The sequence below is a fragment of the Ptychodera flava genome (assembly GCF_041260155.1).
Source record: "Ptychodera flava strain L36383 chromosome 23 unlocalized genomic scaffold, AS_Pfla_20210202 Scaffold_24__1_contigs__length_23054250_pilon, whole genome shotgun sequence".
Lineage (NCBI taxonomy): Eukaryota > Metazoa > Hemichordata > Enteropneusta > Ptychoderidae > Ptychodera > Ptychodera flava.
This window is the reverse complement of record NW_027248278.1, coordinates 4,920,312-5,130,744: the sequence shown is the minus strand read 5'-3', so window position 1 is coordinate 5,130,744 and position 210,433 is coordinate 4,920,312. Positions and strand designations below refer to the sequence as shown.

The window sequence follows — 210,433 nt, the reverse complement described above, 5'->3', positions numbered from 1 at the left end:
CCATGAAACGCCCTGGGCTGGTCATTTGGGAGTGAGGAAAACTTATCATAAAATTCTCAGTCACTTTTATTGGCCTAATCTCAGGCAGGATGTAACACATTTCTGTAAAACTTGTCACACATGTCAGATGGTAGGAAAGCCGAATCAGACCATTCCAAAGGCCCCTTTACAGCCAATTCCTGCATTTCAAGAACCATTTAGTAGGATTCTAATAGACTGTGTTGGGCCCCTACCAAAAAACAAGATCAGGAAATGAGTACATGCTGACAATAATGTGTACATCAACTCGGTTCCCGAAGCCATACCACTGAGAAATATAAAGACAAAGACTATAGTGAGAGCTTTAGTCAGATTTTTCACTTTATTCGGCCTCCCTAAATGTGTCCAGTCCGATCAAGGCTCCAACTTTATGTCTGGTAAGTAGTAAAGAAAGAGTGGACAACTGGGATGAAGTAAGAATTTTACACCCATTTTATTCATTTATCTACATGAAGCGAAGGAAAAATTAACCATCCATGTAACTAAAGTATAACCCTGACCTATATACGAACTCACGCACGCGCAGCAGTGCATTGTCCTGAACTAAGCGGGAAATTCCCTGCTGAGCATGTTTATACACGTTCCGAAGGTGGGAAGGTGGGAAATTCCGTGTGAGTCATCACCATCAAACTAGCCTATATAAAGGAGCTTTTTTTACCCTGTGTGTCAGTCCGGCCGGTGTCGCGGAGTCTAGCTGATGTTGAACACGAAGTTCCTATCGGTGCGAACTTGTTCACCTGATAGATAAAATTTTAGTAATTTCCTCTGAACTTAAAATGTGACGAAAGACCATTACTTCAAACAAAATGAGTCGTTTCAGATGAATGGTACTGATATCTAAAGTGTTCACTCTTTTATCTCTACGTACAAATGTAGTTCCTAAGTCGTTCTCTATTCTATTCCCACCAACAAAACATTCAATACTCATTTCCCCTCCCCGATCTTTATCGATACTTATGATAATATCACAAGTTGTTCTGTTATCTGTTTTCATAGCATAATATCCAACCAAATCGTCAAATTCATCTCCAGTAGCTAACTTTACACATCTAATGAGAACTGTACCATGTTGAAGTATTTTCATATTATCAGTCATCTGTTGATTTACAGTCTGTAAAGTGAGAACAGCTGCCTCATCACCGACACTTTTAAGACCCAGTTTCTTTAAAGTTGTGTCCCAAAATAATCTAACTGGAACTCCGCTAGCTGTATACGAGCAATAATTCTCCCCCTCGTTTATCCACCTTCTTAGTGTATTATCTGCCTTCATTATTGTATTAAGAGGACTAATTTTAAGATGAATTGGTATACCAAGAAGTGCAATGTATGGATTTGTAGGAGTAAGCCAACTACGAAAATCTAACAATTTATATTTGTTTACATTGCTATCAAAATAAATCACATTCGGAGTTCCTGGTGGTTCAGCAACACCTCCTGCAATTTCACTATCCAATATATCTAAGATGTTACGCGGCACATTATAAGGCATGAATTTCTGACTATCCGCATCCCATGTCAGAGCAAAAGGAGTAGGATCATTCGAAGCCTTTGTGGCGTCAATTACAGTTTCATCAATGTCTTTAAGTTCGGAAAATTCTACAGCATGCTCGTGGGATTGCACCGCGGCATTGGCTAAAACGAAATATTTTCGCGGTCTTTATAACGAAGGACGTAATCCTTATTATGATTAGCAGCCATCTTAGTATTATTGTTAACTTTAACATCACTCAGATCTTCGAGCTCAAGATTTTGCATACGAATTGTACCTAGACCAAAGCCACTTGGATCAGACATACTTAGTGTATATACAGTGAAAATTAAAATAATACCTTGTAATATACAATACACAGTCATGGCTTCAGCTATAGGAATGACAGTTCTCGGTGCTGTATTAAATGCAACGGCATTCACAGGAGGAAATATTATCGGACAAAAGCTTTCTGGGAATGGTGACGCTCTTATTGAAGAGAAAGGTCCGACATGATAAAGCATTAGAAAAATTTGAACATGATCGCAACGTCTGGTCAGAAAAAAGATTACTACAGGCTGACTGGGAAAGAGAAAATCAAGCAAAGGATGCGCATGCTGCGGCAGAATTAAGAGATACAGATGCAGAAATCCTGGAAGAAGCAGAAGCGGTGCAAAGCCGTTCCGAAGGGGCAGTTCAATTCTCAGATTATTATCAACCCAGTCCTGAGCAAAAGAAATATGAGATGATCTATATTGCTGGAGGATTGGTCGTGGGATGGTTTATCTTCCGATAGGGTTACACCGGGCCCGCTTCGGGACTACAATAATTCAATACAAAAGCTAATTGGCCAGTTATTGAAATCGATCATGTTCCCATCCTGATCTGTTATCCAGATACGCATTGAATTCATGTAATCTCCCCCTTTTCTCAATGGCATAGAAATTGCTCCGTTTTTAAAATCGTAAGTAACCTTTTCACTTATTTCTCTCGTATCCCGGATGGGAAGTATTTGTAAACAGTTCGATACTTTCCCCTGTATGTATCCTCCGGAGGCACCCGAACCAAATGAAACATAATTTCCAGTAACATCGACTACATCTGAATGAACTATATATTTAGTGACTGTTAAGAAATCCACTTTCTTCGGACTAATAGTACTTTTTATAACTGGGTTGTCCTCAGGTTTATCTGAAAAACCAACGACGTTGGCAAAGCTACCTGTAGCATTGAAATAAACTTTAATATCTTTAGCCAAAGTTAGATAAACATGGTTTGTCGGCAGATGTTTTTCAAAATTAATTTTTTGCTTCAACCCGATTGCTTTGTTTAACGTATCGATATTGTAGTTACCTGGACGTATTGATTTAGTCTTCTTCGGTTGGTCACCTTCTTGATATTTTATTACATTATTCGTCGATGTTATGTTATGCCATGAATTATATAGTCCGCACTCTAGCAGTCTTATCTTCGTAAACTGTGTCGTGTCAATACAAGGGTAAAAATTAACAGTAACAGGTTCACCTGTTTGACTTTCAATCCAAATGATCATTGTTGTGTGTTGTATGTATATATTACTAAGTATAAGTGTTCGATGAATATTATTATTATTATTATTATTATTCCGAAGGTGCCCATTACGAAGTATAAGGTTCTGCAGGAATAATATTTTTCTGTTCAAGGAGATCTTTGGTTGCTACCGCGGCAGCAGTCGCACCGCCTAATTTTGCCAATCGAGTTAAATTTGGTCGACTTGGATCGCCAACCTCTATTTTCAGAAATTTGCTGGAGATCATAAGATATCCCATCGCAAGTCCTGCGATTACAATACCATCGTACATTGTGTTTACAACTGTTTTAATATCCATGATTGCTGACTAGTATATAAAATAAAAAATAAAAATAAAAAATATGGGTAGTTAATCCATCTCATACAATGTAGAGGAGCTGGGAACACCCCTCTCCCTCCCCCTCCCCCTCCCCGTCGGAACTGTTCCGGAGGGAGCTGCTACGTGCTCTGTTTTTTCGCTTTCTGGGGAGGATCTTTCCGAATGGGACAGGGGTATGTCGAGCACGCCCCAATATAGCCCTAATGCAGTCAATGAAACTCCCACAATTCCTAAAACAAGATAACATTTATTATACCAGCGTGAATTATTATCACACTGTTCTTTCATTGTAGGCGGTAGGTCTGCTACCGCATCATTCCCCTCCCCTCCATTGCTTTTAGTTTCTTCTCCTGTTTTTCCTGTTCCATTCCGCTAATTTCTTGCCCGCAGCAACTCTCCCTGGATGCTTCGTCGGTAACGTCACTTTCTCTATGTTGCGCTGTGTCGGAGTAGGTCGTTGTCGTTTGCGGTGTGGGCTCCGTCGTCGGCGGGGCTTCTGACGGAGCGTTTGCTGAGTCGGCGAAGTTGAATCCATTTATTTCAGGTACTATATTAAACCCGATTTTTTAAAATTTAAATGTTTACCCGTAATTAAACCGGTGGAAATTAGAGCAATCAGGGGCCCCCATGTGTACCCTATCCGTCCTGATAATCGTTTTATTTCACTGTTTAGAATAAAATCCTTTTTAAGATCAGTGGCATAGTTATCTCGATCATCGATTGGAACTACCTGACTTATTGCGACGGGCTCCTAGATCTATGAAACTTTGAGTGATGGTATCACTTATAAGAGAACTGTATTTCGCTTCGTACATTTGAAGGCTTTAACCACCGTTTCATCTTTCCATTTTTCTACGTCAGCAACTGAAATCTCCTTACCAAAAAATAACTTACTTTGACCACTTGCGATGACACAGAGTATTTTTCACGTTTTGTCTCTATTATGGATCGATTATTGTCCGAGCTGCGGTTCGGCCCTTCGGAATGCGCTGTCGTATTTGCCGCTGCCGATGACTTTATTAAATTCTCCATTGTTTGCAGTATGTTATCTATTCTTAGTAAAAAATAAAAAATTCGTTTAAACCTGAATCCGAAATATAATATTAACATGGTCTGGAATGTTAGTACGAATTCCGAAGTATGGAAAATTCTCCTCCATTTAAAATCTATATGTATATAGAAACACGAATAATGAGTACAGACCTATTCCCAGTTGCTTTTCAATTGAATAAGACGAGCGTACCGACAGTACAGCATGCTGATATTCCTTCCAAACCGGACGGGGAATAAAACCTATTCTCATGGACTTAGAAATATATGTAACGCCGACAGATAAATTTACTTTTCATCCACGGGATATATTTAAAGATAACGTAATCACTCATCGATCAGCGAAAGAAAGTAATGTCTGGCTGGGCGGTCCAAACATGAAATATTGGGACCAGCAACTGAATTTCGCTGTATGGTGCAGCACTACTGGTTGTGGTATATCATTCGCCCATCTCTTTGTTCGAAGGGGATTTCCGCCCCAAATACGATCATTCTGCCGTTTCCATGTATATTTTACAATACGTCGTATCCTTCACGAAATGGGCGTTGCACTTCCAGACGATACCCCCACCTTCAAAGCGGGCGACAATCCGTACAATCTCGTCCAATATGAACTTCTATGTACAGAATTTGGAAATATAAGTCCAACGAAGTCCGACTTTCGATATCGAAAAGGTCAAAATAAAGGTCTTGGTTATGGTTATGAATATTACACTAATCGTGGTCCCGTTCGACAGCCAAAAGCGATATACAACGGTCGTGACTTTTTCCTCTCCGCCGACGGAGGCGTTTTCTATACACATACCATTTTGGAAAGAAAAAACATGTACTGCCCGACAAAGACAGACCACACTATTATTTCTTCCGAAATGATGGATCGGAGGGACAATACAATAGTTTCATTCCTCTGAAGGGAGACTCGGGACTAACAAAGGCCGGTCTCGCCCGCCTCAATGAAAGCCTTGAAGCCTACGTATATTGCATACTTGGCGCACAAGCAAATATTCGTAGTACCATAGTGGGTGATACTGGCAGTGCAGAGCAAGTCCGAAAAGAATTCGGCGTTCTCCTCGAAGATGAAATTCGTAATACCGACAAAGTAATTAGTTATAGGCGATATCAAGACACAATAATGAATACTGGTGTCAAACTTGATATGGCAGTTTCGCCCAATTTACTTCTCTTACCGTCTGAGATGGTCATCCTTTCGGGCCCTTAATCTCGGGTTATAATAATGAATTGCAATACGCTACAGAATCTATGTCCTTCGGAGTGAACGGTGATATAAACACGGAAGTTCGAGAAAGTGCTGTACACGAGATGGAAGGGAGGGGGGGATCCTGTGAAGTGGCAAGACGAGCCCGGAGAGTCACCTCACAATGACACGACTCGGTGCCCTCCCCTCCCCTCCCCGGAACGGGCAGCATCTACGACCAGCGTAGACCCTATTCACGAATATGGTAAAATTGGTTTGTTATCTTTAGCAATATTCATTACTATTGTAGGTACTGGAATAAAGTCACTAACTATATAGTTCATTCAGATGCTGTCGATGTGACTGGGTTTCATCTAACTCGAACCAGTAACTTAAAAGAACTAGAAGAGATTCATTAATTTACAGTATATAGATCCAGAGGAAATGTCAATATACGTAACCCCACCATTCAACATGATTATAACTGGACCGACATATTCTGGCAAAACAGAATTTATGTTGGACCTCCTCACCGGTCCGTACTTAAGGAAATTCGAATATGTGATATTCATTTGCCCAACATTCATGAATAATAAAGCGTATAATAGAAGATTCATTTTCACCGATGATAATGTGTTTATATTTCCAGTCGGACTCGATGCAGTGGATGATACATTAACCTACGTGCATAAAGAATGGGCCGGCACGAACACTTTAATAATCCTCGACGACTGCGCCTCGTCCAAAGATATGAAGAAGCGCAGTAACGTTTTAGTCCAACTTGGTTTCAGCGCAAGGCACGACGGATTATCTGTCTGGGTTCTGACTCAACAATATACTAGTATTAGTAAACCATTTAGGGAAAACATACAGATGTTAGTACTATTTTACACACCGAACAAGATAGACAACAAAACTATTATAAAAGAATATGGAATGGAGGTGTCAGAACGGGAAGCCGTGGGCCTAATCAAGCAATTGAAAAGTAGGCCATTCAGTAAACTAGTATTTCGTTTACGGCATCCGTATAGTATGAGATTTATAGAGGGTCCGGTGGCCGCCGATTTTGGTACTATATAGATGCCCTCCGTACGACATAAAATTATTCGTATAATATAGCAATTATGGAAGCTGAAGCCGAAGGTACTCTTAGAGAATTATATTACAACCCAAAAACTGGTTTTGGAGGTGTACAAAAATTGTATGACGCAGCACGGGCCAGCGGACTACACGTTACTAAGAAAGAGGTGCAGGACTGGTTAAAAACTCAGCTAACTTATAATCTACATAAACCGGTACCTCGTTCTCATGCTACGGGCGGCCGACGCGTTTTTGTAACATCGATAGACTCACAGTGGCAAGCAGATCTCGTGGAATTCCCTCCCCCGTTCGCAAAAGAGAATCGTAACATTCGATACATGCTAACAGTAATCGATGTACTCAGCAAATATGCATGGGCCAGGCCGATACAGTCAAAAACGGCGGATGATACGTTGCAGGCGCTACAAGACGTGATTAAGAAATCTGGGAGAAGGCCCGACAAACTTCAGACAGATGAGGGGCGGGAATTTACTAATCAGAAAATGCAGGAATGGTTGGAGGAGTCAGGCATTCATTGGTTCCACACCTACAGTGACAAAAAAGCTAGCGTTGTTGAACGTTTTAATCGGACTCTTAAGACGATGATGTGGAAATACTTTACATACAGACAGACACGTTCCTGGCTTCCCATTCTACCCCACCTTCTCGAGAATTACAATAACACCGTACACGGAAGTATCAAAATGAAACCCAGGGACGTAACAGAGGAGAACGATTGGCAGGCATTTTATACACTATTCGGTCCTGAGTTGGCAGCCGGGGGAGTTAACCCTGAATTCAAGCCAGGAGAACGGGTCCGAATTACAAAATACAAGACCACTTTTAAGAAAGGATATTTACCAAATTGGACAGAGGAGATTTTCGTAGTTTCAAAAGTGGTGTACGCAGCGGACTAGGAACACCACCAGTTTACAAAATAAAAGATCTGAATGGAGAGGAAATACTCGGCACTTTCTACTCCGATGAACTTCAGAGTGCCCTTTCGGAACGCGACGAGCTGTACAGAGTAGAACGAATTTTGAAGACGAAAAAAATTAGAGGAAAGAAATATTATCTGATAAAATGGAAAGGTTATCCAGAAAGTTTCAATAGTTGGGAGCCGGAGGAAAATGTTATTAGAACTTCGTAAGTTCCTGTGCTGGTACTACGTAAGTACTTCGTAAGTTCCTGTCCATGGTACTTGTCAAGTACTAACGTAAGTATTTACGAAAGTTATTCAATAAGTACCATGGAAAAAGTCTTAATTTCTTGAAAGCCGAAAGTGTCAGTTTACCACCCCACTTCCACCCCCCACCTGGCCAAGTATTTATCATGTACTGTCGTAAGTAATGTTCACTTACTGCATCTTTTTCGGCCGTATGTGGATGAGGTGGTACCCCCTCGGTTCCTGAACATATTAAGTTTGCAAGATCTTCAAAACGACTTCTCATGTTGCCATAGTCCGTTCTTTCGAGTCCCCCTTGTTCAGCTTTATCGATAAGTTCTGGTTGAAGTATAATGTACACAACTGACATGAAGCCATAGACAAGTAACTTCAAAGTCCGGTGTTACAGAACCGTAGGGTTTCATAATGTCAAGTGCTCGTAGGTCAAACGAAGCATTATAAGCACACACAGATTCACAAGCGTTAAGAAGTTTGTGTAGGTTCTTTAGTGAGACTCGAGGTTGTTCTAGTTGTTCTTGACCAGGTGGGAAGTACGCTTTTTCAAGTTCCTCCTCCTCGAAACCGTCTATTAAAAATCCCTGGCTGCCGCCGCTCCATGCAATTCCAAAGTCAAAGCTCGTGGATATTCTACTGGTCCGACTGTCTCGGTATCAATTGTTGGATTAAGTATATTCTTGAGAACGAGGGGGTAAGAGCGTTCCGAATTACCAAACATGGAAGTCTGTAGTCGTGGCAAATTTCTAAGAAAGTCTGTTTGAACTTGTTGTGAATCTCTTCTAGTTCTTCTAAGGCGGCTATTTCGTACGACCTGGCTCGAGTCAACACATTCCTCCTGCAATAATCCCAAGGCATATCTTTGAATATGATAATGAAACTGGGTAAATGGTCAAATGCTCTAGAAACAATCTTTTTTTCTTCCGTTGCCACGCCCCGGATTCGAGAAAAAGTCAGATGTTGAATTATGGAAGAGTCACAAATAATGTATTGTTCTGAAGGGAGGGGGGAGGTTTCCTCCTCCCTCCTCCTCCCAGCCTGACATTGTAAACTAAGCGTATGTTCTATAAACTGGTTCTGAAAATCGGCAATCGAAACGTGGCGCCCATTATAAAAGTCGGCAATGTTGCTGGAAAAACTAGTGTCAAATTCTGGTACGTGATACGGATCCAAATTTATTGCATCGTAACTCTTACCACTTCCAGTTGGTCCATTTATGAATATGTATGACATTTTTGGGATACTATATCATAGAAATTTTTTTAAAATTTTTTTTTATTAAGATATATACGATAAGACAATGACAATCCTTTCTATTTCAGATGCAATAAAAATACTTGAAACCGGAGAAAACATCAAAATTGATGATGGAGGCAAATTAGTATTTGGTGAATATGTAGATCCTTTCATATACGTAGACAGTGAGCTAGAAGTAGTTTTCAACATCGGACCTAAATATGGTTCTAAAGATCCAGCTACATGTGATGGGGTGTGTGTCCGTTGGCAACCGAGTCTTCAAAAGTTTACTGATTTAATAATATTCCGTACCCTAGGTGAAAGTTTCGATGCATCTACTGCTAAAAGTTATGCTCTAAGCCTGGCCGCTCACTCCAAGAATCCTATCGGATTTTACAATCCATCTAAAGTGTATCAGAAGCGAGGGAGCGGGGCGCAGCCAGTTGCGTATTTTAAATTTCAGTTTAAAAGAGGGAGAGGGAGAAATCACGATTTCGCTACATGTATTGATATGGTTCAAGAAATTGACTGCGGTTTTAAAGCAGTGAGCCAATGCCAGTCCGAGAAAATCCTGCTATTGTACCTCGTAATATCCAGGAAAGGTAGTAAGATAGAATTCTTAGCATTTAAACCGCGCTTAAGTAAGCGTGCTCTTTCTTTCACTGTTGAGAGATTAATATTTTGTGCTGCGCCTAATAAACCAGAAATTCAAGATGTGGAAGAACTAGTCGACTTAGAAAGATTAGGTGAGATATATAAACAAATAAATGCTGACAAAAATATTATAGTGGATTTTGATGACCTATCATAGAATAATTATTTTTTCATTTTAAAAATTTTAGGATAGTATATATCATAAAGATGGCCAGTTTACATACAGCATTCAAGGGAGCAGTTTTACAAAAAAAATTCCTGAAGTCAAGCGAGTCAAGGATATCGGGGAGCTGGTGGATATTGAAGGTATGGTTAAAGGGGCCCGAAAGATGTACTCTGTTTATACTGAAATGGAAGTCAAATTATCGGATCCGAAAACTGGTAATACACAAAATCGTACATTGCTGTTAAATTAAAGATACATACACAAAGATGTAAGAGGATCGGGATCGGATGTGGGGCAACAATTAATAGATCGCTACGATCGTATGCTTGATACAATTGAAAATGTTGAGGGTTCTGGTCTCGTTCTCGAGGAGATACTTAATTTTGAAGTAATTCTAGTAGAAGTTTTACTCGGGGCTGGGGCTGGCGCAGTCCAACTTCCCGGATGGTTAAAAAATAAGCATTGTGTGAGCGATCTGGTGCTACCTTCGGGCAGCGAGAACTGTTTTCAATACGCCATCGTAGCAAGTTTAAAGTTGGCCGACCCCGAGTTTCGTGAAAAGAAATGTGGTCAGGTAAGGAGAAAATGGAATACGTACGCCCCATTTATGGCTGACTACTGTTGGGAAGGTATTCCCACGCCCACGCCCGCCGATCTGACTGTATTCAGGCGCTTCGAGCAGCAAAATCCAGGCATCAAACTTCAAGTATTTCAGATCTACGAAAATGATCCCGCTCCCCCGTCCGACATAACTGTGTTATATAGTGCCCCTGGCGGAGCCCCTGACGGAACCGTTCCGATAGGGGAAGGCGGAGCCCATTCCGAAGGTGAAGCCGATAGGAATCAAATAGCAAATATCTTACTGATAGTTGGTGAAGACGGCGGCCGTTCTCACTTCGTACCAATTACTGCGGAAAATCGCCTTCGTAATTCTCGTACTAATCGAAAGAATGAGCGCAGACGGAAGTGTATTTGCCTGGTTTGTAAAAGAGGTTTTAAGTCAACAGAAGAATTAGAAAAACATCAGGTATACTGTGGAACAGACACTGCCCAGCCAGATTTTCCTAAGGAAGTGTGTCAATTTGAAGGACATCGGAAGAAGGTTCCTTCTCCTACGTAGTCTATGCAGATACTGAGGCAATTATTGAGAAGGGGACCGGCCGACACATTCCAATTTGTCTTTCGTATGTTATGGTGGAACGAGGCCCGGGCCGACCCACTGTTTATGGTAAAAGAACATTCACAGGTCTCTCCTGTGTTACAGACTTTCTGAAGGATATGAAAGAACGGGCCGAGTATTATTCTAAATCGTATTATTGGAAAATAATACCGATGAGGGATCCTTCTAATTACCGGCGCGACGGATGTGATCCAGTCTGTATTGCATGTGGAGAGCCGCAGGATACCGAGTAGTGAAGGAGGAGGCGACCTTCTATTGCGAAGGATGCCGGCCGTCGAGAACCATTCCTATCTACTTTCACAACCTCAAGGGATACGATGGTTCTTTTATTTTGAAAGAATTACATGAAATCGACGCCGGAGGGGGACCAGAGCCTAAAATTATAGCTAAGACGAGCAATGGAGGAATTATGGGTCTCGCGAAAACATTTATTTTTCACGCCTCAATTGTTGTTGCCGGAGGGAAGAGGGAGATAAAGAAACGTTTCTTTTCTATAAAGTTTATGGACAGTGCTCAGTTGATGATGGGGTCATTGGCGAAGTTGGCAAAAACTGTGCCGGACCACGGATGGACGGCAGTACCACTTACGTACCCGGACATTCAAAGGGCGAAAGGTTTTCTTCCCGTACGAATATTTAGACTCGGTTGACAGATTAGAAGAGGGTGAGCTCCCGGAGAGGGAGGAATTTTATAGCGAATTGACGGAAGAGGGGATTTCGGAGTCTGATTACGAACATGCATTAAGAGTATGGGACGAAGTTGGATGTAAGACGATTCGTGATTATATGGAATTCTATTGTGAGACTGACGTTCTACTTCTTGCAAATATATTCGAAAATTTCCGCGACACATGTTTAGAAGCATATAAGTTAGATCCGGCCCATTACATGTCAGCGCCTGGCTTGACATGGGATGCTATGTTACTTTACAAGGGTAATAAATTTGGGCTCATTCAAGATGCTGAGCAGATGACTTTCGTACAACGGGGAATACGAGGAGGTATCAGCCAGTGTAATATTCATTATTTACAGACAAATCATCCGGCTTACGCTGGCCCCGCCGGCGGGAATTACGATCCAGAGAAGCCGGTGACCGAAATAAAATATCTCGATGCAAACAATCTCTACGGCTGGGCAATGAGTCAGGCAATGCCTACGGGCGGACTTCATTGGATGACGATGGAAGAGTGGGAGGAATGGGAGGCGGGGCCCGAGGCGGAGCGGCGGAGCGGGTTCCGGAGGGTGGGGACCTGGTTCCACCTTTCCACCAAGTTTTCTAGAAGTAGACTTAGAATATCCGGTCGAATTACATGAAGAACACAGCGATTTGCCATTAGCACCGCATCACTATGAATTTCCGAGGCAGGGCGGTCGACTGATTACAAGTGTGATGGATAGAGAGTCCTATGTCTTACACTACAAGTTGCTGGAATTCTATCTTCGGATGGGAATGAGATTGAAAAAGATTTATCGGGTGCTTGCTTTCGATGAAGCTCCATGTCTCGCGAAAATATATCGACTTTAACACTAAAATGAGGGCAAACGGGAAGACAGATTTTGAAAAGAATTTCTATAAGCTGATGAATAATGCAATGTTCGGTAAGACAATAGAAGATGTTCGAAAGTACAGAGACTTTAAATTTGTTTCGGACTGGAACGGCACGGATAGTGGACGTAAAAAGATTCAGAAGTATAATCCAAAGATGAAACATATAACTTTCATAACTTCCGAAGAGGATGGCGATTCCTGCGACAGTGCCCTACTGGAACTGAAAACGGATGAGCATAGATATGTAAAACCAGTTTTCATCGGCGCCGCAGTACTGGAACTTTCTAAGCTGCTTATGTATGAGACGCATTACAATTACTTTCGGGTCAAGTTCCCTGGAATACGATTAGCCTACATGGATACTGACAGTTTTGTTTACAGTGTACCGATCCGGATCCGGACGTAACTTTCAATGATATAGTCCGAGAAGATGTGGAAAAGAATGGTGAGAAGTCTATATATGATACTAGTGGGATGAGCTCCGCAATAGCCCCCGATTTCCGAAGATTAATAAAAAAGTGATAGGTAAATTTAAAGATGAGTTGAATGGTGAACCTATTCTTGATTTTGTCGGCATACGCTCGAAAGTGTATGCTTTTCGAACTCCAACTTCGGAGACGAAAAAAATAAAGGGGTGAAAGATGTTTGTGTTAGAAAACATTTAAACTTTGAAGATTATAAAGATCTATTTGAAACTGGGAAGAAGCCGGAGCCGGCACAGTTTGTACAGTTTTGTACGGAAAAAGGCTGGAGAAATCCGTAGTGAAAAGCGCAGTAAAATCATGATGGCGCCAAATGATATCAAACGTGTACAGTTATACAATCCAGACACGGGCGAATGGCTGGTGGCGGAGAAACATGGCCGATAGGACGGACGACGGGTCATGGTTAATATTGTAAAGACTTTAATCTACTATTTTCAATAGAGACCAGGGCATCACTGATAACATAAATGTGGGCAAATATATTGTCATCGTGAGTGACATCGCCAACCCTAGTTGAGGTGTTTTTCTTCAAAATTTCAAGTTGAATTCCGTCCTTTGTGTTCATTACTTTTAAACCATTTCCATGAAACTCAATATCTTTAAAACTACGCAGATCGATAAACAGACAGAATTTATTCTTCAAATAATCGGCCTCATCTATATCAATTTCACACCAATCTTTATCTTCAGCAAAATACCGTCGCACCTCTCGCCAAAATTGTCTTGGTATCATCTTCTGAGCGTACACTTTATTTGCAATGCCTTCGATTGATACAGACACAGATTCAATGGAAGGGTTAAAGAAAAATTCACTGTTCAGTTCTGCACTATAATAATATTTAGTGAAGAGTATTGCGATACCTCTAATGCTACGTCGTGGTACATTTATATTTCATTGATAACCGTGTCCGATTCTTTGAATGGGATTGTTCTAAAATAATGTATATGCTCGTAAAGGTAACTTTTTCCACCGTTGTAATAACCAGCAGTTGACCTCGCGAGATCGAGGTCAGAAATTGTCTCGTATTCCATTTGAATGTTTTTTAATTTATAATTGTTTGTAATAATATTATTTTTACTGGAAATTAATTGAAGGCGGGTGCCAACGTAATTTTCCATTCAATATGACTCCCTAACGCTTTTGGGTATGCAACTCCATGGCCTGTTATGAGGGGATGAGTGAGACGAATAGCATATTTTGTTTTATATGTGTCGAAAAGTAACTTATCGCCCACGACGGCGTCATCTGCATCGGTCGCACCACTTCTCAATTTTCTTAGATTTTCGTTCTGAATTCCGTACAGTGTCATATTTGCTCTCTCCTTTTTATGTTTGAAGAGATCGCGATAACATTCAATAAGGTAATATTTATTCAAATCGAAAAGTGTCTGACCCTCAAATGTGAGTTTCATACGCTCCACCAAATTTTTTGCAACATTTTGTACTACTTGGTTAATTCATCTCCCGTTACTTCGAGATCAAAACCAGGTCGAAAGTATCTGGAACTAGGACTACTCCGCTTTCTAACTTCGGACATCGTATGATAAGTGTCTGGCCTGGATCTGCCTCACTTGGATTATGAGCAATCACGTGATGAGTTCTTTCTGACTTTGTTCCATTCGGTATTCGGTTGGTGAAAGTCGGTGATAATGTTCTATCGTACCCCATTTTCGTGTAATGTATATAGTAGAAGAAAAAAAAGAAAATAAATCACATCTTACATTTCACTTCGCGTATATAATAACTTAGAAGAAAAAATCACATCTTTACATAAATATTTCCGTCTGACTGAAAGATAAATCGATTACCTGTGTCGCGAATCAATCGAAGGACCCAATATTCTTGGAGATGATGAGCCTCTTGGTCATCCTCAGTATCCTGGAATACAGCTATGAATTCTAGTCGCTTAAAGAAGTTAGTCTTTTGACATTCCTTCACGAAAGCTAATATGTTATGATATAGATTATCATCCTTTAGTCGGACACCTGGATTTGCTCGAAGGATATGTCGATTTACCCGCCGAAGTTTGCACCATTCCAATTCGACAGAGAAACCAAACAGGTCTTTATTTTAGAAAGAAACTTTGCAATATTCTTTTCACCAAACATGTTGATGCCGTAGGGGAGTGTCATATATTAATACATAATTTTATTTATAATTACTAATGTTAAACAGTTAAAAATATCCATAGCTGTTCTCCAACAAATCCGACAACCGATCCTGCTGTTTTTAATAGAAAACTGACGAGGGAGCCGATTAGACCGGGTATTGCAGCAGCACTTTTTGCGGCCAATGTTTTTAACCATTCACCAAATTGCTTTACAATTTCTTTCGCTTTTGTATATACTTTGGGCGGACCTGAACCTCCTGCGTTTGCTCCTCCTCCCCCTGCTCCCGCTCCTCCTCCTCCTCCTTTAGTCACAGCTAGGGCAATTGTTGATATTGTCATTCCAAGGGCAGTCAGTATTGCAGCGATTGTAATACCATTTCGTTTAAATAACTCTGTCAGCTTCAGCCTGAGTGACAATTCTGGATCGGAAATTACATCACGAAGAGACCTAGTCGTAGCTAGACTTTCACGTGCCTCACTGATCTTACCATTTTCGTATTCAATTCGATTGTCAATTTTAGCTTCTCTTGTTATGAGTTCAGCTAGTAGTTTTTCGGCTTTTCCTTTTCCTTGGGTGCTCGTTTCAGGATCCTTTAACTGTTTTTCAACTTCTCTTTTCTCTAGCCTTATTTTAACTTTTTCATTGTTAAGGTCGCTAATACGCATATTCGCAATCCTTAATTCATCATTAATAGCTCTATATTCTGGGTTTAGATTGTTCCATTGTTCGATTTTATTTTCAAAAGCTTGTATTTTATCTGCATTACCAGAAGCATCTTGTCGTAAGAATGTCAGTTTATCTTTGTATACACCCATGTCTTCTGGCGTCATCTTCTCAGCCGGTATTTTATCGTTTTCCACATCTACAGAATACAATGTACGACTCACATATTTAGGCTCACTATATTCATATACTTTATTTACAAATTCAGAACCTCCTGCCTTCTTTTTTAATGTGGATTTCTCTAAAAATCTACTTCCTTTATCTGTTGTAACTCTGATTTTTTTATAATACAGATCATTACCAATAATCTTAGCATTTATAATCAATTCGTTTCGTGCATACTGATTAGTAATATTATATTTGTCTAAGAGTTGTTCAGCCATATCTTGTGTAAGTTCTCTTCTCTGTCCAATCAAACGATCAACCTGTGGGCTAGCCAGGAAAGGATCAGCTTCTGCAAGGGCATTATCATCGTCTATGAAGTATGTTTCAGCAGTAGCATCATCATCATCATTTACATTTGCATCATTGAAATCCTGGAGTGGTATATCTTCTCCTCCTTCTGCCATATTGTATTTCTATATTACTACAATTATTTTTTATCATCCCTTACATATACAGTAAAAATGCACATCTCAGTTGTTGAAAGCGTTGAACAATTGGCCGACTATATCGAAAGAACTAGCGCTGCATATCGACGAAGTTATAAATTAATGGGTCGAATTGATATGGCTCTTAATATTACTAAGGGAATTCTTGTAAGTTCTGCTGTAATAGCAGCAATTCCTACAGTTCCAGTTCTTTTAGCTTTAACTCCTATACCAGGTGTTATTATTGATGTAATACAAGGGAAAACGGGTGTAGCAAAGAGACGAGAGAAGTATAAACATTATTACGTTCAATATAAACAGCTGCTTACACAAATACAAGAAAAAGGCGCAACCCTTCGGAACGAGGAGGCTCCGGGGTCAGAACTTATTCAGGACATATTTCATCAGGCGCTAGAAATACAAAAACAAGAAGGATTTAGTCCGCCGCTGGAGCGATATCTACGATATTATGGATTGAATGGATATGAAAGTTAGTTCGCACCGATAGGAACTTCGTGTTCAACATCAGCTAGACTCCGCGACCGGCCGGACTGACAACACAGGTAAAAAAAAAGCTCCTTTATATAGGCTAGTTTGATGGTGATGACTCACACGGAATTTCCCACCTTCCCACCTTCGGAACGTGTATAAACATGCTCAGCAGGGAATTTCCCCGCTTAGTTCAGGACAATGCACTGCTGCGCGTGCGTGAGTTCATATATAGGTCAGGGTTATACTTTAGTTACATGGATGGTTAATTTTTCCTTCGCTTCATGTAGATAAATGAATAAAATGGGGTGTAAAATTCTTACTTCATCCCAGTTGTCCACTCTTTCTTTACTACTCTGGTATTTTTCAACAAGTAATGGATCAGCTAGGCATTAAACAGTATACGTCATCCGCCTATCATCCAGAAAGTCAGGGTGCTCTTGAGCGATTTCATCAAACTTTGAAAAACATGATTAGGACCTACTGTTTTGACACAGAGAAGCAGTGGGATGAAGGAATTCATTTTCTGCTCTTTGCTGTTAGAGAGTCAATTCAAGAGTCTCTTGGTTTTAGCCCATTTGAGCTTGTATTTGGACATACAGTCCGTGGCCCACTTAAGCTCGTTAAAGAGAAATTCCTATCAGACGATGATGATTGTCTGAATATTTTGCAATATGTGTCAGATTTTCGTACAAAACTCTCTAAAGCATGTGAATTAGCCAGAGAAAATCTTGAGTCATCTCAGCAGTCAATGAAAACCAAATATGATAAAAGCACCTCAAAACGGAAGTTTGAACCAGGTCAAAAAGTTCTTGTTCTACTTCCAATTCCTGGCAAACCACTCCATGCTCGTTACTTTGGGCCATACCTAATTGATAAGAAATTGAGTGATTTAAATTACATCATAATAACACCTGACAGGCGAAAACAAAAACAGCTATGTCACATAAATATGCTTAAGCCATATTTGGATAGGGATAATCCTACTAAAACAAAGCCTGTCAGTGCAGTCAGTTCAAACCATTATGAAGATAGTGATACTGAAACTGACTTGAGTGAAAATACTCTAAACTCAAAGCTGGGCTCGGTCAAGCTTCAGAACTCAGAAATCCTGGAGAAGCTGGAGTCTACAAAGTTGGCACACCTCCAGCCAGAACAACAACAACAGGTGAAAGAACTGCTCCACGAATATAAACACCTGTTTCAAGATGTTCCAACGAGGACAAACGTCATCTATCACGACGTTGATGTTGGGGACAGTAAGCCTGTAAAACAACATCCATACAGACTGAATCCAACAAAAGCGAAATATCTCCAGGAAGAAGTCAAATACCTGCTGGACAATGACTTTATTGAACCCAGTAAAAGTAACTGGAGTTCGCCGTGCATACTTGTTCCCAAATCAGACCACAGTTATCGTATGTGCACGGACTTTAGGAAGGTCAACACTTTAACAAAGACAGACACTTTCCCAATCCCGAGGATTGATGACTGCATCGACCGAGTGGGAAAAGCCAAGTATGTGACAAAATTTGACCTACTGAAGGGATTTTGGCAAGTCCCTCTGACGGATCGTGCTCGTGAAATATCCGCCTTTGTTACACCAGACGGATTGTTCCAGTACAAGGTGATGCCATTCGGAATGAAGAACTCTCCGGCAACGTTCCAACGGATGATCAACGACGTCATATCCGGGCTAGACGGGTGTGCAGCTTACGTTGACGACGTCGTCCTGTATAGTGACACCTGGGAGGAACAACATCAAGCTCATGCGGAAGTTCTTTGAGAGACTGAGTAAAGCAATGTTGACTGTCAACCTCGCCAAATCTGAGTTTGGTTGGGCGAGGGTAACTTACCTCGGACATACTGTAGGACAGGGTGAGGTAAAACCTGTTGATGCCAAAATCAGTGCCATTTCAAGTTTTCCCACACCAAACTGCAAACGACAACTGATGCGCTTTTTCGGTATGGCTGGTTACTAGAGGAAATTCGGTCTTAATTTCTCCACCATTACTGAGCCTTTGACTAACTTACTTAAAAAGAAAGTAAAGTTTGTTTGGTCAGAGCAATGTCAACAGGCATTTGATACACTTAAAGCCATACTGCAAAGTGCTCCAGTGTTGTCTGCACCAGATTTCACTTTGCCATTCAAATTAGCTGTGGATGCTAGTGATACGGCTGCTGGTGCTGTTTTATTGCAAGAGGATAGTCATGGTATAGATCATCCTGTTTGCTATTTTCACGCAAATTTAACAAATCCCAGAGAAACTACTCTACAATTGAAAAAGAGTGTTTATCTTTGATATTAGCTTTACAGCATTTTGAAGTTTATGTTACTTCTTCAAATCAGCCAATAGTGGTTTATATTGATCACAACCCTCTTGTTTTTCTGCAGAAATTTAAAGGCAAAAATCAGAGATTGCTAAGATGGAGTTTAATGTTACAGGAGTTTAATCTTGACATTAGACATATCAAAGGCGGCAGAGACAATTTAATTGCAGACTGTCTCTCTCGTATTTAGAAATTATTGTTGTTCACTTTCAAGAAATTTTATTGTTGTTCACTTTCAAGAAATTTTACTTTAGAGTAAAACAAAATTTGAGTACTTAAATCCTTTTCAAGATTACATTTGTAAAAGAAAGATTTTTCTTTGAAAAATTTTCTTTTTTTGAAGAGGGGGTGTGTTATGTAGGTCATTTACCCCACACTCATCATGACCTGAGTTCAATTAGTCTAGAACATTCCAAGGTCACTGCCCTTGATGACCTCACAACCTTGAATCAATTAGTCATGTTTGGAATGTTCTGGAAAGTTGATTAGTTGTGTAAGGGAGATAATTTTAGAACAGTAATTAGCATGTCAATAAAAGTTCTAGATTTTTCTTATATGCCTTTATAAAAGGGACGTGCACAGCTTCCAGTCAGACTTTTGGGATCGTGTCTCTTGTGTGTTACTAAACTCCAGCAGTAGTTAGTCATTCTCAAGACTTTTCAAGACCTTCACTGCCAACGCTGGATTTATACTGTGGACTTTGTGCAGCTTCAAGCCTGCAAGGACTGTTCATTCATCCAACTGACTGTTACAACTCTGAGACTGGAGCTTTGCCGTCCCAGCTGAGATAAGTAGTCTGTACACTTTTAAAGCTTGTACTCTGTCCTAACTTAGCAATTAGTTTTGTTTTCGTAATAAATTTGTTTAAACGGAAACTGCTGAGTTCACCCTTTTGTTCGTTTTCTCTGCACGTAACAACGTAAAGAAGAGTCGGAGACATGTATTTTACGGCGTTTAGGTGCATGCATGGATGGTATCGATCATCATCCTAGCATCGTGTTTGTCTGTTATGCATTCGCTAATACTATGATATGATAAGACGACAAACGATGACGATGTATAACTATAAACAGCACGTCCAAAACTACACATAGACGGAGCTCTCGCTGTTGTTGCGAACTCTAAACTCTAAAACGATGCCCCATGTTGGAGAGGTCAGGGGTCAAGTTAGGGAACGAGCACAATTAACGGCAGGGGGGGGGGGCCGGAAGAGAAAATATGTGGTGCGTATATTTTTTACAGGCCCCCCCCCTAACACCAGCAAAAATTTTAGTGGCCCCCCCATCACCGGCAACAAAATTTTTGTGGCCCCCCCCTCCCCAAAAAGAAAGATTACATAGGTACAAAGTTGTACACATATATATAATCCTTATAACTTTTAATATATGCTTTAGTGAAAAACAACATTCTTGCATTCTTGAAATAAATAATAAACAAATAAATATATAAATAATAAACAAATAAAATAACTTTACTTCAACTGAGTATCTGTATGATGTTTTCAGATGTTGGGGAAAAATGTATAACATGACCGTTGTGATTTCAATGCACTTTCCACAATCCAGTGTCTGCCTTCTATGACTACCCAAGATATTCAATGTTACTCCACTGTAATGACAGTCTGCCATTGGAATAGTCCTTCATGGGCTAACTATAAAAGACCCATTAATGCCATTTTTTCCTCCTTTTTTCAGTATTTTTTTCCTGTGTGTCCACTACGTATTCTAGTTCTGAACTGCCTATTAGCCAGTCCACATTCCTGTGTGGAACAGGTTGAATGGTTATTTGAGGAAAACTAGGCAGTCCATAGCAGTCCAACCTGCCACATGCCATAGTATTGGAAATATGACATGTTTAAATTTTAACATTCATCACTGGCTATGAATGTGAAATCAGACTCAGCCATGTTAAGTAACCATTCATTAGCAGTCCTATTGAATTCATGATAGAAGGGAAGATTGTCAATGGATTGAATGGTAGCTTACACATGTGGCGGTAAAAATTTAGACATGCATTAATAAACTCCAAGGACTGACTTGTTGTCAATTCTCATGTTTTCACATCCCTATTGTCTATTTAATTTAAATAAATTAGGCGGCACTCATGTGTAGAGTTGATTTTACTTGGGTTAAGTTTTTCAGGTGAAATTACTCATGTTTGCACTATAGAAATGCCACATGGGTCACATTTACCAGTTAAATTGTTCATAGACTTAAATATTTAGTGGCTACAGAAGCAACGGTTTGCCATTTTAAAGTGACAGTATAAAGCTGTAATTTTTTGATTTTGTTAATTTTTTTGTTATGTATCAACTGCACTTACTTCATTGGTTCACAATTTAAGTTGAATTAGCTCGTTGATATTATCAATACAACCAACATACACTTTGTGTGCATGCATATTATAAAGTTCACTGTTATTGTGTTCAATTGAAGTTTAGTCCAGACCAAAATGTGTTTACCAACAATAACAATGCTGACTGTACATAATACAGGTTGTGAAGACTGGATATTTGAACGTGTTTTAGAAAATAGAATAACATTAGCAATACTGGCTAACATGACTTTGAAAAAGGAGAAAAACCTGTAGTCGATGTACGAAGAACACAATTTCTGCCAAAATTATGAAGTTACAGCCTATCCTTTAAATATAATTAGCATTGGTTTCATTCATCTCCATTCAAAAAAACGAGACCAGGGATTTTCAGTATAAACCAATGAATATGACAAGAGGGAAGTCATGCAGATGGCTGCAAACGTCTGTGAGCAGCCTCTAAATTAAATCAGCACAGATCAAATTTTAAACATCGTTTATTTTTATTTTCAAAATGTGCAATAATAAACACATGTTCACCGCTAAATATTCCATATGATCGGAACCTGCATTCTATTGAAAGGTACTCACATTTCCAGACGTAATATGGTTGGATCTGTCATTAAATTTTTCTCATACGGTCCACGTTTTCGCGTACGTCCGTCAGCAACTGGCTATGATGTGCAGTCATGTACATGTACGTCAGATCATCACACAACGACGAACACACTTGCGACGGTTCTGCATCTGCCATTGTAAAACTTTCGCGATTACAACTTACATATAACTTAATGGAAACGCAGTACAGGTACTGTTCATCCCCAAACCGTTCAAAAGTCGAGCCGGATGGACTAACGGTTCTGACGATGTATAATGTCGTGACTTTGGAAAGAGTTGTGTTGGAAGAGTGGACGGGACGCAACAGGGTATGAACGTAAGGGTCCCGTAAATGAGTATGCTTGGATTTAACGAGGCTGATCAGAATTGCAATAGGGTTCACTTAGTGTGTTGGACGTCCGTATTTTAACTGATCTATTCATATAAAGTCAATTTTTGCTTATTAGAAAAATCTAAAAGAACAGTTTACGCGTACTTGAAATGTCAAAATTTTGCGACGATCACGACCCTTGACCTTTCGAATTTGACCAATGCTTTGTGTTCCCACACGATCACATTGCATCTCTCAAATGAGATTGCGCAGATTTTTTTGAAGTAATGGCTGTTCAGACCAGCTGAATCTTACGAATTATGGCTGATTTCTCGGTCATTTCTTCACCCAGTGACGACACATTTTGAGTCAAAACAGCAAGTGAGTTAGGTCTAAGTGGTAATGTTTCAGTTGGCATGAAGGTAAAGTGTATTTCCCGCGACAGTGTTAGATGCAGTGACCGAGATAGCAAGTCGTCGTGGACGATAATTTTCCATTCATCCGGTAAGTATTTGAAATGCATATTTATAAAGGGCAATTACGAAATTAGTATGCCTTATAGAGAGGCTTTTCTCTGCACATTGATGTTTTCCTGGGAAGCTTGTGTTTTGTATATGGCCCGGCATTTTTAACCTGAGCTTTAGGGGTGAAAAGAAAGTACGTATCTGTATACCTGGACAGGGCGGAGGGAGGTGTACAGTGTGGCCATTGATTAACGCAAAACAAAGCTGGGCTTGAACAACGCCTATAAAGCTTAGTTTGCGTCCATGGTCTCACTCAGTGCAAAAACACTGCTATAAAAAAATAGGCGAAATGAAAATATTAAAAGAAAACCAAACTACGGTAGATCGTAGGATGAACATGGCTATGTAAACTTATGATTGTTTGTACCACCCGGTCTTACTTGCATTTTTACTTCTTTTGTACATGGTTACTTTTAAAATCCATTGTTAATATGATATTGCCAGGTAAGAAGCCTTGTATTGAAAGACAGAAAAAATATTTAGAAATGTGATACGTCTTAATTTTCAAGGGACAGCAGCTGTAATTTTTAATGAGTTCAATAACTTGTTTGCCTCATGTATTAACATACTTTCTTGTATTGATTCAAATTATGAATTGTGATGCCCTCACTTTGTAAAGATGTATATAAATTAATGGGAATAGTGGCTGTGGCAACTAGTCAAGTCAATACAACGTACACAAGCCCAATACATTTCTAGACATATATGTTACACTTTCAATGTATTAATTTTGCACTCGCAAAGATGTATGTAAAAAATTCCTCTATGTGTATGTAACAAATTACACACATTTTCTGAAACTTTATTGTAAAGTTGTTGTCTTAATAAATGTTGCTAAGTTCATTCTCTTCTTTCTGTTTCATTTCAGTGTGCATGTCAGCCAAGGCCCAAGAGAAATTTGGCAAGAATAATCATGACTTACGTAAAGAAGTCTTCAATGTCAAATTTCAAAACAAAATAGGACATGAAAGACGAGACTTGGCCAGAGTTAAATGAACTCTTTTAAAAACTAATCTTTGACTAAATCACTTTTCACTGTGTCTATGAAATTTGTTGAAGCCAAAAATTTATTAAATTGGTCATCAGACTTACGGATATGTTTTGTGCTTTTTATTTTGAACGTTTGGAAAGGTGAGTCTGCTTGTGTTTGCTGTGTTCAGGTGAGTCAGAGTTGCTTTTAACTCTGTTGGCCTGTCTTAGTTTTAGGCCAAATATGGTTAAATTACATCTCCAACCAATTGTATCATATAATTCACCGTAAGAGGCTGTGTAAAAGTACTTGATTTTACTGGAATTTGATTTCACTTATTTGATGTTTGCTTACACCTTGCAAACATGCAAATGTAACAATGTTTACCAAATTCATAACGGCAACATCAAAATGAGTAAAATCGGGTTTCAAATCAGTACTTTTCATGGTGCTCTTTTTCTGCCAGGATGACCCTGTCATTCATATATGCATTCAAAATAACCATTCGTTCACATACATGTGAGTGGATTCAGAATAACCATTCGTTCACATGTATGTGAATGGCTAGCTCATTTAAATATTTCGGCCTATACACATGTTACCCACGTGCTTCTGAAATGAATGTGGACTTCCTGACTGCCTATTCCCTATGCACATGCATTACGCCATGCCAACTAGCCATGTGAATGCTAATTTCACATGGTACTGACAGGCATTCCTGTTCTATAAGGGTTAATTTCCTATAGCATGATGAAATAACCAGTTTCAACCGAGCCTCTGTATCATTACCAACAATTATTGCTGTTGACAAATGAAGTCAATTTTCAATAATAATATTGCTCATTTTACACATAACAACTGCATTGTGAGGTTTAAGACTTGGTATTTCATCATGCTACAAGAAGTTTAACAAGGAACTCCAGCTTCAACAAGGAATAAAAATGCTGAAAAATATTCTCTGTCTGTCATGGTGTAAAAAATTTTGGTGGCCCACCCCTTACTTCCCTGGATTTTCATGGCCCACCCCAAGAACACTCATTTTTTTTCGTGGCCCCCCATTTTCTCTTCCGCCCCCCCCCCCCTGCCGTTAATTGTGCTCGGTCCCTTAGCATGGTACGCAGCATGCAGCAAAATACGGAACAGAAAGGCATTTGTCCACGCGTATCGACGTACGACAAATGTTACGCATTTTTGTCTCAAAAACGGCAAACAATCGTAAAGTATGTGCCACGACGGAAAGTTGTCGGGGAAAGTTCAACACAGCCACGACCTCAAGCTCGGAAAATACTGGAAAAAAACACAAAAAAACCTAAACTTAGAGCCACGACCTGACGACCGATCGCGGAAAAAAATGTTGTAAAATATCACATTATTTCAAGCCGCGACCTTGCGACCGGTCGTGGGGAAAAATACCTGCAAAAAGTGAAATCTAAGCCGCAACCTTGCGACCGGTCTCGGAAAAAATGTTGTAAAAAAATCACAGTATTTAAATCCGCGACCTGGCGACCGGTCGCGAACAAAAATATCTGCAAAAATTGAATCTAAAAAGCCGCGACCTGGCAACCGGTCGTAGAAAAATATGTTGTAGAAAATCTCAGTATTTAAATCTGCGACCTTGCGACCGGTCGCGGAGAAAAATATCTGCAAAAATTAAATCTAAAAAGCCGCGACCTGGCGACCGGTCGTAGAAAAATATGTTGTAGAAAATCTCAGTATTTAAATCCGCGACCTGGCGACCGGTCGCGGAGCAAAATATCTGCAAAAATTGAATCTAAAAAGCCGCGACCTGGCGACCGGTCGTAGAAAAATATGTAGTAGAAAATCTCAGTATTTAAATCTGCGACCTGGCGACCGGTCGCGGAGCAAAATATCTGCAAAAATTGAATCTAAAAAGCCGCGACCTTAAGTAACGAATGAAAAAAAAAATCACGAACTGGTGACTTATCGTTATGAAATATGTCATAGCACTTGCGATTCAAGGGTGCCGTGTCATGTATATTGATCCACTCGCAAGTTAGGCCTACTTTATCATAGCACCAACATTACAACTAGATCCACAGTGAATATTTGCTGTCATTTCTGAAATGCGTTTAATTCAATAAAATAATGGTTAACCGTGTAAGTTACGTGTCTTATTCATTTTTCTTTCATGCTTGTTCCTTACCCAATGGCACACAAGCTACTTGCTTTTATGTGGCGATGTAGTACGCCGCGGCGCCGAATTTCGTTATTACCGCACATCCGGGTACTTTGCGTGAAGTTGACCCTTGTTACATTTGTAACAATACTATATACGACCTACACGTACATAGCACGGTATGCCCCATTTGCAACTGAAGATTGCGACTTGAAAATGGTCGTACGACCGGTCGTGTAGCGGACCCATGTAAAACGTTGTCTCATTTTGAGCCAGGTACACAGGCGTGCTGTTTCTGGGTAGTTTTTATAAGTGTAGTTCTACGTTTCGACGTTCTCCTCCGTAGCCTAATCACCAAGGTAAGAAACAGAATTATCCGGCCTGCCAAGAAAACTGCACGTTCTAGTCGAAAAATAAACACGAATCCTACAGTCAGTTACCTCTTTCGACGCGGAAGGCTCTCTACTGTCCGAAAAACACTCTCATGTCACGATAAAATGACAACTTTAGAAGAAATCTGCCGTGTTTTGACAAACTAGGCATTTCTGGCGTCCAACGTTGTAATAACGCAACTCATTATCATAATTGTACGCCGTCCGCATCGCTGATTGGTCCGTGAGCAACGCCATCAACGGCATCAGACTGAGATGCAACACTTTCTATGTGCAGACACCGTCCATTATGTTAATGAGTTGCGTTATTACAACGGTGGCCATCAGAAACGCCGATGTTGTCAAAACGCGGCAGATTTCTTCGAAAGTTTTCATTTTATCGTGACATGAGTGTGTTTTTTGGACAGCCGAGATCCTTCCGCATCTAACTAGGTAACTCAATGAAGGATTTGTGTTTATTTTTCGACTAGAACGTGCAGTTTCCTTGGCAGGCCGGATAATTCTGTTTCTTACCTTGGTGATTAGGCTACGGAAGAGAACGTCGAAACGTAGAACTATACTTATAAAACTACCCAGAAAACAGCACGCCTGTGGCCAGGTATCCAAAGATGAAGCGCTTCTAGATCAATAAAAACTCAAATATCAGTCGACGAGCAAAGTTGCCTTCCTAATGATGCAGCGTTTGTTTTATAGTTTCATGCGACAAAAATAAGTCAGTCATAGGATGAAGTTCTTTCAACACAAACCGGGATCCAGGTATTAAGCTTAATAGTCAATATTCGACCGGCGAACGAACAGATTAACGAAAGCACTGCCCTAGCCCAAGATCCAATGTAAAGCGTGACGGTGATCACGTGACTATTCACATCCAAACATTGTGACGACACGACTTGTAATTTGTGAAGGCTGACGTGAATTCTTCATCCTACCAGTAGCTCCATGATCCTACACAAGTGGGCACACACTCCAACACTCGACAGAATCATAGACAGTTCATACAGTATCTGCAATAAAATCAAAGAGGACGATGTCTAGATCTCAGGCAGATGCGCCGCGTACACTGCCACGTTTTAACATTGTAGGTCCAGCGGAAGCGAAGAGTCTAAAAACAGACATGACGTACACTGGGGGAAACTCCACTATCCCAGCATACACTGCGTCTTGTCGTAAGGGTAATTACTCTATTGAGCGAGCTTAGAAGGACCATAAAAGTAAATTTTCATACATCCAATCATTTGTTTTTAAGTACTTTACCTGTGTCAATATTCTTAAACGAATGGTATACTTATAACAGGAACAAATTAACCAAAAATAACTGATTTTCATATATATCCAACCAACACATATGTAAGATATGCCGATGAAATCAGATCAATGGTGCAAACAGCTTAATGTCGTGTAACTTTCTTCGCAATCTTCACTACAATGACTATCCCCCCTCGATTTCGCATTTTTTTCTAGATGCATACCCTCTGTAACTTGTCCTTCTTGAGGCGTTCAATGTCTTTCCTGTCTGCTCCGAGGCGTACTAAAACGCTACTATTAAACTTCATGTCACTACTTTCCAAACACCCCGTTGTCAATGTTTGTAGTCACACTGTGTGCTGCCACAAATAGAGATTTACATGAACGCAGAAGCTGGCTCTGGTTGTTTGAGTAAAGGTAACAGTAAACAGATAGATTTCAAATCAGGTACAACACGGCTAGACAAACAAATCTTCTCACGGTAGTATACGCCTCAAAAGTGAAAGATTCATCTCTAAGTTGCGCAAACTTTCCTCAAAGGAACTTTCAACCATTCTTACATCAAATCAAGAATAAAAATCAGGATTGCTACCAGAGAAACAAGCTAAAATTTATCAATATTTGAAATTCTAAATGGCTTCCATCCCTGTGTTAACTCTACAGAGCAAAATAACATTTTCCATTTTGAAAAAACTAAGACGGTGAAAGTTTTTATTACTCCAAGAGTTTTAAAATGAAACCTCACATGTGGTAGATGAGAAAAGAATGGTTAAAATTTGACAGCCCGAATATCTTCCCCCGGGTGCGTATCTTACGCTGTCGATACATAAACAGTCCACTTTGTCCCGTGACTAATATGAAACGAAGTTGAAAAAAGACACAAAGGCTACAAAGGCCAAGTTTATTGAACTCAAGCTTTCGAAATGGTAACCATTCTTTGTTCCTTCGGTGCTTGTAGTCTAGCCAGCATTTAATTCTTATCACTGCACTTCCATTAAGCTTACCTATTGATATTATCTTATTAAGCTTACCTATTGATATTATCTTATTAAGCTTACCTATTGATATTAAGCTTACCTATTGATATTATCTTATTAAGCTTACCTATTGATATTGTCTTATTAAGCTTACCTATTGATATTATCTTATTAAGCTTACCTATTGATATTATCTTATTAAGCTTACCTATTGATATTATCTTATTAAGCTTACCTATTGATATTATCTTATTAAGCTTACCTATTGATATTATCTTATTAAGCTTACCTATTGATATTATCTTATTAAGCTTACCTATTGATATTATCTTATCCTTTTGCAGTTCTTTATTTTAGTATTGACATCATAATTTTGACTTGTGTCTACTGCATACAGTCATGTCATCTTTCTATTTAGGGAGACTTTTCAATAGATTGTGTGATTAGACAAACAATTCATACGACATCAAATAAGTTTAACGACTTGAATATTGTGTTTACCAGGTAATTGTTTGGCTTGATTTTTTATGCAAAAAGATAGATAATTCATAATGAACAGATATTATTCAAATTCAGCAGAAAAACATTTCCATCCATTTTAACGCTGATGTAAATTATAATTTTATTCAGAAAATATTCAAAGGTGTTCAGTAACGGTTTATTGAGCTGGCCTATCTAATCAAACACCTACCATAGAACTCTGATATTTGATCAGTTCATACCAGCACAATATGCACAGCATCATATGACATTAAGTGTATGTGTAACTAATGAGCAATAAACTTATACCACAACAGAACAACTTTCTGTAAACAAAAGACGAACAAATCAGGATTTCTAGGTGGTGTTAAAATTTGACGATATTTGTTCTGATGGCGACAAACGATTGGAGTTGGCAACCGAAACAAATATTATTTACGAAATTTCAACACTATCTAGAAACAAAATGGTACGCCCCAACCATGTAAATCAGAGTGTGGCGCTAACACTCCTTTCACTTCTGTCTGAGGGTTGCAGGATGCATGAAACTTAAGTTAAAGACATTATTACTTTGTGCTTGAAGTAATTTGTGTTTATATATATATATATATATATATATATACACAAACACACATATATATATATATATATATATATATATATATGTGTGTGTGTGTGTGTGTGTGTGTGTGTGTATATATGTATGTATATATATATTTATATATATATATATATATATATATATATATATATATATATATATATATATATATATATATATATATATAATATATATATATTATATATATATATATATATATATATATATATATATATATATATATATATATATATATATATATATATATATATATATATATATATATATATATATATATATATTCTCATAACTAGACAAGGCCATTTAGGAATTAGTTATACGTCTTCGACACTTTTTGTGAGAGGTTTTGTCATATCTCCGATTGTCTCAACATTTCCTCTTCTTTCAAGTCTCATGAAAATAGTGGATGTGTCTTTTTGGCAATCCTTGATACCCTAATGCGTAACTATTGACTCTGGCAGCATTGTATATCACTTGACGATATTTTAGAATTTTATTCTTTGAATTTAGTTTGAACGACTGAAAATGACTCTGAGCGGCAGTAACCTTACACGTGATGCATCATGAGAATGGTCTGTCCTTGTTAATAACCTCACCATTGAAGTAACGGTTTATCTTCAGTGATATCGATATTTTAATTAGCACTGACAGGACGTCTTGGGCGAGTCTGGACCTTCATGTTCTATAGTTGACAGATTGTTCATCCTATTTGACGTTGTATTTAGATGGGAGCGACCTGTCTCCCTTTAAATTTGGCGACTCACCTTTAGTCAATTATAGACGCATACTAAAATAATGACAACATGCAGATTCTCACTCAATAGAAGCTGTGCATTTTAGTGACTTAGACGTTTTTGAGACTGCTTGGAGACCTTTCAGAGACCACTGACAACCGTGACCCGACGACTATCGTTACACTGCCCTATAGTTAAAGAAGCTATACCGTGTAACTTGTCTGTTACATCAGTTAATAAAGTACGGTGACTTAGAGTATTTCTGTGTACCTGTTGCTGTCTCTTCCACTCCAACATTTTACCCTAGAGTGTGTGTATCAAGACAACCTTCAACTTCCCACTCGACTACGTGACAGTCTCATATTCAAGCATATTCTAGATGGTGTTGAAAAAAATGACATTGGTACTAACCTTCGATGACGTTATACTTGAGAATTACATCAATTTTAACCAAGTAAAGATTGATTAAGTAGGGATTACTTTTCCTAAAACCTATACGTACTCTTAATATCAATGTAGATTTTATTTCTGAAACGTTAATCTAACTATTAAAAATCTACATACCTAGTTCTACTCAAGTGTTATGCACTTTTTCCTTGTAGTACGCTGCATAATCAGATTATCAAAAATATAGAATTAAAAGTCAGAATGAATCCGATTGGATCTTCTTTATTTGCTTATTGGATTTTGTCGGTAGTACTTATGGGCACATTTGAGGTTGTATATGCGTGTCGCATTTCATGGAAATCCCTAGCAGGGTAAACCTACAGGACAATGTTTAATCTTGTGGTAACAAAAAGATTTATTTATTTATTTATTTATTTATTTATTTATTTATTTATTTATTTATTCTATATACAATTTTAGTGAGCAGCTTGTTTACTCATAAGAGAAATTTCTTTCGGGGCTGAAATGCAGAGTCTTAATATAGTCCTTGATATTAAGCTAAGACTGACAAAATTGTTCAGTTCTTCGAATGCAGCAATGATCCTCTGACGAACTTTGAAGAATGGCACATAACTTCTAATTTAAGTTTTGAAGTTTCCTGAAGAACTTATTTAAAATCAAATACTTGGTACTAGCAAGTTGAATGACAGATATACAGTTTATGTTTTCTCTTAAGGTAGTATGCGCCTCGAAAATGAAAGACTTAAACTTTTGCTCAAACTTTCCTCAAGCAAATTTTCAACCATTTTCATTCAAAATCAACAATAAAGATCATACAATTTCGGCACTAGAGAAACAAATTACCTAATATTTAGCGATATTTTCAATTCAAAATGGCCACCACTGCTGTTCTTACTCTATGAAGCAAGATATAATTCCCAACATTATTTGCTCCATAAGCTTCAAAATGACCCTCCCTAACAAGTGGTAGGTCAAAAGAGGACAAATTTGAAAGCCCGAGTATCCGTCTTCGAAACGCATTCTACCATACATTGATGTTCACATAGTTACAGGTGGCATCACTTCAATTTATACCATTTGCTCATTCTTATATGCCAGAATTCAAAAATTCCTGATACTCCTGATTTTCCATGTCACGTTTTGCTCTATGGTCCGATCTTGTGCACGAGTATATTTCACTGCCATGACCTAAACTCTTCTTCAACTACATCAGAGTCAGAGATATCTCTGTCACTGCCGGAATACAGTAACATTGAAACTGCAGTAGCAGGGCAGATGTATCATAACTTTGATAATTTTGACAATGATTTTGTTGGGTTATACTACTGCGTTAATTCTGGTTCTAATCCCTACAGCATTTTTAACTGCCCAGTATTCAGCTTGCCAACACAGCCTATGTATATGTGTACCGTGCATTCGTATCACTGGCAAATGACTTTCAGTCTGCATCATAATTCAATTATCAAAAATATTTACATATACAGGCTTTGTCGACAAACTGAATATTGTGTTTCAGCATGCTGTAGGGAGATAGCAAGGAACTGTATTTAATATTTTGAAATAGAAATATTGAAAAATTATCAACAAGAACGTTGCAGCTTCCGCCCCGTTACTAGGCCCAAATGTTTCCTCTATAGGAAATGTCATACATGTTTAGATTTTTTCGAGATATAAGTCATGAAATGAGACAAAATTGTTCTAGATTTTGTTTAAATTTCACTAACATTCAAACAACTTGATGATATTAGAGTGTTATTCAACTTGGAATCGGAAAGTTTTAAAAAAGTAAAAAAGTGAACCAAACACTTTTGGATCCTCCTATAGGTAGAGCAAAACTTTCAAGTCCCCCTTAACCAACCCCCAAAATTTCGAATCCCCCTGAATTGCTCCAGTCCCCCTTGCCGTATTTTGTGAACGCAGCCGTAAGAGAAAACTTACCAATTTTGTTTTTGTCCTACTAATATTTGTCTAAGATTTTATCGTTGCATTATATCATCAGTGTGTACAATTTGTTACCCAGGGCATTATGGGATGGCAAATGGGGATTCCCCTTTCCAAGTCTGACGAACTGTAAACAAACATTCAACTCGAGGAGTGGAAAGGTCAAACTAATGATCTGGTGGACGCAAAATGCAAGGGAAATCTTGCCTTCGCAAATGTGCTGTTTTCTAAATCATTATTTCCGATATTCAACATTCGTGAACTATTTGGTGCAGTAGCCAAAGGAGCGGCGAAAAGCTGATACGTTGATGGTCAGCGCACAGCGCAGTTCGGTGGTCAAGGAGACTTCAACAGAAGTTGGGACCTTCCGAGCCACTCGCTGTCTATTTTCAGCCTCGTTAGACAGCGTTGGGAACAGGATCAGAAGTGACAATTCTTCCGTACCAGATATTATTTTAAGAATAATTGCCCTAGTTACAGTTACAGTACGGTAGGTAGGCATGATTGGATAACAACGAAGAGTTGTCTCTTTCAAAATGGCGTCTTACGTTGACCTCTCTGCAGAGTTAACAACAACAAGGAACAGAACCAACTATGCACGGTTGTATCGACTAATCATGGAAGGCGGTACAAAGACTTTAAGGGAGTTGTTTGACACAATCATTCCGCCACCAACACTAGCTTCATACCTGTCACAACCTGAAATCAAACAGAAGTTACAAGATCTCCGTTCTATAAAGCGTAATAAAAGACCAGCTGTTATCAGAAATAATGAATGGAATATTTTATACCCTGCACCACTTCATTCAGTGTCGTCAGCGAACTTCGATATCACATTGTTAATGATTCTTTTCAAAAGTATTTGCCCTCTCAAACAGCCTCGAAGTGGTTGGGACAGCCAGCCAAGCAGTAAAGATCAAAGTATGGAGGCCGACATTGTACGAATAAAACTTAGCAGAAATGAACTAGCGCATGGCAGCAGCACAAATATATCGGATTGGCATTTTGAACAGAAATGGAAGGAAATCAGCGATGCTCTGGTACGCCGCGGCGCTAATAGAAGGGATATTGATAGACTTAAAACGGAAAGCATGGACAGTGAGGTTAACGCTGAAAGTATAGAGGTAATTAGCGATATATTAGACAAGATAACAGATCCAGTTTCACGTTGTGAGCGCCATGACAGAAATGTTGATAACTACTGTGAAACGTGTAAGATGCTGATCTGTGAGGAATGTGAGTCCGGTGATGATCACAAATATCACGGAGTAGTTCTTCTGAAGGTCGCAGCCCATTCCTTGTTTGGAGAACTTCAGTCTGGAGATGAAGAATTACACAGCAGAGGTGATAAAGTCGCCGTGAGCATAAAAGACGCCATGCACTGCTCCAAGAAGTTAGAAAAACAATTCACAGAGCGAAAGGAGAGTCTATTGAAATCAAAATCTGAAGAGAACGACCATGAAATTGATGAATTTTTGGACAAACTCACAAGTCAGTATGACGAGATACAGACGAATGTAAAATCAGAGCTGGAGATCTTGCAACAAACTGAAGAAGACATCAGACAGGCTATTCGACTAATAAAAGACGTGTTTATGAAAGAAAATGACGTGCAATTCTTATTCCATGGTAAGGGCGCCTTGTCAACTGTGAACACAGCACTTTCAAAGCCTTGCCATTTTGAATCAACTAAACATGACATTCTGTACCTACCTGACTTTACAGAAGGGGCTGAGCTTGTCTTTCCGGCGTTGCCGTCAAATTCCTCATTGGAATGTAAGAACGAGGACAAACGAAAACAGATTGGCGAGACAGTATGGTTCGCCGTCTACACAAGAAATTACGCCGGGAAAAGCGTAAGAAACTGAATTAAATGCTGTTTTGGAAGATCCTCGATCAAACAAGATCAATTTAAGAGTTGTCAAATCGTTCGAAGGGAGTGTTACTCACCACATAACATTTGTACCATGGAAGATAGGCAAGCACAAATTGTCGGTGACACTGAGCGACCATGAAATCACAAATTCCCCATATACATTTTTTGTTCGTCAAGCATCCACAATTTCAGACACCTTTAACGGTTTTTTTTACATTTCGGCCATTGGAGTTCTCATCAGCAGTGAGTATGTCATGTCACACAAGTATTTGCCCGTGTTCTTATTCAACCGTTTCTACTATTTTATAAATGCACCATGCCTTTGGTATTTGAAATCTTTATGCGAGTGGTCTTGCGATTCGATCACAAATCCATTCCATTGGACACTTGTGTGTTATAGGACATGGTTCGCGTATACACACATCAATAAAAATGTCGGCAGTATTAAACACGCTTTTTAATAAAAGTAAGAATGCGCCTCGGGGACAGATCTTCGGATCGTCAAACTTTTGCAATATTTTTTTTGTCTAAAACGTTTTGTAGCGCTTCATTTTCAAGCTCCTAGATTAAATAAAGTATATACCAGCTAATTTTCGTGAAAATAAAAAAAAGTTTGTCTGCACAGTGTAAACACAGTGATGGCGGCCATTTTGAATTTTAATTTGTTTCTTTACAACCAAAGTTTGCAAGTTGAAGGTGAGCCCTGCTTCTCCTCTCGATTTCGAAAGTGAGTGATTTAAAGTTCCTTAAGTAAAATTTGAGCAAAAGTGCAAGTCCTTCGTTTTAGAGGCGCTGACAGCTTTAGCGATGATTTTTGATGATTCACAGAGTTACAGTACTTTTTAATGACAATAACTAAACCAATTGATGAGGTAAAATTAGTCAATAAGTCATGATGATCGCTAAGATATGCGCTTTATCATGCATCATACTGGTATATTCATTATATGTGAAAAAGTATACCCGTAAACGGGTTTCTATGTTTTTCTGTAGTGATGAAATTGGAGTGAAGATACAATTGAAAAATGCAGGAAGGCTTCTATAATTTGTCACTGCTTATCTCTGTAAAGCGAATATGCCTTGCTAACAGAATCGGAAAACTTAACCATCGCCGTGGTATACGGAAATGAAATCATCGTGCTCATATCGTGGAGATAGCGTGTACGTGCAAATCTTACCGCGAGTTCAAAGAAACCGACACGTTAAATCCGTACAGAGCGAGTATTGAGAAGTACTTGTTGTTTACATCTCTGGTTGAGTTGTGCGCCATCTATTGTCTGGTGGGATAATCTGTGTTGACCGTGTACTCTGTTGCATGTACGGAGTGATTAACTGTACTTGTGTTTGAGTCCGCTTGAATCCACAAACTACCACTTATTTTTGAGTTTAAGTCAGTTTTACATTTCTTTACGTCATTGATCGTTCATATTATCCAGGGCGGGAGGGGACCACCATGTGTTCAAGGAAACGATAAACAGTTCATAAGAGCTGGTGAGGGCGCTTTGAGCATTGTCAATGACGCGCTGTCGAAGCCCTGAACACGATTGGAACTAATTTTGGAAATTGTGTTACAGAGTTCATTGACTTTGACGTCAATTCTGCATAAAGGTTAATTATCAGGTTCAGACAGGTTCAGACTTTGTTAATTATGTGTGATGATTATACCTTATGTGAGAAATCTAGCAAGTTCATACTGTTTTGGTGTTTTGTGCGAAATCTAGCAAGTATACATACTGTTCTGGTGTTAATGGTCTTGGCCATTGATACATGTAGGTACCTTGGTACCAAATACGTCAGGGAGAGACTTTGCATTTCATTTGTATGTAAATAAAGATTGTACGCATTGAATTGTATATACAAGGTGTCTTTACGAACACCAGCTCAGACGAAGGGACAACATCTTGAGAGAAGGAACTATCTGGCAATATGTAGCATCCATTTATAAGAAATAAACGGTGTTATCTTTGAAGACTTGGAGTCTCTACGCTGTATCTGTATCCCGATATCCTCTCGCATGGCGGTTCCCCGAGGAAGATAATTGTCGATGGCATGATTGGAACTAATTTGGGATAATTTGATTTTCATATTTTTAAAATTTCTCAAAAGTATTAGGTGCCGTACAGCTGAATGTTGCAATATCGCAAATTACTCATAAAAACAAGTGTGTAATATAAAAAGAAAAGTAGATGAGATTACATTTGTAGATTCAATCGTCATTACTTCACCATCCTATTATCCCAAATTAGTTCTAATCGTGTTCCTGTGACTTGCAACCAGAAAAATACGACGTGCTAGACTCTCTCGTCTTCACAGAATGGGTTGAATTATTTCCTCCAGCCATCATATTGGAAATTCTCCTCGTACATTTGTCGTTTCTTATGACTCATATTCCATTTCAACTCGTGCCCTTCTGTGTGTTTTGCCGAGGATTGTTTAGTCAGTGTTCTTGGCGGTGGACGTAGACACGGGCCTGTATTCTTCGTAAACAGGCTTTACTATAGAAATAACGGGCGACGCGCTGACCATTAACGTTTATTTATGGGCAAGGGCGAGAGGAAAGCCAAAAATTAACGGGCGAGGCTTGCCGAGCCTATTAATTTGGCTTTCCTCGAGCCCGCGCCCATAAAAACGTTAATGGTCAGCGCGGAGTCTGTTATTTCAATTCTATTATCAAGGAACCCCGAAAAACCGTCAAAATTTACGAAAATTTCCCGTGCTAACGACAACGGGGCCCTAGAACCTGTCAGTGAGTAGTGCGCGCTGCAAAAATTTTGCAAATCCGGAGATTTTTTTGAAAAAAGTGTCTAAACTTGGCCCACAAATGCTCCATTTTTATTGTGGTTGATTATGATCTTTGTACAAATCACAATTTTCGTTTTAGCCAAAAACTTACTATGTTTACGATATTATTCACATTCACGGGCATGAAACCAAACCATTACTGTGTATTTGTGGGCAGTCACGTGGTTCAGCTAGACCAATTAAAACGCAATGGACAGGGCATGGTAATATAATACTCAGTTTGTTACTCTTGTTTCATACATTTCTATTGGGAAGTCGTTCTTAGGGAGCGTTCAGTTATTATGGCCGGGGGTGGGCCGGCAAATTCTTCCTGCGCATCAGTCAAAATAAGTGAACCCTCCTACCCATTGCACCAAAAAATTGATGACCCCCCTTCAAGATGTAAAAAAAATCATGACCCCCCCCCCCCCATTTTGCTTGCGTAAAGCTGCACACACAAAGGGATTGGACAGAAATTACAGGTGGATCGCAATATTTTTGCGCAAACGTGTATGTACAAAATTTTGATATTTAGATTAAATCAGCTGATGATATGCACTGTACATGGTAGTCTATGAGAAAACTATGTAACACTTTTTCAATACAAAATTATATCTATGCATTTATAGATATTTGATAACTGACATAAAAGTACTTAATTGGAATAGGGTTGTTACAACTGGCATGTGGACAAAAAATTGACTTTAGAATTTCACCAAAATGTTCATCCACTATACATGGGAGTCTATGATAAAATTGTGAATAAAAAAACATTTTTCTGTATCATTATGAAATGTTCTTTTCAATTAACCAGGTCTATCCTAATTGTCGTAAATGATGAAGGATTCAGTGTTCATTGTCAAATGCAAATCTCCGTTCACTTACCGTTGCTCGTTTCTGCTGATGCTGAAGTTCGAAAAGAAGCGAGAACGGAAACAGATCTCCCGGAAAACTTTCACAGAGCCATTTGTCTTATCGAAAACTATAGACCCTTCACACGAAATGCGGTTGTACAAACCAAGCTTTGATGACGTATAAAACGAGCTAACCATGCACGACGACAGTAAATGTATAACCAAAGATGTTTGCCCCGCAAAAAAGAAGGGATGAATGAACACTTTTCAACATGTACAGTTGACATCAATGAGAATCGATCGGAACATCCAGCTATATCCCTTGTTGCTCTATTCGTCTATTCGTCTAAATTATTAGTACCCAAATTAAAGTCACAAAAACCCAACTTTCAGAGAGTTCATTCTTTTTTATTAAGAGAACACAGTTGGCCTTAAAATGTCAGAAATTGATTATCCGTCGTAGAATTAGTGACATGGTAAAGTGCAAACACTCTATACTTTCAGGGAGTCAACTTTAGACTGTAAATCAGAATTGTTTTGAAATTTTCAGGAAACAGAAGAAGGAGAATAAAATGTGCCAATCACCTACAAACAAATCTACAACGCATGCGTACAAAAATGTTCATTATGTCACAAACATACGATTTTGAAACTGTCAAACATTTGCATTTTCATTTTCAACTTTAAAGTAGGCAACTGCGTTTCCTGTTGGGTGGAGCATGGCATATTAACTTGACTTTCCTGTGATGGCGCTCTTTTCAGATTACCATTAGTACTGAGCGCTCTTCATGGCGCAGATCTTGATGCGTCCCCGTAACGATAAAATTCCCGATGATTCGCATTCCAACAGTTCAATGTAGATGGATAAGAACCAGAATAAAGGCGACAAAGGAAAGTAAAACACTTGCTCTGACTTGAGGAGCTGCAGACAAACCCAAGTCGGCATTGCAGTAATTATGATCACAGCATCTGATACACTTTCCGCTCATTATCATACCGTTGCATGCATCGTCCTCCACACACTTGGCAATACAGCCACGTTTGAACATCAGAGTGAAGCCCACTATCGTTGTCTTTTCAACCTGTTTTGAAAATGTAAAGGTACGATTTTACTTTGGATTATGTTCGGCTATATCATTTATTTTGTCTAATCATTGTTATTAATCTATAAATTTTGTTAATTCGCCTCGGGGACAGACAATCGGACTCTCAATCTTTTTACAATTGTATATTATGGAGGTTCATTCTGGAGCACAAGTTAAACGCTAAAAACCCAAAGCTTCAAAATAAGGCCCAGCAAGTGGTAGGTCAAAAGAATATTGGAAAAGTTTTAGGGTTCGAATATATGTCCCTGGAGCCGAGATGCATTCTAGTTGCAGGCGGCATCACTTCACTTTATACCATCGTTTAGGGCGGAATCACTATCACTATGCGATGAGAAAGAGAGACAAAGAGTGAAGAATTTCTTTAATCTAAATCGCTTTGTCTTGGATCAAAACTGCTGTATTTCTGGCATAGCACGGAGTTTTAAATACAGCGGTTTGATGTACTGTGTATTACTTCAAACTCTTTTGTTCTTTGAGTCTCATCAGTCGTCGTTTTTTCAGGGTTGTTTTCTGATACTGTTTATCTCAGATTGTGTTATTACATTATATCAGTATGCGAAAAACGTTTCGATGCAGTTTACCTAGAGCATTGTGGGATTGCAAATGGGGATTCCCCTTTTCAACTCTCCTACTTACAACTTGAGGAAATAATGGTGTGGTGGACCCAAAATGCGCCGACGGAAATTTGCATTTACAAATGAACCGTTTCTCTAACCATCCTTTCCGATATTTGATACTCGTAAACTATTCGGTGTTATAGCCAAACGAGCAGCTAAAAACTGACACGTAGATGATCTACCTTAGAGCAGTTTGGCGGTCAAGGAGACTTTAACCTTTGAGGTACAAATAAACTCCATACTTTACAGAAGAGGGACTTTCCGAGCCGCAAGTGGTCTGTTTTAAGCCTCGTTAGACGGTGTTGATGAACGTGACCAGAAGTGACAATTCTACCGTATCAGATATATTCGAAGAAAAATTGCTCTGGTTACAGGCACAGTACACAGTAGGTTGACATTGGATGTCAGGGTTCTTGACCTTTCAAAATGGCGTCTTCAATTGACCTCTCTGCGGAGTTAACAACAACAAGGAACAGAACAAACTATGCACGTTTGTGTCGATTAATCATGGAAGGCGGTAAAAAGACTCTGAGGGAGTTGTTTGACAGATTCGTTCCACCACCAACACTAGCTTCATGTCTCGGAAAACGCAAAAACAAGCAGACGCTGCTACACCTTTTGAGTAAAGCACATATCATAAGTCACAAGGAATGGTACAAGTTGTACCCTACACCACTTCATTCAGTATCATCAGCAAACTTCGACATCACCTTATTGATTATCCTATTTAGGAATGTATGCTCCCTGAAAAAGCCCCGCACTGGATGGGGCAGGCAGCCGAGTATGACAGATCGCAGCACTGCGGCAGACATTGTGCGAATAAAACAGAGTAGAAATGATCTGAACCACAGCGTCAGTACGGACATTTCAGATTCTGAGTTGAACGGCGATGGAGCGAAATCAGCGATGCTTTGGTACGCCTCGGGGCGAAAGAGAGGGATATCCGAAGACTTAAAACAGAAAGTATGGACAGGGAGTTGGAGGAGAGATACTGCAATGAAATACTCGAAACACGCAGGAATATCACTGACATCAGAGACGTCATTTGTGCGGTATTCAAACAGATAAGTGATCAAAATTCAGATTGTGAGTTACATAAAAAAAAATTGGGTTATATTGCGAAACGTGTAAAATTCTGATCTGTGAGGATTGTAAAATGAATAATGGCCACATATATCACACAGTAACTTTTCTAAAAGATGCTGCAAATTCCTTGTATACAGAACTTAAGTCACGTTACGACAAGTTGCACATAAAACGTGATGAAGTCGCAGACAGCATCAATAGTGCAGTGCAGTGCTCTGAAAAGCTAGAACAACAGTTCGCAGATCGAAAAGAGAGTTTACTAAATTTGATTTGCGATAAGGATGGCGCGTCCAGGGAATGTCTTTATAAACTCACCAATCATATGATGAGATAAAAGCGAATATAGAAACCGAGTTAGAAAAACTTAAACAATCAGAAGAGGAAATTCAGCGGGCAATTCGACATGTGGAAAATGTGTTTATGAAGGAAAACGATGGACAGTTCATAAGAGCTGGTGAGGGCGCTGTGAGCATTGTCAAAAACGCGCTGTCGAAGCCCTGTGACTTTCAACCAGAAAAACATGATGTTCTAGACTCTCTCGTCTTCAATGAACGGGGGCATGTAGAATTAGTTTTCCCATCATTGCCAAGAAAATCCCGTTTGGAAATTGGATATAATCGAAAAAGGTGAAAAGGGTCGGGAAAATTATGTGTTTTACCGTCAACGTAAAAAACTCCGCAGGGGAAAGTGTGAGGCACTGCACAGATGAATTAAAAGCTGTTCTTCAAGATCCTCGATCGCTAGAGTCACATATAAGAGTAATTAAATCTTCCGAAAGGAATGTCACTCATTACTTGACATTTACACCAAAGATGAAAGGCACGCATCAATTATCTGTGACGCTGAGGGGCCATCATATTGAAAATTCTCCGCTTACATTTGTCGTTCCTCGTGACTCGTCTTCTATTTCACTTCGTACCCTTCTGTGTATCTTGCCGGGCATTGTTTAGTGTTTGTTCTGAATGGAAGACCTAGCTGTAAGGGCTTGAATTCTTCGTAAACAGGCTTTAACCACTGTTTTACTCTTGTTCCACATATTAGATTCGGGAAGGCGGTTTTAGAGGATTGTTGTTAAATCATAACATATCCGATACGGTTTTTGCAATTTTATTGCCTTATATTCAAAGACAGAAAATTCGACTAATTCAATGTACACTTCTGTCTTCACACATTGGCGCTTTTACATGATGTAAGGACCGCTTGGTGTTGGGAGGGCGTAAAGTAGGCTTATTCCATTAAATTTATTTTTAATCAAATTTCCGTCAAATGAAATATTTCCATAAATAAATATTTAGTCTCAATTTCAACATTTTGCATTGTCAAATGGTGTAATTTACAGTTTTATGTTTACCTTTCAATCAATCTATTTTGTACAAACGACAGAGTTCTTGAGCAGTTTAACATACATGGATTTTCTTCTAAAACCTGCTCAAATATTTTGGGTTTCGCTCATTTAGTTTTTTTGCTGATTCATTTAACATAACATAATACAAAATAACGTTTTAACGGTATATTTGCTTAACGGTATATGTGCTTGACTTATTGGTAGATGCTTCCGTGCTGCAATATTTTGTCATTGTTTCCTCAAAATACATTAGCAGGTGTTTTCTTTCAAATCTTGCTTTTCAATGTCACGAAATTGTGTTTTCAATGTTAAATTTTCAAATGTAACCATTAAGGATACAGTCAAATAAAGCCATAATTATAAGTTGTAAACGGTGCGCTCGGGTATTTAGTTTTGGGATACAGGTCTAAGACCACAGGGGTGAAAATTAGCATATTTGGCGGGAAATTGGCTCAGTGATTATTTCACGCCAAATATGCTAGTATTCACCCCCAGCCGTCTTATATCTGCAACCAAATACCCGAGCGTACCGTTTATAACCTCATTATGATATTTTTTCAAGTTAATACAAGTGGACAATGTCATTATTTAGCACTGAAATTGGAAAGAGGGTTCGGGAGCCCAGCCTCAACACAAACTCTAGAACGTTTCAGAACACTCGCGCGTGCACAGTTGATTCCATACGGTATTACAACGCATCAACTCGCGATTACACATTGACGCTCAAAAAGAATTTTATGTCCTGTTAACATCGCCGTCGCTGCTTAAACAAACTCTTCATTTCTGGGTTCATCGAGCTACACCAGACTAATCAAATCAATATGTCAAGCCGTAGACTAGTTCGACAGCGTTGGGCTGGAGTTGGAAATTTGCGCGAGCTCAAAATTGTTACTTAATGCGCAGGTCTTCTTGTTGAGAATATTAAGCCCAGTTCAAGCTAATCACATTGCCGGATTCCAGCTAGCAAGCATATTATAATAATGTAAAGATATTTTTGGTGTTATAACAAAGTATATAACAAAACCACACAGTATTATGGGAAAAAGCAAAATGTTATCTTAAACTCAACAATTTTTGTGTGAAACCATTAAAAAGTAGTGTTCCTATGTGATTTTCTAATTCTTGTTCTTGTATGCGTAAATATTTACAGAAATCGATGTCCGGTTCACATCTGCTGTAGTTAATTGCTATTGTCACAAAGACATAATGGAGGCTTAAACACTCTCAGTATAATAACCCTATGAATTTCACCATTGTTGCTACAGTTTACTGAGGAATAAAAATGATACAAATGTCAAACTTGGGAAATTATTCAATAGAGTTACTATAGGACAAGCTACAAGAATATTATCGGCGCTTTTGATAAACATAGCCCTCCCAGCTCATAATGGACGAAAGCAAACTTTGCAAAACATAATGTATGAGGCGAAGCCGAGTACATTATGGAGTGCAAAGTTTACTTGAGTCAATTATGGGTTGGGAGGGGGTACAATTATTTTGTACTTATGGCAATGCCAGTGAATATCTAGATGTAGAAAACATCTGGGGCCTCAATACTGGATAATCGGATACATCATCAGTACTAATCCGGTGGATGACGTCACAGAATTCACTGGTATTGACAAAGCTATAATATAATGACAATATTGGGATGTCCTCGGATAACTTTTTCATACATATAAATTCATCATTTGCATTCTGAAATATGTTTAATGATGAATGAAAGTACAATAAAGGGTGAACAGCTGTTCATTCGATATACTTCTGTTATTGTTGTTTATAAAACGATTAGGCCTACATTATAGTTTTTTCAGTTCCGGTGAAACTTGTGACGTAATACCCTCAGATTATTACTGGTAATGTATCTTATTTATTTATTTATTTATTTATTTATTATTTATTTATTTATTCATTCTGACATCCAACAGGCATAGCCCAATAACTGGATGCAAACAGAGAAAAATTAACATATGAAAAAGACAAATTACAACATGCAGAAACTAATTTAAAAAAGGCACTAAACAGTAACAACAGAGACTGACAAACATCAAAAACTCTCGGTAGTAAAATGACTATCAGCAAGAGATAATAAAACAGATGACACTTGTGTTTTAAAAGCACTAAGACTGGTAAACAAATCAATATCAAAACGATAGACACTATTTAAAAGTGACATTGCCCGAGACGAAAAACAATATTTAGACAGGTTAACGCGGTGATTGGAATCCGGAAAAGGTCAGAAGACCTGAGACGCCTTGGGGGCACAAAGAAAGTGAAGGAGCTATTAATATCTGGACAATCGGTAATGAAATTGACACACTTGTGAATAAAACAAAGATCTAAAACTTGACGACGAATAAAAAGAGGCGAAAGTTTAAAATAAGAACATAATGTAAAATAATTATCAACATTATACTCCACACCCTCCTTAAAACAAAGAAATTTAATAAATTCTTCTGAACTCGTTCAATTTTGTCAATGTACGACTTCTGGTGTGGAGACCACACTACTGAACAATACTCAAGGATACTCCTAACAAGTGCAATGTAAATACTTTTGATGGCAGTGGTATTAGTGAAGTCGCAGCAAGTCCGTTTAATAAAACCGACCAATTGATGTGCTCTTTTGATTGTGCAATTGATGTGATGTACAAAGCTTAGATTTTTGGAGAAATAAACACCAAGATCCTTGATGACATCAACACGTGTGATTGATTGCTTATAAAGCTTATAATTGGAATGAACTGGAATACGCTTGTTGGAGAATGAAATAACACAACATTTTTTAAGATTTAGTTTAACTTTCCATGCTTTGCACCAATTACCAACAAGAGAGATATCTGATTGCAATAGTCTGCAATCCGATTCAGTTTTGATGATCCGAGAAAATTTCGAATCATCGGCATACAGAAACATGGTCGAATGATGGATAGACATGGGCAGGTCATTGATATATAAAATAAATAAAAGCGGACCCAGTAGTGAGCCTTGAGGAACACCAGAGGGAACACACATCTCCGCAGACTCGTGCCCACCGATGACAACCCTTTGTCTCCTACCCTCTAGGTACGATAAAACCAGAGAGTAGGTTTCCATGTATGCCGTAATAATTTAATTTGTGAACCAAAAGCTGATGATTAACTGAATCGAAAGCTTTTGAAAAATCGGTGTAAATGGTATCTACTTGAAGACCAGTGGAAACAGCCTCAGTAATAAACTTGTTGTATGACAGAAGATTAGTGGCTGTTGATCTGCGCGGAAGAAACCCATGCTGAGAATCGTGAATAGTACTTTTAACGTGATTGTAAATATACTTATGAACTAAACCCTCAAAAATCCTGCTAAAAAGTGGCAAAAGAGATATAGGTCTATAGTTTGTGACATCGTTTCTAGCACCAGACTTAAAAATCGGAACAACATTCGCGATTTTAAAGGCTGACGGAAAATAGCCAGCATTGAGAGACTTATTAAAAATAATGCAGAGCGGGACACTTAACTCATCTGTGCACTGTAATAAAATTGTGGGCGGAATTTTGTCTGGGCCGCATGCCTTACTACAATCGACCGTCTTCAGAGCCCTAGAAACTTCGTCAACTGTAAAGTGCAAATTACTAAAAGTGTCATTTTTGAAAACCTGACAAGATGGGACATCGGTAAGATCAGAATCTGCACAATATGTACTCAAAAAATAACAACGGAACATATCCGTGATATCATCGATGGTCGAACATTGAGAACCGTTGTAACATAAAGTTGAGGGGAAAGAAGAACATTTACGTTTGCATTTAACAAATGACCAAAAGCGTTTAGAATTATCGATAATCGACACCTGAATGTTGTTGATAAACTCAGCATAAGTAGCACGCTGTAGATCTTTGAATTGGGCACGTAAACGAGAAAAGGTCAGGTAGTCAGAATGCTTGCCTGTACGTTTAAAACGGGAATGAGCTTTACTTTTCTCGCGCAGCAAGAGAATCATATCAGTCGTGTACCATTGTGGGTATTTACGTGAACGAATTCTGGAGATAGGAACGCTATCTTTGATTGCTGCGTACAGAAAATCATAGAAGATCTGCACGCAGTCTTCTACCTCGAATGAATTTAAGATATTCCAGGGAATCAATTGCAGCTGCTTTCTAAGATGATCAAAATCAGCCTTTCTATAATTAAAGACAAATTATCAGCAGACTTTACACCTTTGTCAACTTTACATGAGAGATGGCATTCTAGCGGCAGATGATCTGATTGCACAGCCGCCTCACACACGCTGACTGACACGCCTGTGTCATTAGCGCAAATCAGGTCAAGAATATTGGAATTTCTAGTACAATGATAATTTAATTGGAAAAGACTGTGCTCAGAAAAGGGTTTCAATAAATTTATCTGATTTAATGGAATTCCAAGTGACCGCATTATGGTTCCAGATATTTTCTACATCTACAAATTCACTGGTATTGACAAAACTATAAACTAATAGCAATAATATACCCCAATGGTCCATAATGGACTCAAGCAAATTTTGCACTCCATTATGGCCCGGGAGGGTACATTATCGTTTAACTACACTTTCCTATTCTTCTCCGTATTGAATGTTTTAATCAAACTATTTGCCAAGGTAACACAACGAATTACATATTGTATGCTATTTTGTCATCGAAAAATAAATTCTGGTTCTGACTAAATTCCGTTATTACGTGAACATTACATGTTCACAAGTTGCGTTGATGCGTTGGATACTCTGTATTTCTATATTTTTTGGTAGCATTGTTCAAAGAATAGGACACTGAAACTCAAATAGAGAAACAAAAGGAGATATTCACAACATTAGACAGTAATAGTAGTTCAAATTTCCATGAACGTGATTTGGTTTGTGATGCCATGTAACACGATTGTAACTAATTTGGGATAATTGGATTTTCATCTTTTTCAAATTTTTCAAAAGCGTTCGGTGCCCTGTCACTGAATGTTGCAATATTACAAATTACTCATAAAAGACAAGTATATAGCTTTTAAAAAAGCAGATGAGCTTACATTTGCGGGTGAAAACGACATTAGTTCACTATCCAATCATCCCAAAGTAGTTCCAAACGTGTTTAATATTGTTTACAAAAATTATTCAGGCAAAACACCATTTTCATCAGGTGAGAAATAGTAGGTATTGTCAAATTTTAATTGACAAGACAATATTTATTACATGCAATCTTTTACTTCTATATTTGTTACCAGGATTTACGAGAACTTTTTACATCGAAAGTGATCTATTTTATGATGGCTATGGCGATATCTGGTACGTCCGCCCACTACATACCTTCTTGCTCTACTCGTCTAAATTAATAGTATCCAAATTAAAGTTACAAAAGCCAACTATCAGAGATAATTCTCTTTTATTCTTGAAAATAATTGACCCTAAAATGCCATAAATTGGATTATCCATCGCAGAATTAGTGACATAGTAAGGTTCAAACTCTCTAATAGTTTACTTTCAGGGAGTCAAGTTTAGACTATCAATCAGAATTTTTTGCAAATTTTCAGGAAACAGAAGAAAGAGAATAAAATGTGCCAATGACCTACAACAAATCTACAACGCATGCATACAAAAATGTTCATTATGTCACAAACATACGATTTTGAAACTGTCAAACACTTGCATTTTCATTTTCAACTTTAAAGTAGGCAATTGCGTTTCCTGTTGGGCGAGCATGGCATATTAATTTGACTTTCATGGTAGCCTAACACTGGCAATACAGCCACGTTTGAACATGAGGGTGAATCCCACTATCGTTGTCTTTTCAACCTGTTTTGAAAATGTAAAGGTACGATTTTACTTTGGATTATGTTCGGCTATATCATTTATTTTGTCTAATCATTGTTATTAATCTATAAATTTTGTTAATTCACCTGGGGGACAGACAATCGGACTCTCAATCTCAATTCTCTCAATTCTCTTTACAATTTTATATTGTGGAGATTCATTCTGGAGCTCATGGCCTGGAGAGAGAAAAGTTTTCACCTGCTCTGTTTTGTTGTGAAATCATTTAGGATACATTTGTCATCGATGAGTCATGCGCATCCATCAAATTTCCGAGCACGAGCTATGAATGAGTTTTGACATGAATCTATACTCATGCCTGTGTAGATATAAATTTGCCCTGAATGGCGCTTGGTCAATACCCATAGGAATGCCTACTCAAGTAAGTTATTGCATGGGTGTTTGTACCCATCAAGCCCAAAAGTAAGAAAATGATCAATTATCTTTAAAAACCACCAGATTCAATTGATATTTGGCCTAATTATTGGAATTATTAAATTCTTTAAAAAAATGTCTGCCTAAATAATGATAAGTTGAGTCACGTGACCAAATCTGATATTTTCCCACCAAAATTTACGTCTTTATTATTTTAATATTCCAACCGTAACCCGTTAAATTTTCTTGATTTTCTCTGCACTTTTGGAAACAACATCTATCATATTCTTTCAAAAATACATGGCACTCATGAAACTCTATCTATACTCTTTTCTGATATTCAAATATTCATGTAAACGTCAAAAATTGTATTTGTTGTTTTTTGTGAAGAAATGTTATTCAAAATTCAATAATTTTGCATCTGCCACTAGTTCTAACACAGGTTCCCATCCCATTTAACATTAATTGGTCATAATATTTTAAATATTTTGATGTTGAGCAGTTGGAATATTCAGTTATTTGCAATATACAATTTTGGCGGGAAAATAACAGATTCTGGTCACGTGACCTGACATAGGTAACATATTATGATAAATTTCAACTTAATCAAATGCGAGACATATTTCGGCAATTTTCACAATTTTCTGACCAGGTCTGATGAAAAAGTATGTTCAAACCGATTTTACATGTATGTAGGCCCTAAGCCTATGCCCATGCATTAACATACCCGAGTATGGTTTGTAAAAGCACTCTGTTGGCTATCTGGAACTAGCTTTGTATTATGAGATGTTCTGTGGCAGATTTTAGTGATGCTTGAGAAAAACAATTATAGCTTTGTTTATCTTACCACCAAAATGCCTTAAGAAGAAAACTCCATATACCGTTTAGCTCCACCCTTAAATACAAAGTCAACTACATCATACAACTCTTTCAGTAGATCCTTATGTTCAATTTTGGGTGGTATAATTGTATATATATATATATATATATATATATATATATATATATATATATATATATATATATATATATATATATATATATAATATATATATATATATATATAAGCAATAACCCCCTTCGCAGGATGGTATACACTCGATTTTGGTACAATGCGCGACATATAGCACGAGCCGATAGGCGAGTGCTATATGGAGCGAATTGTACCAAGATCGAGTGTATACCATCCTGCGAAGGGGTTATTGCTATTATATTATATCAACTTGCGTGTATTGGTTGTCTTACTTGGGTATTTTCATCACTGTAAGCGCCAAATGCAGAAAACGGACGTCTGAGAGATCGAACGTGGGAAATTCTGCGCCCGAGACCGAGCATTTTTATAAGTTGGGATTCCGTACACAGTATCCTACGATAAATACGCATTACGTCCATATCGACATTGCATTTTATTCGCATGCAACACGAACGATACTTGTCAAAAATACCTGCTGCACTCACACAGAAATGGGTCAAGAGTTCAAATCAAAAGAAAAAAGTAACAATTTTTTTCGTAAATTTACATAAGAACAATAGTCCTGGCTTTTTTGGCACACTAAAAATAGATTTGTCTTATTCTGTACCGCATACCGTCGCGACATTCAGTGGTGGGTGGCACAGTGAAGTTACAGGATCTAATTTTGATGGATAATTTGGACGTTAATTGTACCAGAAAACAAGCAGTTTTTAAAATAATCCAGACTTGCGATGACTGCAACTGTGATGAACAGTTGTGCAGATTCTGAGTGTGTTGCCCGATGCAGGGAGAGCTGGACGCTGACACTGCTCGTTGCATTTGATGTCAAATATCGTCGCAGTCACCAGGAGTCATCCCATTGTTATTTTGAACTTCTTGGTCTACATCGTTATAGGACATCCCGATCTGTTTACAGCCCAAACTTTGGTAAATAATATCTGACATACCGTTACTTTGAAGAAGTGTCAATTTATTTGTGTGTGAACGAATACTATCTTCATTTTAAGGTGAAGTACTACGAATTACGTCAAATTAAGTTGTGGTGTCATTTTCTTGAAACTTTGCACAATATTCTTGGAAGTTGTGCATGTGCAAAAATAAAATAAAAAAGGGGGTTACCACGCTCGTTTCCATGGAAACGGACGTTAAAATGGCGTCGTTAGAAAGAAATAAAAATGATATAATTCACTTAAACTAAAGAAAGCAATTATAGCTTAGCAAACGAGTTAATTTTAATAAACACCAAGACTTAAGATCCATATCTATCGAATGTATAGTTTTCATGATGTTTGTAAAGAAATTTTTACATAAGTATCGATTACAAAATGATGATATCGAAATTATATCACTACATAATTTTCTAACTTTCTTCCTGTCGCTTTGAATGGTGTCATTTGACCAAACTTGGCGAATAAAATCCTGACATAATACCATTTAGTTTACACTTTTAATAAAACGGTGTCACCACGCTACTTTTTACAATATCTCCAGGTGAATGGGTAATATGCGCCATGTAAATGGAGAGAAATGTTAATTTTTCGCTCATATTGAATAAAAACCAGCTTCCTAGGGGGTCAAAACATGACAAGGTTATAGGTCACATGTATTTCTAACAGACTGGGTCAAAAATTAGGTAAAAGCGCAATTTCAACAATGACAAAAGTGCTGCTTCAGAGATGTCTTTCATCATCGATCCCAACTATTTACACCAAGAGGTGAGTTACGAACCCACACTTTATCTGTATATCAAAATTCGGTCTTCGGTCTTTGAAACAAAGTGGACTGTTTCGGTCTTTCTTGAGGGTCTTTGGTTTAGATAGGTACGTTCAAATGCACCGACCGAGCAATTTTCGAAAATGCTGGTTTAGGGCCCGTTTTAGCACTGCTATCAGTGCTAAAACAGTATTTTAGCATCGGTGGAATGAGCTCTCGTCCAATCAGAATGGCGCATGGTAGCATGATATAATATATATAATATATATATAATATATATATATATATATATATATATATATATATATATATTATATATATATATATATATATATATATATATAAAACACAAATTACTTCGAGTCCTGACGACCGTGACTGCCCTGCCCTTGTTAGACTGCCGTATAGTTATAGAAGCTATACCATGTGACTTGTCTGTTACGCAGCTAATAAAGTACGACGATTTAGAGTATATCTGTGTACGTGTTGTCCTACCAAAGTACTTATCAAGACAAACCTATAGGACTCCCACTCGACTACGTGGCAGTCTCATACTCAAGCATGTCCCAGGTGGCATCGAAAAAATAATATTGGTAAGAAACTTTGATGACGTCATACTTGAGAATTACATCCATTTAAACAGTGAAGATTGAAGTTAAGTATGGAGTCACTTTAGTGTAGATTTATTTCTGGAAACGTTAATCTAAATATTTAAAGTCTACATACCTAGTTCTACTTATGTACTTTCTTCATTGTAGTACGCTGCACGATTATTATAGAAAATGGAACGAAAAGTCAGAATGAATCCTAGTGTACTTTTTTGTTTGTTTTTTTGCAGGATTTTGTCGGTACATTTGGACACACTTGAGGTTGTATATGTTTCGTAGAAATCCTTTGGTAAAGGTACTGACGATGTTCAATCTCATGAGAACCCAAAAGATTTATTCATATTCCTTTATTTATTCATTCAATCTTTCATTTTAAAACTTTACTGAAGAACTTACAAAAAATAAAATAGTAGTCACTGAAAATAGTGTTAAATATTTTAATGACAGATAAGTTTCTGTCTTCTCTCTGAGGTCGTATGCGCCTCGAAAATGAGAGACTTGAAAGTTTTGCTCAAACTTTCCTCAAGCAAACTTCCAACGATTATCCCAAATCAAAGGTAAAAATTAGAGGTCATCGCTTGTACTAGAGAAACAAATACTCAATATGTAACGATATTTTAAATTCAAAATGGCTGCTATTGCTATATCAACTCTATAGGGCCAAATGAAATTCCCGATTTCCACACAAGTAAGCCGCTAAAACCTCAAGGCCTCAAAATAAGGCCCAGCAAGTGGTAGGTCAAAAGAATATTGTAAAAGTTTGAGAGTTCGGAATATCTGTCCCTGGGGCCGAGATGCATTCTAGTTGCAGGCGGCATCACTTCACTTTATACCATCGTTTAGGGCGGAATCACTATCACTATGTGATGTGTAAGAGAGACAAAGAGTGACGAATTTCTTTAATCTAAATCGCTTTGTCTTGGATCAAAACTGCTGTATTTCTGGCATAGCACGGAGTTTTAAATACAGCGGTTTGAGTTACTGTGTAATTACTTCAAACTCTTTTGTTCTTTGAGTCTCATCAGTCGTCGTTTTTTCAGGGTTGTTTTCTGATACTGTTTATTTCAGATTGTGTTATTACATTATATCAGTATGCGCAATACGTTTCGTTTCAGTTTACCTAGAGCATTATGGGATTGCAAATGGGGATTCCCCTTTTCAACTCTGACGTCCTGTAAACATACATACAACTTGAGGAAATTACTATAAATGGTGTGGTGAACCCAAAATGCGCCGACGGAAATTTGCATTTACAAATGAACCGTTTCTCTAACCATCCTTTCCGATATTTGATACTCGTAAACTATTCGGTGTTATAGCCAAACGAGCGGCGAAAAACTGACACGTAGCGATCTACCTCAGAGCAGTTCGGCGGTCAAGGAGACTTTAACCATGAAGGTAGAAAGAAACTCCTAACAGAAGAGGGACTTTCCGAGCCGCAAGTGGTCTGTTTTAAGCCTCGTTAGACGGTGTTGATGAACGTGACCAGAAGTGACAATTCTACCGTATCAGATATATTCGAAGAAAAATTGCTCTGGTTACAGGCACAGTACGCAGTAGGTTGACATTGGATGTCAGGGTTCTTGACCTTTCAAAATGGCGTCTTCAATTGACCTCTCTGCGGAGTTAACAACAACAAGGAACCACAGGGTGTTGTCTAAATGTCCGTCCCCAGGGGTGGGTAGGTGTTTCGTTGTATTGCTAATAAAGATATATTCTACCAACCTTTGGTGTTTTGGTCTTAAACTTAGCACTGCCCTTGACAATCTTGCGTTAACGTTTTATTCAACATGCTGTATCTATTATCTGATGAGTTTGAGTGCCTAATTGGCCAAAGTAAGCAAGGGTAAATTACTAAGCTGTGGACGCTGTCACCAGATTATCACCGGATTAAATTTGACAAAGTCAACAACGAACGCGCCAGTAAGGTATATCTTCAGTTATACCTTACTGGCGCGTTCGTTGTTGACTTTGTCAAATTTAATCCGGTGATAATCTGGTGACAGCGTCCACAGCTTAGTAATTTACCCTTGCTTACTTTGGCCAATTAGGCACTCAAACTCATCAGATAATAGATACAGCATGTTGAATAAAACGTTAACGCAAGATTGTCAAGGGCAGTGCTAAGTTTAAGACCAAAACACCAAAGGTTGGTAGAATATATCTTTATTAGCAATACAACGAAACACCTACCCACCCCTGGGGACGACATTTAGACAACACCCTGTGAAGGAACAGAACAAACCACGCGCGGTTGTGTCGGCTAATCATGGAAGGCGGTAAAAAGACTCTGAGGGAGTTGTTTGACAGATTCGTTCCACCACCAACACTAGCTTCGTGTCTGTCACAGCCTAAAAACAAACAGAAGCTGCAATACCTTTGTCAAACAGGTGTCATCAATCATAACAAGGATTGGAATAAGTTGTACCCTACACCTCCTTTTACGGTGTCGTCAGCTAACTTCGACATTAGGGACTGGTCAGTTTTCTTCGGCCTGGGGGGGGGGCGGTGGATTATTTTTTGCCGACGTCAAAAGTGGCTGACCCCCCCTATTCCAAATTTGAAAACAGGGTGACCCCCCCTATTCCAAATTTCTAAAACAGGGTGACCCCCCCCCCCCCGGGCGCGACAAGGGTAAAACAAAAGATGGACATAAATTTTATATATATATATATATATATATATATATATATATATATATATATTTTACATTTTACATATATTTATATTTTAAATAGTCATTCTATGTTTTAGTGAAATTGTTGACATGTCAGTTGTAAGATAGGAATTTCAAAGTGTCAATCTTAAAGTTTAAATACAGTACATTTTGAATGAGCTGTATTTTGAATGAGCTGTGAATGTATTTCACACTTTCTCTGCTTAACCAGATGTCCTGAACTGTTGTACAGAAATGGATGTCAATCATTAATATCAAAGAGGAAAAAGCAGTGAATCAAAAACTTTGATGGGTGTTAAGACTTGCCAACCATCCAATTAAATCTACTGAGGAGCCATAGAGAGCTTTTTTAGCCAAATCTGATGTGTACAGTGTCTGAGAGGACCTTTTCTTGTGTAACATTGAAACCATAAAAGCCCAGCTAATAATGACGAAAACTGCTTTTTTTTACTGTTATTTTGTTCATAAAAAAGCATCTTTCTACAGAAAACCTATGAAACAAAGGAAAATAATTGCATCAATGAGAAGGAAAGATATCTTGTCATTTTTCTATCTCTAAAATAAGTCACTGTATCAAATATATATTCTGAAATATTTGTGCATGTTGCTTTCTCATACTGAATTCTCATAGAGAGAACAGAAAAGTATCAGAATTTGTCATCCTTTTCATATGAAATGCAGATTTCATAATGGTACACTTTCACTTGGCAAACATCAAGATATCTCTGAAAGTATGGCGCCCGAAGGGCGCGCCAAAAATATGAAACATCCTGATATCTCTGATATATATGCCTTGTATATTAAAGTCATGCACCTGAAGGGCATGCTGAAAGATGTATGATATATTAAAGTAATGAGCTTGAAGAGCACGCTGAAAAATATTGAACATACAGATATCTCTGATGTATGTATGCTTGATATGTTAAAGTTGGGCGTGCTGAAAAATATGACTGATTATTAAAGTAACGCGCCCGAAGGGCGCGCCGAAAAATACAACTGAATGATGAATTTTGTGGCTGACACTAGCATTTTAGGCAATGATGAGCCTGTGTCAAAATTCAAAAACACACTGACCCCCCTATTAATATTGGGCATTTCAAAAACATGGTGACCCCCCTATCACCAAAGTCAAAAACAGGGTGACCCCCCCATGAATCCACCGCCCCCCCCCCCAGGCTGAAGAAACTGACCAGTCCCTTACCTTGTTGATGGTCCTATTCAGGAATATTTGCTCTCTGAAAAAGCCCCGCACAGGATGGGACGGGCAGCCGAGTATGACAGATCGCAGCACTGCGGCTGATATAGTGCGAATAAAACGGAGCAGAAATGATCTGAACCATTGCTCCAGTACGGACATTTCAGATCGAGATTTTGAACGACGATGGGGCGAAATCAGCGGTGCCTTGGAGCGCCTCGGGGCGAAAGAGAGGGATATCCGAAGACTTAAAACAGAAAGTATGGACAGGGAGTTGGAGGAGAGATACTGCAATGAAATACTTGAAACAGGCAGGAATATCATTGACATGAGAGACGTTATTTGTGCGGTACTCAAGCAGATAAGTGATCAAAATTCAGACTGTGAGTTACATCAAGGAAAATTGGGTTATTATTGCGAAACTTGTCAAATCCTGATTTGTGAAGATTGTAAAATGAATGACCATACATATCACAGAGTCATTTTTCTTAAAGAGGCTGTAAACACCTTGTTTACAGAACTTAAGTCACGTTACGACAAGTTGCACACAAAACGCTACGAAGTCGCAGACAGCATCAATGGTGCATTGCAGTGCTCTGAAAAGTTAGAACAACAGTTCGCGGACCGAAAAAAGAGTTTACAGAATCCGAACTGCGATTGGGATGGCGCGACGTGCGCAGAATGTCTCGATAAACTTACCATTCAGTACGATGAGATAAAAGCGAATATTGAAACCGAGCTAGAAAAACTGAAACAGTCAGAAGAGGAAATACAGCGCGCGATTCGTCATGTGGAAAATGTATTCATGAAAGAAAATGATGAACAGTTCGTAAGAGCTAGTGAGGGCGCTTCGAGCATTGTCAATAATGCGCTGTCTAAGCCATGCGATTTTCAACCAGAAAAATACGACGTGCTAGACTCGCTGGTCTTCACAGAAGGTGTCGAAATAGTTCCCCCAGCATTGCCAGAAAATTCCTGTTTGAAATTAAGGTATGAGGGGAAAGTGAGACAGATTGGTGGAAATGTGTGTTTTACCGTCGACGCGAAAAACGAGGCTGGGGAAAGAGTGAGGCACTGCACAGATGAATTAAAAGCTGTTCTTCAAGATCCTCGATCAAAGGAGTCACAGTTAAGAGTAATTAAATCATTCGAAAGGGATGTCACTCATTACTTGACTTTTACACCATGGAGAAAAGGCACGCATCAATTATCTGTGACGCTGAGGGACCATCATATTGGAAATTCTCCGTTTACATATGTCGTTCCTTGTGACTCATATTCCATTTCAGATGGGTTCAATATGTGGTTTTTTCTTTGTAGTTTAGCATTTGTTATTACCGATGGACATACGCACTGGCCTGCATTCATTTTGAACAGACAGTACTACTATGTTGGCCTTTTTCCATTCATTTGGTTCAGTAGTTCGTTTTTAGCTGGTTGTTGTGAAACCATAACGACTCCCAAACACTGGTCGGTTACATTTCTTAGAACTTGGTTCGCTTACTCAGACTTCAATATCTTCGCAAAATTCGTCAAAGATTTTTGGAAATACAACAAATTTTACTAATCTTACAGTCACTGTACCTACAATATTGAACTTTCATTCATTGACAACCAAGTAAAGTTATCAATGCGATTTTTGCGATTTTAATAACTCTATTCAAACATCGAAAATTTAAAGAATTAAAATGTATGTACCTGACTCTCGTCACTCATTAGCGCTATAAACGAAGGAAAGGACCACTTGGTGTTGGGAGGGCGTATTTTTATTTTAAGGCTTATTCTATTATATTTTACTTTTGAACCCGATTTCTGTCGAATGAAATGCTTACATTATTAACCATTTAGTCTCATGTTCAACGATTTGTGTCGTAAAATGGTGTAATTTACAGTTTTATGTGTTTCCAAGCATTAGTTTAGGATAAAGAACATTTTATGTATCATTATGAAATGTTGTTTCAGGTTAACCCGGTCTATTCTAACTGTCTTATATGATTAAAATGTTACGAATTCAGTGTTCATTGTTAAGTGACATCACCGTTCACTTACCCTTCTCGTTTTTGCTGCAGCTGAACTTCAAATAAGCGAGAACAGAAGCAGATCTTAAGAAAACCCTCACAGAGCTGTTTGTCTCACACTGATGATTTAATGTTACATAATTATATGCAAGATAACAAGGGGAAAATCAGGGTTTGATTCAAATTACTGTTTATTTATTCAACTATTTCTGCATTGCTGTGATTTGTATAAGCAATGCGTTACAACGTATCAATATTTGGTTAAATACGTTATGCCATGGTATAAAACGTGGGTTGTAGTAAAAACCCTTATAGAAACCTATTGACGTGCACTTCAAACGAAATGCGGTTGTATGAACCAATCTCTTAAGAATTGTACAACGAGCAAACCATGCACAAGAACAACACATGTATAATCGAAGATATTGGCCCTGGGGAGACAAGAAGGGGTGAATGAACGAACCCCTTTCAATGAGTACAGTCGACATATCTGTGAGAATTATGCACGAATACGTCGATTGGAACACCCTTGGTGTAACTCAGCCCGATGGGAATATTTATTACTCTGAAGAAAAATACGCGTAGCGGAGAAACGTACTTACTTTTTATTAGCGATTATATAAAATTGACAATAAATGGTCATATTTCTTTGATATGTCATTACTCTAAAACAATCCATTTCATGTTTACCTTTCAACTAATCTATTTCGTACAACTAATCTATTTCGTACAAAAGAAAGAGTTCATAAACATTTAATGACATACATGGAATTTCTTCTGACATAAAAGTTAGATAAAAAAGGAAGATAATAGTAAATAACGTTTTAAGAATATATTTGCTTGACTATTTGGTAGGTGTAACCCCTGCCCCAATATTTTTTTTTCTTTTTCTCTAATTAACACGATTGGAACTAATTTGGGATAATTGGATGGCGAAGTAATGTCTATTTGATCTGCAAACGTAAGCTCATCTGCTTTTCTTTTTAAGTTACACACTACACACTTGTTTTTATGAGTAATTTGTTATATCGCAACATTCAGAAATAGGGCACCTAACATTTTTGAGAAATTTGAAAATTATGAACATCCAATCATCCCAAATTAGTTCCAATCGTGTTAATAATCAAACTTTGACTGTGATCACTAGGCAAAAAGTAAATGATTGAAACCCAAAATACAAAAGCGGTTGTTTTCTTTGCAATCTTCCGTTTCAGTGTCACTAAATTGTGTTTTCAATGTTAAAATATACGAATGTAACTAGTAAGGAAGTAGTCACATAAAGCAATAATGTGAAGATAATTTCTGGAGCTACACAAAGATAAAACAACGTTTATTACACATCACCATATAGTACCGATCTCGTGATTGGCTAAAACTCCGCCACAAAACATTTCCAAAAATAGATATAACATGGTTCAATATGCTATTGCGCTCGACTCTCGACGGCTATGCGCTAGCCGTTCGAATGCAAGTTTGAAGCGAATCGTAGTATACGGGCGCCAGGAGATATTTAAAATGCGTCACTCGAAAATTTGTGCGTCATTTCAACCTGTCGTTCGATGCATGCGCACCGTACAAATACTTGATTTTTTATGATTTCAAATGTTCGGTGTAATAAAATTAATAACAAATGAAGATCGGGCAATATCACGATTTCTGGCCTGCCTTCGGACTGGTGTTTGAGACCGAAATATTAATTATACCCTCTCCTGCGGTTCAGGCATCATCAATATTTTGGTCAGGATCACCATCCCTCGGGCAGGCCACAAATCGTGATACCGCCCTCAATGTAATGTGTTATTATTTAAATACTCCAAAACCACAGTGTATTATGAGAAAAGCGGAAAATGTTTATCTTAAAACTGAACAAGTTATTGTGGGAAACCATTAAAAAGTAGTGTTTCTATGTGAACTTCTAACCCATGTTCTAGTATGCGAAAAAAAATATATTTAATCCTTGTTCGGTTCACGTCTGCTGTAGGTAATAGATAGAGGCTTAAACACTCTCAGTATAATAACCCTATGATTTCCACCATTGTTGCTACAGTTTATTAAGGAATCAAAATGAAACAAATGTTAAACTTGGCAAAAATATTCAATAGAGCTACGAAAACGAGCTGCAGAATATGGATAGCGCTATTGATAAACATACAGTATTGACGCAATAATGTACCCAATCCAGGCCCATATTGGACGAAAATAAACTTTGCACAACATAATTTACGAGTTGAAGCGAGTACGTTATAGAGTGTAAAGTTTGCTTGAGTGCATTGTGGGCCGGGAGCGGAAAATCATTGCTATAACTTTATAGTTTTGGCAATGCCAGGGAATTCGTAGATGTTGAAAACATCTGGAGCCACAAGATAGATAATCTGATACATTATCTGTAATAATCTGGGGGATGACGTCAGAGAATTCGCTGGTATTGACAAAGCTATATAATATAATAGAAATATTGAGATGTCCTAAAATAACTTAACATGCATATAAAATAATCATTTGCATCCTGAAATATGTTTAATGATTAATAGAAGTACAATAAAATAAGGGTCAACAGCTGTACATTCGATACTTCTCTTATTGCTGTTTATAAAACAATTAGGCCAATATTATAGCTTTGTCGATGCCGGTGAAATTTGTGACGTAATACCCTCAGATTATTACTGATAATGTATTCGATTATCCCGAATTGTGGCGTCAGATGTTTTCTACGTCTACAAATTCACTGGCATCGACAAATAATACCAATAATATATCCCTCCCAGCCCACAATGGACGCATACAAACTTTACACTTCATTATGACCCGGGAGGGGTATATTATTGTTCAGGTAAACTTTCTTATTGTTCTCCGTATTGAATGTCGTAATACAAAGTATTTGCCATGGCAACACAACGCATTACTTATTGTATGCTTTTTATCGCTGAAAAAAGAATTCTGGTTCGGACTAAATTCCGTTATCGACAATAGCATGAACATTACAAATACACAAGTTGTGTTGATGAGTTGAAAACTCTGTATTTCGATATTATTTGGTAATATTGGGACAATAAAAGGGCAGTGTAATTAAAAATTGAGAAATAAAAGGAAATATTCACAGAAATTACAATGGTAGCGTAAATTTACATGAACGTGATTGGGTTGGTGATGCCATAAAGTAACATCGTTTACAAAAATTATGCCAGCAAAACACCATTTTCATCAGGAAAGATATTAGGTAATGTCAAATTTTAAGTGACAAGACAATCCTTATTACATGCAATCTTTTATTTCTATATTTGTTACAAGATGTACGAGAACGTTTTACATTGAAAGGGATCTATTTTATGATGGCTATGGCGATATCTCGTAACCTCCGTCCAGCTATATCCCCTTCTTGCTATTTGTCTATTCATCTAAATTAATAGTACCCAACTTAAAATCACAAAAACCCGGCTTTCAGAGAGTTCATTCTTTTTTATTTGTAGAAAAAAAACAGCTGGCTTTAAAATGTCACAAATTTGATTATCCACCGTAGAATTAGTGACATGGTAAAGTGCAAACACTCTATACTTTCAGGAAGTCAACTTTAGACTATAAATCAGAATTTTTTTGCAAATTTTCAGGAAACAGATGAAGGAGATCTAGAATACAATGTGCCAATGACCTACAAACAAATCTACAACGCATGCGTACAAAAATGTTCATTATGTTACAAACATACGATTTTGAAACTGTCAAACATTTGCATTTTCATTTTCAACTTTAAAGTAGGCAATTGCGTTTCCTGTTGGGTGGAGCATGGCATATTTACTTGACTTTCCTGTTGTGGCGCTCTTCGCAGATTGCCATTAGTACTGAGCGCTCTTCATGGCGCAGATCTTGATGCGTCCGCGTAACGATAAAATTCCCGATGATTCACATTCCCAAAGTTCAATGTAGACGGATAAGAACCAGAATAAAGCCGACAAAGGAAAGTAAAGCACTTGAACTGACTTGAGGAGCTGCAGACAAACCCAAGTCGGCATTGCAGTAATTATGATCACAGCATCTGATACACTTCCCGCTCATTATCATACCGTTGCATGCATCGTCCTCCACACACTTGGCAATACAGCCACGTTTGAACATCAGAGTGAAGCCAACTATCGTTGTCTTTTCAACCTGTTTTGAAAATGTAAAGGTACGATTTTACTTTAGATTTATGTTCAGCTATATCATTTATTTTGTCTAATCATTGTTATTAATTTGGTGCGCCTTTTATTTCTCACCAATAGATTTCAATTAAAATTTCTGGAAGTACCAAGAACCTCACATAGATTAATATTGTCAACAAAAATTAGGGTGTCACTATGAAAATTTTTGAGATATCCAATCATTAAAATTTATGATTTTCATATTTATGCATAGGAAAACAATGGACTGAATAATTAAGAAATAAACATGGCAGAATTTAATATTTCCCGCCAATAGATTTTGATGAAACTTCCTCAATCGAAGGATAAGTTACCAAAAAGTATATCAATAGAAAAAAAAGGGGGGGTCACCCCCTTAGTTCTTTAGATATAGCCATAAGTTCTAAAACCCGGAAACTTTGTTGTTGAAGAGCGCCCTCTCGAGGCAAAGATGAGAGATTATGTTTCATAATTTATGGCAATATTTACATGATATACTCTTAAATTGTGAAATTCTGACAAGTTACAACGATAAAATATGTGATATAACAAGTCATTGCATCAATAAAGCCTTTAAATCAAGTTTACTTCAGCTTTTACCCTGACAATCATGCATACAATGTTTTTTTTTGTATCATGCTGTGAAATTGCTGTACAATTATTTGGACTGAATAATGATGAGATGTAGGTATCACTTTGCTTGAATATGTTGAATGGAAACATGATTAAATACAATGGAACATTAGTAATAGTGAGGGTGTTTTCCTATCTTGAACTCAAAAACTCCTAGACAACATTGTAAGACTGATATACCATTAGTGTATTGGTGAACGAATGAAACTTTATTCATTTTGAAAACTAAACTACTAGACAAGTTTATAACGTGTAAGAAAAAGCTCTCTTTATTCAAATACACTGTTACCATATTAGGTACCACTGAAGTGATCAAACAATGAATCAATAATTTTTTTTGTTTTTGGCTGGGCCATGGCCACTGACTGTAGCTAGCACGCAACGTCGTAGTTGTATTTGCGGTACATGTTTACATTTTTTCAAATGGATTAGAATTGGATAATGTTTCTTGAATACACGAAATAGATCAGCTACGAGGCATACAGAACTTCCTAAACTAACTTACAATATTTGGGAATCAATAATATTCGTGGGATTTTAGATTTGACATGAAATTTGTACATGTTTATACATAACATACGTACGCTACGTAAATCTCAAACTGTAATAAACGATGTTGTGCTGCTATGCTACTGACAAGAAACAACGTACCTGTACGCCATTGAATTCGTTAAAAAACGAAACATGAACGGGATAAAGTTCATTATGTACCTTGTTCAATTCTTCCAATTTTTTTTTGGAGCTTGACTTCGCCTTATTATATTATTGATTTTCTGGAAACAAATTTTCCGGACTGTTGCATAACGCTGCCATCTTGACTGGCCTCTGCGCAGAATACGTTGCGCACTGTAAAGGGCGCACCAAACCTTAATCTATAAATTTTGTTTAATTCGCCTCGGGGACAGATATTCGGACTCTCAAACTTTTACAATTTTTACTTGAGGAGGTTCATTCTGGAGCTCATGGCCTGGAGAGAGAAAAGTTTTCATCGGCTCTGTTTTGTTGTGAAAATCGGGAATTTTATTTTCCTCAACAGAGATAGCAAAGGGGTGGCGGCTTTTTTAAATGACAACTTCAAATATCGGCAGGCCTAGGTACTAAAGTTTGCACAATGAGCCCCGATTTTAAACAGAGAATAGTTGAAAGTTTACTTGAGGAAAGTTTGAGAAGTTTAAGTCAGGAGCTGAGAGACACAAGAGTGCAGGTCGAATTAGCGTCTCATTGTAGTCTGATATTTTATTTCACGAAGACTATTATATTGGTCATGCGTGATACAAATTATGTATGCAAATAAACCTAATTGGCTGACATGTCACGTGTACAGCTGTGCTGCTGCCATAGTTTAAAAAGGGATTATTTCTGAAAGTGTTCCCATAAATAACAAATAGTTTCTACATTTTTAAACAAAGGGAGATAACTGTCTGTAACTTGTCGCAATCTTAGTAATTTAAATTATTTTTGTTATTTTTTATACAGCATTGCTATACGCTTTTCCACTATACACGCATGCTATATAATTGAAATGTATTATTTTTTATATAACTATGCATTGGACTACACTGTAAACCGCTTCGTTATATCATCGCCTTGAAAATCAATCTCGGGTATTTCGACATGAAAGTTGAACTTTTTCGTTTTCTTAAGTCTCGGAAACACTGAATTCTAACTTTTCAGTCGACGTGCACATTTTTGAATACGAGCGACAGATCTCCTAAAATCAGACTACCGATATTAGATAATTCAAGCTGTTTGTTACTATCTAAGTAAAAGTTACTCTGAGACGGGACATTTGCATGTAAACACACAGACAGACAGACAGACAGACAGACAGACAGACAGACAGACAGACAGACAGACAGACCCTGCATACTTGGGCGGATGCCATTTTGAATTTCAATTATCGGTAAATGTTCGGTAATCTGTAAACTTGGTTCAAACATAGACCCTAAAAACGTTCTTAGGGTCTGTGGTTCAAGTCGGTAAAATTTCAAAAAATAAAATGATTTGCAATAGCTTCTCTTCTTCTTCAATACATTTTTTTTGAAAGTTGGCAGCCAAGGTCAGGTTTCTCTATCGATCGAACGCGTTACCTTTAAGTCTACGCAATAGTGAGTTCTGGGTGAAACCCCTGTATCGCGTTCACCCCACTCATCGTGTGAACAAATCACGGACTTGAACCAAGTCTTGGTTATCTGTTTCTCTGGTAAGAAACTTTGCACTGTTGTGTGACCCCTGATTTTTATTCTTGATTTCGTAAAGAATGGTTGAAAGTTTCACAGAGGAAAGTTTAAGCTTTCAATTCCCAGGCGTATATTACCTTATTGTCCGAAAATCTGTCGCCGTCGAATACTTATTGAGAAATAAGTTTACTTACAAAACATGAACCATCACAGTAGACAAGGGACACTTGTGATCCTATGCTGTTGTTGGCTTTAGTGATGCAGGCGTGGTCTTTGTCTATGATGACGTCACACATCAGGCACTGGGTTCTGTCGTCTGCCACTATTGCCGTATCTTCCTGCGGAGTGGTGTCAATCTCGTACGTGACGTTATCTGACGAACGGACGCCTGGTGCCAAGAGATAATCAAGCCAAGTAGACGGAAAAACGGATGTTAAGACGAGACGTATAGACAGACGGATGTATAGATAGACAGAAAGAAGCAAAAAACAGCGGGACAGTAAAATATGAAAACATTCAATTAACATTAATGATATAGCAGCGATTGTAGCGATGTGGTTCAACGTTAACGTGTAAATATTATCAATAGTGTTATAGCTGATTGGGCGTGGTGTGAATTCTATATATGTTGCCCTCCAATGTAAAGTGAAAAATATGTGTGTTTTCATTGACGTGCCTCTAAGGTACAGGATAGGTCAGTGGGAACTTTTCACAATTTTTTTTTTATTATTGATGGGTTCAACTCCTAAAATGGGCTAGTATGGCAAAGGCCATGCGCGATGTTTAAAAATTCTAAAATAATTTAAGGCCGGAGGATTTTTAAAAGAGTGGGTAGAAGTCAGTGTTTCCGATAAGCCGACCTCCTCTTTGAAAACCCTCCGACCCTATAAGCTCTTTGTTTTCGCAGTTTTACACACCCACTCACGTATGATTTCGTAAAATTTTGCTGTTTTCTATGTTTGCACCCAAATAGAAATAAAAATTAAAAGAAAGTTTCCGGTCGACCTATGCTATTTCTTGAGGGCATGTTGAATAGTACACAACATTTTCTTCCCTACGGGGGAAACTCGTATGTTTCCCCCGATAGGACAGCTCGTCTGCGTTTTTGATATATTTGTAATATTTTAATAAGTCCTTTGCTATAATTTTCTCAAATACGTGGTGAACTAATAACGAGCTTGATGATTCATGGTGCGGTTTCATTAAATATTAATAGACTAGATTTGAAGTGCTACCGCCCTCTATGCTTCGGAAATGACAATCAGCAGGAGCCGTCGACGAAAGTAACTGTAATCTAGAACCAATTTAAAAGTCGCTAGGAAAACAACAACAACAACAAAAACCCACTCCATAGTTTTAGCATATTCAGGATCAGAAACAAATATAGTATGAGTATCCCATGAACGTGACTTTAAGGTAGTATGCACCTCGAAAGTGCAAGACGTGTACTTTTGCTCATCATTATCTTACCAGATCAAAAATAAAAATCTTGGGTCACCGTACAAAATTTGTAACCAGAGAGACAAATCAGCCAAAATTCTGCGATATAGAAATTCAAAATGGCCGCCATCCCTGTGGTAGACCAAAAAAAGAATTGAAGAAATTTGACAGTCTAAATATTTTCCCCCGGGGCGCGTCCTATCTTAAATGGAGATTTACCGAATTACATTAACTTACTTTGCAAAATTTGGAGAACAAAAGCAGCCAACAAAAGTGTCTTCATTCTGTAGCGGATAGAAATTATTGAGATTAACAAACGTTATTTTGTCGGATGTAGCGTGATGGAAAATTATGGATGGTGTATAACAGTAAATAATACACATTATGAACACAGATCATGGACTCTTTGACACACAGTAAGTGTCAGTACATGTTCAGTAATATCTTGTGTACACAAAGTATGCTTAATTCTACTTCGCTGTAAACTATACATCCCTGAAGGCGTCGCGCAGAATATATTTTGTGCATGCTTATATACATATGTGCACGTACGCGCTTACAATGGTATTATTCACTTCCAAGTACAGGAGTCATAAGTACGTCGTATTTTCGTACATACAGGAAATGTTAATGAGATATGTAAATGAATCAGCAAACAGATGATATATGCTTAAGTGCATGATCAATTTCAACATTTAGTTTTTAACGTTGGTTATGTAATTAAAATTTTGTTGCGCAATGTACGCGGATATATATCCCAACTGCATGTTAAATTCACATAAATGAAATCGAATGCATATTGGAATCTTGACATTGTAATAGACAGAGACAATCGCAGGTGTACTTTTAAGGCATATTCGAGAGTAAATTTACAATTACATCACAGCGTACATCATTTATTGCTATAATCACACCACCTGTTCTATTCCGAGTTCGGTGTCATGGCGCATAAACTGTGCTGAACTTTTGCATAAATGTGCCCGCCATTTTTACCGAGGTACAACAAGCCAAATTCAATTCAACCGACGACATATCTGGCAAATCCCTTTAAATTTAATAATAATATCACTTCTAAATGCAAAAATAGAAAAGAGATGTAATAATTGGCAAAAAATATTGCGCAACTTGTTGCGTTTCCGATTTTTATTTTTTCAAAATACATTGAATTTCCAGGATATTCCCATTGCCCTCTACACCAGCTATGTTAAACACAGCACTACATTTGTATCTGACCATGGCGTTAATTACGAAATGTAGGACTAATAGCGTCCATCCTCGTCCACAGCGATAGTTATGCACTAAAACAATAAGCAACATTTGAAAAATAGGAACGAACTTACCTTTTAAAATTAAACCGGCCAGTGTTCGGTGTAGCAAATTATCACAGCACATATGTTGGCAAACGACGTCAAACTATTAATAGAATACAATATTCAAATATGGTGAACTGGTACAGCCAGTAACACTGGGACGAAAATAGAAAACGCAACAATTATTCGTGGTAGAAATGATTGCATTGTATTGTGTGAAGCACGGTAGGTGACCCAACAAACGCTATCGCCAGCATCAACCGTCGTCTCTGCATTTGGTATTTAATGTTGACATAGCTTGTAATATTGTGGATTAGTGGTGCGGCATAACCAAGATTTTCATAACTATTGTGCATTTTGTGATAAAAGCATGAAATTTGGTAGGAATATAGATTATCATAATATAAATTAATCTGGATACCGAGCCACCACAGGTTGAGCCTCGTTCTGGTGTGGCGGCCATTTTTAAATATGGCGACCATCAGTCACTGTAAAATCCCATAGTTGCTGCTCTACGGATGATTCTCTGGAGAATAGTGGACGTATTTTCATTATAAATGCCTATTAAGATTACTATTTGCATATTTTATTGTTTTGAAATCAATTTGGATACCAAGCCCCTAAGCATAGAGCCTCGTTCTGGTGTGGCGGCCATTTTTAAACAGAGCGATCGTCAATTACTGTAAAATTCCATAGGTGCTTTTTAACGGATGATTCTGTGGTGAATAGTGAATGTATTTCCATCATAAATGCATATTAAGATTTCTATTTGCATTTTTTATTGTTTCATTATTTCATTTTCTCAGAAAAGCGGTTTTCTTAATAAAATTATTGACAATATGGCTGCCACAAGGCGTAAATGGAAGATTCAAATTGCAAAATTTAATGTTTTTTGACGATGAGCAGCTGTTAGCTGTTCTGTGTAAGTAGACTATCAGTAGGTACTGTTCAGAGTTTTTTTATTTTATTCTTATTTATAATCGTTGATGCACCAGTTTTAACCATTTAAGGGTTGTAGCTGGTACGTGTTCATCACACGTGCGACACTCACCAGGTTTTGCAAACTATTGGCCTAGATCGGCCCATGGCTGTGGTGGGGAGGGTATGAAGCGTCCAAGTGTAAGAACAGCCTGTCCCATGTTCTGCCAATGGATTGGGTGTTCTTGAGTACAACGTTGAATATGTGCAATATTTTGACATTCTAATTATCGTTTCTAAACTTTATAATTAGCCATTGACGAGTTTTGCAGAGCGTTCTTGATCATAATTCCTAACATGGAAAATTGTGCAGGGGATTTAACCCAATCTCTCACTCTTGTTCATCTACATTCATACGTAGGCCTACATACAAAAAAACATGATAATATTTACTGTATAACAAATCTAAAGTTTTAAAATTTTTGGGATAATCTGTTATGTATCCCAATAATTGTCAATGTTAGAGATTTATCATGTAGACTACAATTAGTAATTAGTGGCGCCGTCTAAAATTTTCACCACGTGGAGAAGACAAACATATTTTTATATTATTTTTTGGCTAAACATATTATGTTTTATACATTACTTTTCGTAATTCATTTAACATAAAACTTATCTTGTGCAATTTGATATAAATTTCATTATTTACAAATTAGTTTAAGAGTTATTTTAACGTCACGTCAATGGTCTATTGCATAAATATAGATTCATGCCCATCATATTTTGAACATCGTATATTTTGGTACAAATCTCTTGATAGTACGTAATTTGTTATTCAAATGCCTAAACGGGGTACCATAGTCATTAAATTGTATTACTCAACTTTCTTTCGTTTTAACAAACACGAAAGGTAGGGAAAGCAAAGCTTAAACACAATCCTACACTTTTGTCAGTGATGTCCGCTTGGCACTTCCCGGACCTCTGTGCTTGCTTTTGTATGGCTTGTCAGCTGGCAATATTTTATTCCTTTCCATGGTGTTTACATAGGCTAAGACAAGTTTAAACGACAATTCTGAGATTGAACATAAATCTCAGAGAGTTTACGTGGTTCAGTATTCACAATAAACAAATTGCACATTCAGTGATATACAGAAAAGTTACAGTATTCCCAAATTTTGAACGCTTTGAACATGTTAGCGTAGCTAAATTTGAGCTGCTTTATAAAGTTTAGAGGCATAATTAGATCGACTGCGTATCGGATACATGCTTCTAAACTATAGAAATCCTTTTAAACTTGAGTTAATTCTTAAAGATCATAAGCGATAATTAGATCTGCTCAACATTGTATATATCCTGGGATATTTTACTGAAGAATGCCCATCTAATCTGAGCTAATTTATAAAGTTTAGAAACGATAGTTAAATCGACTAAATATCGAGGAAAAAAGTACTTAAGAAGGCTTACTAAACTTCTGCTTATATATGAAGTTCAGAAAATATCATTAGAGCAGTTAAGTATTATGCATGTTTATAGTTTTGCTAATGAAGAAAGCCAAGCTATCTAACATGTATATATACAAACATAAGCTATAATTAGATCTGCCAATCAACATCGTATATATCCTGGAAATATTTTACTGAAGAATGCCAAGCTAAACATGAGCTAATTTATAAAATTTTAAACGATAATTAAATCGACTAAATAACGGACATATCTAGGAAAAAGTACTGAAGAAGACTAACAAACTTCTGCTTATGTATGGAGTTTAGAAACTATCATTAGAGCAGTTAAGTATTATGTATATCCGTAGTTTTTTTAATGAAGCCAAACTATCTGACACACACACACACACACACACACACACACACACACACACACCACACACACACAACATATATATATATATATATATATATATATATATATATATATGGAAACTTTTGCAATTTATGAAGTTTAGAAACGATAATTAGAGCAGCTAAATATCAGATATATCCATAATATTTTGTCAACGAAGAGATTGTAACTTTCTGACATATCTATACAGGTTTTTTCTTCATATATTTATATATATATGGAAACTTTTGCAAATTTATGAAGTTTAGAAACGATAATTAGAGCAGCTAAATATCAGATATATCCATAATATTTTGTCAACGAAGAGATTGTAACTTTCTGACATATCTATACAGGTTTTTCTTCAGGAACGCCAAGGTAAACTTGATGTAATGTATAATGATTAGAAACGATTATTGGACCAGCTAAACCGTTCCATATTAGTTGTGCTTATCTTGCAAAGCTAGTTTAGCCAAATAAACTTTACATACAGTTTAGCAAACATAACCTATAAAGGCACAATTCCGCAACTTGCTCCTCAATCAGTTGGTTGTATAATTCAGTAGAATGCCTTTCTTTTTTCATCTCTTTTTCAGCGGTAGAACGCACACCATGATTTATTTTTCAAAAAATTGCTCTACCAAAAACACTAAATTAGATTGTCGGATAAGAACTGTTTAGGTCCAATCTTACAAAGCAAACTTGAAACAAATTACTTTATTATGCGATGTTGATAATATTTGAGATCATCCGTGGCTATGATTTTGGCTTCATACTTTCATGAAGGCGTGTTTGATAAAAAATATATGTTTCAGGAAATTTGCCATATCTTGGTACTCCCCCAAATATGATCCCAATGGCTACTAAATCATATTATCTTCCCTTTAAAGGTTCATGTTCATTTCATATTTTTCACATACATCTGTAACAAACAAAACAGATTTCATATAAGCATTATATTGCCTTCTGTATTATATGTAGCGAAAATGGTAGAACATAAGAGAAGCCGTAATTTTCGATTTAATCTTTTGGGGTATTGGGTAAGTCTTGGTCCTATTTCATAAAAACTGTAAAGGATATTATCTTAAAGAAGAATAAATCGGTTTACTAATGAAACCCCATAAACCAGGTTATGTAGAAGTTAGGCTCGGCAGACGACTTAAACGAAGACTGGTTGGACAAAAATATTAGTGAGTCTCAAATCGTGATTTTACAACACCCTTCTAAACATGACTTTTTTCTGTTAAAAGTCTTTTCCAGTTTTCATACAGGGCATGGCCTTTTATTATAAGTCTAGGTGAAAGGGTTGTAGAATTTGAGATAAGCAGTGACATTAATTTTGAATAAAGTTTGGGGTATGGGGTAAGTTTTGGTCATGTTTTATAAAAACAGTGGAAGATATTGCATATTCAATATGTCATCTGAAAGAAGAATAAAATTACTTTCCAATTTCAATGTTACCCCAAAAGCTAGGTTATGTTAAAATGTAAGGTCAGCAGATGACTTACAAGGAGGCATGCTTAACAAAAAAGATGCGATTCACAATACTTTGACTTTAAGGTACCCTTCAGAACATGACTGATCCAGCCATCGCATCCAGTACTTTTGCTGTTAAAAGTTTATTTCATATTTTGATATATTCTTGTAGCAAATTAAACAGATTTCATACAAAGCATTGCCCTTTGTAATATGTCTAGGTACAAATTAGTAGAATTTTAGATAAGCAGTGACAGTAATTTGCAATACAGAGTTTGGGGTGTGGGGTTAGTTTTGGTCATATTTATGAAAACTGTGGAAGATATTGCATAATCCAATAATTCATCTGAAAGAAGAATAAAATTACTTTCCAATGTTACCCTATAAGCCTTGTTATATTAAAAAATAAGCTCAGCAGATGACTTAAAAGAAGACAGGTTTATCGAAAACGCATTCGAGTTGGCAATACTGTGATTTTCGGTACCCTTCAAAATATGATCGGTAGAGCTATAGCATCCCAATATTTTTTTGTGTCAAAAGTCTATTTCACATGATTAACATGTCCCTATAGCAAATAAAACAGATATCATACAAAGCATTGCACTTTTGCATTATGCCAAGGTAAAACATTGGTAGAATTTGAGATTCGCTATAATTTGCATTGCAAACTCTGGGGTATCGAGTAAGTTTTGGTCCTATTTGATAAAACACTTTGGAAGATAATGCATATTACATATGCAATTTTAAAGAGGAATAAATTTCCATTCTAATGATACCCAACAAGTCAGGTTATATTAAAAAAAGCTTAGCAAATGACTTACAAGTACTACCAGAAAAATGCACGTGGGAAGCGCAAAGTGGTTATTTTGCAGTACTCTTCAAAACACGACTGGAACAGTTATTGCATCCCTTTAGTTTTTCTGTTGAAAATTTATTTCGTATTCTTGGGATCCCAAGCTTCTAAAAATTATATAAAAATTATCCTAGAGGTACATGTAGACCCCTCTAATATCCTAAGGATTAATATTTCTTGACTGCTGACATAGTGTCATCCTTTGATAGGATCTAATACCGTGCAGTTTATGCACAAGAATTGTGTTTTTGTCTGTATTTACCCGTTTAACAAGTCAGGCGATGAAGAGAAGTTGAAAAAAGTTGCAAATCACTCTTCCCATAGTTTCTAATTGAAAATATGCAACCAAAATTACTCAAAATTATTCAAAATTATTCTGCACTTGACGTTTACTAGGTGAAAAATACCTTGTCTGGCGGCCATTTTGAAAAATGGCTGCCATGGCAACGCTTCAACAGATTTTCAGTGGCTCGGTATCTGAATTTGTTTAACATATATTAAGACACATCTGAGCCAAGTTTGGTGCTTTTATCACAAAATGCACAATGGATTTGCCATGCCGCACCACTAGATCGTCTTGATTTTGGTACGCTAAGAGAAATTTTTGTCTGTATATAGACCCTTGTCTCACTCCAGGGTGTTCGGTATTCGTTTTGAGTATGTATGTATGTATGTATGTATGTATGTATGTATGTATGTATGTATGTATGTATGTATGTACCGGTATGTATGTATGGTATGTAAGTATGTATGTATGTATGTATGTATGTATGTATGTATGTATGTATGTATGTATGTATGTAAGTATGTATGTGTGTGCGCGCGCGCGCGCGTGTGTGTGTGTGTGTAGAGAGAGAGAGAGAGAGAGAGAGAGAGAGAGAGAGAGAGAGATGAGAGAGAGAGAGAGAGAGAGAGAGAGAGAGAGAGAGAGAGAGAGAGAGAGAGAGAGAGAGAGAACGTTGGGTTTAGATCTCTCGGATTTGCCAAAGAATGCAGCCTCAGAAAACCAAGTTACGGAAATTGTGTGTGAGCTCTCTTTTTTAATCAGTACAAATCGAGTCAACAGTGTGTATCAAATAATAACGTACAGGCTGACATGGGTAAATATATGTCATGTGAACAGCTATGTACTTGAATTTCCGTTTCAGCTTTTCATCGAAAACTTTCAAACAACCGACAGGTACATACTTTGAAAATCGCTGTCCACTTTGATAAAGAGTAGAACGCGAGAACATTATGTGCGTGTTCAGAGCGGTAGATTCTGGAATGACCCCCTTTTAGTTATCAAGTAAACACTTCATTTATTGTCTTCCAACATACTTTTTTATCACAGAAAGTAATGATGCAACAAGAAATGCTCGATAAGTTCCAAGTTTAACGACTGAGGCCAACCATCGAAACTTTCGAGATCAGTCCAGACTGGCTGCGGACTTTTGAAAGACACTTTATCAGAGTAGAAAACGGTGTCAAATATTGGGATTACTGCTTTGCGCAGAATAATCGATTTAACTATTAAAGTGATAAAAACGCTCCGACATTTGTGACAGAAATTAAGAACTATTTTGGAGTATTTTTCTCAGGTTTAAATCAAAACAGTAACGAAGTTTGCACAAGGGTCGGGTCTACACACTGGTCAGGAGACCGGGCATGAAAAATGGTGACACTGATTGACGAAAAAAAAACTGAGCTAGAGATTTAATAGCAAACCTAAATGACGACAAAGAGATTTAAAGTCTCTCCGAGGTGAATAATATTTGCTCTAGATCTTGGTGTCAAATGTGAAAGGGTGCCGTCTTTTGAGTAAAATTTGCTTGTAAGGTGACATGCGCCTCGACGACAGATATTCAGACTTTCAAATTTTTTACAATATCTTTCTGGTCTACAGCTTGTGGGGGGCTATTTAAGGTGAAGTACTACGAATTACGTCAAAATTAAGTTGTGGTGTCATTTTCTTGAAACTTTGCACAGATATTCTTGGAAGTTGTGCAAGTGCAAAAATGAAATAAAAAATGGGGGTCACCACGCTTGTTTCCATGGAAACGGACGTTAAAATGGAGTCGTTAGAAATAAATAAAAATGATATAATTCACTTAAACTAAAGAAAGCAATTATAAAACGCTTAGCAAATGAGTTAATTTTAATAAATACCAAGACTTAAGATCCATATTTGAATGTATAGTTTTCATGATGTTTGTGAAGAAACTTTAACATAAGTATCGATTACAAAATGACGATATCGAAATTATATCACTATATAATTTTCGAACTTTCTTCCTGTCGTTTTGAATGGTGTCATTTTGACCAAACTTGGCGAATAAACTCCTGACATAATACCATTTAGTTTACACTTTTAATAAAAGGGTGTCACCACGCTACTTTTTACAATATCTCCAGGTGAATGGGTAATTTGCGCCATATAAATGGGAGAGAAATGTTAATTTTTCGCTCATATTGAATATAAACCAGCTTCCTAGGGGGTCAAAATATGACAAGGTTATAGGTCACATGCATTTCTAAGACACTGGGTCAAAAAATTAGGTAAAAGCGCAATTTCAACAATGACAGGTGATGTTAAATACATGCGCTACAAAATAACCCATTTGCGGCAGGCTGGAGTCAAATCTGCGCAGAAACGTTCTAAAGCGTGTGCGCGTCCGAATTCGTCGCCCTTCACCTTAACAGCTCTTGGATTAGGAACAAGTTTAACTGTCTCAGTTTTTTCGAAACTCGAAAAATTACATTCTTCCCTATGGAGTTAACATAGGGGTAATGGCCAGTTTGTGTTTCAAATATCGGGATAAAGGTAACTTATTTCCATGGCACCTATTTAACTTTGATGTTTATTCTAGATTTGGTAAGAGACTGCTTGAACGTTTCGAGGTGCGTACTACCTTTAACACACAGGGATATCAGCCAATTTGAATTTCAAATATCAGGCGAAATGTTCGATAATTTGTTTCTCAAGAGCAGTTCCAAACTTTGCACAGTGACCATGGATGTTGATATTTGATTTAGTACGAGATTACCTTGGTTGAAATTTTCCTTGAGGAAAAGTGTGAGCAGAAACTCATGTCTTTAACTTTCGCGGGGCATACTACATTAAGAAATTTGTAAATTTCAATAAAACACATGCCAATTGACACTGAGGGCGCTCTTCCGACCTAAACATTGCAAGCACACCGTAAATATTTGAAATATTACCAGAACACTATAAATATCAAAATCATAAAACATAATTTCGGAAAGTTATGTAATCTAACTACGCAAATCTGATTATGGCCCGCTGTACAAAGCCGCTTTTCACGCGTTTTACCTGAATGATTCAGAATCTACATGTACAATTGGTTGGTCCAACATACACAGGTCACAAGCAAAGATACATACGGTCAAACATTCATATCATGAGATGATAAAATGGGAAACCTCGGAATCTGGCTAAGGCCAAAGTAATTATATTCTTTCCCCTGCACGCCCTTGCTTAGTGTTCATGAAACAAACTCAGTGTATTTAATAGAACTTTAGCACATGGTTTCCCACCTACGAATCTTTGTTCCCACAGTATGTAAAAGGTAAATGCGTGCATGATCGCAGAATTACGGATGCTCTGTTGCGTCAATTATGGGGGTGAAAACAGAAGTTTTTGCGTTGTGTCTTGAACTTGAAGTAAATTTAAAACATGCTTGAGTAAAATTTTCTGCGCAAGTCTGTTTGAGCTGCCTACCCATTTACCTTTCAAAATTTTGAGTGGAGGCAAAGAATTACATTACTCTTGCCTAATGTACATAACACTGAGGGCCAATCATGACACTTTCTCTGTATCTCGTGCAGCAAATCAAATGTTTATTCCTCGTCCCTAAACTGACGGGACAAAAACTCAACATAACAATATACATAGAGCAGCAAGAATAATTTTCATATATTTACAAATATATACCCCACATTATAATTTCCCATGATTCATAAGAGATTCACAAGTAATGGAAAATCACATATCTTTGAAAGGTTCAATTAATTTTTCTATCTTTGGATAATAATCTATGTGTAGGTGCCGTGAGGTGACAATGAAGAATATACAATATGCTTATGTTGTGTGATGTTATTAGCATATTAACTATCTTAAAGCAAACGTTAAATAACATAAATTGTTAGAATGTGACAAAGTCCTGTTATTTGCAGACTGATACATGGTTGGGACAACGTGTGGGCAGGATGTGCTCACTCATATCGGAACATTTTACATCACTTCTACTTTTATGATTGACTTTTTTTTTATTGATTTGATGATGGTAGTTTGTGCTTTGTACCTGGTCTGTCAATCATGTGCATTTGGTAGTTTTTGAATATGTAAATACTGGTCAAGGATTAAGATTATGGTCTCTGAATTGGCATGTTTGTTTCTTCTTGTTACCACTTTTGGCAAATGCACACCTTTTACTCTACTTACTGGCAAAAAACTTCTATAAGTTGTGCAGTATACACTGACACTTGTCTATAAAAGAAATGTAAGGCAGAAAAACATTAATTTCTAATATATATACGTACACAATAAAGAATTACAGATCTATTCATGTTATCTACTTTCTCTTTCAAATCCTGTTGACACTGCCCAGGTGTTATAAAATCAAAGAATTTCTATATGACCAGAGAGTGTAGTTGCTTTGAAAAAAGTTGGTAGCCAGTTTTGTTATTTTTGAAGCACATCATTAGACACATATTGACGGAAGGTGAGTTGCTGAGCGAAATCATTCATTGCAATACTGCTAAAGCACAACATCATAATCTTTGAACAATGAAAGTCTTCCTTGAGTGTAACATTGCTGTGTGTCCGTACACTGTACTTTACTAACACAATACACACACATTTTTTACAGATCATAGGGCATACAATACCGATAGGTGACACGTATCTACTGGGCATTGTCATTGCAATGAAATACTTAGAATAAAGTCAGGTGGTACCCTGTCTTTTAGTAAATGGTCCATGGCAAGTGTGTGCATTCCTCTTTTAAAATTTCAACTCAAAATAATTCAATGATATGTCTCATAATTAGTGAATTCACAGCCAGAAAGGATAGGTTTGTTTTTCATCCTAGATTCCTTACAACAAACACTGCAGGATACAGTTTTTGTATTCATATTCAAGATCAACGTGCTCCAGAATGAGAAACAAAGCCTTTCCTTTCATAGGCCTAACAACACATTCTGTAATAAAATTGACTCCTGTTCGAAGAAATGACATCAATAAAACAACTATTTTGCATTTACTGGTTAACCCATTCACCACAATGGTTTGACCCAAGTCATTGTTATCAATGGTGAGTGTGGACTAGTGTGCATGGAATCAGGGGTGGACAGGTTAAAAAAGGCTTATGCTTTCTCTCAATTAATGGTCTGTAACTGAAAAAAACTTAACCCTTTCACCACAATGGTTCAGGCCAAAGTCATTTTATCAATGGTGAGTGTGGACTACTTTACAGGGATTTAGGGGTGAACAGGTTCATTTTGATTTACAATATTTCATTATTTTTGATTGTGCAAATGTACAAGGAAGAAAACATTATACTGGGAATGACATACTTAGCAACTACAATTCTGCCTGCAATAGAAGTGTCCTCCATACAAGAGTAACTATTTTGAATGTAGAGAAAACAAAATAAATGTTGTTGTACAGGTTTAAAATATCTAGCTCATAATTTGCACGTTTAAACTATACATCTCTTTCTATGTCTTTCATAAGATTTTGAACTATCTACAACAAAAGTTTACAACAATTGAACTTTCAAACGAATTGCTGACTCTATCTGTAAGGATAATTTTGTATAATTGCAATCCTGGTATAATTCTAACATGCTAATCTTTAAAATCACTTCCATCTAGACACTAGGCTTTTGCAAGGTAAGTACAATCCTTATATACATAAAACAGGTTTTGTTTTTTTCCCTAAATTAACAGAAAAGGATTACTCATAAATAGTGCTTCTCACCAATCAAATAGGTTTAAGCTGAATGAAGGTAGAACGTGCCTCCGGGACATACCGTTTGACACTCTAACTTTTAAACAAATTTTTTTGGTCTAAAGTTTGTCAGTGCTCATTTTGAAACTTATAGGGTTAATAAAATTTTCACTGCCTTAATTAAGTGAAAATCAAGAAATGTATTTTCCCCACAGAGATAACACAGGGATGGCAGCCATTTTGAATTTCAAACACCGTTAAATATTGGGTAATTTGTTTCTCTAGTAATACAAATTTGCATGGTGATGCCTAATTTTTATTCTCCACTTTGAAAGAGAATAGGTTAAAGTGTGCATGAGGGTAGTTTTAGCAAAAGTGTAAGTCTTTCAATTCCAAGGCATGAACAACCGGTACTTTACAACAACATTCTATTTTTAATACTGGTAATCAGGGAAATAAGATTTATTCTGACAGTAACTCCACAACAGAATTGGTAATCTGCAGTGAAACTGCACAAGCGCCCTCAACGTAAAGAGTAATCACATCCTAACTCATACCTTTCACTACCTGATGGTACAATGCTATTGTTTTCTGTTAGAGGTGGACCTCTGTATAGGGCAGTAGGGGGGCGGGTGTGAGGGTTAAAAATTCATAAATTTTCACGTTCAGTCTGATGCTCAATCTTCTTCAAGCAGTAGGATTCTCAGAGAAACACATTTCTATGATCCATAATAATCAAACACCGTGCAAACCACCTCAAAAATGTCAGAAATAAATATTTAAGAAAATAAAAAGAAAGATCTACATACTGTGACCTAACAGTTTACTACTTTTCGCATCAATCTACGATACAGACAAGGTGCATAAAATGTAAAGTAGTTAATCTATTTGCAAATGTAATTTCACAAGTTAGCTGAATGTTTCAAATTGTTCTCTCTGTAACCATTTAAGCAGCACCAAATGATTATTTCAAGAATATATTTTACGAAAGACAATCAGGAAACCTTAGTACAGACAAATAGTGAAATATTCTATTTTCTGAATAAATAATTGTGGAATGATGGATCCGATGAAACTGATTCTCTTTGTAAATTCAAAGTACACGCTTCACATGTTGTAGGGCAGATATTTTTAAATTACTCAATGCTGTTATAGTAGGGATGTGGGAAATTAGTTTTGATTCAAGAGCATCTGATTCAATATTCATTATGGAAATTAAATATTCATGAGGGATTATTTAAATGTCTCATTATATATTCATGATGAACACTTAGAAATTCATAGTTCTTAGATGTAATGCTGGACACGACACCTCACTGGCATTAACTTACAAGTCTTGTTTTGTGATTTTTCCATTCACATGCGATAATTGCGAAGAGATTCACATTATATATTTAAAAATATCAGTGTGAAAACAGTTGCACTTTATAAAGATGATATCAATCTATTGTATATCATTATTTCATTTCAATCTCACAATTTTCTATATTTGTCTACCATACATTAAAAATCTGTGTATTTCTCAACATCATTAACTATCCACCACCAATAAATTACATATAAATACATTTTCCATTACCAATAAATTACATAAAAATACAATGTAGTCATCACAAAAGCTCCGAATAAGGAAAACATAAAACAGATCTTTTAGTCATTCTGGGAAAATGTCAAAATCAATGAAAGTAAAGAAGGCAAAAAAGCATGATTATGCAAAAAATCCTATCGCAAAACATGCAAAACAAGAACAACACATTGGCACAAAATACATTTTTGAAGCTTTAAATGACAAAAACTAACACAGTAAGACCACAAATCGGTAATCCTCGAAATATTTGGACACTTCTATACTCCATCCTTCAACAATGCTGGGGTCAAGTCCATCAGTGGGGATGGGATGAGTCTTTAACAGAGTTATGCCGAGGAAGTTCTTGCAAGATGTAATAAATGTGTTCAAAGTCTAGAATAGGCACGTAGTTTGCCTGTCAAACATTTTAACAATTTTGTCCAAGTACACATTGGAGAGATCAAGAGTTTGAAGAAATGATAACAACCAACCTTAATCAAGGTATTTGCAAATCAGCTAGGTCATCACTTAACATCATCATAAGACACAGGACACACAAGTGAAATGTGATACAACATAATCAAAACTCAAGCTATACAGGAATTAAGAATTTTATAATAAAAAAAAACTTCAACTTTTTAATGTCATTTTAGTGATTTTGGCTTTCTTCAAGAGTTGAAACATTCTGTTCCCTGAAATTTTGAATCATATTTTGTCTGAATGCCAATATTTACATCTTATGTATACACAAATAACATATTTGCATCTAAGTAATGTGGAAATCTGAATGTGCTTTGCAAATTTCAAGCCCTCCACCATCAGTGTACACCCATACCACAACATCCAATGACAGTTTAATTTAACGTTTCTCACAGAAAGAACACATTTGGTGTGCAGAAAATTTTCATTCAGTTCAAATTCAATACTTTGAAAATTCCTTTTCTAGACTAGGTCCCAAAGTAAACAAGGCGTAAACTATCATAGAATTACACAGAGAGTTTGAACAAGGTATGAGTGTGAAGTAAATGATTATAATAAGCATTTAAAGAGTTTTTGATCTTTTATGGCTTTAAAAATTCTATTACAATCCAGTTATTGTCAAGTCTTTTCATTAAATTAAAAAGAAATTGAGCTAATATTTTTTTCCACTTTCAACAAACTTAAACGTTCATGTTCTAGACGTTTGTCTAAGTTCACTAAATTGTATCTGTCATTTAGCAATGGCATGACATTAATAACTGTAGACTACAGTCACTTTTGTATATATAATGCTATCAACTCTTTCTTTCCCAAAAATGTTTGTACACTGTATTCAACAATGCAACTTCAATGTCATTACTATTTTCACATTTATAATGTTTAGCTACTTTAAATGGGATCAAACTCTCTTGTCGTAAGTCATCGCTAATGCAGTAACAAGGAAGTCTTGTCTGATCCAAATGTAACAGACGTTTCTTTCTCTCCTGTTCAAATATTTCTACTAGCTTGTGTCCTTGAGGTTCTACGGCAGAAAATTCTTTTAGCCATGATGAAAATTGTGAAGTCTTCATATAAAGAAATCATCTCTAATGAGTTGATATTCAGGCAGCTTTTTTAGTTGTTAAAAATGATAATTTATCCTGAAAGCCTTCTAATGCTGACAACAGTGCTACAACAGCCTTTTTCTTTCTATTGGCTCTAAACATCCCCTAAATCTAATGGTATCACCCTTATGGTCAAACCAATAAATGGAAATATGGTATCATAAGACTATTACACAGGGGTGACCTCTTGGTGTCTGGTTGACTACATATTACATGCTATAATTGAGTTGCCTATAATTTGCCAAGCTGTTTTCATTCTTACGCGTGATGTTCAAATGTGAGAAAAATCGCAAATTTTGCGCAATGGAGAGTTTGCGACAGAGTCAGTGTAACATCTTCCTGATTGGTAGGACTAGCAAAATCAGCTAGTACAGAAAATGTAAGATAGATTATCATTGCTATGTTGAACATAGTGCCTTCATGTTGGTATGTTGATCACAGTGATGTTTAACATAATTTATGTTCACAATGTATCTATCCATATAGGAAGGTGCCCGTACTCCTAACGCTGGAAAAGAAAAGCTCTTTTTGAATTGTTAACAGGTACATTTGCCATCTTCTCCGGCCTCATCCACTTCCATGGGAGATCCTAGCCTGTGATTTTGGTACATATTTGGGAACTGACTTTTGTCCACACTCTGTTCCATACGGATCATGACTTTGTCCAGAAGACACTCGATAGCCTTGCTGACATTGCTGCCGGTCGCTGCACTTGTTTCAAAATATGGAAGACTGGAACAAAACACATGATTCGAAGAACGTGAAATATATATATTTCCATATATAGGATATGAAAAATTATGAAGTAAGAAAACTATTAATAAAGATAAATCATAAAGCATTCAAGAAAACAAACACACACTTTGAATATTCTAAAAACATTTCACAATTTGAGAATATCAGCGTAAGTCCACTTCCCCATAAAGAACTGAATCTGAGAAAGTAAACGACTTATTTCAATAACCAAAATACTATTATATCTTTCGATTTTGTTTTTCCTCCCGTCATAATGTCTAATGACCAATTTTTGCAATACTGCCCCCACAGACAGAAATAAGTATAAAACAAAAGCTGCTAACATAAAAATAACTTGAGGGCGCTGAATTCTAGATGCCAAAGTCTTTTGGCAACATGTACCACTACCCTTTCACAGGCTCTTTCTGAAAGTTTGTAATTCTGCAGCAAATCTGTGACTACACCACACTTTCTCTTGAAAAAGCCTTCGATGCAAAGGTCATAAAATTACATTTGTTTTTCCTACAGAGAGAATACTGAGGGACAATCATGTGATTATGTATGAATGAGATGGTAATATTTCAATAAGTGCAAAAACAATCAACAGTGATGAATCATACTCTTTTCAGACATGAATGTCACCACTATTTTCTACACTTCAAGCATTAGATGGAAAAACCCAGAAATATCAGTTTGGATATCAACAAACCAGAAACCATATCTCTATCAGTAAAAAGACAGCCAGCTAAGTACATGCGAGGGAAGGAATGCGCAAACCCCACGGTATTAACACTTTCCCCACCTAGTTTTGGTTTAATCCAGGTGTCTACTATGGCTAGATTGGACCTCTACACTTGATATGGGGATGAAAGGATAAAAAAAATCACTAACGAGGAAATCAATGAAAACCATCCCCTACTGAAGTACCGTGTTAAGCCAGTCAACACTTTCACCCCTATCTGTAAGTGTAGAAGTCCAACTGAGCCATTGAAAACGAAAGAATTGGACCACACCACAGCAGTTGAAGGGTTCAAATGCATTGAAGCTACACTACTTGTACATAAAAACCAGGCAAGTGCACACTAAATTAAGAAATATGAACTGTACAAACCACGCAATGCATGTAGGAGGGAAAACAGAACACACAGTTTACTTACAATAAAAATAGCAAAATAAACATATGCCGTACACATGCATAAACATAAGCAAGAAACAGCTGAAAATGTAACAATGGGGGAAAAATGAACAATAAAACAATAAAATCAGAATGCCGCTCTTAAAGGAATTCTATCACCTGTACCCATAATACCCAAATATTGATTTTCACTGGAGGTCATGTAAAAATAGTTCATCACCAAAACTGATGTTCAATTAATAAAACAGCTTCTTTTACCACATGTAGAAACAGTACATACACATTTAAGCTGAGTGACCTTTTTACAACACAGTGACTGAGTAACCCTTTTTCCATATATGGAAATAACATCCTCCCCAGGTATGTAAAATTTACAGTGACAGATTAACCCTTTTACCATATATGGATATATGTAGTGACAGAGTAATCCTTTTACCATATATGGATACATCTAAAAATTACAGTGACTGAATATCACCATATATGGATAGGGGCAAATTTGCTATGACATAGCATCTTTAATCCTTTGTTGAAAATGTGTTACTTTTAACAGAAAACTTACCCATACTTTTCTGCCATTTCCTTGGCTTTTTCCTCACTAACTACTCTCTGATCTTCTAAGTCAGTTTTGTTCCCGCAGAGGACTATATCTGGATTCTCACAGTATGCATGCATTTGTAGCTGCGCTATCCAGTTTCTGATGTTGACAAATGACTGCTCGCTGGTCAAGTCAAACAGAAGAATAAAACCCATGGCATCCCGGAAAAATGCTGTCGTCAAACTACGGAATCTGAAAAGAAAAAATCAAAATATTTGTTAAGAAGTAAATTTTACACGCTGTTTGAAATAACATTGTGCATTCTACTATGAAGATTTCTTTACTCTTTGATCCAATTTATGAACTAACTGAAATTTCTTGAAATAATTGTGAAAAAGTCTCTGAAGACACTTGACTGCATCAAAAACACTTTCGGTCTATGCCTTACCTTTCCTGTCCAGCAGTATCCCATAATTGTAGATGTACCCTTTGACCTCTAGCATTGGCGTCAGCACCTCTTGGTCTGTGCATCTGAATATAAATGAGTGAAAAAACAATTTTAATGAGAAGTTGCTAAGTTTTTGAACAAGTATAATTTCCCATTGACATTGTCAATGAAATGGTGAGAAATTATTGTTTTTCTTTTGGAATGTTGCAATAATGAAAAATACAGCAATTATACGGTGTCGCTCAAATTTGATCACAATTGGTACATACCAGTATGGGTACCAAAGATCAACAATAAATGTTGTTTCTATCTGTTCAGTGCAGGAAAATTCTACGTTGATGTTATGACAATGATTTCTGCACAGTACAACCAGAAAAACAACAAGAAATATTTAAACCAGAAAAAGAAGAATGACAAAAGTAAATAAGGTCTGAAACTTTAGGTACTGGAGGTCAACTTTAGCAACATGCATAGCAGAAACAGCTAGCCCCTCTTAGTTTGAGCATAGACAGTCTTCCCCCCTCTACTGTCTATGGTTTGAGCAGGTCTGTTCATATGTAACAGTTCATAAACAATGACAGGAAATGACTCAAGGTCAGTGGAGTGCCTGTTTCAGTCACTGGCATGCCACTACTCCTGCACATTTGCAGGATTTCCCTTTTTCTTACCTCATTTGCACATTTTTGACACTGACGTGTTCATTTGAACAACGTCACATCTCAGCCCCTGTATCTACCTGTACACCAAATACTGAGATGGTAGCTTTGGCGGTATGGGAGCCTTTGTGTGTGACGGACATACATCCACACATACATACCCACATACCGGTACATACCGTACAGACATACAGACGCCACCGACTCACCATATAAGCTCTTTTTGGTATTTATATAAGTACCAAATATGAGCTAAAAAAATATTGATACAAGCTATGATGAATCATGTTATATTGGTTTTTATAACAAAAGTTTCCTTGGCAGTGAAAAGACTTGAGACTACCGGTATCTCTGCTTGCAAAGACATCCTAACTACCAGGATTAACAAGGATGGTAAACAACTGTTTCAATGCAACTGTACTGGTAAATGTAGTTGTTTGCTTTCTCGTTTTTGAACTGCCTGCAACAATTCAATGCATCTACAGCTACACATTTTTTTTATTATCAAAGCTAAAAACATACTTCAGAACATTGAGTTATTGTTGTTGAAATGACACAGTACCGGTACATGGAACAAACCTCTGTGTTGTTACAAATGAAGGTGGCTCAACAGAAAACTGATTTTGATCCAAGAGTTTTGATATCTGTATTCATTCATGTTTGACTTGAACTTGAAAGAGAAAAAATCATTATCTGTTTGAGTAGAAATACTCACTGCCATGAGTTTTACCAACATAATGTCAAAAGCTCATTCCAAGATTAATGGATCAATATTCATATTATTCCACAGTAAGTGAAGGTGCAGAACGATAAAATCTGTCCAGATTTCTTTCAACAATGGTGAAATTACTGAGCACAATTTGCAATATTTAGTAGCATGACACTACAAAATTCCGCAGAGAAAAAGTTAAGTAGGTGAGATTGGTAAAGCAATACCGAGAATATGTCACCACTGATGTTTATACAGTTACAGGCAATATAAATACCAAACCTCCATCTCTCATCAGTGAGGGATGTGCTGTGTTAATAAGGCAGCTAAAATTCCTGAACAATGTCTCTTGAAATTGTCAGCCCACAGAAATCATGAGTTCCAAAGTTATAATTCTTGGTTTATTTGAAATACAAAAGGCATGACTCTATTTAGCTCCGCTGTCAGTGACGCAGAGCTTATCAAATAGGCTGATTTTCTGTCGCCGTCTGTCAACAATTGTCTTCTCCTCTGAAACCACAAATCCGATGGCTTTGAAATTTCATGCAGTTCACTTGGGGTGACCTCACTTGACTTAAATATGTTCAAATTGTGATGAAATTCGCATATTTGTATTTTGGGGGCATTTTTGGCTCTATTTGGTAAAATAATCTTCTCTGAAACCGCATGTCTGATTGCTTTGAAATTTGATATGCAATTTACTTTGGGTGACTTTAGTTAGATTTGTTCAAATCATGGTGAACTAAATGCATATTTGTAGTTTTAAAGAAATTTTTGTCATCTTTGGTCAAAAAATCTTTAAAAATCTTCTTTTTCAAAAGTACAGGTAAGATAACTTTGATATTTGATACATAGGTCCCTAGGGATGATCTACTTCAGATTTGTTCAAATTGTGCAGAAATATGCAAATTGGTATTTTTAAGGCAATTTTTGTCATTTTCGATCAAAACATTTGTTACATCAAAACTACTTGTCTGACAGCTTTGATATTTGATATATAGGTTTATAGGGATAAGCAAAATCTGATATATTCAAATTATGATGAAATCAACCATTTTGTATTTTTGGGGCAATTTTGCCATTTTTGGTCAAAAAATTTGTTTCTCAAAAGTACTGGTCTGATAGCCTTGAAATTTGGTATACAGGTTTCTACACAGATGAACATAGTGTTATACGGCATATTGAAATTGTTTCTATCGCCATTCTACTATTTTCTATGATGCAGTTACATGGTTACATTCAGTCTGGTAATTGTGTTGACACTAAAGCATTTGTAGGTAAAAAGATTTAACTTTTTGCTAAACATAGTTGTTCTAATTACGTTCAAACTAAAGGATTTAGAAGTAAAGAGACTTAAGTTTTTGCTAAAACTTTTCATACTAAAGGAAACTTTAACAACCAGATAGGAATTGAAAATGCTCACGGGTTTTATTATATATTGCATTATGTGCAAATTTGAACCTTTGCCACATGTTTGCGACTTAATTGAAAGTGTTATAATCAACATAATGAATGTTTCACCACAGATCAATTCTAAAGGTCATTAAGTATTCAAACATGTAAATAGCTGAAATAAAAATAATCAATTTCTTTGAGTACTGTCATTGTATCACCACTTAATATAGCGTGTGTAATTGCCTTTGGTCAAGTCCTTCAAGCTATATATGCCAAACTGTAAAAGCTTATTAGATATGCAAATTATAAATTAGCTAACATGAAAATGCAAAATGACTTTCAATATTGTTATAAGCTGGTATAATCATCATCGTACATAACGTTTTGCCAACTGTGATCAAGTAAATCCCAGTATATATCCCTAATTAGGAAAGTTCATTAAATATGCAAATTTGGAATTGGCTGAAATAAAAATGTTAAATGACTTTTAATAATGTTGTATCATAGTATCTTTAACGTACATAACAAGTTTCGTCAACTTTGGTCTAGTCAATACAGATTCCCTAATTAAGAAAGTTCATCAAATATGCAAATTAGGCCAAAGTAAAAATGCTTAACAACTTTCAATAATATTGTATTATAGTATCTTAACTATATGTAGCAAGAGTCATCAACTTTGGTCCAGTCAATTCAGACATATATCCATAATTAGAAATTTTCATTACATATGTAAATAAGGAATTGGCTGAAGTAAAACTAATTAATGACTTTCAATAATGTTATATCATAGTATCCTCAATGTAAATAACAAGTTTCATCAACTTTGGTCAAGTCAATTCTGATATACATAACTAATTAGGAAAGTTCATTAAATATGCTAACAAGGAATTGGCTGCAGTTAAATGCTTAATGACTTTCAATAATGTTATATCATAGTATCTCTAATGAACATAGCAAGTTTCATTTATTTTTGTCAAGTAAATTCAAATATAAATCCCTATTTTCAAAAAGTTATATAATTTGCAAATTAGGAGTTGGATGGAGTAAAAATGCTTGACGACTTTCAAGAATACTGTATCATAGTATCTTCAATATGTAGCAAGTTTCATCAACTTTGGTCCAGTCAATTCAGATATATATCCCTAATTAGGAAAGTTCATTAAATATGCAAATCGGCAATTATCTTTCATGTCAACCCTTAATACCGTATCTTTCACGGCTGATACATCTTGGTATGATCAACATTTATAGCAAATCTCATCAGAACGTGTTCAGTCATTCTGAATGTATATCTGTTTTTTCTAAAATCATTAATTATGCAAATGAGCAAAAAGTAAGCAAAGCCACACCCGCCAAAAACTAAGTTCTTGCCATTTACAAACTAAATCTATGTACCAGATTTGATTCTGATCTGATGAGCCGTTTTTGAGATATCGAGCAGCAGACAGACAGACAGAAAGATAGACAGACATCGCTTTGACATACATGTATTCGGGGTCACTTCTAAAATTTGAAACTAAAGAAACATATTACAAAAAAAATAAACACACTTGAAATTCCAAATGGCAACCAATCCTACCGGTATGTTAAATCTATGAGGAAATAGAAGTCAGCTTGAGGGATGGAAGCTCTACAACCCACATAAATTGCATGAGTACTGGAAGGTGGCAGTGTTCCCACAAACTGATGGCATTTCTAACATCTTTGAGTCACCTTAGGAATTACTGAACATTTTTAGCATAAACGCGGTGCCACTACTTGTGATAAGTATGTAAGGGTTAATTGCTTTTCTAGGCCTCTGGCCCATATGCAAAAGAGACACACGGCTAGTAGTGAAATAATAATTACAGGTGATGCGCAAGTAATTACTTAACACAAACACGAAGAAAATTTTGCATATTACACAAGTATTGACACAATGTGTTTGTGCCAGTACTTGTGTAATATGCAACATTTTCTTGAATCAAAGAAAAACCATCTTGAATCAGCGACACATCAATGTAGCTTATATCAAGTGAGGGTACAGTCTGATGGTTATAAATCATAAAATTTACGTAAGTGTTTTTTTTCCAAACTTGGCAGAATTACAAATGAGTGGGAGAATATACAAGAATCCTTGAAATAGTAAAGGACGCCTTGGAAATCCTTGAAATCAATTAGCCACCCACATAAATTTTGTGAAAATTGTGTATTCTATCGTAAAATGTCAACTGTCATGGAAACAGCTTGGTGTGTTTATGTGGTATGGGAAGCCCTACACCATGTGTCAACTATTCAATTGCTCCTGCCAAATTCAAGTTTACTGTTAGCAATGTCAGTTAAGTGACTTTGAACTTTGAATATCAGATGAAAAAACACACTTTCAGAACCAAAAACTGGGAATTTTGAAGTGCAAAAATCTAGCATTTAGCTAAACAATTTTTAAAATATTTGTTTCAAGGAAAGAGTTTGAGATCTAGCTCAATGAGATTTGTTTGCCATTACCAAATTTTAGTCATTGACATTCCTTTACTAAAATTAAATGTTAGGACTGATTGTAGACTGAAATTTAAACATTTCGCATCACCTGACTAGGCATCTGCTCATGGCTTGTCAGCATGCTAAAGTATGGAATTTCAAAATACCCATGTGGCATACATGCAAATATCACCAATACATCAGTCTGCAACCTCTAAATTTAACCCTTTGAGCACGACTGGTACAGTCAATTTTTGTTGCCTTTATAAAATTTTCCCCTGTCAATTTTTTTCAGAGTTTTGACAAAATTTTGAATAAAAAATTAAGCCTATGAAATGTGGTGTCCATCCAGTCCAAAATTAAAAAAAAAATACAGAAAAATTCATAAAAAATTGTTAAATGTTGCACTAAAATTTTGGTGGGAAAAAATTATAGCACCCAAAGAGTTAACATTGCAACATGTTAACATCGTCCCTCTAACCCAATCAGCCCTACATCACCAAATGGAGTTCCATCAAACTATTTTAAGACAACAAGAGCAGATCAGAGCACAGATGTACAAAAAGGTTAAGCCAGACGAAAGGGTAGATTTTTCCACTGCTACTACATTACCCTTTGATGGTTAATTACATACCATTGAGAGTATAGGTATGTTTCTTCAATAGGGTATTCAGTCTCTTCTCTGTTGCAACAATATTTAATTCATGATTTGTGTCTCATACATCAAATGCAATTGCTTGCGGGTATTCCCCAGCCATATAGTCATTCGCAATGAGAATTCGGCAGTGTGGAAAAACAGTGACAGCCAGCATTTTGGACAGAACACAAAACCAGGATAAAGGCATTGATACTACCAGTATTTCAAAATTCCACTTGAATGTTCTTTTAGACAAGTGGCACTGCTGGCTGACATCATTCAAAAAATGTTTCTCTGACAAATAATAAACATAGGGCCAATGTCCCTGAAGTTACTATAGACATGGATACAAAATTAAGTACCGGTATTTCCTGACTGTATGAAATTATATCACCAAGGTCATCCTAGGGACCTGTAAACCAAATATTAAAGCTGTCTGACCAGCGCTTTTGAAAAAACAAGTGACCCAACAGTTGACAGAGCTCTGCTGTGTTATGTAGAGAATAACTTTTTGTGACACATGTAGAAGGCAGGCATCTTTGATAACTCATTTCAGGATGGCCTGACCAAAAATTAGCTGCAAAATTACAAAATTGATGATTTCATCATAATTTCAATATATTACATTAGGATAAAGCCTAGGAACCTGTATACCAAATATCAAAGATAATCAGATGAGCAAGTTTTGAGAAACAAATATTTTGACCAAAAAAATGTCAAAAATTGACCAAAAAATACACAAATTGAAGATTTCATCAAATTTCAATATATCACACTAGGACAACCCCTAGGAACCTGTATACCAAATATCAAAGGCATCAGACAAGTAGTTTTTGAGAAACACACTTTTTGACCAAAAATGGCAAAAATTGCACCAAGAATACAAAATTACAGATTTTGTCAGATATTCAATATATCGTATTAAGTTCATCTGTAGGAACCAGTATACCAAATATCACAGCTGTCAGACGAGCGGTTTTGATGAAATAAAGTTTTGACCAAAAATGACAAAAAATTTCCTTAAATATACAGATTTGCATATTTCATCACAATTTGAACAAATCTAAGTTTTGTTATCCCTTGGGACCTGTACATAAATAACAAAGCTGTCTGACCAGCGGTTATGAAGAACAAAATTTTTTAACAAAAACGCCTTTTTTGGCACTAATTTGCATATTTTCAACAATATCAAACAATTAAAAAAAAAGTTTCTCATAATCATATTTTTCATCTACACAACAAATATCAAATCAGTAAGTATACTGCGGTTCTCAAGATATTTGAGTGGACAGACGCCTCACAAACGGACATACATACATACATACATACATACATACAGACTGACGCCGGACGGATACCCATCCCAATGGCTTCTATAGACTTTAGTCTATTGTACCATAGCTAATAATGATAACAATGGTTTATGTAAAAAGTTCAAAATCTGTTACTTGAGGTCAAATTGCTTTGAGTGAACACTGTTATTACTTACGATATACCTGGTATGATACAACAGTTTATTTATTAAATTTGAAACCTAATTAAAAACATTAAAAAAATTGCTTCAAAACAGTATAATATTATAAAATCCTTTTTTTCATATGAACTATCTACAGTTACAGCTATTTTCCTTGAATTACCTTTGTATAAACTTTTTATAAAATCACAGTCACAGGCAGATACCATATTCTTGAGTTAGAGCAATTAATTTTTTCAAAATACCTGGGTCAAGTAGATTTCTTTCCTGTCAATATTTCACTGGAAGCAACAATGTAAATGTTGACTCAAACAGCGTCACAATCTTTCACAAACAATCCAGCATTTACTCTGGACTGAAAAGCTTAACAGATATATGAAGTGTCTTTCCGACAGGAAAATACATTCCCTGGGTGTAGGCTGACATGGATAAGACTATTGATAATGTACTGGTGTCAGTTCCGTGTGTTGCACAAAGAAATGAATAGGTTTCCGTGTCTGAGTGCGTAAAGCAGGATGGAATCTTCAGGAAAGCACATGCAGAATAAGAATATGAAAAATAAAAGAATGAAAATGTTACCATATAAAGAGAGATATGGAAACGTACGTCAGATACTTTTACTACTGAGAAGAAAGCATTGTGTGTTGTCAAGGCAACAGAATGATGTAAAAAAATCTATTACTGGAAATATGGTTTAGCAAGCCTTCACCAGATACTTATTCTACTGAGAGGAAAGCATTGTGTCCTGTCTGGGCAACAGAATGATGTTAAAAAATCTACCGGTAATGATGGGAATATGGTTTACTCGCTGATTTTGCATTCTTGGTGTACAGGTAGCAAGGTGATTTTCCATTGAACTTTTGCTTTCTTTATTTCTTCTTACCGCTCTATCACTACCCTATATCAGCTGTATTTTTTGCAATTTTTTTTTCACGATTGATGGTTTGAAATCAGATGCAACTTATGTACGCTCTCCAAAGTATGACCACAGAACCATTTTAAAACATTGACGCTGAATGCACAACATAGATTTAACAACTAAATGATTTTCGGGTTGCAACTCAAATATGGCCGCTGAAAAGATATATGAGTAAACGTATGAATTTACTTGAACCCAATCCAGCACCAAGGATTAGAATACTGATATTTTCAAAGACGATATGGATGGTATTTTTTGTAATGAGTAAATTAAACGGACATAAGCTGTAACTTGTGGCAAGTTTTCCAGTATTCTGCTTCTGTATATCAACTACTGTGTCTGACCCTAATCCATTTGCATGCTGAAATTTCGAGTATTCTTTTTGTCAACACAGCTTGTACGGTATGTGTGTAGTGGTCAGTGTTTATTGTTTATTATTTATTATCTAAAATTTATCAGTGTTTCAAAAAATGGCCACTATGCCTATTAAATTTGCTTATAAATCAAGACAGTACAGCTTTCATTTCCTTCATAAGTCTGAACATGCAGCACAGTGTAAAAGTATTGTAAAAATTTTGAGGGTAAAATTGTGTGGTTAGAACATCTGCCAAATTCTGCCTTTGAGTCAAATATTGCAGTTTTAAATTTGAAAATAAAAGTTATAGAAAATGCTGGAATTTTTTTGTTTCTACAAAGTAATACATTTCTTTTAAGAATTTTGCATACATTTCTGAAATTAAAAAAAATGAAAAAAGGCTGATACAAGGAAGGCAGCACCGGCGCCTACCTCTGATGCCCTTCCAACAGGCGTTATGCTACGCCGCAGGGATGATGAAAAGGTGACCTACTCAATTTAACAAGAGCCACTGAAAACATAGCTAGTTATAATCAGTGACATCCACTTGGCAATTGTCAATTCGTGTAATGTGCAATGAAGTGGTTGCTGATTGGTTAAGGTCACAGCCAATAGAAGGTCAAAGTTGACTGGCCACTGGGTGATAATTGAAGACATTCATCAGACTGTGAGGTTTTCGTGTTAACATGTCTTGATCTTTAGAATCAATATGGTTGATTATTAAAAAACAAACTTGACAAAATGCTTAAAGCAAATTAAAAAACAAAATCAATCTTTCCTTTGGAAAAACGATTACAGTATTACTGGTAACGCACTGGTTCAGCTCATAAAATCATGAAAGAAGTCGTGATTGTAGCATTATGCAGTTACCACTATACATACTTTTAATCAAGCAATGAACTGTGTTGTACAAATAAAATGACAGAGGGAATAAATGCAGCAAAATATTCTTTTATCACTTTGTGTCTTGAATAGGTTTACAAACAAAATAATAATAACCAACATTATGGGAAAAAGATCAGAAAATGTAAAAATACAGTCGTGTAGATTTTCTTTGTAAGCACAAAGAAGTATTTATACTGTCCGTGATCATACAGTATCATGTGAGATGGCTTTCATGAATACTTTAACAGTTGTGTTCATCATTTTAAATTTACTGGCAATGTGTGTCATAGAAGAATTGCTCATAATGTTGATTTGGCGTTTCAATACAACAGAACTGTGAATATACCATATTATCTTAGTCTGTACATTTATGTTAGGTCAGTTAACATGTCCTAGCTGGTAACTCCAATTTGCATAAAAATTTGAATATTGGAACATCTCGCATATCAATAGGATACTATTTACACATACTGGTAATATAAGCTCTCACTAGTCTCAGGTTTCAAAAGTCAACACATTTATGAATATAAAGAATGACTTCATTACTACCGGAACATTAAGCCCCTTCCTGAATTGTTTGACCAACACTTGCCGCAACTATCGTATTGTAATTTTTTTATTTGATATATCTGTAAGACAGTCAGATTAAAATTTGATCAAACCGGTACAAGTCTTTCATTCCCTATAATATACCGGTACGGCAAGTACAGACAAGCTACGTAGTGGCCAATACGTGTACAGCTCCACTGTGACATTATGATAATCAAGATAATAAAAGTGGCTGTTTTATCAATTAACGGAAAACTGATGAACATGGAACATATGGACGTGAAAGTCCAACCTGTGATCATTAGCATACCGGTACATCAGTGCCGGTTTGACTGCTAGAGCACTTTACCTGAATGCTAACATTTAACCATATGGTAGATCAACTGTCCAGACAAATGTTTTGTTTGATTGGCAAAATTTCACAGTACACAAATTTATCATAATTTCAACAAATCTGAATTGGGTCATCCCTACAAATCTGCATACCTAAGCAATTGCACAAGAAGATTTTACGAACTTTGATGATTTTTGTAATTTTTTGACCAAAACAGCAAAATTTTGCCAAATAAAAAAAACAATTTTGCTGATTTTTTAAAGTGAAAACTGATGTAGATCATCCCAATTGACCTTCATATCAAATTTCAAAGAAATCTGACGAGCGATTTCCGATTTACAAAACAGAAAAAATTCTCCTAATTTACAAATATGCAGAGTCCAGCATTATTTGAACAAACCTTACTGAAGTCAATCAAAGGAACCATACGTACTAAGTTTCAAAGCTATTTTAGAGATTTTCTGACAAAAAGCAGCAAAAATTATCCCAAAACACAAATTTCACTATAATTTGAACAAACCTAACTTACGTCACCCCTAGCAACCTGCATAACAAATTATAATACCAGTTGGACAAGAGTTTTCTAAGTAGATTATTTTTTATCACAAACATGAAATATTGCCCCAAAATACAAATATGCAAATTCCACCATGATTTGAACAAACCTGTCTATGGTTAATCTTAGCAATCTATGTACCAAATTTCAAAGCAATCTGGCAAGCACTTTCGGAGAAGATTTCTTCTCATAAATAGGAAAAATTGCCCCAAAATTACAAATGTGTTGAGGTCACCCATAGCAATCAGCATACTTGAGACAAGGGGTTTAAGACAAGATTTTCTCACCGTAAATGCAATGTTCAAACTCTGCCACAATCTGAACAGCTCTGACTATAAAAATCACCCCCTAAGAACCTGCATAATAAATTTTAAAGCAATTGGAAATTGCCGTTTCTGAGAAGAAAGATGAATATTGATGGATGATGGATGGACAATAAAGAGATAGTGACAGACAATCTACCCTTTCTGATAAGCTCCGCATCATTGACAGCAGAGCTAAATGGATGACTCTGCAGGAGCTTTCACTTGTACACCCCCCCCCCCCCCCATACACCTTATAAACTGTTCAACTATCACCATTGGTAACAATTGGTTTGTGCCAAACCATGGTGGTCCAAGGGTTAATATAGAAACAAGGTCTTTTCATCTTCATTTATAATGTTGACGATATTGACATACCAGTATAGGAGGTGGTAAATTACAAAATTACTATCAACACATATCAGTGTGGGTCAGTTCATCAAAACCAAACCACACTAAGGTCACAATGGACTTATAAAAATTCTGGCATTATATATCTGTCCAATGTGACCTTACCGGTAGTTTGGCCTGGCTTTGAGGAACTGACCCATACCAGTGATTCATCATAGCAAACTGGCAATTAATAAAAAGAATAAAAATAACAGCTTTTGTCCTCAAACTGTGTTTTTTTGCACACTCTTTACATCATGTCACTATAGACCTCAATCTACATAGTATTCAAAAGGAAAGTAGTGAAAAAGATTGATCTAACACTATTCACTTCTATTAATATTCTATTAATATGCAGGATGGAGGACTATATTGCTTACTGGCACTGACATCAACACATCACGTTAGATGGTTCTGATGAATTTTTAAGAGCTGTGTTCACCAGTTGAATTTTTTCTCGGAACTGATAATATACGGTAAGAGAGGTAGCCAGCACTTTTCTAGCCAATAGAAAAATTGGATATGCAGGACAGCAATAGCCTTGCAGAAAAATAAATTCAGTTTGCTATCTAGCATCTAGCAATGCGGTTAACTGTTTTGAAGGGTAAACTTTGAGATGGTGTAGTTTGGAATTTGTTTAGAGGCAATTCACTTCACGCAATGTCAGTAATGATGGTATTCAGTCACATAATCCCGGTATATGGTAAAATTGTGAAGGTGCAATGATAAAGTAAGTTTACGATATCTGAATTTGATGGGTTTCGAGATGAAAGTGATTTTATAATTTGAAAATTTATGTACCGTATGAGAAAATGTACAACTTCTTGATACCATCCTTCCCTGGTTATCAGGGGTTGAAACATTGACCTTTTACTTAAGTCTCTCACAGTTGCTGCTATAGATTAATTTAATCCAATTCTTCTCAGTGCAATTACATGATCACCTGAAGCAACATGTATAATATTTAAATTTTTCACAAGCTTTACCATGATGGTTTTGCTTCAGTGTGTGCCATTTGTAACAGCATTGAAAATTGTAAACAGAAATTATGTTATAATAATTATGAAATCTTTCACTCTCTAAACTTGATGAAATAAATATTTAGGATATTTGCAAAATAAAAATACCGGTAGTTGAGGAACTAGAAGGAATATCAAAATGTTTGGATCTGAAGGTTTTAGCCTGGAAAAGGTCAGTATTGTCAATGACATGTGGAGGGGAGATACAGAATATAGATATGGTGGCTGCAGTACTGTGTACCAGTATTCTACTTTAAGTTACACACAGCAAAACACCTAGTAAAGGGCAATCTGTAAATGTAAATTTGAAGATTTTTGAGAGAATATGTGATATTTTGCTGAAAAAGATCTCACAAAATGAGGCAGCCACTGGAAATTTGTCTCTTACAGAGTGTCTGGAAGTCATATCAGGCTACAAAAACATTCAATAAACCTTCAGCCTTTGAAAATGCAAACAGAATGCCCATGCATGCCCACGCATGAATTTTCCAAGCTATTTTACTGCCTGCAAATTAAGTCTTTAATAGTATCATCAGAAAGTTGCAATGTACGTATTATGTGAAATAAAAAATGCGGCTTCCCTGCAAACAGGCCTCAATGATACCAATTTGCTAAAACTCATAAAATAGTTCTGAATTTCCATGACGTGTAGTTACTTTCAATAGACTCAATAAATTAAAAATAGTTTTGCTGTAGGAAAAAAAAAGATAACCTATAAACTTTAGCTGCCTCACAGTAAAGGAGAAATTATTATGACTTCTTCTGGTCATAAAGATGAAACAGTCCTGTGCCCACACACACTCTCACAAATGAGAGGAAATTCCACCAGTGAACGGGCAAGTCATCCCATGCATTTGCAGATTACATGCCTGTCATCCTATTAGCTCCAAAGTTTACCGTAAGAACTAAATCGAACACAGGCAATGACTGCTCATGTGGATTGGTGGATTCAGTGGATTCGTTTTTACTGCAGGAGAAGAGAAAGTTTTTACTCTTGATATGAGCAGTATAGCTATCAATTAAGATTTAAAAAAATTTTAAAGCCAATTCTCAATTAATTGAGTCGGAAAATTCCCGAAAATAAGATGACAAAAAATCATTGCTTGCAAGATTGACCCTCTACTGATGCAGGACACAAGCGGTATTACTAGTCATTGTGATTGTCTGCTAGGAACTACCTATTGCAATCAAGTTTTGGTTTATCATAGCTACCAGTATACCGTTACACTGTCGCTCTTCAGAAATCCTGGAATTTTTTTCTTGGCAAAGAAAAAATACTGATACATCGTGTTTGTCTTGTACAACCCTCATTCTGCTCCTCCTTGTCAGATCAAATGTCTTCTCTCAGTTTGTTGATAAGAATGACAAAAGACACTTGCAATGGAGCACGAAAACGAGCTGCTGTAACTTTTTAAGTATTTAGGATCTAATATCTCTTTGATCTGATTTCGTTCATTGTTCAACTCCAAAAATCATGAAAAAGTGCAATATTGACAGTTTATTCTAGCAATAGCCGAAGAGCTATCAGTACACGAAGGTTGCTGACAAATCTCACAGATTACAATAATACTTGCAACGACTGAGTACAAGGCTGTATGGTTAACAATCATGTTCTAATATCTGCCAGCAGTTCCCAGTACTTTGTGAGACAAAAACCCTTAAAATTTCCCAAAATGTTTTCTATACTACTGAATCTGATATCGTACGGTACTTTATTTACTGGTATGTGTAGAAATACAATAACGCCATACAAAACAGTACAAAAATTACTGCCTAGTCTTTTATGAACAAATTGGAAATAACAATCTATCCGACAATAAATTTTTGACAGAAAATGAAGTATTACAGTTACCTACCCGCCGATGGGTAGGTGAAAATATACCGGGGGGTATGTCGTCTGTTTGATTTGATGAGATCTGAGGGAAGATATACGGTACTACGGTATGTATGCAGTATGCAAGACATATGGTAATTATCAGTGTAAGTATCCATTTTCCTCAGGCACTGAACATTTCAATGTAAGTGCCTGGATATATGACTGTTTTATTTGCATGGATTTCAGACAACATTCACAAAGCTTGAAAGTACTGTAAAACATGTCTTGTCAGCTTGCTTTCTTTTCTAGAAAATTTGTCAGTTTTTTTGGTCGGTTCAGTTTAAAATCCTACTATTTCACAATATCTACAATGGTAATATGTCTATTAAGCTAAATTAAAATCTGATAATCCAATAAAAATTCAAAATCAAAATCGCTGAAAAAGCATGTAGCTTAATATTTGTAGTGTTTTATAGTAGTGGTACCGATACAGAAATACTGCCACTTACCACACGTTTTTCCCTGAAATCAATTCCAACTGTGGATATGAACTTCGAGTTGAATGTTCCATCTGTGTACTGATACAGGAAACTTGTCTTTCCGACTCCGGAATCACCAAGCGCCAGGAATTTGATCAGGTAATCATACTCGGCTGTGGAGCCAGTGTCATTCATCTTGATTCACACTCTGTCAATGAATATATCGGAAGTTGTACTAAGTTATCATGAATACAGTGACTACGAATAGTTTTATTATTAGCTTTCTAGTAAACTGATAAACAGTGTAAAATATTACAATATTACAGTGATTCTGTACAGGACATACTGGTTTAACGGTACATGAAAATTTTTTGAAGTTTCCTTAATAAAAGTTTGAGCAAAAGTTTAATATTAAGTCTTTCAATTTTGACATTTTTACTACCTTAAGTAACAGGAGTTATTTCTTTGTACTTCAGTTGATTGTTATGTCCCGGTATGTACAGGAATGTTGTATTTAAATGGACAAAGTCGGCCATTTATTCATTCCCGGGATGGTTTCACTTATTGTGTCTAAACCTGGGGTCGAATATATGCATGGTCACCCATTCAATCAGTATCTTTCAACATGTCAAACAATATAAGTAGTATCTCGTACCAAACAAAATTCATGAAAAATGGCCGACTTTGCCCCTTTAAGGTAATATGCACCTTGAAAGTGAAAGACTTAAACTTTTGCTCAAACTTTCCTCAAGGAATCTTTCAATCATTCTCTTTCAAAATCAAGAATAAAAATAGGGGGTCACCGTGCAAATTTTGGTACTAGAGAAACAAATTACCCAAGATTTACCGATATTCGAAATTTCAAAATGGCCACCATCCCTGTGTTAACTCTATGGAGAAAAATGAAAATTTTCGAAATTCGAAAAACTAATCCGATGAAAAGTTTTCTTTCATCAGAAGAGAATTGTAAAAGTTTGAGAGTCCGAATGTCTGTCCCCGAGGTGCGTTCTATCTTAAAGGAAGTCTAGGCAGATTATTCAGTAGGTTACATCAACAATGTCATGTTACATTATAGGCACTAATCATTGTATGGATTGCCACAATCAATACTCTGAGTACATGTATGTCAATATCACCAGATCTCCCTGTAGGGACATGGCACACATTTATGTTTATTTTAAAGGGGTGGGGGTGTATTTTGAAGGGGGATTCATGCCATTGCACACTCTGGAGAAAAGCACTGTTTTATTCACATGCTGTTCGCTTCAAAGCGAACTCAAACAAGCGGGACCTAGCGGCCGATATAGCTCCGCTGTGTTTATGTAGAGAATAACTATTTTTGACACATGTTGATGAAGAAGGTGGAAATCTTTGATAACTCAATGCAGTGGCCAGAAAAAAGTGGCTAAAATAGCTGCAAAAATACACAATTGAAGATTTCATCATACTTTGAATATATCACATTGGATCATCCCTAAGAACATGTCAACCAAAGCTATCTGATGAGTAGTTTTTTGGAGAATAAAATTTTCTGACCAAAAATGGCAACAATTGCCCCCAAAAATAAAATTTGCAGATTTCATCATAATTTCAAAAGATCAAATTTAGTTCATCTATAGAAACCTGTATACCAAATTTCAAAGCTGTTGACCAGTACTTTTGAGAAACACATTTTTTAACCAAAAATGGAAAAATTGACCACAAAATTCAAAATTGCAGATTTCATCATAATTTCAATAAATATTAATTAGTTCATCTATAGAAACCTCTATACCAAATTTCAAAGCTTTGAACAGTACTTTTTGAGAAACACATTTTTTAACCAAAAATGGAAAAAATTGACCCAAAAATTCAAAATTGCAGATTCATCATAATTTCAATAAATATTATTTAGTTCATCTATAGAAACCTCTATACCAAATTTCAAAGCTATCAGATGAGTAGTTTTGGAAATACACATTTTTTGACCAAAATTGGCAAAAATTGCCCCAAAAATACAAAATTACAGATTTCATCAGAAATTCAATACATATTACTTAGTTCATCTATAGAAACCTGTATACCAAATTTCAAAGCTATCAGACCAGTACTTTTTGAGAAACACATTTTTTGACCAAAAATGGCAAAAATTGCCCCAAATTACAAAATTGCAGATTTCATCATAATTTCAATAAATATCATTAAGGTGATCTGTAGGAACCTGTATACCAAATTGCAAAGCTATCAGATGAGTAATTTTGGAAATACACATTTTTTGACCAAAAGTGGCAAAAATTGCACCAAAATTGCGAAATCGCAGATTTCATCATAATTTCAATAAATATATCATTCAGTTCATCTGTAGGAACCTGTATACCAAGTTTCAAAGCTATCAGATGAGTACTTTTTGAAATACACATTTTTTGACCAAAAATGGCAAAAATTGCCCCCAAAATACAAAATTACAGATTTCATCAGAAATTCAATATATATTACTTAGTTCATCTATAGAAACCTGTATGCCAAATTTCAAAACTATCAGACCAGTACTTTTTGAGAAATACATTTTTTGACCAAAAATGGCAAAAATTGCCTTAAAAATGCAAATTTGCATATTTCTGCACAATTTGAACAAATCTGAAATAGATCATCCCTAGGGACATATGTACCAAATATCAAAGCTATCTGACTGGTAGTTTTGAAGAAGAAGATTTTTAAAGATTTTTTACCAAAAATGACAAAAATTGCCTTAAAAATACAAATATGCAAATTTCACCACAATTTGAACAAATCTGACTGAAGTCACCCTAAGTAAACTGCATATCAAATTTCAAAGCAATCAGACAAGCGGTTTCAGAGAAGAAGATTTTTTTACCAAAACACAAAAAAATGCCCCAAAAATACAAATATGCAAATTTCACCATGATTTGAACAAACTTAAGTGAGGTCACCCCAAGTGAGCTGCATATAAAATTTCAAAGCAATTGGACTTGCGGTTTCAGAGGAGAAGGCAATTGTTGACGGACGACGACGACGACGACGACGGACGACGACGGACGACGACGGAAAATCAACCTATTTGATAAGCTCCGCGTCGCTGACAGCGGAACTCAAAAAATGTCAAAACACATGCATCAAGGAATACCCTGAATATTGCCTATTGCTGAACATGATGGTCTTTGAGAAAGTAAAATTTATTAGGGATGATTTCTGCAACATTGTCATATACTTGAATATGATACATATACTTGAATATGATAATTTATATAATACATTGTATGAAAGTACCATATATCTCTTGACATTTAAGATCCACTATTTCTAGCACTTCATGAATTATGATTGATGCAACGCAGTGCAATTGAAAATAAAATGTGTGAAGGTAACCATTTTAAAATACTAGAAAACAAACAAGGACACATGTATGTTAATTGGTATGTGCATATACCGATATAACTTGCAGTTTTACCCACTGGTACAGTGTCAAAGGCATCCCATAATGCATTCTGATTTTTACCCATAATGCATTCTAATTTGTGCAATTGCATATTCCTTAATGAAGTCTGGCATGTCTCCTATGTGTAAACAAAATTTATAGAACTGTTTTACAAATTAAGTAAAATGTGCTTTCATGCACACCATTCTTCTGAATTTCCATTTTTAATGATTTGGCAAAGACATATTAGCCTGAGAAAGAAGATGTTTTTTAATGCCAAATGCTGTCTGCAGCCATACAGAACTGTAAAGGAAAGGAAAGGAAGACAAGTTGCACCTGTTTTATCAAACAAAAGGATATGGACTTCTTTAATCAAATGGATATAGCGGCATGACAACAAAAAATTATGTACATTGACTTATAGAATGACCACTTCACCCCAAGTCCATGTAAACAGGTCCCCAATGACCATGATAAAAATTGGTTTTGGCTTAACCATGCCATGGTGGTGGAAAGATAGGTTATGAAAACTGAACTGGTAAACAAACACTAGATTTCATAGGCACATTATCGTAGAGTGAAGCACTACATAATGCACAGGAAAATTTATAAGCTAATTATGTATTTGCAATTATTAATGATTGACACTTCGGAAGGAGAGTATTGCTCACAAAAGCATGCCAATTCACAGACTCACAACAGCCAACTCACAGCAACTTGCACAATAACACTGAAATAGTGATAATTTGTAACCTCTATGAGTCACTCAATGGAAATAATGAGAGCACCACAGGGTATAAACTCAATGAAACACCACAAAACGTCTCAAATACGCTATTAGCGCACACCATGGGAGAAGACATGCCGGAATACACAGACATCTTGGATAATTTGTTGATGAGTATAACCTTCATCCCACCTGCGTCAAAGCTGGTAATTGTCTAGGAAAACTGAAAAACAAGTCTTCGCTCTTTCCTTTCGCAGACCTGAGTGAAAAATGGCTCAATTGATTTTGATACGGTGTGGAGATTGTAGGTCAAGATGGCCATGATTTTGATGCAGAGTAGTAGACTCTGTAATGGGCACACATTGAGAGGGTTTCAATGGTATCGGAATCAAAATTGCTGCACATGTTCAATGTCTTCACCAATATCCTTTTTCAGTCGAGTAAAATTGTGTTCTAGACCACATGATTTGACACAAATTTTTCTGCCAAAAAGTTTATCCTTATGCTGCAGCTGTTAAAGGTGTACGGTAGACCAGATTGTTGTACCGGTAGGGCCACTAAACAGGGGACATTTTGCACATTTTGAGGACAACATGCGTCAGTTGTTAATCAAATTTTGTATTACCGGTATATTTAAACAAATTACCCTATAGTTTCACATAACAAAATCAAGCTACTTGGGCCGCTTCACTACCGGTATATGCTTGAATTGCAGGTAAATAATTGTACGGTAGTATAGTATACTGTACCGGTATGTGCAAATCAGAGAGGTCAGTTGGACTACTAAGAGCAAGTTATAATATCAAGTGCAGCATTTTAATAATTCTAATCTGTGCTCTGAAAGTACAGAAATATAAGCCTCAAAATAATAAGCAAAACAAAGGTCATCATCAGTATCACATATTACTTGCAGACTACACTCAACACACTGCACAGTCAACTCATATGTGCGTCTGAGGTGACCTGAAGTACCGGTACAAAAGAATGCGGGACAATGGGCTTGATGGGGACATTGTCGCAAGGTGCATCCTGCCTGCAACACTATAATCAACAGTGCGCAAGATTCAAAAGTTGTAGCCAGGCACACTACGTCCAATATGATCAATCGCGTACATTTCTGAACTATTCTAGTTATTACGGTATGCGCATTGCTATCCACATACGTTCCATTCTACACAATTAGACAAACCTCTTGTTCTGATTGTTGTGATGACAGTGGTGGAGCCATGCCAGCCAGTTACAACAGTTGATATTTCTAAATTCTAGTGAAATCCAAGTGTACTAAGCGCGTTACTGATAATCTCTGTATTTTTGAAATCTGAATAAGTAAATTGAAAAGAATATTGTCAAATTGAGTGCAATAGAGCCATGGTACATGAACCAAGCTGTCAGCAAACAGTTTCTCATCTTCACATATATGGTGATTTCATCGTGAAGTGGTCACAAAATTTTTTTCACTCAAACTGTTTCTGATGATAGGCTCAAGATTGCTGCCTGTTCAGTGTAAGTTACTATAATTTACATCACGCCCTTGTCCTTCTTACCCCTAAATTTATGCCTCAGTCTGTCTTGATCACGTATGATGCTTTGCGTGTTTTACAGGTAAACAAATGATTTCATTATAAATGTTAATCAGCGAGGGGATGCATCCATCGCTTCTCTGCAACATCGACACAAATGTTTATGATTTTTGACATCGCATGCATTTTATCTAAAAAACTATGCTGAACATTATTTTAACTACTGGTACAGTGGTAGTACAGTACATGTTTATCATTCCATACAGTAAAACCTTCACAGCACCGATATGGGTTTGCGGACCTCAGTTGTACGGCGTAGGGGTCCTCACACAATCGAGCCCACCATACGACCTTGGTTGGCAAAACTCATAGCAGGGCTGTAAAGATTATGTTTCTAAAAAAGTACACTTTCTCAGGGATCACTTCTATACCATATAATACATGTACACTAATCTCTTGACATTAAAGTTCTAAGGGGCAGCGTCAAAAGTTTGATGTCACATAAAAAACTTATCCTTTTAGTTTGTGGGTGGGGGTTTTGACCCCAAAAAGTTTCTATCTGACAAATCGATTTAGGTGAAAATTGCCAGGGGAATGAATATTTTGAAAAATATACAGCAGAAATGTGCACTTTCGTGTTGAAGCCAGCAGATGAAGGTTTTTGTATGACAGTCCCTGCCCTGGTTAGAGCAAATAATGCAGGCTGGCCTCTGTTGCGCGCGGAATTTATGTTTTGCTACATTTCTTGTGCATGTGTCAACATTTCACATGTCGATTGCCATGCGATGTGACCAGTTTCAGGGACTGCACATGCACGTAACGTCACTGTAAGTGTCCTGAGAACAGGCCGGAATGGTGCATGAGGTAGGCGCAAGGAGAGTTGGTGAGTTGTTTTGACATATTTCTGGCTAAGTCCTCCGTACACATGTATAAAAACCCTTCGAATGATTTCCAAAAACTTACTAACAAGTAACAACTTCAAGTTTGTTGTTAATATTGTTGTGATATTTTTCATTGGATGAAACACAAAATTAAAATGTGTTCTCAGTATTAATGAGTACGGTATTGGTTACGGTAGTTGTTTTTTATTTCACCCCATAATTGACTGGTCCTTTTGCTTCGCTTTACATAGAAAGAACCTGCCAATAGGTTCAATATAAGTCCATTAAGTTTCTAGGGGGGTAGGAGGGGGGTTGGGGAAAACTAAGGGAATTAAGTTTTTTATCCTACACTGAACTTTTGACATAGCCCCTAAATTTCAAGCACTTCACAAATTATGATTGAAGCAACACAGTGCAATAGAAATGTGTGAAGGTAACCATTTTATAATCATCATGTGATATGGCAGGGACCATCTTCCGATGGGCATGGCATTGTCATTCATATTCCAAACAGTCTGTGCATACCGGTATTTGCATGACTGTTGTTTCTGTTAATGAAAGCGCCAAGCCAAGCTTGGTATTTTTCCCATGATTCAAAATACACTGAGTTGATGAAGCCCTATAACACAACTTCCGCCACAATTTTTATCCATTTTTGTAAAAAATCGTGTGGGTTATAAATGGCAAAAACGGGTTTTCCGGTGACCTAAGTGACAAAAAGCTAGCACATATGGAAAAATCAGCCTTGGTGAACTTCTCCTTGAAATTCATCTCATACCGGAAAAGCAACTCACTTTGTTGCAAGTCAAAAGAAAATTGCCATTCTCTATAGAGACAACTGAATCCGGTGGAATTTTCCAAGCGACAACACCTTTAATCTACATGAAGCCCAGTAAATCAAATTGGGTGATAGGGGAAAGTTGAGTTTCAAATTGAAAAATAATCAGTTTTCTTGCTGGAGGATTTACCAGATGACCGATGCCACAGACATGTGTACGGAATCTGTAAACGGCAAGTGTTGGTTTATTTTGCATGATCATCCAAACTTTTGCAACATTGCTTACAGAAAGAGTAGCTGTATCTTTTTTGTTTCATCATTTTCGATTTGTACCGGTATGTCAATTGCAAGTTCTTGTTCTACTCCTCAAAGCATGTTGATATACCAACTGTTTATAGCCTGATGTCATTTGAATTCTAGTCCAAACCAGAATTCACTTGTAAACAATAATAAAGCAGTCTACACATGTACCATACAGGCTGTGTTGACAAGCTGAATATTGTATATCTCAACATGATTTAGGAAGTAGAACCAGAAAATGTAGTTGGTATTACAAACAAAAACTGTGAAACATCAAAATCATCAAAAGTTACAGTACCTGGTCCTTTAATATGTTCTACTATGCCATTTTTCCTTACTTTTTAAAATATCATATTAATATGGTATATGAATGCAACCTGAAATTGAGAGAATTAATTGAGCCTAAATATAGATCTCCCTCTCAGTCTCAGAGTGGCATTGTTTGATATTTTACAGACTACTTAACAGTCACGTATCAGGAACATTCAAGCATGAAAGAAGAGCAGTGACGACAACGCGATTAAAATCAAACATATCAGTAAAGATGTCCTCCAATATTCATCCATTATTTTTACCCTTCAAATCTACACGACCAAAAAAACTACAAAAAATCCTGGTACCGAGGACAAAGCTAGAGGGGAGGGACGGGGCCAAATTCAATGTGTGAAAAGATTGACACATCTAACATTCTTGATGTATTACCTCATCGGTGAATTATTTCTGCATGACTGGATGTGGCAACTGTACGCAGTGCTGAGGACAAAGCTAGAGGGGAGGGACGGGCCAAATTCTATGTGTGAAAAGATTGACACATCTAACATTCTTGATGTATTACCTCATCGGTGAATTATTTCTGCATGACTGGATGCGGCAACTGTACACAGTGTCTGAGGACAAAGCTAGAGGGGAGGGACGGGGCCAAATTCTATGTGTGAAAAAGATTGACACATCTAACATTCTTGATGTATTACCTCATCGGTGAATTATTTCTGCATGACTGGATGTGGCAAATGTACGCAGTGTCCTGAGGACAAAGCTAGGGGGAGGGACGGGGCCAATTCTATGTGTGAAAAGATTGACACATCTAACATTCTTGATGTATTACCTCATCGGTGAATTATTTCTGCTGACTGGATGTGGCAACTGTACGCAGTGTCTGAGGACAAAGCTAGAGGGGAGGGACGGGGCCAAATTCTATGTGTGAAAAGATTGACACATCTAACATTCTTGATGTATTACCTCATCGGTGAATTATTTCTGCATGACTGGATGTGGCAACTGTACGCAGTGTCTGAGGACAAAGCTAGAGGGGAGGGACGGGGCCAAATTCAATGTGTGAAAAGATTGACACATCTAACATTCTTGATGTATTACCTCATCGGTGAATTATTTCTGCATGACTGGATGTGGCACCTGTACGCAGTGTCTGAGGACAAAGCTAGAGGGGAGGGACGGGGCCAAATTCTATGTGTGCAAAGATTGACACATCTAACATCTTGATGTATTACCTCATCGGTGAATTATTTCTGCATGACTGGATGTGGCAACTGTACGCAGTGTCTGAGGACAAAGCTAGAGGGGAGGGACGGGGCCAAATTCAATGTGTGAAAAGATTGACACATCTAACATTCTTGATGTATTACCTCATCGGTGAATTATTTCTGCATGACTGGATGCGGCAACTGTACACAGTGTCACTATCAAATTGATCAGATGTTTTTACAGAATATCTTCATGGTTTTGAAGATCTTTGAATGTCATTAAACGGCCAGAAATGCTAATTTTTACGATTTTTTTCCACTGTTTTGTTTTTAATTTCAACCCTAATTTCTTGTTCAACTCCCCAAAGCACATTGTACCGGTATTCAGCATGTCAACTCAGCCTGTACAAGTGAATTCTGGGCCTGATTGGATTTCAAATATAAACAATAATGGTACATATACCGTTAGACGCTATGTTGACAAGCTAAATAGTGGGTGTTTCTGCATTCTTGTAAATGGGAGTAGAATATGAACTTGCCATTGCCATATAAAACTGAAAAAAGTGAAAAAATGATCAAAAGTTAGTATTACTGGCCCTTTAACCCTTTCACCACTGTGGTTTGAACCAATCTCATTGTTTCCTATGGTAAAGTTAGACCACTGGAAAGGGAAAGGGTAGTGGAGGGTTAAAATAGTCCCTTACTCTAAGTACAAGTACTCCACAAAGCACTGTGTTACAACAGTGGTAACAATGGATTACTGGAAAGATAATAGCTTTAATTGACTACTTTATTGTATGTGGAGACATCACGGTAAAAAAATTATTAATAATAATAATACTGGCTAGATGAACAGTAATCTACCGGTACTTAGAAAGCTTAAGAGATTTATTTCTTCAGGAATTCATGAATGGTTAAAATTAAAAGATTGACAAACATTGCTCTATATTGCTCTGAGTAAAAGAATATTTTAAAAGTGACAACGTACAGAATACATGGGAGAAAGCTCTCCTGACAATTACACTGATATGGTAATTGCTGACCTCTGACCTTATGGATTTCAGATATGGTAATTGTTGACCTCTGACCTAAAGTGAAGACAGACAAAATGCAAAGGGACCACCCTGCTCTACAACATATGCATGTATTTCAGGAAACAACTTGAGACTGACTTGGAAAAGATAAATTGCAATGACAGTTTTTTAATACAATGGGAATTCAGGGTAACCCATGTCATATCATCACTCTGGGGTGAAAGGTCACATCATTACACTCGGGATAAAAGGTCACTCAATCATCACAGGTTAATGGGGTCAAGCAGGTCATAGAACAACATTAGTAGGGTCAAAAAGCTCCACTGTCATGAGTGTCATAAATGCTTAAGCATGTAAAATAATAACACAGTTACCATCCTTACCTATTCAATGACCTATGCTCTTTAGAATTTAACTTAGAATTTTAACGGCATATTTTGATGGAGTATGTAAATAAATTCATGTCGTTGTGTCGCTTAAGCTGGAACACACATCGGGGAGGTTTTCAAACAGTCAAGTTTCACCAATACTCTCCTGTTTTGCTGCTTGTATGGACTCATTTCAGAATCTGTGAAAGCCTTGTTTTGTGAAAATTAGAAAATTTAATATTGCCCAATAGAGTTGCTGAAACACATTATATACAATATTCATATCGTAAAGTTATTTTCGAAATTCAAATATCAGTAAATTAAATTAATTAAATTAAATTAAAGGTTTTAAAACTACTAAATATGAATTACTAAAACTTGTGCCTTTACCTAATTTTTATTCTGAATTACGGAAGAGTGTGGTTTAAAATTTAATTTTGGCAAACGTTCCAAAACTTGTTTTTCAAGACCCATGCATATTACTATCATACCAGTTGGTTTGTTAAAAGGATGAATGATCACTACTCATTAGGGCAGCCTTTTAGTTCGGGGAAAAATGTTTTTCGGATAAAACAGGATGAAGTGCCTAAAAATATCATACGGTGTAATGTGTCGTGTTTTGAAAGGAGATTAATGATTGAGAAAAATGTCATTTATCATACTCTTTTTAAAGTTTCACATTGAAGAAACGCTACCGGTATGAAACCTTTTCAATGTCAAGAACTCACCTTTTTTATGTGTAGACTGCAATAAAGGTTGTCCTTGTTGGGCTTGCCCTTTTTTTTGAACACTAGACAGAGAAATCAACTTGGGCTGGTCTAAATCCATGGCAGACCCTCATTTGAATATGCAAATGTAACAATTGGTATTTCAACAATGTACAATCTTTCATTCATGTTTGATACTGTGATATAGTGATGTTGCATTGTATTGTCTTTGAAACCTCACCTGGGTTTGGTCAATGGTTTACTATTCCATTCATGTTCATGATCAAACAAAGCGTGATCCTGTACTGGGTCGTGAGAAAACTGATTACCTAACAGAACAAGGCACTTGGTGCCTCAAATAATAGCACAAAGAATTTGCGTTTTCCGTTTCACAACATGTAGCTAGTTGAAGCATAGATAGTAGAGAAGTCTGTACAGGTATTAAATGAATAATGAACCTACCTCCCCCTTTGACACAAAAATGTTGATATGATCCTATTGATTCCCACTGGGAAAATTTGGAATTTCACATTGAGAAACAGGCGTGGCAATATGATAAAATACTTTTCATATGGATTGAAAAAAATTATATTAACTACAGTTAAATTTGGACACAACACAAAAGTTAACTGGAAAAGTAAGATATGAAATGTTATTATTAAAAGTTATTGATGAGTAAGAAAGAATTTTAAGAATGCTTGGCCCAGGTCATCAATTTTCAAAAAAAAATTATTCATTACATGATACAAATTTTTTTGTTTGTCGGATGTGTTATTTGAAAGTAAATATTGCAGCTCCTAAAAATGCATGATTTTGAGAGTTAAAAATTAAAATACCTTGTAATTTGATGTAAATATGAATAGACTATTTCAATCAACATTCTGTTTTAGTGGAGTTTTGTAATTCACCATTATGCTCAAGGAACAGCTTGCAGACAGATACTCAAAATATATCACCTTATTGAACCATTCAGGGGTGTATCGGTGGGTATGAGGTGGATGCCTGCAAAAATGACAAAAACTCAGTCACATAGGGTTCTTCTCAAATAAAATCCCAGTGTTCAGTCCACAACTATCAACAACCAAATTTTTAATGACCTTAGAGACTAGGTACCCCCTGATATTATCTATGGCATCACACAGTACACAATTGTTTATTTCCGTGAACCAAACTAATTCACACTTTATAAGTCTCAATTTCTATTCAACTGAATATTAACAATTTTAATCCATTCAAGAAATTTGCTCCGTGTTAATAAAATTCTGATCAGGAATACCGGTATATTTCTTAAAGGCGTCAGGTGTAACTTTTGATGATATTTTTCAATAGTCTTGCTAAATATACGGTATTTCCATTGCAACTTCTTGTCTACTCCTCAAAGCAGTTTAAAACACCCACTATTTAGCTTGACAACATACTGGTAGTGTCTATACCAGTACATGTAAAATGTGCTGTTATTGTTTACATCTGAACTCTAGACCAGATCACAATTGTCAACCATTACAATGCAGTCTACACATGTACCGATACAGGCTGAGTTGACAAGCTGAATACTGTGTACGATATCAACATGCTTTGAGAAGTAGGACAAGAAACTGTACGGTAGTTGACGTTAAAACAAAAATAGTGGAAAACATGAAAACGTACGGCTACTGGCCCTTTAAGCCTTTCATAATTTCATTCCACAGACGCTGATCCAGGCCTCAAAACTCAGCTATGAATTCAGGTTAATTGACAGAGGCCAGATCTATTTCCCAACACAGAAATTAAATTCCATCGCTTGCAATATTGCAAGCATTAATCAAGTTATACAAACATGTCACCATGGATGCACCAGCTGTACCTGACAAAACTTACCGTCACTAAAAACCTGAGGATGTGACATCACTGACAATATCTGGATCACCTAATAAGGTCAACGACATTTACGATTAATTGCTGCCAGCAGATATGGTAGGTCAATGCAATTAGCCTGTAATTAATTTAATTGGTGGCAACAGCAGATCTAGGGTACATGGTATTCAAGGAACAATAGCTGTTATTTGCTCACGTGTTGACACACGTGAGCATATGTCGCAGCGATGTCTGTCTGTCTGTGTGTCTGTCTGTCTGTCTGTCTGTCTGTGGGTCTGTCTGTCTGTGGGCTCAATATCTCAAAAACGGCTCATCAGATCAGAATCAAATCTGGTACATAGATTCAGTTTGCAAATGGTAAGAACTGATTAGTTTTTGGTGGGTGTGGCTCGCTTACTTTTTGCTCATTTGCATAATTAATGATTTTAGAAAAAACGGATATACATTGAGAACGATTGCACGCAATTTGATGAGATTTGCTACAAATGTTGATCACATCAAGATATATCAGCTATGAAAGTTATTAAAGGGCTGATGTGAAAGATAATTACTAATTTGCATATTTAATGAAATTTCCTAATTAGGCATATATATCTGAATTTACTTGATCAAAATTGACGAAACTTGGTATGCATATTGAGGATACTATGATTTAACATTATTGAAAGTCATTAAGAATTTTTACTTCATCCAAATCCTAATTTGCATATTTAATGACCTTTTTAAAGTAAGGATATATATTTGAATTTACAAGACCAAAATTGATGAAAGTTGCTATGTACATTAAGGATACTATGATAGAACATTATTAAATGTCATTAAGCATTTTTGGGCTGACTCGCAGCGATTTCGAAGCTGTTATCCAATTTGGTGGCTGAATCTTACCAATATAATGAAAACAATACAAATAGACTCCCTAAGTGGCTGTGAATAGTGACAATCGACCAATCAGATATAACCTTGCAAACACGCTGCGAGTCAGCCGGCATTTTTACTTCAGCCAATGCCTAATTTGCATATTTTATGAACTTTCCTAATTAGGGGTATTTATCTGAATTGACTAGACCAAAGTTGACGAAACTGGCTATGTACATTAAAGATACTATGATAGAACATTATTGAAAGTCATTAAGCATTTGAACTTTAGCCAATTCCTTATTTGCATATTTAATGAACTTTCATAGTCAGAGATTATTTATCTGTATTGACTAGACCAAAGTTGACAAAACTTGCTATGTACATTAAAGATACTATGATACGACGTTACTGAAAGTCATTAAGCATTTTACTTCATCCAGCTCCTAATTTGCATATTTAATGAATTTTTGAAATTAGGGATATATATTTGAATTTACATGACCAAAATTGATGAAACTTTCTATGTACATTAAAGATACTATTATGTAGGCTAACATTATTGAAAGGCGTTAAGCATTTTTGCTTCAGCCAATTCCTAATTTGTGTATTTAATGAACTTTCCTAATTAGGGATATATACTTGGATTTATTTGATCAAAGTTGGCATAACATGCTATGTATATTGATGATTATACCAGGTTATACCAATATTGAAAGTCATTTCGCACTTAAGTTTTCATGTCAGCTAATTAATAGTTTGCATATCTAATGAGCTTTCAAAGTTTGGAATATATAGTTTGAAGGACTTGACCAAAGGCAATTACACTTGCTATGGTGATACGGTACAATGACAGCAGTCAAAGAAATTAATTATTTCTATTTCAGCTAATTGCGTATTTGAATACTTAATGACCTATAGAGTTTAATCTGTGGTGAATATTGTTCATTATGTTGATCATAATACTTTCAATGAAGTTGCAAACATGTGTCAAAGGTTCAAATTTACACATAACTGCAATATACAATGAAACACGTGAGCATTTACAGTTCATATCTGGTTTTTAATTATAGTTTCACCATTTTTGTTCACCAAAAGAACTCAAAACAACCAAAAAAACATTTTATATTTTTCATTCTTTTTCATGAAGTACCGTTATATCAAAATACAGAGTGTTTGCCTCAATGTCACCTACACGTTGTGTGCAATATGCAACTCGACATTGTTATGCAAATGAATTCTAGTCTGGACTAAAAGTTGGAAGTTAATGATGATGTTGCAAATTACAAACATACAGCCTGTGTTGACAAATTAAACACCACGTACCGGTACTTTTACATAATTTTGGAAATACGATAATAATATCTAGACAAGCGGTATTATCACCGGATATAAAGCTTCCTTTTCTCTGAGATATACCGGTACACATAAAATGATAAGCGTTACTACGGTATATTTTCACATGAGTCATTCCTTTTCAACTTTATTTTTAGTTTAGCAAAAATATCATTAGGAATTAAAGTATTCTTCCTCTGAAAATCGATCCTAAACTATCATTTTCAAAATTCATTAAACGAAGCCATCATACTAGTGGTAATACTGATCATATACGTAGCATTATTTTTGATTGCCAAAAGTCGGATCGACCTGTTAATGAAATTGCTGTCCTGAGGACAGTATAAAAAGGTAGGATAAACACTCAATTCATGGAATTTTGCTTCAAAAACCTTCATATCCTTCGACAAACTTAGTCTAGTATTAAAAACCCTCCAATACAAAATACAATTTTTCCTCGCCTTCCATTCTCATCCAATAACAAATGCTGTATTACCGTACATTTTTTATCTGACATTAATCTGCCGTTTATTTCAGTCATTTGTGATAGCAGCACATCACTGAATGATAACTCAACAAAATTCTGTCTATGTTTGGTATTTGCAATTTTAGTACAAAATGCACATGGCCAAGGTGTTTTGAGACAATGACTGATAGATGACCCCGGCTTCCACCTCTAATTCATAATGGGAAAGTCCGACAGATGACCCCTTTCACCCCTAAATTCATAATGGGAAAGTCTAACTTTGCCTTACAGGCAGAACCTGAGCACACAGAAATGAAATATGTGTCACAAGTCCCACTTATTCATGCCCTGGTACTGGTAGATCTGTCTCTCTACAAGGCAGTGTAGCCATTTACTTTTAAAGGCCCAGTAACTGTATCTTTTGATGATTTTGTTTTCAAATTGTTTTGGGGAAGACAACAGGGACTTTTCATTTAACTGTAAACTTTCATGTACTGGGGGTATGTACCGGTATGTTGACAAGTGAATTCGGTCTGGACAAGAATTGAAGTGTAAAACAATAATTAATGGTGCAGTTTAGATTGATAAGCTAAATAGTCAGTGTTTCAATAGGCGTTAGGGTGAAGAAAAAGAACTTGCAACTGACGTAGACAACAAAAATCGTGAGGGGAAAAATCATTAAAAGTTACAATACAGTTACAAGCCCCTTAAAATTTCAGGATTTTTACATCAATTTGGGAGTTTTTATATCAGCCCATTTTAAGTACTGGAAGAATTACCGGTACTCACCTAGTGGCCACTGGAGGCGACAAGTTCAATGACTTATTGACATTATGTACACATATCAAATCTACCTATCTCACGAAGAACGAGAAGATATTATTGAATCTGAATAGATGCCCCTTTAACCCTTTTCCTGCCGAGCGCCCCTGTCCGTTATCCTGCCAAGTCGGTCAAAAACCGGCCCCCTTTCCGTTTCCTACAGAAGATCGGCTCTCCTGCACGCTTTCCTGCCAGGCATTTGGCGGGAAAATACCGCATTTTCGGGGTACGATTACCGACCATATACGTGTTAGACTTCAAAAATTTTTGCATGCCCGTATAGAGGGGCAACCGCTGATGAGGTTGTGTCGAGAAAATAACGAGGTCTTGGGCGTTGTTTGCCCCGGGGGACGTGCACTTTTATGCCCTTTTCTAGCTTACTTTTGCGGAAGTTAAAGCTCGTCGGCGTCACGCACGGCCACAACGGGGAAACATCACACAGTGCAGTCTGCTTTGACAGTGTGTCAACGACATAGCTTCGCCATTGAAGGAAGGCGTGTACGTAGTTTGGCCAGTTCAGTGCACACTTAGCTCGTTAGTGTTTACCGTTTCCTAACAGGTTAGTTGTGCAGTTGTTACTAAGGTGCAGTTTTGTACCACCTTAGCTCTGGACAGTGCAACTGCTCTATGCACTAACCCAAACGACAGATGGTCGGTACAACGTCTACGTCGCACGAGCACAGCCTCCGTTGGGCTGTGCCCCTCCCACGTGATACAACGCACGTTCATCCATTACTATAGCGTCCTTACGGATCTGCCAAAAACGAAAGTGGGGGTAAAAACAAAAGAAACGAAAATATGCGATCCATAGATAGTATTTTATTCGGGAATAATTTACATTATGCCGAACAATAAATCTCGGAGTCTGTCTCGACGTCCGAGTGCATGGTCCGTGTTTCAAAAATTACAATCGGGGTGGCAGATCCGTGTTACAAAAATTATAATCGGGGGAATTGTACAAAATAATCCGTCTAAACAAAACAAACGAAAATATGCGATCCATAGATAGTATTTTATTCGGGAATAATTTACATTATGCCGAACAATAATCTCGGAGTCTGTCTCGACGTCCGAGTGCATGGTCCGTGTTTCAAAAATTACAATCGGGGTGGCAGATCCGTGTTACAAAAATTATAATCGGGGGAATTGTACAAAATAATCCATCTAAACAAAACAAACGAAAATATGCGATCCATAGATATATTTTATTCGGGAATAATTTACATTATGCCGAATAATAAATCTCAGAGTCTGTCTCGACGTCCGAGTGCATGGTCCGTGTTACAAAGATTACAATCGGGGGGATTGTACAAAATAATCCGTGTTTCAATTTACAATCAGCGGGATCGTAAAGCACAAACAAACGGCACAACCGTGCTCAAAATGTGATCATGGTCCGTGTTAAGAATACAGTCAAGCCACTGTGAGGCGAAGCTATCCCCTGTCCGTTATTTACGTCGGGTTCTCTTGCTGATGGGTGTCGTCGGGGCTGTGTGAGTAGAGGTCTGCACGCCAACGCTCCTCTTACCTCGTAGCATCATGCGATGATGAAAAGCCGCAAAACACTCGCCCTCGTGAAGATGAACCCCGCACAGACTACATCCTTTGGACGTCTCAGACAGTCGTCTCGCTCGCAGTGGTCTTACCCTCTCTGCTGCATACTTTACAGCATTTCTGCCGCCCCTCCAAACGGCTGACAAGTGCATCGGCTGATTTTGTGGATTTATGTACGAGGCAAGAGAAACGGTGGCCTCGACCTCTCTCACACTGGGCTGCGATCGCCCACAATAACCGCCAATGAGTTGTTTCCCGACACGCAGATGAAACATCTTATGGGTCAGCTTACTATCAGGGTGTACATGCTTGAAGCATATATATGCATTTACCAGGGCAACATCAATCAGGTAACATGCCAGATATGTCCACCATCTGTGATTCTTGCGCCCAGTGTGAAAGTACTTGCGCTTCTGGTTGGCTCGGTCGACACCTCCCATGTACCGGCGATAATTATACAGCGACAGAGGCACTTGTCGCTGCTCGTCTCCCTCCCCCACTGGCACGCACTCCAAGGGTGGATAGACCGTATTCAAGATCAGCACCTGAGCGTTACTATCCTGATAAGCAGTGATGTTAAGACGAGAGTCCGTTCTGGTCGTGGCTTTCATATCCCCAACAGACAGAGGAAGGCGCTTCCTCTTACCCGGCGGAATTAATTGAGGGGGCATGGTGCGACGATTACGGCGGTAAAACTCCCGACCATGTAGATCCCGGTCTCCATCAGCTCTCTAGCAGTAACGACCGTGCTAAACAGGCTATCACAAAATAGGCTGTGATTATATCCACAAAATGGCTGGACCAGCTCCATCGTAATTCTTTTCACCACACTCGCTCCTGCCGTCTCCCATCAGTCCGATCCCGAAATTTCACACCTAGGTACGGTGCAAAGTTAGCGATGTATGCAGTGTGGAGTCGCATAGCTGCCATATCTTAAAACCGTCTCGGTCAGGCTTATGCGGTAATCTCTGCTTAAATTTAGAACGGCCCTTGAATCGCACCATGCCCTCGTCGATGGAGATCTCTCTACCCATCTTATAATTATTTACGCACCTGTCAACTATGGGCTCCATCCATGGATTGATTTTATAAAGGGGATCCTCCTGACACCGACGTCGGCGGCGTGCCTCATCAGGATCACGACGTGGATCGTTCTCTGGGTCTACCAGATGAAAATATCGCATAAGCTGCTGAAAGCGACTGCGGGTAATCACAGTAGAAATACCCTGGTTTCTCAGAAATGGATCGCTAGACCAATAATCCTCCACTGATGATTTACGGTCGATACCCATACAGACTAAGACGCCAATGAACGCCTGCACCTCGCGGTAGTCAGCGTTACGCCAGTATTTATCGATCTTTCTAGCGATATATCGCTGGTGGAACTTGGCGTATTTATTAGTCTCGTCCTTTGCCAATCTGATCAGTGTAGCTGGAATAAACTTAAAAAAGTAATCGATCTCACGGGAGTGGCTGGGCAAGGTGAAGATCGGTCCTCTCTCATGGTCAAAATCGGTCTCCTCAAATATATTAGCATTGGTAGTTTCCGACATACGCCAGACAGGAGGGGTGTCGTCCTCCGCCAACACAGCAGCAACGTCATCATCGTCGTCAGAGCTTGCCTCACCTACATACTGCCTGTCATAAAAGTCATCGTCCTCTGCCGCATCCTCGTCAACCTCCGAGTCGGACTCAGCGGTGATATCACCGTCGTCTGGGCGTCTGGGCCTGAACTCGCCCGTAGCGGCATCAAGGATCATATCTGGCTCAAAATCAGGTGGCTATCCTGATAACGAACCCTCCGCACTATCTTTTTCGGCGGGGACATCGCAGCACACGAAACTATGGCAGGAGCGGGCTGGGCAGCCTCTGCTGATGACGAGGACTCAAGCTCTTTTGCACTGGGCACAGGAACCTCTCCTGACGCAGGATGAGGGCTCATGGTGCACGCAACAGGTGGTGTCTCTCCCGGAGCAGCCGGGGGAGAACCAATGGCATCAGCCGTCTCGTTACTAACTGTCTCACTAGCAGCAGCAGACGTAGTCTGTGCAGGTGAAGTATCTCCCACAAGAGCAGATGTAGTCTCTGCAGGTGAAGTAGTCTCTCCCGGAGCAGCCGGTGAGAACCACTGGCAACCGGTGACCCATCATCATCCTCATCGGCAGAACGATCAGTCTTACGTTTACGCTTACCACTGGGTTTTTCAGCCGGAGATAGCTTCGCCTTACGGGAGCGTTTCTTGCCCGACTTCTTAGAACGTTTACTAGGGACATCACAACGATCGCTACCACTACCGCCCGGAGACTCTGCATCTTTGAGCTTCAGTCGTCTGCTCGCCTTCAGAAAACTTTTGCGGTCCGTCAAGCTCATGTCTGGAACAGTGTCGACAGACTAGCAGGTCCCACCCTTTTAAAGCCACAGGGAAACAAAGCCCTGGACATGATTGGACGCAGGGGTGTTTATATATGCAGCCACCTGTTATTATAATGACCTACGGCAATCAGTCCACCAACCGGCGCTGACATTCCTACCCGTCATGTAAATTGCCTGTCCGTACCATTTGATATGCTAATAATACTCATTTGCAATGCAAATCCCTCGAGCACTTAGCATAACATAGTCAATGTCATTAGCATCTCAACTTGACATTCCGTCCAGCTGGGTACGTGGCATGCGCACCTGCCACCCAAGGACGTTGGCCCAAGCCCATGTCTCAGTACGGGTGGGAAACCCGTATCTTTAACCTCATGTCCCTTCTAAGTACGCCCGAGCAGGGCGTATTGTCATCCAAGTCGGTGACAAGCCAACCCGACTGATCGCCCATTAAGCAGTAATGGACTGGCCGTCTCGTTCTTGTACGGCAACGAACAGTGCTTCAGCGGCTTGTTTAGGTCATAAACCCTGCCGTTCGCCTCCGAGCGGCTTACCCAACTAAGGCGGTCAAAGATGAAGGATGCGAAAATTGTCAACAGCTGTCTCGGCCTCGTCCGTTGGGAAACATGGCTCCTTCAAATAACGTGGCCAGCACGTCTACGTCATCAGCGGTGATGACGACCCGTCATTGACGCCCGAGTGCGTAAAACTCGGAATATACCGACAGGTACCTCTACCTGAGTCGGTCATACTACGGTATAAACCAAACACAGGTCTGCCAACTCCCGTTAGACTCGGCCGTTAGCCGAACTTCACAGGGACAACATAGGCGTAACAAGTCGGTGAACAACGGTTCACGCACCTAACCGCAGCCGCCAAGTCGGTGAACAATGGTATCAAATTTTGAGGCCATGTTCGTGAATGGCAAGGCTGAGGCGGTGTGTTTCGTTGCACGGCTTGAACGTCTAGAGCCAAGTGCAGCCGACAACGTCCGACATCTGACTGGGTAGTCTTTTCGAGAAGGTAACAAGTCGGTTAAAAGCGGTGGTTACCCTTCACAAATGTCGCTCAAGTCCGTTCGGATCAGTTCCATGTCAGGGACTAATCAAGCCGAGTCCGTCAAATCCGTCCGCACTTCCTGTCAGTCCATGATTTTCGTCTCGCACCATTGGCAAAAATTGCACCGCCAGATGAGGCGGTCTTAGGCGGTTGCCTTACAGATTAGCGTTGCCGAGACGGTCAATTTCGGCCGCAATCTATGTAGTGCCTCAGAGCCAAGTTAGACCCAAACTCCGCTAGGATACGTCACCGTGCTAACCTGCCAAGTACGCTACTCGTCCCCCCCAAAAAAACAGTCCCCCAACGGGGTGGGGGACTGGCTGGGTAGCTTCTGCACCTTTCCCTGTCCTTGGACTCCCTGTGAACCCATTTCGAGAGCAAACGCCGTTCCTCGCCCAAACCTGTCCTCGAACGACCCCTAGCGTGAGCAAGGGTTTGCTACACGTAGTTCCGTCGACTAGGCAGGAAAGGGGGTACCAAAAAGTAGCCCGATTTCCACCGCCTTAGCAGGATAACGGCCGTGGTGCTCAGATTCTAGCTACACCGAATTTCAAGCGGATTTTCACCGACTTGGCAGGAAAAGGGTTAAAGCTCCTCTGTGTTTTTCTCGAAGGGCAAAAATCACCCAGTAGAAATACCGGTATGAGTTACCTCTCAAATATAAGGTTGCCAGTGATCAGTGCAGTCAGAAAGTGACAAGGTGGTCCCTTTGTGTCACCATTTTGTAGCCACAAACTGATGATGTTAAATCGCTGTACACAATACACAGTGCCATAATTACAAGGCGTCTGTGTTTTGCGTACAGCGATTTGATGTCTTCAGTTTTGTGTATGGTGATTTGATGCGGTATCAGTTTGTGCCTATACCACTTGTACGGTAAAATGGTGCCCCCTTTGTTACTCAAATTGCAACTCATGCTCATAATTACAGGTAGTCTACACCTAATCTCATTCTACTTTCTGGTATGCCATCCTGAATGCAATAGACTGAAACTACACATTCCATAAATGTATCAGCTGACAACTGCATTTTGGTCCCAAACAGAATTCATTTGTCAACAATATTAGTTCATTCATTTGTCAACAATATTAGTTCATTCATTTGTCAACAATATTAGTTCATTCATTTGTCAACAATATTAGTTCAAGGGCCAGTAATGCTAACTTTTGATAATTATTTTTTCCTCCGAGGTTTTGTTTTTAATGTCAACCATAATTTCTTGTTCTATTCCAATTAAGCATGTTGAGATACACAGTATTCAGCTTGTCAACTCGGCCTGTACATGTGTAAACTATGTTGTTATTGTTGACAAGTGAATTCTAGTCCAGACTAGAATTCAAATATAAACAATAATAGTGCAATTAATACATACCGGTATAGCACTATGTTGACAAGCTAAATACCGGTAGTGCAGGATTTCAACATTCTTTTGGGAGTAGAATAAGAACTTCCAATTGACACAAAAAATAAAAATAATGAAAAAAAAAACATTTAAAGTTAGCATTACCTCATATTTTATACAATGAAGCCTATCTACAAGGATAATTCTTTTTATCTTTATTAATCCTCATTGGGAAATTGGATTGCTTGCCACATAAATAAAACAGAAGCAAGTCACCACAAATGAAAACCACATAGAAACATAGCACAAAATATACAGACAGAAAGAAAGACATGTAGACATACCGGTATAAGCATGCACATATTTACATTTATGCATGTTGAAAAGATGTGCGTATTGTCATGTGCGTGAACCCTTAGTTTCTATGAAAAAATTCTGAATTATACCGGGTAGACCGAAATTGCTCTCGGTACAAAAGACATTTTGTAACGCTTTGTATTCTATTTGTTCGTGGTATTCTCAGTCGTCCACTCCTGTTGATACGTTCATTGTCAAAGTCGCTGTACAAGAAATGAGTCGTGTCAGATAATATCTGTCTCACTTTATCAGTAAGGCCTCTTATTATGATATGCCTCGACGTTAGTGCAAATACCGGTATGTGTATTGATTTGAATAGGAACACACGGGGAGTTAGCGGGCATGTGAACGATATACTGACCGGAATGGTTACCCGGTCTGGTGAGCTCTTCGATGTTTTCAACGTCAAAGTAGACGCTTAACACTAGACGTAAAATATCAGTGCACGCACAGCTATTTTGACTTCCGTTAAAATCTGTTTGATGCTGGTCGATAATGGTAAAATTGTTTGAAAATGCCCTGCATGTAACTAAATATCATATAGCATTAACTGTGAAGAGACATGCAATAAAAATATTATTGCCTGAATACATGGGTTTATGTGCCCTTGCAGCAGGAGACAATTTGCCCCCTGGCATCGGGCAAATTGTCACCTGCTCTCAGGCACATAAACCCATGTATTCAGGCAATAATATATAATACAAATCTTGAGGGTGCCTGGTTTTCCCCTATGATTCTGGCTTTCATAACAGTTTTTTCCAACCTGCCCTTGTCATGACCAGATATGACCCCCCCCCCCAAAAAAAAAAAATAAATAAATAAATAACGACTGGAATTCAAATGTAAACAACAATAGTGCATTCAATACATATGACGCTATGTTGACCAGCTAAGTAATGCAGATTAATATACTTGTTTTCTTTCATAAAAAATAACAAAAATACTGGTATTATCAAAGGTCACAGCTTTTATCCCTATAATTGATTAATATACAGATTAGCAAGTGTAAAATCATCAGTTTTTGTTATGATATGGGAACTTTAATTTCATTGGCAATAAATTGTAATCTAGATAAGTATTTATCTGATCTGTGCAACGGCCATACTTAGGGAATCACCAACGTGTTGAAATATCAATAGTCAGGCTGCCCACCAGTGTTTTATAATTTATCAATATCCTGTTCACCACTAAATTTTGATAAAGTTCATCAATTTTCGAAAGGCAAAAATGGACTTTTGAAAGGACAACAGGGAGGTGGAGGAGTGGATACTTTAGAAACTTTTGTTTACAGGGACATTCCATTTAGACAATTAGGGACTGAGAAAGGGCAACAATCAGATGGTGTACACAAGTCAATGCTTGAGTAATGTGAAACTCTCCCGTATATTATGCTTTTATCTCTTTCTAATAGCTTCTGAAATTAAATTTTTGCTGTGGGACATTCCAACTGAACACCTGAATGTTCTCTTACATCGTGCTGATCAGTAAAGGCAAGGAATTAGTGTAACCCAATTACAAACAGTAATTGCATTATCTACAGTGTGTACATAATGAAATGTTGAATGGTTGTCGTAATAAGTTAATTTTCTGTAGGTGACCTTCAGAATATCAAAACCTTGAAACACTGTCGGCTGCAATTAGACATCTCTCACAATTTCTCTTCTGATTTATGACATTTATCAACTTGTTATTGACATGGTCATTATTTACAGAGTGGGAAATAACGACTTGCCCATCTGCATGCCTCGCCGAGTGGGTGAAGTTTAACAGTTAATTGCACGCTCAATGGTCAATGCAAAATAATGTATGATACTTTTCCATTGATATCAACAGTGAATAGTATTTGATAGCACATTGTGGTTGTACCTTTAGTTGAACAAGATCAGAGGTTAGGAGGTGTACGATTTTTAATCAATTGGACAGTCGAGTCTCTGTCCGTGATTTACCGGTACATTGTCTGCTGATTTCAGTGAAACTGAGAAAAATGCCTTTGGATTGTTAATTGGCATCAGATATGGTATTACTGGTCTCAGTGCAGGCATTATGCGACTGCCATAAGACAATATGGACACATGTTTGGCTGGTCCAGAAGTATTTTTCAAATTAGGTCTTTTATCGGATATTTGACAGCTAGAACCTAGCAATGCCTTGTAAGTTACACCAACCCAAACCTACCAATTCTGGTAGACAAAACTTTGATCACACACCTGGACCTGATCTTCTGATTGTGGGCACATAGGTGAGCAAATAAACTTAAAGCACTAGCATACCGATATATTTTAGAGAGAAAGGACAAGCAAAGTGTTGAAATCTACCATTAGCTGTTACCCTTATTCTACAAAATTTTTTGACATTCAATAGATGTGAACCAAGGTAACGTGTTCTCACATGATATTTTAACAAAAACATTGTAACAAATTTTAATGTAAAAAAAATTCCATGCTGTAAGTATTACTGGTTAATCACTGGTTCACTGTCACAACACGTTAAAATCTAACAGATGTCTATTGAGCGATTTTCGAAAATCAAACAGAGGAGACAGACAAAGTAACTGTTTTATTTAACAGCTCTGCCGTTCTATCCATGTATGAACTGTACTGTACTGTACATTTTATTACACTACTTGAAGTAGTGATGCCAATGTCACACACTAGTGCATTTTGAGTTGTACATTTCATATTAACTTGCCGCATGGTATTGAGATATTGTCAAGCAAAATCTGTCAATATGCTTGCTGGGTTATTAATTTCATTCATGGGTAGAAGCATATTTCTATGTCCCAGTTATTAATCCTCAAACTGCACTTAATTTTTTCACAGATTTCTGAGTTTTTTTTTTGCAAAATATGCTGTTTCCTTGTAAGGTACTTTGGACAGACAGCCAAAACAAATGATCCCGAATCACTCACAGTGACGGAAAGGCTGTACCAGTATATGTAAGGTCTATGGTATATACCAAAAAGCGACCTAGCGGCCGATATAGCTCCGCTGTGTTTATGTAGAGAATAACTATTTTTGACACATGTTAATGAAGAAGGGTGGAAATCTTTGATAGCTCGATGCAGTGGCCAGAAAAAAGTGGCTAAAATAAGCTGCAAAAATACGCAATTGAAGATTTCATCATACTTTGAATGTATCACATAGGATCATCCCTAAGAACATGTCAACCAAAGCTATCTGATGAAGAGTTTTTGAGAATAAATTTTTTGACCAAAAATGGCAACAATTGCCCCAAAAGTAAAATTGCAGATTTCATCATAATTTCAAAAGATCAAATTAGTTCATCTATAGAAACCTGTATACCAAATTTCAAAGCTGTTAGACAAGTACTTTTTGAGAAACGCATTTTTTGACCAAAAATAGGAAAATTGCCCCAAAATTCAAAATTGCAGATTTCATCATAATTTCAATAATATCATTTAGTTCATCTATGGAAACCTGTATACCAAATTTCAAAGCTATCAGATGAGTAGTTTTGAATATACACATTTTTTGACCAAAAATGGCAAAAATGCCCCAAAAATACAAAATTACAGATTTATCAGATATTCAATATATATTACTTAGCTCATCTGTAGAACCTGCATACCAAATTTCAAAGCTATCAGACCAGTACTTTTTGAGAAACACATGCTTTGACCAAAAATGGCAAAAATTGCCCCAAAATTACAAAATTGCAGATTTCATCATAATTTCAATAATTATCATTTAGTTCATCTGTAGGAACCTGTACACCAAATTTCAAAGCTATCGAATGAGTAGTTTTGGAAATACACATTTTTTGATCAAAACTGGTAAAAATTGCCCTAAAATTACAAAATTGTAGATTTCATCATAATTTCAATAACTATCATTTAGTTAATCTGTAGGAACCTGTATACCAAATTTCAAAGCTATCGGATGAGTAGTTTTGGAAATACACATTTTTTGACCAAAAATGGCAAAAATTGCCCCAAAAATACAAAATTACAGATTTCATCAGAAATTCAATACATATTACTTAGTTCATCAATAGAAAGCTGTATACCAAATTTCAAAACTATCAGACCAGTACTTTTTGAGAAATAAATTTTTTGACCAAAAATGGCAAAAATTACCTTAAAAATGCAAATTTGCATATTTTTGCACAATTTGAACAAATCTGAAATAGATCATCCCTAGGGACCTATGTACCAAATATCAAAGCTATCTGACTGACAGTTTTGAAGAAGAGGATTTTTAAAGATTTTTTACCAAAAATGAAAAAAATTGCCTTAAAAATACAAATATGCAAATTTCGCCACAATTTGAACAAATCTGACTGAAGTCACCCTAAGCAAACTGCATATCAAATTTCAAAGCAATCGGACAAGCGGTTTTAGAGAAGAAGATTTTTTTACCAAAAACACCAAAAAATGCCCCAAAAATACAAATATGCAAATTTCACCACGATTTGAACAAACTGAAGTGAGGTCACCTTAAGTCAACTGCATAAAAAATTTCAAAGCAATTGGACTTGCGGTTTCAGAGGAGAAGGCAATTGTTGACGGACGACGACGGACGACGGACGACGAGACGACGGACGACGACGGACGACGACGGAAAATCAACCTATTTGATAAGCTCCGCGTCGCTGACAGCGGAGCTAAAAAAGCCAACTTCTGAAGACCTTTTTCTGTTTCAGAACAGATGTTTGAACAACGTTTAGGCAGCAGAAATGATGCTAGCCATTCTTCAACTGCATAGTCCTCAGAATTCAAGCAAACATCTGAATACATTTCATGATAAATTGATAAACCAAAAGGTGAACTGAGGACACTGAGAGGGAAAAAAACTTTTAGTAGCTAGGCAACAGTCACAATCAGCCAAATCATCGCTAATTCAATCACTCATGGCTTGTTAGAGGACTCTCATTGACAAGCATGCCGTGGAAATATGCTGAAAGAGATTAGGAACTACACAATCCCACTTCGGTTTCATGAAAATCTTGTTAGTTCCTCTGTGATTGGTAACTCCCATGTGTTAACATGCAACATGAATTCACAATTTGCTACCCTTGGTAGATGCAAGTGGGTTGAATCAGTAAACCACACACCACTTGTAAGTGAAGAGAATAAACGGGGGATGTGTGTTGGGTAGACATTTGGACACTCAAATATTTACATTTTTGGCTTACTACTTGTGGGGGCTAATTTGGAAACTCATATTACTGATATATGAATTCTTGATTTTGAAACAAAATAATTTAAAGTTTTCTTATGGAAAGTCTGACTCTGAGCAAAAGTTTAAGTCTTTCAGTTTTAAGGCGTGAACTACATTAATGCAAGAAAGTATCGAGATGTGTATTTTCTATGGTCTATTCAACTGTGCATCTATTTGTATTCAATTGCCTTTTTACTCATGTTCAATTTCCCGATGCCTAGTATGGTAGTACGGTAGTCTTACGTACAACATAAAAACACTGCCATCAGACAACATCATAACACATTCGGTGCACATAACATCGTTAATCTGGTCATATCAACTGACAGAAAAAACACAGAGGGGAAATTACTTCAGCAGCGGTAAAGGTTAGATGGTGAGAGTACCATCTGGACATGATGCTTCAGTGACTGTTTTATACTGGAATTGAAATATTCATCAGAGTTGAATTAATATGATGCTGTGATTTAAAAGGCATAGAAAGGGTTTATATCCATCGTGTCAATACAAAAATTATGTAAATTTAACCAAAGAGACCTACCAAACTTTGATGTGTCTAAGGTAACACAGTGTAAAATAAAATAAAATACAAAGTTGAGGTTCAAATCTCTACAAAAGTACCTTGAAAGTTTCTAATTCTCATCAGTAAAACCAAACAATGCCGGATTTAAAGCACTTTTGTTCTTTATGACTTTATCACAGAAGAAACTGAGTTTGTAATAATTGCTGATATCAAGAGGTTACAAATATTAACATACCGGTAGGTACTAGTATTTATTGACATCTTTCTCATCTAAATGAAGTGAAAATGTGCTTAAAATCAGACAACTTGCATATCATACAGAATGGGACTGGATGTGCTCACTCTTTTTGAAAAACCCGACATCACTCCAGGGTTTGACGGCGAGAAGTCAATATTTCTTCCATTATGGTGATTTAATTGGCGTCTTATTCCGGCTTTTAAACCATACCGGTACTGTGTTTGCCAATTTTTCAGTTAGTTTTTAAATTTTTGAGGGTATGTACAAAGCCATGACTAAAACATGACAGAGATATCACAATTCACATTGATACTAGTTGTATAACTTCCTCTCCTACAATTGTTTTTCTGTTATTTAAAGTTTACAAATGCCAAGGGTAAAATCTATGGTAAGCAAATCACCTTCAGTAGTGGGTGGTTTACAGTCAGCCTACAGTATTATAAGCCACTAAACACAGCTTAATCTATCAATACCGGTAATTCAGTGACAGTGTTTCTTGTTCATAAACCATTATGCATGTGGGCAGTATGAAAACTGGAAAATGACATGAGATGTTACAGAAGAAACAAGATGTTATTGTTATTATGTATTGTACATAGTAAAAGTTTAATGCAGTTGATTTACTAGTCAATGAAATAATTATCATTTTCATTATTTAAGTGGGAAACTGAAGATACAGCAGGCTCTAACCAGTTGGCCATATTAGATCATGTCACATAACATATTCACATTCAAATAGATTCTGAGTAATTACTGACTCAGATATGTTGTGTGATTGAGGAATCATTGGGAGAGTTAATTTGAGTCCCAAGCCTACCCTGTTCTTCCACTGAAAGTGAAAAATTTCAATTCCTAACTTCAAAACTCCAACAATACTCTACGGTTACATAAAATTGTAAAGTGCCAGCACCTACAGAATGTTAGTTATGCATGTAGAGGAGTTTTGCTTTGTAATAGGATATCATATCTCTAAATAGGGTGTCATTTTTTGGAAAAAGTACATCACCCCTTCAGTTCTTCTTGGCTTTGTAATTGTGACTGTCAATGTCCCCGAATCAATATCACTGAATCTAAACTTTTAAATCTTGATTATCTATACAGGTAAACAATGAATAGCTCCCTATTGTCAAAATGTTAGGCAAAATTTCTGAAAATCCACCAATGTTATGTAGGTTTTTTATCACAATTTGGTACGACATTCTATGCAGACCATTTCAGCAAAATATTATCGGATATCAAAAATTCATCTACTCACATACAAAAGTAAGCAAACATTAGGAAATTACATTGCAAAGTATGTAGTCAAATATCAACTCCAGAATGACACTAAACTAGTGATATTTTATCTGATCAGCAGCTGGTGCAAAGATAAGCTAGCTCAATGAGTGGCAACAGCCAATTTTCATAAAGCTTATTTATTCTGAAAAACATAACCTTTAGGTATATTCCACCCACATACCGTACATGGTATAGAGAGTGAACAATAAGTGCCCATGATAATGTCAACCAACACACATTCTACTTAAATAAAGTGAGAATGTCTTAGATAACTGTGCATGGGAAGAGCTTTCACAGTTACGGTATACTGAAGCATTATATCATCAACTTCAAAACAATAAAACCATCAGACATTTGTAGGAAAAATACCAGAACTTGATGACATCTAGCAGAACTACTGGGACAAAAGAAAGAATATTGCCAATAATATATTATTGGAAATGATTTAATCACCCAAATCGTACTGGTAAAAGGTGGAAAAAACTTTTTTCAACTACATAATTGGTATTGCTTTTTTGAAAGTACATGTATACGGTACTGTAGATGGCAAAAGTCACCAATCATTTTTTCATCACTCATTCTCTAAAGAGAGTTGAAGTAAATGATACATTAGTGCATGCATATTTGTAATTGTCCAATTTGAACTGTTACATGCACTGGAATTCTGATGTTGGTCTTTTAGAAGTATAACTACCCAATTAGCTTAAGCCACTTGGGTAGTTGTTTATATACCGGCTAATATGGGTGGTTTGCTTGTATTGGCCGAACGGGTTTAGGTGAAATACTCAGCCCGTGACTAAAGTGAAGAGGAGTGTGATTTTGTTTGGCTTCTAGCTCAGTCATTGGCTATTGGATCTGAAAATATTTGCTGTACCCTAGCATGTCCTAGTTACACTTCCAAAGTTTTGTTGTTGGAAGCTGCTTGTGCTGTTTTAACTGTTTGACATTGAAGAAGCTGAGCCATATTTGGAGCAAATGGCATCACACAGGACTCCCTAGTGCATTTGAACACCACACTAGTGATCTGATTGGTAATTTTTTACTATTCAACGCAACTTGGGGAGTCTATTGTGTAAAGTTCCATGATAACGGTAAGATTCAGCCAACCAATTGGATAACAGTTTCCGAGATGCTGTACTATAGCCCCATATACCGTAGCTGCTGCACTTGACTACTCTAAATCAACCATACCAGTATACGACTTTCACAAGTAGGGTAATAAAAACAAAGATGTACCGGTAGGCAAGAGGGACTGTCCATAGCCCTCTTCCAAACGCAGCCATTAAAATGCAAATGGCATATCTCAGTCTTAGTGAACACCAGTGATTTTATAAAATCTAGCCTCCTAAGGAGTAACTCTACATCTGAATAATTGTCTTCCACACCATCTATCACAAGAAATCAGTTTCTTCAATAGGTGTGTATCAGTTGCTGAATTTATCACCTTCCAGTCACTTTCTGACATTTAATTACAGAATACTGTCAGTGAATCTTAAATATGATGGATGTGTTCTCGCCATCGGAATATCAAACTTTATGTGGTGTTTTTTACCAAACAAGATGTTTGTGCACAGTGGTATACCGTACATAGAGAAGTTTATTACTCTGTACGTAAAACTTAAAAAATTTAAAACTAAAAATAAGTCAAAAGCATTTTTGTCAACAAGTAAAGAAACAGTTTTCCTTTATGTTGTTGTAAAGTGTTCAAATTGGTGAAAAGAAACTTGATACATCAATGTAACACAGAACACAGGTTTCTGTGTGTTTCTCAAAGTTCCTAGTTTCAGGATTGTATTTCTTGATACTGGTATATGCACATTCTACCGGTACATCCATATGGTCAGGGATTTGATCAAGTAAAGTAATTAGGATGATATGTTGTGTGCCTTCAGTGCTGCTAAAACTAGGATTTGCCATTTGACTGTTAATGTACAATAGAAGGTTTGCATATCTAAGATTTACATATTTGACAATGCAACAACTTTATTTGAATAAATCAAAGTTATTGAAAAACAAGCGACCTAGCGGCCAATTATACAGTAGCTTCTGTATGTTTTTGACACATGTAGATGAATTGATTTTTGCAAAAGTTCATAGAGCAAAATTACGGCTCTGGCATATGAGTACAGTACACACAGACTCATCAGTGCCAGGGCATGCGTGGTCTTAGATCAACCATATTTCTGTACCCTTTTTGAAGTAAATTTACAAATTTTTTTGAAATTCTTTGTGTAAACCCTACACCAGCACATGTTAATAACATTTTCTTCAGTCAGGGATACGGTGGTCTCAATCACTCACAACAATATGGCATCCAGTCACCTAGCGGAGAAGCCACAGACAGAACCACTCGGCCAAATCCCCAATCTAAAAAAAAGAGTGGTTCAATAACTGGACTTGAGTCTGTGGCCTGTCAATTTAACTTGGAAGGTACCATTACTGCAGTGTTTTTGCTAAAGATGGAGGACATCGATGAGCGGTTTGGGAACTCTGTACTGTTTGTGAATTCGACTCATACCATATATTTGTATTGACGTGCACTGGCATGGTGAGAAACCTGGGTAACATGAATTGGGAACACTGGTAAAATATATACTAGTATATCACCCTTAACAAAAACACTGAATACCTGTGTACTTTTTTTACATTGGAAACTTTCATGGAGGTACCGGTACTTATGAGGAAAACTTAACAGGTACAGACAAATTACAACAGTTTGTAGTTTCTTACTTTTGGCACACTACATGTACCTCTGGCTTAGGCCTTTGTTTTATAACTCTGTGAAGGAGGTGAAATCTGGCATTTCATGACAATCTGACATGAGGTACATGTACGGTACTCTCGAAACATGGCTGGTAAATAATGTCTGGTCATATGCTTGGCTCCACCAAGTCTACAATTGTCGGCTTATACGCGTCAATGCCTGTGGCAGAAGATTAAATTGAACTACACCTCTAATATAATTCTGTTTCTATGCACTGTGTCCGCTACCTCACAGTAAAGGAATACATTGTACATGCTTTGTGGTCAGATATAAGTTCATTTTAAAGCTTTCAAAGATGATAGTTTTGGACATAACATACCATGGAAAATATTTATGAATCTTTTCAATTCATTGTACCACTTACCGTATTGCAGTTGATTATTTTATTGGTATCGGTATTATAGTATTATTTATTTACTTATTCGTTCTTTTATTTACAAACTGCTTTTTTATTTGTTGAACAGTGATGCTCTCTCTGCATCAGAAGTAAGTTTGCTACACAGAAAATATAAAACACGTTGAATTAGCTGCATGCTCTTTAGCGGACTTTCTTTGCAATCAGCAGATTTTTAGTTTAGCTAAAAAGACATGACAATCATAGTAAATATAGAGAAAAGTTTCAATTAGCGGCATCGTAAATTAGCAAATTTACAGACTTAGCTAAATTTCCTTAACCCTTTGAACCCGGCTTAGACAGAAATGTCCGATGACGTCATAGAGTACCAGGGGGTCAGGGTGCAAAGGGTTAACAAGGATGTTAGCTGAGACCGTGGGATCGGGTTTCAGGCAGTCCTGATGGGATTTGGATTTTGTAAGATTAAAGTCTGGAGATGGGATTTTGTGATGCCTTTCTTTGCTAACTTTTTTGACTCTTATTCTTGTACTGGTAAGAAAGCATGTTTTACAGTATTATTAAACTTTTAGGTTCATTATATACTTACTCAGTTGCTGTATTACATTTATACATCATATTATTTATTATTTATTCAAATTATTTATTTATTTATTTATCTATTCAATTATTCATTTAATGACTACTTGTATATTGCTGAAGGGTGAAGCCTTTCTTTGCTAACTTTTCTGACTCATTTTCTTGTATTTCTACTGGAATAACAATTATAGAAGCTGTACATTGATAAGGAACTTTTTTTTTTAATCAACAATCTAAATAAACATCAAATAACTGACTGCACAAGATATTTGAGTGTAGATGAAAATGTGAAGCAGATAAGCGTGTGGGTGTTTCTGTACCCTGGTAGACGTGGGATTGGGTTTCAGGCAGTCCTGATGGGATTTGGCTTTTGTAAGATTAAAGTCTGGAGAGGGGATTTTGTAAAAGTTACATGTGGGTATCTTAATTGGTAAACATCAAGAGTTTCATCATTTCATGATCTACTGGCATTTTGTTGAGGTTTTGGGAGAGTACAAATACAATCTCCAAATGTTAGTGTAATATGCGCCTCAAAAGTGAAAGTCTTAAACTTTTGCTCAGACTTTCCTCAATGAAACTTTCAACCATTCTCTCACCACAGCAAAAATAAAAGACAGGAGTCAAAGGTGTACCGTAAAATTTGGTACTAGAGAGACAAATTATCTAAGATTTCCCAATATTTTAAATTCAAAATGGCCACCATCCGTGTTTAACTCTATGTGGAGATATAAACTTATCAATTTTCAAAAAACTATGACCGTGAAGTCTTTTAAAGAGCTTTAAAATGAGCCCCCAGAAGTCTGAATTTCTGTCCCCGAGGTGTGCTCTACCTTCATTTGATATCAGCACACTATCCTATTTTTTCTAGTCTTTTATAAATCTTGCCAGTAACATGGACTATAAGTTAAGTAATTTTGAATTGTAGAATATAGAAATAATTCTTTTACCCTTTAAAATGTTCAAATCTGACAAGATAATATTCACTGAGAAGACTTTTGGTAATTTTGAGTATGAAGGAAGACAAAAATTCACAGAAAGTGAAAATTTTGTGTCATAAAATTTCAGGCGGGAAAAGCATACCTCTCCTCAGTTGACAATATTGACCGTACAAACAGCAACTGCAACAGTGTACCCGGTACACATGCTACCCTCATATCTACCGGTATGCGGAATTGGTGTGATAAACATGTGATTATACCGGTATATTGAAGCATACCCGGTACAAGTATAAATTAATGACAAATACTGGTACATATTTATGATCTTGTCTAATTTGTGTACAGAAGTGTAAAAAGGAAGAATACCGGTGTGTTAATAATTGGTGACATCCTTGAGAAATGGTGAATAAAGTACCATACTTTGGGGGTAATTCACAAGACACTATCAGGTCAAACTACCCGGTACATGCATATAGTGTGTTTTTTTTCTGAGTGGAATTCACTAAAAGCATTCGCTTTCTGCTGGAATTCAGAGATGTTGTTTCATTTTTTTTCATCTAAATTGAAATTTAGGAGACTTTGGAGCTCTGAATATGAACTTGATTAACAAGAATTTCTTCAGTCAATAATGAAGCTACACTGCTTGACTATGTATCAATGAATAGTCCAATACAGTTACTGCAACTAATCCGCTCCATTGCATCTTAAATTAATCTGACAATTAACCATTTCAGATGCAATAAATGTTGGTGAAAATTTGTGTTTCCCCTCACTGAAATGTAGGCAATTCAATCTCAATTATTGAGTGTTATTAGCTTGTCTTGGATAGGGTTCCAGATGTTGTTTGGATATTAACAATATACCGTACTGTATACGACGAGACAGCAATTTATACCGGTATCTGTTGGTAGGTACAGAGTAGCTTAGTATTAACCCTTGCACCCTGACCCCCTGGTACTCTATGACGTCATCGGACATTTCTGTCCGAGCCGGGTTCAAAGGGTTAAGGTAGAATGCACCTCGGGGACAGATTTCTGGACTCTCAAAATTTTACAATTCTTTTCTGATCTTCTACATGTACGGACTCATTTTAAAGCTCTTGGGTAAGAAAATTTTCACCATCTTAGCTTTTTATTAATCAAAAATTTTAAATTCCTTCGCAGAATTAACACATAGGTGGTTGCCATTTTGAATGTTAAATATCAGTAAACGTCCGTACGTTAGGTAATTTGTTTCTCTAGTTCCAAACTAAGTATGACGACCCCTGATTTTTATTCTTGATTTGGCAAGAGGATAGTTGAAAGTTTCATTGAGGAAAGTTTTAGCAAAAATTTAAGACTTTCGCTGTTGAGGCACGTGCTAGCCACTGTACCGGTATCTGGAGTACCGTATTACTACCACTGTAGAAGCTTAGTATTTGGCCTTAGCATTCAGGCTATGAACTCAAGACTACCGGTACTGACTAGCATCATGCGCTTGATTTTCAAAGTTGTGCAAATGGAAAACCTGCATAAGAATGCAATCTATTGATTGTCTGTAGTTGTGAATTACCCTATGGCCCCCATCTCTGCACTAACTTTATGGGGGAAAATTAGATTTCTAATTTTCTAAAAACCAAGATAGTGATTTTTTTTCTCTCTCCAAGATCTTTAAAATGAGCCCCTGTAAGTCGTACTCTAAATTAACGGGTCAGTAGCTGCAACTATGGATATTTTTTTCAATGCAATTTTTGTTTTGAGTTTCAACAAGAATTTCTCGTTCTGCTCCTAAAAGAATTTTGAGATATACAGTATTCGGCTTGTCAACTCTGCCAGTACATGTGTAGAATACATTGCTATTGTTGAGAAGTGAATGCTGGTCCAGACTAAAATTTAAATGTGAACAATAACAGTGCATTTTACATGTACCGTACCATACCGTACATCGGTAGAAGCTGTGGCAACAAGCATAAGCGTTCCAATATGCTAGTTGACTTTAGAAACAGAAAAAATGAAAAAATCATAAAAAGTTAGTTGCCAGTCCGTTATACGGTAGTTTAAAGAATTTGAATTGTCACTGAATCCGATTCTTTTAACCATGGTTCAATCTTTATGCAAATTACCTTCATCAGTAAGTCATGGATTCATATTTTGTTTGTACGTAGCAGAATTAACACTATCAACTGCATTAACTGGTGATTAATTGTTCAAATTCTTTGCTGTCAACGCAGCTGTTTCCAGGCAACAAGATGGCAGGGTGCTGTTGCCGTGGTTATATTTTTGCTTAGGTGTTGTGACCTATGACATTGATACAATCAATCATCTGGGTATGAGATCAGATCTGCTATGTCAATACTGATCATTTGTCACTTGACAGGCAGTAATTGAATCTAGTGGACAACACACTTTACCCTGGATTTGAATCTCAAAGTCACAAGGAATATGCACTTCAAACTGCTTAACCAGATCAACGTGATGTATGTACCGGTATTATAATCTGGTTGAGGGACCTCTTAAAGGGGAAGTTCACCGAGGATGATTTTACATAATTTACTAGCTTTTGGGTCACTTATTTGATAAAAGCCTTTTTCGCCATTTATAACTTGCGCGGTTTTTTACAGATATAGTGGCAGATGTTACATTATAATAGGGCTTCATCAACTAAATGTGTTTTGAATCATGGGAAAAAGTGCCAAGCATGGCGCTTTCATCACATGATATGGCAGGGACCATTTTCCGATGGTATGGCATTGTTACTCACATTCACAACAGGCTGTGCGTATTTGCATTTTATTGTTTATGTTACATAGATACGCAAAGTCTTGTGTGAACGTGAGTGAGTGGATAATGCCATACCCATTGGAAGATGGTCCCTGCCACATCAAGCCTTGAAAGCACCAAGTTTGGAACATTTTTCCCCATGATTCAAACTATACCGTACTGAGTTGATGAAGCCCTACATGTAACTTCCACCACTATTTTTATCTGTTTTTGTACAAATCGCGCAAGTTATACACAGTAAATGGCTACAATGGCTTTTCTGAAATAAGTGACCCAAAAGTAGCACATATGTAGAAATCATCGTTGGTGAACTTCCCCTTTAAGTTTGAAAGCAATCTCAGGAGTGGTCCACAACACCAGCAAATGAGACCAACTGTGTGATTTCAGTGGCTTTAAACCGTTATCGTATAATGTCTAATGTTTGGTGGCAGAGGTGGGATTTGAGCCTGTGACATTGAAACGAAATGATGACAATAACTTTCTCATCTGCAAAGTTAGTACCGGTACACATCATGATCTTGAACCAAAACCTGCCATGGTATTAAAGCAGATTTAGTGCAGTAAAAATTATTTTAACAGTGGATATTAATCGAGGTCCTTTGAATGTTCAAAAGTCTTTGTTTTATTGCAACAAATAATGGACTTGTTCCACCTCACTGGTTTTAACAAAGTTGACCTAAGTGTGGCATATGAACTTGGCAGGATTTTCAATAAATTTTTTATTGGATTCAAACTCACAACGTATGTCATCCAGTCCCCTAGGGGAGACATCACAGTCAAAACCACTAAGCTAAATCCCTACCCTTAGAAGGAGTGGTTCAATAACTGAGCTAAGTTGTTACAATTATTCTGACTGCGACATCTCCAGAGGCTGTTGAGTTCATGAAGCACTCACATCGCATACAAACTTTACTAATTTTTGTTTAAATGTACCGGTATACAGGGACGCACAATGTCATAATTTGTCAGATATCAGTCTGAAGAGGTGATCTCTTTCAAAGAAGCTCGTCCACAATGCCTACACAATCAATCACAGTTTGCTACTGAGAAGGGAAATATCCAGGAAACGATGCATTGTCTGAGTGGGTGTCTGCTGATGATAGCCATTGCTAAGTATACTATTGGGAAAAGGTGACAGGCAGTGCTTTGTAACTGCTTGGGATTTTTCAAAAGAAATACCGTATTAGGTCACAGATAAAATCGGCAAATGAATGTGAAAAACATTCTCAGCTGCAGATATACCAATATCAGTACTGTAGGGTATGGTATACTGGCCGTACACAATCTGAGTAACTTAATGAAAGGTACTGATAAAGAGACATTTTAACACGATTTGAAAACACAAATAATTCTTCTACCCAGTACACATTGCATCTTAAAATAATGCTGTATTGGATATGCATAAAGCATCAGATATTGGTAGTATGTACCAGTAATCCGTTTTGAATTTCAGGTAATGAAACCTTAACATGGAAAGTCATATAATTTTGCTAACATGTCATTGATCACTGTGCAATGTTTTGGACAATGGAAACAAGATTTCCTAGAATTTGCCAACATTCAAATTTCAAAATGGTCGCAAAGTGGCCTGGTATTTTATTAATTTGAAATTTTCATTCAAAAAAAAGGCAATAAAACCTCAAAACAGTCAGATGTTCAGGTTTGCTCACATGTCAGAGGTCCATGGGCAATGATTTCGATTACGGAAACATTTCCTAAAATTTGCCAATATTTGAAATTCAAAATGGCTGATACCCGGTAAGTGACTACACACTGTAGCCTGTTATACAGGTATTATTAATTTGCAATTTTCATTTGAAAAAGAGGATATGAAAACTTTATTAACTGAAAAGACTTCAAAATGAGACCAATCATTGTTCAGAATATTGTGTTGGAAATTCTATCCCTGAGGTGTGAAGCCATGTAGTCATTGCTTTGATTAAGACTGTGTGCGATATCAAGTATGTGTGTGCAAGTGCTTCATGAATTCCACAGCATGTGGAGAGGTCGCAGTCAGAATAATTGTAACAACTTAGCATGGTTTGAACCACACTTTTTTAAAGTGTTGTGATTTAGCCAACCAGTTTCGACTGTGATTTCACTAGGTGGATGGGTGCCATAGGCTGTGAGTTCAAATCTGATTGAGAATTAATGAATTCTATTAAAGTATGAGACAATCTGCAGTAGTAATATGAAACAAAAGGACTGATGCATGCTGGGTAATTGGTTTACCACTTGGCATTGGTAGTAATGAGGAAGTCGGGGTTTAAACCCGGTTTCGTGTTGACAGTTTCTGGCACCATAACAAATTACCATATTCTTTGCATGCTGGAAAATTCCAATGAGATCTTATATCTTCACAGTATGTTTGATACACAGCAATTTTATCACTTTGTGGCAAGTCAACAGGTTAATTGTTCATTACACTGATGGTGTCATTCAAGGTGAGCTTATGAGACAACAAGTTGTACCAATTTTGTCTAAAATTGTTTGACTTTCTACAGATAATATTGCCTTTTTGAATATTTTGAACTCTTTTTCTTTACTGTCAATCTTGAATCCAAGCTGGAAAAAAAATAAAATTTGCCTCAGAGTATATTTATTATTCTAGTTTGAAAATTAAGACTTTCCCCTGACCTACATTCATTCACAGAACCTACCGTATCATGTATCTTCATATCTTTTGTTCAATTTAAAATCGTCATGTTGAAAAGTTCTTAGACATGTACAGTGAAAGCTCTTTTATCACACTAAAGTTTCTCTCAAGTATTTAATGCTTGTGCAGATATTGTACCGTATTAATATCCCTCTCCATAATTGTAATGGATAACAATGTTTTTCATGTTACTGGTTATACAGGGTGACAGTACTGGTAGACAGATTTTAATATTCTACGCTTATTTGCAGACTGGTTCTGTTTGAAATATGGCTGACTCTTTCCCGTGATTTATATGGCGCATTATAAAAGTTGTCTACTGTGATGGATTGTCTTGCGAGTAGCAATGTTTCAAAGTTTAAACTAAATGTCAGACTGCATGTCGCGTCATATAATATGAGTAATGTTTATGAAATCTGAGCAGAAATGATGGTGACAGCAACATCACCTGAATTTGACTTATCTTTTGATGTATTATGTTATGGAAAATATTACTGAGAAATTTCCCTTAGGGGACAAACATTGCTTCTTACGGTACTTTCATATGTTCTCATACCGGTACACTGTGGTTGCTGGGTACGACAGCCACAGACGTTCTATAAAATTTGTAATTTTAGGACTCGTTTTTGTGTCTATTCAAAGCCTAAATGTGATTGGCTAAATACTATACAGGTGTAACATACTCCATAGCAGAATCACCAAAAGTTGGCAATTCCTTAACTGCACACTTCAAAGTTCAGGACCCAACTCATGCTCTAGGTGTGTTGATTTATATCATGTTAAATGTACGCTAGAGTCAATATGATTCATGTTTTTTCGTAATACATGTATCAGGAGAAATTTTATCAGCTGTATATCAAATGTGTGTGACTCACAGAACAGCCATTATAAATTGTTTCATGGCGCAATATAACATTTTACTATCATATTTCCTATGAGTAGATTTTGAACATCTGTCGCAGTTATATCATAAATATTCAAAAATTAATATTGACAAAATGTTTTCAGATTTTCAAAATTTACAAGTGTAGAAAGAAGAAGACTGTGGTTTTGTTAGTATTCATGTTTCCATGACTACTCTAAATATCACATGTAAACAGCAAAAATAAAAATGTACAAAAGAGTTTGATTTCTGTTGTACGGTAATTTGGGTGATTTTCCAAAAGTTACACGGTACTACACTCACTACTAGTTGTGAATTTACATAAACTCAGACTGCAGGAACATCTGATAACTTTCATCTGACTACCGGTACATTGTAAATTCTATGCTGGGTCTGGACGTGAAAGCTTACATTTTTTTACCATAGTATTGCCTGGTACATCTACTGTGTATATAGTCTATCTAGACAAGTATACATATTACATTGAAAGCACTGCTCATACCGGTATTCCATATTTAGAAGATTTCAATCAGAAAGTCCCATCTCCAATTAACCCTTTGAATGCTGTAATTTTTTTCCCACCAAAATTTTTGAGCAACATTTTACCAATTTTTATTATTCTTTCTGTAACTTTTTGATAATTTTGGATCAAATGGACATCACTTTGTATATGCTACAGTTTTTGATCAAAATTTTGGGGAAATCTGAAAAAAATTGGAAAGGGTTATATTTTATAAAGGCGACAAAATTTACTTCAATGGCACTCAAAGGGTAAAACTTGCATTACGCATGCACTCACTTCCTTGAAACAACGCCTCATGTACTGTATCAGTAGTTTATAACAAACTTGTCATTCACTACACCCCAACCATAAATTTTTGCTGCATCAGGAACACAATTCCAAATTTCACTACAGCACTGAAATGATATAAAAACCATTAACAACATCAGTCAACCATCTTTTTTTTTTGCTTTGCTTGACAGGCCATGAACCTATTGAGTCATCATTTAGTTAGTGTTTCTTACACGCTATCACACACACACGTACCAGCCATACCGGTACTTAATTATACTTGTCCTGAATATCAGCCTAGCGGAAATTATCCCTCACTACTGAAACTTATTGACATGTTTTGTTTATAGGCTACTGATCTTAATATTACTGACATGGGAATTTGGTGTCTTGTTGTATTGCTCTAGGCGAGAGAAGATTTATTCAACCTCATGACATTGACCTTATTTCTCAAGATCATTCAACCTAACACACAATATAAGTGAAATTCATGTGTCCTTCTGAAGAGTACGGTAGTACTCAGAGGAAATATTTCCTAGAGGAACAAAGAAATGAAAAATCTTCACCGTTTGTTTCCATACTTTGTTTCTCATGCAGCTTTGATTTGAACACTGCAAATTACAATTGTCATAATTTTAGTGCTTATTTACAAACAAATCTTATGATGATGGCAAAACAGAAAATACGAAAGGGTATAGCACTCATGAGATTGAACAAAACGTTCAGACATACAGACGCCACCCACCTACCATGTAAGCTGTCTTTGATATACCCCGGATATATACATATATACAAATGTGAGCTGAAAATGATTGAAATGAACCAAAAGACATGGAAATGACTGAAAAATGATTGAAACACAGAGATTTGCATTGTGTTCATCAAACAGATACTCAAATCAGTACAGTTTCACAGAATAAGAGGTGTACAAGTGTCAGGATATGTGTGTATGATCTGCAGATGACTTGCTTCTTGTATCGGATAGTTATATCATTTGAATTCTGATGAAATGTAGCCTGTAAATCCTTTATCCCCACCCATTTCCTCCTCAAAAGACACATCTCAAGTAGTTTCCTAATAGTGTTGATCACAATTTCAGGTTTGCTAATAAATATAGCTGCATAGGCATGAATTTGGACAATGCTGCCTAAAATTCCAACAAAATTTTGTTGTTGTATGCACGACTGTTGATGCAGCTTGTAGTCTGAGCCATAAATTCATACGAATAAGTGTCATTTTTAGTAGCCATTATAAGACTGGCAGGTTTTCATTTTTCTTGAGGAAAATGCAAATAAATATTTATTTATGCATATTAATGAGAGAAAAAATGACATTATTTGCAATCAGTGCTATTAGAATTCAAACAAGTAAGCATTATGCTCAAGTATCTGAAGATAATACATAGTACTCCAGCCATATACCGGTACAGAGGCTTCACCTATGTCTGCATCTATCTTGACTGGGTGTGTGTTCATTGACACTGAACAATCCATGGGTGCACCCACAGTGACACACTCATCTACATGTATATTACTAATATTATTAGTAATAATGATAATTAGTAATTAGTAATATTATTAGTAATGGTGCTTTCTCATGGTGTGCATGAGGAGAAGTAAAGTACCGTTATAGCACTTTCAGGGAAACGATAGGACCTTTTTCAAATACCAGTACCGGTATATAGGGGACATCAAAATATGGTATTTCACCTTACTTTTGACAAAGAGCTGCACAGGGTAATCACATAAATGCAGTATCGCAAAGTTCCAGTTCAATAATTGCCTTCCTAATACCGTATGATCATTAAATTCTTACTATGATTTACAATATTTAGAATTTCTTTAATGAAACATGTTGACTGTCTTTGTAAGAATACAGCCATGCTCAATGCAGAGTAGGCTGTAAATGGTTAAATATGGGATCCTAATGGAAGAACTGGGAATCAATGGGAAAAAAGCATACCAATGAACATCCAGTACAAATTACGATAAGATCCAATTTTGTAACAGTGGGATGAATTCAACAAATTTGTGATTGGATTTGAACTCACAACACCCAACCACCTAGCAAAGACATCACAGTCAAAACCACTCGGCCAAATCCCCACCCTAAAGTCAATAGGAACAGCTGCAAAAGTGTTTCAAATACAAGACTCTTCAGGAAAGTAAACAATTTTAATACTGGGGTCTTTGCAAAATGCTATTTTTTGCATATCCAGCAATTTTTGTAGGTACAAAATAAATTCAGAATTTGACACATGATGCAGCTGAAGAGGAACCTCATGTTGTATGAAAAGAAAACAATACACCATACCACTACAATGATATCAGGTATTCCGGACCGCTATTACATTGCAGTTTTAATTGTAACAAAATATTATTATATGAAAGGCTGGGTTTTAAATTAATGGTAAATGCAGAAAGCATTAAAGAGAAATGCCGATATGTTGCACTATATTTAGAAATGGACTGACAGATGTTCTAAATCGGCTGATGTTTGACAGAGATACAGGTATGACTAGTGCGTAGACTGTGTAATTAGACAGAAAGACATGTAGTGATGTAATGAGTGGTCAATGATAGTGTTACCCTGAAAAGAGTTCAAAATGCAGGTAGTTGTTGTCCTGCATGGCACATATTTGACTGAAAACTTGCACTAAACAGTACGTCAGGAGAAAACTAAAATTGGTAAAATGTTGCACTAAAATTTGGCGGGGAAATTTTCAATGCTCAAAGCATTAATACCTAGAAGCTGTGCAAGCACCTACCAATATTCTAGTACAACAACCTTGTTTCCTGGTAATTATACCGGTATACCGGTAGATCTGTACATGTACCTGGTACAGTATGTACAGTAGGAAGATTAAATTTCAATGAGATACGATGATGAATCTGATACAGCCGGTGAATTGGCACTGGATGATCTGGAATCAGTGGTCTATCTCAGATATACTGTTCATATCATCCTTTAATGCTTGTTAATAACAAATAGGCTGGGAACTCTTAAAGATAATTAACATTTAAAGCAGTCTAAATGAGTAAACTATCAAAGAATTTTTATAATTATCTTACATATACTATAAACTGTTTGGCTTGGCATAATATACCGATAATACAGTATAGATATGGTATTGGTAGGTAACAGTTGGAATATAGCAGTTTTTTCCAAGGAATTCTCAATGAAATACTTATAAATTTGCCAATTAAAACTAGGAATAATCGCTATTTTAAATGATTTCTATGTTTTGTATAAAATTTCACTTTGAGGGCAGTGGCCATGATCTGTACCGGGGAAGAACATTGGACAGGAGATACTGTTCAGGATTGTTTGTTGTAGCTAGATATGATGTATACCAGTATATTGGGGTGGGAAGGGAATGAGTGAATGTGTGAAACCATGTAGAGAAGAGAAGAGATACACACAGAAGCCCGGGATGACAAGTACTGACAACTGCCAGTATGGTATATGTACCCGTATGCTTGCTGTAGAGTTGATACAGCATTTCTTGTGATGAATTTTTCAAGTCAAACATGTTATTACAGAAACCAATACCGGTATGTTGCTATATACCAGTAGATGTATCCCAACTAGTACCGGTACATCCGGTACATGTACCGGTACAGTGTACTTGTGTATTTGTCTTCACTTTTGAGCAGCAAGTTTTATGACAAACTTGTATATCATGAAAAATCTCTTACAAAATGGACTGTAGAATTCTATAGATTGATATTCTATAGAAGTTCTATAGAAGTTTATAGTCTTTTTACACCATTTTTCTATAAAATTCTACTGAAAACAAGATTCCACATAGAATTCTATGAAAGTCTACGGTACAGAACAATTGCGGTACAAATACATTGATAAAAAGATCAAAATAAAGACTGGGACAGACAAGGTGATAATTATACCCCCTTGAATATGACAGAATTTGTATTGTACAATTAGGAGAGAAGTGACTGAGTCTGACATATTGTTGGCAAGCAGATGTGGTTGAAATTGTCAGACTCAAGTGAGTTTGGAGACTGCAGATTGCAGGATGAAAAAGGCTCTGAGATTGATCAGCCACAACAGAATAAAATAGAGTGTGGCAAGTTATTGAGATGTAGACATGACAGAGAGAGACAGAGACTGAACAGAGTGACAGGAAGTGATGGCAAGTGGGTCTGACTTTGATAATGTAAATGAACAGTGTGATGGATGGGTTAATCCTTACCGTACAGTAAGTTTTTGCCAACTTATAAAATATAATTCAGATAATGCTTTTCAGATCCAGTTAATTCTTTTAAGACAGTACGATGTTTTTCAGATCAAGTTAATTTTTTTAAGATACCGGTAGTTCCTGAAATTTTGATCAAAAACTGTAGCCAATGAAAAGTTCTGTCCATTGGTCCCAAATTAAACAAAAAATTACAGAAAAAAAATCATAAAAATTCATAAAAAATGCACTAAAATTTTGGTGGGAGTAACAAAATTACAGCTGTCAAAGAGTTAATGAGTATTTTAGAAGCAGATGTGACTTGGAAAGACCTGCAGACTGAGTAGAGTGAAGAGGTGGATGACGGCAAGGCAGTGATATGACAGGAAGATGAACAGAGTAGTGAGCAGCCTGACAATTTAAAGAGATGTACACGTGATGGTGAGACAGTCAAACTTAATCAAGTCAATAGACCAGTGATAGGGAAACAAATGGTGCGACACGTGTGACAAATAGCAGGCAGAGAGAAAAGCACAGTGATGGACAGTGAGAATAAACAGAGAAGAAACGAACCATTGCACATAGGAACAAGTTGGAGAACAGATTTTCAGTACAGATGTCTCAGACAACTGCATGCTTCAGAATCAATGTGCCATCTGCAATTTAAAAAATTACCTGAGAGAATTGTTGTACCACACGGAGATGACAAAGCATCCACAGAGAGATTCCAGGAAACGTGCTCAAATGCTCAATATTTGATGATGTGCCCCTGTAGCAGAATGGCCTTGAGTTAAGCATTTCACGGGTAAATATAACACAGGCACAGATGTGGGCATTATGGCTTGCTCAACAGATACCTTTTAAAATGTAAAGTTTGCTCATAATGGATGACAGATTTTGTTTGGGCATGATCCACTTTTGTGTTGGGGAGGGTCAGATGTAGCATATTCCGAAACCGAAAATGTCCCGGTGAAATATCTTTGTTAACTTTTTTATCATTTCTGGATGAGTTGCTGTTTCAGCCTGTATTTTCAGACGTGCTGATTATTTGTAAATTAAAATACATCACCTCAAAAGAAACAAAAAATGATTCCCCTGTCAAAAAAGATGGTATGTTCCATTTGAAAATGAAGCATTCCGACAGTTACGTTTGCCGTTTTCAATAGAAGTGGCAATATGCTCCACCACAAATAATGCAGGATTAAAGTTACTGATATTTTGCTCTGAGTCGTTCATACCGTACAGTTTTCAGAATAGCCTTTCATCAATTTTAGAAGCAAGACAGCCACAATGTTTGTAGACAATATAGTGCCAGAACCTTTGCACTCACAATTTCGCAAATGTTATGTGTGTGTATCTGACATGTTTCATATTTTTTCGATTCATTTCTGCTTGTTCGGTTCCGGAAACGTGTATTTTTGCACGGTACACGGTACATTATTTGTTCTCTGTGTATTTGCATATTCTAATTTCTATCCACTGTATTCAATAAAAAAATGGTTTCAAAACTTGGCAATTCCGAATACTTTTCATTTTTGGCACTACGAATACAGTGGTGAGCAACGCCAGTCGCTATTAGCTAACTGTGTGCAGTATTTATGACTACCGGTACATGTACGTACCGGTACATTTTGCGTCTGCAATCCCAACAATTGGGAATAAGTCAGCTGATTATTAAGACTGCATTTTTTGCAAAGGTTTGGAAAGATATTATAAAAAATAAATCTTGTGGGAACCCCAGTGCTATTACTGTTATCCTCTTACATACCGTAATTATATTGATATTCTATGGGGAACCCTAGTAAAATTTGCTGAGCCATTGGCCTAAACAAAACCTTGTAAAATGTTTACTAGTCTAAGTAAGGCACTGCTATAACAAGTGATTGCTTTTTAGTGACTAGCTTCTCAGCTGACTGGATTTGAAAATGATTCGTCAGCCTGACTATATTTTCAAATTCAGCTTATCACACTGATGATAAATTGTGATACAGCTTTGTGTGCCATGTTAGTCTGATGGAATATGCAGTATTTTGCCAGCGGCAATCGGCAGTGTAAGATTTATGGAGACAGATCTATAAAGTGCAGTTCCCGGGATGACGAAACCGTCTCTGTGTGAATTGTTGACTTTCTCCGTAGCCTTGCGCCCCTTCCCTAAGGGCAGAGAAATTTTCCAATATTTGTTGCCGTAGTAACAGCATATAATCGATATTTTGTAACATTTAAGAAAAAAAATGCAGCGGCTGTGTGTTTATTTCATGAATGAAGAATGGTTCATTATTTCTTTTGTCTGGTGTCGATATTTATCTGACGCATGAACTTGATTGACACTTCGCACAGGTCTACCGGTAGGGCTCTACCGTATATATTTTGTAGAACGCCAAAGCAACTGCCGGTATATTTGTTCTTGCGCATCCCTGTATGTGTAGGTTTTGGAGGTTTTCTGCATAAAAAAGTGTACTTGAATAGGACATCACTACATAGCTTTTCTGCCTACAAATCTTTGTACACAAGTTTTATAAAAATACCGTTATACTCACTTGCCTGCATGTTGAAGCAAAATATCACTTAGTACTGTGCCTTATTTGTGGCGAATAAGAATGACCACTTTGAGTCGTGAATGGGGCACTCATACTATATTGAAACAATCCATTAAAATAAAACATGAGTGTTAAATTTTCTCTTTTTGAAGCACTTACCGACTTGATACATGTCTACTGGTACCATTCAAAATTTTGAGTGGACGCAAGACAACAAATCAAATTAATCTGGCCAAATATACCGGTAATTCACAAGAGTTAACAGTTCATAAAAACAAACCTCTAAGAGAGCAGCCACACAGAAATTAGCACAAACTGATACTATCATAACAAACCTCATAATATATAAAGTAGTGGGTTAATGTGAATCCTATTATTAAGTAAGTTCAGTCTTGTATGACTGATTTTATCAATATCTTTATAAAAAAACAAAGTCAATTCCAATACATAAAAGAAATTGCGCCCTTCCAGTATTGATTAAGGTAGCATGTGCTTTTTACAATTCTTTTCTGATCTACCAGTTGTGGGGGTTCGTTTTAAAACTCTCTTGGTGTAAGAAAACGTTTCTCAGCTTAGTTTTTTTGAAAATTGAAAGTTGTATTTTTCTCCATATGTGAACACATGGATGGCGGCCAATTTGAATTTCAAATATCGGTAAATCTTGGGTAATTTGTTTCTCTAGTACTAAAATTTGGATGGTGACCCCCAATTTCTGTTCGAGATTTTGAAAGAGGATAGTTGAAAGATTCCTTAAGGAAAGTTTGAGGAAAAGTTTAAGTCTTTCATTTTCAAGGCGCATAAAATCACCACTACCTTAAGTAGAATATTCTGATCTCTACAGTATGGGTACCAAATGAAAAATAACAATTGTGGAATTCTGGAAGAGTGTCTTCACATGAAGCAATGTCTGAACAAAATCATCGGCTTTTGGAAGTTGAAGAAACATGTGCATCATCATTTTGAGGGACAACATGCAGTAACCCTCCCATAATCTAATGGTCCGTCCCTCAAAACACTTCATACACTACATGTATCTACCGTAGTACAACATAAAGTACCCCTCCTATAATTTGAATAATCATCTAATTGTCCATCCTTAGAACGCTTCCTACAGTGGAACAATACAGTATATACCAGTAGCCCCATCATATAATGGTCTGTCCCTTACAATACCTTCCTTAGTTAGAATGCTTACAATACTTCTCATATTAAAACATAAGAGTCACGCAAGGTTGAAAGATGGTGTTTTTGACCCTGTATCGCAATATTTATTTTTCTCTTTTAGTGGTGTCAACTCCATCACAACACCTTCCAAGGATGAACTTCACAAAGCCATAATCCATATTAAGTGAAATTCAATTGACAACAGCTCCTGATCCGGTCAAGATGTGACTATCCAACAGAAACAGCAATTACCATGATAAAAACCACAGACGTTATCCGCTTTAAAAGGAAAGCTATATATATTCACATGTGGTTATTGAATTTCAAGGAACAGCGGAAATATGCAGGCTTAATAGCCTAATTGTCTGGTTCCATTTTTAAAACACTCCATCATTTGCGGTTTGAATGATTGCCTTATTAGCATACTTTTACAACGACCGTCATAAACTGTTAATTTCAGAGTGTAAACGTCGTGACTCGCTGTGTTGATTGATTTCTGGTGTGAAATGTACAACCATGACGTCTGTCAATTTGCATATATATAGAATGTGTAACTGATTATGTATAAGTGACAATTCTCTGTGCATACAGCTATATGTGCACTACCGGTATATTGTAAATGTGTCCAGATATAAGGATGTAGCGGTTGTCAGTGTGGCTTAATATCAAATAAGATGCAAACGTTTAAGCCAGAATACACCAATCTATTATCAAAATGACTGGGAAGTTTAGGAAAAATATTAAACAGAATACTGTGTAACACATTGCAGCTTTTCATTTACAACTTTCCATGTATTGTGCAGAACCTTTTTGTACTATTTGTGAAGTTTCTTGTTCTACCATACTTCCACACTAATGTCAAAATAAAAAGTGGAAACTTATCAACGGTGTCTGTATTCAATGTCTTCTGTTATTGATGGCAACTGATTTTCAGTTCAGACATCTAGAATTGTCATCTGTGTCTGTGTTTGTTGATGCAGCAAGAGGTAAGAATATTTGCTTCGTTCATAACATTTGAGGCACAGTACCGACTGTCACTTTCTTGCGAACCTAATTTCCAAAATTCCCACCACAATTACTAATGCGGACAAATATTTTTGGATACTAAATCATCAACTTGTCATAGAGTTGGAAATCAACCCTATTTTAATTTTAAATATATTTTGCTAATCTAGGACTTTTCCTCGATGACATTATACGCCAAGCTTCCAATATACACAGTAACTGAGGAGAGGTCTTAGACTAATATTTTGTCTCCCATAGTTAACCCTTTGAGCGCCTTAGTATATTTGTGATGCCTTTGTATCGGTATACAAGCCAGTCAATTTTTTTTCAGATTTTGCCAAAATTTTGATAAAAAACAGTAGCAAATGAAATGTGATGTTCGTTGGCTCCAAAATTATCAAAAAAATTACAAAAAATTCATAAAAAAATTTGTAAAATGTTGCACTAAAATTCTGGTGGGAAAAAATTACAGCACTCATTTGGTTAAACAATCATTTATTTTATTCAGACACACTACACACAGTAAGTGAGGCTACCCACAATTCTCCATGATCCGTACACACGGAGATCACTCACTGAACTGGAGCAAATTTCTTCTGTACACAGAACAGCTCGGTCCATATATCAAAATTCTGGGACCATAGTTTTGATAATCATAATTCTCTTATTTCTCACGGTGAATAATGAGAAGATCAACCCCTTTTGCGCAGAGGAGATAGCAATTTTGTGATTTTGTCGACATAGATTTTTGACAGCCATACACAATATTTTCAAGGAAACTAAGGGAATAAGTTGCATCTGTGTTGGCAAAAGAAAGGGTATTGATTTTTTTAAATGTTTGTAGCAAAGGAAATTTGCATGTCTGACAGGTGGTATGATGAGACCATCTTAGTTGCTGATAACTTTACCATGACAAGTGTGCAATTTTTAGCACCTCCAAACATCGACTTCTCATTCAATTTACTCCTGAATTTTAAAGATGATCAATAATTTTGGAACATAGTTTTAACCAATAATCCTTAAATTAAATTTTAAGTTTCAAATTGTTCAGAAACTGATAAAATTGAAGAAGCCTTTAACAAATAATGTCTGAGCACACAAATCAAAGGGAATTGTGGGTAGCCTCACTTACTGTGCTACACTCTAAAAACACACTGAGCTGACATCTTCTTGTTATGACAACATTGGATGGGGTCCTTTTCATTTTCACTAGACCCCCTATGTAAGAGGAAAATATGTTGTGTCTTGGAGAATGCAGGACCAGTGTTCTAGAGTTTTGGCAGCAGATACGATACAAAAGAGAATAAATTATGAAGAATCAGAGGATTTAAAATTCAATACAGGACAAAGATTTGCAAATTGGTAAATTAGATCTGAACGCATTTAGAGGAAAACTAGGGTGACGGACGATACAAAGGAAGATGTACCTTTGAAAAGGCTAGCAGTTATTTTGATAATTTTTTCACCATTTTTGTTTGCATGTCAATTGGAAATTCTTCTTCTACTCCCCAAAACATGTTGGGACACCCACTATTTTGCTTTCCAATTCAGCGCCTGTGTGTCCAGAACTCACTGATGTTGTTGATATTTGAACTCCAGCCCAAATCAGAATTCACTTATCAACAGTAATGACGCAGTTGACACTTGCACAGGCTGAAATGACAAGCTGAACACTGTGTATATCAACATGCTTTCCGGAGTAGAACAAATAAATATGGTTGCTATTAAAAACAAAAAATGCATAAATACTGTTGAAAGTTAAAGCTTCTGGTGATAAAATTGGCAGATGTTGGGTGTTTTTAATATCTGATTATTGGTTCATGATTTCCAAGCATCGCTTAAAAAGTACTTCATTTCAGTAATTTTGGAATATATATTCTACCGACAGAACCGTATATGCACTGGCACTCATCCCTACAATTTGGGCAAGAACAGCTCATTAGTCCTCATCAAATTTACTGAGTTGTCCGTTTCAGCCTAGATAAAGATAAATCATTGACACTCGTGTTTCTATGGGGATTTGTCTCCTAGGAACATACATCAATGTCAGCAATATCGTTTTCCTCTTGTGATGCTTCGCGCATTTTCAGAAGGATGTTGATGTAGATTTATGTAAAAATTAAAGATGATGGGTTTGATCTCTTCAAGATAGTACATTGGACGTCATGTGATCTGAATTTTGATGATGATGGGAAGTAAACTTTGTGTGTGCAGTGATCTCCCCAGGATTTTCTGATAGAGTGGCGGCTAATTTGCATAACAATAAATGTAATTGTTATGGTAATGAGTTTCTATTGTTTACCAAAAATTATAGAGTGGCGGCCACCACTCTATAATAGCTCTAGGGAGAACACTGGTGTGGATGTAGGTTGGTATGACTTGTAGCAACAGAAAACCTATCGCAGAGCTGCGTGTACGATTAGAGGTCTCATCTATACCTCCATGATGTGTATGGCCAAAAAACCATTGCTTATGATCAGCACTTCCGTCATTTCAGGAGCTGTGCGTCATGTCTTTTTACTTGTAAAAATTGTGGATGAGTCACAATTTTGTGTGGTGACAGCCTCAATTCAAAATTTTTATGATACATGTCCGAAAATGCTAAAAAGAAAATGGAATTATTTTGCCACTAGTGATAAAAGAAAATAACTGTTGCATCAATATGCCAAACCAGCATTGCTATGAATTAAAAAAAGACAAATAAAAGAAAACAAAATCGCTTCATCGCATCACTTTTGCTGAATGTCAAGAACCAGAAACAAATTTTTTGGGGCCTAATATAATACAGAGCTTCACAGAGTGATGTTTAATTTACATAACGATGTATAATTTGCACACTCTTTTCCCAAATTCTTTCATTTGTATGATCATTAACATATAAATATGGCTTCAAAAACGAAGAAGGGTCCCAAAACCCTGAAAATCTTGTAGATGGGAGAACCCTAAGTTATCCAACCACAACGCATTCACACTTAGGGAAAACATGGCTAGGGTATCATAGCAAGACTCTCAATATCAACCATTTTTGAATATAACTTCCTCAGAGAGTTTACCAAACTTTTGAGCAATACTCTCAAATGTGACATCAATCAAGCGCATAAACGATTTCCAATAGAAGCCTGACAGATGAGAATAATATTTGTTTAATGTTTGATTAAGTCATAAATGTTCTGTTTTTGCTCATTAACATTAGTTTTTTTGGCCAAAGTAAACGCTATTTATTTAATTAAATGTTTTTTTTTTTGCAAAGTAAACGCTTAAGAAACGTTGCATGTATAATGACAATAGACAATAGCTGTAATTTAAATGATGATATTTTCAAGGTTTATTGTCCTACAAAACAAACATATTTTCTTCTTCTCCATGCAGAGTGTTAGGCTCCGAAAATAAGGGTACCAGGTAGGTAGGTCTGGGAATCTTTTTTTAGGTTTTCTTTTTTTTGTCTTTGACACATAAAACACAATGTAGGGAAAAATTTTGAAAATTTACTCAAAATATTTTAAAAATGCATGAAAAAATGTCTAGGGTTAGTGGGTTTTTCTAGGGTAGGTCGGGTTACCAGAAACGCTTTTTTATTGTAAACACTTATGTGCTGTGTATAATATATATAATTAATTGTTGACAAATGAATTCTATTCATGACAAAATTCAATCGTCCACAATAACATTAAACATTAAAAACATACAGGCAGTGTTGGTATGTAAACATCGGGCACTTCAAAACAATGTTGTTAGGGTTGAACACGGGCAGAAATTTGAATTTTTTAAATTTCATCAATTCTCTTCTGACCTACCACTTACCAGTGCGGGGGCTCATTAAAGCTCTTGATGAAAGAAAAGTTTTCACCGTCTTAGTTTTTTTGAAAATCGAAAATGCTTTTTAACACAGGGATGGTGGCCATTTTGAATTCCAAATATTGGGAAATGTTCGGTAATTTGTTTCTTCAGTTACAACATTTGCATAGTCTGTCAACAGTTCCTTGTGCTTTTTCTGTCTTTATTGGTGCAGTCTCTTGCACATACAATGGTGGGGGAATCGCGAGCAAAGCGTCAAAGGTGCGAGCCGGGAGTGCTGTAAGGCACAAGGGACTGTTATCTTCCGCTGCGCCCTCAACGACAACAACAGGGAAAACCCTGTTGTAACCTAGCAGAGGAAATGATTGACAGGTAAAGTGGGTCACAGGTCACAGGTCACTGATCAATTTGGAATAATTCAAATAATATTTCCACAACTGTTCCATCTCTTAACATGTTCAACAAGACTGATTTGAAAAACACACAGTTTGTCCTTGACGTTTGCACAATTCTTGGAATGTCGCAAACAAGGAAACGCAGAGCATAACAAATAAAATCTGAAATGTGAGTGGTTTTACTACAGATGACACCAATTAAAATCAGGGACAGAAGCTAACCTGAGATCTAATCCCTGGCTACAGAGGAAAATACATTGCATCAGCTGGTCTAAACTCGCCATTTTGGGTACGTGTTTACGGTAATTGTCTGCCAAACAGGGGTATATGCTGCCCCTCAGAGAAATTATTGATTTTCAGCAAGATGGTATCCGAAATAGGGCAGACAAATTCTTGAACAGACCACTGTCTAACATTATATCATTCCCAAAGAATTCTACAGATATTGATTCTGTTCATAATCGCACATAATAATCATCCTATGAAGGAATAAACTTTGAACTCTTTCACATGATTACCAATGTTTTTAAGCTCAATAAATTGACTTTAATCAATGACACTTTATGGAGCAAGACTGAAGTCTAGAGAAAGACCCAGAGATATTATAATGACAGTGCAGGTGCAATACTAAAATAACCTTATCCCTTAAACAAATTGATACAAATGCATATTGAAACACACCTGCATTTCAGCACATGGTTTGTTTGTTGTGTGGAGAATTCAAAATGAGGGTTTAACCGATTCAGGAAGAGTAGTTAGTTATGTGGGTTGGTTTGTACTGCCATCAGGTGATCGCTTGGACATTCCAAGTCTGTTGAGCACCATCCATCCTTTTTACACTGGAGTAAAACCATTTAAGTGCTGGTATGTAGACATGTTTCTTTTTTATTGTCGCATACTTTAATTACATAAATACTTTAAAAGCGTTACACCCTATAAAGGCCTTAAAATCTTGCATGTAAATTAAATTAATCATAGATAGAGGACGATTCAGATTTCACCGAAACAATATGTGTTTATGTGCGGGCGATTAATTTCCTATGAAGTAGTTAATTACACACACATTATATAACTTATCATATATCTATTTCTCTCTCTCTCTCTCAAATATATATATATATATATATATATATATATATTATATAATATATATATATATATATATATATATATATATATATATATATAATATATATATATTTACTAGGCAGGCGGTAAGAGATTTTGACATATCTCCTCTCTGTCTGACTAGAGACAGTACGTATGAAAGTGGACACTCCCACCTTTATGGAACAGCACAGCCACAGACCGTACTCATGTCGCTGAAATCTGGCTAGATCGACGCACAGGCGCAGGCGTGAGTGGTGGGGTGGGGTACCGGGTGGGGAGGGACTGTCATTGACATAACAGCGTGAGTCTGTGATACCTGCTCTATGGATCGCTGGAGGCGACAATACACTTTATAATCATAACCTTCAAACCTAAAGTGATATTCCGCGGCAGCGTTTTCAGTAAACCCGAGGATGTCTTCCAAGCGGGCAGCTCAGACTGTTCTGCGAATGGGCTGGAAAGACGATTTGACATGTTTCGCTGTCACCGTCGTTCGAGAGATTCCAATATTTGTATTCATGAATATACTTCACAAGCCAACTCACCTTGTCTACGCGACCAGTAACAGTCGCCAGCACGTCCACTATCGACTCGATGATTTTAAATTAATCCACGTTAAAACGAGACCAAGGGCAAGGGATTCACCACAACAGCGTATACCCGTATAGAGCTCAGCAGTGTGTGTGTGTACTCGGGCACGGATTCATGATTCAAAGGATAAATCAGGGGGTTTCACACCTGTGCACTAAATATTGAGCGCTGACTATTTTTAGCTGCTCTCTTTCGCTTCATGGTAGTCTAATATGCGCTGGTAACTTGAGTGACCATTATCGCCAAAAGATGATACTATGCTTAAGACTCATCTGTGTTATTAGAAATATGTCAGTGTGAATATTATTAGGCGATCAACCTTTTTGCACTACCTGATAACTGAAGCTGTCTGATACGTATGGCGTGGCGCCCCTCGTCTGCTGCGAGCGAGGGTGAGGTCAAACGCGTCAGGTCACTTGAGTTTATTCTATTGATTAATTCCCGTTCTGCGCTTGGATTAGGAATAGGGTGAATTCTAAAATATGTTTTATTTGCTAACTAAATGTTTAATTGTGTCTTAAATATTTCTGGACAGGGAAAGCATAATGTGGAGCGCCAAAACAGTCAGGTCAAAGGTCACAAAGCATCAGCAGCCTTTGCAAAATGGCGTCTGTACCCTGATAGACATTTGGATTCTCCAAAAAATCGTACAACAATCGCTACATTTTCCTCAAAATCGTGACCTGAAGCATTTAGGTGGTGTTTTTAGGGCTTAAACTCCGGATTGACTCAGCTGAGCGTATTAGAAGATCGCGATTTTTTGCAATTGTCCAGTTAATTTCACGTTCGCAGGGTTTCGAGTTTCGGTTCATTCAGGCAACATGGCGCAACGGTTCAAACCAGGTGACAAGGTATTTGCCAAAATGAAAGGGTACCCACACTGGCCTGCCAGGGTAAGTACGCGTTTCTCTGCCTTTGATATAACAATTACAAATACCTCTTTCATATCCATACCGCCTTTGTAACCAAGAGTCTTCAAATATATGTTCCTTGATTAATGTATTTGAAATTATTTCATGCCACTTTGTATGTTATGCTCCTCTGCTTTAGCAGAAAACCATGTTTTCAGTGTGTAGTTGTCCATAACTCTCTGGAAGTGTATTTTCATCGCATGATCCATTTCACTTACGTCGTGCCGGTAGTTTTGTGATGCCATTATTCCATTCTTGGTTCTGAAACATTCGCGCATAGTCACAACTTATGCAAGGACGTAAATATACTAATACTATTGACTTTAGAAATGTGGTACAAGAGAAGCTTGTCTTCGGCTTAAAAGTATACTGGTATATTTCTGGAAACAGTATCATTTCCCAGCCCTTTAACAGTGATGCAGAGTCATGCATAAAATTGCTGCTTTAAAATTGTAGATTCATTTTTGGCACGCCACGACAGTGCCGTCAGGACAATCTAGAGTGTATGGCAGAGTATTCTCACTGTAAGATGAACAATAATAAGTGCACAAGTACATGAACGTACAGTTCTTGTGCCAGTAATGTTGTTTTTGATACATTGCACTGGGCAAATTGCATTCAAAATGGACAACAATCTGTGGAGGAAGTTCGTAGAATGTGACATACACAGATTGCTTGTTGTGTTTTGATCTATTTTGGTCTCAGTGTCCTATATTTAGCCCCAGCAACAGGTGTGTGTTTTGAATCATAGATACTGGAAAAAAAGAAAACGCTCATATTGCAGTAGCTATCAGGCTCCCAAAAATACATGTATCTAGTGATTGCTGAAACAGTTTGTTTGAAGTTTAAATTGCTGTCAGGTTTATGAACAATAAAAATTACAAAAGGAAGTGAGAAAGTGTGATTGAGTATGACTTACAATTACCTACTGTGTGTATGGCTTCCTTGGAGAAACCTTCAAATGTAGGTCAAGCAAATTTTTTGAACCGAAAAGCTGCTAAATGCCCTCCCCTTGATGGAATGACTCAATGAGTTTCATTTATGACATGCATGCATCAATTATCTATAGCCCCTCCCCACAGCAGATAGTAATATTGCTGTTGGCTATTGTTACAGGCTGTTTTGCATTCCCTTTTTGCATACATGTATGTGTGATTTTTTATATTCTCTTGTTTTCTCAAATATTCCTGACCAACAGATTGATGATATTCCAGAAGGTGGAGTCAAGCCTCCAGCAAATAAATATCCCATTTTTTTCTATGGAACCCATGAAACGTAAGTGTATTGCTCTTTCAATAATTACAGTACATTAATCACCAATTGAAGGGTTTTCTATTTGGGGAATTTTAGGGATGGGCCATCCTTCTGTTTTTGGAGCAGTCTATTTGTGTGTTAATAACTTCACAAAAAGAATACAGTTTCACAACAAAAAGATATGCAAGTAATGCATTTCTATGTAAAGTGGTCGCCCATCTGTTTTTCCAACCTATGGAAGACACTGAATCATGTGTTCAAAAGTAATTTATTGAACCTTCAAAAGTTTCCCCAGGTGCATTAGTGAATTTTTTACACACCAAAAAATCATCTAATTTTCAAATGAAGTATACAGTACGCATATCGCATAGCCAGTTGCTCGCATCCTCATTGCATCGCACCAGCAGCAATTGATAAGCCTCGGCAACGCTAGTGATACATAGCTAGCACAGACTGCTTGTTCTTATGGTGTACATATGTAAACATCTTTCAATTGTCTTCTATCCTTCCAGGGCATTTCTAGGAGCCAAAGAACTGTTTCCATATGAAAAGCACAAAGACCAGTACGGCAAACCAAACAAAAGACGTGGTTTTAATGAAGGACTTTACGAGATAGAGCATGAACCAAATGTCAAGTTCCAATCTGCAGTAAGTATTCAACAGATATATTTCTGTAAAAAGTGCTTGTTTTCATCAATTTTTCTTGTTTTCAGATTAAACATGCCAATCGAAGCAATAGAGCTGTCCTGAATCTGCAGACTTTTGGTACCCAGAAATACCAGATTGATACATACCAGTGTGCAGAGAAGGACAAATATTTATCGACCGATTCAGATGTAGTGTTTTATCTAGACAGGGGGATTAGAGATTCCCTCTCTGTTGACAGGTTGTTGGCACCCCCTAGTAATTTGTCGAGGGGAACCAGCCCCCATGAAATGGTGCCAGTTACACCATACCTGTAGAACACATGAACTGGTGAAATCCCCCTAATTGTTCTGGTAAAGGGGAATTCTCTCTGTTGATGCCATCCTGGATGAAACACTTACATTGGTGTAGTATTTGCACTGGAGAGACAAATACAGTGGCTTCATGATGAGAAAAAAACCCGCCAGTCGTTTAATTTGATATCTGAGTGAGAGGGGTTGTCACAATGTGCACTTGTTGAGAAAATGGTACCAGCTGTTTCTTTTAGCATCAAATGCAAGAAGAATGCCAGTAACAGACCTAATGTCTCTCACCTGCTGTCTGTCTTCTCTGGTCCTCCCACTTTACCTATCTATATTTGTACTGCCCTTGTCAAAATATACAAAAATTTGGATACTTGACATCTCGAGCTAAAGACTATTACGGTATATTTCTCAATGTGTGAACACTAACTCCATGACTGTTCAACTGAAAGTTTTCACGTAAGCAAGACAGTATTTGATTTGCTGCAACCTAGTCACATGTATGCTCATGATAAACTAATAACATATCTCGATACATGGCATCATCATGCTCAGTATCATACTGCAAGGTCAACCTTCGATCTCGAAGGGGTAACAACCAACATGCATGGTTGGACGATTGCACCCTTTTTTCTGATAGAAAGATATAAATTAAAAGTATATACCTGAATTTTTCCTGTACTAAACCACTGATACTTTTTGGCCCAAGGCTCATACCAGCCTGTAGTGCAATGTTTGCTAGCATCGCAAGTTGATCTGTCGTCAACCAGTTTGCATTTATGTTGGATAGACAGTCCTGTTGTTGCTCCAGTAGTGTGGTTTTTAGTCACATACCGGTAGACACCATACTGAAAACTGTTTTGTCATCTTTATGTTGAACAGACAGAAGAGGAAGAATCAGAGGAGGAAGCTGAGGAGGAGGAAGAGGAGGAGGAGGAGCCAGCAGAGGAAGAAGAGGCTCAGGAAGATGAGGTGGAGGAGGTTGCCCAGGAAGAAGAGGAAGAGAGTAGTGAGGATGAAAGACTGGTCATTGACGAAGCTCCCAAGAAGAGGGTAGGAGTGAATTTTTGAAATTTTTGCTGAAACTGTGAGAGAAAATATAATTGTACCTTGTAATATAGACTCATCTATGATTTCACAAGATACATGTACATGTACATTCATGGTGGAGAGCTGTAAAAGAAACGAGAAAGTGATACTTTTAACCCTTTGCCTACCTGGCCTGTTATTTTGCATCTGCCCAGTCAATATAAAATAGTATTGGACACATCACCATATTACTCTTGCAAAAATTGAAGGATCCTAAATATATATTTTTCTAGGCCTTAACGCTAGTGTAATTTTTTTCCTACACAAAAGAGGTCTTTATCATAAATTATGCAACATCATAGGACATTAAATCTGTAAAAGTTGTGTTTGCAGTATCTGTGTTTTCAGGGGCCTTCAAATGTTCAAATGTTTCTTAAAATGCAACATGTGGGATATGTATCTGTATGCCTCATAGAGTTTAACCAAATTGACGTGATGGTGACAGTTGAGTTGGGAAGGAAAAGGGTTTTAACAAATGATGAAAGTTTGAAACAAGCTATTGATTCGGAAAAGTAAAATGAATGGGAAATTGCACTATTTGAGAACCCATATGAGAACCTTTCAACCCTTTAGCTCCCATGAGTATCACTTCCCCATCAGCCAAGTCAGTAAACAGCAGCATTTAGACAAATCCATATATATTTTCACCCACTTGACTTGGTCTGTTATAGCAGCTTTAGTCTGTAAAATCATGTTTACAGTATTTAATATTTTCAGGGGCCTTCACATGTTCATTTTTTTGTGAAAATACAGTCACCATGTGGGACATACTGTACTCGTCCGAGTATAAGCCCCCCGGTTCGGCAACACTAAACAGCTGTAAACTAGGGGAGGGGCTTATACTCGAGCAACCCCATGTTGTCTGGCGTGGACGCTTAATTTATGCTAATTTTATGCACGATTTTTTTCAACACCACTCGATCTTTCTATCGCTTTCAAAATAGACTTACACATCCAAAGAAACTGATTGTACAATCTCTGAATACAGAAGTGACATTTCGGTGAAATTCAGCGTCAAAAAACCCCCCAAACTTGAAACAAAGACGTCATGTATGCTGCTGATCAACATGTGAACAGGCATGCATTGCCTACACGGAAAGGCAACTCAATATTCCAGTATCAAACTGTCTACATCTTGTGAAAACAACAACATAGAAGTGAAAATTGTAATAGTCACCAGGAAAAGTCTTCACAAATGAAAGGATAATTGCTTCAAACAAAAGAAACTGCATGTTTCAAGCATGAAAACATCGTGGCTGTGAATGAAAATGAACAATGGCCGACGTGAGTGAGACTATTCTATTTAGGCGACGGGGTGAAGCAGGGTCAAGAATCAAGATAGTACTGGGCAAAAAGTGGCTCATTTTTAGCTACTATAGACTATAGTCTATAGAAGCTATTGGGATGGGTATCCGTCCGGCGTCCGTCGTCAGTCTGTATGTATGTATGTATGTATGTATGTATGTATGTCCGTTTGTGAGGCGTCCGTCCACTCAAATATCTTGAGAACCGCAGTACTTACTGATTTGATATTTGTTGTGTAGATGAAAAATATGATTTTGAGAAACTTTTTTTTTTTATTTTTTGATATTGTTGAAAATAGGCAAATTAATGCCAAAAAAGGTGTTTTTGGTAAAAAATCTTCTTCTTCATACTGCTGATCAGACAGCTTTGTTATTTGGTATACAGGTCCCTAGGATAACCCAACTTAGATTTGTTCAAATTGTGATGAAATATGCAAATGTGTATTTTTAAGGAATTTTTTTGTCATTTTTGGTCAAAGTTTGACTTACATTGTATGTAATTCTTGTACTGTAAAAACCCTATCAATTCACCCAGAAAAAAATAATTAATATGTTTTTAAATAATTGAATTAATTAGGAAATCATCAAAATAATTTTAGTTTGGAATTATCAGAAAGTTAAACTTTTTTTGACAGTTCATAGTGAATTGAGGATTAAAACATGTAAAGGCAACTTTCCTGAATCCCAACTTTGATATATTCTGAACCACCATTTATGTTATCTAAAAGAAATTGCTCATAATAGTTTGTCATGATAGGGTGGTTAAACAAATAGAGATAGAGAGAAAGTTCTAATGTCCATACATGGTTGACTTGGTAAGGATAAAATAAGATTACTTTTGGAGCAAAAAAAATAGAGTGGTCAATTAAAAGAGTGGTCAAAGTGATAGGGTTTTTATGGTAAAGCTGGGCTGTAAGATTCCTCATGTGCTATTTATAGCAATTATGCAATCTGTGTAAACAGTGCAATGAAAGTGTAACATGATTCCTTATAATGCTTTTGATGACCTTGAACTTCTTAAGTTTCAAACATTTGTCTCTTTAGTGTGCTTTCTCTGAGTATGTACAGTCTCAACTTATTCAACAGAACTTACTTACAATGTTAATTTGAAAGTTAAAATGTGCTTGGTTAATAGGATGAAACTACTGATATTAAAAGATAACCAGCTCAAGATTCTTTATAACCTGACAGATATGCTGTTTTTTATGACGTAAATCTTGATTTAAGCAAGTCTTGTTTACTTTAATTAGAATGTAATTAACTCTCGTTTATTTGCTATTGTAGACTAATATAGTCTGATGAAATATGCAAATCTGTATTTTTACGGAATTTTTTTCCATTTTTGGTCAGGCCATCCTGAAATGAGCTATCAAAGATGTCCCCTTCATCAATACATGTGTCACAAAAGGTTATTCTCTACATAACACAGCAGAGCTCTGTCAACTGTTGAGTCGCTTGTTTTTTCAAAACCGCTGGTCAGACAGCTTTAATATTTGGTTTACATGTCCCTAGGATGACCTTAGTGAGATGATTTCATACAGTCAGGAAATACTTAATTTTGTATCCATGTCTACCGGTATAGTAGCTTCAGGGACTTTGGCCCTTTTTCTTACGATGCTGTCAAGGGAACTCCAGTTTCCCATTGTTTAACATCTTTTAATAGTTTTTTTATTATCTAAAAGTAATTTTACCAAGTTAAAGAACTAAATATACTCTCCTAACCTTTCTGTATTGGAGTTACACTAGGGTAGGGGCTTATACACGGATGTAATGCATTTTCTAAAATCCTCTGAAATCAGTAGGGGGGCTTATACACGAGCAGGGGCTTATACTCGGACGAGTACGGTATTTTGTTTCACTACTTTCAACCAACATAAACAGAAGATGAAATGTGAACTTGACAGAATAAGGATCATGTTTGTTGTGTGTACAATGAGCAAATGACGGAAGTACAATGTAGTACTAAGAAAATGAGAATAGCACAGAATTTCGAGTATGATTTGGCTATGAATGTTTATATTCCTGAACACTTGATTACATACGTCATTGTCAAAATCATCTGTAGTCAGGAAGTTATTTTGCATTGTCTGTGATAGCTGTTACAAATGTATTGTTTTGGTAATTCAGGGAAAAGGAAGACAGCCTGCCAAGAGACGGAAACCAGCGCCAAAGAAACGGAAAGCTAGCACAGATACAGCCAAGGTTGGTGTACTTGTGGTTTATAAACGGCACAATAATCCAACTGCAGTATAAAATGTTGTTCTCTGGTAACTCCAGTGTTCTCTTAAAAATGGACACTGGAGAAGTTGTGTTATAGAGGAAATGAGAAATGCATATGGTGAAACAGGAATACACATTTCTGTGGTACATTTCTGCACATGGCTTTGTTTGTACTGTGCTTCGTTTGAATTCGCGTGTCCACCTGATTGGTCACTAGCAGTGAGCTAGTCTGTCTATTGGCTGCCACAAAAACTGCCTGATGTGAACACACTTAGTCTGTTATATCTCAGACACAACATTTCATTCAAAACCATCAGTCTCGTAATTTCAAGCTCATTTTGCTCTTCATCTTCAATGGGTATCTTTTCAAGCAAACTGCCTCATGCACTGCGACTTTAATAATAATTCATGTCAATGTGATGGCTGTTCATTAATATTCATGTTATCTCAACTGTCCAAAATCGTACCATTGCTTGCATGTGACAATGAATAGAATTTACTTTTGTATACAAATTGTCAGTACCATTTTACAAGTGGTATAGCCACAAACTGATGATGTCAAATCGCCGTACACAAAACACAGACGCCTTGTAATTATGGCACTGTGTATTGTGTACGACAATTTGACGTCATCAGTTTGTGGCTATACCACTTGTAAAATGGTGCCAAATTGTCAGTGCAGGCTAGAATCCAAGCATCATGAACAGTTTAAAATTTTACAGTAGGCACCAAATTTATAATGTTACATGATAGACAGCCATAGGAATGTGTAGAATATGATCCATGTTGTGTACATGTTGGTGCCTAAGACCTGTATCATGCAGAATGTCAGTCTAATTTTATGGTCAAGTGGCAGGTCTACATTCCCCATACGCAAAATCGGTCAGGCATGTTTATATAGGACTCATGGTTAAATATTGTAGCTGTCATCTGCCATGAATCTTCTCTCTCATTGTTGTATGACCTTTGACCTACAGAAGAGGCCTGCCAAGAAAGCTAAGAAGGTTGAGAGCAGTGGTGATGATGATGATGATGATGATGATGATGGTGACAACGATGACAGCAGCAAGTCTGCAGAAACAGACTATGATAAGGAGAGCTCACCAGACCCTGACACTGACAGTGATGAGGTACTGTGACACTACTGTTCATTAACCCATTTACTTGACAATGTTAATCTTCGTGGTCTTGATAAGTTTTTTATTTATTTTTGTGCTTAAAGTTGTACAGTGGAGTGGCCACACATTTAAAAGGCCACTCTGCAAGGCGACCAATAATGGTTGGTTTTAGTAGTCAAAAGTTACAATAGCATTGAGAAAAAACTTTTGGACGTCGTTTAATGCGACACTGATTTAATGGATACAACTGAAGCCACATGGCCATGTGAATAGTGCTCTTCATGGTTTGTTACTACGTAAGGGACTCTCAAATTTGGTCATTTATGGGGGTTTGACCTCCATTCGATTAGTGAACTTCACTTTCACACTTTTATTTAGTGATCAAAAGTTCTCTTTACACTGTGTATAAAAATAAACAACTGCACACACACGCTGACAAATTTTACTGTAACTGTTTGCACCTTGTTGGTGTCATGCTATGGTTATTACGCAAAGTTGATTGATTACTTGATGTAATGTGGCAAGTGAATACGTATTCTTCAGTAGCTATAGCCAAATGCTTCATGTACATTGATTGTACTCTCAGGCAGACATCAACATTTTTGAACTTTCGTTTTTGGAGCAAGGGGGGAAGGCTTTGATGAGAACGAAGGAATTTTGTTTCTTGAACTTATGCGACAATCTGAGACAGTCGCTAAAGCAGCATGCCCATGACAATAGACATGCAATAACATTTAATCTATTTCGTAATAATTGCATGAATTTTGTCACTCATTCTGGTATGGAAACATCTGTAGTCAAAATCAGCAAGATGGTTTCTGTACATGTACCATACTGTATGCCAATTAGAAGGAGACAAAACCCCCATCTCCTTATATAAAAATCTCTATTATTACTTTGTCTCAGGACTTCAAACCCGACGTTCAGAAGAAGGGAAGGGGGCAGAAACGTTCTACACAACGAGGGAGGAAGAAATCAAAAGACATGGTCAGCTCAGACAGCAATGAGGGACAAGAAGAGGAGGAAAAAGAAAATAGTGATGATGAAAGCGAAGATGAACCATTGGTGAAAAAACCTCCACCTAAAAAAGGTAAGATCTTGTAGATTCTAACTCATGGACAAAATCTAACTCTAACTCTATTCGAAGAAACATTACAGGGAGAGAGTATTTCTGTCTGGGGCTGTGTAACTTTCTTGTTGATGAATGTTACGGCTATCCAGAAACTGGCAATGATTGTCCAGCAAATGTAAAGCAAGTTCAATTCAGCATTTGATAGGTGTTCATTAGCAGTGTGCCGGCTACGCCAATTTGAAGCATGCACGGCAAACCTGCCTGACACAATGGAAATTACAAGTAATCTGACACGTCACTGACGCAGCTGTAAAAAGCCTGCCAATGACTAGAAATGCTCAGCAGATTCATAATTTACACAGGTAACATGTTTTCCTGTAGTTTTTGGTCAAAAAAATATCTGAAAACGTGATTTCTGTAAGTCTCTGCATTGATACTACGTACAGATAGTAAACTTATCTTGCCGATCGATCGATGGGCAAGGAGGCAGCCATTGTTGTTTTCACTGTCTTCTCACTGACTCACGTGAGAGTATCAGGAATGGGGAGAGACATACGGCCATAGAGGGTGTAACCTCCATAAATGTAATAATCTCCATAAATGTAACATCAACCATAATTGTAATAAAGTGCACCCATAAATGTAATATCACCCATAAATGTAACAAAAATCAACCATAAATGTAATAAAAACACCAACCACAATTGTAATAAATGGTAACCATAAATGTAATAAAAAAATCACCCATAAATGTAATACTTGTCAACCATAAATGTAATAAATCTATTTTGTAGTTGATTTTGAGGAATTAGCCCTTAAATATTTATCTATGTAATAAGGAAAGCAACTCCACACATTATTCATATCTTAATTGTTTGCGTTTAGTGTGTTTTGTATATTTGAAAGTGTATTTTACGTTTCCCTATTTTGTGTACAAAACTGATTGGCCATGGCGAGACACAGCTGTAATCTGAGTGTCAGTGCAGTCTCTACTCCAGAGTGGAGGAGACTGTATAACGCTACGATCCTTTAACGCCGTTTTTTCGAAATTTGCCGCACTTTCATAATCAGTCGCCTCAAATTCATCTTCAGTGGATAAATTGTGTGGAATAATCGATAGATTTTCGGTATTCCTATGTTGTCCCACTTGAAGTTTGTTCCTTTGCTGGGATGTTAGGATGTCTAATTTTGTTCTACTGTGTCCAAGGTAGTGTTCGTAATGTTTTTTGACTAGATTGAAATATGGATATATGTTCTCGTCAACATGTTTTGTGTCGTAAATTTCTGTTATAAGGTTGTATATTTCTCTGTTATTTGTTCTGAGTCATCTGTCATAAACTGTGTGATATCACTGGTTGACGAGTTATTTTGACGCTTCCTTATTATGTAATTATCAGTGTCTAGAACTGCTGTTCCACTTCCATTATCTAACAGTTTGATCAGTACCTCGCCGATTTCTGATTGTGTTCTCAATGTACTATATTCTGTGTTTCGGAAAGGAAACCTAGCTGCAGAAAGTACCGTATGTTATAACATTACATTGTCTTAATAAAGTTATTATTAACTCAGGGCATTGATAATCAAATGATCACATGTACAAGTTCAAGTTTATTACATTTATGGTTGAGTTTTATTAGCTCCGCTGTCAGCGACGCGGAGCTTATCAAATAGGTTGATTATCCGTCGGCGTCCGGCGTCCGGCGTCCGGCGTCGTCCGTCAAATTGCCTTCTCCTCTGAAACCACAAGTCGAATTGCTTTGAAATTTTATATGCAGTTCACTTGGGGTGACCTCACTTCAGTTTATTCAAATCATGGTGAATTTGCATATTTGTATTTTTGGGGCATTTTTTGGTGTTTTTGGTAAAAAAATCTTCTTCTCTGAAACCGCTCTTCCGATTGCTTTGAAATTTGATATGCAGTTTGCTTAGGGTGACTTAAATCAGATTTTATAAATGGTGGTGAAATTTGTATTTTTAAGGCAATTTTTGTCATTTTTGGTAAAAAAATCTTTAAAAATCTTCTTCTTCAAACTACCAGTCAGATAGCTTTTATATTTGGTACATATGTCCCTAGGGATGATCTATTTCAGATTTGTTCAAATTGTGCAGAAATATGCAAATTTGCATTTTTAAGGCAATTTTTGTCCATTTTGGTCAAAAATGTATTTCTCAAAAAGTACTGGTCTGACAGTTTTGAAATTTGGTATACAGGTTTCTATAGATGAACTAAGTAATATATATTGAATTTCTGATGAAATCTGTAATTTTGTATTTTTGGGCAATTTTTGCCATTTTTGGTCAAAAAATGTGTATTTCCAAAACTACTCACCTGATAGCTTTGAAATTCGGTATACAGGTTCCTACAGATGAACTAAATGATATTTTTGGAAAATGATGAAATCTGCAATTTTGTAATTTTGGGGCAATTTTTGCCATTTTTGGTCCAAAAATGTGTTCCTCAAAAAGTATTGGTCTGATAGCTTTGAAATTTGGTATACAGGTTTCTACAGATAAGCTTAGTAATATATATATGGAATTTCTGATGAAATCTGTAATTTTGTATTTTTTGAGCAATTTTTGCCATTTTTGGTCAAAAAATGTGTATTTCCAGAACTACTTATCTGATAGCTTTGAAATTTGGTATACAGGTTTCCATAGATGAACTAAATGATATTTATTGAAATAATGATGACATCTGCAATTTTGAATTGTAGGGCAATTTTTCTCATTTTTGGTCAAAAATGCGTTTCTCAAAAAGTACTGGTCTAACAGCTTTGAAATTTGGTATACAGGTTTCTATATATGAACTAAGTGTGATATTTGAAATTATGATGAAATCTGCAATTTTTATTTTTGGGGGCAATTGTTGCCATTTTTGGTCAGAATATTTTATTCTCAAAAAACTACTCATCAGATAGCTTTGGTTGACATGTTCTTAGGGATGATCGAATGTGATATATTCAAAGTATGATGAAATCTTCAATTTATTTTTGCAGCTTATTTTAGCCACTTTTTTCTGGCCACTGCATTGAGTTATCAAAGATTTCCACCTTCTTCATCAACATGTGTCAAAAATAGTTATTCTGTACATAAGCACAGCGGAGCTATATCGGCCGCTAGGTCGCTTGTTACATTTATGGTTAATTTGTTTATTACATTTGTGGTTGCGGGTTGTTACATTAATAGTTGACTGTTTTATTACATTTGTGGTTGATTTTATTACGATTGTGGTTGATATTACATTTGTGGAGATTATTACATTTGTGGAGGTTACAGAGGGCGCTATACTTCCATTGCTGACTTTTTAGTTATAATCTGTTCATACATGCGGTGAGGCACAGCATGTCAACTTTTCTTCAATTTGACTCAAATTTTTTTTTACCTGCCCTTAGAGGGCACACCGTTCATTGGTAACTAGTGTTTTTGTTAAGGCTGGTATCTTGGTTAATGTTACAACAACAAAAAAGACGTTTACTTTGGAATGACTTTTATAGTATTTTTGTGTCAACAATTGTTGATGACTATTTAAATGTTTTTGTTTTTAATGGAGTTCAGATAGAAATAAGAAATATGAAAACAAAAGTTATCTATGAAATTTTGATGGAAAGCACTTTGATCAGAACAAGTGCAATTTTAGTTTGGGAAATGGAATGTAATTGTAATTTTGATGAAAGTAAACTGTGGACGTTAGCTAGGAAAATCACTCCAGAAACAAAGTTACATTCATTTCATTGGAAATTTATGATACGCAGAGTGCCAAATGCTATGAAGTTATTTCAATGGAAGATTAGAAATTCTCCTTTGTGTGATTCATGTAAAGTGTGGGATACATATAAACATGGATATTGGGATTGTATAGTTGCTAAGAATATATGGAAATACATGTATGTTGAAAATATCTTGGAAAAAGTATTGGGTTTCAAATTGTTATTGAATTATAAAATAATTGTAGGAGGAATTGAAATGAAAAGGAAAAAAGATAAATTAGTAAACTTGATTATTTTAATAGGAAAATGGGCTATACATAAATACAACACCTGTAATTTGAAGTATTCTATTCCATCTACTGTAGTGATTAAAAGTGAGCTATTACAGAGAGCTCAAGCACAAAATTTCAAGGTTTTACGTGATGTGATATGTTAAATATTTCATTTCATACACTAAATTAGGATGTCTCTTTCTTTTGATGTGTATTAAAAAATTACTGAAGTTGAATAAATATGTAAATTAAAAAAAAAAAAAATGTTAAAGGTTCCCAGTCATTTTGCCGGAGTTCCTCTCAGTATTTCAGTTCAATCAGATGAGGGGACAGCAGAAATGTTACCAGGGTTTCCGAGTCGTTTACCAATATTCCTCAACCTCAGCAAATACAATGAACTTGTTAATTACCTTTCCAGTTATTGCAAGACGTGGTACAGTAAACTTTGGTTGCACACCTTCGTCTCTATTAACCCTTTCACCACCATGATTTGTCCCAAATCCTTTGTTTTCTATGGTAAAGTTGGACCTGTATACAGGGAACTGGGGGTGAAAGGGTTAAGCTGCTACAGCCACAGTCACCAGTTTTGATAAATCTGCCATATTGAAATTATTGATATACCGGTACACAAGGGATGTTGGGATAAGTTTTGTGTTAAACCTATTGTATTGGTTGAATATGCAGAGTCACATATGGGATGACCATTTCCTTTTAAAGTGTCATCTGTTATAAACAGGAATAACAAACAGAGAATTCCAGTTTTCCTTCAGACATGCAGGGTTCTCCATCAGAGAAATTTGGAGTGCTTTGTCACCCTTCTGTTTTTGGAGCAATCTATTCATATGTTAATAACCATACAAAAGAATACATTTTCACAACAAAAGAATATGCAAATTATGCAGTGTTATGTAGATTGGCTGCCCCTGTTTTTCCAAGCTGTTGACGACACAAAAAAAGATTTTCTGGGTTTTGTCCACAGAAAAGAAAGGCAGAGCAGCAGCCAGGCCAGCAGCACAGCGACGTAGATCAACATCAGCAAAGAAGAAACCAGCCAAAGATGATGAAAGTGACAGTATAAGCAGTCTTAGCAGGTAATATGTCCAAATTTAGCAGGTAATATGTCCAAATTTAGCAGGTAATATGTCCATATTTAGCAGGTAATATGTCCAAATTTCTGTGAAATTTGCCATTTTGTGTTTCAAAGTCTTCCTAGGTCTCTATTGTCCTGTAATTTGGAAAGCCCTACAATGATCAAATTCTCACTACCTTAAATAGCTTTTGTCTAGTGCTTGGGGGTGGGGGGTGGGGGGAGGGAGGCATAATTCGTGACATTGAAATGTATTGTTGATAAAAAGTTGACTTTTTACCTCAGCATGCGTTTGATCTTGAAACTGTAGTTGACATTAAAAAACAAATGTATTGATAAAATCATCGACGGTTACAGCTAGTGACTCTTTAAAACTTTGAGTGCCAAAGTCGATTTTTGTTGCCTTTATACAATATGAAACCAACAATTTCTTTCAGATGTAGACAATTTTCTTCTGATTTTTCCTAAAATTTTGGTCAAAAAGTGTAGCCCATTAAAATTTATATCCATTACGTCAAAAATCATGGAAAAATTACAGAAAAATTCATAAAAGTTGGCAAAATGTTGCCCTGATATTTTGGGAGGAAAATTACAGTGCTCAAAGGGTTAATTAAAGCTTGTTTATTCGTCACTGTATATCTTTTTTATATATCAGTGACTCAAGTGATGATGATGACAAAATCAGCAGCTGGAAGAAACGTGACGAAGAAATGCGTCGCCAGCGAGAGGAGCAGAAACGGAAAGAAGAGGAGGAGGCTCTGAGGAGACAGCGAGAACAAGAACAACAGGAGAAGAGAACGAGAAACTTGAGAAAGAACGAAAGAAGGAAGAGAAAGAAAAAAGGAAGAAAGAAAAGGCGAGTAAAAAGCATAAAGAAGAGAAAGGAAAAGACAAAACTGGCGATGAGAAAGCGGAAAAAGCGAGGCGGAAAGAAGAAGAAAAATTGGAAAAGGCGAAGAGGAAAGAGGAGGAAAAAGCCAGGAAGAAAGAGGAGAAATTAGAGAAGAAGCGACAAGAAGCCAAGGAAAAAAAGAGGAAAGAACTGGAAGAGAGGAAACGGTTGGAAAAAGAACGTCAAGAGAGAGATGAACGGGAAAGGAAAGAACGGAACAAAGCGGAAAAAGACAAACAAGAAGCAGAGGAGGAGACAGAGGAGATAAAAGAGGAAGTTGAAAATGTAGAAGAAAATCAAGATAAAGAATCTAAGGTACAAAATATTTGCCACCCTAATAGGTCGTAGGTCATAGGTCACAGTTCATGATAATGGAGGGTAGACGTAAAGGTACATGGAGCTCAGGTACATCTAAGGTTGTTAGTGCCTTGAAATTGACAGACATAAATTTTTGCTCAAATTTTCCGTAATGAAACTTTGAAATGTTCCCTTTTGAAATCAAGAATAAAAACCAGGGGCCACCACTAAAAATCTGGTACTAGAGGAATAAATAACCAAATATGCACTGACATTTTGAATTCAAATGGCTGTCACACCTTTGTTAACTGTATGGAGAAAAGTTATATTTTGATTTCCCAAAAATGTAAAGTAGTGAAATTTTTATTGACTATATGAGCCGTGCTTTGGATCTACAAGTGGTAGAGCCAAAGCTCAAAACTGCATTGTAAAAGTTTGAGATTCCTTGAGATTCCTTACAATCATGTTCCAGGGTAAATTTTTTCTTAACACTGTATTTATGATTTAAATCCAACATTTGAAGTCGTCTTATCTCAGGCAGATAACAGGATTTTACAGAGAAAAATTACTATTGATATTTCGAACAAATCCACAAGGTCATGCTTTATGCCCCTTCTGACAGAAAAAAGTGAAGGAAGAGCGAGCGAAGAAGATGACAGAACTCGTAGAGAAACAGAAAAAACAAACAGAAGAAAAGAAAAAAGAGAAACCAGAAAAGAAAAAGTAAGACTCAATTAAAGATTTCATTTTCTAAATTCTTCTAAAGCTATTTTATCTTGTATTTGTAAGAAACAGTTATGTAAGAAATATAATTTGTTACTTTTCTAAAAAGTCTAATGGAGCAATGTAAAACATTTTGAATTAGCTGCATGCTTTTTGAGCAAAATGGAATTGAATTGAATTTGAATTGAATGTGTGGGTTCTTAATTTTAAGCTAACAAGACACTTTGGTCATGTGTTTGGATTAGTGGTACCTTAGATTAGCAAAGATTAGCAACCCATTAGCTCTAACTAAATTAGCAAAAACAAGCATGCTGGCTAAAAAGGTTTTACGTTATCAATAACAAAATCGTGAAATGAAGGCAGCTTCATTTCTTTAAGTTGGTATGCGCTTCAAAAGTGAAAGACTTAAACTTTTGCTCAAACTTTCCTCAGTGTAACTTTTAAGTCAGTGTAACTCAAGGGTCACCGTGCCAATTTTGGTACTAGAAAAACAAATTACCTGACATTTACTGATGTTTGAAATTCATAAAAGGCTGCCATCTGTGTGTTAATTTTATGGGGGAAAATGAAATGTGCGATTTTTAGCTCATATTTGGTTTTGTATATGAATACAAAAAGAGCTTAAATGATGAGTCTAAATGTCTGTATATTTGTGGGTATGTGCGGATGTATGTCCGTCACACACAAAGGCTCCCATACCGCCAAAGCTACCGTCTCAGTATTTGGTGTACAGGTAGATGTAGGGGTTGAGATGTGAATTTGTTCAAATGAACACATCAGTGTCAAAAATGTGCAAATGAGGTAAGAAAAAGCGAAATTCTGAAACAGGCTTGAAACAGGCTTACTCCACTGACTTGAGTCATTTCCTGTCATTGTTTATGAACTGTTACATATTAACAGACCTGCTCAAACCATAGACAGTAGAGGGGAGGAAGACCGTCTATGATCAAACTAAGGGGGGCTAGCTGCCTTTCTGCTATGCATGTTGCTAAAGTTGACCTCCAGTACCTAAAGTTTCAGACCTTAATTACTTTTGTCATTCTTGTTTTTCTGGTTTAAATATTTCTTGTTGTTTTTCTGGTTGTACTGTGCAGAAATCATTGTCATAACATCAACGTAGAATTTTCCTGCACTCACAGATAGAAACAACATTTATTGTTGATCTTTGGTACCCATACTGGTATTTACCAATTCTGATAAAATGTGAGCGACACCGTATAATTGCGGTATTTTCTAAAAACTAAGACAGAAAATTTTTCCAGTAATAGCTGTAAACTAAGCCCCCACAAGTGGGATAACAGAAAAGATTTGTAAAAGTTTGAGAGTCTGAATATCTGTCCTGACAGGGGTTTCGTTAAAAGCCGGCCACCGGCCATATGGCCGCTGTAAGGCAATCACGGCCGCCTGTAAGTACCTGAAAATCATGTAATTGTTGTGCCGCTTACAGGAATGAATAGCTGGCAACAAATACAGCATATCGGTATAAGTTTACAATGATCTGTATCCTTCATGTTGAATTACTTGTTTTCAACGCTTTTGCGAGGTTTTCAGTGAAAATTTTGTGGTCGTTGGTTCGCATTGTGTATCGTGCGATACTTGTACAGCTATACAACACTGAACCCATCTGTACAACGTACACAGGTGGTTGGAGGTTAGGGGTCATTGAGCATGTGCAGTAACGCAACATAATGTCGGCCATACGTAGTTGAAGTTACTCAGTTCGGTCGAAATGGAAACAGTTAGACGGGTTGGTTGATTAAGAAGGGTACAGTCGATGGCAATTTCTCAGATCATTTTGACACTTATGCGGCGTTTTATGAATATCTCTCAGGAAAGGTTTCTTCTGAATGCATCAGCAATCGCCCACAGCTATCCGTGGCCGCGGATTGTGTTAAACAACGTCCTGCTTGTCAATGTAGTCAACGTTCGCGTTCATTCTTGGATTTTAATGACTAAGAGCCAAACGTTTGAATTGCTTCAACTCTGTGGGCATATAAATATCAAAACAGAATAAATTGAAGGTGTAAACTTTAGCAGACCGTGACGTTGAGTGGTAGGCTGTAGCCACGGTCCGGAGAGACCGTGCTGTAGCACAGTTGTTTGTGGTTTCATACACCGTACACGGCAATGCAGGAAGTAGGGAAATTGAATTACCAGCCACTGTACACATGTATCGCCAAGTTCGAGACGGATTTCGCGCACCAAAAGCCACAATAATTCTTCCAAAAAACCAACATTGATGGCTCCAAATACATCTCCGAATTCATATTTTCTATGCTCTTTGCGTCAAAGATGATCTCCTATGCATTTTTGAGTGTGGTTTCCGAAGGGACCCATGCTTTCAACATAAAACGAACACTTTTTTACAACAGCCATTCATGATTTGAAAGTAGCGGCACCGTGATTCAGGCTATCTATACTGTTGTCTCTGATCGTTTGAAAAATGCAAATACTTTTTTTAATAAAGTTATCATGTGTGATTGATGTACCGTTTTGTCGAGTTATTATAGCTAATTTGGAACCGTGTCGGGGGGGGGGGGGGAGCTGCCATATCCAAACATCCTCATGCTTGGACGTTGGTACGGCTTGGCGCCTGTAATTTTCATTTGGCCCCCTGTTTCAAAACTTAGTGAAACCCCTGCCCTGAGGCACATCCTACCTTAAGACAGGTGGGCATGATTTTCAAAATATACTTATCATATTTTCCCCAGATTTGACAAGTTAGATGAAAAGGAACTCAAGAAACTTGAAAAGAAAAAATGTAAGTATCTGAAATTCTGAAATCAGCAGTGTACTTTTTTGTAAATCTCAGTTGTTTCAAACTTTGAGAGTATGATTTTCTAATCTAAGTTTGTTCATTTAAAACATTGAAATGGGTATAATGTTATGAAATGTACTTATTTAGGGAAGTTTACTCATTTCACAGTACAGGTTACACTCCCCAAAATACTGGCAAGCTGTGGTGAACTGTTAGTGTTGACAACTGAATTTTAGCCCAGACATGTTCTTTTGACTCTTTTTGTTTTCAAATTGCATATTGCACACAATTTATTACATTGTCAAGCTATTAACCCTTTGAGCACTGTAATTTTTCCCAAAAACTATCCGGGCAACATTTTACCAATTTTTATGAATTTTTCTGTAATTTTGTCCATGATTTTGAACCAAATAGACATAAAGTTTCATGGGCTACATTTTTTGACCAAAATTTTGGGAATAATCAGAAAAAAAAATGTCTAGATCTGAAAGAAATTGTTGACGTGATATTGTATGAGGGCAACAAAAATTGACTGTGGCACTCAAGGGGTTAAGAAAGAAGAAAAGGAAGAGAATATGCTTCTCTTTGGGACAAAGATAATTACAATGTCATCCAAAATGTTGTTTCATGTATTTCTTGGCAGTAAATCAGTTGGAGCAGATTTTAGAAGAATTTCACATTGATATCAAACAGTCATTGGCCTTGGAAAATCCAGTGAGTATAATTCTGTCTTCATTAGAAAGCAGAGGCTAATGTGCAGCATCTTGGAAGATGTTTTCCCATTGGTTGGCTGAATCTTACCGTTTTATAATTGGCTTATACAAACAGACTCCCTAAGTTGCTGTGAATTGTGACAATCGACCAATCAGATATACCCTTAAACAGGAGAGAGAGAGAGAGAGAGAGAGAGAGAGAGAGAGAGAGAGAGAGAGAAAACATTGAGAAGGTGCTATGTGAGAAGTCAACTTTTTACCCACAATGCATTTCAGTATCATGTAGTTTGGCCTTCTAGCACAAGATAAAAGCTATTTAGGTTGCAAAAATTTGAAGTTCCCAAAAAGTTACCAAAATAATTTCTTTTGATATTTTTATTGTGTTCCAGGACAATGAAAGATGTATACGAGCTTTGGTGGATATAGAAAATCTAGACCTCAGTGGATCAGTACTTCGGAAAAATACAGAATTTCTACAAACATTGAAAAAGGTCTGGCTCTTTTTTCCCTCATTTTATTGTCAAGAATTTTCTGAATTTTAAACACTGTTTTGATAACTCTGCTGATGGAAAGAATTGTACCGGAGGCTTCCGAGTTAAGCGATGTATTCATTGTTTTGATAAAGTTTGTGAGTGATGCTTGATAGCAAGTGTGTGTGTGTGAGTGATTCATGAACTCTACTGTGTGTGAGAGGGGTTGCGGTCAGAAAAATTGTAACAACTTAGCTCAGTTATTAAACCGCTTTTTTAGCTCACATTTGGTATATGTATATATCCCAAAGAGAGCTTATAATATATGGTACGTTGGCATTGTCTGTATGTATATGAATGCTAGTATGTGTAGATGTATGTCTGTCAACATTAAAAACTCCAAAACGGCAGAGCGTACCATCTTAGTATTTGGTGTACAGGTGCACTAAGGGGTAGAGATGTGAATTTATTGAAATGAACATGCCTGTGTCAAAAATATGCAAAGGAGGTAAAAAAAAGTAAAAAATCCCGCAAATTGCTAAAACTCTGTAACAGCAGGACAAATTCAGTTAAAACTTGGTATGCAGGTTCTTTATGGTGACTTTAGTTGGATTTATTCAAATTGTGTTAAAATTTTGATAGTTGGATTTTAGGGCAATTCATCAAAAATTTACAGAAAAAGTCATAAAAATTGGTAAAATGTTGCCCTAAGTAGGAATACTTACAGCTCTCAAAAGGTTAAGATTTTGAAATATTGTGGTGTTCAATGTATGTTGAAAAACATGGTCACAGTGTTTAGACACCGTGATCAGTTTTTGTACACATTTTTGTTTCTTTCTTCTGTCAATGTAGATCAGGAAATACAAAGGAAACAAGAAAGTAAGAGAGAAGGCAGAATATTTGTACCACAGGTTCAAGTTAATGTTTTTGAAAGAGGGGGAAGCCAACGACAGTGCTACAAGCAGAGTGGTGTTTGAAAGGTTACAGAGTAAACAAAAGAATAAACAATCAAAACACACAGGTATGTCTTGCTCTGTTAAAGGTATACTGTCACCTGTTCCAATTTTGCCACAGTTACCATGGAAAGAGAAAATCTAACCAATTATAGATTTTAGGCGGGTGGCTGCTTTTTAAAAACAGCGCCCTCACATGGGCATTTTGAATACCAAGGAACGCCCCTTTGACCATATCGGTATGGGCATATTTAGATTACAGATGACTGTCTGTATACCTTTAACTGACCAATTTCTTCAACCCTCTTCAGGCAGTGGTTTTGCTATGGTAGTGTGCGCCTCGGAAGGGAAAGACTGAAACTTTCACTTAAACTTCCTTCGATGAAACTGTCAACCATATTTTCCCAAAGTTGAAATTCAAAATTGCTGCCATCCCTGTGTTGACATGATGGAAAAAAGTGAAATTTCAATATCCGAAAAACTAAGAGAGTGAACATTTTTCCTGTCTCCAGGAGCTTCAAATGAGCCCCTACGAGTGGTAGACCAAAAAAATACTGTAAAAATTCAACTTTCCTTATGTCTATCTATGAGGTGCATTCAACGATAATACATTTATTATTTGGCCTAGGTAACATCTCCATACTATGTTGGCTTTCTCAGGTGACACACAGACGCAGGAGTCAACAGAAAATGGTGACAAGGCAGGTGACGAAACAAACAACAAACAGGAGACAAACAACAAGAAGGAAGCAGTTGAAGTGAACAGTGCAGGTGACGCATCAGTGACGGAACAGCCGGAAACGACGACGGGAAAACATGCTGCAGATAACCAATCACAGGAAGGGACTGAATCGACACACGGAGAACAGGCAGTGTCGGAAGCAATGGAGGAGACCGTTACGAAAGACTCAACAAACGGCAAACAAGAGGAAGCAGAGATCGGTGAACAGGAGACACCACAAACAACGACGGAATATGACGGAAGTGAAGTGCCTGGAAGGGTTGTAAGTGAGGAAGGGAAAGGTGATGAAGAAGAAAGGGGTTCCGGAGATCACGGAATGGAACAAGGAGGTATAGCCGGCGGAGAGTTGCCGATGGAGATCTCACAAGATGATGACAACAATGAAGTGCATCAACAAGTGTCTGCTGGGTAGGTTCAAAGTTTGTTGACCCATGAGTGTGTCTGTACCTGTGAGTCTGTGTGTGTTTGTGTCTGTATTCCTTATAACAAGGCGTGCCACAAACCTAAAGATTATCATCTATCCAATAAATATTTTCTGGGGTCTCCCTAGCTTTATGAAGCAACTTGACCCCAAAGCTTTATGGTGGAATTATAAAGCATTCAGCCAGGGCCCAGTAATCCTCAGTCTTACCCCAAAAGCTGTATGCCATGTTTCCAAGTGCATTGTGAGTGCTGTACTGTTCCAAAGATGGTTTCGGGTTTTTTATTTTGTCAGTAATCTAAGTTTTTCCCTTCTAAATTTACAGCAACACCTGTCTGACTGTTCTACCCCTGATTAAAAAACCCAATTCAATGACTAGCTAGAAAGCTACATTGTAATCCTTTTGTGTAGACAAAGATGATCTTTAGTTATGATGATTGTTGGCAATCCATTCAAAGTATTGTCCTTAGCACTGAGAAGAAGTAGATTAGTTCTCTCAGTGCGTTTTCAGTGATGAATCAAACAGGTCATGAGGAAAGGTAGATTGTCTGTTCAGTTGTCAAAGTCCAATGTATAATTCACAATCTCCCTTTTGATTTTGATAAAAAGGGAAAGTTAAAATCAGCCCTTTCTGTAGAATCCCGGATGAAATGCTGCAAAGTCAGTCAATTATCAGTGGGATTCAAATTCTCAAAATACAGCAACCAGTCACAGTTAAAACACTTGGCTTAATCCCCATCCTTCAAAAAAGAGCTATAGGTGTGACACTTTGCCTTGTTGTGACCCCTCCACACACTTCTGAGTTCATGATGAATGCGCACATACTCTCACTATCATGCATTGCTCACAAACTTTATCAAAGCCATGAATACATTGCTTAAATGGGAAGTTACAGGACCGTGGGCACACAATTGGGTGATTACTAATGATGCAGCTATTTGCATACACTGGGCCGGAGTTTTTGAATTCTCATAGCATCGCTTTGACTGTATGATAAATTTGAATTATCATGATGGGCATTGGACTTGTGCAAAAAGGGGTCAAATGGTCGTACAAGGAACATGTTTTGAAACATATGCATTCTCCTACAAAAAACAGAACATTTTTTCAGTTTATTTTAGACTCAAGTGTAGACGCTATATATTCACAAACATATGCAAAATTCAGCGACAATGAAGACCTGAAACATGGCAAATTTATGGGATTCTGGGACCAAACATGGCATGTACATTGCATTGATTTAGGATAATCTGGCTTTTATATGGGAAAACCCTGTTTAACTGGGGTAAAGATGCCTTCACAACTTCCACCATGTGATGCATTACAGGTTCCAGATGGCGCCCCCAATGAACCCTCCACCAATGCCTATGCCAATGTCATTACCGCCGCCACCAATGCCACCACCGAATATCCAGCGACTCATGCCACCCCCACCAGTCTACCCGTTCAGTGTGGATCGCTCCTTCAGCAACGACGATATGGATCTTGATTCGGGAGACGAGGAAAGTGGCGCGATTCACATGGCGTGATGAAGACACAAGTTGGGCATTAAACCATCACAGATGAACCAAAACAGCACTATTTGTAATTCCTTTCTCGTAATCATTCAAAATGTACATCACCCCACCTCAAATGAAATGTCGTCTCTTCTATGGGTCACTCAATTTGGACTCGGAGATAACAAGTAATAGACTGAACACCTACTCAGTTCATCAGTGCTGAGAAAAACTGCCAAGCTGGTTTAGTGCTACCAACCTATTGTACTATTTTAGTTGTACTAGGGGGTCATATAGCAGGATATTACAGTGCATAATGGGACAAAGCCCTTCAAATTAATATATAAGCATTCCATGTGATACGAGTTTATGAGTATTTGAGTGTCATGTGACAATTTTGTGGCCTTGAACTCTCTGTCAAAAAATACAATCTTTTCATAATGTTCCTTGTGCTCAACAGAAATCCTAAGCAAGTGGAAAAGTAGGTTGTCCAGTCTTTCTTATCGTAGTTAAGGAGTCTTTTTAATAATAAGAAAACAGAAACATACCCCCTAGGCTAACATAAATTTTAGTAATGTTGTTGTGAAGCCAGCATGATTTTTCTGCCTTGTACAACATGTACACCAGACACTATTATTTCTCTTCATTCTGATTCCTATTTTGCAATGCTTTTCTGGAAGTAGTGCTGGCTTTTTGTAAAATATTGAAAATGTCATTTGAACACCAATCGTTAATGTAAAATATTTTTAAAATGCCATTCTTACACCAATTGTCTATGTTTGACCATGCACTACTTATGCCTACATCTCGCCAAATCGATAAAACTCAACTTACAATGTTTTGGAAGTTTGCGTTTCCGATGGCACAGTGAATTAGAAATTCTACAGATTGAATGTTTTGTCAGTCACACTCTTCGACTCTGAGCTAGGGATGCGCAGCAAAATGCAGTGAACGTACGGAATAATAGCATGACACAGTGTTATGGCGTATGTCTTGCTTTTTTTATATTTAGTTGAATAATATTAAGCAATACAACACCATGCCATCTTTAAAAAATTTACGCATAAACTGGACATTGCCCTGAATTACTTTTGACAGAACCAACCCATTTTATCTCAATGTGACACAACCTGCCCATGACTTGCATCAAATATGAACTTGATATCAAACTTTGCTCGTTGAAACCAATAAGAATGAAAATCAGGGATCATGGCCCAAAGTTTGGTACAGTAAAACAAAATACCCAACGTTTACCGATACTTGGAATTCAAAATGGCTGCCATACCTGTGTTAACTCTAAGGGAAAAGTAAAATGTTCTATTTTCAAAAAAACTTAAACGGGAAAAAGTTTTCTTTCTTAAAATGAGTCCCCATAATTGGTAGATCTGAAAGAATTATACAAATTTCATAGTCAGAATATCTGTCCCTGAGGGGGCGCATTCTACCTTACGTAGGCAACGAAATGAGTCAGTAGCTTGCTAGAATACTTTTTTACTGCTGCTAACAGGATGATTCTAAGAATTTTGGACTCCATCTTGAACAATCCTAAACCAGTTTGTTTCTGCTTTTATGTTTTTGTTTCCATAGTGCGAAGGCGGTATCTTGTCATGAAAAAAATATATGACAACATTAAAATGTTTTTTAAAAAAGATTGTTGTGTTTCCTTTGTTTTTTTTTTCTTTTTTGTATGCAGGATATGTTTTTCAATGAAATGTACATAGCTTGCTTTGAAGAATAAAATGTTTAGGGCAAGGAAATTTATCGTTTTTAAAGTGTTCTTAAGCCTCTATCATTTGAATGTCAAATTTTTGTATGAAAAAATTGAGAGATCTGCAATGTAGTGCCTACAGAACTGGATAACAACTCCTGTGTGACCTGTGACTTCATGCATGACCTATGCTGACCCCTGCATGACCTATTATGACCTATCACTCCATACAGGACCTATGAATTACCCCTGCATGATCTACGAAGACCCTCCTGTGTGACCTATTATGCCTTCATGCATAACCCAAAATGGCCCGCCCCAATATGACTTCTGATGACCCTAGATGACCTGTGATCATCCTTACATGACCTATCATCCAGGACATTTGTTGGTATGAATCTCATCAGTTTGGTAACACATTATTACAGTTTCTGCCAACCATTGCACTGAATTCCATCTCTCTCTTGGCAAACTTTGAATATTCAATACTGCGGTATACTTAACAAGGATATTGGTGTAGACATGAATTAGTAGTGCTATATTTTCAGTGTACCAGTAGAATGCTTTGAACACACACAAACCCTCAATTGGAGCAAAATACCCTTTTTAGTTTTGATGCTGGAATTTTGATATACAATAATAGCAATAAAGCACAGCAGCAATGGGTATATACCACACGGTTACGACCAGTTCACTCCATATATGAACTCTTGGTCCTACGTGCATTCATGTCATAAACTGGTCAAAATCTTGTGGTATACCTGTTGCTTGTGTGGTATACAGGTATTGCTGAACTCCCAGACTGAGTACTGGTGTATATATATCACCTCTGAACAATATTAGGACCTTAGGCCTGACACGCAAAGGTCTTAATTCAGTAGATCAGATTCAAACTCACAACGGAGAGAATGTTTCTCTGATTCCAGATTTTTCACAGTGACCCAAACTTTTTATTCTTGGATATGTGAAATGGTTTAAGTTTGCGGGAGTCGATAAGGGGGGGGGGGGGGGGGGGGGGGGGGGGGGGGGGGGGAAAGGTTTAAAACTTACTGTTCTGAGGTATGTCCTTTTTAAAACTCATATCTGATTTCATTTCAACTATAGAATACTTGACCCTTCACAATTAGGTTTTCAGCGGGGGCAGGGGCGGGGGGCATCCTATAGCTTTTTGAAGGATCTTGACCCACCCTCAGAATCTCAGTAATTTTTTTATGTATAATTTGTGTCAATTGAAATCCACAGCATTGCTCATACTAAGGATCTCTCACTTTGTATATGGAAGTTGAAGAAAAACTGGTTTTTGTGTACTAAAACGTGAAACCAAGGCAAGACTGCAGATAACTGGGCCCACTTTGAACAGTTTGATAAATCATAAGTTTTCTCATTGAAAAGGCAAGAATATAAAAACAGAAATTAATTGCAGGAGTAGTAAAGTTAGAAATATCTTGTTGTTCCCACAGCTACAAGCATTAATTCTGAACACTGTCACTGTACACTATATCCATCTGCCTGTACGGGGAAAGAATTTTTTACAATAAATAAAATGTGAAGTTTTGTTTTGTATTGTACGCAATTGCCCAGATCCCTACCTACGGTATTAACAAAGCTGCCCTGTCCATATTTAACAAAAATGGGGGTTCATCACCACACATCTGAAAAGTTGTAACTGGCAATCAGGAACCTTTTGAAAGCGCCCTCACTGGTGTAGTGATCAATAAAGTCAGATCTCTGCCTGTGCCAGCAATGGTATGACAGCCACATCACATCACACATAGCACTTACAACAAAAAGTAACAAACACACAATTTTTGTTTGTCTCCTCCTCCTTTTTTATTCCACCACATAACACTATTTCCCAAAAGTCAATAAAACTATATTTTCTACAAAAATACACATTTCATAACCAGACAAGCTGTTCATGTATGATATGTAATGTTTCTGAGGTTTAGTTCGTAAAAAGCTCAACTTTTGATCTTTGACATTTACAAATGGAAGACTTGATCATTAAGGTAGAATGCACCTCGGGGACAGATATTCCGACTCAAATTACTAAAGAAATACTTTTCTGGTGTGCCCCTTGTGGAGGCTCAATTTGAAAGCTCTTGCAGTCAAAATAATTTACCTGTCTTCGTTTTTTTGAAAATCAAATATTTTATTCTCCCCTCAAATATGGGGATATAAATAGTCACTTTGAATTTCAACTATCGATAAATGTATGTTAATTTGTTTCTCTGGTACCAAACTTTGCACAGTGACCCTGATTTTTATTGTTGATTAGGTAAGAGAATGGTTAAAAGTTTCATTGAGGAAAGTTTTATCAAAAATTTGAGTTTGTCACTTTTGAGCACATACTACCTGAATTGCCACAACTGAACGTCTTTTTACTCTGAAATTTACATCAACCAATATATACACAATTTTGAATATTTAAATCCATTTACATCAACAGAATGGCAAAGTATGGCATATTAGATGAAGCTCGCCAATTTCTGAAACAACGATTTTTGTATTGCAACATTTGTGTTGCTTTCTATGATTTGACCTATATCTAATATTCTGTGAGTTGAAAGGTTAAAGGTCAGTCACGATTCATACTTGGAAGCATTAATGATTGTTGTGCTGTCGTGCAACATATACAAGGCACATGTGAGAAATGGTCTTGGAACAAATTCACAGGACTAGTTTGTTCATTTGGAACTTTTCAACTGGAGATTGGAATTATGAATTAAATACAAAATTATTAGTGACCCTATTTGCATTCCTGATAATTAAAAAATTAAAAGTTGACATTTCTGTGAGCATAGTATAATCAAGAGTACAAGTTGAATAGCTCCTCTTTGACGACTGCATTGTTTCTAGCTACATCAACATGTACAACAAACTGTAACAGAAGCTGGCCCCAATATGAATGTTTACCGGGAAAGCAGGAAGATTTTTGTCTCATTGAGTACTTTATCAATGTTATTTTCCCTGTAATATTAGCATAGTATGTATCCTTGAAGGCATCGTAATATTAAACACAATCTTCTCTTTTTGTCGATCACAACTGTTCTTGCAGTGAATGAAAAAACAGATAGCTATGATCTTGGATGACACATTCAATATTGTTACACTGTGTACTGGTATACATAAACAGCATATGTCAGTGGGGACACAGTAACATTAGTGTATACTCACTGACAGCAACATAGTTGTCAGTTGCAGACAGTTGAAGTAGTCTGCTTGGCCATTGTAGTCTGTACTGTATTCTTCGTAACACTTCAAAATAACAATGAAGTTGGTAAAGTTTGGTGTAGCGAGAATTCTCATTACCTTAACTACCATTTTGCCACTCAAGTGGGCCATAAAAGTCTTGGGTGGAAGACCATATTTTCAATATGGCTGATTTCAAAACGCAATAGATTATATAACGCAAAGAAAAATGTTAGTTTATACAGGAATTTCATAGTATACCAGAAATGCCTAAAAAGATGAAAAGATGTACGAGTATACCTAGTTTCACAAACAAACAACAATTTGCCCTTACATCATACTATTTGCATTAAAAAAGTATTTATCTAATCACTACACAATATCTCTTGCTGTGGTTAGAAGTTGAATTTTTACCCACAATGCATTTCAACATGTGGGTTGATCCCTCAGCAAAATATAAGCGAAAATTATATTCTAGAATTATAAAAATTATCAATGACTCCATTACTACAAATGATTATCTCAAATAGTTTTGCTAAATTTTGTGAAAGAATATACCAATTTGAAGGACACAAGTCCTCCTTTACTCTAGTCAGTCACTGAGGGCGCTCTGGCATAAACCAGAGGACCTCTGCTCAGAGAAGTCAGAAAAGGCTAACCAGTGAGGCTACTCTCACAAACACGTCATCACTCAAAATGCTTTGCAGATAATATCTCTGAGTCAATTATCATCACAACTGAGGTAATGTATGTAGTGAGGCAACTTGGGTATAGGTATACTGGTAAAGCTGAACTAATCTGTGTTAAGAAATTTTACATACACAAAAGTGCTGCTTCCTGTAAATGCCTTAACCCTTTCACCACCATGGTTTGTCCCAAATCCATTGTTTTCTATGGTAAAGTTGGACCTGTACACAGGGAACTGGGGGTGAAAGGGTTAAAACTTAAACACACACACACACACACACACACACACACACACAGACATACACACACTGATCACGGTATTGGCACCCTTGGCTGCTTAATAAAGTTGATTTCATTAATTTGTATATTTGTCTCTTCAAAAAAAATACTAAATTAAATTGTCTAAAAAAGAATCTTTCTTTCTCGGAGGAAGGACCCCAGAACAAAATTACATTGTGTTTTATTTCTGAAACAATCTTCACAGACCAATTTCTCTGACCTGAAGATTTCTTTGTCTGTTTCTCCCAAGAAAGTTTGAAACACTAACAAATTAATCCTCTGAGTACTGTAATTTTTTCCACCAAAAGTTTACGCTGCATTTTACCAATTTTTTTTTTCAGTCATATTTTATAACTTGAAACATGGATATCATATTACATTGGCTACAGTTTTTTATCAAAATTTTAGCAAAAATCTGAAAAAAATTGACTAGGTATATTTCATAAAGGCAACAAAAATTGAACTCAGAGCTCAAAGGATTAAGGCATTTGTTGGAGTATTTTGTAATACCGTAAAGGAATTTAACCATACAAAAAAGATGGAGGACACAGTAGTTGAAAATCATATAGGAAGTTAGTATTTTTTAAAGGTAGCTTTTGATTGGTTGATCAACAGGTGTACAGTACACGTCATATATATTCATGAAAGAGCAGACACAAGATAGCCATAAAAATTTAAAGATCAGACACAAGAAATCTATTAAAAAATACACCCTAAATACTTTGTCAACATGAAACTTGAATATTCTGAATAATATACAGTTTTTAGGAAGACAATCGATATATTTCAGCATCTTCCCGACGTAAAAGTCTACATTATCAAATATAACTTAAAGTCAATAGAATTGATTTGTGAATTTATAGTGTACAAGATCAACTCCTAGACCTCTTTCTATAGTGATCCTATACTAGCAGTCTTTTCTTTAAGTTTTAAAGTCAAGGTTATTGCGTTTTAACTGAAAAGTCAAGGTTAAAGAGTTGATTAAGGCATGTGATTTTTTCTTGGTTGTACAGTGCGGACATAGCTTTGTAAATCTACTGATCAAGCTGAGCTGTAAATAATCAGTCAGAGATGAACTTTAGGGCTCAAATAAAACAAGTTGGTCTCAACATGCCTTGTAGCGATCATTGAAAATCACTGATAAATTCAACTGTTATATCAACAGTTCGAGATACACAATACTGTCAGGATTCTATCAGGCAACAAAACTAATGTTTATGTACATGAAAAATTATCACACTTACATGAGTACTGCTTGTCAATGAGTTATACACCATACAATTGTTTCAAATTGCATTTTTGCGTGCTTTAGGACCCACACACACACACACACACACACATCCGGGTCAAGGCATTGGCACCCTTGGGTGCCTGATAACGTGAATTTCATTATTAATTTTGTAAATATGTCTCTTAAAAGAAAATTGACTATAACCTGGTTCACACAGGTAAATTTGGCCATGGCCGAAGTGGTCCGACATAATACCAGACCAGAGACAAACATGGAAGACAACTTAAGCATATCTTTACTGCATACTTGTCATACAGGCTGGAACTGGGTACATCAGTGGAGAAGTGGCATTAACATGTGTATATCTCAGTGGTACAAGCACTGTGCATGGGGCAACACAGTCTCATTTGATGAGCTAAACTTGATGGGACAATGGTGTTCCTACTACATCAGATGATAAGGACTGCATTAAAAACTTTCAGTAAATGTAAACTTGATGATCAAACTTGGCAATCATCTGGGACCAGCCCCAGTGATATGTGTCAATATGTGGCAATCTGAGCCAACTAAGTTAAGTTGGCCCTGGACCCCCTTCCGATCATTGGGACAAAAATTGGTCCAACGCTGTGCTGACACCGAGCATTAAGACAGCTTTTAAAGCACTGACGAAAAACTAATCGTGTAGCCACCGTCTGTGTGAACAGGTTATTTACCTATAAAGAATCTTTCACTCGCTTAGAGATGAACAATTTGTTACAAAATTACATGAATTGTACATCTGAACAATATTAAACAAAATTTCTTTGACCTGTACTTCGAAAAAAAAACTTGTGTGAAAAATAAGGCACTTGTTCCATAATTTTGTAAGAAAGATTCATTGAAGATGGAAGACACAGCAATTGAAACTAATTGAGAAGTCAAGTTTTTTAAAATTAGTTTCTGATTGGGTGATGAACAGGTGTACATGTCATTAATATTCATGAAAAACCAGACATACGGAAATTGTCAAAAAATACACCTGTTACCCTTTACAAAGATGAGATTATACTCTAAATATAGAGTTCACAGGAAGACACTCGATATACCAGTACTGTTATCTGGAGGCATAACAGTCTACATTGTCCAAATATAACTGAAATTTAATAAAATAGGTTTCTGAAAGTTCAAAGTTTCCAAAGTTAACTCACATACTACTTTCTACTTTGACCTTATGGCAGCCAAAGTCTTCAAACCATACTTTAAAACTTCCAACTACAGACTTGTAATGATTGGATTTTTAGACTGCAAAGTTAAGGCAATAAGATTGATTGATTGATTTCTGGACTTGTGATATTTTGTAGTTTGTATTCCAGCCTGGCAGAGAAGTATAGCTGAAATTTTGTCAAGACTCTCATAGACTATATTTTCACATCAATAGCTATCACTCAGACTGAAATGCAAAAATTGTGTCTTTGAGCACACTCTGTTGGACTGTACCCTAATGAAAGAAGTCATTGCATCAATCTCTCTAATATGGACACCCTGGCTAATACAGACAGGTCTGTCAAGGCAAACACATTACCCTCTGTACTTCAGATGCATAGCAGTAATGACACGTGTGTCCTTACCAAGTAATGTTTATCTTTTTTGTGTTTGCCAACAACTGCTATGAAATTATCAAGGAGGGTTTGCACAATATAAAATTTGTACTCCTGGGCCCAAGCTTGAACTGTTTTGAGCATGGCTGATTTTCCATAATATCAATACACATTTAAGGCACACATTTAGGCTTAGCCGATGAAAACCACCATGACACTGCCTACAAAAAAGTTCACTTTTGATTGGCTAAATCACAAACTGTTAATTACCATAAATTGATAATTATTAGCTGCTCAAACTTAGAAACTTATTGTCTGAAACTCTTTGATATAAAAAACATTTCAGTGAGATTTTGTCATGATTTCTGCTTTCTTGAAATAAGCAGTACTTGTACCATATGTTGAATTCCTACCACACGGTGCATTTCTTCTGTGGATTCATAGGGCTTCCTGAGGGGCACTTGTAGGCAGCAGAGAAGGCAGGAAAATTAGAATCAACACCAATGACCCTGCAAATGAGAATATGCATTTTAAGCATTTCATTTTAGAGACATAGGCCTCGCGAAATTGAACTGTAGATGGTATAATTAAGCAAATCACCACATCCAGCAACGATATGCGACAAGATTTGACCAGTTCTTGAAATACATGCACAAGCGATAGTGATTTTATGTATGGATGTGGTTTATTGCTATTATATTGAAATTGAATTGTATTGAATTATATTGAAAAGTATATTGAAATTTTGGTTTGGCGTGAAACTTTACAGAGGAAATTTTTTTCCAGATAAAAGCCCGTAGTGTTACAACAGTGCTATATCACCAATATCCATATAGCATGGTTATTTACATGCCTTGACCAATCAGATCACTTTATTTGCACCATCAATAGACTGGTATGATATATAATAACATAGAATGGACAATCATGTAATGTGTGAAAAGCCAGACTGCAACTACAGTGGTATATCATTATAAAGTCATCTGTGATTGGTCCATCTATTTTCTTGTCTCAGTTAGACCAATCAAAAGCTGAGACTTGTACAACAGGTATTTAAACCCCAGTTCAGATTTATTCTAAAAATCTAGCAACATATTTATATAATGATTGCAATTCCAAAGGAGAACAAAAGACAGAAACACCTAATAATCTTCTGAAGATAATAGTTAATCCCAATCCTGAGTCTTTTTGAGCCGGGCTTTAATCGATATTGGTAACTGGCAGATGTACCGTAATGAAAAGTTGAGGAAAACAGGACATGAAAACTAGCGCCACTCACACTGTAGCTCCAACAAACACTTAAAAATGTGCGTGATGCTCTAAGTTATATCAGTACAAACCAAACCTAAATGCGTTTAGCATGAAAAAAAACTGTGAAGGATTTGAAAAAATTGGCGAATTCCCTTTTCACTGTGTGTTATTACAAGATTTCATGGAAAATTTCTTTGAAAATATTTTTTCTTCAAAGTTATAATGACTAAGGCATGATTGAATAACTATCTTGTTCATCATAATCACTGCTTCTACAGTTGCCGATTGAGATTCCAGTAAGAAATCACATAAAACAGCCTAGAATACTTTTACATTGTTTTTATTATTTATTGCACAGATATTTTATTCAGTCTCTCTCTCAGTAAACACCATAACATGACAGGGTGTGACTAGCATACCGTAGCTTGAGCTGAATAGGTGAATTACTAGTGACAGGGCAGTGACTGCATCATTTGAAGGATGGTATTTCTACTATCAGGTGTAAGAAAGCCTCCTGAAAAACTGACAAAATTAAAAGCTGCAGCTACTTTTCTTTTTTTTCTTGCACACACACTTGTGACCACCCTATTCTAATCAAGTACATTAAGGTAGAGATTTAGCTAAGTGGGTTTGATTGTTATGTCTTCTCTAGGTGACCAGGTGCTGCAAGTTGTAAGTTCAAATCTGATTGAGAATGTTATGATTTCTGTTGCACCAGCAGAGTTATCTTAGTTTTCCTCACCTGTACTTAGCAATGCTATGTTCATCTGTATACACAGCCTGCACTGCAGCCTCATCCGTGTAGTAGGTACACCATATTTGAGCATGTCCGAGGAAAAATAGCTGCTCCTGTGTCATGTCCAACCCTGGAAGCGATTTCTCCTCTGAGTTGCTTTTAACCCAGTCCCTGTATGCAATATGGGCTATTTTCATTCCACCATTGTCAGCAATATTCTCGTTAATTGTAGCTTGACCATCAAGCTGGGAAAAGGACATAAAATCACATGCATGGTAATAACGATGGCGATTGGAGTGACAAAAGTTCAATGCAGTGCCCTGTCTGGCTGAAAGCAGGATCTGTGATTTTCCATGACCTGTACTGGGTACTTATAGTGAGAAGAGGGAACTTTTGTTGCATTTTTGAAAATTCCTTTGTGTTGTGTTAGCGTGATTGAGTTTATCAGTGTCGTAGCATCAAGCAGATATTATTTCCATGTTGTTTCTGAAGATGTTTAGTGTATCCATGTTGAGGTCTTCCCAGGCTTAGATTACCGAATTCCATGACAGATTTTCATGCAGAATTGTAACTTGTATTGCTCCTATTGACTTTACATCAGCCACATGTGCCATCAACTACTTTTGACATTTTCAAACTTGTGTCATTAGCAAAAACAGTCATTTGAAAATGAAAATCATCCTAATGGTAACACCAAGACCATTTACATACCAAGACTGGCGTTTTCATGATCTGTGACCTTACTACAGAAATTTCTTATTAATATGCTTTCATAATGTAGATAATATTGATTGACTAATATATTCACTAATTATCTGATCTGAATTGCCATTGCTACTTATTTCTAACCCTTTTGGTGCTGTTATTTTTCCAACCAAAATTTCATTGTAACATTTTACCAATTTTTACGAATTTTTCTGTAATTTTGTAAATAATTTGGACAAAATAGACATAAATTTTCATTGGTTACAAGTTTTGACCAAAATTTGGGGAAAAACCTGAAAAAAAATTGTTTAGGTCTGAGAAAAGTTGCTGGTTATGTTATATTCTATAAAGGAAACAAAAGCTGACTTTGGGACTCAAAGGGGTCAAGCAAAAACCTAAATTATTCATTCAGCAAAATGTTGACCTGTGAATAATAAATACCTCCAAAAGTACCAATGTGTTAATACACATAGTCAATGAATTGGTGTGTGGGATAGACGTCTCACGACTGGTATAGTCATGTGATCATAGTAAGACCATTGATTGATCGCACAATACCTAAATCATTTGCATAAAAGGACATGTAAAGGGAGCAACAGTAAAACTGAACAATTTGAAACAACACCTGTCTGCATGCAATGTTTTCATCAATCATACTGAGGAGCGCAAAAAAGACAAGGTAGGAGAAAAACAAAAGGCAAACAAAGTTTTATCACTTGAGGGCTCACTCACATGGATAGACCCCACTGGATAGTGGTTGTACTGATCCACCATACACTTTGCATGTTCTTCAAACTGGACTTCAGACAAAGGCTGCCACCAATTGACCATATTGCCATGCTCATCGTAGTGCCGTCCATTGCTGTCAAACCCATGCGTCAGCTCATGGCCGATAATCATTCCGACTCGACCAAAGTTGATAGACCTGGACAGCAAATATGAAAAAGAAGCTGAAATACCAATCTAAAATTCAAAAATCCAAGGCACAGCAGTTTAATGCATGAGTACATACAAAAATTCATGGATGAAAACGATTGCCAGGAAGAGTTTACAACAAGATGAAGACCAAGAATGAGAGTTACATGTTCTTGAAGTGGTATACTGTATCTGACACCAATCAGAGCTGTCAGACTTCACAAGAAATTTATCATATCAAACACAGCATTTTAATTACTTCTGATCACAGCTCCAAAAGTTTGTATCTAAAACCAACAAACCATATATAACAAACATCACCTTCACTATAAGATATTACTTGCAGACTAAACCTAACATAGTTCGACTCATGTGTGCGCCAAAGGTGATATGTGAGAATGCGGGACAATGGGTTCTGTTTTGTGGACACTGTCGCAAGGGCGCGTCCTGGCTGCAACACTGGTAAAATAACGGGTTAACAGCTAGCTTTATGGGTCTGTATTCCCTCACAATCAGACGTTGGACTGAAATAGTCATACATGTCTGTATCTATACTCACATTGGAAAGCTTGGATCATAGAAAGGATTCTGCAGGATCCCAGCTGGGAAAGCTATCACATTAACTGATGCACTATAATATGCATTGACCTGTGCCGGCGTCATCTCCCATCTGGAATAAAGAAAATTATACATCAGCTGTCAGATAGACCACAATCCCTCTATCCACTAGTCTGGAAACGTGACTGGTTTGTCTGTGACACTTTGTGATATGAACAAACAAACAAACAAACGATTCAAACCTTAAAACGGACACTGACACTGTTCAACGGGCCTTTATATCAATGTCGCTACCCCGTGACGTTTGCTGGGTGTTATATTCAGAATATCACAAAACATTACAACTTGTTCCCTTTAGAAACACTCAAGAATTTACTTTTTCATTAATTGGGGAATGTTGCCCCTCTAGATAAAGCTTGTAAGGGATTACGCATGAAGATCGCATTACGATCATGATCGAAAAACAAAATGGCGTCGCACTGTTCGCAAGTGTCATGACTGTTGCCAGAAATCAAGTAAGACAGGCCAAATCAGCCGAATATGAACATCAACAGTGGAGTAGTTCATTACCAAACCTGTTATAGGGTTGACATTTAGTATTTTGAGTGATATACCGGTATTTCCACATTTATGCACTGTTAAGGCATTTACATAAGTGTACATGTCCGGAGTTCGCCATATCGATGCTCTATGGGAAAATATGCGACTAAATCTACACACATTTCTGCAGTCAACTTTCCTATTTAACTCAGTTAACAGACATGATTCTCCAGAATATAGCATAGAAAACAAAATTAGATCATATTTGGGGGCACTGACATGTAGCATTGCAAGAGAAAAGGAGGACAAATTTTCCGGTGTGATTCCAGCCGTTGCTTGTGCTTTGTCAACACACTGGAAGCGATCAACCCCAGAAATTATGGCTCACTATCATCATTTACGATGGAGAAGGATCACAGAAAACACACACTGGTTTCAGGATATGGTTCTTTCTGTCTTAGTGTCATAGACAAATGCAGAGAACACTTTATAGTGCCAAAAACAGTGAAGATTTGAGAAAAGCATACAGGACAAATGTCTTGACACAGAGGTCAAACCCAAGCGATGCACTGGCATCACATGACCGCGGCTCTTGTTGCGGTTTGACTCTGCGGTCTACCGGTAGGTTATTGACACCTTTACAATAGGCCTTTCCAGACCAGTGGAGAGAGGGACTGTTGATAGACCGAACACCACCAAACCTATAAAACCTTACAATTTTTCACATCAACATTCTATCGGGGGTATTGTGCCAAGTTGCATCATAATGTTGTAAGAGGAAAAATATGGATATGCAATTGTTTTATAATGAAGATTGACCAAATGTCTTCAAGTTTACCATTTTGGCATACAGTACCTTGTATATGATATTAACATCTTGGTGCGCAACAACGTTGAAGCCCAGTTGATACGAGTTTGAGATGGCAGAGTGCAACCCATTATAACCAAAGAGAATTAAGATAGTATGTACCTCTAAAGTGAAAGACTTCAACTTTTGCTCAAACTTTCATCAGGGAATCATTCAACCATACTCTTTCAAAATAAAAATCGGGGGTCACGGTGCAAATTTTGGCATTAGAATAGCCCCAGATCACCCAAGATTTACCGATATTTGAAATTCAAAATAGCCCCCATCAATGTGTTAACTCTATGGAGAAAAATACAATTTATTTTTTATTTTAAAAAAAACAAGACGGCGAAAAGTTTTCTTACACCAAGAGCTTTAAAATGAACCCCCACAAGTGGTAGATCAGAAAAGAATTGCAAAAGTTGGAGAGTCCAAATATCTGTCCCCAAGGCGCCTTCTACCTTAAAACACCTCCCCAAAAATGGGAAGATATCAATGGCAGGAAGAGTTTAAGATACAAATATGCCTCTACCAGGTAGAACTGAATCTGCAAACCAAATTTCAACCAGCCGTGGTACAAGTTTATTCAAAGGTGTCGGAGATTAACTTACTCTGATCTGTCCACAGGTTTTCCAAGTTTATCCAGATTTTTTTGCGAGTAAAAATAACTTGCATCCAATGCATTCTTGAACAGCAATGTAGAAGACATTTCAAGCTGTAAGACACAAAATAAACAACCATCTTTGGCATCTATGCTACAAAAATAAAAAAGACTTTCAAGGCATAACAAAGAAATGTATGAAACATTGACCACATAATTTTCATAATAATACTTTGAATAATGATACTTTCATAAAAGGGCCAGTATCTGTACATTTTTACAATAATCTTTAGTATATTTGTGTTGCATGTCAATTAAAAAGTTTTGTTTTACTCTCTAAAGAATGTTAAAACAGAATATTTAGCTTGTCAACACAGCAACTAAATGTACTGTGTTTGCTTACATGACAATGCAGTCAACACATGTACAGGCTGAGTTGACAAGCTGAATACTGTGTATCTCAAGCATGTTGAGATAAAAAACTGCAGTTGACATTAAAAACAATTTTTAAAAAGTGGAAAAGAAATTATCAACAGTTACAGCTATACTGACCCTTCAATATATTTGAGCCGTTCATTTACTGGCAGAATGGTAGCATACTCAACAGAAGACGTTTTTTTTATTCTTAACCTACTGTACACCCTTTCAACATCAGAATGCTAGCCTTGCCAGTCTAGACATGCTACCAAAGTGATTGAGAACACTGCTGTTTGAGATTCCGAATATCTGTCCCCGAGGCACGTTCTGCCTGAATTTACTGTACACCATTTTCAACATCAGAATGCTAGCCTTGCTAGTTTAGACGTGCTACCCCAAAGTCATGTGCCTGGCTGTCTCACATTGGTGGCAGTGGTGGGAGTGTCACTCAATTCCCTAAAGATGACCTTTTAGGGGGAAAAGTATGAGAGGCGATGAAACTGAGAGCATCTCTTCAACGAAATGGTTGTACTGGTATGTATCACGCAGAGTCAAGGTTCAAAATAAAACTGAATCCTACCTTTTCGTAGTGCTCTTCCAGTTTTTCAGGTTGTTCCAGCCACTTTGGGTAGCCAATCTTGTCAGTGATGGCATTCAACTTCACCAGTGCCTTCTGTCTTGTTATCTCATCCATCCACTGAACAGTCGGTAGATTTTTTCTGAATGACGCTTTCAGTGCAGTCACCATACTTTCAACCTGTCAGGGTTGAATGAACAATGCAATGGGGTTATTTGTGATTTGATGAAATGTACCGGTAAGAGGCAGTGTCGGGCAGTACTGGGCACTGCTACAATCAGTTTGTTTTCTATCTGGAGTTGGATGGTTGGACTTCATTCTAAAAACTTTCCGTTGACAATATATCAAAATGCTTGCAGCAGTGTAGCATTTAGGTTATCATGGGGATAAAACGACACTCTTTGATAATCACTCACATAGATCAAAATATCATCTCCAAAGACAACATGAAAACTAACAGACTATGGTATGAGCTGGATTGACACAATACAGTCTGTAAATTAATTTTCAAAATTCTGTCATTTGGAAGCACCACCATGCAACCTTCTTCTGAAAATTCTGAGGACTTTTGTTGTACTGTGTTTGTGTTTGTGTGAATTGTTTTTTTCTGTTCAAAAAAACATACACACAAAACCTTTCAAAAATGTTCATCATTCTCAAAAATATTGGGTGCTATAACTTTATTCTAACAGTGTAAAAAAATTATTTTCCAGCTGGGCAACTCAAAATATTACAGTAATGGTTTAAGGTAGTATGCGCCTCGAAAGTGAAAGACTTAAACTTTTGCTCAAACTTTCCTGAATGAAACATTCAACCATTCTCTTACCCAATCAACAATAAAAATACAGAGTCACTCAAGTTTGGAACTAGTGAATCAAATAACCCAACATTTTGCAATATTTGAAATTCAAAATGGCCGCTATTCCTCAGTCAATTCTATGGGGGAAATCAAATTTTGGTGTTCAAAAAACTAAGACGGTGAAAATTTTTCTCCAAAATGAGCCCCCACAAATGGTAGATCAGAAAAGTATTGTAGAAAATTAAGAGCCCAACTATCTGTCCCCGAGGCGTGTTCGACTTTAACAGATGAAGAATGCTCACATTGACTTTAATGTAGCTTCTTCACGACTGTTGTACTTTGATGATAAAAATAGAATACTTGTTTCTCTGTTTGGCTACTCACTGCTGTTTTGCTCTCCGCGGTGAATTCTTCTTGTACAAACAGCGCCCCCGTAGCAAACCCCAGAGTGCTGTCAGTACCAGATACACAGGTCTTCCATCTCGGAGGGACATCAGTAATGCCCTGAGTGGCAGCAACGTACTGCATCACAATATCAATAAATGGATCAGACAATAATCCGGCAAATCCGGAGATGGATTGATACATTATGTAATCTGCAAGGATGCTAGAAGAAAATAGAAAAATACATGTAAAATAATTACCTGGAGCTCTAAACACGACATATAAATGAGGTAGAGAAACATTGTACATGTACATACACATACATAATACATAGAGACAGAGTTTGTAGCTTTTGTAATCTAAGTATCGTTGAAGACGAATTTCACTTTTTACTTGTTTGTCCAACTTATATGGACTTGAGAGCGAAATACTTACCTTACTATTACTTTAATCCTCCTGTTATGTATAAATTCAAGACCCTCCTTTCATCTCAAAATACCGTCACACTAAGGAAGTTGAGCAGATACATTTTTTTCGCGACAAAACGCAGGGAAGAGATTGCTAGAGTTGTCCACTTGGCAAATATTTAAGATTTCTTGTATATGTATGTGTATGTGTTCTTTTGAATCAGTAATTTTGTTAACTAGCGATCTGTATTGTTTTCTATTGAAGTTTGTACATTTTGGCCGGAGGCCATTAGTACTGAATAAACGAAATCACAAAAAAATAATACATACATACACACACACACACACACATACATACATACTTATCTGTACTGGTACATACATGAATGCATGCATACATACACAGGTTATCTCTTTCATCCGATTTCAATGAACAGAGGTCCAATTTCACCAAAGGAAATATAGGGGCTGAACCAAAACTTGGAGATTAAACGTTAGCACTACCTTTCTGAGATATAGAAATTGTTACCTTACCTCTTGTTTGTATTAGCAATCAGCTGTGACATATTTGTGAGGTACTTGGGTGTATACACTATTATATCATCATGGGATTTCACTTTACCCTTTCCAAAGAGTTTCTCCAAGTACAATGTGAAGTCAATCTGGAATTGGAAGGAATGCAGAGTAGATGTAGCAAACAAATAGTACATCATTAGGCCATGGCCATATGTGACGGGCAGATGCTGACCGATGGTGACTCCATTTAACAGGGGTGATCATTGATCAGCTTGACCTACAAAGTAAATTGACCAACCTGACAAATTTATTGAAATGGAACACATCAAACTAACACCATGTACATAACACGTGTTAACAAGGACTGATGTGAGAACTAGGGATTGAGGACTGCCCCTTTAAGTTCTCCATTCCTGGTTGTCGCATAAGTGCTTGTTGACATTGACTGTTTATGTGATTTTCGTCCTTTGCTCTTCTTTGAAAGCTATGCACAGTTAGTCAATTTACTTTAAAAATGTTATAATATTTCTACTGGAGATTTTTCACAAACTGAAAGTTTATGCAGGTGGTTAATTTCACATGCACTGTAAAGGCGTCGTATACTTCGAGGTCACATGTCGTATATCGATGACATTGGTGTCAAATGATATAGAGGGCGCTGTTGCATCAAATTCAAAGTGTCAATATGATGGTATTAATTACTGATCAATAACCATGGTAAGATCCAGAGCCGATATGTAACAGCGCCCTCAATGTTATGCATTGGGAAACTGAAAACCTGTGCAACGACAGATTATTTTGTGATGTTTATTAAACTTTGCTTCAAGATGCAGTTAACTGTGTTTTTACGGTAATCCAAAGATATGGGAAAAACTTTTTCCAAAAACATGGGCCAAAGTGGAATATCTCGCACTCATTAGGGAAATTTCTGACACAGACACCTCCACTTTAGGCAAGATAGAAATTCAACAACTTTAGTAAGACAGGGTATTTCAGCCAATTCGAGTATGCAACAGGTTATGGTATCTTTCCCATAAAAAAATAATACATAACTTTCATTTTCTACAGACTTACAGAAGGAATACTCTGGCTAAACTCCTGGACTGTCATTTTGTGATATGTTTTTTCCGGTTCCTGAAGTTCCTCAGAAGGGGTATATATCTGAAATGACAAAGGCAGCAAAGTAGTACAGACGTTATACAGATGTTATGTTTTGCTGACAAGTTTCTTGACAGCCAAAGCTAGTTGCCATGGTGATCAGTGAAACAGAGCTGTGCCTCGAGGGGTCATACTTTCAACGTTCACATGCAACAATGAATTCATGTCGAAAATTTTGTGACAAATTTTTCTGAAATTATCCTTACAGCCATGGTAAAATCAACATATGCTATAATATCAGCAACGAAAATCTCACCGATGGGATCAAACCCAAAACCACAAAATTTTCTGAAATTATGCTTACAGCCATGGAAAAATCACAACAATTGCAGTAACGAAAATCTCATCGATGGGATCAAACCAAAAACCGCAATAGCACAACAGAGTGCGAAAATACAATTATATCTGTCGCAATTATATCTCTCTTGTGCTATGATTGTATGCTATCATACCAATATAGATGGCCCAAATATTGATTTCTGATTTGTAGAGACATGAAAATGAGCATGCTATATTAACAATATACCGGTATTACGAGTTGGAACAGGCACGAGCTCTCAGCCAGTGAAAAATTCCCTTTTTGACGTTTCGTGTCAGATGTTCAATTTAACATCATGATATAATAACAATAAACCACCTCGGCAACAGATATAACTTGATTTTGACCAGTTCAGGACATGCCCGTATGTGCAATCACTGTCACTCGGATACATATCGGTATATCGTGACCTCGTCAAAATCACATGATATACCGTCGCTGGGTGTTGTTTATTGCTAAACCAATCATTACAATCAGCACTATTGACAGACAGAGAATGACCAGATTTCAGATTCAAAACATTAATATCTATCATTTTGTTATGTTTCTGCAATCTGTGACCCCTAATTTGCATTCTTTCTTGAATTTGACTGCACCCTGTACACAATATGAATCAAACTAAAACCAAAAACTTACAGTAGCTAGCTGTGTTTCAAAGTTGAAAATGCCTTCAACTTTGTCTTTGATGGTGGCACTATCAGCGCCTAGCAGTACAGCCAGGTTGGCAAGAAAAACCTTGTATGCTTCTCTTTGTGTTGCCTGCAATAATGGACAAAACATTGACATTAACCCTTTGAGCACTGTAATTTTTCCCCAAAAATTTAGGGCTACATTTTACCAATTTTTATGAATTTTTCTGCAATGTTCCCCATGATTTTGGACAAAATGGACAAAAATGTTTATGGGCTACACTTTAACCAAAAAGTTTGAGAAAAACCATCAACTTTAGAGATTAGAATGAAAACCAAGGTATCACGTTGCAAAATGTTCTGCCTGCAAAACAAATTACCTAATATTTACCAACACCTGAAATTCAAAATGGCGGCTATTCCTGTGTTAAACCTATCAGAAAAATAAGAATTTCGATTTTCACAAAATATTCGGTGAAAGCTTTGCTTACTCTAAGAGTCCCAACAAGTGGAAGATAAAAAAGTGATCTAAAAGTTTGAGAGTCCAAATCCCTATCTCTGAGGTGCATTTTACCTCAAAGCCCCAATCTACAAATTTTATGCATTATTTTCATGATTATAGCTCTAAACCAAAGTCGGTTCATGTAAACATGCCAAATTAACTGAAGGACATGTATAGTAGTACAGGTATAGAAGCTCACTGATTTGGACCATGCCTGCACAGTTTAACAGGCTGAATAATAAACAGGTGCTGCACTCATGAAATGGCACCTATATGGGAGAGCACAAAAAACAGTTATTTTCTGACATACACATCGTGATCACACCAGAAACACGCATGATGCCATTCACTTGAAAGGGCAACATTTTGTTGTTGTAATCTTTCTCTGTCGTGTGATTAGCTTTTGAAAATGGCGGGAAATCTAAATAGATGTTAAAACATTTTTATTCACCGGTACATGCCACTTTTGACACTAATATGACAGGTTATACACTTTTTCAGTCTTTAATGGTTCTTGTTCAAAGAAAACTCTGGGAAAATTGAGGATATTTTGAGATTTATTACTCATTTGCAGCTATTGGGCATTAATTGGTGTCAGAAACTAAATTTGCATAAAACAAAGACAAACAATACATTTTGCAGGCATTGAGATAAATACATAACATACCGGTGTGCCTTATGAAAATTTACCTGCACTGTACATTGCAGAAGTAGATCTGAATACACAGTCTAAAATGTAACTGCAATTTTGTGGCTAGCATTATCTCCAGCATCAGGCAAGTGATTTCAAAGTTTGAATGTCAAATTGCTCATTGGCTACACAGTGGAATCGCCTCTGTAACACTGCTTTTACCAGCGATGTACCAGGGTAGATGCTTTACAAATCATCATTTATTGTAATCAGAAAATAAGTACATACTGTATCATTCTTGAAGTAATATTTCTGGGAAGCTAAACCCAGGCCAGACTGTGAAATCTGAAAGATAAAAAACGCCGTGCAAAATAATCAATACATGAAATTATATGACTAAACGATCATCTTATTGATGTATTGCACCGCCAATAGGTCAATGACTCCAGTTGGAAACATGCAAGAACTATTCAATGCTTAGTGCCCATAGAAAAGTTGATTGTCAAGTTCAAATGTACTGGTATGAGCATATGAAGGGCAAAACAACAAGTGCAGCAAAAATTGACCCAAAATCAATTCGCCCTTACAAGACAGTTTTTTCACACGACATTCTTGTCACTAGATGAACATGCATATAAAAAAAATATTTGTTCATGTCACCACATGGTGAGATTTATATTTGCTTGAGATTACAACATTATAAACAATCAGTTGTCTTCAGGAACGTAACATGGTTCAATGATTGTGACACGACTGCTGTGAGCATTGTGTTGTTGCAAAGTATAAAGTGCTATGGCTTGGTTTTGTGACTGAATATCACCAATGATGGAAGACGACTTGTGCTTGTGGACTTGTTCATGCCGTCAGAGACTATTTACCCAAGCCAAGCTAAGCATGGTCTCTACCCAGGTATGAGTGAGACAGTGGACAAAAACAGCATAGTGTGGAACCTATCCTTAACGATAATAATAATAATCTTTATTTGAACTTGATAGTTTTGATAGGTATATGTCTCTTTGAACGAGGATCAAGCATAAAGAAAACTTATTCAATCCCTCATTTACAGGAGAATGCCCAATTACAGGATGATGTCCCCACAACCAGAGCGTTTTCTGAGTATGGGTCATCGACCTGAAATAAAGGATAATAATAATAATAACAACAACCCACAACCCAATGGAGCACTGAGGAGTAAAGTGTCTTGCTCCATGGCACAATTAACACCGTGCTGGATTCTCCAACTCGCCATTCTCTAACAGTGAGTCTGTTACTATGGACTGACCAGGTTTCGAACTCACCATCCTCAAATACTGAGACCTGTACCCTCACCACTGCCCCACGGTGTCTCCACAAGTTTTGTTATCCTGTCCCAGAACTTACTTGAGAAAGTACCTTTCACTCTTTCTTTTTTATTTAATGTAAAGCAAAGCGCACTGAGATATTTAATTATGTAATATGCTATAGGTATAACAGAGCTGAGGAAAGATGATGGACCAAAAAATACAATCACTGACCTCTAGAACATTGCGATCTGAATTTTTCTCATCTGCACCGACTCCTACAGAAAAGAGCGCGGCTGACCCTAGTTTGTGAGCTTTCACCAGACGGTCTTCCAGACTGAACTTGTCCTTGTGCCAGTGTCCAGAAAGGCTATCATTGGTCAGAGTCCAGGATCCAAGATTGCCTATTAACTGAAATAGATCAATATGGGATGGATTGTCTACAAACTTATATCATATGCAGTATTGCAGCCAGGATGCGCCCTTGTGACAATGACCCCACAACGGAACCCGTTGTCCTGCATTCTCGCATACTGCGGGTCCGTTCGCATGCACTCATAGGTCAACTGTGTTGGGCACAGTCTGAAAGTAATATCTGTTACTGACAATTACCTTTGATTTGCATGATTATTTTGAGGTTTATATTTACAGACTTTCAGAGCGATGATTAATAGTAATCAGAACACAGCACTGCACTTGATATCATAACTTGCTTGTGGTCTGACTGAGCTCTGATTGGTAGTAGATACGATATACTTGCCTGAAATTCAAGCAGAGCAACGCGGTCTTGATAACTGTACTGTTTTGTGTGTGTAACTAATTGGTTAAAAAATAATATAAAATTTGATTGACAACTGTCACCTGTTGTCCCTAAAATATGCAAAATGTCCCAAAATAAATCATAGTGGGACACGGTGTACCCTGATTTAAAAATCCTGACTGCAACACTGATATGTAGATATATATTTATTTACACATGTCTTGTGTACCTGTGTGCAGAATACAGCTACAAACAACACATTATAATACAGCTGCATTTGTCAATAATGTTGATCATGATTTCAGGTTGTTTCAAAAATATAGCAGCACTGCGCAACATCGGACAACGCTGCCTAAAATTTGGACAAATTTTGTTGTTGCAAGAGCGGCTGTTGTTGCAGCTTGTACTACTCAGAGCCATAAATTCATACAAATAAGTGTGACTTTTAGTGGCCGTTGTAACACTAGCAGGTTTTACTTTTGTCGTTTATGCGGGAAAATGCAAACCAATATTTATTTATGCATATTAATGAGAGAAAAAATGACTACACACATACAAACTGTGTTGACAAAAAGAATACTTGAAATTTCAGCACGACAAACTTATTAGGGTCAGACACAGTAGTTGATATACAGAAGCAGAATACTGAAAAACTTGCCACAAGTTACAGCTTTATGTCCCTTTGATGCTTGGGCAAACATTTAATCGCAGTGTAATCTTTATCTTGTTGAAAATTGCATATACAGTCCCAAAGTTAGTCAATAATTAGTGTATACACACACCTAAATTAGTACATTCTAACAAACTTCTTTTAGCTTGAAAGTAAAATTTTAAATAATGCTAAAAGATACAGCTAGTGGGGCTTTAACTTACCTCTAACATCGGCGTAGCACCTAAACTATTGATGGCCGTCATGTTCATACATGAGTTATAATACTGTTTGGCCTTGGCGATGGCTGTGTTATATTTACCTTTGTAAGAGTAGCCTACTTGTTCCAGCAGCTGAAAATCGATTCACAGTAGATAGAAAATATGTGATATTCAGACTGAAAGATCCTGTGGATTAAGGCAGAATGTGCCTCGGGCACAGATATTCCAACTCTCAAATTTTCATAATTCTTTTCTGATCTACACCTGTGGGGGGCTCATTTTAAAGCTCTTCAAGAAAGACAAACTTTTACTGACTTAGTTTTTAGAATATTGAAAATTGTGGTTTTCCAAATAGAGTTAACACAGGGATGGCAGCCATTTTACATTGAAATATCAGTCAATATTACATAATTTGTTTCTGCAGTACCAAAATTCACCCCTCATTTGAATTCTTGATTTGGTAAGGGGCCGTCGATAATAAACGCTGACACACAAGAAACGTAATTCCTTCGTTTTACTTGAAACCCCCCCCCCCCCCAAACGAAAGTTCTTATGCGAAATCAATTTTGTATTATGATGTCGTTTCTGACAAACCCACACGCACCTCTCCGATCCGCACGCCCATGAAAAAATATCAGAAGGGCACATTAATTAATAAACCTCCACTTTACGTGTTTCACTTTTTAAGACAGAATATTTTAATGTATTTTGCACGTAGGAAAATGTTTCACATACATGTTTCAAGTTGAAAAAGCATACAGGTTTTTATTTCACATTCATGTCTTTTCGTTGTCTTTTCTGTCTCCGTATTTTGTGGTCATTCTGTTCTCGATGGACGCCAAGGTAGTTTTGCGTTCTCGCTGCAAAGTCGCACTTCGAAAACAATAGAAAATCCTTACGCGATTTTGACGCACACAAAACGAAATGAGCTTTTACCCCCTCCCCCCTAAACGAAATTACGTTTGTCGTAGTCAGCTTTTATTATCGACAGTCCCTAAGAGAACGGTTAAAAGTTTCTTTGAGGAAAGTTAACCATACACTAACAATACTTTTAAACTAAATTGTTGATAATATTGGAAAGGTATTTTATAAAAAGCTTTCATTGGCAAGTAAAGCTATTGTACAGATAGTATACATACTTAGTAAAGTACCTATACAATATATCTAAATCACTGAGAAGACATTTCAGTTGTTGCCATGGAAACATACATGTATGCAAATTTCTTCATATTTTATCCAAAATTTTTACAAAAGCAACAATTTTTTTTTAGTTCCAGCAAAGTTGAACTCCTGTACAGAGAGGGATACAACAGTATATATTTGTAAGCAAAATATGTTAAAAATTCTAAGCAATGAAAAGTAAAAATAATGATAAGAAATGAAAACTTCATACAGATATATATTACAGATATATATTGGTCTGACGTTACCTTTTTCAAAATTGCTTGATTCTTTTCATAAACAATACTGAATGAGCTCCATTTTGATCTTCCAGCGGGAGGGACGACATCTCGCAGAAACCCCCCACAGGAATACTGGTAGAAATCCTGACAGGGGTCGACACTCTGGTTCATATCTGTCAGAACCATGGCACTGACTTCAACACACTTGGGTTCCAGGCAGACCTAGGGAAAAGATGGGTGAAGAATTCATTTTTTGACAAGATTTGAAATACGAGCTGATGCCAAATCTGACAAGAATTGCACACGAGTGCTGCTTCTCACTCCTTGAATGGTTTTGGGTTTTTTTGTAATTTGTTCCCTGACACTAAATTCCCCAAAATGTTTGACAGCATTCTGGTTTTGATTTGACTTTTGCTCACACTTTCCCAAGCAATACTTTCAACCATCCTCTTGTCAAATCCAGAATAAAAATCAAGGGTCACAGTGCAAACTTTGCTACTAGAAAAACGACCCAATATTTACGATATTTGCAATTCAAAATGGCCGCCATCCCTAATTAATTAATTAATTTTTTTGATTTTTGAAAAACTAAGACCTTGGAAACTTTCCTTACTTTAAGAGCTTTAAAATGAGCCCCAAAAAGTGCTAGATCAGAAAAGAATCGAAAATGTTTGTGTGTCTAAATATTTGTCCTAAAGGCACATTCTACCTTAAAATCATGTTTTGAAGTGTAATACTATGCATTTCATAGTATCGTTTATTAACTTGTCGAAAGTCTCAGCAATTCATATGATAAGATGTTCAAATAATAATTTTGCGGTCACATTTTTGAACTACCAAAGTTTTGTTTGGGAGAGGGGAGACATTTTAAAGGTCAACAGCTATCTGTTTCATTTGCTATGTTTGTGTTTAGTTTTCCTTTCAGAGGACTTCATCTTCTTCCCACCATATTTTAGTGGAGCCCTGCAGTATAATTGGCAGAATTGGACCTGTGTACTGTAGAAATAGGGGTCAAAGCATCAAATAATGACATACTCAAAAGAATTCTGATGTGGATATATTAGCACTCTTAATTACCTGAGAATTCACAGCATAGTAGTAACCGAATGTGCCAGCTGATGCAAGCGTCAAGATTATAATAAGAAGGATCAACACTACAGCAATCAAGAATTTTTCCAATAATGTCAGCCTCCGTTTGGGTGGATTGGTCACCGCCCCTGAAAAAATAAAAGAATTTATGAAATGAATGAGTTCCTGTACAATTGCAACAGTATTTTGGCCATTTTGATTAAATCACAGTACATGGTACATTGGGGCATGAAATACCTAGATGGCACACTGCATTGTGCATGTCCATGTAACCTAACTGGTGCAGCTGGATTGCTGGACCAAACTGCATACTACATGTGTTTTGAAAATAAAATACAGCATATGTTCACCCAAGCATCATGTTTTGGTATGGACTGTTTACAAAAACATAACGTCAATGACACTTGGCTTACATTTTGTTTGCTGTGGTAGGCCAGCTATGAGTGAGTATACTTAACTAAGTTTACCTCTGTGAAAATGCACACAAAGTTTCAAAGCAATCAGACGAGTGATTTCTGAGAAAATGATTTTTTGACCAAAAATGGGAAAATTGCTCAAAGTTACAAATATGATAATGTCACCACAATTTGAAGACACTCAATTAAGATTACCTCTAGGTACATGCATACCAAGTTTCAAAACAATCAGAATGGTTAATTCAGAAAAAATGATTTTTGACCAAAAATGGGGAAATTTGCCCCCTAAAATACAAATATGAAAATTTAACCACAATTTGAGTAAATCTGATGGAGGCCACCCCTACGATCATGCATACCAAGTTTCAAGGCATTGGGATAAGCGCTTTCAGAGAAGAAGATTTTTTGACCAAAAATGTGAATAATTGCCCTAAAAATTATTTAATACGAGTATCAACATTTCACCACAATTTGAACAAATCTGACTAAAGTCACAATAAAAAACCTGCATACCAAGTTTTAGCAAACCTGGCCTGTGATTACATAGTTGTTGTAATTTGCAGGATTTTCACTTTTTTTCCCCTCATTTGCATATTTTTGACTTTGTCATGTTCATTTGAACAAATTCACATCTCCACCCCTTGTTGCACCTATACATCAAATACTAAGATGGTACGCGCTGCAGTTTTTGATGTGGACAGACATACGTACCTATATACCAACATACATACAGTACATCTACCGGTATATATACTTACAGGTACACATACTGCTGACCTACCATTTCTTTAGTATTATATACATATACAAATGTAACCCCTTTTTGTCTGGTCTGTTTATAACTTAAATATGCAGCCATTTTTTGATCTTCTCTACAGATATTCCATTGCCGTGCCACGGGTAGTTTCATACATAATCCAGCTTGTCTTGTGTTCATGGATTAAAAATTAAATTTTATAGATGACAGTGGGAATATACTTTGAAAATCGGGTTTTACATGTATTATACCGTACATCTACCAATGACAACAATAAATTTTTACATACAGTACACTTAAAAAGTCGTATGGAATGTCCATTTCATGACATTCTCAGTTTCCAAAATTCTGACTGCCTCTGTGAGTTCACTGTTGAAAAGTTTCAAGGGACCCATGGGACGATGTCTCTGTAAGTTTATTGTGAAACAGTTTCAAGGAACCCATTAGATAATTGCCAGAATATGTCTCCCACTCTGTACTTGTATTACACAGGCTATCCAGAAGAGCAAATGAGATTCGCTTCATCAACAAATATTCAGACTCTCAAATTTTCACAATTATGGTTAATGAAAATTAAGCGGCATTTCTTTGATCTCTGTGTACTCTCTCATTTACAATTTCTTGTAAGGTTGTACCGTAGATGCCTTAAAAGATAAAGATTTAAACTTTTGCTCTAACTTTCCTACACAAAACTCAACTCTTACCAAATTAAGGATACAATCAGGGCTCACCGTGCAAATTTTGGTACTAGAGAAACAATTACCTGACATTTACGAATATTTGAAATTCAAAATGTCCGCCATCCCTGTGTTAGGAAAGCAGTCTTTCTGATTTATCAAAACCGAAGACAGTGAAAACTTTTCTCTCTCCAAAAGCTTTAAAATCAACCCCTAACCAGATATGAACTGAAAATGCTCACGTGTTTCATACAGTTATGTGTAAATTTGAACCTTTGCCACATGTTTGCAACTTCATTGAAAGTATTATGATCAACATAATGAACAATAATCACCGCCGATTAATTCTCAAAGGTCATGAAGTATACAAATATGTAATTAGCTGAAATAAAAATATTAAAGTTCTTTGACTGCTGTCATTGTATCACCATTTTATATAGCAAGTGTAATTACCGTTGGCCAAGTCCTTCAAGCCATATATGCCGAGCTGTGAAAGCTCATTAGATATGCAAATTGTAAATTAGCTGACATAAAAATGTGAAATGACTTTCGATATTGTTTTAACCAGGTATCATCATCAATGTTGTCATGTTTTGCCAACTTTGATCAAGTAAATCCCAGTATATATCCCTAATAAGCAAAGTTCATTAAATATGTAAATTAGGAATTGACTTAAGGTGGTTGGAAAGGCTAGAGCGTCAGTTATAAATTTCAACAAAACTATTAAAATATAAAAGTAGTCAACATTCCCTGTGGAATAAAAAAAACTAGACATTTGGGCACAAAGGCATTGCAAAG

The 210,433-nt window shown here is 36.9% G+C and overlaps 6 protein-coding genes and 1 long non-coding RNA gene across 16 annotated transcripts in view; 4 read left to right on the top strand and 3 right to left on the bottom strand.

The window, feature by feature from the left end:
* The first annotated feature begins 23,091 nt into the window (after window positions 1–23,091).
* Window positions 23,092–24,270, top strand: LOC139124627 (uncharacterized). Its single transcript, XR_011549992.1, has 2 exons — window positions 23,092–23,159; window positions 24,048–24,270. It is a non-coding gene; the product is annotated as an uncharacterized lncRNA (long non-coding RNA).
* Window positions 24,271–33,621: 9,351 nt separating this feature from the next.
* On the top strand, window positions 33,622–34,953 carry LOC139125107 (E3 ubiquitin-protein ligase DZIP3-like). The gene has a single exon (XM_070691218.1). The coding sequence runs from the start codon at window positions 33,622–33,624 to the stop codon at window positions 34,951–34,953; it is 1,332 nt and encodes a 443-aa protein (XP_070547319.1).
* Window positions 34,954–38,983: 4,030 nt separating this feature from the next.
* Window positions 38,984–67,989, bottom strand: LOC139124831 (uncharacterized). Of its 3 annotated transcripts, none has more exons than XM_070690944.1 (4): window positions 67,865–67,989; window positions 66,762–66,808; window positions 65,279–65,472; window positions 38,984–39,678 (listed from the first exon to the last, which is right to left on the bottom strand). In XM_070690944.1, the coding sequence occupies exons 2-4, from the start codon at window positions 66,805–66,807 to the stop codon at window positions 39,448–39,450; spliced, it is 471 nt and encodes a 156-aa protein (XP_070547045.1). In that variant the 5' UTR covers window position 66,808; window positions 67,865–67,989; the 3' UTR covers window positions 38,984–39,447. The 3 variants fall into 3 exon arrangements, 2 of the variants coding, with proteins under 2 accessions (XP_070547045.1, XP_070547044.1); XR_011550052.1 differs by lacking the exon at window positions 38,984–39,678 and adding an exon at window positions 48,486–48,543 and having other exon boundaries at window positions 67,865–67,988; XM_070690943.1 differs by lacking the exon at window positions 38,984–39,678 and adding an exon at window positions 62,030–62,260 and having other exon boundaries at window positions 67,865–67,988.
* An 8,748-nt stretch (window positions 67,990–76,737) lies between these two features.
* Window positions 76,738–156,891, bottom strand: LOC139124532 (ras-related protein Rab-27A-like). 5 transcript variants are annotated; one of them, XM_070690669.1, is made up of 5 exons: window positions 156,726–156,891; window positions 99,839–100,016; window positions 84,877–84,959; window positions 84,453–84,680; window positions 76,738–82,752 (listed from the first exon to the last, which is right to left on the bottom strand). In XM_070690669.1, exons 2-5 carry the CDS (start codon window positions 100,001–100,003, stop codon window positions 82,557–82,559), a joined length of 672 nt encoding a protein of 223 aa, XP_070546770.1. In that variant the 5' UTR covers window positions 100,004–100,016; window positions 156,726–156,891; the 3' UTR covers window positions 76,738–82,556. The 5 variants fall into 5 exon arrangements, with proteins under 5 accessions (XP_070546770.1, XP_070546773.1, XP_070546774.1 ...); XM_070690672.1 differs by having other exon boundaries at window positions 84,459–84,680; window positions 156,726–156,869; XM_070690673.1 differs by lacking the exon at window positions 156,726–156,891 and adding an exon at window positions 146,850–147,043 and having other exon boundaries at window positions 84,459–84,680.
* Window positions 156,892–157,356: 465 nt separating this feature from the next.
* LOC139124530 (hepatoma-derived growth factor-related protein 2-like) lies at window positions 157,357–172,959 on the top strand. Its single transcript, XM_070690667.1, has 9 exons — window positions 157,357–157,664; window positions 158,881–158,957; window positions 159,449–159,584; window positions 160,766–160,936; window positions 164,404–164,478; window positions 165,474–165,626; window positions 166,521–166,704; window positions 171,645–171,756; window positions 172,408–172,959. Exons 1-9 carry the CDS (start codon window positions 157,593–157,595, stop codon window positions 172,751–172,753), a joined length of 1,326 nt encoding a protein of 441 aa, XP_070546768.1. The 5' UTR covers window positions 157,357–157,592; the 3' UTR covers window positions 172,754–172,959.
* A 608-nt stretch (window positions 172,960–173,567) lies between these two features.
* LOC139124531 (lens epithelium-derived growth factor-like) lies at window positions 173,568–182,868 on the top strand. The gene is made up of 7 exons (XM_070690668.1): window positions 173,568–173,664; window positions 176,376–176,425; window positions 177,066–177,136; window positions 177,525–177,626; window positions 178,458–178,626; window positions 179,219–179,708; window positions 181,049–182,868. The coding sequence occupies exons 1-7, from the start codon at window positions 173,594–173,596 to the stop codon at window positions 181,248–181,250; spliced, it is 1,155 nt and encodes a 384-aa protein (XP_070546769.1). The 5' UTR covers window positions 173,568–173,593; the 3' UTR covers window positions 181,251–182,868.
* A 5,718-nt stretch (window positions 182,869–188,586) lies between these two features.
* The window catches only part of LOC139124442 (endothelin-converting enzyme 1-like), a 47,496-nt gene continuing 25,649 nt past the window's right edge, over window positions 188,587–210,433 (bottom strand). For all 4 annotated transcript variants that reach the window (XM_070690576.1, XM_070690578.1, XM_070690577.1 and 1 more), the window contains 15 exons: window positions 207,774–207,913; window positions 206,724–206,918; window positions 205,297–205,425; window positions 203,898–204,074; window positions 202,672–202,728; window positions 201,258–201,380; window positions 200,219–200,305; window positions 199,163–199,290; window positions 198,222–198,444; window positions 197,042–197,218; window positions 196,055–196,158; window positions 194,058–194,168; window positions 193,316–193,508; window positions 191,885–192,123; window positions 188,587–190,400 (listed from right to left, as the gene is read on the bottom strand). In XM_070690576.1, the coding sequence (XP_070546677.1) occupies window positions 190,301–190,400; window positions 191,885–192,123; window positions 193,316–193,508; window positions 194,058–194,168; window positions 196,055–196,158; window positions 197,042–197,218; window positions 198,222–198,444; window positions 199,163–199,290; window positions 200,219–200,305; window positions 201,258–201,380; window positions 202,672–202,728; window positions 203,898–204,074; window positions 205,297–205,425; window positions 206,724–206,918; window positions 207,774–207,913 (2,183 nt within the window). In that variant the 3' untranslated portion in view covers window positions 188,587–190,300. The remainder of the gene's footprint in view (window positions 190,401–191,884; window positions 192,124–193,315; window positions 193,509–194,057; window positions 194,169–196,054; window positions 196,159–197,041; window positions 197,219–198,221; window positions 198,445–199,162; window positions 199,291–200,218; window positions 200,306–201,257; window positions 201,381–202,671; window positions 202,729–203,897; window positions 204,075–205,296; window positions 205,426–206,723; window positions 206,919–207,773; window positions 207,914–210,433) is intronic.

Excerpts from the sequence above, each read along its gene's own strand:
- LOC139124532 (XM_070690669.1), bottom strand. The coding sequence starts at position 100,003 with ATGAATGACACTGGCTCCACAGCCGAGTATGATTACCTGATCAAATTC. Across the intron at positions 84,960-99,838 it reads ATTTCAGGGAAAAACGTGTG|ATGCACAGACCAAGAGGTGC; the intron begins GTAAGTGGCAGT and ends ATTTATATTCAG. Across the intron at positions 84,681-84,876 it reads GATACTGCTGGACAGGAAAG|ATTCCGTAGTTTGACGACAG; the intron begins GTAAGGCATAGA and ends TTTTCTTTTCAG.
- LOC139125107 (XM_070691218.1), top strand. The coding sequence starts at position 33,622 with ATGGCGTCTTACGTTGACCTCTCTGCAGAGTTAACAACAACAAGGAAC.
- LOC139124531 (XM_070690668.1), top strand. The coding sequence starts at position 173,594 with ATGACAGAACTCGTAGAGAAACAGAAAAAACAAACAGAAGAAAAGAAA. Across the intron at positions 173,665-176,375 it reads GAGAAACCAGAAAAGAAAAA|ATTTGACAAGTTAGATGAAA; the intron begins GTAAGACTCAAT and ends TATTTTCCCCAG. Across the intron at positions 177,137-177,524 it reads CATTGGCCTTGGAAAATCCA|GACAATGAAAGATGTATACG; the intron begins GTGAGTATAATT and ends ATTGTGTTCCAG.
- LOC139124530 (XM_070690667.1), top strand. The coding sequence starts at position 157,593 with ATGGCGCAACGGTTCAAACCAGGTGACAAGGTATTTGCCAAAATGAAA. Across the intron at positions 158,958-159,448 it reads TTCTATGGAACCCATGAAAC|GGCATTTCTAGGAGCCAAAG; the intron begins GTAAGTGTATTG and ends CTATCCTTCCAG. Across the intron at positions 164,479-165,473 it reads CTAGCACAGATACAGCCAAG|AAGAGGCCTGCCAAGAAAGC; the intron begins GTTGGTGTACTT and ends TTTGACCTACAG.
- LOC139124831 (XM_070690944.1), bottom strand. The coding sequence starts at position 66,807 with ATGAAGACACTTTTGTTGGCTGCTTTTGTTCTCCAAATTTTGCAAA. Across the intron at positions 65,473-66,761 it reads TGTTCTCCAAATTTTGCAAA|GCGTCCGTTCGTCAGATAAC; the intron begins GTAAGTTAATGT and ends TCTTGGCACCAG. Across the intron at positions 39,679-65,278 it reads ACTGTGATGGTTCATGTTTT|GTTGAAAAGACAACGATAGT; the intron begins GTAAGTAAACTT and ends TTTTCAAAACAG.